The sequence below is a fragment of the Macaca thibetana genome, chromosome 18 (assembly GCF_024542745.1).
Source record: "Macaca thibetana thibetana isolate TM-01 chromosome 18, ASM2454274v1, whole genome shotgun sequence".
NCBI classification, from domain to species: domain Eukaryota; kingdom Metazoa; phylum Chordata; class Mammalia; order Primates; family Cercopithecidae; genus Macaca; species Macaca thibetana.
In genome coordinates this window covers 7436008-7724365 of record NC_065595.1, presented here as the reverse complement: position 1 = coordinate 7724365, position 288358 = coordinate 7436008, and the positions used below count along the sequence as shown (strand labels likewise).

General features: G+C 36.4%; 1 long non-coding RNA gene across 1 annotated transcript; it reads left to right on the top strand.

The window, feature by feature from the left end:
- The first annotated feature begins 267601 nt into the window (after window positions 1-267601).
- LOC126941383 (uncharacterized) lies at window positions 267602-269039 on the top strand. Its single transcript, XR_007721284.1, has 3 exons — window positions 267602-267712; window positions 268212-268369; window positions 268934-269039. It is a non-coding gene; the product is annotated as an uncharacterized LOC126941383 (long non-coding RNA).
- The last annotated feature ends 19319 nt before the right edge of the window (window positions 269040-288358 follow it).

Here is a 288358-nt window from a genome sequence, read left to right as displayed (position 1 = left end):
AAATAAATCATGGTGAGAAATATATTTGCTCAGAGTTTTCTTTTTAATTCTCAGGAAGACTCAGTACATCATCTCGGTTTTTACCCTCTAAAGTGATCATTTTCATTATTAGTTCAAACATATATATTGGATTCTAGTGTTGTTCTGGGCAATGGTGAAACCATGTTGAATTACAGAACGGTTAAACAAATCGATTTGCCCTCTTTAATTATAAAACTTATAATTATATTATGACATTTGTAATTTCATCATTGTAAAGCAACCAATTAAACAATTGGAGAAAGCAACCGATTAAACAATTTTATGAATAAATATAAGACGGAAACTCTGAGAATAATATCACAGAAAGTTATGCTGTGCTATAAGGCCATACAATGAGACTATCTGGACCGAAGTTTAGAAAGACTGGGAGAAAATTTCTCTGAGAAAGTGATGGTGAGGTGCTGAGTGTTGGACAAAAAGCAGGAGGTAACGAAGCAAGTAGTCGGTTCATCAGGATTATAGAGTATAGGACACATAGTTGCTAGAGAAGGACCAGTGAGTATAAAGAGGGTAGGTTTGGCCATGGTGAGAAAACACTGAAGAGTCCCTAGAACAGTAAGCCAACACCGGCCACAATAATATTTTGATCCTTAGTCAAGAGCTATTGTAATTACAAGAGAGTTTTTGACACAATCAGACCTGTATTTTGAAAAAGGCATCACTACGGTCACGTAGAAAATAATAGGTATCAGTCATCTGCCCCATAGCGCTACGGCTTCCTCGGTGGGCTGTCATTCAGGCCAACAGGTGACACATGCAGCCTCTGTTACTTTCCAACTTGGACTAAAAGTTGTCCAGGATGTCTGGTTTCCCACATTGCTTCAAAAAGTGACCCATGCTGCACTTTGGAATTACAGGGGATTTAAATCCACATGGAGAAAAATTTGGTCAAGGGGAAGTAGGAACAGGAGGCAGCTGAAGTCAACAATTCCCTGTTTTCTCTTTTTCATGTGCTACTCACAGATACGATTTCAAGCCTGTGCAGCAACGACTAGCAGGCAAATACCTGTCAAGTGACCTGTGCTTCTGTGGGCTTATTTAGAAGCTAAGCTTAAAGTAGCGATATCAGACTCACATGGCTTCCCAGAGCTCCCTAACTCACCTCCTTCCCTCTCATCTTCATATTTGTTTTGCATCTCCAAAATGAAGTATGATTTCATCCTTGAGACAAACTCTGCCTTCCAGAAAAGATGAAAGTTATACATGTTTTTATAAACTGAAATCAACAACACTCAAGATAAATTGCACATGGAAATAAACACGGAAAAAGCTTAAGTGATGGGGAGGACAAAGATGACAACAGACAGAGATAACACTGGGCAGGACTGGCTTGCGGAACGTAGGATGAATAATGTCTTGGACATGCTGAATTGAGCGGGATGGAAACATATATTGGGAGTCTGGGAGATAGGCTGTGGCAGGAGACACGGAAGTGTGTACCTGCATATATTCAGTGAATGCAGCCCTCGTGGCTGGTGTCCCTGCTTAGGACGATGCAGGAAAATGCCCCAAAGCAGTCAGCAAGGTGTTCCAACTTGCACCAATTGAATAAAGCCTGATGCTGCTGCACATTGTCCAGCACCAAAAGAAAAAGATAACTTGATCCATTAATTAATTAAAATGAAATCAAATAAATAAAGATCAGTGCTGTCAAAGTAAAAAATTAACAATTGTGAAATTTAGGTGAAGGATATAGGGGAGTCTGTGCTTTCATTCATTCAGCATTTCTCTAAGTTTATTTTATTTAATAAAAATGAAAAGGGAATGTAGTTAACCTTAGAGCTTACTATTCTACTCTTAATTTAGAAGTACACTAAAAATGACATGCTATATATATATACACACACACAGACACACATATATATGTAGACATATATATATGCATGTAGACATACATATATATGTACACACAAATATATATGTCTAAAATCAGCCTAGTGAAAGCAGTTTTGTTAAAGAGATGGTGATCAGTTTGAGTGTGTGGAAGAATATGTGAAAAATGAGGAAAACCAGACTTTTCTAAAAAAACATTTCTAAAAAGTCTTTAGAAAAAATTGGTTATAGTATGTACAAAAATGCCTTTAAAAAACTAACAGATGCTACCATAATAATTCAATGTTAACAAAAATATTGTTAGACATCATGGAAAAGATAAATTGAAGTTGTAACCTAATACATAAATTTTCAAAATCTGTGAAATATTTTTGTATAGTTATCGATAATAGCCACCCTGCCCAAAAAAATAGAAAAGCTACATCATTCATATTATATAATCCCACTATACAGTACATATCAGACAAACCTTTTAGCAAAATTACAAAAGCCTCATATATTTAAAAATAAAATTAATTATATGTTAGAAGACTTATGGTTAGAGTATCCCAAAGGACAATAGTTTTAGAGAAGAATATGATTAAGAACTTTCATATTAATAGACCTCAGAACTAGCTGTTTAAAAGACAGATCTATTCTAATAAAGATGGCAGTTTCAATTGGTGCCTGGTCAATGTCTAATCACATATTTTAATAGCTACTTAATGAGTAAAATAATACAAAATGTCTTGTAAGATTTGGGAATCAGTCGTTGTATTAAATGAAATACTTGCATTTCATTACATTTCACTGTAATGAAATGGCATTTAGAAAACCTGTCAAAATTAATATAAAAGTCATTGCCTTGTTCCAGTTAGGATTTTGCTTAATAAAAAATTAATCCTTATAATCAAAGTTATTTTTGCCCAAATCATTCAAACGAATTATTTTGAGCAATGAAACATCACATACTTGCTAATAGTAACTATGACAGTTTAAAAGAAGAGTGTCTAAGTATTCCTTCCCAATCAGGCTATGAAACCAAATACGAAAATTGAGGTGAAACCTTGTCTATCAAAGCCATTATATTTTAATACAACGTAAAACATCTGAGGAGGAATTTATCATCTGAAAACATATATTATAAACTTTCTTCTCTCTCCATTCAATGTTTACTGTGTGAATCAAGAGTTTAGAATTTTATAGATGCAATTAGCATATGACTTTACCTACAATTTTTACCAGGTTAAACCTTGTCTGTCTCCCATAACATCTTGAATAAGCATTAGTGCAAAGAGGAACTTTTAGTATCCAAAATTCCCTAAATTAACAACCTCTCACTCATTGACCAAAGACTGTCATTTATAATAAATATAAGTCAATACCTACGTAAACCAAAAGTAAAATTCTAACTGCCCCACCAGCCATCTGAATGGACCCCTTCTCTTGCCCAAGAAAATTCCAAAGTTAATTTGAAATATATAACTATTGGATACTGGGCTTACTACCTGGGTGATGAAATAATATGCACAACAAAATTCTGTAACACATGTTTATCTATGTAACAAACCTTCACATGTACCCTAAACCAAAAATAAAATTTAAAAAAAGAAAAAAAAGAAACGAATTCAGGCCATGAGGGAAGCAGATATTGGACATGCTTCATTATATCCTTCTCCCTTTGGGAATTCAGGAAACGTCAACCAGCACTAACATCAACAAAGTCTTAAGTCTGATAAGCATCTACAATTCATTCTCCCTGAAGCCTGTTACTTGGAGGCTTCATGTGCACGATAAAACCTTGGTCTCCACAACCCCTTATCATAACCCAGACATTCCATTCTATTGATAATAACTCAATCAATTGCCAATCAGAAGAATTTAAATTTACCTATGACCCAGAGGCCCTCATTTTGAGTTGTCCTGCCTTTCCAGATAAAACCAATGCAAATCTTAAATGCATTGATGGATGTATTGTGTGTAAAAGCAAACTGTATCCTGACACCTTGGGCACATGTCATCTGGACCTCCTGAAGCTGTAGCAACAAAGCCATCCTTAACTTTGGCAAATAAATTTTCTAAATTGATTGAGACCTGTCTCTGAAAATTTTGGGTTCACACCTATACTGTGTTTATTAGCTCATTAGTATATTTGGGCTATAACTTTATTTTTTAAAACTATACATTCTACCCATAGCAATTGTGTCAACTTTGAAAGTGTTCCTCTCATATTTTCTAATACAAGGAGCATAATTAATGGCCTAGCTACTGTGCTCAAATCCATCACTGCCATCACATCAAGGTCATGCTTTGCGTGAACTGTTCTCTAACCAGTGATTGAGCACACCAGCTAAGTAAGGCAAAGCCTTTCCTGTAAAACAGAAGATTCCTTGAACATGGAACTTTGGCTCAAGGATTCTCCATAGCCTTGCCAAGATTTTACTAGAACTATCCTACAACCTACAATCCCACTTTCCTGCATAGAAGTCTGGCCAGCATCATGGTCCGACAACTAATGTAGCCTACTCTACTTCCCTCCTTGTTTCATTTCCTAGGGCAATACCCAAAAGCATTTCTTGCAAGTTTAATTCCATCTTGGTGCATGCTTCTTGAAGGACCCGTACTGGTGTTGCACTTGTGATTTAGAATAGCATCGTGAAAATGTCCATAACTTAGAATCTTAGACCTACAAATCTTTTTAGAGATTATTCCATTTTACATAGGTAAGGAGAAAAAAAGAAGCCTGGAGAGGCTGAATACATTTTCCAATTACGTATAGTTATTGAGAAAATCCAGGACTAACTGTACTAATTGACTCTTTATTTTATTTCATATCTGGTAAAAACCTACTACTGGAAGGAAAAGATAAATTGTGTCCTAAAGCTAAGAGTGATGTCCGTATCTTGTCCAGAAAGAAAACCCACTGTCATTACTATAGCATTAGGGATTGCTTTAAGCATTCCTGTAACCAGGTTACTAATCTATCATTGCCCAAAGGACTTCATGAAGAAACATCATGGAGACCATGCTTAGGGATGCTATTTCTTCTTATTTAGACCCTAAATAATGGAACCTTAATTTTTCTTAACACCCTGAATATATTTGTCACAAGAACTCTGTTTTATTTCAACACACTCATTTCAATATAACCATTAAATGTAATATTTGCCCATAAAGGCAATTTTCAAATGAATACTTTTATTACTTCCAATAAATAAATATTGTAATAAAACAAACATTAGACGTCTAAAAACAATTACACCACTACAAATCTGCCTATATCGACATTCATTCACTATTTCCTCCTTGACTCCACACAAAAAAATAAGAAGTTAACTTCACCTTAACTGTTTTTCCCTCTGGTGTTCAATATTCATTTTAAAGTCTAATCCTCCTTTCAAAGACAAAACTCAACAGAACAAAGACAGAAATAAGTCAGTTTTCTGGAAACTAGCTACTTTTCTCTATGACATATGCTGTCTTATTTTCAGCAGTCTTCAGAAGAACACATTTTTGTGTGTTTTATAAAGCCCTTCACTCAGTTTTATTCATGAGAATTGCAAAAAAAATTCTTTTAATTAAAATATATATGCTTTCTGGATAAGAACCATATATTGTGTAAAACAAAATTAGTATATATACACACATATATATACACACATATGTATATATATTCTATATATATACACACATATGTGTGTATATATACAGGTATCAAATATATATACATATATACACACATATATAATATGTGTGTATATATACTAATGTATATATGTGTGTATATATAATATGTGTGTTTATATGTATATATAATATATAGTATACATATATGTGTATATATACTTATATGTGTGTATATATGTATATATTTTTAATACCTGTCAAAGAATATCACTAATGTCCCATAATAAGAATAGGTAAGTTTGCTTATAATAGGAGGACTAAATTTTATCCCACAAAAACTAATTTCTTATTTTGAAGTTTAACTTAATTGTCAATCATTTCTTAGGTATAAAATGGAAAAATAAGGAACCACTGAAAGAAGCCATAATATTACATGAAACATAGTATACATCCTGCCAAACTATAATACTTTAAATATATACATAATTGTAAAAAGAAATTATAGCTCTTAGGGCTAATATGCAGGTTAGTAAGTTTGAACCTAGAAATGTCTGTAAATAATACTAGATGCATAACCTTGCACTAAACTGAAAACACATATCCACCTAATATTTTCCTAATAATTTTGCCTTTCTAACTTTTCCCTAATAAGTTGACCTTCCTAATTTTTTATTTAATAGAAAATAAAGGAACATATGGGTTATTGAGCATGTACTGTGTATCAGACACTAAAGTGTGGCTATAGGTTATTTAGCTTAATTCACTCAAATGACCTATGAGATAGATAATACTATATTCATTAACAGATAAAGACAACAGTTCTCAAAGAATTTAAATATCTTGCTCAAGTTTATGCAGTTTCTTTGTTGTGGAGTTTAGATTTAAACGCATACATTTCTGACTATATGCATATTTGTCTCAATTTAACACTGATTCTAAAATTGCATTCTAATGATGTACTATTGTTCTTCTAAGAGTTCTGAGAAGTTTTTTTAATTTTATGCTTTTGTTTTGAGTATAAAACAGTTTAAGCATATTCTGAATCATGGAAATGACCACCAAATACCTTAGTCCTGATACATTAATCTAGTCCTTGTGTTTGCACCTGTGTTCATGATCACAGTGAGCCAGCTGATTCTAGATCATGTATTTTAGCTAAACTAAAAATACCATAACCGCATTTAGTGTTCAAGTGATCATTTCACATCAAGTAAACATTAAGTGAATAATATTAAATTTGTAGGAGAAGAAAGACACCTGTTCATCATAAGAAACAGAACTACAAGAATGATGACAGCAATTTTCACATTTGATGGAGGAATTTATTATTATTATGAAATTCATCCATACTGTGTATGAATAGTTAATTCTTTTTTATTGCTGATTCATATTTCATTGTACGAATATGTTGGTGGTGACGAATCTGTAGGGGTCTGCAGCAACCTCAATTCTTACCTCCTCAAAAGGAAGAATTCCACTGAGGGGCATATGGCAGAAAAAGAGACCAATCACAGCGAGTCTTAGAGCTGGAGGGAGCGTTTAGGTAAAAGTTTTAGCAGGGCACAGTGGCTCACACTTGTAATCCCAGCACTTTGGGAGGCTGAGGCGGGTGGATCATTTGAAGTCAGGACTTTGAGACCAGCCTGGACAACATGGTGAAACCTCGTGTCTACTAAAAAAAAAAAAAAGAAAAAAAAAAAATTAGCTGGACATGGTGGCTCACACCTGAAATCTCAGCTACTCAGGAGGCTGAGGCAGGAGAATTGCTTGAACCCAGGAAGCGGAAGTTGCAGTGAGCTAAGATTGCACCACTGCACTCCAGCCTAGGCAACAGAGCAAAACTCCGTCTCAAAAAAAAAAAAAAAAAAAAAGTTTTAGAGCAAGAAAGTACACTTGAAAGAGGGCCAAGTGGGCAAGTTGAAAAATAAATGTGTGACTTGACCTTTTGATTTGGGGTTTTATACATTTGCACACTTCTGGGATCTTGCATCCCTTCTTCCCTGATTCTTCCCTTGGGGCCAGTTGCTCACATGCACCGTAGCCTGCTAGCATTTGGGAGGTGAGCATGCACAGTGTGTTTACTGGAGCTGTGCATCGGCTCACTTGAGGTGTTCTTCCCTTTACCCGTAGAACGAACGTCCCTGGGAGGTCATACACCAGTTGAACTCTGCCATTTTGCCTCTTAATACACATGCCGGAGCCCACTGACCCAGCTATGACATCTTATCAGGAAGCTGCTGATGACCAGCTTCAGGCGTTTCTCATCTCTTAGGAAACTGCCGTTCCCTGACACCGGCTGCAAACAATTATTATTTTAGAGAGACAGTGTAACAACTGGCTGACCTTTGCCTGAGGCCCAGCTGACATTCCTGCTGCGGTGGGGTGGGGCCCTCTCCTGCCCTGCTCATGCCTGACTAGCTACCTGCTGTACTGAACATACCACTTTGCTTGTTCATTCATTTAATGGTGGACATTTGGATTGTTTAAAGTTTAGAATTATTACAAACAAAGCTACTATGAACATTAATATATGAGTCTTGGCGTGGAAATGATGCTTTGTTCAGATCTTACTGATTGTCTTTACAGTAAGCTTGGGGAAACACCTTTTTTCCCTATATGATCCTCTGTGCTTTCAGTCTCATTTTCCTAGATAAAGTCATTCCTCAATGGTGTCATTTTCTCCTCTTGGAGACCTTTCAAAATGTTGAACTGGAATGTACAACACTCTAGAGACAAGCCTATTGCTCATTTCCTTTTCTTCCCCAGATACTGGGAAACTCTCTCTATTCTGATGGAAAACAGGCAAACAAACCTTCCAAGCTACTCTGTTTCTATGCTACACCTATCTTTCCCAAACAGAGGCTTTGGGAAACACAAAGAAAGTCTAGCCAGAACACTACTGTTTGCAAGGTCACCTGTGGGTAGGGACTACGGATGAGGCTACCAGTTTGAAGAGAACAGAAGAAAAATGAAAGAAAGAAAGAAAGAGAGAGAGAGAGAGAGAGAGAGAAAGAAAGAAAGAGAAAGAAAAAGAAAGAAAACTGTAGAAATTTATGTCAAATATTAATTTGGCAATATTGGAGTAGAAGTTTTAAGAATAAGCAGTTTGTACCTGGTTTTATACTTGTGAGTTTTGGGTTGTTTTTTTCAGCTAGAAGCAAATCATCAATTACTTTTAAATTTCTTAAAATTTAAATTTATTTAAGAATCATTTCAAAGTATTACAGGAATTCTAATGGTTATAATTCTTACTTTTTTTTTTTTTTAGAACGAGTCTTGCTTTATCGCCAGGCTGGAGTGCAGTGTCACAGTCTCAGCTCACTGCAACCTCCTACTCCCTGGTTCAAGCGATTCTCCTGCCTCAGCCTCCCGAGTAGCTGGGATTACAGGCATACACCACCACACTCAGCTAATTTTTGTATTTTTAGGTGAGATGGGGTTTCACCGTGTTGTCCAGGATGGTCTCCATCTCCTGACCTCATGATCCGCTTGCTTCGTCTTCCCAAGGTGTTGGGATTACAGGAGTAAGCCACCATGCCCTGCCAATTCTTACACTCTTAAGCAAAGCTTTGTCAATCAAGGAATTAATAATCTGGGGTTAGTATAAATATATGCTTTGTCTAAGGGTAATTGCAGAGAGATTATAACATATTTATTTCATTGCTTTAATTGATGTAGCTTAGGATAGTGTGAGTCAGTACTTTTAGCTGATAAACAACAAGGAAATGCTACTCTGTCTGAAGATAGTCTTGTGAGTTTCAGGCTATTAAGATATGGCCATTCTTGTATCTTTAAGATTACCTCATGGACTTGCTTTGGAATAAGTGGTCATTGATGAAAGCAGAAGAATAAATTCATTTTTTCACCTTTCAAGGTTTTAAAATATACTTTTGTATGTCTGTTATTTGGCTTGGAAATGGTCTCTCTTACTTAAATTTGCTAATAAACCTAGGGCAGAAAGGATAATTTCAACCTTTTAAATAAATCATAAGGTAATTTGGAACTGGGGATTATCCCTTACAGAGGCAAAATGTCTTATCTTGGATACCATCTTCCTTCCTTCTTATCCGGATTCCAATTTGCAGAGAGTTTTAAGCTTTCAGCTTTCCTCCGATCCTCTGTGTTCTTTTATCCCTATTTCTCATGGTGATGCTGAGCTGCATAGCAGGTGGTTTATGCAGCCTCAAGATCTTTCAAAAGAGCAGTTATCACATTTTTCAACAGCTAAGGTAGTATGAATTTGCTTTTCTCACAGTACCTTTTTCTAAAAAAAAAAAAAATGTACATTTTTGCCAACTGTAAATGGAACTCAAACCCCTGGGAGTTTGAACTCATTTCTAGGTTTGGAATCTACATTACTCAAGTGTGTTTGAAACATGCAAAAATCGTTTTCTCTATAGCTCTGGGAAGTCCAAGAGGCTCCAAAACAAGACGATTGCCAGGAACAGAGAAGTATCTTAATATTTTACTCCTTAATATTTTATTCCTTCCCATTGTATTAGTCATATCTGTCCCACAGCCTTAGATAATTTTCAGTACCTCAGAATACATGTCATGCTTTTTAATGATTTTCTTTGTCAAATCCATTTTAAAACTCTACTAAAAGAAAACCTGAGGTTATTCATCTAAATTTTTACACAAAAAACCTCACAATGTGTTAACAATAGCATTTTCTATTTCATCCAGTGTTTATGAGTATTTAAAATTATGATTATTTTATAAAATTTTCACATTCAAATATCTTTCATTAAATCTTCACAAACAAATAAGTCTTAAGATAAATACTATTTGCGTTGTCCACAGGACTAGAGAGGTACTATCTGCAAAAATACCTCTCTATATAAAAGCAAAATCACTGGCAAATATTGCCAAGATCAATGCTTTCAGAATTTTTAAAACTAATCAAAGTATTGCAAAATATTAACCAAAGGCTCACAAAAATCTGGGGATCATTTACTAAAGAAAAGACGACTGAGTCTTATGGAGAGAGAGAGCTTTGCTGGCAGTTCTACTTGCCCTGTTTCCATCACAGACTCCCCAACTTAGTGGAAGCATTGAAAACCATCAGCCTCCGCAATCACAGTGAAATCATCAGCCTTGCAGCCACCTGAAGGGGACAGAACAGGGTTGGAGCCCTTCAAAGCCCCATTCCCAGTTAATTGTCATAATATGACCTGAGGGCAGCTTCCTAGAAAATCCTACTCACAGGTTTCTCTTTATTTGACTTGACTCAGAGCTTACCCATTGTTTGTGAACAGCCTTTACCCAGGGGCTTTGGAGAAAATAATCAGTAGCAATTGTTTGGCATCAAGGCTGTCTGAGGCTGTGTGTGTCACCTCTTACCCCATGACCCAGGCACTAATTATTTTAAAAATATACGTTTTATTTGTTTTAATTTTATATTCTCCTTTTTAATTGATCAATCTATTTTTTCAAATTACAGATATAAAAAAACTTTATAAATAAAATCGATTTTATTTTTAATAAAAATGAAATGTGCATGCTTAATATTTTAATCTTTGAATTATTTTAAAGACTGCCTTTTATTAAATGTTACAGATGTACTTAATTATTGTTCCATACTTATGATCTTAGTCTTTACATTAGTATTTATGCTATTTTCATTTTACATTTTACCTTTTTCAATAATTACTTTATTTCCTTTATTTCCTATTAAGTCACATCTCTCAGGCCTCTGAGCCCAAGCCAAGCCATCGCATCCCCTGTGACTTGCACGTATAAGCCCAGATGGCCTGAAGTAACTGAAGAATCACAAAAGAAGTGCAAATGCCCTGCCTCCCCTTAACTGATGACATTCCACCACAAAAGAAGTGAAAATGGCCAGTCCTTGCCTTAAGCCATGATATTATCTTGTGAAATTCCTTTTCCTGGCTCATCCTGGCTCAAAAAGCTCCCCCACTGAGCACCTTGTGACCCCCACTCCTGCCCGCAAGAGAACAACCCCCGTTTGACTGTAATTTTCCTTTACCTACCCAAATCCTATAAAACGGCCCCACCCTCATCTCCCTTCGCTGACTCTCTTTTCAGACTCAGCCCACCTGCACCCAGGTGAAATAAACAGCCATGTTCCTCACACAAAGCCTGTTTGGTGGTCTCTTCACACGGACGCACATGACAACGTCCATCACCAATTAATCTATGCCACCATTTTTTTGTTGTTGAATTTTTTAATGTCATGTACAATGTACAATTTGGTTACCTGGAGCATTTCGTTGAATTGTGAGGTTTTCCATTAAGAAGAAAATACGTTTTTTTAAACAAATACTTTTAATATAAAGTGTTTTGTTGGTGGTGGTATTTTTTGTTTGTTTGTTTGTTTTTTGTTTTTTGTTTTTTTCTGAGAATGAGTCTTTCACTGTCAACCAGGATGGAATGCAGTGGCATGATCTCGGCTCACTGCAACCTCCGCCTCCCAGGTTCAAAGATTATCCAGCCTCAGCCTCCCCGGTAACTGGGATTACAGTTGCCCGCCACCACGTCCAGCTCATTTTTTGTATTTTTAGTAGAGATGGGGTTTCACCATGTTGGCCAGGATGTTCTTAAACTCCTGACCTCGTGATTTACCCGCCTTGGCCTCCCAAAGTGTTGGGATTACAGGTGTGAGCCACCGCGCCCTGCCAATGTAAAGATTTTAAAAGTTTGTATGCATACAGAAAATTCCTAACCATAGGTGTGCCACTAAATTAAATAAACTCATCCATTTAACATCCTTACCTCCTTCCAAAATAATCACTCTCCTGACATCTAAAATAGAAGATGAACTTTTGTTTATTACTGAGCTTTATTGAAGTGGAGGGAATATACTTTTTCATATCTGACTGATTTTATTCCATGATGAGTTTACAGGGTTCACCCATGTGTTGCTTTACCATTTTTTCATTCTTACAGCTATGTAGTTTAAGCAAAAGGTTTTCCAGTTTGATTTATAGACTTGATGTAATTCTAACCAAAATCTCATGATGGTTTTTGGAAGTTAACAATCTCATTCTAATACTAACAGGATGTATGAAATGAAAATAAAAGGTAATCTTGAAATATAATCTAGAAAACTTACAATATTTTAACACTCATGATAAAGCTATGGTATTCATGAATATCGGGGATACCCTACCCCCAGTATTTCACTTGGGTTCTTTTTCTATTTCCCTAAGCATTGGCTGGTCTGAGAAATAAAGGGAAAGAGTACAAAAGAGAGAACTTTTAAAGCTGGGTGTCTGGGGGAGACATCACATGTCAGCAGGTTCCACGATGCTCCTGAGCCGTAAAACCAGCAAGTTTTTATTAGCAAATTTCAAAGGGGAGGGAGTGCACGAATAGGGTGTAGGTCACAGAGATGACATGCTTTAAGGGCTACAAAAGATCACAAGGCAGGAGGTCAGGGCGGGATCACAAGGTCAGGGCGAAACTAGAATCACTAATGAACGTCCATGTCCCTCTGTGCATGCATTGCCATTGATAAACAAGGTTCAAGAGCAGAGAACTGGTCTGACTATAATTTGCCAGGCTGGAATTTCCTAATCCTAGCAATTGGGGGCGCTGCAGGAGACTAGGGCATGTTTCATCCCTATCTACATCTGCATAACACTCCCAGGGTGGCCATTTTAGAGGCCCCGCCCTGGGAATGCATTCTTTTCCCAGGGCTGTTAATTATTAATATTCCTTACTCGGGAAAGAATTCAGCGATATTTATCTTACCCATTTTTGGTAATAAGAGAAATATGGCTCTGTTCCATCTGGCCTACAGACAGTCAGACTTTAAAGTTATCTCCCTTATTCCCTGAAAATCGCTGTTATCCTGTTCTTAAGGTGCCAGATTTCATATTGTTCAAATACACATGCTCTACAAACAATTTGTGCAGTTAACACAATCATCATGGGTCCTGAGGCGACATTCATCCTCAGTTTACAAAGATGGTGGGATTAAGAGATTAAAGTAAAGACAGGCATAGGAAATCATAAGAGTATTGATTGGAGAGTGATAAATGCCCATGAAATCTTCAAAATTTATGTTCTACCATGGTTTCAGCTGGTCCCTCCATTCGTGGTCCCTGACTTCCCGCAACACATGAATGTAAGATAACAGTTTAAAAACAGCCAGGAAGGCCGGGCACGGTGGCTCACGCCTGTAATCCCAGCACTTTGGGAGGCCGAGGCGGGCGGATCACAAGTTCAGGAGATCGAGACCATGGTGAAACCCCGTCTCTACTAAAAATACAAAAAATTAGCCGGGCGCGGTGGCGGGCGCCTGTAGTCCCAGCTACTCAGGAGGCTGGAGGCTGAGGCAGGAGAATGGCGTAAACCCAGGAGGCGGAGCTTGCAGTGAGCCGAGATCGCGCCACTGCACTCCAGCCTGGGCGACAGAGCGAGACTCCGTCTCAAAAAAAAAAAAAAAAAACAGCCAGGAAGACCAAAGGAACCCAATAGGGAGTCCAGAAATAGACATCTGATTTTTGCCAAAATTGCATGATAGTCCGGTGGGGAAAAGATGGTATTCTTAATAAACAATATGGGGTAATGGGTTAAGTGAATATCCACGTGCAAAAAAAAATTGTTCTCTTTTCACATGGTATACAGAAACTTAAATTTTAAATGTCTAGAACAATCAATAGGCTTTGATATAAATGTAAAAGGTAAAACAATAAAACTTGGGGGAGAAAACATAAGAAAATATGATAATGATTTGGGGTAGGTAAATATTTCTAATCCTAATGTATGCAATGATGCCTCAGAACTTTATTATGTATATGATCATTTTAATGAACAATGAATTATTAGATGACAAATGTTTTCCTTCAACCTTAAACTATATTTAATATCTTAGAGAAATCTTAGGTGAGCTTCTTTTTTCAATCTGTTCTTTTTATGTTTGACAACTAAGAGGATTATTTCCTTATCCCTGGATTAAAAAACAAAAATCACCAGTAGCATTTCTCTCAGAAAATACTGATTAAAACCTATTAATAGAATACTCTATTTCTAATACCTGACAGCAAGAAAAACAAGACAACAAACAATAAGTCATGACAAAACTCAACATTGAATATATAAAGTAAAGGGACAAAAGTCTGTGCAATAAACCATTAAAGCTTTGGTTTAAGAGAGAAAAAAAGAGAGAAAATCCATATATATCCTTCAAGGAGAGACAAGGCAACATTTTTTTTGTCTCTCTTTGACTCCCTGGAAACACTGTTGATGAGCTAATATCTCAAGAATGCTCATTAGTGTTTCTAAATTTGGAATTTCAGACAGAAATATAGTTTTACCTTATGCCCTACCTTGCCTAAAGGATTTAAACCTGCCTACTAGGATGATATGAATTAAATATGGAATATTAATAAATTTATTTTCATCATCCCTAATGAAAGCATAAGCATCAGGAATTGACATTAAATTATTGAATGAAATGCAATTTCTTTTAAATTGTGTAGACTTATTCCAATAACAGAAGTATTAATTTTTGTTTTTATATATAATTTCAAAAGAAATAAGATTATAACTGTGTCCAACTGAGTTATCTCTCTCACTGATATTGCATACTTTCAAGACACAGAAAAATAGATTACCAAATTGTAGTTCAGAAGGAAAGATAGAAATATTTTTTAGATAAGTCTTCAGGAGAGTCAATAAATATTATTTGACCATATATATGAATGAACAGAGGAGTCTGACAGAGTTATTCACTTCATAAATAAAAATGTAGAAAGATATAGGAAAAATATAAAATGCATACAATTATGTCATGGTAAACATGGCAAATTAAAAAGTAAAAATAAGAAAGAAATAAAAAAGAGAAGAAAAAGAAGAAAACAAAAAGACAAGTGAAAAAGATAAGGGAGGTAGGAAAATACAGACGAAGGATCCATTCAAGATGAATATGAACCTAAAATAAATTAAATTTTCAAGTGTTTAATGTTGTGAAAATAATTAAATCATATCAACAATTAAATAAATACTATCTCTTATAGCTGTATTGTAATAAACATAATAAAAAAGATAGTTTAGAGCGAATGAAATTAATAGAAGTCCAAAAAACATTTTACAAATAAAAATTAATAGAAATGATTACTGCCAAATAGGCATAGCTAAGTTTTAATTACTGAAATAGAGAATATTTTCAATATAATCTCAATGAATGCAGAGAAAAGACAAAACAATTAATGATATTGTGGAAAACATAACAGATATGGAAGACAAAGAAAAGTGGATCAAGGCACAGGTCCTGTTTTTTTATGTAACAGATAAAAAAAATGAAGAAGAAAAATATTTACATAAAAAGCAAATAAAAGTGTCTAGAATGGAAATAATGAATAAGTCTATATAGATTTAATAGGAATGCCATACATCAAAAAAGAAACAGAGTAGTTAAGTACTCAACACTTAAACATATTCTGGTTAAAGTATGAAAACTGTAGAATAAAGACATAGCTCCTTAGTGTCTTTGTCAGCTCAAGTTGTCATGGCAAAATGCCATAGACTGGGTGGATTAAACAAAATTGAATTTATTTCTTATATCTCTGAAGGCTGAGAAGTTCAAGATCAAGGTGCTGGCAGATTTTGTTTGTAGTGAAGGTTTTCCTCCTGGCTTTCAAATAGCCTCCTTGCAGCAATACATGCAAGCAGAAAGAGCCTCTTCTTACCAAGACATAAATCCTATTTGGAAGCCCTCACCCAGATAACCTCATCTATCCCTAATTAAGTCCCAAAGGCCCCATCTCCAAATACCATCGCATTGTGAATTAGGGCTTCAACATTTGAATTTTGGATGGGGACAGGAGAACAGAAGGACACAATTCAGCTCATAGCATTCAGTTACTCAGGCAGAAAAAACGGTTATCTATTAGGGAGGAAACACTCAGGTTGGCTTTTGATGTGTTCAAGGTAAAAATCCAGTATCTCAAGACATGAAGCAAAGTTCCTATACTTCAATTTAAAGTGAGAATTGAGAAAATGATATAGCTCAGTTATTATTAGAACAGAAACACAAAAGCAAAACATTCATAGAAATAGAAAAACCTGGAATTTGGGTTTGGTGGATACTCCATTTAGTGGTATCATTTTTTCTTCGTTTGCTCCTATTTGTTTCATGTTGGCCGACTCTTTAGTGGGAATATTTCAGATTTTTTAAAAAGAGATGTGTCCAGAGAGCACGGAATGATGAGGGTGTGTTGCAACGATACTTGGAGAAGAAATGAGAAACACAGCCCACGCCAAGTTCACATAGATTTTCTTCTGTTTTCTTCTAGAAGTTTTGTCATTTCTAAATGCATACTACACTTAGATCTACTTTGTCATGTTTAGATCTATTTTTGACTTACGTTTTTGTATAATGAGTGAGTTCTGCGTCCACGTGAATTGTTTTGCATATGAGCATCCGGTTGTTCCAGCACCATTTTTTGAAAGGACTACCCTCTATCCATTGCCTTGCCTATATGCCTTTGTCAAAAATCAGTTGATTACATTTGTGAAGGTGTATTTACGGGCTGCATGTTCTGTTCCATCAATCTATGTGCTATCATTTTGACAATACCGTCTTGTGTGATCACTGTAACCTTTATACCAAGTCTTAAAATTAGATAGTTCAAGTCCTCCAACCTCATTCTTCTTCTTCAATATTGAATCCGTTGTTCCAGGTTTTTTGACTTTCAACATACAGTTTTTAATCAGGTTGCCAATAGTAAAGAATCCTGGCTTTTGTTTCATTTACCAGGATTTTTAATGGGTTGTATCATAGTATCCTTTTTGTAAGGATGTGTGTGATGAATCCTTTCCAGAGTTCATTGCCAAAAGTAAATTTTGCTTCTTTTCAGAACATGGAAGGTCTTTCAATAAAAGCTATGCAGGATAAGTTAATTCCTTTTTAATATTGGCATCAAAGAAGCAAATAAATTAATCATATTTAGAAATAACTCTGGTCATTTATTATTTTTGTATAGTTGTTAATTTGCTTTTTATTTTAACACCCAAACCTGCATACAAATTTACGCGCATATATTCATATATATTGCAGGCCTATTAGTAGTAGGTAAAATATAATTATAACTAAAACTAGAAACTGGATAAACATAAATAGAATAAAAATAGAAATTTAAATCAAAATATCAATTAAAATGTTATCATTTTGGTTCAGTGACATCTTATATTTCGCATCAATTTGCTCTTCATGTTAAAAATAATAGTTACTCAACGAGAACACATGGACACAGGGATGGGAACAACCTTCACTGGGGCCTGTAGGAGGTGGAGTGGGGGAGGAAGAACATTAGGAAAAATAGCTAATGCATGCTGGGCTTAATACCTAGGTGATGGGTTGATAGGTGCAGCAAACTTCCATGGCCCATGTTTACCTATGTAACAAACCTGCACATTCTGCACATGTACCCCGGAACTTAATTTTTTTAAAAATAATACTAATAGTTACTGTTTCATATAGTTTGCTTTACTTTCGTTTCAAGTGATTCTGTAACAGACTGGAGAACATGGCATAAGCAAATGCAAACTCCATTATGTTCCTCAAAAGAAGAGTGTAAGAGCAAGATAATTTGCAATATTTTCAGTTAGTGGAGATGAATGTTTTATTACAGCTGGAATTCAAATTTATAATTTAAAAAAATCTTTGGAAATGCATCGAGGCATTATAATGGAAAAAAATACAATGAGCCCTAACTTTACTTAGATTATTTGAATAGATGAACATTTGCAGAACAGGGAATTTGAGGACAGATTAACAACACTACAGTTATATCATTTCTCCATGTTCTGCACAGAACTTCCCAAGTATAGTGGTTTCTCTTGGAACTCAATGACAGAAAGAACTACTCTGTTTTTAAATGGTTAAACTACTTTCTCTGGTATACCTTTTGTAGATCATGAAAAATATATTTCATAGGATGCTGGCTCTTTCCTTTGTACATAAATAGCACTTTTCATCAATGCCCTTCAGCGAGAACAAACAACAACTGTTGAAAAAGAAGTGTGCTTAAGGGATATCATGTGTATAAAAGAGTCATAAAACTAAGAGTAGAACACAGAAATCTTGTCAAGTTTTTGTGTTCATAAAGTATATTCCCTTTTTTTTGTTGTTGTTACTCAAATGTGTTTGTGGCCTTGTCACAAAACTGAAATAGTAACTCCAAAAATGGTTTACCCCCAGAATCCATTTGTAAGCTCCAAATATCATCCACCCATTATCTCCAGGAATCTCACCTATACCTCATATTTAGTGAGTGAACTTATAATGACTCTTTAAGGCCCACATCAAACCCTTTGGGAAGGATTCCTGCTAAACTCTAAGTACATTTGGGATTCTAGTGTGCTGCACTTTTAAATTATACGCTTCTACATTGGTCTCTAGCTCTAGACTCTAGGCAGTTTGATAAAAGTGTACATATGATCAGCATCTTTTTTTTTTTAACCAAAATAAAAGTATTACTTACCACTACAAAGTAGTAAAAGGTATAAGGGCACTGGGTATTTTGTTACTTGTGTGGCTTCTGGACCATGCAGATGATTAAATTGAAATAAAAATTCTCATTTAAAAAATTATCTATACACTTACATTTTCCATGTCTACTATATAAAGTACATTGACCTTACTTCAACTTCCAGTCTATTGATTTGTCTCCTGAAATATTTTTTATTCATTAATATTCTCCTTTTTTTACTGTATTAGTTTGTTCTCACACTGCTAATAAAGACATACCCAAGACTGGGCAATTTATAAAGGAAAGAAGTTTAATGGACTCACAGTTCCACATGGCTGGGAAGGCCTCACAGTCATGGTGGAAGGCAAAGGAGGAGCAAAGTCACATCTTACATGGCAGCAGCAAGAGAGTTTATGCATGGAACTTCCATTTATAAAACCATCAAATTTCACTAGACTTATTCAGTACCATGAGAACAGTATGGGGAAAAATCACCACATGATTCAATTATCTCCACCTGACCCTTTACATGTAGGAATTATTACAATTCAGGGTGAGATTTGGGTGGAGACACAGCCAAATCATAACATTTACCTTCTTTCCTTTCTGGAATGACTCACGATTTTTTATTCAATTATCTCCTATTAATGTCCTAAAATTTCCTGCCTCTTGATCTTTGTTCCTAACTGGGTCAGTTCAGATCTTCCACAAAGCAGAAGCTGAGCCTGAACTGGAATTAGATCTTAGAAGCCTCCACGTGGTGAAGAAAAATGGGAGTGTCCACAGGCAGGGAAAGTCCCCATGCCAAGGTGCTCTTGTGATGCCTGTGGGAGGAGAAAGGAAAGGAAGGAGAGAGCAGAACACAAAGACTCAGGATCAGGGCAGCTTTGACAAAGCTTGGTCCCAGGCAGGCCAACAAGAAATCCCAAAGCAAAGATTGCTGTAAGAGTGACTCCCACGGGCAGCCCGGCCCAGCTACAGCGTCTTTGCCACACTCAGTCATGGCCTTGGCATAAAGGCTGTGCTGAATCCCAAAGCAGAAAGTGGGCACCCACACTGTTCGCTGTAGATTGTTCTGAAGAGATCTGAGTGCTGGATCTCTACAGCTGCTCCCATCCACCCCTCCCCCACAGACCTGATGCCCCACCCACTTGCAAAGAACACACCCTTCATAATTCCTGCGGGTCTCTCTTCACAGTTCCTGTGGGTCTCTCTTCAAAGTTCATGTGGGGTCTCTTCATTGCGTAAAATAAAGGAGAGAGAGACTATTGGGACAAAATTCAGTTTCCCTCAGTGTCACAAACCATATTCAATATCTCCCTCCTCCATTACATATTTTTAACTCCTCTCACCCTTGCTATTAGCTCTTGGTGACTTCCCAGGTAGAGTGACCCAAACTTGGGCTTTCTGCATATGTTAATTGAGCTAAAATTGGTTAGGGAGAAACCTGAACTGACTAAGTGAACCAGCTACTTAGGGTTCCACATGCATCCCTCATGCCCTTGAAGTCCGAGTGTCCAGGAGGCAGCCAGAGATGTCCTTTACTAGACCACTTGCCTGTCCACTGATGAGGGAGTACCCTCATGGGGAGCCACAATTCTTAACCCTGTAGAGTTCAGAGTTAGGTGGACAGGAAGCACAGGGCGTGGAAGTGATGGTGAGTAAGTTTCCACACTCTGCACCTTGGTTCCTTGGGTTCCACGGGTCTTGATTTCCAAACCCTAGTATTCTTTATTATGGAAAATTAATATGTATTCCGTTAGATGCATGGGGAACCCAGAATTTTTAAAATTATATTAAAACTGAGTGCATAGAAGTTAACATAGCTCAGGGGAATGTGCATAAACCTAAGCTGGTCCTGCCCACCAGCTTGGGGTACCAGAAGTCACAAATCCTTGCTGTATAGAAATATCTTCTATTTATTTATCCAAGATTTTCACAAATTAGGAGAAAATCAATACAAATTTCTAATTTATTATAAATCAAGTATGAAACAAGCTTACAATGTGTGAGAGTAAATAGAAAGAACAAACAATATATTTTAATTATAGAACATATCAAGGACAATACGAATGGGCTTTATTAGAGATAGACTATGAAAAACTACCTTTGCGATATTTAAAAGCTTAAATTGCAAATAAACAAAAAAGGGATTATGAAAATGGTGTTGTATATTTCACATTCACGAATGATCCCCACAATTATTGATGCTCTTTCTCTGTTCTCTTCTATTTTATTTCTGGAAGACCCAATTAACTAGATTTTTATTTGGTATTGAGTCTCTGTGGTATCCTTGTGAGTGAACTACAGGAGACTGGGGTTTTTTTTTTCTGAATGTACATGAATCTAGTTTCATTTCTTTCCATCTCTAAAATAAAAATTTACTACATATGTGTTACTTTCTTTCCTTCTCTTTCTCAGCCTTCGGTAAAATGTTTTTGAATGTGTAATGAGCCCTTTTCCCCCCTTTATCCTCTGTTAAAGCTAGCAATAACAATGTTTATAAAACTCTCTAGGTTAATAAAGATAACAATAATCAAATCTTCTGAAATAAAAAAGAACAAAATGGAAAAAATGAATACCACATATAAATGGGAGGAAGAAAATGAATAAATAAGTGCTATAACTCATCACGGGGCACGCAAATAAAGATACTAAACTACTGGGTGTAGAAAAATAAGACATGAACATTTAAAAATTAACATATTACTAACACGGTGATCGTTAGAAGTCATGAAATAATCTTGACGTAGTTGTCTTGTATATTAATTTTTTGTCTAATTAGTATATCTTAAGTTCTTGTCGTCTCAAGATGTTTCTGGACTATAGTGCCCAATATTAAGCTATTCTTCTATATTTTTTCACAGAAAAAGTATGCCTTCCAGAGGTTATGTCAAAAATTGATTTTTGGCATAAAACTAGATATTAGTAATTATATGATATGGGATAACGCTTGACCTCAGATAATCAATTGCACAAGTTCTATTATTATCTTACAACCTTAAGTCCACCGGACTCACTGTAATTAATGTATAAAAACATTCATACAAATGTAGTCATATTGTGGTATGATGGCTTCTGAATAAACCTGAGATACCTGAAGCTAGTTTACCTGACTCTTTTCAAGTTTACCCCTATATTTCAAACAAACTGGAAAAGACGTATTTTTATTGAGAGAGCATGGATAAAACAGAAGCATGTGGAAATGGGTTATTCATTTCTCCAGAGTTTTACTCCTGGCTACAAAATAGGATGCTCATATGATCCTGGTGCTCTTTGAAATCGAATGTAGAGAGTGATGGATTATGGTGTTAATGACTGACTTATTGTCTGCTATTACTTGGCTGTGCTGGGCGTGCATTTTCTGTGATGGTTGGAAAAAAAAAAAAGCAAGGGGTTAAAGGGAAGTGGAATAAAGATGATTCCAACTCAAACATCATCAGAACAATAAAAGTTTAATTATGTTGAACCCAGTGTGTGTAATACATAGGCCTTCTCTAAAAACAAACCCAGCTCTCGGCCACTCCTAGGACCACCACCACACTCCTGTCCTCCAAAAAACCAATTACTTCTTGACAGTTCCCTTGCTCCTGAAGTTGTTACACCAAAAGAATCTTTCTATCATAGGCTTATTCCTGCCTAAGACCGAGTCATAACGTTAAAGCCTACATCTTACTGGCTCAGCTACTTTTTCTTACATGGGGAGTCAAATTTTGGTAATATGTATAAAAGTATTTCCCTGTTCACATAATAATCATCAGTACACATTTACATGTTATTATTGTACTGTATATCTAATTTAATCACATGTATTTTCATTTTCTCTCAAAAATAAATTTTATTTTAGTATTTTATGGTAAATTGTACATACTTTGAAACCTGCTTTATTATTTTTATTTATCAAAAAGAACTAAAGAAGATAGAGAAGAAAATAATTTTTAAATCTAATATATACCCTTATATATAAAGAAATATTGAAATACTTCAAAAGAACCATTTCATTTTCTTTCCAGATACTTTGAAAAACTCCGTTTTCTTTATTATTACCAAATATTAACTACTGTTTGTTCAAATGACAATATCTAATTTGGGAATATTAAAAAGTAAAATAAAGCAATAACATACCAGAAAATACTAGCACAGCTGGAAAATGTCACTGTTATTCTCCTTTGCAGAACAGCCTTTTCATATTTTCTGTGGATATGCTATGATTGGTGCATCTGTGATGCTAACCGACCATTTAATATCATATAACAAGAAACTGTAAGCCTAGTACTAGGCTAAATATGGGCTAGAAATTGTTGCTATGAAACCATGTACTTAACAATAGACTCAAAGCTAGAAACAATCAGGAACACGAGGACATATTAAAAAGGAATAAATAAAAATGAAAAATAAAAAGATAATTACTTTTCTCAATTTCTAAAAAGAGTATTGATGAAAAATAAAAGGCCATATTATTATTCATGTCATAAAATTATAGTAGATTAAAAAATGAAAACTCCTTGCAAATAGAGATCAAATTCTATGGGGATAGACACATTTATGTATTTACATGTGTGTATGTTTGTGTGTGTTGTGTGTGTGTCTGTATTCTTTCTTAGCTGATGCTTTTAGATTAACATAAAAATATATCTTTTGTACTACCACAAAGGCTTCGTTGTCAGACTCACATAAAACTAAAGTCTTATTAGATAACAAAATTTACTCATGAAGTTTAAGACAGTGAAGCAATACACGCTGAGTTCATTCGATGTGGCTTTCTGAAGTCCCTTTTTCTGAGTGAGGAGATAAATCACATAATGCAGAGACGGATACAAGGAAGTCACTTAGTTTTGGGGTCCTTTTTTTGTAACTTGACAGCCATATTGCTATAAATTCCATATAATATGTCCTTTCTTCTGACAATTGTACCTCATAAATACAGAAATTTCAAATTTATTTATAATAATCAATCTAGATTGAACAGGAATGACTTTCCTAAAGCATTTTTAAATGAGTACAGACCAGCACATAAACTCTTCACAGTTATATTCCAGCCAGTAAATTCCAACTGCAGGTTTCCAGGAGATCTGGTTAGGGTCTGTGAACACAAGTTCTCTTAAAAGGAATTTGGAGGAAAGACATTACTCCAGTGAGCAGTTTGCAAACCAGGGAGATGCAGGCTCTGGTGTAAAACAAAGATGCTTTCCAAAGAACAAAACCAAGACAGATTTTACAGCAAACATTTCCTTCCAGGTTCCCAATCAGGTCTGTTTATGCAAATAAGGGATGGAAACTTGCTTAGTTCTGATTGGTTGACACAGATGAGTTCTGATTGGTTAATACAGCTGATCTCTGATGGGCTGAGGCAGGTGAGCTATGATTGGTTGGTTCAGGAGAGTCATGAACGTTCCAAAGATTAAAAGGTACGGGTATTCAGGGACCTAAGAGAACATGTGTGACCCCCTAGTTAGCAAATGGTCACTTGGCTCTATAATGACCACTGGGCTCTGAGTGGCCACTCAGGATTCATCTTGAAGGGTTGATACTTTCAGATTGACAGTTGATAAAAGAGCGCAGGCATAGCTGAACCAGTATTTTACAGACCCACTGCCAACCCTTACCTTCCCAAATTTCAAGGTAAATTAGTGTCACAAACTTACTGTAACAATGAGGTTTTACATTAAATCTGAAGCAAATTTACAACGTACCATGTTATTTATTTTAAGGTTGAGGCGTTGGACATATAACCTCAGGAATAATCAAAGTCCAAATGTGATTCATAAAAATTTTCTCTATAAAATTTGGATTTCTAACTCACACATTTAAAAAAAGAAAGAAAAATAAAATGATAAGAAATATTTAGCTAAAATAATACTCTACATGTAGCAGAAAATCTTATGGTTGATACATAAATGTGGCTATTTGAGACTTTGAATATATGTTTCTATTAATTGCAGCAAATACAGGAAATTATCCACAGACCTTCCTATTCACACAATAGACAACATTTCTACTAAAACACATAAATGAACAGTATTTCATCTGCAACAGAAAAATCAAACTAAGGTCTCCTTATATGTGGCAAAGAAAACATTCCTTGTGTGTTAACCTTGGCTTTTGACACTTGACAACTTCCTGCAGATGTTGTTCATGTAGAAGGTGATTGAGTTAATTAGTTGCAAAAAGCAGGGAAGACTAAATTAAGCAGAGTTGAAATATTAATCAAAGGTATACTAAAAAGTTGATATGTTAGTGTTATCCACTCTATATAGATATGTTCAGGTGATTTTTTTGTATACTGTAGACTTTTTTTGTCTGTTTGTGTACTCTGCCAAGTTCCAGGATGCCAGGATGCAATATGCTTTCAGGCTTCTTAATACTACTAGTTCTAATTATTCAGTAATCTCAAAAATTATCCATATATGCTTTATTTGGGGTTGAAGGGTTGGACATATATGCTTTTTTTGTGGATAATTATATTTATGTGGGTACATTGAAAGTATTTAACACATATTAGTGTGTAGTACTATCAAGTGAAGTGGATCTTCATTGTTCAGTCACATTTTAAATTTAGAAGTGATAAGTGAAATAAATCTTTATTAGTTTGAAATATAATTCTTGCTGTAAATAGAAAATAATTGTTTTAATTTTACATTAAGTCTTTTGAGAAGAGCACCTTCAATTCTGGAAAAAAAGTTTCAGCACTGACATTTTCTTAGCTAACCACCTCTTAATCATATTGGTACAGCTTTCTTTATAAATATGTTGATTTAATTAATAATGCTACCATCATTTTTGCTTGCTGGGAGTAGAATGTGTCTCTTTTGGTCAGCTTTGCACATATCCGCTTGGTAATATTTTTAATTTTCCAGTTTAATTCTCAGGGAATAATGGTATTTCCTTTTATTCATTTATCTTTTTAAAAAGTAAACTACCAAATACATATGTCAATGTTGATGAAGAAAATCCACATGCTGCTAAAATCTAGATCAGTGTTTTTAAAGCAAAAGTGATTTAGCTTCCCAGAGATACTGATAATGTCTGGAGAGTTTGGCTGTCACAATGGGGATGGGAGGTGGGTGTATGCTGCTTACATCTAGTGGATAGGGCCCAGGGATGCAGTTAAACATCTTAAAATGCACAGCAAACTCCCCCACATGAAAGAATTATCCAGTCCAAGCTGACAATAGTGTTGAGGTTAAGTTATACTAATGCAAATAAGAGAAGGCAGGTTACTTTAGACAACATAGAAGAAGACCTCTCTGAGAACGTGATAAATGTAAGAGATGAATAGCAATAATAGCATGAAATGAACTTGGATATCTAAAACATAAGATCATCCAGGGCCTCAGCTATGCTGAAAACTCTCACTTAAATCTAACGGGAATTGGAAATCCTTGAAGGGTTTTAAAGCATGAAGTAACATAATTGAGTTTACATTTTTAAAGTCTTGCAATATGGACTATGGTTGCAATGTAACAAGAACTAAAGCAAAGCCAGAGTTTATCCTAATGATAAACTATGTGATTCATGTAGGTATCTTTACACACAACAGTGGTAGTAGAGATGAAACAAAGTGGAAATTGTTATAAATATGTATAAGGAAAACTACTAGATTTAGCAATAGATTTGAATATAATGTTTAGATAAATAAAACTAAGAATCACCCCTAGGTTTTTGTTTATTTAATGATTTGAAAAAAAAATTAAAAAGAAGACATAGTGCCTTTTATTGAGTTGGAGCACACTGGGGGAGAAGAACTATAAAGAGATGTACTTAAAGCAATGCTTTAAGTACTATATTGGCAATGCTCATCAAATATACAAGGTAAATTTTGAAAAGACAGTGGAAATGCTAGTCTGAATCTCAGAGAAGAAATTGGTCCTGGAGAACTTTCTAAAACATAGACAACATGTTTTAAATGTAAGAATGGATGTGATCACATAAGACAAAGTCAGAAGAAAAAGATGTCTGTAATGAAGCCCTTAGAATTGTTATCATTTATAGTCTGTAGAGAAAATTAAAGTAGAGAAAGTTCCAAGCATTGAAACAATATCCAGGAAACTGTGGTCTCCAAAGTAATCAAACAAACAAATAAAATAGAGTTTTGTGAAATAGAGAGTGGTAGGCTTGTGAATTATTGTCGAGGGCCTGAGTAAGTATAACACTCGTTTCACAGAAAAAAATATGTTTGTGTTGCATTTGAAAATGGGCTTACTGTTAATAACTTTGGCATGAAACATTTTGGTCAGCAATGACAGAAACCAGACATGACTGGAGCAATGTGGTCTCCAAGCAATCTTATTATTGAGATAGATTTTTAAAAACTAGGAGAGACTATAAAAAGATTATGACCTAATAGGTTGTGGCAGATAGAAATGTTCAAAAGAGAGAAAAATTTTGCTGTTACAGAATATATACAAAGTGACAATCTATAAATTCCTAGAGCACTTGAAGTATTGTGTTTGAAACCAGTTTGGACCAGAAGGACATGATCTTAAGGAAAAAAGTCTCCTGTTGTAACAGGAGGGAAAGGATGTTTGATGGTGAAAGAGCATTTGTAGATTTGATGATGAATGAAACAGAAGTTTCTACTCATTATGAAGTACGAGTGTACCCAAGTGGGTGACGTCTTCTTGCTTAGGGTATGGGTAATCATAATTCCATGCTAAATAGAAGCCTCCTGTATTTCTTCCCGCAAGATTTCTACAAATTACAAGAGAGTAAATATAAATTTCTAATTTATAATTATGAAACACAAAAGAAAAAATCTATAATATATAGGAGTCAGTGGAAAGAACAAACAATATATTCTCACTATAGAACATACCTAGAAGTGCAGAAATGGAATTTGTTACACATTTTAATAAATAACTGTATATCCAATATTTAAAAATAAACATATAGAAAATCAGTTGGCTGTAAATATGAGAATTTATTTCTGCGTTCTCCATTCTGTTCCATTGGTCTATGCTTCTGTTTTTATACCAATACCATGTTGTTTTGGTTAGGATAGCCTTGAAATATAATTTGAAATCTGCTAGTGTGATACCTGCAATTTTGTTCTTTTGCTCAAGATTATTTTGGTTATTTTTGCTCTCGGTTCCATACAAAATTTATAATTGTTTTTCCATTTCTATGAAAAATAGCATAGGTATTTTGATAGGAATTGCATTGAATCTATATATTTCTTTGGGCAGTATGGTTATTTTAATGATATAAATTGACCCATTCCATAAATACAGGATGTCTTTCCATTTCTGTGTGTCCTCTTCAAGGTAGAGATCTTTCACATTATTTTTTAGATTTATTCCTAGGCATTTTGTTTTTGTAGCTATTTTAAATGGACTTGACTTCTTGGTTTGAGTACCAAGAATATACAATGGGGAAAGGACCCCCTCTTTGCTAAATTGTACTGGGAAAACTGGATATTGATACGCAGAAAAATAAAATCGGATCAGTCTCACACCACATAGAAAAGTCAACTCCAAACGGATGAAAGACTTACCTGTAGTATCCAAAACTATAAAACTACTAGAAGAGAACTTAGGGAAAATACTTCAGGGCACTGATATGGGCGAAGATTTTATGGCTAAGATCTCAAAAGTGTAGACAACTGTAACAAAAATAGACAAATAGTAGTATAGTAAACTAAAAAACTTCCATATAACAAAGGAAACAATCAACAAAGTGGAAAGACAACCTGTTGAATGTGAGAAAATATTTGCAAACTATTCATATGACAAGGGACTAATATCCAGAACACACAAGTAACTACACTCATCAATCAATCAATCAATAATCCTATTAAAAAGTAGGGAAAGGACATAAACAGACATTTCTTAAAGAAGACAGAAAAATGGCCAACAGGTATATGAGAAAATGTTCAACATCACTAATCATCAGAGAAATGCAAATCAAAACCACAAAGAAATATTATTTTACCCCAGTAAGTTTGGCTATTAATAAAGAGACAAAATAATAGATGCTCTTGAGGATGTGGAGAAAAGGGAACTCACATGCCCTGTGGGAGGGAATGTAAATAAGTACAATCACTATGGAAAGCAGTATGAAGACTTCTTAAAAAACTACAAATAGGCCGGGCATGGTGGCTCAAGCCTGTGATCCCAGCACTTTGGGAGGCCGAGACAGGCGGATCACGAGGTCAAGAGATCGAGACCATCCTGGCTAACACGGTGAAACCCCGTCTCTACTAAAAAATACAAAAAACAAAGAAACAAACAAACAAAAACTAGCCAGGCAAGGTGGCGGCGCCTGTAGTCCCAGCTACTCGGGAGGCTGAGGCGGGAGAATGGCGTAAACCCGGGAGGCGGAGCTTGCAGTGAGCCAGGATGGCGCCACTGCACTCCAGCCTGGGAAAGAGCAAGACTCTGTCTCAAAAACAACAACAACAACAACAACAACAACAACAAACTAAAAATAGATCTGCCATATAATCTAACAATCCCACTACTAGGTATTTATCCAAAATAAAAGAAGTCAGTATATCAAAGTGGCACCTGCACTTGCATGTTTATTTCAGCACTATTCATGGTAACAAAGATGTGAAATCAATCTAAGAGTTCATCGACAAACAAATGAATAAAGACAATGTGGTGTACATACACAATGGAATACTATTTGGCCATAAAAATATCATTATGCCACTGGGAGCAACATAGATAGAACTGGAGGTCATTATGTTAAGTGAAATAACCCTGTCACTGAAATGCAAATACTTCATGTTCTCACTCACAGGTGAGAGCTTAAAAACTTATTTTATACACATTGTATGCATGTAACAAATACTCACATGTACCCTATAAATATGTAAAATATTATATCTCAGAAAAACAAAATTTAAAAAGACCAATTTTTAAAAATTAAAAATATTAATAAAAAATTAAAATATTGAAAATCACAAAGGAAGAGGAAAGAGATTTTGAAAAGTATCACGTTTATTTGAACACAAAAAATCTACTAATTTAAAATGAAAATAATGATTAGATAATAAATTAGGAGACTGACAATTTGATTTGAAGAAACTTTCAGAATATTTAAGAATGAGTAAAGTATTAAAGTAAGGTTATGGATGAAATGGTTAGAATTCAGAGGCTTAACATAAAGTGAAGTAGAGTTCTCATCAAAAATACAGACTGGAAGAGAGGCACTGTTTGAAGATATAACGACTAAAAATTTTTTAGAACCAATGAAAAACAAGAGACTATTGATGAGGAAGTATAATGGATTTCAAGTAGAATAGACGTTTAAAATGTCATACACAAAAACCTTGTATTAAAATTCTGGAATAGCAAAAGATATAAAGAAGGGCTTAAAATTAGCAAGAGAAAAATATCACCTAAAAAACGGTTTCTAGTACACTTCTTGGCAGCAACAGTAAGATCCAAAAGACAGAATAATAGTATTTTCCAGGTCTTGGAGATAAACAGTTGTTGACTTAGAATTGCTCATCCAGAGAAATTGTCTTTTAAAAATGGAAGATGAAATAAAGATAATCCTAAAGAACAAAAACTGGAAGAATTTAACATTTTTCTATTTTCACCAAAGGAATTTAAGTAAGACGTACTTTGTCATGAATGAACGTATCACCAGAACAAAAGCAGGAGATGCAAGAATGGTGAAAAATATGATGCATCAAATAGTAAATATAAATACACATTTACCATAATAATAATAGACAATACTGTTGCTCTACTTTTTGTGATGAAAAAGGACATATATAAAATGAAAAAGGACATATATAAAATGTCAGAAAAAAAAACATGTATACTTGCAAAATATGATAAGAATTAGTGTTGCAGGGATTTATGTTAGTCTGGGGAGGAAATGAGATACTCATTAAAGTTACACAATGTCAAATACGTATGGCAATATTTCATGAGTAACCACTAAAAGAAAAAGTACAACTTTCACGAATCTGAAATTGTAGATAAAAAATAGTGGAGAAAACTAATGAAGCAAAAGATCAACTAACACAAAAAAGGCAAAGGAAAGAAAGACAATTATGATAGATAAGAGTCATAAAGTCATAAATAATGTCTTAGGAATTAACACAAACCATCACAATCATAATGGACACAAAAGGTACCACCTAGCTACCCTATAAAGAAACACTTGCTGCCCAGCTGTGAGGGATGTGGTAAACAGACACAGTACCCGCTAGCTTTCAGTTTATTCGAGCCTGGCGTCAACTACAGAGAGCTGCTAGCCCAAAGCAGCACGTTTCCTGGGCTGCCCACATCTGCTGTCTGTGAGACAAATGTGGAAAAGCTCAGACATTTTGCTTGTCTTCCGAGCTGCCCATCAGATTGGTTGAGGATGGTGGGGACTGCATAACAGACTTTCTCCTTTTTTTTTTTTCAAAGGAGAGGAGAGCCCACACTGCAGCGGTTGGTACCTGACAGGGTCTGAGAAACAGGATAGAAGATGAAGCTTTGGAGCTAGATCATGAGCGGCCAGTTTGTAATGAAGAGCCCCATCACTTCAAGTAGGTGGGACACATAACTACACTGGAAGGAAGGGGCTGGTCCCACTGTTCAAACCTTACCCTGGAAGGAAGGGGCGGGTCCCACTGTTCAAACCTTACCCTGGAAGGAAGGGGCCGGTCCCACTGTTCAAACCTTACCCTGGAAGGAAGGGGCCGGTCCCACTGTTCAAACCTTACCCTGGAAGGAAGGGGCCGGTCCCACTGTTCAAACCTTACCCTGGAAGGAAGGGGCGGGTCCCACTGTTCAAACCTTACCCTGGAAGGAAGGGGTGGTCCCACTGTTAAAACCTTGCCAATGGTGAATTGAGAGCAGCTTTCTGTAGAAATGAATGCACTAGCAGGATTTTTAAATTGAATAAGGCAATAGTAGGTATAAGATAATGGAATTTGGTGCCTCTTACTAATCATCACTGATGCTCTTTGAAAAGATAAAGAAAGGCTGAAGGTAAACTACAGAAATAGAAAAGCGGTTTTGAAAACCAGAGGGATGTTTTGTTACAGAGTGTTCATATCCTGTGAGGGCACAGCAAAGAAAGCCAAGGGTAAATCCCAGTATTTAATAATCCCAGTGACTGAACACAAAGAATAGCGAAATCCCTGCCAAAGCAATTTTTATAGCAAATCTAGGGCACTGGTTTTAAAAATCTGGCATGAAGACATAGAAGATGGAGATATCTGGGCAGATGCCCCCAATTATCTGGGCAGATGCCCCCAATTATCTGGGCAGATGGCCCCTGAATGTTTTCAGACTACAAAAATGGTCCACGCTTCTCTAAAAGTCGCCATTCTGGTGTCTGTAAAAACCATTTGAACACTCTGGTATAAATACAGACTGATCCGAGGTCAAATTCAAGCAAACTCACGCACTAGTTGCTGCTGACATTGAGATCTGACAACTTGGCTACAGCAGAAATAATATGACCTCAGGTACAGAATATGTAGTCATTGAGATAATAAATACATTCTGTTTACTTCATTCTGAAAAGTGAGTTAGAAATACTTTGCATAGGCCGGCTGCAGTGGCTCACACCTGTAATCCCATTATTTTGGGAGGCCGAAGCAGGCAGATCACTTGAGCTCAGGAGTTCAAGACAAGCCTGGGCAACATGGCAAAACCTCATCTGTACAGAAAAAAATTAGCTGAGCATGGTGGCACGCACTTTATGGTTCCAGCTACTCAGGAGGGTGAAGTGGGAGGAGTGCTTGAGCCTAGGAGGCGGAGGTTTTAGTGACCCAAGATTGGGCCACTGCACTCCCACTTGGATGACAGACTGAGACCCCTTCTCCCCACCCACGAGAAAAAAAGAAAATAAAATAATTTTTATAGTCATGGAATGGACAATCACATACATTTACAGTTGTGCCCACATGATATCCTGTCACCATAGCTAAGAAAGAAAGCCTCTTGTGTATTCTTTTGTCCATTCCCATCTATGAAAACGCCTTCTGACTCACTTTGCAGATGAAGACAGAGCAACAACAACAACAAACAGTGATGCAGCACATTGATTCTAACATGTGAAGCGAATTAGGAAAAGAAGACACAGCTAGCATGCTAGGGATGTTGGTGAGGGACGTGTTCTACATGGTGGAAATTAAACTGTACAAAGATTCAAAGGCTGAACGCATCCATAAAATTTGGGGGGTTCCAGTGATCAGGCATACGCTGGAATGTAGTTCCAAAGTAAAATAAAAATTACTGCGTTTTACTTCTCCCACCACAAGAAAAAGAAATGTTTCTTTGTGCTTTGGGGGCAAGATATAACACATCTAGGAATACTTTTACAGCCTAAATGTCAAGTTTTGTGAAAGAAAGCCAGGTTTGGGTGAGTCCCAAAGCAGCAGGTGACAAAGGAAATCAATTGGAAATTTGTTACATTAAGAGATCAAGAATGATCTCCAAATGCGTAAATGAAATAACAGGCTTAAAAATAACTCATGAGTCAAAGGAGAAATCACAAGAGGAAATTTAAGGTAGTTTCAATTGGTTAAATTAAAAACACAGCACATTGAAAATGTCGATGCAGCTAAAACAGTGCCTATAGAGAAATGTATGGAACCATATGCTTATGTTAGACAATAGGAAAGATCTCAAATCAGTGTTGCAAGCTTCGCTCTTCAGATAATAGAATTTGAAGAGCAAATTAAACACAAACAGCATATGTAAGAAAGCAATAAAGGTAGAAGCTGAAATCAATAACATTGATAACAAATATATGATAAAAGTAAATAAATACAAAAGTTCATTGTTAGAAAATATATTTTAATACTTCGACAAACTTTTAGCAAGAGCCTTTTTAGAAAAACAGAGAGAAGACAACATTTACAAATATCAGAAATGCAAAAGGAAATCTCACTCTAGATTTTACAAACACTCAAAGTGAATAAAGAAATATTATGAATAATTCTAGGCACAAAAATTTGAACACTTAGCTGGCCATAAAGTGGACCAATTTATCAAAATCTACAAATTACCAAAAATGTGTCTAAGATGAAATATATAAGTTGAATAGTCTTAGAACTAATAATAATATTGAATTCATTGGATAAACTCTTCCAAAAACTGAATCTCCAGGCCTACAAGATTTCATTCGCAAATTCTAATGAATTTAAAGAATATCACCAATTTTACATAACCTCTTCCAAGTAGTAGGAAGCTGAATACTTCCCAACTCATTTAACGAAGTCAGAATTATTCTGTGTATTAGGCAGACTTCTCTAGAAAAAGCAGAATCAGTAGGATATATAAAGATACATAAGAAGGGATTTATTATGGGAGTTATCTCATATGCTATGAAGACTGAGATGCTCCATGATATGCCCACTACAAGTGGGAGAACCAGGAAGCCAGCAGCGTATTTCACTCAAAGATGGAAAGCCTGGGACCCAGGAGCTCTGACACTTAAGTGTAGGAAAAGAAGGATGTGCTGGCTCAAGAAGACAGAGAGGATTTGCCCTTTGGCCCGCTGTGGATTGGATTATGCCCGTCCACATTGGCGAAAGTCAAACTCCTTCACTTGGTATTCCAATTCAAATACTAAATGTTTCCAGAAACACCCTCATAGACATACCCAGAAATCATGTTTACCAGCTATCTGAGCATCCTTTAGCCCACTCAAGTTGACATATATAATTACTCATCACATTCTGTTTCTAAAATCAGGAGAAGAAAAAAAAAGAAAAACCACAGCTTAATATCCTTGATGAACATAGAAAAAGCTCAATGAAATCATAGCAAATCAAATCCATCAATATTTAAGAAAATATTATATTATAGTCAATTAAGGTTCCACTCAGAAATGCAGGTTTATTTAACACTAAAAAATTAATCAATTTAATCCATCCTGCCAATAAAGTCCACATGATCTTATTAATTGATCAAAAAAAATGACATTTAAAATATTCAACATCTGTTAGGTACAAAATTTCCCAGCAGATAGGTATAGAAGAGAAATTCCTCAATCTAACAAAGGGAATCACCCCCGCCCCCGCCAAAAAAAAAAAAAAAAAAAAAAAACTACAGCTAATCTAATTTAATAGTGAATGACTGAATGGCTTTCCCCAAAGTATAAGATGAAGATAAGATTATTCACTCTCATCACTCCTATTCAAGTTAGTACAGCAATCTTAGGTAGTGCAGTAAGGCATAAAAAAATGAAAGATGTATTCATTATAAAGAATTAAAACTGTCCCTATTCACAGCAGACATGACCATTTTTATGTAAAAAAAATCCCAAGAAATGTATAAAAATTCTGCTAGAACTAATGTGAGTTTAGCAAGGTTGCAGGATACAAGGTCAGAACACAAAAATCAATTCTACATTCGTATATTAGAAATAAGCCATTAAAACATGATTTTTAAAGCAATATCACAGTTACTCCAAAAAAGGAATAATTTTCCATATATCCAGTGAAACATGTACAGGATCTGTATGCCAAATGAACTACAAAACACTCAGGAAAGAAATTAAAAAAGGTACATGTAATTTGAGAGACCTGAAGTGTTCAGGAATTGAAAGATTAACAACATAGAAACTACACAGATACTTTTCAAGGTGATACATTTAATTCAATTCCAAACATAATTCCAGCAGATTTTTTTTTAACTGTACAGAAGCAATTTCTAAATTGTAATGGGCAGGCAAAGAAATTAGGACAGCCAAAATAATTTTAAAATAAGAATTAATTTGAGGAGTCACATCACCCAATATTAAGACATACTATGAAGCTATTGTAATCAAGACAGTGTGATATTGGTGAAGGGAGAATTGAATAGATTCTATTCAATAGAACAGAATAGAGTCCAAAAATAGACTCACACAAATATAGCACATAGCTTTTTGGCAAATTTACAAAGACATTTCAGTGGAGAATAGATTGACTTTTCAGCCTATGGGTTAGAAAAAAAATTGGACCTTTATCTACAAAATAAAATAATGATAACTTCAAGCTTAATGTCATAACATACAAAAGTACCTCAAAATGGACTAATAATCTAAAAGGAAAATCATATAATTTTGAGGCAAAAAAAGCATATAAAAAAACCACTATGGCCTTAATTTAGCCAAAATGTTTTTAAATGTGACACCAAATGTGTGATCTACAAAGGGAAAAAATGTTATTGGGACTTCATCAAAATTGAAAACCTTTGGTCTATAAAAGACATTATTATGAGACTGAAAACATGAGCTACAGATTGAGAGAAAATGTTTGCACATCACATATCCTAAAGAGTATTTGTATGAAAATATATACTCAAAAATCAGTGGTATGAAAAAAAGCAGTATTAAAATATAGCCAAAAGACAAACAAACCTTTCAACAAAGAGGATATAGGTGACAAATAAGAAAATGCAAATTAAAATCATGGTGGGATACCACTCCAAACTACTAAATGCCCAAAATAACAACAAATTTGAACGGCCAACAAAAATGTAGCACAAAAGGAATTTTCAGGTAGTATCTGTCAGAATGAAGAGTATTGCAGTCACTGTGGAAAGCTGTTGTTGTACAGGTTCTTATAACAAACATATACTGTATTAGCATGTAAGTCAGCGATACAACTCCCAGGCATATTTCCAACTAAATTTAAAACATATTCACACAAAAACTTGTTTACCATAGCTCCATTCATATTCACCAAATCTGAAAACAACCCAAATGTCCTTCAACATGTGAATGGATACACCAGATGTGCCGCATCCGTCTAGTGGAATACAGGTATCCCATTCCCAGAGTGGAAATACTACTTAGCAATCCGTGAGAACGGTTCATGGACTCGTGCAGCACGGATGCATCTCAGAGAGATTATGACGAGTGAACGAATCCAGTTCTCAAAGGTTGCATATTTCATCATTCCATGTAGACGACATTCTCAAAAAACAAAACTATAGGAACTGAAAACAAATGAGGGGTTGCCAAGAGGCCAGGATTGTGACAAAAGTCAGAGGAGTACTAGAGCGGTTCTGAATCCTCATTCTGGGGATAGTTGCATGAATCTATACTTGTTTTAATGTTGATAGAACTAGACACATAAGGGGTCAATTTTACTCTGTTTTTTGTTTGTTTGTTTGTTTGTTGAGAAGAAGTCTCGCTCTGTCGCCCTGGCTGGAGTGAGTGGCGCCATCTCGGCTCACTGCAAGCTCCGCCTCCCGGGTTCCCGCCATTCTCCTGCCTCAGCCTCACGAGTAGCTGGGACCACAGGCGCCGCCACCTCCCCCGGCTAATTTCGGTTTTGTATTTTTAGTAGAGACGGAGTTTCACTGTGTTAGCCAGGATGGTCTCGATCCCCTGACCTCGTGATCCGCCCACCTCGGCCTCCCAAAGTGCAGGGATTACAGGCGTGAGCCACTGCGCCCAGCTCTATGTTACTTTTAAAAAGTAAAAGGAAGTACTTTTTATAAGTGGAATCATGCAGTGTGTGTTCTGTGCCTAGCTTATTTTACTTAGCATATTGTCCTCAGGGTTACTCCAGGTTGTTACATGGGTCAGGATTTCCTGATTGTTTAAAGTTGAATGATATTCTGTTGCATATAAATGTCATAATTTTTTTTATCCATTCATTTGGTTAGTAAATAAATGCCATGTTTGCTTCATTCATTCATTTGGAGTGTAGAATGGCGGTTCCAAGAAGGTGGGGAGATTTCTGTATTAGCCCCTTGCTGTTCAACAGGTAGGAAGTTTCAGTTCTGCAAGACACATGATTTCTAGAGATCTGCTGTATAACATCGTGTCTACAGTTAACAACACAGTTTTGTATACTTAACAGGCGTACAACACAACAGTGTGCTATTAATCTACGCGATTCATCTAGGTTGCATATGTATCTAATACCCGCGCCTATGTATTGCTAGGCAGCATTCCACTGTATGGATACAGCACAGTGTTAAGAGGGTAGATCTCATGTTTAGCATTTTTATCACGATTAAAAAATAAATAAATACAATGAAAATCCTTAATGCATGATAAACTCACTGTTCAGGTTGCATTTAGGGGCATTAGAACAAGATCTATTTCTCTTTATTCTTACTGAACAATCAGAAGAGTAAGATTTAGAGAACTTGAACCATTCATCCAAGTTATAAAACTGGTATAGGGCTAGATGACTTGCCTGTGATGAACTTTTGAGCTTCTTCTCATTTTCCTCTTTTCTTGCACTCAGGAGACTCTGACTCTTTCAGGACCTCCCAGGTTCTACATTCCAGCTCCTCTTTCACTTCATGCTTCATGAGATTTCAATGCCCAGTAGATCAACAAGTCCCTGAATTTCCCCCACCCTGACCCCAATTTACATATTCGAAATTTTCTATTTGTATACTTGCCCAAATGAGAATGTGGGTATTAGGTATATTAATTGTTAAATACCTATTATCCCCACAATAATGTAAACTCTTGAAAGATTGTCTGGGATTATTTCAGCATCCCCAGGGCCTAGCTTGATATTTACTTGATATATGGGACTCTACAGAAATATTTTTGATTTAGTTGAATTGAATTTTATTTCCAAATAAGAAGACTTTTTATATTATTTAACAGGATGCTGCATTAGGATTATTCAAATAGTTCAAGATTTTGCAGAAATGGCTGGCAGTTAATTCATATCTGCATGAATTAAAATTCCAAACCAATGAATGATTCGTTCTCCTAAATATATATACTGGTTTTCCCCCAAAAGACATTTAGCTTATATTCCAGATTGAAGAAACTACTGTGCTTTGAAAAACAACGCTCTTAAAATTGTCACAACTATGTGTGTTACTCTGTGTGATTTTTTCCTCAGAAATATGCATTATTTTGTTTCACAATACATTTTATCACAATCGATAAATGTTCATCTTTAGCAAAGTGAACAGCAATTATTAATTGTGTAGATATCCCAACTCTAGAAAGTACAATCAGTAATTAAATCACCATGTCTTATCTTAACAAACAAATTATAATGAAAAATGTGTAATGGATATTTTTACCTTAATTTAAAATATTTCTCTGTGTTAATTATTAGATATAAATTCCTAGTAAAAATTATAAATATTTTAAATTACAGTATGTTGATATATATTACCAACCAGGAAAGTTTATCAGCATATATTCACTCCAGACATTTGCCTCATCTATAGATCCATGAAACATGGCAATTCAATATGTACAAATATAGCAAGTTATGTTAGTTTAAGTATCTTAGGAATACTGATAAGGTTGAATAAGTTCTGATTTTATATGGGAAATAATGTCAGTTTCTAAACAATGTCACTTGTTTTCCTCATACAGACTAAAGCAACATGTATAATTGTATTAATCAGTGTTTTCCAGAGAATAAGAGCCAATAGGCTGTGTACATATCTATAGAGATTTATTTTTTAAGGAAATGGTGAATGCAGTTAAGGAGTCTGGCAAATCTGAAATATGTAGTTTAAGTCCAAAGGTTATCCAAGACAGAGCAGATGATGTAATTCAAGTTTGAAGGCACCCTGCTAGCAGAATTCCCTCTTGCTCAGGGAATGTCAGGCTTTTGTTTTATTCAGGCCTTCAACTGATTGGATGGGGCCCACACACGTTATGGAGAGCAGTCTACTTTAAAGCCACCGATGTAAACATTAATCACATCAAAAAACACCCTCCCAGAGGCATTCAAAATACTGTCTGGCCACATATCCTGGCACTGTGTCCCAGCCAAGTTGACACATAAAATTAACCATCCCAACAACATAATATTAGTGAGTCGATATCTAAATTTAATTGACTGTTTGCATTACAAGTCATTTTTATGTTCATAAGTGTTCAAAAGCAAAACAATGATATCTAACTTTCAATCACTGAATAAAAAATGCATTTTAAATGGAACATATGGTAACACAGTGCTGATGGCAACTTTAGTCTTTAAAAGTATTTAGAAAAGTGCAATTTTTTTGGAAACTGCAATAAACATTGTAATGTTTGATTCTATTACCTGATACTGACCAATTGAAACCAAAAACTCACTTATGAAAAATAGTTTCAGGAAGTCTGTTTCTTTGGAAAATTTTGAACATGAAAAACATTTTGATCTGCACTGGTTTTCTTTCCCCCATTTTCCATTTCAAAAGTTTCAGATGCCTTTTCATGTTTCATCCCCATGGCAGGCAGCCTCAGATGTGTTTCATTTTAGAATTGTAAGGATCTTTGAATACCATTATTCAAAGTAAAATGGAATGAATTGGAGAGTTATCAACCAACATGAAGTGAAAAAAAAAAAAAAGCATTTCAGAGGAAAACCTGTGATTTTTTTTTCCAAAATTTATTATTTTTTAACAAGAGACAACCTAAGTGTCGTGGTCCCTCCTGTGCGCAGGACCAAATCCTGTGACTGCACTGAGTCCTGTGAATTTGCACTTTGGCTATGGAAGAAGGCTCTCCAGCAGAGAAGCCTGAGCTGACTCGCATTCTATTTAGTGGCCGTGAGATTTTCATGTCAGTCCTGCCTCTGCACCAAATGTCTCTATTATGGCAGACAGGGTAACCACTAAAAATTCAATTAACTAAACTACACTACAGTATTCATTAATAATAGTACCTTTTATGTACATATTCACTTTTAACAGGGCAGACACCTCGATGTGAAACAATGCATGCCAAATAATGGAATATGTTAGGCCCATCAAGAAAGTGTTGGTCCTCTTTGCTAATACACAACTGATAATGGGGCTTTTTAATAAGTTCAAGCTAGCAACGGTTAAATTGCCCTGTCTAAATGTGAGTAATGGCATGCTGAAGACTGGCATGAATATAAGGAAATTGGCATCAAGAGAGGGGCTTTCTGGAGTTTTGTTGTGTGGCACTTACAGAATAAGACTCTGGAGACTGAGTAGGCAGTATGATATTTTCAACATAGCCCCAGATAGGGAGCAGCTGCAGGCAATGGAGAGTTACATTTACATGAGTTTCTGTGGAACTCAAACAGTCAAAATATACTATTTTAATATCCAGGTAAAAATGTGGGACAAGTGAGTGCACTTGGAAAAGTGAGCATCATCTCTACTTTTTTTAATGAAAGATAATATTCTGGTCTTCATAGGACCGAGAGGAATGTTGTGTTTTGAGCTTGTTAATAATGTCGGTGGTAATAATGATCATCAGAATAGCTAACACATATTGAGTGGCTGTCATAGAATAAGCACTGTGCTGAGGGCTTTATACACTGAAGTCTCACAAGAGCCCACACAGCAAGCACAGATCATTGCCCCTTGTGAGGAAAGCTGCTCCCCCTGTAAGAAAAGCCAAATTTGTGCAGGTAGCAAAAGGAGATTCTTTGGTTCCAGGAGGAGTGTCCCGTCTAGCATGATTGGGCTGAACTCAGCATGATAATTGCTCCCATTGACAGCTCTAAGGGGTGAACATGTGACTAACTTCCACTACAAGAAATAGAGGCTGGGCACGGTGGCTCAGGCCTGTAATCCCAGGTCAGGAGATCGAGACCATCCTGGCTAACACGGTGAAACACCGTCTCTACTAAAAATACAAAAAATTAGCCAGGTGTGGTGATGGGCACCTGTAGTCCCAGCTACTCGAGAGGCTGAGGCAGGAGAATGGCATGAACCCTAGAGGCAGAGCTTGCAGTGAGCCAAGATTGTGCCGCTGCATTCTAGCCTGGGCGACAGAGCAAGACTCCATCTCAAACAAAAAAAGAAAAAATGAATAAAAGAAATAGAATGGGAACTCTTATGGGGATGATTTTATTCCAAAATGAAAAGAAAAAGCTAAAAGCTTCAGGAAGAAAGGTTGTTTTGATTTATCTCCTCCTTTCTGTTACAAACATGGGCACGGTGTCTGAATTGGCAGAAGCCAAGATTCTTAAACCATGAAGCGATAAGCCCAAGTGGGACAAAAAAAAAAAAAAGGACCGAGAAGAAGCTTGGTACCCTGGTGGTGCAGGTGAGGCACTGTCGCCTTAACCCTAACTTCTCTATATATGAGAAAATAAACAAACCCTTTTGTTTGTTTAAGCAACTCATGCCAGATTTTCAATTACTTACAGATAAAAGCATACTAAACTGATACAAAATCCTATGAGGTTTTTCTGTCAGTAGAAGTGTTATGGCTACAAATAACAGAAACCATCACTAAAACTGCAGTACAATAAGTTAGTTTTTTATTCCTGATGTTATGTGGTTCAGAGAAGAGCTTCCAAATGGGGCAATGGCACAACAGTTCCTCAGGACCCATGGATGTGACACAAATAGAATGTGCTGAGGGGACTGTCTTGTCAGCCTTGGGGCAGCCGAGCCAGCTATGGGCAGCTGGTTCTACTGAGCTGGTCACCAATGTCAGTGTGATTTACAAATACTGTCATTTCATAGCTACAGAAAAAAAAAATTGCTGGAAGCATAGATTCAGTGGGAGAGACTTTTAGAGATGCTAGACTCAAAGACTGAAAAACCTGGGTTCTTTCTGTCCCTCTACTCTTCCACCTTAGATGCTGGCTTTATCCTCAAGGCAACACATTCAGACACGAGTGCGTTCCTCTCCTGGGACCAAGAGATATTTCCCAGGACAAGTCAGCGACTTCCTCACATATGTTAAATAGAATGTCAATTTTCTGATCGATTAGACGTCTATAATATTCAACACAACTATAAAATTTTTAAAAAATTATTCTTAGACCTCAATGTGCTATCTGATTTAAATCTCTATATCTATGTATTTATATTGTTGCCTGTGTTTTCATAGAAGTTCCTGTATTTTTATATATATATATATAGGCAATGTGTATATATAAATATAAAATATATATAACATTTATACTATGTATAATATATATTACATATATATCCTGTATTTTATATATATATATATCATATATATGGTAATATAGTAAGTTTGTCATCTAGTGAGTTCTTGCCTTCATTTCTTCACAAAGAGAATATTTGATTATGAAACTTAAAATCTTCCAATGTAATTGATAAGGAAACTGAATATCAAATAAAATTCAAATTAGTCTCACTAATTTTTTGTCTTTTCTTCTTTGATTGTCTGCAGAACCATTTTCTGTGTCTAATTATGATCAACCCAGACTGGCCTGCACTTGCATCTCCTATTGGCCGCTTCCTTGATGTATAATTCAAGGTAACCGCTTATCTGCACTTTGGATTCTTCATATGTAAAATGAGTTGTTGTGGCAAAGAAATGAGGTTACGCCTATAAAGCAAATAAAAATGTAGCTATTTTTTCTTAGAATAAAAATTTCTTCAGCAGAAAGAATGCCTGTAGTTTTATTTTGTGCAGTGTCCAACACATTGCTATCACTTATTAAGGTGATATTATAATAACTTCTTTTATTATTATAATATTTTTCAGTGTCAGCCACAGTATTATTGTTATATAAAGCAAAGCAATAATCTTACATAACTAGTTTTAAATATCTCTAGTAATAACACATTTTGTCTTCATTGAAATTAAAATATCCAGAGCTTCTTAGCCATCTATGCTAAAATTAGAGGCTGTTTATTTTTTCATTATTTTAGAAATAATGTCTAACTACATCATACTGTCTTTTCTTATAGTATATATTCTTTTGTGGAAAATCAGTGAATTTCAATGAGAAGTTTAATAAGTCCCAAGTATTGTGTTAGATTTGCTTTTCTAGGTATTTAGTGTGCCTCATGAGAGGTCTTAAAAGAAAATATGTGGATAGATTCTTATCAAGTGCCCTTCAGAGTTTGAGGCATATTGTGAATTTGATTCATTATTCCTGCTTTTATGTGCAGTAGTTTTACATTAATATTATCTAAATCTTTTTGTAGACAGTTTCTAATTCTCTCTAATCAGCCAGAGCTCTGATAGAGATTGATAACCTCTTGAATTCATCAATTTGGTAAAAAAAAAAAAATATATATATATATATATATATATATATATATGATTGGAGTAATCATGAAATACAATATCATAAAAATATCTGTTTGCATAGCTTTATAAATGCATGCTATTTGAATTTTGGTATTAACACTATTTTTCCTATAATTTAGAGTTATATGGCATAGTAAATATCATTTAAATACTATAAAATTATTGAAACTGTAGCAAAGCAATCTGTCCCATAAAAATTGTGGTATATAAATGTATAAAGCCTATAATTTCTCTATGAGAAATACGGGCCTGTTAATATGGCAAAATGAGAAGAGACAAAATGAATGTCTAAATATGAATGAAAAGAGTCATTTGCATAATTTAAAATACATATAATTAAAAAGACCTAACAACTTAAAAATGAAGATAATCAAGTGAAGCTCAACCATTTAACATTTTTGTTGAAAAAGAAAAATGCAAGGTACTATAGGAAAAGTCTGCTACAAAAAACAAACAAACAAAAATCATTACATTTTCAAGTCTGGGTGAAGTAAACAATAAGAAAATCAAGGGAGAAAACGGCATAAAGTATAACAGAGTAAGATAACTAAGTTAGACTGTGTTTCTCTTTTAAAGAGTTGATGTGAACCAAATACAGTTTTGTGGTGTCCAGGGCATACATTTATCTCTGTACATAATAGCTGTTAATCAAACACTGTAGTGTTAGGCTAAGTTGAATCTGAACCTCTAAGTTGTCTAATTTTGCTGTTCTTTTGCTGACTTCATACTAAAGTATACTTTATACTAAAGTCAGCAAAAGATTAGAGCCTTTGCCAGTAATATAAATAATATTGCCAACATTACTAGATCGTAATTTGACTCAAGTACTCTGCAGTGCTTTTCACTTCTTCACCTAATGAGGACATTTATATTGAGGTTAATGTTGAGATTTATAAAAAATTGTTGTTAGTCTTTCTGCAAAGTTAGTAACTAGAAGAAGAAAAGGAGATAATGCAGCATATGATGAATTTGACAAATGGTGCTTTTAGACCAGTTTGCTGTTTACAGTGGAGGTTATCACTCATAGGTACTGAACCATATGCAAATACCGGACATTGTTTTAGTACATGACAAATAACTTTTACCGTGTCAGGTAATAGGTCCTTCAGTGAAATCACATTGTTAGTTATTTTTCCAGGATGTGTGTGAGTGTATGTGTGTGTGTCCTGGAAAGTATACACTTTTTTTCTCTTTCTACTATACTAAAAGAAAAAACAATTACAGGCATAAAAAATATAATCCCAGTTAGGAGTGGTAGCCATTTCTTAAGAAGGTTAGCATATTGATGCACATAAGTTATTTTATTAGAAGTGCAATTGGTCCTTATTTCATTTACTGACTTAAAAAATAAATAAAACCCTCAACTAGCCTCTTTGAGTGAAAATGCAAATTACTGGTTTGTACATATTGCATGAAAAATGCGCAATATTTCTATCTTAACCAGCCAATCTGTTCCCAGAATGCAAAGGCCAAGAAGGCATGTATAACCACAATCATATCATAAAGCATGTGCTTTTGGTTAAATCGACCATTTCAAGTTATCAACCTCATAAGTTGCCTTTCCTTTATATTCACAAGAAAATAGAAGCCGCATTGTCATACAATCACCTTCACTGTCTTCTATGGCTAGTCAAATCCAAAAAGAATTTGTTGACTTCATTAGCACGCTGTTTAGAATTCATTTCGAATTTATCATAGCCATTCTTTCAGCCTTACCTCTGGGCCCTCTGTCCCCAGAGACACAGGCAGTCATGCAGAAGCTGTTGCATTTCTCAAACTACCCATGGTTTTGCTCACCTTCTTGCCTCTAATCCTACTTTCCTTTCATCCTCCAGTTATGTCTCCATCTTCTTATACCGCCTAAGTCACCTTCCAGGGTTTTTTCAAGTTTGTCTTAATTCTTGCTGTTCAAGAGAAACAGACTTTTCCCCTGTTACCCGTGTGTCTATTTTCTGCATAAAGTTTTGGATGCAAAAGGAGAACTCCTTCAAGCTGGCTAAAGTAAAAAGGGGAAATGAACTAGAAGGACACTAAATGAATAACCCACAACTGGCTTTATCATTAGTGTCAAGAGGCGCCTAAACAAGGGATGGCAGCAGATATCTTTTGCTCTCTTGTTCTCTCTCTCTCTTGCCCTCTCTCTCCTCCCTCAGGAACCATATGTTATTTTGTCTATAAATTTTTCTTCATCATTTTTTCCCTGTATTCCCTCTTTCTGAACACCAGTTTTCTCCAGGTCTCTGAACACATGGCCAAACGCCTTGTCCACAGACACTGACAACCTTCTGATTTATGAGCCCGTACGAGACCTACAAAGTCCCTGAGTCCTCATAAAAACTCCAGAAGATTGAGAATCCAATCAATTCGGCTTGGGTCAGGTGTTTACTCTGGTAAAAATAGTTTTGGCTATTTGGTTTGTATCTCAGCACGCATTTAACCAGATCTGTTAAGATGAACTTTTGAAGAAGCATTCCTGGGAAAAGTCCATTGAAAATTTCCAATATACTTTCTAACTATTACTATTATGGTTCTTAATGCATCATGTTTAAATAAGGTAACTTTCCCCACAAACTGTGAGGTATGTAAAAGTATGAATCATAGTTTCTTCTTTTTTTTTTATTTTTGCCCAGAGCAAGCTTATAGTAAATTATCTAGAAATGTGATTGGAATTAATGCAATGTGTTGCCCTTAAGATTATGACATCCGATGCAGCATCATGTGAACTTACTCGACATGTTTTGCAAAGGTGATTTGTGAACTTTGACCTGTATTCAAATATCTGAATTTAAAAACAATGCACTGTGGCTTGGATACACTTGGGAGACTATCAGGGGAGCTTTAACTAGATGCCAGGTTGTGAAATGTAAAAGCTTAAGTAACCACTTGGACTTCGTTTTTACTTAAACAAAGATATATTAACACACAAGTAACCACTTGATGTTTTAGTTATCTATTGTTGCATTAACAAACTACCCCAAACTTAGGGACATAAAAGAACATCCATTTATTTTCTCATGAGTCTTTCAGTCAGCACTTTGGACAGGGCAAAGAAGGTCACTCTCTCAGCTATATGACTTCAGACCTCAGCTGGATGGTTCAAATGCCTGGAAGCTAAATGGAGGGTTCAACTGGGGTCGTATTTCCAGGAACTTGATTCTGACTGTCTCATATATTAGAGATTTGTCAATTCTTCTCCACATATGATCTTTGCATTTCTCAATTCTTCTCCATCTGTGATCTTTCCACATGGTGAACATGGTCTTCCTCACAATATGGAGGTCTCTAGGGTTTTGGATTTCTTACACTGGAGAAGACTTCTCTTCAGAAGGAAGCAGACAGGCCTCTTAAAGGGTAAACCTAGAACTACAAGATTATCATTTCTAATGCTCTGTATTAGTAGAGGCAAGTCAAAGGGCAGACCAAGGTTAAGGGGAGATATATAACCTCCACGGGCAGGGAGGGAAGAAGGGAAAAATGGCCATCTTTAAAGACTGTCGAGCAGAGACATGTAATACATTTAGATACTGCTTTAGCAATTGCATTCCAGCTTCACAGCAAATGCTGCATATCATCTATTGATTAGTTTTTAGTGTTTATATAAATTTAGAGTCTCATTTCCAATTTCCTAAATATTCTTGTACCATTATTTACTTATTTACTTATTTTCACTTTCCAAACAGATACACCTAGATTGACAAAAATGACTGAAAATTGAAAGCCTAGCATTAGGCTTTGAAGGCACTCAGCACTCTCAAACTGTTTTACAAGTATTATCAGGAGAAATGCATAAACTGCCATATACCTCTTGCTCACCAAGATGATCTGATTTTTCCTAGACAACTGAAAAAACTATTTTAGTGCTTTAGTGCATTTTTGTTAACACAGATCGAGATGCTAAGAAATCTAGACATGCAGGGTTACCCAGTTCTATTGGTGATATAATGAGAAGTTCAAGGTTATGTAACTAAAAGTGCTCATATTGTCAAGTACTTCACACGTTTTTTTCATAATCATTTAAGAGATCTCAGAAATTTTCAAAATGCCCAAGATTTCATGTAAACATGTTCTATATTACAGGAAAACTTTCTTTAACAGTACAGTGAGCTCAATCGGGTGCTCAGGCCAGAGGTAGGCAACCTCTGTTCTACATCGTATTCAGTACGAACTCTGGTTCAGTTAGGGTTTAGTACAGCTTTGAATAACAGAAAACTCAACCAAGAATGGCTCAAATAATTAAAGCATCCTTTTTCTTCTATAAGACTAACAAAACTTTCTGTGGGTTTGCAGGTCATGGCTCAGCAAAGTAACAATGCTACCAGGGACCTGGAATCTCTCTTTTTGCCCTGCCATCCTGAGCTTGTGGCCCTTGTCCCCTTAGTCTGTTTAAGCTACTGTAAGAGAATACCATAGACTGACTGGCTTATAAACAACAGGAATTTATTTCTCACAGTTCTGGAGGCTGGCAAGTCTGGCTTATAGGGAGCTGGTTTCTTACCGTGTCCTCATGTGATGGAAGACCAAGGGAACTCTTGAGGATCTCTATTATAAGAGCACTAATCACTTTCCAAAGATTATACCTTTGAATATTATCATCTTTGGGGTTTTATGTCTTAACATACGAATTGCAGGAGGACACACACATTCAATCTAGGGCATCCTCATAGTCACATAATGAATGCTACACCTTTAGGAGTTGTTCACACACTTCAAACAGAAAAAAATTATTTGAAATGCTTAATACCTTTTGCTGTGAGTCTTTGTAGCTTTGATAGGAAAGGGAGCCAACCCCAGAAACCTCCCCTTAAAGCTATTCAGCCAGGTACATTTTACATAACCACTTCTGTTTGGAAAAGGAGTCTAAAAAGCTGATTGATTTAGTTTTATAATTTCTATGATAAGTGAAGGCAAGGGGAAGGGGCTTTGAATGGGTTCTCTGATCTAGTCTGCAGGATATGCTACTCTTCAGATTCTTGTTATTCAATGCAATCGACAGATACAGTTTCCAGTAGTGAGGATGAATCTTGATATATATGTTTATGCTTCAGTTAAAATTGGAGCAGGAAAACATAGATTTAAGTTGTCACTCAGCTATTGCGAAGGTGACTGACCTTAGACATATTGCTATTTATATAATATCATCCAACCTGCTATTTATAGATCAGATAGGAGGATATCAAAGGAAGAAACAAAGAGGAATAGGTACCACTTCATAAGGAAATGAAACGTTCCCATTTTCACTGCACATGAAAAGAAACTCAGAAAACAGATACAGGTTTCCACTTACACGTTACTGCTCTGAATTGTGGAACATGACCAGAACTGCAAAGACATCTGGGAAATTAAGTCTTATTTTGCTAAAATCATTACCACTGTAACCAATTATTTCAAGAAAGGAAGGAGGAGAAAATGGATTGTGAGTATTCAGCTTGCCGTATCTATCATATCTACAGTTGGATATGTGTAGGTATGGCGAGGATCAAATATTCACCGATTCTTTAAATCATTGTTCATACCTGTGTATGGATTTCCTGTGACAAGAATCTTCTGTATGTACTTGAAACTGCAATTATCAAGAGAAATGAAACATTTCCCTTGTGGTACTTACATTACAGTAAGGAAAGAGACAACAAAAATGTAGGCAAAAAATGTGTAATGTAAATCAGATAATGATGAGTGCTACAAGGAAAAAAAAAAAGCTGAACGATAAACTAGAGAACCTCTGGAGGTGGAATTGGGCTTTCAGTTAAATGAGGTTGGCTGGAAGGCCTCTCTGAAAGAGTATGTATGACTGACCCTTAATATACGAGTAGGACTCAGAAATGCCAAACATCAGGAAAAAAGCATGCGAGTATTGAGCACAATTAGGGAGGAAAAAGCCCCTACAAATTGGCTTACCATATGGGAGCTGAAAGAGGGCACGGGAAATGAGATGGTTAGGGTACCACATGGGATTAGAGATTTCTGTTGACTCAGGCATCATGGTTTCTTACATGCCATGATAGGAACTTTGGATTTTATCCTCATAGTGACAGGCACCTCGGGGGCACTTGAAAGAAGAAAATATATGTGCCATTTATTGGTAGAAACTAGATTGTTGATGAGATTAGAGTCAAATCTTATATTACATATTTTATATATGCTTAGTATTCAAATATGAATTAACTTTTTTCAGCAACATTTCCAAATGTTATGTTGAAGTGAAATCAAAAATACATTATGAGGTACTAATACTGTTGCCCATCAACTTTGGAAGTACTATCAGAGATAACTGATTGTTGTTATGTAACCTTAAGATTTGCTGAAAATGTTGGCAAAACAAAGTAGTAAAAGCAGCATAATTAAGTTGCCCAGATAGGCATTTTGTGCGAAGTATGCAAACAGCACATAGTCCATTACTGTCCATTGATATTCAGCTCATGCCTACACTTCTATAATCTTCCTGGGTCTGCACACTTACTCATATAGTATCGCTGTGGTCCCCCCAACCCACCCTCCAAATCTCAACTTTAATCATATGTCCCAGAATTCCCACGTGCTATGGGAGGGACCCAGGGAGAGGTAATTGAATCATGGGGGCTGGTCTTTCCCATACTATTCTTGTGATAGTGAATAAGTCTCATGGGATCTGATGGGTTTATCAGGGGTTTCCACTTTTGCTTCCTTCTCATTTTTCTCCTGCTGCTTCCATGTAAGAATTGCCTTTTGCCTCCTGCCTTGATTCTGAGGCCTCCCCAGACATGTGGAACTATAAGCCAATTAAACTTCCTTTTCTTCCCAGTTTCAGGTATGTCTTTGTCAGCAGTATGAAAACTGACTGATACACTTACAAATTACATTTCCAGGTTTCCTTGACAACTGAGTGATGGTTAAGTTCTCACTGAAGATCTGCACATGAAATTTGAGGTGAAAAGAAGGTCGAGGACACTCTAATTCCACAGACGGCTTTAGCATCTTCTCCAGTTGCAGCTGAGCTTGTGTTTCATCATGAAGGTGGTGGTCCTATCAGGAGGCGTGCTGACTGCATAGTTCCTGTAGCATTAATAAATAACATCGGGCATCAGGAGCCCTGGCGTACACTCAGAACCAATAGTGTCAGTTCGTGTGTGTTTATATGTGTGTGTCTATCGCATTTTCAGCAAAGGTAGGTTCATAAAGATGGACTTACTGAAGTCTAAAAGAAAGTTTGCTTCCTTAGCTAAGGAGCTAAAATGAAGTCAGATCCCTGAGAGTCACAAATGGTTCCTTTTTGTTTTTCTGACTCTACTAACCCTTTTTAAACCTATTTCTTCTAAAAAATCCACCTGCAATCCTAAAAGTGGTTTCTATTTTCATAACAAGATCCTGATTCATAGAAGTCATAACAGCTTACATTGTAATAACGTGGCACATATACCAATACATACTTAATCACAATCAGAAAATCTGCACCATATAAAGAGGCAGCTTTTGAAATATATAATTTTAAACTAGATTGTCTACTTGAAAATAATATACATAGGAACTGAAGTTCTCTTCAGAATTTTTTAGGTTAAAACATAAAATAAATTATAAATATAAAAGATGAGATATGAATGCCTATGGCTTCAAAGAGCTAGATTTTTATTTCAATGATTTTTGTCTATAGATTATGTTTTATTATATTCACTTTCCTCTTATTATTATTTCCTTGTTTCTAGTACTCTCATTGATTTACATTTAGATAATTGATTTACAACTTTCATGATTTTTAAATTAAGCATTTAAAGCTATAAATGTATCTCTAAACACTGCTTTAGCTGCATCCTACATATTTTGAAATGTTGTGTTTTATTGTAAGGTTAAAATATTTCCTAATACCTTTTGTTTCTTACTTGATGGATGAAATGTAAACATATGCTGCTTAATGTTCAAGTACTTGGGGGATATTTTTGATATGTTTTTCTTACTAATTTATAATTTAATTCCATTATAATCAAATGAAAACCTAAAAATATTTGAAAATTAAATAAAGCAATTTAGCATCTTAACTTGGTAAAGGACAACAGTGCCCGATCATCTCAATAGACAAGGCATTGAGAAGTTTCAATTACCATTTTGATGAAAACAGAAACAAAAGATAAAAGTTCTCTTACTAAAACAGAATAGAAGGATTGTCATTAAGTTAATAATTGAGTTATTCAAAGGAACCTACGTCTAACATCTCATTTACTGGTCAAAGAATGAGCACATTTCTTCTAAGCAGTAACGGGAAAGTGAGGTTCACTCTCATCACCGCTATTTAACATTGTGATGGAGGTCCTAGTTAGTGCAACAGGTTGGAGAAAGAACATAAAGGGCACAGAAGAAAGAAGAAACTATGTGTTTTATTTGCAAATTACTTGATTATATACATAGAACATCTTAATGAATAAATAAAAATGAAGAAATATAAAAGTAACAAGTGAATTTAGCAAGGCCTCAGGAAATGAGGCAAATATACACAAACACAAGTAATGAAAAATTAAAGTATAAAATTTTAAAAATTATATTTAAATAGCAAATTCATCATTAAATATTTAGAGATTAGTTTAAGGAAATATGTGCATGGCCAATACAGTGACCCAAAAATGCCTAAAGAAAAGAAGAACTCAATAAAAAAAAAAAACCCATATATTGTGGTCATAGATTGAAAGGCTCAGTATTATTAAGAAATTATTACAGAACCATAAAGGATCTCAAACGGACAAAACAGTCTTGTGCAAAAGGAACAAAGCTGTAGGCATCACACTACCTGATTTCAAAATATATTACAAAGTTACAGTAATCAAAACATGATGGTGCTGGGATAAAATCAGACACATTGACCAATAAGATAGAGAGCCCAGAAATAAACTCGTGCATTTGATCAAGAGACATTCAGCAAAGGTGCCATAAGCATACAATAAGGAAAGCACTGCATCTTCAATAAATGCTGTATGGAAAATTGTTTATCTATAAGGAGAATAATAAATCCATATCTCATTTCATATATGTGAGTCAACTATAAACAGATCAAAGATTTAAATATAAGACCACTGATCCACTGATCCCACAGAAATACAAACTACCATCCGAGAAAACTATAAACACCTCTATGTAAATAAACTAGAAAATCTAGAAGAAATGAATAACTTCCTGGACACATACACCCTCCCACGACTAAACCAGGAAGAAGTCGAATCCCTAAATGACCAATAACAAGTTCAGAAATTGAGGCAGCAATTAATTATCCTACCAATATATATATGCACCATCGAATACCACTCAGCCTTATATATATATCTATATATATGTAACATTTTCTTTATCCATTTGTTGGTTGACGGGCTTTTCAGCTAGTTTCATATTTTTGCAATTGTGAATTGTTCTGCTATAAACATGTGTGTGCATGTGTATTTTTCATGTAATGACTCCTTTTCTTCTACGTAGGTACCCAGCAGTGGAATTGCTGGATCAAATGGTTTTAGTTCTTTAAGTAAAATCCATACTATTTCCAATAGTGGTTTTACTGGTTGACATTCCCACCAGTAGTGTAAAAGTGTTCTTTCACCAAATTCACGCCAACATCTTTTTATTTAAAATTTTAAATTATGACCATTCTTACAGTAGTAAGGTGGTATTGCATTGTGGTTTTGAGTTGCATTTCCCTGATAAGTAGTGATTTTGAGCATTTTTTCATATGTTTGTTGACTGCTCATATATCTTTAAAAGAGTAGATTTTAGATGTTCTCACCATAAAGGAAGGATAAGTATGCAAGGCAATAGATATGTTAATTAGCCATATTTAAGCATTGTACAATGTTTGTATTATCAAACATCACACTGTATCCCTTAAGTATATACAATTATTGTCAATTAAAAAATATAAATTTAAAAATATATATTGATATCAATTGTAACCAGTTTCTTATAAATTCAATGCAATCTTAAGTAAAATCTCTATACAGTTCCTTGTAGAAATTGGCAAGATGTTTTTAGTAAAATTATTGATAGATACCTGTATAGATATATACACACATGTATACAGAAATTGAAAGGATTTTTAATGCTAAAAAAATTTATAAAAAAGTAAAAATAGAAGATTTATATTACCTAATATAAAGAATTTTTAGAAGGTGCAATAAATAATAAAGGAAGTATGGTGTTGGTATAAATTGTTATAAATATGGAAAAAATGAACATCATAAATATTTCAGAAATAAATGAGTGCATATGTCAAGGTCAATCAAGGGGAAAGGAATAGGTTCTTCAACAAATGGTGCTGGAATAATTGGAGTGTCATACAGAAAATAAATGAATCTCAAACACAACTACACATTATCTATAAAATTAAATAAAATTGATAATTGATTTAAAAATAAGACCTAAAAATTTAAGTCTTTGATAAAATGTCTTAGGAGAAAATATTTGTAATTTGGGCACAGGCAAATATTTCTTAGGACAGCAATCATTTAAAAATGAATAAATTAGACTTTGTCTAAATTCAAACTATTGCTCATAGGAAGTCTTCATTAACAATAACAAAATACAATGCTCATATTGTGAGAAAATATATGCAAAATTATTTCTAACACATGTCATATATCAGTCAATTTTAAACTATTCTTTTAACTCTGTAACATAGCAAAAGTAGATAAAAGAGTTGAGTAGAAAATTCACAAAAAGATATACCAATGGCTAATAATCACATGATGATCAATACTATTGTTGGGACTTGCTGGGATTACAGGCACGAGCCACCTTACCTGGCTGGAGTATCATGTTCTTGTTAATACAGTGGAACATAACTTGTCCCAATGAACATGTTATTCTGAGTTCAATTTCAGTAATCAGAAATATTAAGGGATAATTTGCATTCCTAGTCTAATTTGATCATAGTCAAAACTCTATGGTGAGAAACCACTACAAATTTATGAGTGTGGCTGAAATTAAAAACACATACCTCAATGTTGTGAAGATGTGACACTAGACCTCTCATCTATTGCTGGTAGGAGTGTAAATGTTATAATCATTTTGAAAGACTCTATGGGGCTTCTTATGGAGTTAAACATGCACTCTCTATTCCTGGACATGTAACCAAAAGAAATGAAAACTATGGCCATGCAAAAACTTGTATATGAATGTTCATAGCAACATTATTTATAATAGCCTAAAAGTAGAAACAGTGCAGATGTCCATCAACAGATGAACAGACAAATTGTCATATATTTATGCAATGAAATATTACTCAGCAATAAAGAGGAAACAGATTTTTAATACATGCAACAACACAAATAGGATGCAGGACAGGTTCTTGACTTTGCCCAGGGAAGAATTCAAGAGTGAGCCAGTGGTGAAAGAACGCACTGTTATTGGGGCTGCAGCAGTTTTGCAGCACCCTGACTGCTCCAGTTAAGAAAGGCTACCCCACAGGCAGTGTTCAGAACGCAGCAGCACGGGATTGGTTTTCAGTCATATTTATACCACATTTAACAAAATGCTAATTAAGGGGCGGGTTATTCAGAATAGCTAGAAAATGGTTGGTAACTTCCAGGTATTGTCATGGCAATGGTAAACTATCCTGGCACTGCTGCGAATGCCCTGTACTGATGGGCAGCAAAAGGTGCTTCCTGAACCTTTTACCAGTTTCAGACAGTCTTTAATCTGGTCCATAGATGAGTGCTGCCTGCCTCCTACCTCAGAGAGACCTCAGAAACATTTTTGCTCAGATTAAATAAACCAAAACAGATACAAAATATACCTACTATTGGATTCCATGTCTATGAAATTCTGGGATAAAAATGCTAATCTTTGGTGTTGGAAAGTAGTTCAGTGGTTGCTTGGGTTGAGAGTCATGGGGTTTAGGGGATTAATTGCAAAGAATCACAAAAGCAATTTTTGTGATGACAAAAAATATTTTGATTGTGATAGCAGTTACAAAGATGTATACCTTTGTCAAAATACATAGGGTTATACAATCAAAATAGAGCATCTTATTAATGTAAATTATAACTTGATAAAGGTTATTATAAATACATAGTAGGTATTAAATAGTTTAATAACACCATATTTTGCATATGCAAATTAAGTGTTTAAAAATAGCCAGATTAGAACCTGTATTATCCCTTTCGTAACTATATGTATATTTGAACATCAATATTCCCTTCCATGTTAATCAGGATCTTTAACCTTGCTAAATTAGAATATTTATAATACTTTCCTTTAGATCAAAATGTATTGATAATTTAGAGGTTATATCAAATGAATGAGTTAAATATGTGAAAAACAATTTTAAAAAATATGTTTTATAGACAATAAAGCCTTATATAGCAAGCATTTGAAAGACATCAAGTGTTCATATATTTTTATTTCACTTTTTGTTTTGGTGACTTGCAAGCATACATGTAAAAGGGTACAGTCACTTAAAATAGAAGAAAAACAATCTAGTAATTACCTAAACATAAGTAAGCAATTTATTATTTCAATCTAGTAATTACCTAAACATAAGTAAGCAACTTATTATTTCAATAAAAAGACCAAGTGATAACTATAAATCACAATTGGATAAAAGAGTTGGAAGGAACTGCAGTAAAACATAATATTCACTATTTATTTAAGCTCAGTTTTTCCTAAATTTATATATGAACATTATGATAGTTCCTATTAAAAGAAAGATGCTGAGAAAAAGCTACATTTCATTAGCAAAATGCTCTGATATCACAGATTTAACTGCACATAAAATACATGAGATTGAAAGGACACAAAGATAGATGTGTACCCGCCCCCCACCCGCTACACCCTTGTTCTGCTCTCTAATCTTTGCACATACCAGAGATTTCGTAAGTTCTGTGAGTACCTGGTTTTCTGCACGTACCAGAGATTTTGTTTTGCACATACCAGAGATTTTGTAAGTTCTGAGGCAAGGTCACAAGACGTGTTTAAGTAAGATAAACTCTTGCTGCCATAAACCTGCTCTCCCGCCTCAAAGTTTGAACCAAAATATCAGAAATGGCGGGAACCAATCATAGTTAGCCAAATCGCCTTGTTCAAACACTAGCCAATCATATATCTGATTTGTATAATAACTCTATGCCCACTTTTCTTAGACTATATAACACTGCTCGGAGCTCAGTGGGGGAGCTCTCCTGCCCGTCTCGTTTCACGAGCGAGGGAGAGTTCCAGGTTCAAACCTGTAATAAAGATCCTTGCTGCTTAGCTTTGACTCTGGACTCTGGTGGTCTTCTTCGGGGAATAAACGGTCTGGGCATAACAAATGGGGGCTCGTCCAGGATTTCCCCCAAGCCCACCAGACCCCCAAGTCAATGGATCTTAATCTGTAGGTAAGCCGGCTTTGTCACTGTCTCTGTCTTTGCCTCTGTCTGTCTCCCTGAAATTTCGCGAAATCCGTAATCTATAATCTGTATTGGTCTGTTCTGTAAGTGGCATGGTCTTGGCGGATGCGCTAAAAGACAGCCACTCGGGACTGGTGGGAGACGTCCCCCAGTGCCCATCTGGGGGCCTCCATCCTTGGTTGCCCCGTCTGACTCAGGTCGGAAGTCCGACACGCGCTCGCGAAGGCTCATCGTTTCTCACTGTCTGTCCGTTATTGTTAAGTGTTAAGTGTAAGTCCAAAACGAAACATAAAACCTTTCCTTCCCCTTCCAGGACCGGACCTGTCGGATACTCCCCTCTGCTTCACACTCATTTTCGTCCCTCCTTCTCTTTGTAGGAGCAGTCCAAAGATGGGCAACAACCAGAGCACACCACTCTCACTCCTTGTTACCAATTTTAAGGATGTGAAGGCTCGGGGGCGTAACTTAAGCGTAGAACTAAAGAAGGGAAAGCTAGTTACTTTCTGCCGTTCAGAGTGGCCCTCTTTCGGCGTAGGGTGGCCCTCCGAAGGAACTTTCTGTCTCTCTATTATTACTAACGTAAAAACTAAGATTTTCCTGCCAGGGCAGTCAGGACATCCTGATCAAATTCCTTATATTCTAGTGTGGCAAAATCTTGTGGAAGACCCACCGCCCTGGATAACTCCATTCATCCTTGAGCCTTGCAAGGTCCTAGTAATGCGACCTACAAGACAAAGGACTCCCTCTGCTCCCTCGGCACCTGTTCTGCCAGACAGCCAGGACCCCCTAACGTTAGAACCCACACTTCCCCCACCATATCCGCACCTTATCCCGCAGGACCCAGTCCCCCAGGGTGGTGCTTCCGTAGAGGGAAACCGAGAAGCGGAAGCAGCCGAGAGCGAAAGTAACCGGGGGGGGGCCGGCCGGCCGAACATGAGGCCGCGTACTGCGGGACCAAGCTTCCCGACTCCCTGACTCCACCGTAGCCCTGCCTTTCAGAGAAATAGGATCGCTCGATGATACCGGGCTCTCCCGTCTCATGTATTGGCCTTTTTCCACTAGTGATTTATACAATTGGAAGTCCCAAAATGCTCGGTTCTCCGATAATCCCAAAGATCTAACCTCGTTGTTAGACAGTGTCATGTTTACTCACCAGCCAACCTGGGATGACTGTCAACAGCTCCTCCGAATCCTGTTCACAACGGAGGAGCGGGAAAGAATCCAAGTTGAGGCCAGAAAGCTGGTTCCAGGAGTTGACGGCCAGCCAACTGCAAATCCTGACCTCATTAATGCGGCTTTTCCTTTGACCCGGCCCAGATGGACTACAACATGGCAGAAGGTAGGGGACGACTGCTCATTTATCGCCAGACTCTAATGGCGGGTCTCCGGGCTGCAGCTCGCAAGCCCACCAATTTGGCTAAAGTATATTCTGTGTTACAAGGTAAGACAGAAAGCCCCGCTGTGTATTTAGAGAGATTAATGGAAGCTTTCAGACAGTATACCCCTATGGACCCGGAAGCACCGGAAAATCAGGCTGCAGTAGTAATGTCCTTTGTAAACCAGGCAGCATCAGATATTAGAAGAAAACTCCAGAAATTAGAAGGTTTAGAGGGAAAGCAGATTCAGGACCTCCTTCAGATGGCCCAGCGAGTTTATAATAATAGGGATACTCCAGAAGAAAAACAGTTCAAGGCAACCAAAGAAATGACCAAAGTTTTAGTAGCAGCTTTCCCCCAGGCAGGGAATGGCCAAAGCAGAAAGCAGACAAAGCAAGGCTCTAGGCAAGGATTAGAAAAGGATCAGTGTGCTTATTGCAAGGAACGTGGTCACTGGATTAAAGACTGCCCAAAGAAACGGAGACCAGCTAACCCTACCTCCGTACTCGTTACCCAGGACTCTGACTAGGGAAGACGGGGTTCGGACCCCCTCCCCGAACCCAGGGTAACTTTGCAAGTGGAGGGGTCCCCAGTTCGCTTCTTGGTCGATACTGGGGCGGAACGCTCAGTCCTAACCAAACCAATTGGAAAAATGTCTAAGAAAACATCCTGGGTGCACGGGGCCACAGGCATCAAAAAATACCCCTGGACAACCCAGAGGACTGTAGACTTAGGAACGGAAAAAAGTCTCCCATTCCTTCCTAGTCATCCCAGAGAGCCCCTGCCCTCTACTAGGGAGGGACTTGCTGACAAAAATGGGGGCCCAAATCCACTTTGAGCCAGAAGGGCCCAAGATAACTGATTCCCAAAACAGGCCAATATCTATCCTGACTGTCACCTTAGAAGATGAGTACAGACTCCATCAAGAGCAAAAGCCCCCTGATCAGGAAATTGACTCTTGGCTCCAGCGTTTCCCTGAAGCGTGGGCAGAAACTGGGGGCTTAGGGCTAGCTAAACATCGACCTGCCATATTTGTGGAAGTTAAGCCAGGGACGGACCCGGTTCGGGTTCGGCAATATCCTATGCCCCTGGAGGCAAGAGAAGGAATTACGCCCCATATCCGCCGACTCCTAGACCAGGGAGTCCTACGGGCTTGCCACTCATCCTGGAATACTCCACTGTTACCTGTTCGTAAACCCAACAGTACGGACTACAGGCCAGTACAGGATTTAAGAGAAGTTAATAAAAGGGTCATGGACATACATCCCACTGTGCCCAATCCATACACACTTCTGAGTGCTTTACATCCCGAAAAACAGTGGTATACCGTTCTTGATCTAAAAGATGCTTTCTTCAGCCTTCCTCTGGCTCCCAAAAGTCAAGGACTCTTTGCATTTCAATGGACGGATCCTGAGAGGGGCATCAACGGTCAGCTAACATGGACCAGGCTGCCATAAGGGTTCAAGAACTCGCCAACCCTGTTCGATGAAGCCCTTCATGGAGATCTGGGTGAGTACCGGTGGCAACACCCTGAAATAACTCTTTTGCAATATGTTGATGATCTCTTAATAGCAGCCAGATCCCCGGAAACTTGTGTTCAAGGGACTGAGGACCTCTTGAAGACTCTGGGGGAGCTAGGCTACTGAGCCTCAGCAACAAAGGCTCAGATCTGCAAGTCGGAGGTAACTTATCTGGGGTACCTATTAAAAGGGGGGCAACACTGGCTAACCAAAGCCCGAAAGGAAACAGTCCTACGCATCCCTAGACCCCAGTCGACACGGCAAGTGAGAGAATTCCTGGGGTCGGCAGGGTTCTGTAGGTTATGGATACCCGGATTTGCTGAGTTAGCCAAGCCCCTATACCAGGCAACAAAGGAATGGCAGCCCTTCAATTGGACGGAAGAGGCTGAGCTGGCCTTTCAACAAATCAAAACTGCCTTGTTATCAGCCCCCGCGCTGGGGCTCCCTGATGTCTCCAAGCCCTTCCACTTATACGTAGATGAAAGTAAGGGTGTTGCAAAAGCCGTGTCAACACAGTACCTAGGCCCCTGGCAGAGGCCAGTTGCCTATTTCTCAAAAAAATTAGATTCAGTGGCTGCTGGCTGGCCACCCTGCCTGCGGATAATCGCGGCGACCGCCCTAATGGTCCAAGACGCTGATAAACTTATCATGGGGCAAGAGTTGCGCGTTATAACCCCGCATGCCATTGAAGGTGTCCTCCGGCAGCCGCCGGACCGATGGATGAGTAACGCCCGGCTCACCCACTATCAAGGACTGCTGTTAAACCCCCTCAGAATAACTTTTCTGCCCCCAACCTCTTTAAACCCTGCTTCACTGCTGCCAAATCCAGACTTGGACGCCCCGTTCCATGAGTGCACTGAGATACTGGCTCAGGTGCATGGGGTGCGGGAGGACCTGCAAGATCGTCCGCTCCCCGACACAGAACTCACCTGGTTCACTGATGGCAGCAGCTACGTCCACCAAGGCCAGCGGTATGCAAGAGCGGCTGTAATGTCAGAGACTGAGGTAATCTAGGCGGAACCCTTGCCTCCAGGGACATCGGCCCAAAGAGCCGAACTGATAGCCCTCACACAGGCCCTCACCTTAGGGGCAGAGAAGAAACTAACGGTATACATGGATAGCCGCTATGCTTTCGCTACTGCGCACATACATGGGGCCATCTACAGAGAAAGGGGACTATTAACAGCCGAAGGCAAAGAAATAAAAAACAAGCAAGAGATCCTAGCTCTATTAACTGCTTTGTGGAAACCAAAGAAATTGGCTATCGTACATTGCCCTGGGCATCAGAAACCAACTACGCCAATTGCTCGAGGCAACTTCTTAGCCGACCAAACCGCAAGGAGCATAGCAAAAGCTCCCAGTCAGCTCCTCGCGCTCCAGCTCCCCGATCCTGGCCCGCGAAATTTGCCATGTTTTCCCGACTATACCGAACAGGATCGCGAATGGATGAACACGCTTCTCCTAAAACAGGTTAAAAATGGGTGGTGGACTGATATAAATGACCAAACCATCCTACCAGAAAAATTAGGATGGCAGGTGCTGGAACACATCCACCGGACAACCCACCTGGGTGCCCGGCGAATGATGGACTTAATCAGGCACGCCAAGTTTAGAATCAGGCGCATAGCTGAACTGGCCAGCGATGTCACAACAAATTGCAAAGCCTGCCAACTAAACAACGCTTGCCCCCAAACCCAGACCACCGCAGGAATTAGGTGTAGAGGAACTAGGCCTGGTATCTATTGGGAAATAGACTTTACTGAGATAAAGCCTGGAAAATATAGGTATCAGTACTCACTTGTCTTTGTAGATACTTTTTCAGGATGGACAGAAGCGTTCCCAACTAAGAGAGAAACTGCTCAGGTTGTAGCAAAGAAAATTTTGGAAGAAATCCTCCCCAGGTATGGCTTTCCCGTCCAAATAGGGTCAGACAATGGACCAGCCTTCGTTGCTAAGGTAAGTCAGGATTTGGCTTCCATTCTTGGGGCAAATTGGAAATTACATTGTGCTTATAGGCCCCAAAGCTCAGGACAGGTAAAAAGGATGAATCGGACTCTGAAGGAGACCTTAACTAAATTGACCATGGAGACTGGCACTAATTAAGTAGTACTTCTCCCCTACGCTCTGTTCCGGGCCCGAAATACCCCTTACAGACTGGGCCTCACACCATATGAAATCATGTATGGCAGACCCCCACCCCTGGTCCCCAGTCTAAAAGATGACTTACTCAAACCTGAAACTGAAAATGTCTCTGAGCTCCTGTTCTCCTTACAAGCCTTACAGAAAATTCACCAGGAAATTTGGCCCAGACTACGAGAACTGTACGAGGCAGGACCTCCGCCGACGCCTCATCCATTCCAGCCGGGAGACTGGGTCCTAGTCAAGCGCCACCGGCAAGAAACTCTTCAACCCAGGTGGAAAGGACCACTGCAAGTACTCCTGACTACTCCCACCGCTCTCAAAGTAGAAGGCATCGCTTCGTGGATCCACTACACACACGTCAAACCAGTGGACCCAACATCCGACCTTCTCGAGCCGTCTGGAGCACCGGTTACATGGACTGTAGACAAAGCTAAGAACAATCCCTTAAAGCTAACCCTGCGCCGTCACCCACACAGCCGTAACCATGTCTAGCTTGCCTATGCTTTTATGCCTTATACATCTGACTCTCCTAACTGCTGCGCCGTCTAATCCCTATGTCTGGAGGTTCTGGCTCTATGAGAACAAAACTCACCCCGGGGAAACCCCCCAAGTGGGTAAACTGCTAGCTAGTGCGGACTGCCCCCGCTCTGGGTGCAATACTCCAATTTACCTCAATTTCACTAATTTCAAAATTGCCCAACCGGGGATACCCATGATTTGTTTTAAATATGATCAGACTGAATATAATTGTAAGAATTATTGGTGGCACCAGAATGCAGGTTGCCCATACCACTATTGTAAAATGCACTCAGCCAGGGTATGGGACGAATACCCGAGAAAGTCTAACCTCCTCAGGACTCGCTACCCGACAGGGACTCCCAACATATTCACTTGGATAATAACAGATCCAGGGCACTCCCGGTGGACATCGCCCCAACATGGGGCAGTCTACTACGATGCCAGTAGTAGCTGGCCTAGTAGCCACCTGTACTTGTGGCGGAATCTAGTCCAGATTCGACCCTTAATCCATACACAAATTCACAGACAGGAAACCAAGCTATCACAAGACTTGCAGCCCTTCTCCTGGCTAACCCTATTACAAGAAGGGCTAGCATTCGCCAACCTCACCGGTTTAGGCGACCTGTCCTCTTGCTTTATGTGTGCAACCTTAGGAAGACCACCATTAACCGCTGTTCCCCTTTCCTCCCCACCCACAAACTATATGCCAGATTCTAATTCATCAACAGTTGCAATACCTGATGTAGCCCTGTACCGTGACCCATACCAAGAGAAATACCCCTACTGTTATTCAGCATTTAGTAGCAGCCTCTGCAACCAGACGGCTACATACCCTAATAGCCCCATACGTGCTCCCCCTGGTGTGTTCTTCTGGTGTAATATGACTCTGTTAAAAACTCTGTCCAAAAGCATCTCTGACGGACAGTTGTGCATCCCTGTTACACTAGTTCCCCGACTGACCCTGCTGACCCCGGCAGAGTTCACAGGCTGGGCAGGGACTGCCCCAACTGAAACTGCGTGACATAGACAAGCAGTTTTTCTACCACTAATTGCCGGAATATCCTTAACCACCTCTGTCGTCGCAGCGGGGTTAGCAGGAGGGGCCCTACAACACTCCATGATAGAAAACGACAAGCTGTTACAACAGTTCTCTGTTGCTATGGAAGACTCCGCCTATTCCCTAGCCTCCCTTCAGCGGCAGCTCACCTCCCTAGCACAGGTCACCCTTCAAAACCGCAGAGCCTTAGACTTACTCACGGCTGAGAAAGGAGGTACCTGTATGTTCCTCAAAGAAGAATGCTGTTTCTATATAAATGAGTCAGGGTTAGTTGAGGAAAGAGTCCAACGCCTACACGAACTAAGCTTAGAAATGAAAAAGCAACAATTCACTACAGCCGCTAACAATTGGTGGAGCTCTTCAATGTTTTCCCTTCTGGCACCCCTTTTAGGCCCCCTAATGTCTTTACTACTTCTATTCACTATAGGCCCCTGTGTGGTAAATAAAATTTTACAATTTGTCAGAGAAAGGTTTGATACCATCCAACTAATGGTCCTCCGTAGCCATCACCAGCCTCTCCTGCACCCAGAAAGTGAGGCTATATTATAAGACTCTGGAAATCCAAGATTGGACATCCAGTTACTTATGAGAAGGGGGAAATGAAAGGACACAAAGATAGATGTGTACCCGCCCCCCACCCGCTACACCCTTGTTCTGCTCTCTAATCTTTGCACATACCAGAGATTTCGTAAGTTCTGTGAGTACCTGGTTTTCTGCACGTACCAGAGATTTTGTTTTGCACATACCAGAGATTTTGTAAGTTCTGAGGCAAGGTCACAAGACGTGTTTAAGTAAGATAAACTCTTGCTGCCATAAACCTGCTCTCCCGCCTCAAAGTTTGAACCAAAATATCAGAAATGGCAGGAACCAATCATAGTTAGCCAAATCGCCTTGTTCAAACACTAGCCAATCATATATCTGATTTGTATAATAACTCTATGCCCACTTTTCTTAGACTATATAACACTGCTCGGAGCTCAGTGGGGGAGCTCTCCTGCCCGTCTCGTTTCACGAGCGAGGGAGAGTTCCAGGTTCGAACCTGTAATAAAGATCCTTGCTGCTTAGCTTTGACTCTGGACTCTGGTGGTCTTCTTCGGGGAATAAACGGTCTGGGCATAACAAGATCAACATTTGGATAGGCCAAAAGACAGAAACCATATGTCTGTATAATATAGTTTTATACATAATATTGTTGCCAGGTATATCTCACCTGGGAAGAGTGGCATTTTGTAGACTAGTTTTCTTTTGCTTTCTCATTGATAATTTTTTTTTCCTTTTTTATGCCCGTCTGCACAGTTATTCTAGTTTTGACTATGAAAATTAGACCAAGGAATACAAATTAGACCTTAATATTTCTGATTACCGAAATTGAACTCAGAATAACATGTTCATTGGGACAAATTACTCTTCCACTGTGTTAATAGTAAGAACATGATATGCCAGCCAGGCAAGGTGGCTCATGCCTGTAATCCCAGCACTTTGGGAGGCCGAGGCAGGAGGATCACTTGAGCCCAGGAGTTTGGGACCAGCCTGGGCAACATGGTGAAATCTCATCTCTAGTAAAAATACAAAAAATTAGCTCGGCATGGTGGTGCATACATGTAGTTCCAACTGCTCGAAAGGCTGAGGTGGGAGAATTGCCTGAGTCCAATAAGTCAAGGCTGCAGTGAGCTGTGATTGCACCCACCACTGCACTCCAGCCCAGGCAACAGAAGTGAGACTCTGTCTCAGGGAAAAAAAAAGAAAAGACCAGGATCCTCTATAGAACATGTAATCTTTTCTAATATCCTCATTGTAATTATAATGTGAATGAATGCTAATAATAGATTGAGTTAATCTAGATTTTTACAAGCAAAAATTATCAGTCAGCTTTGAGATAAGAAAATTTTTATAGCTGTCCACCTACATGAAAAAATATCACTACTCCTTTCATGATTCTCAATGAAGTCTAAATTCTTATTTTCTTACTTCTGAAAAGACATGGCTATAAACGTTCATTTTCAAAATTAACCCCCAGGAAATTCTACAAAGAAGAATATAACAGAGTAATTAAAATTTATACAAATAGTCCCCAACCTAAAATAGTTCTACTTATCATTTTTCTACTTCACAACATGGTGAAAGAGCTATGCATTGATGGGTGTTATTTACAGTTGGGTTATGTCCAGACAAATCTATCATACAACGAGGATGTAGCACCATTTCAAGTCTATGGGTATCTGTACACTAGGAACAGATCCACTGGGTTGAATTTCTGACTCAAATGCTAATGTTCTATGTGACCTTTAGTCAATTAATTTACCTTCCTGTGACTCAGTTTCTTCAGCTATAAAATAGGGATGATGCCACTCTAATAGTTAATTTTATTTGTCACCGTGACTAGGTCACTAGGAGCTCAGATATTTGCCCAAACATTAGCTGGGTGTTTCCGTGAGGGTATTTTTTAAAGATAAGATTATCATTTAAATCAATAGAAGGAATAAAGCTAGTTCTCTCCCTAATGTGGGTTGGCCCCACCCAAACAGTTGAAAGCCTGAATACAACAATAGTGGTGACAGAATTCCTCCTATCTGATTCCCTCCAAACTAAAACATCAGTTGAAGTTCCTGCTTTCAGATGCAAACTGAGCCATCAGCTCTTCCTAGTCTAAAGCCTGCCAGACTACTGAAAGAAACTACACCACTGGCTTTCTTGGTTCACAGAACTTCAGACTAGCACTGGAAATGAGCGACCAGGTCTCTTGGGTCTCCAACTTGCCGGTTCATCCCAATATTTTGGGATATACCTGGTTCCATAATTGTGTGGATCGATTCTTTATAATAGATCACATACACACATACACTCACCCTATTGGTTTGCTACTTCGGAGAACCCTGACTCATACAACTACCTACCTACCTCATGTGTTTTTAGTTAGAAATACATAAGCCAATACATAATAAAGACTTTAAACAACGTCTGACAAAAGGTAAGAGCTCAATAAATGTTTTGATAGAACTTAAATGGTCATGTGTCACTATCTAAATGGTTCTCCTAATTTGGTTTGGAGAGAAGTTCCTACTTAGAATTATGATCATAATAATTATTACATCCTAATATTTAGGAAGCAAATTTTAGTCTACATTAATATATTTATTTTCTTGTAAAGGAGATATAAAGAAAAGTTTTTTTAATTTATATGAATTAAATGCAATAAATATCTCTGGAATATAACTTATACAATAATTCTTAGTTAACACTTAAAGAAACAGAGCCTGTTTTGAATAAAAGCATAATGCTGAATAAAATATATAATACAGTAAGAATAGATTACAGGGAATGACAGGAAAGAAAAAATCATGACAGAGAAAAAGTAAAACAAAGTCATAGCTAGGCGTTAAACACAAAAGCAATCATTTCAGTATGGATGTGAAGAAATCTGCTTCTGATCAGTATGAAATAGTATGGACCAGAATTACTCTCTTACCTGAAGGAACAAAATAAACAACATAGTTGGAATTCAGTCAATGCAAGAGAGCAATCTTGAAAGAAGATCTACAAATGAGACAAGCCCTGTAATTTTTCAGGTTACTGCAGGGGGTTTCCTGTTCACCAGGAGGACAATGTAGAGGAAGCCTGGCCACTTTCCTAAATGGAAGAGATGGAGTTGGGAGCACAGAGCAGCTAAGGTGCCTGGACTTCTTAGGGTGGGGTACCAGGGAGAAGGGAGTTTCCCAATGAAAGAGAAAGGTCTAGAGATTTACAGAGTACACCACTCACCCTATTGGTTTGCTACTTCGGAGAACCCTGACTCATGCAACTACCTACCTACCTCATGTGTTTTTAATTAGAAATAAATAAGCCAATACATAATAAAGATTTTAGGTGTCAAACTGACCAGGTTAAGGAATACCTAGAGAACTGGTGAAGCATTGTTTCTGGGGATGTCTGTGAGGGTGTTTCCAGAGAAAATTGCTGTGAGTTGGTGAACTGAGTGGGGAAAATCCAATGGTGATGTTGGTAGACCCTGTCCATTTGGCCAGGGGCCCTGATAGAACAAAGAGGCAGTGGAAAGGCAGTTTCCTTTCTGTATTAGTCCAATTTCATGCTGCTGAAAAATACATACCCTAGACAGGGCAATTTACAAAAGAAAAAGGTTTCATAGCTCCATGTGGCTTGTGAAGCCTCACAATCATGGCGGAAGGCAAAGAGGAGCAAGTCATATCTTACATGGATGGCTGCAGGCAAAAAGAGAGAGAGCTTGTGCAAGGGAACTCCTCTTGTTTAAACCATCGGATCTCATGAGACTTATTCACTATCACGAAAGTAGCATGGGAAGGACTTCCCCCCATGACTCCATTAACACCCACTGGGTCCCTCCCACAAACACGTGGGAATTCAAGACGAGGTTTGGGTGGGGACACAGGCAAATCATAACAGCCCTAGGCTGGAGGTTGATAAAATCCTACAAAACAAAGCTTAAAAGCAAGCCCCCCCCAAAAATGAAACTGTTTTTAAGTAAGTAAGTTGAATTCCAGAACAAAGTTCAACATTATTTATTTAACTATACCCAACACCCAAGCAAGGAAAAAATTCACAATAGTTGTAATCTAATGAAAATTACTAGGCATGCAAAGAAACTAAGAAGCAAACAAAAACATGATTTATACATAGAGGGAAAATCAATCACTGAACTATGATATAAATGATAGAATAATAAAGGGCATTATAATAGTGTTCATACCCTGTTCCTTAGGCTAAGAAGTGAAAAGTTGAGCATGTAGAGACATGAAAGATAAAAAAAACAAAAAACAAAAAACAAAACAAAAAACAGCCCAATCAAAATACTAGAGATAAAAAGATAAAACACACGACATAAATGAAAAGTACACTGGGCAGAATTAACAGCTGATTAGATGTTATAACAGAAAACATCTGTGAACTTAAAACAAGAGAAAAATTGTAAACAAAACAAAACAAAACAAAAAAAATCCTCAGAAAAAGATTTAAACATTCTACCATGAAAAGAGAAAATAAAATCCTCAAAAGGTGCTAACGAACATAGCGTCAGGCTTGAATATCCCGATATGCATGCAATTGGAATCCCTAAAAGAGAAACAAAATGGGAGGGAAAGCCAGAAAAAAATCCTAAAGGTTTATGCACCCCTAAAAAAGAGGTTTAATATACAGGAAGCAAACACTTGCCGAAGTGTGAAGAGTAATAGACTCATCCTCAGTTATTATTGATGATTTCAACACCCTTCCCTCCATGTTTTATAGAAATAGTAGGCAGTAAATCAGTTAAGGATACGCAAGGCTTGTACAAAAATAACAACCAACCAACAGGGCTTAATTGGCATGATGAAACACTCAGTTCAACAATAGCGGAATATAATTTCTGCCACACTCTGTTCCCCCAAATGCCTTTATGACTGCATTGCTCAGAAGAGAGGAAAAATAGTGAAGAGAAGGGAAAAGAGAGGTCCCCGTGGATATTTAGCTGATAGAAGAGCAATGGATTCTAGAAATTGTAGTCACCCTTGGCAGTCCTGAATTTTAAGCACTTGATGACTGTTAATTGACCAGAAACCCAAAATTTGCATAACAAATTATCTTTTACCTCTTGCCTGATTTACTGCAAAAGTCATTAAATGGTTATCCACGTCTCTAGAATTGGCCCCCTCAGATTTCTTTTCCCTTTATACTGCCAGAGTGATAATTCTACAGTGTAAATCAGATCATTTGTATCATTTCTTTTCTTAAAACTCATCAATGGATCACTGTTGCATTTAATACAAATGTCTTAGCAAGATTTTAAAGGTCTTCTACTGTTTGCATTTCGTATTTGAGTTTCACTATTTAATCATAATTATTTCATGTACTGGGACATGCTGTTCCTCTTTCCTGGCATATTTTCCCTTGTTCCTGCTATCATTCATACCAACTTACCTCTCAAATATTAATCCCTCTAGTAAATTGTTCTTGATACCAAATTTGGGTTACGTGGCCCTCCTATGTTCTTCCATAGCACCTACTAAAAATAAACTATTAATTTACGGCATTATAGACTAATTAATCTGTATATGGTAATTACCTGTTTCCTCATTTGTCTTCCCCAGTAAAGTGTAAGTGCCTAGAAGTTAAAGATTTCACCTTCTTGATCATGGCACACCAAGCTTCAGTCCAGGTGGTAGGCACAAAGTTGATGGTGAATAAGCATTTGGGGGTGGATTTTAGCTATGACCATAGAAGCTCTAAGATCCTGTTTCTGACTGAAGCGAAAAAGCAGTTCATCTGGACAAACAGGTGTGTCTTTAATACACAAAGCACATCTCCAAGATTATCAGGAACTGCTCACGTATTTCTAGAGCTTGTCCACTGCAAAAAGTCTCTCTGGGGTCTGGGAAGGTTGACGGAAGCAGGATTTTCACAATGACTTTTAAAGAAAGACTATCCACATTTTTCTCTTGTCCAACAAGGCCCTAAATTTTCCCTGGGCTTCACTAAACATAGACGTATTTTCCTGCCTCTGCGCCTCTGATCTCCCGCTTACCAGTCCTTACAGAATCCAGGTGAACCCCCACGGGCTTTTCTTCCCGTATTCTTTTCTTAGAGCATTTATTTCCAAAAACTTGTAATTATAATTTTTTTTATCTGCCCCTCTGAGATGCAAATACCTTTAAAAGCTTCTTGACTGTTTCACAAACCAGGAATATTTTTCTCAAGGACTTGGGAACCATCCCTTTGAAATGTAATCAAGGAATAAAGGATAGGATTGCCTTACCTCCCAATCCCTTTGGGATAGTAGGAACCTAACTTCAGAGGGGGGTACCTTGCTTCATGCAGATATGAGAAAGATTACTTGCTAAAAATCACATAAAACAATGCAATGATTCCCCCTTATATATATATGTGTGTGTATATATACATATACATACATATATATACACATATATTCATATACATACATATATATGTGTATATGTTGTGTGTGTATATATAGATAGATATAGATACAGATATATCACTTACCATATGAAGATAAAACTAAGGAATGTCCCATATATCATTTGCAGCTTATCCCAGTAGAAATTCTATTAACTACAGGGGAGAGAAGTTCTCTCCTGAGGGAGGGTCTGTTTTCTATCTGGCTAGGTAATTCTCACGTAAACACAGAGTCGAAGGCAGAAACGGAACACAATATTAATAATAAACAAATACGTATGTCACTGGGTTGCTCTGAGTAAGAAATAAGAAACAGGTGATCCTGAAGGGTGGAAGTGAGGGAGTCAAGTCACATCTGTGCATGGGGGAGCTGTTCACCCACCTGAGCTCAAAGGCTTTGAGCAAATGCATTCCACTTTTAAATCAAATCCATATAAATGTTTTAGTCCCTTTCTTTAGCTTTACATTTGTGTAAGCCTGCAGAACTTTACAAATAATCATTTAAAAATCAGAAGGGAAATCTTAGGAAAGCTATTTGGTCCCCTCAGCCTTTAACTTTCTTGCCAAATTTGCCTGTATTCAGGTTTAACATTATTCAGTTAAAAATTCTTTGCCCAGGAGTGATCCTTATCCATGACGCAGGTATAACTAAAACTTCTCAGGGAAATGCTTCATGAAACCAGACAATCGGTATATGAATTTGCAGTGAGAAGTGAACTGGTTGTGCTGTTGAATTAATTCCTCATCTACAAACTATAAAAATCACATATGAAATCATATGGCCTCATTTCAGGGAGGAAAGATTAAGAACAATAAAAATTAGTTGTGAAAAATGGATGTTTAATGTCATCAAGATTAAAAGAGATAATGTGTTTCTTCATTCTTCTTACATAAAAGATTAAAACTCACAAACACACAAGGACAGATATTGTATCCTGAACCTCTGTGGATGGGCATTGTCAGTATTTTGCTTCTCTGACTCAACTTTTTAGATATTTTCATAGATTGCAAGCAACATCAGTGACTGATATATTCGTATTTAGATATTAATTATAATCTATGAGGTAACTGTCACACCTTCCTGGCAAACTCAAGCAGATTTATTTGCTTCTGTTGTTGTTGTTGTTGCTTTTTCCATTAAGGTGATGTTGTATATTACTTTGCAATTACATGTTTCTAAACTTACTCTTTCGATCTCAAACTACAATCCCATCACCCTCTTTTCTGAGGCCATAGAGGATACCTCTTCACATCTGTAAGTGCTGATATTAAATTCCTCTATAACAGGAGCCTTGATGTTTAAAATAAAACTATTGATTCACTTTCTGAGAAATAAAACAAGTTTTTCTGTCTATCTTTGAGAAGACTTTGGATAAAACGTCAAATGCCCTTTCATTTTAAGAAACAGTGCGTGTTTAGGAAATGACAAGTTCCTAAACATTTGATTTCCAAGCTCTGGAACCATTTAAAAAGTAAGTCAATATCCTGCTCACACAAACTTATGTTTGTCTAGCTTTATTAACCTCTAAGTTTATATTCACATTGCAGATTAGATTTTTTATTAGCACCACGCTCTAACATTGAGTTAACCGGCTGCCTCGGTGCAGTTTAGAGTTTTTAAACTCACCTTCTGTGGATCCAGCCAGGAGATGTAAGAAGTATACATTTAAAATACCCAACTCTATGGAAATCAGCAGAAGTAAAGCAATGAGGAAGAGGCTTGAATAGAAGCTTTAGATTGGATATGCACCCCAGAGATGCACAGTTACCATGGTGATAAGAGCTAGATAAATACATAGAAAAACTGACAAATGGACAAACTAAGATCTTATTTCTAAACTCACACCTTATATGACTGACTATTTTTTGATGAGCAATGTTTATCTGTGCCAAGGGAAATACAACATTAAAGAAGATGTTTAAAATTCATTAGCATTTCAAAATAATCACGTTTTAAGTGAAAAAGTACATGCTTTGGCCCATTGCTTCATTTTTCTGTTTGTGGCATAATCTCAGACACATACAGAAAGAAGCCATGTTAATAACCATGTGTGCAGAGGAGAGATTTCTACCAGCCATGTTGAGGAGGTATGGAGTGGCCTGGGCCTTTCTGCCATTGTTGGGAGCTGGGATCCTGCTTAGGAAATGCTCTCCACTTGCAATGCTCTCCACCTCTGCTTAAGAATTTCATTCTGCATGTTTGACATCCTCCAACCAAAACTGGAATTTCAAAGGTTTCTCCAAGTTTTTGTGTTGCCAAAAGTGCATACCAAAATTCAATTTTAGATGATGATATTCTCTTGTTTGGAGAAACAGATGCCCCTAAACAATTCTGTATGTTCTATTTGGTTATCAAAAAACAGACATAGATTTCAGCACGGGGGAGCAGAGGTCCTCAGCAACATGGCGGGCGGAGTTACTGAGCGGGGGCTCATCCCTAAGAAGCTTTCAGGAAGTGCATAGCTGCTGTCTCTGGTACTTATGTTTGCTACCCTTTCGCTTGATAAAATTATTTTATATCACCCTCAAGCTACAGCAAAGCCTGTTAAATCAACACACGCTTTTGTAAAGTATTTTGAGGGTTCAGAAACGAATCTTGGTTTCTTTAAAGTAGAAAAGAAGCAGTGAGAATAGCATAAAGAATTGGGGACAAAAGAACCACAAGAATGACAGAGGAGTTGAGACCTTCAGCCAAATGGAGAAGTCAGTAGGATGTTCACATGGATGTGGGAGAGGATTGAAGTCCTCTCAGTTATACAGACTATGAACTGGCATTATTGTTTCTTGAATATAAAAGGAAATAATGGCCCTTCCTAAGACAGATTACTGATGGTTATATAGTTACCTTACATGTGAAGGGCAGCTCTGGTACACATGTGAAAAAAATACAGCTTTGCTTAATTTCTCTTAAAAAGATGGAAACATGTCTCAGTGATAGATTTAGATTTTAAAGACATGGATTTTGAATGCATAATAAATACACAGTTAAAATTTATAATTTTAGATAGTACTCTAGGAGCTAGCCAGCATGGTTTGATACAGACACTTCAATAGGAAGTTTGTAATAGCAGGTGACAATTTGTGAAGAAGATAGCTTTAAGATATTTCTGTTAAATAATCTTCCAAAAACTCTACTGGCATCTGATTTTCTAAAGGAATTACTCTGGTCACCTGTTATCAAATCAAGAGTTTAATGGAATTATTAAATAGCATACCAGTATACCACTTAAATTTAAGAATGATTGGAGAAAACATGTACGATATTGCCAAAATATGTTTCTTTTATTTTTCTTTCTTTTTAAAAAATTTAACATAAAGATTTATATAATAGATGTTTATTTGAGTTACTGTAGGCAGAGACTCAAAGATCTCAGCCTTATCATCAAGGCAAATACAGTCCTTGCCATCAAGAAGTTTAGAGTTATCCTATGTGATGAGTGAGCTGGAAGGGTGATCATGGAGAAAAGGGAAACAGAAATTACTCGATTAAAAGCAGAGTGTTCTAAATGCAGAGTATCCTAAGACTCAAAAGTGCTGATATCTTATTAGAATCCCAAGAAAGAAGATATGAAATCTGTCTGTGGCATAGAAGAGGCTGTCAGGATAGAGTTTCAGCTATTATGCTACAGAATTGCTACAATCAATTTCAAATCACAAATAATTAAAAACAAAGGTCAGAGCGTCATGTCTGGGGACATTTTTTAATAGTCAAAAAGTATTTTTGAGTTTTCCTTATTAAAAAAAATTTGGAAAATCCACCAAAAATTAAAATGTTTAGGAATCCTTTAATGAATTTCAAATCTTTCCAGTACACAGAATTTAAAATAATCTGTAATTGAATATCTGAGTGACTAGATGCATAGCAGACACATAGCAGTCATAGTCTCTGGAGGAGGGAGGAGACGCCCCGTTGACTCCATAGCCTACTTCCACCCAAGACAATTCAGGGCTAGGATGGCACACCGGCTGAAGCTACACCAAATCAATACACATCCAGTGACTTTGAAAACTTGTGTTCCTTTGAGTTTCATGCAGTCTATGTATACTATCATTCTTTCTCATTTCTCTATTATATTCACCTCAATTATCATATCACTCAAACCTATGGATTGAAGACCTTTGAAAACTACCTGTCATCATCTTGAAAGATTTCATCACTGATGTGGCACACACACTTAAAATACTAAACCTAAGAACATTTAGTCTTTGCTCACCGAGGACTTTCTGGTTCTGAACACATTCCCTGCCAAACAGTGGGTGCACTGTAAGCACACAGTAAATGCTGTCAATCAATTAATATGTGATCAAGACTTCTGCTTCTCTTTTAGGGTCATACGTAGCCTATTGTCATTTGAAACTGCTCAACCTTATAAATCAAAAAGTTATTTGTTTTTTTCTTTCATTTAGCTTTCCAGCACCATTTCTTGCCAGGCTTATTTTCTCAAGCAATGCCTCATATACATGCCATATCTTATACCCTTCATAGACACCTTTCACTTCTGTATTTCTCTGTTTTTAAAAATTTATGTTTCTTCCTAATCTCATTTCATTCAGAATTCAGCCATCGATCTAGGAAAAAAAAAAAAAATAGCAACATATTTAAATGTTTTTCTTCTGCTGCACCCATTCAGCAAAGAGCCAGACCCAGTTGCAATCTTTAAATCTATCATCTAAGTAGACTGAACCATAAGCTGGTTCAATATATGACGATGAACCATCGTACGTTGTCTCTCTCACTTAATGGCACTGCCCTGTCAGCCAACCTTCCAAGAAAACAGGAATCTTGTTTCACGGCCTGCTATATAACACTTCTGAAAATCTTTTCTCTTGAAGTGCATGTTTTCATTCTTGTAGTTCTGAAAATCAGTTCTTAATAGAATCAGCCAGGTAATCTAAAACACGAAGCTAACCATGCCATTTTCCTTAAACACACACACACACAAACACACACAGACCTCTCACTTGTCACCGTCTTGTAGAAGATAAATGGCAAACTACTCAACATGTTATACGAATGCCTTTGGACCCCTACCTACTTCCCTGGAATCAACTCTAGCCATTTTCTGCCTGCAGTTTGCACATCTTCTAGTTGTAGTCCAGGGACCTCATAACATTTGGTGTATTTGTTGCTAACATGACCATCCTATCCACTCTTCTCATATTCACCTTGAGGTTTCCTATTACTCTATAAAATTAATGTGAGTGTTCTCTGGGTAGTCTGTCCAGGTTTCTCTCCTTCTCCAGGCTCCTTCTGCATTTCAAAGGCTCTATGCTTTTACATAGTTTTAGAGTTTTTTTCAGAAAGTTAGTTCATGTTTCTTTTTCTATTAGAACTGAATAAGAATTTATTTTATACAGTCCTGTAACTGCAGAATTTCACACACTGCTCACCATTTAGTACAGGTCTGATAAAGTTAATCACTAACTCAATTTACCAAGGTAAATAAGTAACATAAATACCTCATTCCCAAAGTTTAATTAGTCATCACATCGCATCCATTCTATTTTTTAAAAACAATTTTTCAAACTCTGCATTTTCTTCTCCATGCCCTCGTGTAACTGTACGAATACATAATCTCAAAATATTTTATCTGGAAAACTACAAATTCAATTCATTCTCTCATTTTTATAATATTAGCAATTAACCCCAATCAAGTTACATGGTATACATTCTCTAAAACATATTAATGATTCTCAAGACTTTCCTAGATTTGGTAAAATACTCTAATTATATTTTAAATATCTACTTTTTCTATCCTGATATGGTTTGGCTGTGTCCCCGCCCTAGTCACATCTTGCTGTGGCAGGGACCTGGTGGGAGGTAACTGAATCATGGGGGTGGGTCTTTCACGTGCTGCTCTTATGATAGTGAATAAGACTCATGAGATCTGATGTTTTTATAAAGGGGAGTTTCCCTGCAAAAGCTCTCTTGCCTGCCACCATATAAGACATGACTTTGCTCCTCGTTCACCTTCCAACATGACTGTGAGGCCTCTCCAGCCATGTGGAACTGTGAGTCCATTAAATCTATGTCCTTTTAAATTGCACAGTCTCGGGTACATCTTTATGAGCCACATGAGAAAGGAATAACACATATCCCTTGTGCAATTCCCTAGTCCTCTCCTTGGTGAATCTTCTTGTTCACCTTCTATGGCTATCCTGTTAAACAGAAGGTTTGTCAATTCCTCTTTGCAGATATGCCTTCATGCATGTTATTTCCTTTGACTGGATTATGCTACAAAGGTGCCATGACACTTTAGAAAACCACTCAATCCTCAAAGTCCAACATTTCTGTCATCAAGAAAACAGCTGTCCATTTATTTATTTCTTCTTCATATTCCGCTTCGGCCTTGTTAACATTCCCACAGTTATGGTACCACAGGGAAGGCCAAAGATTTGTTTCCCTATTAATCTGTCAGTTCCTGGAGGGAGTGAGCATGTGTTGTCTTTAAGACCTATCACAGTCTGCCAGAAATGGTATTCACTCAATAGAGGTGGGATTATCCTGAATGGTGTAGTCAGGGTTTTCCAGAGAAACAGAGCTGACAGGATATATACATAGAGACATATATAGGAGGGGATTTATTAGGGGAACTGCCCCATAGCATTATGGAAGCTGAGACGTCCCACATTAGGCCATCTACAAACTGGAGACAAAGAAGCCAGGAGTGTGGCTGAGTTCAAGTCCAAAGGCTTCAGAACCAAGGAAACAGATGGAATTAAAGGCTGAAGGCTTGAGAGGGTGGAGTTGGGTTGGGAGCAGTTGGTCCCTGGAGAGAGCCCTGGAATCCAAAATCTGGAGGACTTGGTTTCTGATAGCCAACGGCTAGGAGAAGAAGGGTATTCTGGCTCCAGAAGATGGAGAACAATAGCTCACTTTCCTGGAGTGAGGTGATCTTACTGTGGTTTTGATTGGTATTTTTCCGATGATTAGAGATGTTTAGCACTTTTTATATACCTGTTGGCTATTTGTATGTCTTCTTTTTATAAAAGTCTATTCATATATTTTGCCATTTTAAATTAAATTATTATTATTATTTTTTGCTATTCAGGTGATTATGTTCTTTATATATTCTGGCTATTATTCCCTTGTGAGATGGGTAGTTTTCAAACATCTTCTCCCATACTGTGGGTTGTCTGTTCACTTTGTTGATTGTTTGCTGTACAGAAGCTTTTCAGCTTGATGTGATCCCATTTGTCCATTTTTGCTTTGGGTGCCTGGTGCTTCTGAGGTTTTACTCAAGAAACTTTTGTCATCTCACCCCAGTTTAAAATGTCTTTTATCAAAAAGACAAGCAATAATGGATGCTGGTGAGAATGTGGAGGAAGAGGAGCCTTCAGATGCTGTTGGTGGGAACTTAAACACAAAATAGTTGGTGTACCACCACAGTAGCACAGCCACTATGAAGGACAGGATGGATGTTCCTCAAAACATAAAAATAGAACTAGTATATAATCTAGTAATCCCACTGCTGGGCATATACGCAAAACAAAGAAAATTGGTATATCAAAAAAATCTGCCCTACTATGTTTATTTCAGCACTATTCACAATAGCCAAGTTATGTGATCAACTTAAGTGTCCATCAACAGATGAATGGATAAAGAGAATGTGGTATATATACACAAAGGAATAATATTTAGCCATTAAATTGAGAAAATTTGTCATTTGCAACAACATTGAGGAACTGGAGGACATTATGTTAAGTGAAATAAGCCTGGCACAGAAAGACAAATGTCACGTTTTCACTCACTTGTGGGTGCTAAATAACTTTATCTCATAGAGACAGAGCTTAGAGTGATGGTCATGAGAGCCTGGGAAGGGTAGTGAGGAAGTGGAGACAATATAGATTGTTAACAGGCGTGAAAATACAGTTGGTAGCACAATGGAGTGACTATAGTCAGCAAAGATTTATTGTATATTTCAAAATAAGTAGGGGAATGGAATTAGAATGTTCCAAATTCAAAGGAATGATAAATGCTTGAGATGATGGATATCCCAATTACCCTGATTTGATCATTACACATTGTATGCTTGTATTAAAATATTACATGTACTCCATAAATACGTACAACTGTTATTTATCAGTGTATCGGTATAAAGGAATTCAGTCTTCCTTCCCTTATTATTATTTTTTTGTTGTTGTTCCATCCAGGTTCCCATCCAATTGCATGGCACCAGCCCACATTGAGAGCAGTTCTTCTCCACTCAGACCACCACCTTCCCCACTCAGATCACCTCCAGAAATACCTTCACAGACATGCCCACGTCAGTTTAATCATTCTAATCAAATGCCAGACCACCAAAGTTTCCCTTCAGCAAATGACAGACAGACTCACTGCCTGCTGAAACATTGAGAATAACTAATGCAATAATTGAGAATAAATGATACTTTACCAGTTATCTGTGTGTCCCTTAATCCAGTCAAGTTGACATCAGAATCAACCACCACACTGAACTAACTTGCATTTTTGGAAATGGTATTGTGGAATCTTACTGGATGCCTGAGAAAATGACAGGTCTTTCTTTCTTTTACTTAATACAAAATTCTATTTTAGAATTTACCACATTGCTTTCACTAATTATTCATCCCTCAAGCTCCAGCACAGCGGCTGTGATCTATTCACACGTATCAGAGTGCTTTGCACATATTCAAAGCTTAATAGTCATAATGAACTGACTGATTGAATAAATGGATAACTAAATGAATGAATAAAAGAAGGGTAAATTTAGCCAAAGAGAAAATAACTATGCAATGATATGTATGGGTTCAACCAATTAAAGTATTATACATTTCATTATTATTTCCCGAACTACCAAGAAAATCTTATTTTGTGCAGCCAGGTAGGGAAGTATTTAATAATTTTTAGTAACTTTCCAATGTTGGAACAACCAAATTATAATATTTTTTTCTCCTAACCAATTTTATAATTTATTTTTAGCTTAAAGCCTAAAGTTGAAGATTTGGAAAATAACAAATATGATTTGGTGATATATTCTTGATACTTTATAATACCTGCAAAACATTAATATAAGCTCTTTAAATGGTACCTAAGAATATCAATAAAAGTAAATGAGCATGAAAATCCTCGTTCAATGTGTAGAGATAGCACTTGATATCGTATGTATTAGAGTCTATGGACCTCCAATCCCCCAACCACCCTCATGTTACAAGAGAACTCCAATTCTGTCCTTCACACTCTTCAGTAAGCTGCACATGAGGACTGAGATAGTGAACCAATTGGTCAGGTACCTTAATCAAGTAATCATATGATTGGCACATTACCAAGAAATGAAAATATAGTTGAGTTGGGACAAAACAGAACAGAAATAACACCTTAGAAACTGGACGCAAAGATTTACAAATTGAGTATCTGCAATTAATGTAAGACAGAAAGCACCAATGAGGACAGCTGTGGGAGTCAACAGGTCACGTCCAGGAGGAGCAGTGAGACTGCTCATCAAGAATAAAAGCTGCTCCTGCAATGAAACTGATATAAGAGGCACAATAAGATGAGAAGCAAACAAATTTGATTTTTAACAGCTATATATTGAGAAACAGTGCACATACCATACAATTCAACCTTTTGAAGTGTTCAATGCAATGTTTTTAGTAAATTCACAGTTAGGTGTATTATCATCATAATTAATTCTAGAATAAGGCTTCCACCTGCAAAAAAAAAGAAAGAAAAAGAAAAAGAAAGAGAGAAAAAAAAAGAAAAAAAACTATGTAATGTATACGTATCAACCCCTCCTCCCACCCCTAACTCCAGCTCACCATGGTACCCATCCCTAAGCAACCGCAAATTTACTTGCTTCCTTTACAGATTTGCCTATGCTGGACATTTCCTATGAAAGGGACCATAGAATTTTAGTTCCATTTGACAGATGAGAACATCCACACACACACACATAAACACGAGAAAGAAACTGAGTAAGTTTCTGAATGTCACAAAGCGTCTAACGGTGTCAAGATTTGAATGTAGGCAACTTGACTCCAGATTCATGGCATCCTTTGTTATGGCAGACGCTGAAATATCATCGCTGTAACTATATGTCAAGAAGAGATGAGCAGGGAATTAGACCAACTAAGTATATCTAACAACGGTAAATTGGAGGACACATTATTTGTATATTTAATTAGCTTTTTTCCTCAAACTTTTGACCCATCCAATAAGCTTGGATTTTATTATACAACTAATGTCAATAATACACAACTAGTCTCTTTTCCTTCAGGAATTGCAGCCTTCGACACAACCCATTATACAAGAAAGTGAGTAAAATCAAAGAATTGGCCAGGAGTATAGAGATTTCAAAAGAAAGAAAAAAAATCAAAGAAATTAAGTTGGAATTAAATATCAATGTTAAAATTAACATAATAATTTAAAGCATTTTAGAGTTATATTAGGTAAGTGTTTGGAATGTTAGACTATTTTAATCTTACAAATAATGAATTGATGAAATATAAACAAAATTTAAGCTAATCCTTTTTCAGAATTAGAATTATCAGAGATTAAGTATGCAACCACTCTAAAAACAAAATGCTAAAATGTTAATATTTACTCCCTGTGGCAGTTATTGCTAATTTTCTCCAATGTTCATTTTTCCTTTCCTTAATATTTGTAATAAAATCTCATTAAAGTTAGAGACTACATTTTGTAGGCTTCTTTCCAACTAGATGTACACATGGCATTAAAAACCATAATCTGTGACTTCCACAGAGCACTGCCATTTCAGCGGGAGACTGGAAGCAAATTCTACTCTTTTTGATTGTGAGATTAAGTTAAAATGTTCATGAATAACTTGGGTTAGACACTATTCTGGGAGTTGAATGACTTTTGTATTTCCTCTATGATCTCAAATGAAAAGATATTTTTAAAAAATATAATCAATAAATTATGACATTTAATATAATAAAAATTTGAATGATTTCTTCAGAAAGAAAAAAATATGTAATCCAGCATTCGGTGTCATGCAAAATGATCTATTTATAAATTTATTCAAATAATATTATATATATATATACACACACATGTACATATGAGACATTCTCCAAAATTTGAAGATGTGATTTAAAAAAGGGGGCTTATGGAAGGGCAAACAATTTCCACAGCTGCACCCAACAATTGGAAAATAAAGTAGTGCTATCCTACAAAATGTATAATTAAGCAGAAGAAATTACCTAATTTCTTGAGTAATTAGGTCTCATTACTCAACCTAATGAGAGAGTTGAGTAAACCTCTACACAAGGGTAATATTTGAGATGACACTAACAAACAAACAAACAAAAATGGAAAATTGCCATATATGGCTAAATGGGGGACGGAATATCCAGAGGCAGAGAATAACGTGTTTCTAGATGATGAAACTTGGAAGAGCATAGTGAGTTTGGGAAGCTACATGGTTTTTGTTGTTATGAAAGCATAACAAGGAAGATGAAAAGTGCTAGCAGATGAATGAAATTACAGACTCTCTATAATTACATATAGTGTATATATTTATACACTATATATAGTGTATGTATATGGTGTGTATATAATATAGATATTGACAGTGTAAAGATCAACTATACATATATAGAGTGATCCTTAGATTACACTGTGAGAATTTAGAAATACACTTCTCAATATACACGGCATTAAAGTTATATTTCTAAATTTTTATATTTGGTTATATTTGTAAAATTATGTTATATTTAGTTACATTTCTAAAAATATATTTCTAAATTTTTATATATAATTATAGTAATCCTTAGATAATACATAGTGATCCTTAGTTATATAACTGTATAATATAACTATAGTGATCCTTAGTTATATTTTATTTTTAGTTTATTTCTAAAATTGTATTTCTAAGTTTTTATATAATTATAGTGATCCTTAGGTGACCATTGCAAGAATTTAGAAATACTAAATTGTAAGACTGATGCCTTTTAGAAAAGGAGTTTGTAAAACATATCATGAGACCTGGTGAGATCCAAAAATCTTTCAGTCAATTGATAGAATGTGGAAAATGTAAATAAGACATTCTAGATATTCTTTGAAATCGACAGTAACATTCTCTAAGCATGACAACAAAAGGTAGGATTGCCACTGACTGTTGGGACTTTTATCATATCCATTTAACAAACAATAATTTATCTGACGCAACATATGCTTCAATCAACAATTTTAATATCTATAAATGAAAGCTATGTGTGGAATGTATGTAGAAACTAAGGACATATTTCTAAAAAGTTGGCAAGATATATTAACCATTATAGAAAATATAAAGATGGACTAAACACATTTCTTTTATGTGTACAAACAACTAAAACATGGTCCATTATATTATAAATATAAATCAAAATGAATCAACTGATACAGGAAGTCAATGGAGAGAGAAATCCCAACTGATTGGGAAAAGCCAATACATTTTGTGCAAGATTCTGTGCAAGGCATAGAATACTGGATTAAATAGAACTAAATTAAAATAAATAAGAAAAGACTTAATGGAGATAGCAGTTTTACAGTGAAGAGATGAAAACAGAAAACACACATTCCAGAAAGAGGGTTTCTTATGTGCAGAAGCTGAAGGTGCACAGAGAGGGAAGAGTGGATACAGCCTGACAGGTGATTGGATAAGCAGAGCACAGTGTGGACGATGAGGTTGGAAGAGCTCAAAGAGGAGGTATGGGGAGATTCTATTTAAAACAGTGTTGCTAATCACTTTAATTGAGGACATACAGAATCATATGCAATCAGGAAGAGTTTGATTCCCACTCTAGAATCTCCACTTAGTTACATTCTATAAATCTCCTCAATTTTAATTTGTTGAGGCTCATACCAGATAATCATGAACAGAATCATTTTTGGCATAAACTACTGTCCATTTTCTAAAATTAAAGTCAAAAGAGTAGTTAACTGAGGTTCAACCAACTTGTACAACACTTATAAAATCATCTCACTGAAAATTATTTTTATCTAAACAAGTTTCAAAATAACTAGGATTCATCTAAGTAAGGAAATCAATCAGTCATCTTTGACTCATAGAAGTACACAATTCATGTTTTAACCATAGTCAAATATTAATAAGTATATGTAAAAAATGCTAAAGCAAATTATTGTGATAGGTTCATATAATGAAACAATATTTGTATCTTGTCTTGTTTTTCTTCATATTTTCTTCATGACCTGGTTAAGAAAAATGAACTTCTTATTTTATTTATCTTAGAAATTTTAAACTTCCTAATGGACAGGAAGAAAAATGTCCTTTAAAAAATATGTTTTTTTCAGTGGTAAGTGTATTTATTTTTCTGTAAAATTAGATCACCAAAGGATCTATAAAGCAGATGGTAATAGGCATTACTATCATTAATTTCTGTCTAGAAAAATGCAGGGGGTAAATTATTTTTAGATAACTTGAAATGTTTCCTTTCCCTCAAAAAATATTTCTGTGGAGCATGTTTGTTTATGGAAATTTCTGGATTAAGTAAAACACAGTTATGTTTATATATTTATGTGTATACGACCATTAGACTGGTCTTGGTGTTGAAAAAGTGAAAATTCATATAGCAAAGAGATGCTTTTGTAATGTGAAAGTAAGGGTGATGATTTACGTCTTCCAAACTTACCCATGATTTTCCCTAAGGTGGCCCAGGCGCTCAGGAGGAAATTGTTCCTTTGTTACTCATGCTAATCATCAACTTAAAAACAAACTAAAAATGTACTGAAGAAAAGTGGTGCCAAAGGACTAAAAATAGACACATTTTTATCGGATTTCGAAAATGCACAAGGAATCATCTTGGAATATATTGAATATTAAACTTCAAATTGACACAGAACCATCTAATTCATTTCCATCCTAATTATTCTAGAACAGTCTTGAAATAACTGACTTCAAATAATTAAAAATGTTAAAAAAGAATCATTAAACATCAATCTTGGATAACTATAAATAAGTCATAAATTAACTATTTTGTTTTAAAAAAGTTTAATTTATATATTGCAGGTTAGGAAATCAGCAGTTCTGCAATATGTTCTAATATATTATTGTATCAAGATATTTGGAGGTGAAAGAGCAAGATATGTACCCATAAAGAGAAGTAAAACACTGTCTTTCCCACTGTGTGCTTCAATACGTAGAATCCATGGACTGTACCTTCTGCATAGCCATGCTCCATTTGTAAGAGAACAAATGATCTGAGCCCACCAGAGCAGTAATTTTTTTCTATGCATATTCAGAGACTAGAAATTCAAGAATTCAGCAACACTAGAGTAAAAACAAATCAAGTGGCAGCACAGCTATATCTTGAGATGAATAAAATGTCTCAGAAATGCCTGGAATAAAGAAGTAGATATTTCTAGCAGTTAGTATGTTCCATCTGCACTTAGAGCTGTAGATCCAATCTACTTCCCTTTCATAGTCAGGGAACCAAAAACCAAGCAAGATTTGCATTCTGGCAAGATGTGGCCCTCATATTTACCAGCACAGTTAGGACATAGCCATCTATATCGATATACATCTATTTCTAAGAGAAAAAAAAAACAAAAAAAACCTATCAGTAACAACTGAATAGTTTCATAATAACAGTTACAATTATAATGACAAACTACTCATTGAAAACAGTTAGAATTATTTCTTAAATTATGTCTCCAGATCTCATTCTCACTGACACAATTTCATAATTGTACACATCAACAGCGATGCTAATCCATCCCCTAGTGCATTGGAACAGTCAATGCTAATGTCCTTAGATGTTCAGTGTAACTCCATGTGCCTTGTAGCAATCTTTTGGCAGTGTAATATACTTATATAACATGTATTTAGAGTCTGAGGACAGCACATTTCTATTGCCAAACTTAATCATTACTGCTGGGGCTGTTTTCCTTATTTATTTTTACTTTCTATATTTTGCTTTTCAGTTTGAACTACAGAATTCTACTTCCTATGGTGATTGTTATCAATCGGCAAGGGCATGAAATGATCGAGCTAAATAATAACAGTGTCATCAGTACCTGTGATGTCATCTGGGGTTATGTTGTAAGGCAATGAGGACTTCCACATCTGTCTTCAAAGAAATATGAACTTAGAGATAATATTTTTTAAAAACAAATGAAAACACTTTTTATCTATTCAGCAATTTAGAAGCAATCACACTCTGTGGTAAAATGCTTATCAGTTTCATTATAAAGAAACCATTATTTGAAAGTCATTTACCCTAAAAAGTAATTTCTCCTGATAGAGATTTGTTTACGATTTCTAAATAGCATTGATTTAGCCACCTTCTCTATAGGAATATTTGACTTTCATAGAAAGGCTTAGTTGTAGATACAGAATGTTGCTAAAATATCAAATGGTATTAGTTCATTTTCCCATTGCTGATAAAGACATACCCAAGACTGGGCAATTTACAAAACACAGAGGTTTATTGGACTTACAGTTCCACCTGGCTGGGGAGGCCTCACAATCATGGTGGACGGTAAAAGGCACATCCCACAAGGTGGCAGCAAGAGGGAGAATGAGAGCCAAAGAAAATGGGTTTCCCCTTATCAAGCCATCAGATCTCATGAGAGTTATTTACTACCATGAGAACAGTGTGGGGGAAACCACCACATGATTTAACTATCTCCCACCAGGTTCCTCCTACAACATGTGAGAATGGGAGTACAATTTAAGATGAGATTTGGGTGGGCCACAGAGGCAAACCATGTTATTCCACCCTAACCCCTCCCATATCTCATGCCCTCATATTTCAAAACACAATCATGCCTTCCCAACAGTCCTTCAAAGTCTTAACTCATTTCAGCATTAACTCAAAAGTCCATAGTCCAAAGTCTCATCTGAGACAAGGCAAGTCTCTTCCACCTATGAGCCTGTAAAACCAAAAGCACGTTAGTTACTTCCTAGATACAATGGGGGTATAGGAATTGGGTAAATACAGCCATTCCAAATGGGAGAAATTGGCTGAAACACAGGGGCTACAGGCCACATGGAAATCCAAAATCCAATGGGGCACTCAAATCTTAAAGATCCAGAATGATCTCCTTTTACTCCATGTCTCATATTCAGATGATGCTGATGCAAGAGGTAGGCTCCCATGGTCTTGGGAAGCTCCACCCCTGTGGCCTTGCAGGGTACAGCCTCCCTTCCGGCTGCTTTCATGAGCTGACTTGAGTGTCGATGGCTTTCCCAGGTGCATGGTGCAAGCTGTCAGTGGATCTAGCATTCTGGAGGTTGGAGGACAGTGGCCCTCTTCTCACAGCTCCACTAGGTGATTTCCCAGTAGGAACTCTGTTCGGGTGCTCCAATCCCACATTTCCCTTCTGCACTGCCCTAGCAGAGGTTCTCCATGAGCTAGGTTCTCCAGCGCCCTGCCACTGCAGCAAACTTCTGCCTGGGCATCCAGGCATTTCCATACATCTTCTGAAATCTAGGCAGTTCTCAAACCCCAATTACTGACTTCTGTGTACCCACAGGCTGAACACCAAACAGAAGCTGCCAAAGTTTGGGGCTTGCACCCTCTGAAGCCATGGTTTTCATCCACAGCTGAAGTGGCTGGGACACAGGGCACCAAGTCCCTAGGCAGCACACAAAGGGGGACTCTGGGCCTGGCCCAGAAAACATTTTTTTTTCCTAGGGCTCAGGACCTTCGATGAGAAGGACTTCCGTGAAGACTTCTGACAGGCCATGGAGACATTTTCCCCATTGTCTTGGAGATTAACATTTGGCTCCCTGTTACTTATGCAAATGTCTGCAGAGGGCTTGAACTTCTCCCTAGAAAATGGGTTTTTCTTTTCTATCACATTGCCAGGCTGCAAATTTTCTGAACTTTTATGCTCTGCTTCTCTTATAAAACTGAATGCCCTTAACAGCACCCACGTATCATCTTTAATGCTTTGTTGCTTAGAAATTTCTTCCGCCGGATACCCTAAATCATCTCTCTCAAGTTCAGAGTTCCACAAATCTCCAGGACAGGGGAAAAATGCTGCCAGTCTCTGCTAAAACATAACAAGAGTCACCTTTGCTTCAATTCCCAACAAGTTCCTCGTCTCCATATGAGACCACCTCAGCCTGGACCTCGTTCTTCATATTTCTAGCAGGCCTTTGGTCAAACCACTCAACAAGTCTCTAGGAAGTTTCAAACTTTCCCACATTTTTCTGTCTTCTTCTGAGACCTCCAAACAGTTGCAACCTCTGCCTGTTACCCAGTACCAAAGGTGCTTCCACATTTTCTGGTATCTTTTCAGCAATGCCCCACTCTACTAGTACCAATTTACTGTATTAGTCCCTTTTCATATGCTCATAAAGACATACCTGAGACTGGGTAACTTAAAAAAGAAAGATCTTTAATTAATGTATTAGTTCATCTTCACGCTGGCTGCTGATAAAGATGTACTTGAGACTGGGCAATTTACAAAAGAAAGAGGTTTAATTTGACTTACAGTTCCACGTGGCTGGGGAAGCCTCACTATCATGGTCAAAGCCAAGGAGAAGCAAGTCCCATCTGACATGGATGGCAACAGACCAAGAGGGAATGAGGAAGATACAAAAGCAGAAATCCCTGATAAAACCATCAGATCTCGTGAGACTTATTCACTACCATGAAAACAATATGAGGGAAACCGTCCCCTCAATTATCTCCCACTGGGTTTCTCCCACAACACGTGGGAATTAGGAGAGTACAATTCAAGGTGAGATTTGGGTGGGGACAGAGAGCCAAACCATATCCATGGGACTCACAGTTCCATGTGTCTGTGGAGGCATCAGAATCATGGCAGAAGGCAAAGCAGAGCAAGTCACATCTTATGTGGATGGCAGGAAAAAAAAAAAAAAAAGAGAGCTTATGCAGAGAAACTTCTGTTTTTAAAACCATCAGATTTCATGAGACATATTCACTGTCATGAGAACAGTATGGGGGAAACTGCCCCCATGATTTAATTATCTCCCACCAGGTCCCTCCCACACACGTAGGAATTATGGGAGTACAATTCAAAATGGGAATTGGGTGGGAACACAGAGCCAAACAATATCAGAAACTAACAATATTTTTTTCATTTTTTCCCTGAAAGAATGTGACATCTTGATATACTTAACCTATTTAGAATATAACTGCAAATATTATAATAAAATATTTTTATTTATTTATTTTATTTTATTTTCTGAGACAGAGTCTCGCTCTGTTGCCCAGGCTGGAGTGCAGTCACACAACCTTGGCTCACTGAAACCTTCATTTCCCAGGTTCAAGTGATTCTCCTGCCTTAGCTGCCCAAGTAGCTGGGATTACAGGCATACACCAACACACCCAGCTAATTTTTGTATTTTTAGTAGAGATGGGGTTTCACCATGTTGGCCAGACTGGTTTCGAACTCCTGAGCTCAAGTGATCCACCTGCCTTGGCCTCCCAAAGTGCTGGGATTTACAGGTGTGAGCCACCACGTCTGGCCAGTAAAATATTTTTAAATTAAAAAAAAAAAAAATTGTTACAAATTACAAGCATAGCTTTCTTTTTTTTTTTTTTTTGATAAAATGAGAGACTTTCTGACCCTCAACGAGAACATATTTATTAGTATATAATTAATTTGTATTTGTTTCTATGAAGAATAAGAACTAAAATATTTGTGAATGTTTAGAATTTTTTTCATGTTTAAAAGTGAATTACTGAGGACGTCAATGATGTCCAATAAAATAAAGAATACGAACAATACATAAGTAGGTAACAGTGCGTGAAAAGTTCTTGGCCTTTTGACCTAAACTGATTGGTCTTGAGAGCCAAATTTCTGGCAAAGCCTATACTTATATGTCTTCATTAATACAAATGCAAATATTTAGTGTTAGGTAGTTGAAGCCAAAGTCCACCAGAAGGCAAAGTAATTATTTTCGTAAATAACATTTAGTAAGACAGAAAGGCAAGGAGGCTTACTGGCGTTTACCTAATTGATATAAATCTTCTCCAGTTGCATACCTGTTCAATCTTTCTCAATGGCATGCCTCTTCAAACTCCAGAAGTATCCGACACTGTATCAGGGAGTGCTGCATTTTCTTTGGGTAATTTGTTAGGAGACAGAAGAGTGGCCACTCATTCTGCCTTCACCATTTACAAATCATGTGAACTGATACAAATCATTTAATAGCTCTAATGCATTTCACACTGTCAGTACGAATAGCCTCACAGCACTGTCATGGATGTACAATGACATTGTATAATATCTCTGAAAATGTTGCAATGTATAAATCCCTGTATAAATGAAATACAGAAATTTTTATATATATAAATTATTTCCATAGATACACGATCTTGATAAAATTAAGACTGAAAGGGAATCCAGTTTTTTGAAAAACTAAATTTTGGAGTAAATCATACAGAATGAATAACCTGTAGAATCATAACGTCAGTTCTTATAAAACTTTATGCAATGATAATAACTGTCAAGTTTGTTCCATAGTTGACTTCTGCCCCAGAATTCCATTTCATTCTATTTGGTCTTATTACCTGCATCTAGAAGGCAAAACTCTCTTCTATTTCCTCCCAAATGATATGACACTTGGGAAAGGTAGATCATGACAACCTCTATTCTAGGGTCACATTGATTTTTCAGACATGCAAAACACAACCCACTACATCAGACAGCAGCACCATTATTAATCCTAGCTACTTTCCAATGAACACATTTGAAACTGACAGTTATAGTAGTAAAAAGCAATGAGGGGAACTAAACTCAGGGAAATAATCTTATTATGTGTAACAGGTCACTAAGTGTACTTATGATTTTGAAAACTAGGTATGTCATGGGCTACGTTCCCTACCTTATAATGTAAAATATCATAATTAACTTAATAACTGGCACATTCACCTTAAGAACCACAAGTAATCCCATAATGAACAAATTAAAAAAGAACTGGTAGGCAGTTGAGAAAATCTACAATAATAAGTAAAAGTTACCAAAAAAAGAAAACACACAGGAAAAGATGGCAATATGAAAAAAATGACAGCTGCACTGGCAGAAATTTCAGAAAGACATAGAAGGAAAAGCAAAACACAAACATGAAAACACAATTTTAAGTGAGAATAGACACAGGAGAATAAAAATGACACGAAGATACATTAAAGATAGAAATGAAAAAGTGTAAATTAATTCAATTGGAATAAAGGAAAACCAAATATAATTTATAGTTATAGAAGCAATGAGAAAGACACAACATATACAGAATCAGTTTATAAAAGATACACTAATAAATTTATAGACACAAATTAAATTGAAATTTAAGAAAACTTTTTAAAATAAAAAATACTTACTTGAATCTACATTTTAAAAATCATAACTTATTCCAGAGTGGTCTACATTTATACATGAGCAAAATAGAATTATTAGAGTTTAATGATTAAGAATGGATATTCTGGCAAATAGAGAACTGGATCCCTGATAAGGGAGAAGAATGCAGGCTCAAATTTATTCTTTGCCATATTCAACATAAACAATAGTGAAATAATACCTTTAAAATAATCAGAGAAAAAAAATGGAGTCAAGCCTCCAAACTGTATACTCTGACAGGCTTCTTTTTAATCACACAAGGTATTAACATTTTAAAGTTGCAATCACTTATGAAATACTACTGTGGTGAGATCGCCTTTTTCTAATTTCTGGAAGATAAATAGCATCCAATCAGACACAATTGAAAAAACCATGGCTTAAGGAGTGATGGTGAGCAATGAATTTATTTACTTATATAAGGACACCCTAAAACAAATATTGACATTTGGAATATAGAACAATAAAAATGGAATATACTCCTAAAATAAAAAAATACAAATTTTAAATGTTGGAAGTAAAAGACGGAAATAAACATAAGATGTAGAATAAGATATTGATTCCTCGTTTATTATAGCAGGGAGTCATAAATGTAGTTTAAAGCTGACAATTTGGCTTTTATTGATGAAAATCTGATGATTTAGAAAAGGAGGGTAAAAAGAGGAATCATAGATCTTCATAATGTTATTATTCATAATAGGGCATTTATAGATATTCTACAAAGATTAAAAATGTTAGATATATTCAATAAACTTTTGAAAAAATGCAATGTACTTTAAATACAAGACTGCAGGCAATAAATAAATTTTGAAAACTAAGGAAAGAGTATTAAAGGCAATTATATTAAATGCAGGGTACTACATAAAACATCTAAAAAGTCAATCCATACATGTAACACAACAGTAGCAAAATAAACCAATCTCCCCTGGTTAAGAAATAAAAGCTGATTTTCTATTGTATCAAAAAGCAAAAGCCAGCCAGATATGTAACATCTATTTTAAAAACATGTAAACTAAATGATTTACAATGTTGAAAATGAAAAGAGCCAGCACAAAGCCATATTAAGCAATTGCAAAAGAAATCCATTAACAGAAAGAGACTTTATTACGTTAAAGTTTGCCTTTCTCAGTTAAGCTGAAAGTCATGCATGTCTCAAACTGAATACCATAGTTATAGCTACGTGTTGTATGAGGACAAAAGATGGAAGCCCGTTACATAGTTGGAGAATGTAATTCACTCTGAGCAAAATCAAATCAGTTTTTACAAAATATCTTAGAAGACATAAAACCTTATAAAATGTAGAGGATATATAATTGATAAATATTATTCATGTTACCCTGGACATAGAGTATCACTACATTAAGTAACAAAAGTTACCATTATATAATTACCATTATATTAAGTCATAAAGGAAAACTTAGAAAATTAGGAATAGTAAAGACAATGCTTTTTGATGGCAATATGATCAAATAAAAATAACATCAGAGAATAGAAATCACCTGTGTTATTTAAATTGACAAATACTTCCTTCTTAGACAACACTGGCATGAAGATGAAATGCAAATACATTTGCACATGATTAAATAATGATCTGAAATTCCTAGACCATAATTTTTGTGATGAAGCAATAAAAAATTTAGAGAAAAAATTAGCTTTAAATACTTAATCTTAAATCAAGAAAAAATGGAAATAACTTTTAAGAAGATTAAACAAATAAAAGAAAAATTAATGATATAAGATTAAGAAAAATGCGGAGTGGATTATAGAACTAAATAAAAAATACAAAACTATGAAACTTCTAGAAAATAAAAAGGAAAAGAAAATCTATTTTATTTTGGATTCGTCAATTTTTAGTTTTTCTATGCAACACCAAAAGCATGATTCTTGCAGAAAAATAAGTTGGATTTCTTTTTCAGTGAAAGAAAGTAGTATCTCTTTTCTTCTCTGTGAAAGAGAATGAAAAAACAAGCTAGAGAGTGGGAAACTATATTTTTAAAACACATATTTGATGGAGGACTGGCAAAATATACAAAGAACTATTAAAACAAAAGGAAACAAATGATTAAAAGTTGACTAAAGATGAGGACAGACCCCTCATGAAGAAGATATACAGGTGACAAGTAAGTACAGTCTACTCTTGAGAAACACAAGGGTTAGGGAGCCTGACACTCTGAACAGTTGAAAATTCAAGTATAACTTTTGATTCTCCAAAAACTTAACTCCTAATACCCGACTGTTAACTGGAAGGCTTACCAAGAAATAAACAGTTGATTAACACATATTTTGTATGTTATGTGCACTACATACTGTATTCTTACAATAAAGTAAGCTAGAAAAAAGAAAACAGTATTAAGAAAATCATAAGGAAGAAAAAATACATTTACTTTTTATGAAGTGTAAGTGTAAATGAATCATTATAAAGGTCTTTATCTTCATTGTCTTCAGTGGACTTAGGAGGAAGAGGAAAAGGAGAAGTTGGTCCAGCTGCCTCTGGGTTGACAGAGGTGGAAGAAAATCTGTGAATCAGTGGGCACGTATAATTCAAACCCATGTTGTTCAAGGGTAAACTGTATATGAAAAAGATATTTTCTCATTAGGGAACTGCAACTTAACACAGCAATAAAATATGACCACCTATCTATCAGAACTGCTAAAATCAGAAATGTTGCCATCACCAAATGCTGGGGAAGGTATGGGGCAATAGAACTCTCATTGATTGCTGACAGAAATGCAAAATAGTATAATCACTTTGGAGGACGGTTGGCAGCTTTAAAAAAAAAAATTAAACATGGTCTTGCCATACAATCCAGCAACCCCACTGCTAGTTATTTACCCGAAGAAGTTGAAAAGTTATGGTCACAAAAACTTGCTCATCAATGTTTACAGCAACTTTATTCATAATTGATAAAAATTGGGAGGCACCAAAATGTCATTCCGTAGGTGGATGGATAAACTGTGATACATCTGTTATCAAACTACAAAAAACACGGAGGAACAGAAAATGCATAGTGTGTTAGTGTCCTTTTCAGATGGGAACGAAGCCTATGTGGAAAGGTCACATACGGTGTGATTCTAAGTACAGTTGTCCCTTGGTATCCACAGGGGTATTGGTTCCTGGATGAGCTCCCTTTACCCTCACTGTGTGAATATCAAAATCAAAGGATGCTCCAGTCCCTTATATAAAATGCTGTAGTATTTGCATATAATGTAACCATATTCTTCCATGTATTTAAATAATGTCTAGACTACTTGTAATACCTAATAAAATGTAAACACTATGCAAATAGTTATACTCATTGTTTGTTACTGTATGATTTTTAAAAAAGTATTTTTGCTTCACGGTTGGTTGAATCAGAGAATGCAGAACCCACTGAGAAGGAGGGCCATCTGTATGTCTATGATATCTTGAAAAACACATAAAGACACTACAAAGATCAGCGGCTGACAGTGGTTCAATGGGGGAAGAAGGCAAAATGAATTGAAGCGTATGCAATTTTTAGGTCAGCAAAACTGTTCTGTATGATACGCTAATGGTAGATACATGACATTATGCACTTATCAAAACCCATAGATTGGTACAACACATAGACTGAACCCTAATGCATATACTTGAGTTAATAATAATGTATCAATATGGATTATTAATTGTAACAAATGTGCACACTAATAATAGGAATGTGCACACATATAATAGGAAAAATTATATGGGGGAGAGGGAGCAGGGAATATATGGGAATTATATGGACTTTCTGTTCTTTTTTAACATTTAAAAAAATTAATCCTAAAACTGCTATTTTTTTAAGTCTTATTTTGAAAAATCTCTGATCATGTCCTTTGTCTACTTTTTATTGGGATTGTTTGGTTTCTGTTTGTAAATTTGTTTTAAGTTCCTGATAGATTCTGGATAGTAGACCTTTGTTGAATGCATAGTTTGTAAATATTTTCTCACATTCTGTAGGTTGTCTGATTACTCTGTTGATTGTTTCTTTTGCTGTACAGAAGCTCTTTAGTTTAATTAGGTTCCATTTGTCAATTTTCATTTTTGTTGCATATTCGCCAACAAGATGTTTTGGTATCTTCGTCATGAAATCTTTGCCAGTACCTATGTCCAGAACGATATTTCTTAGGTTAGCTTCCAGGGTTTGTATAGTTTTAGGTTTTACATTTTACATTTAACTCTTTAACTCATCTTGAGTGGTTTCTGCACATGGTGCAGGGAAGAAGTCCTGTTTCATTCTTCTGCATGTGGCAAGCCAGTTATCCCTGGACCAGTTATTGAATAATGGGTCCTTTCTCCATTGTGTGTACATATGTGGTATTAATATACGCTCCCTATACTGTTTCATTTGTCAATGTGTCTGTGTTTTGTACCAATAACATGATGTTTTAGTTATTGCAACATTGTAATATAGTGTGAAGTCCTGTAACGCAATGCTTCAGCTTTGTAAATTAGTTTAGCAATGGGAGAAAGCAATGTGGATGCTCCTCAAAGAATTTGAAACAGAATTACCATTTGACCCAGGAATCCCGTTATTGGGTACATATGCAAAGGAATGTAAATTGCTCTACCATAAAGACACATGCACACGTGTTCATCGCAACACTATTCACAATAGCAAAGATAAGGAATCAACCCTAAATGCCCATCAGTGGTAGACAGGATAAGGAAAATGTGGTACGTGTACACTATGGAATACTACACAGCCATAAAAAAGAATGAGATCATGTCCTTTACAGCAGCATGGATGGAACTGGAGACCATTATCCTAAGCAAACTAACGCAGGAACAGAAAACCAAATACTGCATGCTCTCATTTATAAGTGAGAGCCAAACAATGATAACATATGGACACAAACAGGGAAACAACAGACACTGGGACATACTTGAAGGTGGAGGGTGGGAGGAGGGAGAGGATCAGTAAAAATACCTATTGGGTACTATGCTTATAACCTGGGTGACAAAATAACCGGTACACTAAACCACTGTGACACGCAGTTTGCCTATATAACCGACCTACACATGTACCTTTTAACCTAAAATAAATATTATAATAAAAAATAAAAATAAAATGTAAAAATGCAAGGAAAATAATTAATTAGATTGCAAATACAGAAAAAAATAAACCGCACTCATATAATTTAAAAAACAGCATGAGTCACAAAAAATGTATATACATATATAGCAATATTTTTGTAAAAGTAGATCATATATATATATAATTATATATGCATTCGTGTGTGTATTCATATTTGCTTATACCTACTAAAAGAAACTGAAGGTATTATAAAAGCTGATATTGGGTTTTAGTTGACAGTTTGAAGAGACAATTTAACAGAGGAAGAGAAAGAGATGGAAGAAAAAGTGGTATTGTAAAATTTTAAAGCTCATTTTGGGAGACATTTTACTAAGAAGCTTCAAATTGCTTTAATTAAATTTTAAATGTGATAAATTCAGAAATAAATTAAGTTTCATTCTTTCTAAAGAACAACAACCTTTGAACAAGCACTCTGATTCAATATCATAAAAGGAAAACAACTTGTGTGAAAATATATCATTTTACATATTTTTTTTTTTTTGAGATGGTGTCTCACTCTTGTTGCTCAGGCTGGAGTGCAGTGGTGAAATCTCTGCTTACTGCAAGCTCCATCTCCCAGGTTCAAGGGATTCTCCTGCCTCAGCCTCCCAAGTACCTGGGATTACAGACACACACCACCATACCCACGTAACTTTTGTATTTTTAGTAAAGATGGGGTTTCACCATGTTGGCCAGGCTGGTCTCGAACTGCTGACCTCAGGTGATCAGCCCACCTCAGCCTTCCAAAGTGCTGGGGTTACAGATGTGAACCACTGCACCTGGTCCATTTTACATAATTTTTAACTGCTCATAATATTATGGGAATTTAAGAAAATATTACTTCCATAAATTAGAGAGCATTTTTCTTTAAAAACTTGAAAAATGTCACACCTTGTGATTGCCTTTATGTCATGTGCCATTGCAGTAACAGATTTCTAATATTGTTTGGCTCTGTGTCCCCTCCCAAATCTTACGTAGAATTGTAATCCTCATTGTTGGAGGAGGGGTCAGGTGGGAGGTGATTGGTTGATGGGGTGCACTTCCCCCTTGTTGTTCTTACGACAGTGAGTGCATTCCCATGAAATCTGGTTGTTTAAAAGTGTGTAGCACTTCCCCCTTCTCTCCCTCTTTCTCCTGATCCAGACATGTACGATGTGCTTTCTTCCTCTTTGCCTTCTGCCGTGATTGTAAGTTTCTTGAGGCCTTGCCAGTCATCCTCCCTGTACAGCCTGTGGAACTGTGAGTCAATTCAGTCTCTTTTCTTTATGAATTACCAAATCTCGGATAGTTCTTTATAGCAATGCAAGAATGGACTAATACAGTGTCACATTTGTATTAACTGTTTTCATAACATATATTGAAAATTTATTTCACAGCTTTCATTGAAATATTTTGTACTGTGTCCAGTTTTCTCAATTTAGGTAATCACATTTATTGAAACAAAAATTAATAAATCAACTAAAAGCATTTAAGGGTTGCCATGTTTGATACCAAAACGTTAACAATGTTAGTTATTAGATTCATTAATTGTATCTTGGAGAAAACTCATGAGTATGACTCTCAAACTAGAGTGAACTGGTTGTGGAAATTTTGGTTAAATTGGAGTCAATCACATATAAAGTAATTGTAGACATCACATTGAATATTACCTTTATTATAATAATCCATAACTTAATGTTTATGCATATCTTTTCTGGGTGAGTTGTCCAATAACATTATGGAGTTTAGAAGGTTACGAATTTTTGTATTAAGTCTGTTCAGGCTGCTATAACAGAATACCATATACTGAGTGGTTTATTAATGACAGGAATTATTTCTCATAATTTTGGAACCTGGGACTCCCAAGATCAAAGGATTGGTAGGTTTAATATCTGAGCATTCCCTTCCTAGAGGGCTGGCTTCCTGCTTCATCCTCACATGGGACAAGGGGCAAGAGAGCTCTCTGGGTCTCTTTTATAAGGCCACTAATCACCGCCCAAAGGCCCTACATCTTAATATCATCAGCTTGGGGTTTAGGATTTCAACATACGAATTTGAGGGAAACACATTCAGTCCATTACAGAACTGTTATATCATTTTTACTGATACGAAAGATGAGGATACAGTGGTTGCCGTGTTTTGATGAGGGTCACAGAAACAGAAGATGAAACCAAAATCTTGAACTCTTTCCATTACACACTTTTTCCTTCTTCCTCACTAAAACTTTGCCCCCAATAATATCTGCAGGATTAATTTTGCAGGTGATGGCCTTAAAATTCAAAGCTGCTAAACTGCTGTGATAGCATAAAAAATCTTCCCTTTCATTGTATTACTATTAATTTTGTTTGAATTTGGATCCTGATACTGTAAAGTTTGTCTTAAATTCATTTTTTATCTGTGTAATCTTAAAAAAATTCATTCTATGTCAGTACCTTTTAGCTTTCTCATAAGTAAATGTAGAGAGATTGAGAAAATAAGTTAGATAAGGTGACTATCCTTTGAAAACTTTAACAAGTATAATACATGCAATTCTTTTTAAACTGGAGATTGGTTTAGTGAATGAAATGCTTCTCATAGAAGTGTTACCATTACATTTTCCTCTACTCTCATACAAAGACAGACATGCTGACATAGGCAAAAATTTGACAGCACAATGAAGACAGATAACTAATGAAAACTAAACAGACGTATCATTAATTCTCAATGCAAAATTATTCTACACCAAATAAATATAATAAGAGTTATTTTAAAGCCACTTTAGAATAAAGGTTAAATAACAGCAATTATAAGAGTAAATAAACAATATAAATAAATCAGAACTCTTTTTTTCTTTCCTTATGTAAATAATACATGACTTAGTCCTACTATCTCAATTGTTTCTTCAATCATTATTTTGATGTAAGAAATTTTAAAAAGTAAGGTTTCTTTAGATCTTTTGTGAAATTTCTAGACTAAAATTCTCTCGATAAATGTTATATATTATTCATTATGGAGGCATTAAAGGAAAAGTCTTACAAGATAGAAGTGCTTTGGGACGCCGAGGCGGGTGGATCACGAGGTCAGGAGATTGAGACCATCCTGGCTAACACAGTGAAACCCCATCTCCTGTAGTCCCAGCTACTTGGGAGGCGTGAACCTGGTAGGCAGAGCTTGCAATGAGCTGAGATCGCGCCACTGCACACCAGACTGGGCGACACAGCAAGATTCCCTGGGCGACAGACCGAGACTCCGTCTCAAAAAAAAAAAAAAAAAAGCTAGTGGTGTATTAAGAGCTGAGTCTTCCTTGTATATTATGTAGGCTTTGAACACATAATCAAATCAAATTACAGTACCATATATATAATCCTTCTTTTTAAAAAATCTGATCAAAATTTTACTTGGAGGTAATGAAAAGCAAAATCCATCCTGACTCCTTTCTACAATAATAATTAAATGCAGGATTATTTGTGCATGAACTTAATAATTTCTAACTATCAACCACATTGTAAACACAATCCAGACCAAATGATAATTGTTATCACCACAAACTGCAACAACCTAATGATTTATAAAATTACTAACACCCTCTTTGAATTTTCTCTGGAAGTCTAAAAGTACTTTAAAATACAAAAGTTTATTTACAAAGTTACCAATAAATGTAGACACTCTCTCCTTCCAAACAAGACCTACTTTAAATCGACCATTCAATTTCAACTTTTAAATGTTGACTCCTTGAAGACGCTGGATATTTTTAGACACAGATTTTATAGCCATGTTTCTTTTGCTGGAATGTTAGAGACAAACAGTTTCACTACTATAGCCTTTCTTTGTGGAGCTACTTTTTTTTTTTTTTTTTCAGAGCTATTATCCTAAATGTGGGTATTAATGGTACTACCCGTGGAGTGGAAGCATTAGAGCTGCATAACTTTTAGATATTTTATATAAATCTTCACTATAATGTCACTCCTGGCAAACAGCTGTGCTGTGATATGTCACAATGATGAATCATCAAGCATGGTAAAATCTAAAGGACAGTTATATAAAAACTTGTATTAATAAAACATAATTTTCACAAGTGCAAAATGAACATTTGCATATACTCTAAAAACTTCTATAGCATTTACTCCAAAGTGTCTAGTACATGACCATAATTTAGGCTCATGATGATTTCCATGTGGTATTTCAAAGAGAAACAAATCCCTTTTTAGGACATAAGACTGACAGTTAATTGTACAATGTGAGATTATGTTACAGCAAGATCTAATGTAAGTACCTTATAAAATTACACTGGAGTCCCAGTCCAGAAAAAAATCACGTGGACTCCTTTCCCCCGATACTACCTGCTAAGTGTCAATATAAAGCCAGTAAATGATGGAAGGGACAACCAAAGCATAACTCAGAAATGTCGGAAGAAGAAAGCACGCTAAGAAGGGACATCAGGACTGGAGGAACATCATAGAAACAAGGCATCTTACAGCCACTGCCTAACAGAGAAAGGTGACCGAGAGCCAGCATTTTATTATTATTTTATTTTATTTTTTTTGAGACAGAGTTTCGCTCTGTCACCGAGGCTGGAGTGCAATGGCACGATCTCGGCTCACTGCAACCTCCTCCTCCCGGGTTCAAGCGATTCTCCAGCCTCAGCCTCCTGAGTAGCTGGGATTACAGGCATGTGCAGGACGCCAGGTTAACTTTTGTATTTTTAGTAGAGACGGGGTTTCACCATGATGGTCAGTCTGGTCTCGAACTCCTGACCGCAGATGATCTGACTGCTTTGGCCTCCCAAAGCGTCGGGATTACAGGCGCGAGCCACCGCTTCTGGCCTTTTATTATTATTATTATTATTTTATTTTTCTAAGTTCTTGGGTACATGTGCAAGATGTGCAGGTTTGTTACATAGGTAAACATGTGCCATGGTGGTTTGCTGCGTCTATCAACCCGTCTCCTAAGTTGAATTAGCTCCAGCATGCATTAGCTATTTTTCCTAATGCTCTCCTCCCACCCCCCTGCTCCCCCAATAGGCCCCAATGTGTGCTGTTCCCCTCTCTGTGTCCATGTGTCCTCATTGTTCAGCTCTTACTTGTAAGTGACGACATGCAGTGATTTGTTTTCTGTTCGTGCGTTAGTTTGCTTAGGTTAATGGCTTCCTGTTTCACCTATGTCCGTGCAAAAAACATGATCTCATTCCTCTGTGGAGACAGCATTTTCTGACCTCTCCCTCCTCTCCCAACAAGTAACAGATGATGGCTTAGGTAAGCTAATTTCTCCTTAAGAGTACCTTCAACAAAACCAGGGCAGCCTAGTAGTACTGGGCTGACCAGATGCCCCACTGACAATAAGACGACAGAGAAAGCTCCTTTCACACCAGACTACTGGACCTGACACTCTCTTTCCTTCCCAGAGACAACAATTCATCAGCAAGGAGGATGTCACCTCCACAAGCACCTTCCCAAGAAGCAGTCTTAGTCTCCTGGGCAATAGACTCTGTTTCCCCAGCTTAAGGCAACAGGCAGCTTAAACGGAGGTAGCTCCTTTATCTCCTCAAGCAACACCAGGAGCGTTCAGTGAGAAGCCCAGCAACACGATCGGAGATAAATCAAGCTGTCCAAAATTGTCCCTCAAAGTCTCTGATAATTCAATCGTCATTAGACCCACAGCAATGGGCCAGGTCCTGTGTACTAAACCTCCACAGGATAGCGCTGTGCTAAATTAAAACTGTAAGTGGAACTAAGAGCCTCCTGACAAATATAGCTAAAAATCCTGATTGCAAAAGAAAAAAAAAAAATCACCCATCATAAGGAGAATGTCACAGGATGAATGAAAAAACACAATCAGGTTGGGTGTGGTGGCTCACGCCTGTAATCCCAGCACTTTGGGAGGCCAAGACAGGAGGATCACTTGAGGTCAAGAGGTTGAGGCTAGCCTGGTCAATACGGCGAAACCCTGTCTCTACTAAAAATGTAAAAAATTAGCCGAGTGAGGTGATGCATGCCTGTAATCCCAGCTACTCGGGAGGCTGAGGCAAGAGATTTGCTTGAACCTGGGAGGTGGAGGCTGCAGTGAGCCGAGATCACACCATTGCACTCCAGCCTGGGTGATGGAGTGAGACTCTGTAAAAAAAAAAAAAAAAAAAGACACAATCAACTGTTGCCCACATTGAGATGAACCAGAGGTTGGAATTATCAGACAACGACATGAAAGCAACCATCATAAAATGTTTCAACAGTCAAAAATTATCTGAAAACAAATGAAAAAAGAGAAAATCTCAGCAAAAAATAAAAATTGATGAAAAATAACCAAATAAAAATTATAGACTTGATAGAACTGAAAAATGCTATGATGAAAATCTTTAAAACCCCAGTTCTCTGAGTAGGCTCAATGGTAGCATGAGATGACAATGGGTAAGAGAGTAAACTTAAAAAGAGATTAAAATAATTTACCCAACCTGAATAAAGATAAAAATAGACTGAAAAACATAAAAAAGAATAGAGCCTCAGGAACTTGTTACAGCAATAAAAAATATCCAACTCACATTTCCAGAATCACAGAAGTAGAAAGAGTGAAGTGAAAGGGTGTTCTAAGAAATAATAAGCGAAAAATTCCCAAATTTGTCATAAGACATAAATCTATAGATTCGAGAAGCTGATTGAAGTACAAATAGGAAAATCTCCAATAAGGCAAGCAAAGGAGATGATATAAGACACGCATATTGCAAAAGAAATAATAAAACTGACCCTAATGCAGGTGACCTGGTTATCTACATAGAAAGTACTGACTATACAAAAAGAAAAAGAAAAAAAAAGTCTCAGAACTGCTAAGTGAGTTCAGAAAATGTTAGACTACAAGATCAACATATAAACATGAAACATGTTCTCATATTCTAACAATGAACTTGCAGAAACTGAAAATAAAAACTCAGCACTATTTGCAGTCACTCAGAAAAAATAGTATACACAGAAATATATTTAACAAAATGTGTTACAAAACGTACATGCTGAAGATTACAAACTGCCAAAGGAAACTCAAGAACACCTAAATAAATGGAAACATACTGTGTTCATGGACATCAAGATTCAACACACTGAAAATTGTCACTTCTCCTCAAATTGACCTATAGGTATAATTCAATTCCTATCAAAAACCCAATAGGGTTTAAAAACAAAACAAAACAAAACATAGAAAAGCTTATTCTAAAATGTATGTGGACAGGCACAGACCTTAGAAGACCTAAAATCAACCCTGAAAAATAAAACAGAAGTGGGAGAAATCACTTATTAGAAATTAAGGCCTTTATATAACTACAGTCATGAAAATAGTATTGCATTGGTAAAGAGATAGATATATAGATCAGTGAAGCAGAGAACTATAAGACAGACTGTATACTCACATAAATATGTCTAACTGGTTTTCAACAAATAAGGCAATTCATTGGAGGAAGAATGGTGGTGCTAGAGCAATGGACATCTATAAGTAACACATTGACAAATCTCACATCTCATACAAAGGTTAAGTCAAATGGATCATACACTTCGAATATGCAAAACTATTATTCTTTTAGAAAAAGAAATAGGAGAAATTCTTCAGGATATAGGGTAAGGCAAAGTGTTCTTAGACATGACACTAAAAACATGATCTATAAAGAAAAAATTGATAAATTGGAATTTAAACAAATGTTAATAAAACCTTTGCTTTGGGAAAGATCCTGTTGAAGGGATAAAAAGAGAAGCTACAAACTAGGGGGGAAATATTTGTAAATCATATATCTGACCAAAACAAACAAAAAAATAGAGGCACTACCAAATGTTGACGAGAAATTAGAGAAACGAAAACAATGATATATTGCCAATGGGAATGTAAGTACAGCCACTATACAAAACAGTTTGGTAGTTTCTTAGAAAACTAAACATGCAGTTATCACACCAAACAGCAAGTGTACTCTTATGCAGAGAAAACAAAGCTTGTGCCCACATTGCAACTCGCCCCTGGATGTTCATAGCAACTGTATTCATAGTAGCCCCAAAGAGGGAACAACTCATCATTCCCTCAACAGGTGAGTGGTTAAACAAACTGTGCTGTGTCCATGTCATGGATTACTCCTCAGCAATAAAAGGGAATCAACCACAGATAGATGCCACAACCTAGATGAATCTGCAGAGAAATATCCCGGCTGAGAAAATCCAATCCTGAAAGTTACACAGGAGATGATTCCCTTTATAATACATTCTTGAAAGGATAAAATTATAGAAATGGGGGACATACTAGTGATTGCCAGGGATGAAGGAGCAGGACAATGGAGGAGAGTGAGTGTGGTTATAAAAGGGCAGAAAAGGGAACTTTGTTATGATGAAATATTCCATCTTGACTGTGTGAATATCAACACCCCCATTGTAATACTGTGCTATAATTTTCAAGGTGTTTCTATCAAAACAAAAAAAAAACGAGGTAAAAGGCACATGGGATTTCTTGTTAATATTTCTTATCACTACATGTAAGTCTACAATTATGTCAAAATAAACAATTTAATTTAAATAGACTGTTCTCATCTTTAGAAAAATAAGATAATGGTATCCAACCCTTTTGTTACTCAGATATCTAAAGTCATTTTAAGTGTCATTTTGTGGTTGCTTTATCAATTTAATCACTCTAAGAGAGGAATCCAGTTACCACTGCTGCTTTTAATAATGGTGATATTCTAAGGGCAATCACTCCTGTTAGAGCTTCTGAAAGGAATTGCAGACGTGCCGCTGTAACCATCACAGGGAACTTAAAAATGCCTGATAGGCTTACTCGGTTTATCCTTATCATGAACCACAAAGTATGAATACCTTCTACTGCTCTTGTATCTAATATCCAGAAGGAAAGTGGTTGGGAATGCTAGCATATTTTCCATGGTTTTCTAATAAATCACACTTCTGCTTACCTTGTCCTTGACAGAAACTGGGCCTGGTTCATTTAGTGGGCAGCGGTGCACACTTCCAGTAGTGTGTAGCATCACTATTGGACCATCATCTAATCATACAAAATGAACCAAAAATAATGCTGAGAAAATTGTTTTCTGTCTCCCTCAAGAAAAAATATTGGATGGCTATTTATCATCCATTTCTATGAATATTAAAAACCTCTAGGCCGGGCATGGTGGTTCACGCCTGTAATCCCAGCACTTAAGGAGGCTGAGGCAGGCGAATCACCTGAGGTCAGGAGTTCGAGACCAGCCTGACCAACATGGAGAAACCCCGTCTCTACTAAAAATACAAAATTAGCCTGGCGTGGTGGCACATGCCTGTAATCCCAGCTACTCAGGAGGCTGAGGCAGGAGAATCACTTGAACCCGGGAGGTGGAGGTTGCGGTGAGCCGAGGTCAGTGAGCCATTGTACTCCAGCCTGGGCAAGAGAGAAACTCTGTCTCAAAAAAAAAAAAAAAAAAAAATTCTAGATTCAGCTTTTATATAGCATGCTCATGAGTTTCTATAAAATTTAAAATGGCAAAATACAATGTATAGAAGAAGACAATGTTAATCTATTTTATTGTTTAAGAAAGGAAGTACTCAACAGCAAACTTGGATTTAAGCTTTTGCATTTTCCCTGGTCCTGTTTTGAGGTTATTAGATTTCTCCCGACTTTGGGTTAAGTCTTGCCCCTCATTCCCAGAATCCATGATTACTTGAAGCTGTCTGTTATTTAATCAGTCCCAGATTCTGTGGAATACGTCGGAACGCACACTAATTATTTTGGTCCAGTTGAAAGTTCTCTATATAGAACCCAAATCTCTCACTTGCCCACAAAGCCAATAGTTGTTTTGTTATTCATGATCTCCCAGTAACAGCTCAGCCTCAAGGGAATTAGAAGAAAACTGTGTGACTTGTGAATTGTTATTTGTCGAATCAAACTCAGATGCTGCTGTTATCCCTAGAAGTTGAGTCACAGTCTTCCAAATCTCTCCCTTCTTAGTGCACAGATGTGACAGGCACCCATACCTTTTCAACTGAACTTGTTTTTCTCTGAAAAAGTAAGCATTTCATATAAAATCCATTAATTTTTCAATAACTATTAAGTCCTTGAGATGTCTGTAAACATTTTATTTTAATGTTACAATTTAAATATGATTCAGTTGCTTAGCAAAACAACACTGGAAAAGTGTATTTCTTACATTTTTAAATATGATATAACACAAACACACTGTCATATTGTATAAATAGCAGGTAAAATTACATAACGTAAAGAAGATATCATGTGATGATTTCACCATTATTTATAATCGGTATACTATTTTGGGGAAAAATAGATGTCTTAAAATAAAGATTATGTCAGCTTCATTGGAAAAACCATACGACTATTTTAAAACGTCAGGTGACTGAATCATGGTGAGTTTTCATTAGAGAGAACCTGAGGGGTTAATGACGAAGAACTCTACGTGGAGAAACCATATGTCTCAAACACAAAACCGAGAGAAGAGCCAGAGGACAAGGACACCTACCCAGAAAAACCAAGTAGCGTTCTGCCAGGGGCTGACTGATCTTAGAACTAAGAATCAGGACTTGATAGGAAAGTAAAGTGGTAGAAATGGGTAAAATACATTTATTTTAGGCAATGTAAAATAAAATGAGTGGTATTAAAATAAAACAGTTACTATTAACACATGAAATACTTGGGATTCCTTTCCCTTCTTCCTTTCTTCTTCCTCCCTTCCTTTTTGCTTATGTATTACGTGGAATTATTTAATATTGCATTCATTACTGACTCTCAAATACATGATACTTGCTATGGACTGAATGTGTCTTCCCTCTAAATTCATCTGTTAAAGGCTTCACCCTCAATGTGATTAGAGTTGGAGAGAGGGACTTTCGGGAAGTAATTAAGGTTAAAGGAAGTCCTAAAGGCGGGGTCCTGATCCTATAGGAAGAGTGGCCTTATAAAAACAGACACACCAAAGCTTCCTCCTGCCCCTTTTCTGCTCAGACACCAAAGAAAAACCCCGGGAGGACACAGAAAAACGCAGCTGTGTGCAGGTCAGGAAGAGGGTCCTCGCCAGAACCTAGCCAAGCTGGTGCCTTTCTCACATTGCTCTGACTTCCAGCCTCTACAACAGTAAGAAAATCCATTTCTCTTATTTAAATTTCTTTTTCAAGCAGGTTAAATATTTCTGATTATTCCCCATGCCGTGAAGCATTTTCTTCACTTACTCTTAAGGATACAACAAAGACATAATATTACCTATTGTTTCATAAAATACCATTGCAAAATGCAGGGCATTAAATGGACCTAACTTTTAAAAATATTCTAAATATAATGAAAAATAAGACATAAATCATGTTAAGGTGGAAGAATAGGAAGGAAAGAAATGTATGTTTGGATATGTTGTATATCCTGGTAAAAAAAAATTACACCAAAAATAATATTTGAAATAGTTACCATACTGAATGACTATGAAAGCCAGAAGCGAGTGATATAACAAAACAGTGGTGAAAGATAAATGTTAAATGACTTAATTATGGATTACAGTCGACCCTTTAACAATGTAGGAGTTAGGGGTGCCAACCCCCATGCAGTTGAAAATCCATATATAACTTTTAACTCCCCTAGAAAGTAACTACTAACAGACTATGACCAGAAGCCTTATCAATAACATTAACAGTCAATTAACACATATTTTATATATTATATGCATTATATACTATATTATTTTGTTTTTTTTGAGATGGTGTCTCACTCTGTTGCCAAGGCTGGAGTGCAGTGGCACAATTACGGTTTACTGCAGCCTGGAACTCCCCAGGCTCAGAAGATCCTCCCACCTCAGCTTCCCTAGTGGCTGGGACCACAGGCGCCTGCCTGACTATTTTTTATTCATTTTTTTCTAGAGATGGGGCCATGCCATGTTGCCCAGGTTAAACTCAAACTCCTGAGCTCAAACCATCTGCCTACTTCGGCCTCCAAAGTACTGAGATTGCAGTTGTGAGCCACTGTGTTCAGATCCTATATACTGTATTTTTACAATGAAGTAAGCTAGAGGAAAGAAAATGTTATCAAGAAAATTATGAGGAAGATAAAATACATTTACATTTTATTAAGTGAAAAGGGATCATCATTAAGCTCATCTTCCTCATCTTCATGTTGAATAGGCTGAGGAGGAGGAAGAAGAGCGGTTGGCCTTGCTGTCTCAGAGGTGGCAGAGGTGGACAAAAACCTGGGCACAAGTGGACCTATGCAGTTCAAACCCTTATTGTTCAAGAGTCAACTGTAATTTATTTTCAGATTATGTAAATGGGAAAAAGGAAGTAAGAGAGTGTTGATTAATGAGTCGTTCTTTGAACAATCACCCTTCAGCTACCTTGTTTGTGGTTGAGAACAAAGATTAAAACTATCAAAAATGAACAAATTGTCATTACTCCTGAGACATAAAGAGAAATATGGACTGAATTCATAAAAGGAAACTGGTAACACTAAATAATAAGAGTACATGTCATGTTTGAGTTTTATCAAAATTATAAGAATTATAGGAATAAATTTTTCATCTGTAATAGTTGAAATAAGACTTTTAAAAATATTAGATATGTTACTATAAACATTTCTACATAGAAACATAAACACATGCATACATGAAATAACCTTCTTAAGCATATTTTTACTTTAAAACTTTTGTTGTTATTGTTTTTTACCCAAATTCATTTCTCTTTTGCTTTAAAGTAATTATGCTTTATCATTCGATATTGAGCACAATAGTCCTACTTATTTTTAGAAAATTATATTCTGGGCTACACACCTGTATAGAACAAAATAACACTTGTTTGTACAAATCTTCAATAAATCTTATGCAAATTTCACATCAATCCTTATTAAAAGGTAGCAATCCCATATAAAGACTATATGCCAGAGAACGAGTAAAGCCCATGAAGACAGGAAGGGTCATTTTATATGACATTGATCTCCCTAAACCTTCCTTTGAGTACTCTACCACAATGGGTTAGAGATACATCGGGTTTCTATGGCCTCTGTAACTAATTACCACAAACTTAGTGGCTTTCAACAAATTTATTATCTTTAATTTCTGTAGGTCACGAGGCCAGTGCTGGTTTCACCTGGTTAAGATAAAGACGTGGGAAGGAATGCTTTTTTTTTTTTTTTTTCCCAGGATGCTCTCAGGGAGACTCTGTTGCCTTGCCAGATACCAAGTATTTCTCATATCACATCTCTGTGACCTACTCTTCTGCCACTCTCTTACATTTCTGATAACTCATATGATTGGGTTGGGCCTTCCCGAATAATCCAGGATAAATCTCCCTATTTGAATGTCTGCTCATTATCAAATTTCACTGTTATCTGCAAGAGTATCTTTGATTAATTCCCTTTGTCATGTAACAGTAGCGTATTGTTTTAGTTTGTTAGGGTTGCCATAAAAAAGTACTACAAACTTGGTGGTATAAACAACATACATGCTTCATCTCGCAAGCTCAAATACATTTACATTCTAATAAATGTAAATTGAAATAGAGACTGGAGGCCAGAAGACATATCTATGTGCCAAAAATTTCCCCTTTTTATAAAGAACACCTGTCACATTGTGTTAGAGTCTACCTAATGACCACATTTTAACTTGATCATCTGCAAAGACCGTATTTCCAAAAAAATGCCATATTCATAGATACTTGGAATTAGGACTTTAACATCTTTTGGAGGAATAAAATGTACCCATGACATGTATCCACAGGAGTAATACCAGGGATTAGGAAGTGAGAATTTGTTGAGGTGATTTTTCTCCCTAGCACAAGTGATTCTGGCTACCCAAAAGATTTCTGATATATAGGAAGACTGACAGTCTAGCAAAATATATGAACATGAGCTACTTACAATTAGCTTTCTTCATGACTTCTATTGAGTAAATATGTCTTTATACATTTCAGCTTGGTCTCTTTTATACCAAGGGGAATTAAAAGGAGTTTAATGTGCCCATGAGTTTGCTGGAACATTTTCATACCAGTGTCTTCCTTGAGTGCATTATAGAACTGGCGAGGAAAATAAGTACAGGATTCCAGGAAAATAAATCTTAGAAAACACAAGCAAATGCTCTGTTTCTATTCCCTTTTCTCCATTTTCTTCAGCATCTGCCCTTCAAAGATTCTGCTTGTATTATATAAGAGCAATCAACAGGTCAGTTTTTTGCAAGTTGTATCCAGTTGGTTGAATACTGTAAATCTAAAAATATTTTACTCCAATTTTGGGCATGTTAGGAATAATTTAATTTGATTTTCTATATGAATTGCCTAGTAGAATACAATATACAAGAAGAAATATAAATAATGAATTTGCTATATCTACTTTAGCCTTATAAATAATTTAATTGAAATAAAGCAAAATCTATTCGGTCTAAGTAAGTCCTAGTTCAGCACACATAATTTTTGATGTTTCTGAGATGGTGAAATAAAGATACAATTAATCTACAGCCCTCTTATTAAGACCAATAAAAATTGAGCAATAAAATGTAATCTGATTGTGCCATTAGCAAAAATGAAATTTTTATAATCTCTTAGCAACTAAATAATAAATTATTTTTCAACAGCTTTTAATGAGATGAAAGATAATCAGCAGTTGCAATAAAGTGCTGTAGCATCTAATTTGTGTGAGCAGTCTATTTTCTGTGAATAGTGAAGTCCTCATATCTTTCTTTGGAACTAGAAATTATTTAATCACAATCAAGAATCATAACAAGATCATTTACTAAGAAACAACTATATTCTCTTCACTACTATCCTTATCAAGACTAGTACTGTAAACATTGAAAAAACATTGTTATTATTTTATTGAAGCACAATCAAATTTAGTACTGCTGATTAACGCATTTGGTCTATTAAAATCTTACAGTTTTATTTTATGTTTTTAGCATACTCTTTCTCTCTTTGCATTTTTATACATATGAATACAGGTGATCTTTTATGTGTTTATACATAACTAATTGTCAAATAGTTCTATTATAACAGAAATTTTCATGCAAATGACTTCATTATCACTATGTGAGACCATTCCTCTCAAATTGTCCTTTAAACAACACTGTTTCTGAGGCTTCAATCCATGCTTATCTATTGTCTATGCTTCCCTAATTGGTATACTAGGTTTCAATTTATTTTATTTTATTAACTTGAGAGCTCCCCTTCCCTCTAGAATAATTTTTAATTGAATTTCCATAGTAAATTAGAAGAGCCAAACAAGAAGCGAGTTACTATTTTTGAAGCAGGGTTGTTGGCCATAGAAGTACCACTATTGAACATCAAGGCACCACAGAATATAGTTATAAACACCATCATTGTTGAAAATTAGTGAGATTTTGGAGCTAATATCTACTTCTAGATGCGGAATCAATGATCTCTTGCTTCTTTGTTGCATACTCTTGAGTGGGTAAACTCCTCTCAGCCCTTTCCTAAATGTGTGCACTAAGATACAAACTACTGTGTTTTACCAAGAGTCCTTATCAATACTTAACAATATCACTGAGCTACAGAAACATATTTCTCCAAACTTCCACAGGATAGTAGACAAGAAGCTCAAATTCAATCTCACAAACACTAAATTTATTGCGGTTACTGGTCAAACTCCACCTTACTTTCCAGTTTATTTCTCCTCCTATAACCACGACTTTACTAAACGTTACCAATTGAATGTTACCAAGTGTTACTGCCATTGAATCAAGCAGCACAACTTGAGTCTCCATTCTGACATATCCATTTTTTTTTAGTTCTATTGATTATAAATTCCAAAGTTGTCTTCAATTTCTCTGTACCGCTTTGCCATCCTTGGCACAGCTGAAATCAATTTCGCATCATCTTGTGGATACATTATTTCAGTAGTCTCATAGCTTTTCTCCATCATCTACTCACACAACAAAAATACAAGTATTCTGGTTTGCTAAGTCTTCTTTATATAATTTTCTACTGCACGTGATTTAAAACCTCCCATCCTTGTAAAGGTATACGAGGCTTTTTTGCATGCTGTTTCATATTTATATCTACAGCTTTATGTTACACAACTTCAACCTTGCTTTCAGTGAAAAATGAATGATAGAATCCTGGATACGACACCCTCATTCTACTTTGCAATCTGTTTATTCTTCTTTGATAGCATGTTTTCATCTCATTCTTGTATACAAAACTCAGTTTCAGTATCGCTACTGCCAGTAGTGCTAGCTCTTTTGGTTCAGGCTTTCCCACAGGTAGACTCTGAGAAAAGAGTAAGTTCAAGTAATTTCCTTGGGAGGTAATACCCAAAACAACTGAAAAGGGAATGGGTAAGTGAGACAAAAAAGGAAGCCCATTACAGATGTGTCATTGAACAGAAGTATTATTGATACAAGTATTGGCAACCTGGAAAAAAATAAGCAAGGGGCCAATGTTGGAAAAAACAGGGAGGGGGGGTTATAAATATGAAATCAAAGATTTGGAGTTTTTCTAACTTATTATGCCCTTTTGGGGGGGTGGGGTAGATCAAATATGAGTTTTCAAGCTTGCACTCTTAAAAATCACAAACTGTGTCTCTTCTGAACATCAATATTATCCCACTGTAATTTTTCGTGATACCAGATATGTAAACTGCATATGCCACATGAGTGATATCTTATAGATTCCATTCACATTTCTCCATCTAGTGACCATATACTTGGAATCAACCCAAATGTCCATCAGTGACAGATTGGATTAAGAAAATGTGGCACATATACACCATGGAATACTATGCAGCCATCAAAAAGGATGAGTTTGTGTCCTTTGTAGGGACATGGATGCAGCTGGAAACCATCATTCTTAGCAAACTATCACAAGAACAGAAAACCAAACACCGCATGTTCTCACTCATAGGTGGGAACTGAACAATGAGATCACTTGGACTCAGGGAGGGGAACATCACACACAGGGGCCTATCATGGGGAGGGGGGAGGGGGGAGGGATTGCATTGGGAGTTATACCTGATGTAAATGACGAGTTGATGGATGCGGCACACCAATATGGCACAAGTATACATATGTAACAAACCTGCACATTAGGCACATGTACCCTACAACTTAAAGTATAATAATAATAAATAAAAATAAATAAATAAATAAAAATAAAAATAAAATAAAATTTAAAAAAAGACAGTTTAATTATAGACTCTCTTTCCATTACTTTAAAGACATTTCTTAGCAGGCTACATTTAAAAAGTAAAATTATTCCTCAGCAATGACACCTGTGGTCTTATTTTTAACTTTTCCACATACTCTTGTGTTATACTTCCCATGTCTTTTTTTCCTGTCCTTAATTTTTGTCATTATACATTCCAAATGCCTCATAACTGAACTTCAAACATTTGAATGATATGCTTTAGTATCAAAATATAGTCTGATAATAAATAGTGTCATTCATTTATTCACTCGTTTACCCATTCATGAATGGGGCTACTTCTCAAGTACCTTGCCAGTTCCTAGGACACAAGGTAAATGAGGCATGATCTTTGTCTTAAAGGTGTCAGAGTCTAACAAGAAAAAGAAACAAATGCTAATTTAAAAAAATAACACTTTGGTGTGATAAAATGGTATAGGAGAAGCAAAGGAGACATTGGTTAACTAATTTTTGAGAAAACTTCATGTGCCGTTGTATCTTGAAGGATGAGTTTGCAAAATAAATGAGGAGAGTAATAGAGAACACTGTGTGAAGACAGAAAAAAAAAAAAACCACCATGAAAGATAATATGAAGCGCAAGGGATGGCAGGCAATTTGGAAAGATTTTTATACAGGGCAGAGAAGTAGAGAGCAGCAGCAGATGAAATCAAAGAACAAAACAGAGGCTAGAGTTATGCCACGATATGGTCAGCACTGGTGGCAAACGTGACTATTCTGAAGTTGTAGTTCATTATCACTTTAGAAGTATGTGTTCCAGTTGTGCAGATCTGATTTCTGCTTCAGCCCTTGATATGACAATGTGTTAACATATATATTCTGCAATAAGAGATAGGCAAATAGTGGCAATGAATGGGACACCCATCCATTTTTCAGCTGTGATGAATTGTAAAGTCATGATTAAAGGTCTGAATTTCTTAATTAAACATTTGTTTACGTGTGTTGAATACAAATTTGGATTTTTAATTTTTTTTCAAATAAGACTCATAATTAGATCAGTTTTGGAATTTCATATAAAATATACATTCTTCAAAACTGGAAACCTCACATCTGGTGTTAATTGCGTTACTAGAATAAGTATGAACTCTCGATTTCACTCATTATTCAGAACAGAAATGAAAGTGTGTCTTCTAGAACATAATAATAATTTTGCCATAAATCATTTTGGCCCTAAGTATGTTTAGCTTTTTATTTTCTGGAACTACACTTATAATCCTTTAGAATCCATATAGATTACAGATAAAAATTCTGACATTCTAGTTTTTTTTAAAATCTACTTTCAATCATCTTTTCTACTCTCGAACATCTCCTTAGTCATGTGAAACTTTAGTTATTACCAATAACCACGTATCTCAACATTTTAATATCAAGTATCCCATTTTCTAAACAGCATCTTGTCTTTTAAGTCCACATTATCCTCACTCTAATAATTAGTTACTTCTTTCATCATTTCAGGATTTACAGTTGTACTTAGTGGGGTGGAGCACAGAAAAATACAGGTACACTGTCTTATTTAGACCTGAAGTCTGGACTTTGCTTTTGATCACAAATAGTTTCTTTCTCATCTATCATCAATATTGTCTTTAAAAAATTCACCATTCCTAAAGAATATTCTAATATCTCACATTTTAAATAAACAAAAAGGCCATAGATACCATAGTTCTCAGTCATTGTCACATTTCTCTGCTACATTTCATTGTAAAATACCTCCATGGTGTTCCAAACCCACTGGTTCCCCACTACCATTTATCCCTTTTCACATTTCATCATTTCACTCAAAACAGGCTTTTATTTCTAACTTTCCACTGAAACTGCTTTTATCAAAGTCACAAATAGTGTCTTCTTTGTCAAATTCATTTTCTATCTTTAATCTCTGTCTTTGACTGTCAGCAGCATTTGTCATGATTAATTATTCTTTTCTCCTAGTTTCTAGGGTTCCACACTTTGCTAGTTTTCTAAAGAAACCACTGAAGTCTCATTTTCAATTTCCGGATTGACTCCACTCACTTTCAGAAACTCCAAAATTTGAGATGCCTCTGAATTTACTTTCTGATTCCTCTCCCTCTTTAGAAATAATTTCTCACACCCTAGGTGATATCATCATCTACGGATATCATTTAAACACTAGGATTACCATGTCTTTATCTGTAAGTTCTACTTCTCTGTGTTTCTGAATCCTGTATTTGATTGCCTACTGGGTATATCATCTTAGAATTCTAGAGTTTTAAAATTAACATTTACAAATCTGAACTCTGTCACTGGCATCATTTCTCTCCAAGGTTCCTATTTTTCCCATCTCAATAGATGGCACCTCCAAGTGTAAATCCATGACTCCTTCTTTCCCTCATAATGAACACCCAATCCTCAGCTTATTGCCTATACATTCAAAGCACATCATGAATTTGTCCACATCTCACCAATTCAATTACCATCAACCAATCCAGACTGCTATCATTTCTTACTTCTATTGCTGCAGTGGCTTTTTAACTGGTTTCTCTGGTATTTCTAATGAATTTACATGACAGCAAAATAAATAATTTTAAAATATTAATCATATTTTATAATTTCTGTGGTTAAAATAATCAAATATTCCAATGAGGTAGAACACCCAACCTCCAGTATGCACAGTGTTCCTCTTTCTTTTTCTATCACACTACTCCAGCACAGTGGTTCTTATACTCGGTTGCACATTGGAATTACCCAGAAAACTTTACAACTACTGAGTCCATGGTAATGCCCTCAGTTAGTCTAGTTTAATTGATCTGTGGTGTAGTCAGGGCAATTAAGAGTTTTAAAAGTTTTCCAAATAATTGAAATATGCAGCAAAGTTTGATAGTCACTGCTCTAGCCAAATTATCCTTTTTGCTTTCAATTGAAGAAGCCAAACTGATCTCCACCTTTAGGACAGGCACACCCATCCCCCAATTGACTGATAACAACTCATAGCTTCCCCCTCCCCTTTACAGCTAAACTGAGGTTGCCTCTTTCAGACGCTAACTCTCCAATCCGGGAGCTCATTCTTAATTAAGGACTGTCTGACACAGAGAGGTACCAAAGCCAGTCTTACTGCTTCAAGATGAGAGTAATGCTGTGGAGAAATTTCTGTTACTGAATTTTTTCATGGAATTACACAAAGTTTCTAGCTAAGACTGTTTTCTCTTTGCTTTCTTCCCTTGCCTTATCTTGCTTCCCTCACTTGAACAAGAATATTAAGTCACCTTATTAAACTTTTGTCACTTGCCCTTTCATATGCCAGGGATGCTTTTTCCAAATATTGTCACACAGCTTTCTCCTCTTCATTCAAGTTTACTCAAACATCACCTCCTAAGAAATGCATTTATTATGACTTTGTTTAAATATACCTGTTTCTCCACTCCCACAAACTTTGTTACTCCAAGCATTTGATTTATAGCACTTTACATTCTATATTTGTGTATTTGCTACTGGAATAGAAACTCCATGAGATCATTGACTACCTCTGTTGTTACCTCTATGTCTTCAAAATGTACTCAATATCTAGTAATTAATTAGCAAATATTTCTTAAATGAACCAATCAATGGATAAGCTCCAGCTTGTCTTTAGCAAGCTGAGAAGAACAGGAATCGTGGAGCATGGTGATGATTACACATTCTGAAGCTGGTATCTTGGGACTTCTCCAAAACTCTCTGTAAGTTATGTCTGCTGACTAATGACTGGGCTATATTCAACTGAGCAATCATGATAATTCAATTCCATTATGAATGAGTCAACTCTATAATTAAACTAGGCATGAAGTAATGCATTAAAGAATACTTATTACCTTCCATAATTTAGATATAATGCTAGACAATGGGAGACAAAGACCCACGGACTCATTGCACAGTGCATCATAGCTAATGATGAAGACAATACATTTTTACATAATTCAGTTATATTGAGATGGATATTAAGAGAAATGACAAAGAAAGTGTAAGCCTGAACATACTGTGCTTGTGGGAAACGGGGAAGAAGCAGTAGCGGAAGAAGATGTCACAGTACTAACACAGGAGCAGATATTTGATAGAAAATGGTTTGGCAGACAAGAAAAAAAGGGCAAGGAAATAACAAGTCAAAATCATAATGACATAAAAAGCATGATAATCTTGGAGAGGCGCAAGTAGCTCAGTATAGGCAGAGCCTAGGGTAAAACTGAAGAAGTATCAGTAAGGGAGACCATAAAGTAAGCATATTTTCAACAGTTAAAGTAGCTTGCTTTTGCCCAATAATTAGGAAGAACTATTGAGAGTTTTAATAAGACTTGTTATGGTCTCTCTTCCTAAAATGACAACTTTAGTTGCAATGAAGAAGGTGGATGTGAACTAGAGATACAACAGGATTATTTGTAATTGTCTCTTTATATTCCAGATAAGGAACTATAATGGGCTCAATTAAAAGCATTTGTGAAACAGAGAGAAAAGATTCATTAAAAAACAATTTAGGGACATGTTGATATAACTTTAAAAGCATTTGGATGTGGATGAATGGAAGTGATGAACACCGCAGATGGCAACATATGTCTAGGTATTCTATTGTTTAATTTAAAAAAGGAATATCAAAAAAATATTAAAAAGAACTAAGATAATCCAATTAGTCATTGCAATTACACACTTTATGAAACCTGACCGTATGTATTCAAGGTAAGTGAAGAGCAAGTATTTATTTTTTTTGTCAATACTACAAAAATTAAAACCTTGCATATTTATTCAGATCTTACTCTTGAGACTCAGGAATGTTGAGAACTGATTGCCCTGATATTCATATTTTGCTCTGAGGTTTAAGTAACTGATTTAAGTAATTAGAGAAGGACTCTATATTCATCTTTGATAGTAAATGTAACTTTCAATCCCTGAATACCTATTTTCCACATTTGTGCCTCTCTCTGAAATACACTAATTTTGCATTTTTCCAATCATTCAGTCCCACATTCTGATGTTTGCTTCTCACTATGCCAGGCATCCAGACAGCTGGAAGCTACTCCTTCTCCTTCAATTGGGTGTCTGTAGCAACAAGAATGTGAGTCTCTGGAACATTAATTTGGAATGCATTGCAATCAATTTTAAAAAATTAAAGAGTGACAGTAAGGTGACAACTTTAAAACCTAATTTTATTATTCACTGACCCATTAGAATAGTATTTTTAAGTTTATATATTCTATCTCTAACAAGATATATAATAGGGATATTATCATGATTCCATTCATTTATTTTAAAGATAGAAAAAATTCCTTTAAAATTTTATTCTAGTAAAATATATGTAAAATAAACATTTTAAACATTTTTTCAGTGTGCAATTCAGTAGCATTACGTTCATTCAAACTGTTGTGCAACCACCAGCACCATCCATCCCCAGAACTTTTTCATCTTCCCCTACTAGAGCTCTGTAATCATTATTAAACAGTAACTTCCTATTTCTCTCTCCCTCTTCTACTGTCGGTCTGCATAAATTTGACTAGGCCACTTATATAAGTGGAATCATACAATATTTTCTCTTTTATGACTGACTTATTTCATTTAGCATAATGTCCTCAAAGTTATTCCATGTTGTAGCATGTATCAGAATATCCTTCCTTTTACAGTCTGAATAATATTCCATTGTATGTATATGACACATTTTATCAGATCACCTGTTAATGGACACTGAATTGCTTCTACCTTTTGGGTGCCGTGAAGAGTGCTGTCATGAATATGGACATACAAATATATGTTTAAGACCCTACTTCCAGTTATTTTAGGTATATACCTAGAAGTAAAATTGCTAGATCATATGGTAATTCTATGTTGTTGTTTTTGAAGAGTTGCCACACTGTTCTTCATAGGTATGACCCTATTTTATATTGCCAGCAGCAATGCACAAGAATTCCAAGTTCTCCATAACCTTACCATTTGTTATTTTTTTCTTTTTCATTAAAAAAACAATCCTAAAAGGTATACAATGACCATTTAAACAAAATTTTACCCAGACTTTCCTAGAGACAAGTAAAATGCAATGTTATTAAAGATAAATAAAATATCTTAAAATTTAGTTAGCTAATTTCAAGCTTAAGAGTTCTCATCAGTCACAACAAATTTTTTGTAATAGGATATTTGTTATACTTCAAGAGTCCCATTACCATCCAATAATTTGGTGATCAGCTAGAAGGACTTATGTGACCTTACTCTGGGGGTAATTTTTTCATGTGGCGGTTCGTAAATAAGATCCATTCTTTCAAATAAGTTACCACACAAACTCATGGATAAGATTTTATTACAACAAAGCACACAGTGTGGGAACAGCACGGAAAATATACATAGAAAATGGTAGAATGGTTCCTAAGAGGCTTTGAAGGTCTCCTGATCTTTGTTAAGGCAGAGAAACTTGCTTTTATCTCCAGCCAGGAACAGTGAAGACACGTGCAAGATATCTCCACCAGAGGAAGCAACTTAAGTCTTGGGATATATATTCTTAAATGGATCAATTTACATGACCAACCATGGTGCAGACCCTAAACCAGGCCCCAGATGACATCATGAATCTTCATGTTTACTTTAACAATGGTGACAGCCTGGCACAGCTTGATCCACTGCATTGGACCTATAGGATAACATCCCTAATCAGTGACCATGTGAACATTCCTGTAATTTAATTTTCAAGCATTTGACCAGTGGTTATTTTTGCGGCTACAGAGATTAGCAATAATTGAGTAAAACAGATCTGCTGTGTTAACTCTATCCTCACAACGTACACAGAGAAAAAAGAATAATTGGATGTACATCTAAGTAGATAAATATACACAATAAATATATTAGACGGAGAGATTCAGAACCATTTCTTAAAAGTAGTTATCTGAATGAGAAATTTCTTATATATCTCTAATTTGAATTTCACATACAAATCTTTTGCCAAAATATTTCCTCCATGAACAGCCAAAAAAAAAAAAAAAAAAAAAAAAAAAGAGCACATTATACCATCTTGTTCAATCTGTGTAAATGCTGGCAATACTTATTTTGCTGATTCCAAATTTGCTCTTTGCCAGGGCACAATATTTAAAAACATATCCTTGGCAAAGTTTTAAAAGTAGATTTTTCCAGTATGCAATATTTAATATTCAATGGTAACTTATTTGAAAGAATGGATCTTATGTATGAACTGCCACATGAAAAAATTACCCCCAGAGTTAGTAGAGCTTAAAACTACAAATACTGTAATCTCACAGTTTTTGAGCCTCAGGAATCCAACGGCAGCTTTGCCTTTGTATAAAGGTCCCTCACAAGTTTGCAGACAATTTATTGGCTGGAGCTGCAATTTCACCTGGAGACTTGACTGGTGAGGAGAGGATGACCACCTAAGTTCATTCACTAGATTATTGGCAGATCTCATCCCTTAAATCATAGGCTTCTGTGCAGGGCTGTCTTTACATGAAAGAAGACTGTTTCCTAGGAGTGCGCATATCAAAGACAAAGAGAGGAGAGAGAGGAGCCCAGTATAGAAGCCACAGTCCTTGTATAACCTAACATCAGAAACCATACTCTTTGTATAACCTGTTCTCAGAAGTGACATCCCTTCACTTCTGCCATATTCTATTGGCCAGAAACAATTGGTCAGGAATATTCCAGGGGAAGAAGTTACACAAGGGTATAAACACCAGAGGCAGAGACTTTTGGAGAACACCTTAGAGGCTGCCTCCATGTAATGTAGAACCCCCCTCCAAATTCTTGGCCTTTAAATTTCTCACATTGCCTGTATGCTGGGATGAGGAGCCTTCAGTATTCCCAAATGCTAGCACCTAAATTTAATAAGCAATCTAACCGGATAACATTTGGTTGTTAGAAGATCCATTCTAATTTGTGATTACCAGTGAACTGAATGGTGTTTTACCCAGGAAGTAGAGTAGCTAGATCTTCACCCATTCTGCATTTAGGATTCTCAGTCTAACACTGAAAACTTAAGTGACCTCAGATCTCAGATTTTGACTTTATCCTTTTGGAAGAGGATTTAAAAATACAGTTAATAAGCTAGGCGCAGGGCTTCACACCTGTTAGCCCAGCACTTTGGGAGGCTGAGGCAGGCAGATCCCAGCTACTCGGGAGACTGAGGCAGGAGAATCGTTTGAACCCAGGATGGGGAGGTTGCATGAGCCAGGATTGTGCCACTGCACTCCAGCCTGGGCAACAGAGTGAGACTCCATCAATAAAAATGTCTGACAGCTATTTATGTAGCTATTTTATTTTATTTTATAATCTATTTATTATAATTAATCTATTATAATATTTTAGACATATTATAATATATAATGTTAATTTATACTTAATTATGTAAATTATATAAAAGCAAGTATCTGCTATCCAATATAATATCAAGAGAGTGAAACAAGTTACATGTAAATGTATGATGTCTACCTGATGATAAAATTTTTAAAAGATCATTTAAGTCAGTATTTCCCAACATAGATGTGAACATAATAACTGAACTGAAATATTTTAAAATCTAAACTACCTAATTTCACACAAATGTACTAAGTAAGAATTTCTTGGGTGACCCCTGTATAGGAGATGAATTTTAAAGGTGATTCAAATGGGCGATGTGTGTTGAAAGCCACTAAGATAAATGATTACCTTACGCGAGCAATAGAGGGTCTGAGAAAACTACTGGACACCCAAAGGTACCTAAATTATTGAAACCTCAGGTTGAAGGCATTAGAGGGATTCATGCACTGAATGGGCAGTATTAGTTACCAAATAATTGATGAATTCACACATTGCACTGTTGTTACTGGAATAAATAAAATTTTCAATTTTCATATACGGCTTTTATGTGTTTCTTTTGAAAATGCACACTGAGCGCTTTCAGATGGCTCTAATTGAGTTTTTCTCCTGAGTTTTCAACATACAATCGTCACGAAAATGTTACTGACAATTATGGCAATATATAGTACGATTTAAAAAAGTACAGTCTGAATGCCTTCTGATAACTATTGTCAGAAAAATTCAAATGAATCACATTTCAGATCATTGTTACACAACAGCAATTTCAGGGATGATGCGATGTTTTAAGTCTGCACTGTACATTGTGCAACCACTATTCACATGTAGCTAATGAGCACGTGAAATGGAGACAGCGAGACAAAGAAAGTAATCTACTTTATTTTATTTTGTGTTAATTCTTTTAAATTTCAATTACCATAGCTACATGTGGCTAACGGTAACCTTATTTGAAAATATAACTAGATTTTTTTAAGACAAAATTCTTCAGAAACTACACTTCCATTTATTTGTTATGATTTATCCTTAACTTTGATGATTAAAACTATGTTATCCTTTTTGGTTTCTACTTCACCCGCAAAAAAACTGAGGAGAAGTTTTATTTAATTTTCAATAACTCAAATTATTAACTGTAAGGGTTTAAACTCTCCTTGGAATTACAAAGTTATATTTTACTAATTTTATACAAATAAACTTTAAATTGGACACGATATGCTAAGGTGGCTGAGTTTTTCTGATAAAAGTTGCTGAGGAAAGATTGTCCTTTGAAAAAGAGAACCACATTTATTTTAATATTAAAGTCATGATTACAATTTTAAAAATACAGTTGACATTCAAAATACACAAGGCTCAAGTAAACCTGAAGCTGAACACATACCCTCCTGAATCTAAAATAAAAGTCAAAGTTAAAAATCTGAAAATAAATAGGTAAACGAATAATTTAGCTCTTAGAGGAGAAATAAATTATCAAATTAAGATAAGCAATCAAAAGTGCCTCCCTCACTTTCAAGAGTAAGTTTCAATTATTAAATACTTTTAGTAAGGGCAGCCCAAAGCCTTATTTCTTAAAATGAAACTCTATAAGTTATAAGTTGCAGCTATGTTAGCTATATTTTAAAAAATATTTCTAAGAATAAATGATGCATAAAATTTATGAGTAGGATACACAGAAATTGCAGAAACATGTATAATATCAAAACCACAATAAGATATCATCTTACCCAAGTCAGAATGGCTATTACAAATAACAAATGTTGGCAAGGATGTGGAGAAAAGGGAATGCTTATTCACTGTTGGTGGGAATGTAAACTAGTATAGCTCCTATGAAAAACAGAATGGAGATTTCTCCAAAAACCTAAAAACAGAATTATAATTTTATCCAGCAATCCCACTACTGGATATCTACCCAAAGGAAAAGAAATCATTATATAAAAAAGATACCTACACTTTTATGTATATTGCAGCAATATTCACAATAACAAAGATCTGGAATCAACCTAAGCATCCATCAACAGATGAATGGATTAAAAAAATGTGGGATATATACACAATGGAATACTATTCAGTCACAAAATGGATGACATCATATTAGTTGCAGCAACATGGATGGAACTGGAAGGCATTATCTTAAGTGACATAAGCCAAAGACAAAAAGACAAATATTGCATGTTCTCATTTACCTAAGGGAGTGAAAAGAATTGATCACATGGAGGGATAGAGTGAAAAAATAGGTTTCAGAGACTGGGAAGTGTGAATGGAGGGGTAGGGGGAAGGATGGAAGGAAGCAGGCTAAAGGGTACAAACATACAGTAAGACAGAAGGAATCAATACAATGTTTGAAAACAGAGTATGGTGATGACAGTTAAAAAAAAAAGTACTGTACTCAGGAGTTAACACTCTAATTACCCTGACTTCATCACCACACTTTACCTATAGGTAACAAAATTTCACATGAATCCCATAAATCTGTACAAATAAAAATATTTTAACAATTTAAAATAGTAGAATAAAAAAAAATCACTTGGATAAATTGAAAGGTTTGATGTATTTTTTTAAAATCTCACATTTACTTACAGATGTTTGGTTTGGCAAAAATCTTTGAATCATAACTCAGAACAACAGTAGCTGCTAAATATACAACACATTGATACAACTTTAGATTGTTTGAAGCTCTCAAAAATGTTTAGAGGTTCAAACTTTTGTGTTAAAATCTGTTGTATTTGTAATCTTTAATGACTAGATATGCTTTTTATAGACTTTAATTTTTAAATAAGTTTTCTGACACATTTTAATAGAAAATAGAAAAGTTATTTCCCTAGACCTGTAATGTATATGTATAAAATTCAATTTGTATTTTGTTCCAAAGAAAATGCAGTCAATATATATTAATAAAATATTATTAAATAAAATTTATTTATAAATTTAATAAAATTAATAATTCATTAATTTAATTAACAAATTAACAGTATTAATAAAATAAATTAAATTAAATATTATTAACATTTAATTAATAAACTACATGATTAATATTTTATTAATAAAATAACTAAAGTATCAGAAAAAAATCTTAGAAATTATTATTGATTTGTTGCTATGAGAAAGAAGTCAGTAGTTTGGACATAGTCAACACAGTGCATAGCTTGTCTGAGAACTCCTGAGACAGTATTGGTGTTTCTCAGGCTGTGAACGATGGCAGAAGAGCTGCATCAGAAATAACTATGGTGCACCAGGAGGCTTGTACTGTTCGCTTGCATGCTTATTCACTGTATTTTTGGAGCAGTTTTACATCGACAGCAAAGTTGAACAGAAAATACAGAGTTCATCCCCTAATTACCGCTTCTCTCCCTCCCTACCACACATGCACAGCCTCCTCCCCTCCCCCAGCACAGGGGCACAGTGGTTACAGTTGATGAACCAATTTTGTCACATGCTTATCACTCAGAGTCCGTATTTACATTACGGCTCAGGTTGGGTGCTATAGTTTTATGAATTTTGACAAATGTAAAATGGCATGTATCCACCATTACGGTATCATGCAAAATATTTCCACTGCCCTAAAACTCCCCTCGGCTCCATATATTCAGCCTCCGTCCCCTCAATTTAACTGTTTCCTTATTTTTGTGATCTCACTTTACTTCTTTATTACTTCCATCCTCAAGGTAGCAGGTACCTGCGCCACAAGGGACATTATAATGCGGTGATTCGGCACTGTGTGTTAGGGTCCATCTGATGCAGCTAAAAATCACTTCCTGCACTGCTCACTTAGCCATGGACACGTTTCCTAACTCCTCAAAAATCTTAATTTCCTTATTTGCAAAACATACATGCATAGCATATCTCACATGAGGTTAATGGAGTGCTTACATACGTAAGAAATGTGTCCAGTTCGTGGTAATGAATGTCAGAATGAGGAAGGAAAGAGAGGTGGAGAAGGAATTGATTGTGTGCCAGGCAGAGTGAGGCGACTCTGCACACGTAATTCCACTTGCTCTATGTTGTATTTATATATTACAACTGGTCCTCTGAATTCAAAATATGCCCTTGGAAATCCAATTTAAGCAGACAGCATTATCAAATATGGACACCAAAATCAGGCTTAAATTCCAATATTCATATAAAGCAGTGAATAAAATGTTTCATAATCCCACCCGAAAAAAATTCCAAAAGTATTGTAACAAACTTTTCTACTGTGTAGTATTTTTTTGCTAGAAATTAAACACTTTTAAGAATATATAAATACAATATAGAACAATTGGAATTATGCCCTGTACTAAGCTTTAACATAATGAGCTATGTTAGTTATTTCATGTTATTTTTTATCTCTGTGCTGTGGGGATTTTATACATTTTTCTGAGTTATGATTTTGAGATAAAGAACACACTCCCTTAACTCAGATGGCCTCCATAAAAACTAAATTGATGTATACAAAAAAGAACAACTTGTGCCTGAGATTATGGGTTTGACACGTAGACACATTTGGATAGTAAATATTAGGGAAGATAAGTTAAAAGACAAAAATTTACATCAGTCATAGGAATTGAAACTACAAACAAAAGGTTTGTTCACTGAAAATATTTGTTTATCAAGTGTGTATATGTTGGTAGAGTTACACTTTGGTCTTTCAACTTCTTTCTCGAAGGAGGAGTGTGCCAGGAAATCATATTTCTTTACAAAATTTATGAAACTACGGGTTATAATGATCAGTTTTACACAGAAAGTTATAACTTCATAGCAGACCAGAAACAAACTCATGATTGGTATATTTAAAGAAGAAGCAAAAATGATAAAATATGACTTCATTATTTGGAAGAAGAAAATTAAAATATTGCTTTCTTAATCTGATTTTTGAGACTCAAATTGTATATAAATTATTTAAAGTTTGAAAAATAATCTTTATAGTAAATCCATTAAGGAATCTTGATATATTAAAAATAACTATGTAGTAACAAACACAAAAACAGGCAAGAATCCTTTCTAACATTAAGCAAAATAACAAAATTTTCTGAGCCCCAATATTCTCATAAACATAATCATTTCTGTCTGGCTCATGGACTTATGAGAATCATATAATATTGATATGAAAGTGATTTGTAAATTATGAGGCTCTACATGGTGCTATTATCATTTACAGTTGTGGCTGTAAATCTCACATATTACAATAGCATTTTGTATAAAATCATTTTTAAAGTTACATACACAAAGAGATGATCATCCTGAATAAACGTCTCAGTTTTGACAGATCAGTAATAAATACAGAGATTTCAAACTTATCACATGTCTAAACATATAATAATCACATTAACATTTTTTAATGTTATCTCACTATCTCAAGAAAGAAAAACCCAAAAGCAAAAACCAAAAAGACAGGTAACAATTACAAATTAAAATCCATAATTTATTTCTAGAATTTGAAATGATTTCATTCTTTTTTGAATTTTTAATATATTGTTTATTTTTTAAGAGACAGTGATAGTATTCAGAAAGTATTTAAATTCTATATTTTTTTCTAACACTCAGAGTTTAAATTATCAAATATTTAAAGAAATAAACCTGGCATAAACAGACAGTTTCTCTAACAAAGGCATCTGTATATTAATTTTCATCATTTTCTAGTGAATGTTTGTTGTTGTTTTTCCCTGTGTTTAAGGATTTGATTTGTTCTCTGATGTAACCATATTCTCTAAGGGAAAAAATAAACACAGATGAGAATCTATCCCTCTTTTAATACCTTTCCTACTGGATTATTTCATAAAAGCTATTAACGCTTTTAGTCATGCCTTTACCACAAACATGCTTGAACTGACTGAACATATATGCCAACCTCACTGTAGTATTTGGGAGCAGATAACTTGTTTTTTTAGTCTCATGGGTCCACAGATATATACTTAATTTAGGTGATTCAACTGATGAGATTTTGAACTTTTTGAGTTGATAACTTTTGGATAAAATTTTGAACTTTGAATTGATGTTGTAATGGGTGGAGATCTTTTGAGAATTGGGGATAAGTAAATGTGTTTGTATAAAGGGCTGATATCAATATTTGAGGGCTAGCAAGCCGACTGTGGCAAGCAGAATAACAGCCCCCCAATGATCTCCACACTGTCAATTCGAATATCCATGAATATGTTACTTATCTGGCAAAAGACAATTTGACTATGTAATTAATTTATGGATGTTAAGATGTGAGATTATCCTGGAATATCCAGTGGGCTCAATTACATGAGTCCGTTAAAAAAAAGAAATGGCGAAATGAGTTTAAAAATGAAATGAAAAGGAGAAAAATGAAATTCAAAATGTGAGGGACAGAAGGACACAACTCAGCTTCACTGGGTTTTGGAAATGGATGAAAGGGTCACAAACCAGGAATGTGGTTAGCATTTAGAAGCTATGAATGGCTGTCAGCCAACATCCTGACATGCCATGGGGATTTCCGGCCTTTAACCACATATAACTGAATTCCACCAATGAACCAAATGAACAAGGAAATGGATCCTTCTCTAGAGCCTCCAGAAAGGACAGCAGTCCTTCCAGCCCCTGGATTTTAGCTCAGTAAAACTCGAGTTGTATTTCTGATCTACAGAACTATAATATAATAAATTTGTGTCGATTATTTCATTAAGTTTATAATCATTTTAGGGTGGTACTATCAAACTCATAGGAGACCACATAATGACGAAGGCAGGACAGTTAATTAGCCTTGCAGCAAGATTATAAATATGTGCTGTGCTCCATCCATTACAAGGGAATGTCAACTGTTACTGATTCTCTTTTCTCACAATGTTGAAAAATAATTCCATTTCCAGATTAAAGGAAGCATATCATACACCTAGAGCTGGGTTAATCTGCTCTAGCAAATATTCCACACCTGGCACAGCAGCTGCAATCAAGGATACTACTTGGTTGGTTGTGTGGTGCTCCACTATCACATTTCAGGATAAGTCTATCTTTTATGCAGTCCGGTTGGTTAAATTAAATAAGCCATCAAAAAGAAAAGCAGTCACCATACCAGCCTAGCTCGTTGACTTTGATCAGCAAGGAAAGGTAAAGTTACCTCTACACAATAAAGGAATAGGTGTGAACCTCAGGGTGATTGACTAGGGTGCTTTTTACTAATCCTTTGCCCTATCATGATAGAACGGACTGGTGCAGTAGCCATAGACAGACGCAGTTCTGATTATCACATTTCAGACCACTCCAGGATGATGAAGGTGTGAGTCTCAATGCTGCATAAGCCACCAAGCCCCTTCAAGGCAAAAGGGTGATGACAAAGAGGGAAAGAAGGAATATTGGCTGTGGTCCTAGCAATGGAAGTTGCAATTCATCCGGTGAACCTCCCACTTCTGAGTTCTCCCTTCGCATTTTCCCTTTTGGACGTTTGCTCTAATAAAATCCTTGCATGTTTAATTCCATGTTACAATCTTTTTCTCAGAGTACGTACACTGACACGGTTTTCTGCTGGATAATGAATGTCATGTTTTTCCCCTACAACTAAGAGAATCGATTCTGAATGCATATTGTGTACTTTTGTCCTAAGTTATGTTCCAAATTCAACTATTAGTTAAGAAAACAAAATTGACTGGTCTTGGCTCACATGGCAACACTCCAACCTTCAGCTTCTGAAAGAACAAGAATATTAAGATCTCTTAGTGTCTGTTGTTCCTAAAACCTCCTACATAGACAGACTTTAAACAAATCAAACATGTCTAGATGATAAGTGTATATTATATCATACTGCATGGCTTTCTAGCATTTAATATGCCCATTGACTATATTTTTATTTTAAATTTTAAAAACTAGCTTGCATGAAGTAATTCATTTATCCTTCAAAAATCTGAAAAACTATATACTTTCTTTTTCTAACCAAAATCTTCTAAGTGTGATCAGTTATATATTAGTTAATTAGTTCCAAGTTTAAGATTTCTGGGTAGTATTCTTTCATTTGCTACCTCTGTCATCTTTTAAGACTTAATAATCAGCAACCTATGACACTAATGGCAACATTAACTCATTACTTATATGCTCTATATTCTTCAGTGGGCATAAAGAGGGGAGAAAGAAAAAGGATGGTTTTAAGTTAATAAAAATATATAAACAAATGAATAAATAAATGTTTACAAATGGTCATTAGGCTACATCTGTTCTTTATTAATCCACTACTTCCCTCTTCATCTCATACTGCCATTTCCTTCACCAGTTTTCAGTTGGGGAACATATGTTATTAAGGTAATAACTGCTTTATTTATGTTATAACTCCTTTAGAAATATTCTTACCACATTGTAATGAGTATTATATGATGTAATATTTTCAACTGGTGAGAGTGCTTGCAGGAGCAGCTATACCCCATCTACTTAATAAAAGACTTAGGGTGACAGTAACTCTGCAGTCAGGACAATTCAAGGATGTGGAGGCCATGTGGAAAAAAAGGATTAGATGATTCTAAAACTGTAGCCCCCTATCAGATTAGGATAATAAAATGATTAATATGTGTAGAGGCACCCAGAGTTCACCAGCCAGCCTGCCCCTGGATGTCACGGGCTCACTCATGAGGTACAAGCGATGTCTGTACAATAGCTGTCATTTTCCTCTACTTTCAATCAAGCACTGAAAGGGTAAACTGTTTACATTTGGGCTGTCTAGGCATAATATCCAGATGTTTGAAAATTTGGCCACTCAGGCGATGAAAGCTGGTGACCAAGCATGCAATCCCACGTACACCATGCCCCTGACACTTGGAGCGTTGGGCACTAGATTACCTAAGCAGTCATTTCAGACTGCTTTAAATTTATTTTAAATTTTCCTAACCCAGTGCTCACCACTCACCTGCAGGTTGTCTGAACTAGTAAAACTCTTCACCTGGAAAGAAGGAAATACCTGGAAACATGAAAGATGGAGACAGCGTGCTCTTGTTAACTGTCTTGTACTTGGGTGCCCCCAGGAGATGTATCACCAGCCTGCAGATGTACCTCTCACAATGTGTGCTCTCCTCCCTTAGTCTATTGTAATTCTACAGCTACCATCTGTCACCGAATGCACCAGAGGCAGAGGCAGACCATTTTAGCCTGGCCAGGTTACCACTGGAAGACAAAAAAGCTCTCTTTAAAGGGAGTTTCTGCACCTTGGCTAACACTATCTGTTGCAAATGGATCAAAGCAGCAGCGTCCATGGTGCTGCATTCAGTATTCTGAGATCCATTCTCTTGTCTTGTCCTTACTCCCCCAGCTGCTGATGATTTAGGGGATGGGCTACAACATTATGCATGAGTTTTCATTTCCTATTTGTTGTCCCGGCTTCTTCCAGTGTCTTGGAAACAATGCCAGTGACAACTTTCACAACATTTGTGGGTTGAAGGAGTATGGGTTGCTGACAGTGAAGTATGAGGCACAGGTGACATACTTTTAAATCAAGTATAGACTGAAAAGTAGGGATAAAGTTAAGTCTAAGACAAGTTTTGCTCAAGCTGACTTTCCATAAACAAAACTACCCTCCGACAGAGCACCATGGAAACTGGATACAGCTGAATGTTTAATTAAGACAAGGGATCCTGGTAGAGCAGTGGTTGGCAATCTTTTTCTGTAAAGTGACAGATAGTAAATATTATAAGTGGTAATTTTTTACAGTCTCCATTGCAACTATTTGATTCTGCTATTGTGTCATAAAAGCAAGATACTATCATGGATGATATGTAAACAAGTAGGTGGCTCAATGAAATTTTATTTGCAAAAGCAGGCGGAGGCCAGAGTTGACCTGTTGGTTGTAGTTTTCTGATCCCTGCAGCAGAGTGACAAGAAAGCAGATTGAAGAGTGGACATGACTGAGCCTTAGCATGATAAGACTTTAACCACAAAGCTTAGGTCTCAGTTCCCAGTCTATACTACAAGGCAGGCAGGTTCTCTCTCAGACTTTTAGTGGAGAAACAAGTATGATAGCAAAGCTTCCTCTGCATCCTTTAGCTTTATCTGCAAGGCTGTACACCAGTCTGATTGTGGTGAGGAAAAAGCTGGGTTCGCCTAATCAATATAAATGGAGTTTGGAACAGAATTAGAGACCAAGGTCATACTATGCCACACAGCTCTAGCTACCAGATTGGATCCCATAACTGCCCATGTCAGAAGAGGGCTGCTGTTTCCTCGGTTTTGCAGCTTAAGGATGTAAAAAAGAACTAGGATTTCGCCCCTGCTCCTGTCTAAATGATGCAGTATCTTTTGGAATCAGGCAAAAGCTTTTTATCCATTCTTGACTTTTCCATGAAAACAGAGCTCCAATAAAGTAGCTTTACTGCTCTCTCTTGCCGCCCCTCATCCATTTTATCCCTAGAAAGAAGAAAAACTTTTTTTAAATTAATAAATCAGGAAGAATAAATTCAGGATGCTAGGTTCAGCTCCTTAGTTCTTTTAGTGATTGAACTACCAACAAGAAATAGAAAGCATACATTTCCTCTCCGCTCCTCCATGTCATAAATTTGCACATGAAGACTGTTTCCATTGAGATACATGCACAAATGGTTGAGCATTTTCTGTGTTTTGAAAGAAGTCTCTAATTCCAAAGTTCAGCATTGGAAAGCACAATTGCCCACAGATAAAATCCACACTTTTATCAGCAGTAAAAGTGCTATTTTCCTTTGCCCAACTGATATTCCCCATGTCTGTTCTCCAATTCAATCAGACTTTTGGCAAAAACTGGATGTTACTTATTAGGTCTTCCCCTAATATTCCTAGCAATGTCATTGCCAGACTCAGTCTCAGGGTTAGTAAGCTCTACTGTTCATTCAGGGAGGGCTGCTTTTTAAAAATAAATAAATTAATTAATAAATACCTCAAAACTAAAACAATCAGAACACATGATTCTTTATTTTGGTGGATATAATCTATTTCCTAAACCTAGAGTTTAGGGTAAATTATATAAGCATGATAGAACTTTAGTGGGCTACTCAACAATTACTATCCCAGTAAATAAATCATTAACTATCACTTAAGATGCTTGGGAGTCAAACATTCTGTTTACTACTGAAGCAGTATTGCTTAGTATGAAAATGCATGTGCATTGTTTCTGGTGGTCAAAAGCAAAACCCATCCATACCCAGAGAATTCAGGTAGCCCATTAGAATGGGCAGCATGTGCTACCAGCGTCACCAGATCATAAAATTGCACATAGTGCTATTTTCCTAAGAACCTATAATTCTGTACCAATGTGTTTGCAAAAACTCTATGGTAATAGGATCGACTTCTGGGCCCTCTCAGGAAACATAGGAGGTGAAGTTTTTATTGCATATAATAAATCTATTCCAGGATTCCCGTGCTCCAGTCCTTGGGTTTTTTCATTATAACAAGAATTTGGGATTTTATGGGAATAATTAGAACTCTCCCAATAGTTTAATTTAGCACAGTGAATGTGGAATCTCCAGTAAATGTACTTGCACCAAAAAATTAAGATCTTTCTCTAACTATATTCTCCTCTCATTGATGTAACTCCTTTGAAATGCCTCTGATGCTTGGGTTGGCATAGAAGGCCAAGTAAAGTGCTGAGTTTCATTTCTCGGTGTCTTCTCATCTTTCCATATTTCACCATTTTCAATCTTCAGGCTCTGACTTGTTCATCATCCATGCACTAACTTTTTATGAGACCTCATAAGGCTGTGAATGAAACTGATATTGTATCTCAGCCACCTGCAAGATCAATAGTTGAGTTTGTTTCTTAAGTATCTTAGCCATGGGGCTGGAAGTGATGAGAAATTGTTTTCATGGTTGCAGAAAAGCCATTGGTTTTGGCCTATTGCATGAGCTACAGACTTAAGATTTTGAAAGTTTTCCTCCCTCCCTCCCTTTCCTTCCTTCCTCCCTCCCTCCCTCCCTCCTTTCTTTCTTTCTTTCTTTCTTTCTTTCTTTCTTTCTTTCTCTTTCTTTCTTTCTCTTTCTTTCTTTCTTTCTTTCTTTCTTTCTTTTTCTTTCTTTCTTTCTTTCTTTCTCTTTCTTTCTTTTTTTCTTTCTTTCTCTCTCTTTTTCTCTCTTTCTCTCTTTCTTTTTTCTTTCTTTCTTTCTTTCTCTCTTTCTTTCTTTCTTTCTTTCTTTCTTTCTTTTCTTTCTTTCTTTCTTTCTTTCTTTCTTTCTTTCTTTCTTTCTTTCTTTCTTTCTTTCTTTCTTTCTCTGTCTACTTCTGCCTAAATATAACATCTACACCCTTACATACAGAATCCCCACCCTAAGTCCCAAATTCTTTAAGCTCTTATCACTGGATCCCTCTATCAGTCAGGGTCCCACCAGGAAACAGAACATTCAAATAGGGAAAATGAGAAAAGTTGATTAAGGAAATATTTTTAAACTTGTGAGCATGATTAGGTGAAACCAATAAGAGATAACTAAGCATCCCATGTTGGGACTAACAAGAGCAGGGAAGCTGTTACCACCTGTCCTGGGCTATATAGCACCTCCCCACTCCCTCACCAAATTAGTGTCCTTCAAAAAATCTCAGAATGTGCTCTTACTTGGTGCTTTCAGATTTCCTAAGGGTCGTTGCAATTCCATACATTGCACATGTAATTGCTTAAGATGAGGTCACACCCTGAGCAGAGTAGACCCTTAATCCAGTGTAACTAGTGTCCTTAAATGAAGAGCAGAAGAGTTACAGAGACAGGCACAGGGTCATCACACCGTGTGAGGACAGAGGCAGCGACTGGAGTGATGACTCTACAAGCAAGGCACGCCAAGGATTTCCCGCAACAGGAGAAGCTAAAAGAAAAACATATAAAAGATTGTCTCAGGTCTTCAGAAGGAAATACCTTTGCTGACAACTGATTTTCTGAATTTCCACAGAATTTTGGGAGAGTAAATATCCTGTTTTTAAAATAATTTCCACTTTTATTTTAGATTCATTGGGCACATGTTCAAGTTCGTTACATGAGTATATCCTGTGATGTTGAGGTTTGGGATGATTGATCCTGTCACTCAGGTACTGGACATACAGTATTCAATAGTTACTTTTTCATCATTTACCCTCCCTCCCTCTCTTCCCCCTCTAAGAGTTACCAGTGTCTATTGTTGATATCTTTATGTCCATGAGTGCCCAATGTTTAGCACCCAGTTATAAGTGAGAACACGCAGTATGTGGTTTTGTGTTCCTGGGTTAATTGCTTAGAATAATGGCCTCCAGATGCATCTATGTTGCTGCAAAGGACATGATTTTATTCTTTTTTTATGGATTCATGGTATTCCATGGGTTTTTGTACCACATTTTCTTTGTCCAACCCATATTTGATAGGCATCTAGGTTGATTCCATGTCTTCACTATTGTGAATCATGCTATGACGAACATCTGAGTGCATGTGTCTTTTTGGTAGAATAACTTGTTTTCTTTTGAACATATACACAGTAATGGGATTGCTCAGTTAAATGGTAGCCCTGTTTTAAGCTCTTTGAGAAATCTCCAAATGCTTTTCACAGAGGCTGAACTAATTTACATTCCCACCAATAGTGTACAAGTATTCCATTTTCTCCACAGCCTTGCCAGCATCTGTTGTTTTCTGACTTTTTAATCATAGCCATTCCGATTGAGGTGTGAGATGGTATCTTATTGTAGTTTTCATTTGCATTTCTCTGATTATTGTGATGCTGAGCGCTTTTTCATGTCTGTTGGCTGCTTGTATGTCTTCTTTCAAGAAGTGTTTGTTCATGTCTTATGCCCACTTTTTAATGGGGTTATTTCTTTTTTGCATGATGAATTGTTTAAGTTCTTTATATTATCTGTCGATTTAAGCCACCCAGTTTGCGGGCTTTATTACAGCAGCCACAGGAAACTATGACATCACCCACAGGGCCAAGGAAGGAACTGGCTATAAAGAAGAGGCCCCCTTTACAGAAACTGTGGCCCTTGGTAGGGAAATACCATATTGTAATTCTGTAGCCTGTCAGGGATGGACCCAGGGAACAAACACCTCACTTTTCTGTGGTCCAATCTTCCACCAGTGCCTACTTTGGGTGTAACGTAACCAAAAGCTTGAGAGAACCTGTTGACATAGTTCTTAGAGATCAGCCTTTCAGGCAAAAAGCAGTGTGAGGAAAGATGGAGAGCATGTCTGGAGAGGCCAGGAGAGCTCTCTGCACATCCCCCAAAGCCCTGTCTTTCAAAGCACACTTTATGTCATGTGTTTAACAACTATTTTTCCACTGTGTTTTATACCAGTATATCTAGTACCTGAATTCTGGGCAAGGCAGAAAAATTTGGTTAAGGAAATTGACAAGCACAAATGTGATTCAGTGGTTATAATCACTGTAGAAATCATACCACTTAAAAGACTTGTTAGAATACCATCACCACTGCTACTCATGTGATGTGTACCCTGTAACCATGGCCAATCCTGATGCTGGTCTTGGGATATCACTCCTGGCATTACTGGTTGGATATTAGAGTCCAACTTTGAAACTCGGACAACTGCTACTTGATAATAGTATTGAGATGGAGATCTCTTGTGTTTATTTTTCAAATGCAGTTAACCACCCCCATCTCTCTCTCTCTCTCTCTCTCTCTTTCTCTCTCTCTTTCTGTGTGTGTATGTGTGTGTGTGTGTGTATGTCTCTTTTGCATTATTATTTTTTCCACATTCTTTTCCAGAGTAGGATATGCATCTGATTCAAGTTTAGGTCACACTATTTTGCTCTAATTTTAAGGACTAAGAAATGTAATTTGGGAACTTTTTCAGCATTCCTAGTGAGAAATAGGTTTCTGCCCCAACCAAATGTAAGAATAAGATATGGTGACTGGGCATAAAAAATTACACTTCTAACAATTTTTCTTATTACACAAGAATCTACATGTATTATTCATATCCCTCTTTTTCCAGAACATTGTTAATACTAAATTAATTTAAAATATTTTATCTGAATTGAGCTGAATTAATTACATAATGGATTTTTGAACAATAAATATTAAATAAGGTATTTCTGATTTTCAAATATATGTTTCTCACATACATCTCTGGTATCTCTGAAATTATATGAAAATTTCAATATTCTGTACAATTAATAAATGTTTATTTTAACAGCTTACAACATAACTTGGCTAAAAACTGAGGAAGTTTGAAAACTGATTAGAATCTAATAAAATGTTTCATTAAAACATCATTCTCTGTGACTTAACAGACCTATCATTTAAATCTTAGAAATAAAATTTTAGTTACACAAAAATTCTGATAATTTCTATATTATTCCATTTTTCCTACCTAAACTTTGAAATTGAAAGCCCCTTTAGGAATCACTTCACACTAGTATTACTTCAGATAACACCAATGAAACACTTACTCCTATCAGCTATGATGAACAGGGGACTTAAATACTTGGTGTTACTCAACTATCTAAAATTCCCTCAAGTTTATCCTCAAGAATCAATTTGAACAACACTGACTCAGAAAGATAATGTTCCTTCCCTAAAGAGGTCAGAGAGTGAATCTACACTGGGACTAAGGCCATGCCTTCTGGCAACCATATACATCCATTATCATGGGACTGTCCACCTGCTTTATCATAGGACCACCCATCTCTATTATCATGGGACCATCCACCTCTGTTATCATGGAATCATCTACCTTCAGTATCATAGGACCAACTATCTCCTTCACCCTGGGACCATCTACCTCTACCATCATGAGACTACCTTCAACATCATGGGATCAACTACTTCCATCATCTTTGGACCATCTCTCTCCATCATCAAGAAACCATCTACCTCCATCATCACAGGACCAAATACCTCCACCATCATAGAACCAACTACCTCCATCATCCTGGAACCATCTACCTTCATCATCATAAAACCAACTACCTTCATCATCATGGGACCAACCACCTCCACCATAATGGGACCAACTGCTTTTATCATCATGGAATCTCCATCTCCATCATCACATGGGACAATCTGCCTTCATCATTATGAAACAACCAATTTACCACCATCATCATAATCATCAACGAGGCCCAGACACTCCCCAATTCCTGCCCTCTAAGACCTATAGTCGCATCACCGCTGTCTTGAATTCATGATGACTTTTTATGCCAGTTGAGTGCAGTCATCAAGGCACCTCAGACTTCCAGGTCTTTAATTATCTGAGTTGTAAGCCTCTTCGTGTCTCTTCAGACATTTATTCTCTATTTTTTTTATATTTCTCTCCAATCTCTAAAATTTCTGTATGCACTGAAATTTGGGGACCATGGTCAGCAACACCCCTATATCCCAATTCCACTTCCTGAATGACTCCTTAACCTAGATTTGCTCTGATGATGCTGCTTCCCCTGAAGCCTTCTCAGGGCGACTGATTTTCTTCTGAATCATCTTATGTCTCTCTGGACAAGGAGGTGAGTTAGGGCATTCCTAGCTGTTCATGACAACTTTCAGAATATTCATTCTCCTTAGTTTAAAATAATGATAATATTATATCACCAACTAGTTACATTACTGTTGTCAACTGTTAATGCTTGGGTCATATTTCTATATTTATGGACATTTTGCTTCCGGGCTAATATAATTTTTATCAAAAATTACCTCTGCCTTAAGTATTGGCAATTTCAATCTATGTGTAGATGCGATTTCCTGTACTCTGACCCTCTCACTCATTGTATTCCTCTCCTCTGTAAATCTTGCCTTTCCCCTTGTACTTCCAGGATGTGTCAAAAAAATTACTGTTATCTATAATATAAACTGCAAAGCATCTCTAATTACTTGCCAACCACCTATATTTTCAGCTAACTTCTGATTGTATCTTGTTCCTAACAATCCCCTTACCCAACAAAACATGTAATGAATTAATTATCCCATTCTTTCATTGTTTCTTATCCCCTTCATGGTGAGAAATATAGCTTAAATTTCAGGTCAAGCTTTATACTCCTTTCCTTGCCCCCATCTTTCTTGATGGGCAAAAATCTAAGTCTATTCAGACCACACCTGTATCATTGCCATTGAAGGTGGCTAGAGGAAGAGACAGAATCGGTCTGATTCATCTCACCTTAAAAAAAAAAAAAAATCATGATTATGAACCTGCATGGTCTTATAATGCTATCTGAAAGTTACACTAAATGTTTTAAGTTTATTCATTCTCCTTCTTCATTGATGTTGAAATAACCTCACATCTTCTTGAATCTCAACATCTTCCCACCCACTTCATTCAGCTGAAAATGTTGCATTGTTCTTAACTGAGAAAATCAAAGCAGTAAAAAGAGAAACTCCGTAGCTTCCATTCCATACCATTGCACCTACCTAACAACACCTCACTCCATATTCCCTACACACCTCCAACAGTTGATGAGATATTTCTGTTATTTTCTAAAAACCACTTTTCTACTGCTTACTAAATTTGAATCTTTTCTCAGATACATAGTTCCAAGCAATCCTCAGTTCTCTCTTTTATGACATTAAATGTTGCCTCTCTATTGGATCGTCTCCATTAATATAAATGATTAATTTTATTTTCTCCTTTAAAACAAACAAAAACCCTAAAACCTTTTCTTTATTCCACTTCCTTGCCATCTACCACTCCATTCTCTGTTCCTGTTGCTGCAAATATTTTTGAAAAAATATTATCTGTTTCTAATTACTCGCTCCAGTCCCTTTAAAACCCATCTCTCCATGAAAAAAAAAATCCTGCTTTTAACAAGATCATCAATGATCTTAATGTTGCTAAAACCAATGGCCAGTTCTCAGTCCTAACTTATTTGGACTAAAGACAGAAATTGGCACAGTTGACCACTTCTTCTCCTTTAAGCAACTCTCTTCACCGGGCTTCCAGGACACAACACTTTCTTGGTTTTATTTCTACTTCACTTGGGTCACTCTCCCTCAGTTTATTTAATGGGTTCTTCTCTTATACTTGACTTCTTAATATTGCAGTGTCCCACTGTTTAGTCTTATCTCCTTTATCTTCTATGTATTATTCTATGTCTCATCCAGTTCCAAAGCTTTATGAATCATCTCTGTGCTGATGTCTCTCATAATTGTACATCCTGCCTAAGTGTCTAAGCCTCTGCAAACTCTTGTATCCAACCTACTGCTTGACATTTCCAAACAGATATCTCAAATTCCACATAACCCCAACTGATGCCTGGTCTTCCTTGAATTTTTCACCACAGGCTTCTACAATTCAGATGAGGAAATTAAAATAATTAAGTAATTAAAATTGTTCACCTAAAATATTAGAGACTTCTTTAATTCTTATTTCTCTTACTATGCCCCCAACCAATCAAAGAAAAACATTTAAAAAAATAAAACTCAGAACAATCTACATACAGAAGTGAAGCACTCCTCACCGTCTGATCTCCACCCCTCTGACATGAGCCACCATCCTAAATTTCCCAGGTTACAACATCACCTTCTCACTACTACTCTGCTTGCTATTTCTCACAGAGAACCAAGTGAGTTTCCCGTATTAGTCTGTTCTCAAGTTGCTAATAAAGACACACAGAGACTGGGTAATTTATAAATAAAAGAGGTTTAAGTGACTCACAGTTCAGCATGGCTGAGGAGGCCTCAGGAAACTTACAATCATGGTGGAAGGGTAAGCAATCACGTCCTTCTTCACGTGGTGATAGCAAGAAGTGCGAGTAAAAGGGGGAAGAGCCTCTTATAAAACCTTCAGATCTTGTAAGAAGTCACTCACTACCTGCAAATCAGCGCATGGGATAACTGCCCCCATGATTCAGTTACTTCCCACAGGGTCCCTCCTACAACAAGTAGGGATTTTGAGAACTACAATTCAAGACGACATTTGGGTGGGGACACAGCCAAACCATATGACCTTCTAAAGTGTAACTCGGATTAGGTCATTCCTCTGCTCCAAACTCTTCTGTGCCTCCCCTTTAATTCAGAGTAGAACCAAAGTCCTCACCATGGACTGTGAAGTCCAACAGGATCTGGCCTCTCAAATACCTCTCACCTCACCTCCTCCTTCTCATGATCACTGGCTCACATTGACCTCACCCACAACGGTATTCTGGTCATTCCTCAATCACAGATTGTTCTCCTTTTTAGATGGGCTGTACTGGCTTACTTCTCTGCCTGGAACAACCTCTCCCTCGAAATCCTCACCTTCCTTTTTATTATTATTTTCTGTGGTCAAATGATATCTCCATGAGTTCATTCCAAGCATCCTAGATACTACAACGACCTCCTCCTTCTCTCCCTTGGTGTTCTTGATCCTCCTTTACCCCACTCCACTTGTTCTTTATTCCATAGCACATATCACAGACCAGAAAATTGTAAAACGTATTTGTTTTAGGCATATTTTAATTGATCTGTTTCTCAATGCTAGAATATTACTTCTAAAAGCAAGAATCTTTACTCATTTTATTTACCAATACACCCTAAGATCTGAAAAGTGCTGGTCTCATTATAGTGCTCAGTAAATATTTTGAACTAATATATCACATTTCACAGGTTGAGACAAAAATTAACCTTTTGAATTGAAACAAAGAGGAAAATGCCACTCCTAGTATGTTTCACTCTGAACAACTGGAAGTATTCCCAGGTGTAGAAGGTTATATTTCTTATCACAGAAAAGATATCTAACTAATTCACACAGATATTATGTTCCCTGCTAGAAAGCATCATATATCTTAGACGTCCGGAACAGACCATGTTTTCAAATTATCAAGAATTAATTTACCACTTCTATTAGAATAAGCACTCTCAAATCATATAACACTGCATTGTTACAGAACCTCATCCTTAGTGTTTTATAGAACTTGATTTCTTAAACTTGTCATGAATTGTTCAAAATTCTCATCCAGCTTTAGCAAACTGTTGAATAATGCTTTTCTGCACATGGCTTTACCTAAGATCCTCAATACAATTTTATTTCATGACATTAAGGAAGGTAACAGACAATGTGTCAGAATTTTGCATTTTTATTAACTGTGCTTGGGGGAAAAAGCCACATAATCAGACCAGAAACTCCTCTCCAAAACTATTGTCTTATATTGCGAAGGAAAAACCTCAAGAAGACTGAGATATTTTAGAAGCCTAATTCATATGAGAATACATTTATAATTTTAAAGAAATTATTTGCGTGTCCCTAGATTGTAAATTCTTGGAAGTTGTATCCATATTTAGACTCCCCTTTTCCTGCCACAGTTTTTTTTTTTTTTTTTTTTAACAGCAGTGGTGTGTGCCCAGTAGGCACCAGGAAAAGGGTTGATGATAATAATGTTAAAAAGTAAAATTACATTGTCTTCAAGGCATTATCCACAGTAACGGCACATTCTATTCTTATTAGTGCATTATATCTTGATAAAGAATTTGTCTCAATAAGCCTGTAGCACTAACTTACTTGAATTGATTATATGTATTACAGTTTAAATGGTTTTCATCTGACCCATTTTAAATTCATTGCTTTATAATTTCTTTATGAGACAGGATAAGTAGGAGTAGGCAAGAGGATTCTTTTCTATTATGCTTTAATTTTTATATGTCAAAGCACATTTTCCACATGTCAAAGTCAGTTAGGTCGATTTTCCACAGCTGAGAAAATTATTTAAAAAATTAAAATGTGGTAAATTAGATTTATTTACTGAATTTTGTGAATTCTTACATTCTTTTTCACAGGAATAGTACTTACTAACCAGGACTCAATTTAAAGGAAAAAAGTTAATGGTGCTTTTAAAAGCAATGTCTTTTATAATTGCCTTTATAGTAGTTTAAAATTATTTGCTTCATAGATCTACTGGTTGTCTTCTCTTTATCTAAAGTAAACATCATGAATCTTTCTAATTTCACTTATAAATCTACCTCATATCTTGTACTTTTTGTCATTCTGTCCTTAGGTTGTTTGTTAAGACATATGTGGGTTAATCATAATTATTACATAAACAGCATGCACTTTCCATAATGAGCCCCCAAGAGGCCACCTGAGTTTCCCTCTCCATTTTCTGTAAGGGCTGATAGATTTGCAAATAAACTATTTAGAAACAATATAAAATAAAAAAAATTAACCTATCTTTCTTTTGATTTGTTTTGTGTTTTTAGAACAACTTGTTCTTCAGTGCTTTGATCATGGAGTTTATGTACAGAGGTCATGCAGTACGAGATTAATAGCTGAAGCAGCAGCGATTGTCATGTTTCAGTCTCAGGGTGAATCACGTTTTGCTTGTCAGTAAATAAGCCTAAAGTAAATTTTTTAAAATGTTCCTGTCTATTGTCTGTTCTCAGTTTCTCATTTTATTATTTACTTCTCGAGAGGCAATATTGTTTATATTTTATGAATTCAAGTTATTTTCCAATAGTGTTAGATGATCAAAAGCCTGCTTCTTAACAATATTTCATTGCCAACTAATGACTGTGAGGATTCGTATCATACACGTTGACACATCCAGTCTCCAGCTGTAAACACGTATCTTTATACATATAGCTAGTGATTGTATCTGTTAATATACAGTACATATACACTAGCTACGTGTATGTACATATATAACCACCATGTCTGTATACTGAAAGACATATTGTACCTGTCAAGATACTATATATATTTATATATTATGCATATATATATACACATTAGCTGTGTGTGTATTAAAAGTATATAGTATCTTCACAGGTACAATCACTATGTGTGTATATATATGTGTATGTGTGTATATACTAGCTATATACACACTATGTATACACATAACTAGTATATATATACACACATATGTTTTATATATACATGCACACATAGCTAATGATTGTGTCTGTGAAGATACTATATCTCTTATGTATATATTATTTGTATTGTTTATTTTTTATTTTTAAGTCATGGTATGTAAAAATTTATCACTTAATTTTTTTTAAGAAATAAAAGTTCTTCCGCTTTTTTCCTAGTTATCATATATTTGATTTGTTTGTCTTTATCCAATCATGTGAAAATCTAGCCAGAAAAAAACGATCAAATCTGGAAGCTTAAATATTACTTATGCTTGTCAGAATAAAAGCAACAATAGAAAAACTTTTAGACCTTTGTACTTCCTTTTCTTTTTTTCAATTAAAAATTTAGATTCCATTTTTTAAGGACTTAATTGCTTTATTATTAAAGTCATAAAATGTGCATTCTTTCTCATAATTTGAAACAAAAATCCAGGCCAGGTGAAGTGTCTCATGCCTGTATTTTGGGAGGCAAAAGTGAGCGAGTGACTTGAGGCCAGGAGTTTGAGACCAGCCTGTCCAACATGGTGAAACCCCCATCACTACTAAAATTGCAAAAATTAACCAGACATGGTGGCGCATGCCTGTAATCCCAGCTACTCTGGAGGCCGAGTCTGGAGGATCGCTTGAACCCAGAAGGCAGAGGTTGCAGTGAGCCGAGAACGTGCCACTGCACTCCAGCCTGGGTGAGAGAGGCAGGACTCCATTTCAAAAAATAAATTAACAAATAATAAATAAAACAAAAATCCAAAAATGTTTAAATACATTGATAGAATTGTCATATTTGATTTTATAGCACAAGTATTTATATTTTATCTCAAACACATTAGTTATTTTTTTTTAATTTATTTATTATTATTATACTTTAAGTTGTAGGGTACATGTGCATAACGTGCAGGTTTGTTACATATGTATACTTGTGCCATGTTGCTGTGCTGCACCCATCAACTCGTCATTTACATCAGGTATAACTCCCAATGCAATTCCTCCCCCCTCCCCCCTCCCCATGATAGGCCCCGGTGTGTGATATTCCCCTTCCTGAGTCCGAGTGATCTCATTGTTCAATTCCCACCTATGAGTGAGAACATGCGGTGTTTGGTTTTCTGTTCTTGTGATAGTTTGCTAAGAATGATGGATTCCAGCTGCATCCAAGTCCCTACAAAGCACTCAAACTCATCCTTTTTTATGGCTGCACAGTATTCCATGGTGTATATGTGCCACATTTTCTTAATCCAATCTGTCACTGATGGACATTTGGGTTGATTCCAAGTCTTTGCTATTGTGAATAGTGCTGCAATAAACATACATGTGCATGTGTCTTTATAGCAGCATAATTTATAATCCTTTGGGTATATACCCAGTAATGGGATGGCTGGGTCATATGGTACATCTAGTTCTAGATCCTTGAGGAATCGCCATACTGTTTTCCATAATGGTTGAACGAGTTTACAATCCCACCAACAGTGTAAAAGTGTTCCTATTTCTCCACATCCTCTCCAGCACCTGTTGTTTCCTGACTTTTTAATGATTGCCATTCTAACTGGTGTGAGATGGTATCTCATTGTGGTTTTGATTTGCATTTCTCTGATGGCCAGTGATGATGAGCATTTTTTCATGTGTCTGTTGGCTGTATGAATGTCTTCTTTTGAGAAATGTCTGTTCATATCCTTTGCCCACTTTTTGATGGGGTTGTTTGTTTTTTTCTTGTAAATTTGTTTGAGTTCTTTGTAGGTTCTGGATATTAGCCCTTTGTCAGATGAGTAGATTGCAAAAATTTTCTCCCATTCTGTAGGTTGCCTGTTCACTCTGATGGTAGTTTCTTTTGCTGTGCAGAAGCTCTTTAGTTTAATGAGATCCCATTTGTCAATTTTGGCTTTTGCTGCCGTTGCTTTTGGTGTTTTAGACATGAAGTCTTTGCCCATGCCTATGTCCTGAATGGTACTACCTAGGTTTTCCTCTAGGGTTTTTATGGTATTAGGTCTAACATTTAAGTCTCTAATCCATCTTGAATTAATTTTCGTATAAGGAGTAAGGAAAGGATCCAGTTTCAGCTTTCTACTTATGGCTAGCCAATTTTCCCAGCACCATTTATTAAATAGGGAATCCTTTCCCCATTTCTTGTTTCTCTCAGGTTTGTCAAAGATCAAATGGCTGTAGACGTGTGGTATTATTTCTGAGGACTCTGTTCTGTTCCATTGGTCTATATCTCTGTTTTGGTACCAGTACCATGCTGTTTTGGTTACTGTAGCCTTGTAGTATAGTTTGAAGTCAGGTAGCGTGATGCCTCCAGCTTTGTTCTTTTGACTTAGGATTGTCTTGGAGATGCGGGCTCTTTTTTGGTTCCATATGAACTTTAAAGCAGTTTTTTCCAATTCTGTGAAGAAACTCATTGGTAGCTTGATGGGGATGGCATTGAATCTATAAATTACCTTGGGCAGTATGGCCATTTTCACGATATTGATTCTTCCTATCCATGAGCATGGTATGTTCTTCCATTTGTTTGTGTCCTCTTTTATTTCACTGAGCAGTGGTTTGTAGTTCTCCTTGAAGAGGTCCTTTACATCCCTTGTAAGTTGGATTCCTAGGTATTTGATTCTCTTTGAAGCAATTGTGAATGGAAGTTCATTCCTGATTTGGCTCTCTGTTTGTCTGTTACTGGTGTATAAGAATGCTTGTGATTTTTGCACATTAATTTTGTATCCTGAGACTTTGCTGAAGTTGCTTATCAGCTTAAGGAGATTTTGGGCTGAGACAATGGGGTTTTCTAAATATACAATCATGTCATCTGCAAACAGGGACAGTTTGACTTCTTCTTTTCCTAACTGAATACCCTTGATTTCTTTCTCTTGCCTGATTGCCCTAGCCAGAACTTCCAACACTATGTTGAATAGGAGTGTGAGAGAGGGCATCCCTGTCTTGTGCCAGTTTTCAAAGGGAATTTTTCCAGTTTTTGCCCATTCAGTATGATATTGGCTGTGGGTTTGTCATAAATAGCTCTTATTATTTGGAGGTACGTTCCATCAATACCGAATTTATTGAGCGTTTTTAGCATGAAGGGCTGTTGAATTTTGTCAAAAGCCTTTTCTGCATCTATTGAGATAATCATGTGGTTCTTGTCTTTGGTTCTGTTTATATGCTGGATTATGTTTATTGATTTGCGAATGTTGAACCAGCCTTGCATCCCAGGGATGAAGCCCACTTGATCATGGTGGATAAGCTTTTTGATGTGTTGCTGAATCCGGTTTGCCAGTATTTTATTGAGGATTTTTGCATCGATGTTCATCAGGGATATTGGTCTAAAATTCTCTTTTTTGTTGTGTCTCTGCCAGGCTTTGGTATCAGGATGATGTTGGCCTCATAAAATGAGTTAGGGAGGATTCCCTCTTTTTCCATTGATTGGAATAGTTTCAGAAGGAATGGTACCAACTCCTCCTTGTACCTCTGGTAGAATTCAGCTGTGAATCCATCTGGTCCTGGACTTTTTTTGGTTGGTAGGCTATTAATTGTTGCCTCAATTTCAGAGCCTGCTATTGGTCTATTCAGGGATTCAACTTCTTCCTGGTTTAGTCTTGGAAGAGTGTAAGTGTCCAGGAAATTATCCATTTCTTCTAGATTTTCCAGTTTATTTGCGTAGAGGTGTTTATAGTATTCTCTGATGGTAGTTTGTATTTCTGTGGTGTTGGTGGTGATATCCCCTTTATCATTTTTAATTGCGTTGATTTGATTCTTCTCTCTTTTCTTCTTTATTAGTCTTGCTAGTGGTCTGTCAATTTTGTTGATCTTTTCAAAAAACCAACTCCTGGATTCATTGATTTCTTGGAGGGTTTTTTGTGTCTCTATCTCCTTCAGTTCTGCTCTGATCTTATTTATTTCTTGCCTTCTGCTAGCTTTCGAATGTGTTTGCTCTTGCTTCTCTAGTTCTTTTAATTGCGATGTTAGAGTGTCAATTTTAGATCTTTCCTGCTTTCTCTTGTGGGCATTTAGTGCTATAAATTTCCCTCTACACACTGCTTTAAATGTGTCCCAGAGATTCTGGTATGTTATATCTTTGTTCTCATTGGTTTCAAAGAACATCTTTATTTCTGCCTTCATTTCGTTATGTACCCAGTAGTCATTCAGGAGTAGGTTGTTCAGTTTCCATGTAGTTGAGCAGTTTTGATTGAGTTTCTTATTCCTGAGTTCTAGTTTGATTGCACTGTGGTCTGAGAGACAGTTTGTTATAATTTCTGTTCTTGTACATTTGCTGAGGAGTGCTTTACTTCCAATTACGTGGTCAATTTTGGAGTAAGTATGATGTGGTGCTGAGAAGAATGTATATTCTGTTGATTTGTGGTGGAGAGTTCTATAGATGTCTATTAGGTCTGCTTGCTGCAGAGATGAGTTCAATTCCTGGATATCCTTGTTAACTTTCTGTCTCGTTGATCTGTCTAATGTTGACAGTGGAGTGTTGAAGTCTCCCATTAGTATTGTATGGGAGTCTAAGTCTCTTTGTAAGTCTCTAAGGACTTGCTTTATGAATCTGGGTGCTCCTGTATTGGGTGCATATATATTTAGGATAGTTAGCTCTTCCTGTTGAATTGATCCCTTTACCATTACGTAATGGCCTTCTTTGTCTCTTTTGATCTTTGATGGTTTAAAGTCTGTTTTATCAGAGACTAGTATTGCAACCCCTGCTTTTTTTTGTTCTCCATTTGCTTGGTAAATCTTCCTCCATCCCTTTATTTTGAGCCTATGTATGTCTCTGCGTGTGAGATGGGTCTCCTGAATACAGCAGACTGATGGGTCTTGACTCTTTATCCAGTTTGCCAGTCTGTGTCTTTTAATTGGAGCATTTAGTCCATTTACATTTAAGGTTAATATTGTTATGTGTGAACTTGATCCTGCCATTATGATATTAACTGGTTATTTTGCTCGTTAGTTGATGCAGTTTCTTCCTAGCCTCGATGGTCTTTACATTTTGGCATGTTTTTGCAATGGCTGGTACCGGTTGTTCTTTTCCATGTTTAGTGCTTCCTTCAGGGTCTCTTGTAAGGCAGGCCTAGTGGTGACAAAATCTCTAAGCATTTGCTTATCTGTAAAGGATTTTATTTCTCCTTCACTTATGAAACTTAGTTTGGCTGGATATGAAATTCTGGGTTTAAAATTCTTTTCTTTAAGAATGTTGAATATTGGCCCCCACTCTCTTCTGGCTTGGAGAGTTTCTGCCAAGAGATCTGCTGTTAGTCTGATGGGCTTCCCTTTGTGGGTAACCCGACCTTTCTCCCTGGCTGCCCTTAAGATTTTTTCCTTCATTTCAACTTTGGTGAATCTGGCAATTATGTGTCTTGGAGTTGCTCTTCTCGAGGAGTATCTTTGTGGCATTCTCTGTATTTCCTGGATTTGAATGTTGGCCTGCCCTACTAGGTTGGGGAAGTTCTCCTGGATGATATCCTGAAGAGTGTTTTCCAACTTGGTTCCATTTTCCCCCTCACTTTCAGGCACCCCAATCAGACGTAGATTTGGTCTTTTTACATAATCCCATACTTCTTGCAGGCTTTGTTCATTTCTTTTTCTTCTTTTTTCTTTTGGTTTCTCTTCTCGCTTCATTTCATTCATTTGATCCTCAATCGCTGATACTCTCTTTCTTCCAGTTGATCGAGTCGGTTACTGAAGCTTGTGCATTTGTCACGTATTTCTCGTGTCATGGTTTTCATCTCTTTCATTTCGTTTAGGACCTTCTCTGCATTAATTACTCTAGCCATCAATTCTTCCACTTTTTTTCAAGATTTTTAGCTTCTTTGCGCTGGGTACGTAATTCCTCCTTTAGCTCTGAGAAATTTGATGGACTGAAGCCTTCTTCTCTCATCTCGTCAAAGTCATTCTCCGTCCAGCTTTGATCCGTTGCTGGCGATGAGCTGCGCTCCTTTGCCGGGGGAGATGCGCTCTTATTTTTTGAATTTCCAGCTTTTCTGCCCTGCTTTTTCCCCATCTTTGTGGTTTTATCTGCCTCTGGTCTTTGATGATAGTGATGTACTGATGGGGTTTTGGTGTAGGTGTCCTTCCTGTTTGATAGTTTTCCTTCTAACAGTCAGGACCCTCAGCTGTAGGTCTGCTGGAGATTGCTTGAGGTCCACTCCAGACCCTGTTTGCCTGGGTATCAGCAGCAGAGGCTGCAGAAGATAGAATATTTCTGAACAGCGAGTGTACCTGTCTGATTCTTGCTTTGGAAGCTTCCTCTCAGGGTTGTACTCCTCCCTGTGAGGTGTGGGGTGTCAGACTGCCCCTAGTGGGGGATGTCTCCCAGTTAGGCTACTCAGGGGTCAGGGACCCACTTGAGCAGGGAGTCTGTCCCTTCTCAGATCTCAACCTCCGTGTTGGGAGATCCACTGCTCTCTTCAAAGCTGTCAGACAGAGTCGTTTGTGTCTGCAGAGGTGTCTGCTGCGTTTGTTTAGTTTACTGTGCCCTGTCCCCAGAGGTGGAGTCTACAGAGACAGGCAGGTTTCCTTGAGCTGCTGTGAGCTCCACCCAGTTCGAGCTTCCCAGCAGCTTTGTTTACCTACTTAAGCCTCAGCAATGGCGGGCGCCCCTCCCCCAGCCTCGCTGCTGCCTTGCCGGTAGATCACAGACTGCTGTGCTAGCAATCAGGGAGGCTCCGTGGGTGTGGGACCCTCCCGTCCACGTGTGGGATATGATCTCCTGGTGTGCCTGTTTGCTTAAAGCGCAGTATTGGGGTGGGAGTTACCCGATTTTCCAGGTGTTGTGTGTCTCAGTTCCCCTGGCTAGGAAAAGGGACTCCCTTCCCCCTTGCAATGCCTCGCCCTGCTTCAGCTCTCGCTGGTCGGGCTGCAGCAGCTGACCAGCACCGATCGTCTGGCACTCCCCAGTGAGATGAACCCAGTACCTCAGTTGAAAATGCAGAAATCACTGGTCTTCTGTGTCGCTCGCACTGGGAGTTGGAGACTGGAGCTGCTCCTATTCGGCCATCTTCAACACATTAGTTATTAATCAGCTTATCATGAAATAACCCTTTCCTTGAGATGATTGTCATTGATTTAGATATGACTGAAGATTGTATCATACTAGTTTTTACCTTATATTGTCTAGTTACCCCCCTCAAAACTGCATCTACCCTTATTTCATCATACATGATCTTTTCCACACACAGATTTTAATGTCTTCTATACTATTTGAGAAAATTCTGTATCATTTAAAGATGAATCATTCAGTAATTGGTGGAATTTTAAGCAAGTTTAGGAGGTGAAGCATTGTAGACAAGTGAGGCATTACAGAAAAAGTTGTGTTGGATTGTGAAGACTCACCCATGTGCTAAATAGGCTTTATGTAAAGTCTCTTTCCTCAGTTTCTGAAAACCGAGGCAAGCTGCTGCCCCATCAACACACAAAAGCACTTTCCATTTCTGAGCTCATATGAATCTAAGAGTTCTAAGGCTTTTTCTACTGAAAGACTCACTCCAGAAAAACCTTCCAGTGAGACAGGAAAATAGCACATAAGCAGTTATTTATCACTAGTTAAGGGAGTATTTATAAATCAAGAGTTGCTGTGCTTAATTTTGCTCTTTAAGAAAGAGCCAGGATGCTGTAACAAGTACTTGTTGATGAGAAATTTATTTTTGAGTCTCTGAAAAAATGATCACTCTTTATTCAGAGAATATTCTGATGTTTTGCCTCTGTAGAGCCTACTTATCTATCTGAAGTTATTTGTCTCTGAAATATTTACAGTATTCTGTAGCAATCAATTTATTACTTGTGGCATTTTTTTCTTACTTATATTAAACCTTTATTGTACACTAAAGAGAGTGTTTAAGTTAGATGGCCTGAAAAATAGGAACAGGAATTATTTATGCTATCATGAATATCAGTCAACCAACTTGCCTTTGATATGCTTCAGGACAATTAATAGTAACTATTTTCTTTTACATTAGCTAAAGGTAATCCAATTTCTTTTTCTGTGCCCAGTTATCCAAATTGTATATACTTGCAGTGAGTTAATACCCTGAAAAAAAAGATATGAAAATAGAAACTCAGAGCTGTTCATCAGTAAAAGTATAACCCAAGGTTTTAAATATACCTAACTGATTTAGAAAGCAAACATTCTTCTAGCAGGCGGTATTGTCATATCTTATTGATCGTGAGTATGTGATGAGAAAACTCTGATTTAAGTGAAATTTGGTTTTGTCATATGTATTTATAAAACACTTATTCTGTGCTTGGTATTGTCCAACTTTGGAAAAAACATTTTTTAAATGTATCAGTTATAATTCTGCTACCTAGAAACAAGAACAAATATCAAAATGTAATCACAATAGTCTATAAATAAATATGTAATTTTTAAATTTCAAACTTTATTATAGATTAAAGGGTACACATTCAGATTTTTTACATGAATAAATTGTGTGAAACTGAGGCTGGGGGTGTCAATGATTCTGTCATCCAGGCCATAAGCATAGTTCCAAACAGGTGGCTCTTCTGCCCATACTCCTCTCCCTTCCTCTCCTGCCTAGAGATCCCCAGTATCCATTGTTCTCATATTTATGATTATGTGTATTCAATGATTAGCTACTATTTATAAGTGACAACATGTAGTATTTGGTTTTCTGTTCCTGCGTTAGTTTGCTTAGGATAATGGCCTCTAACTCCATCCATGTTAGTGCAAAGGGTATGATTTTGTTCTTTTTAATGGATGCGTAGTATTCCATGGATTATATGTACTACATTTTCTTTATCCAATCCACTGTTGATGGGAACCTAGCTTTATTCCGTGTTTTTCCTAGTGTGAGTAGCACTGCAATGAATATGAAGTGCAAGTGTCTTTTTGATCCAATGATTTACTTTCCTTTAGGTATGTTCCCAGTATTGGGATTGCTAGGTGAAATGGTAGTTCTATTTTAAGTTCTTTGAGAAATCTCTACAAACAGCTTTACACAGAGGCTGAACTGGTTTACATTCCCACCAATAGCGTATAAGCAGTCCCTTTTCTCTGTAGCCTTGTCAACATCTGTTGCTTATTGACTTTTTAATTCATTGCCTTTCCGGCTGGTGTGAGATGGTATCTCGTGGTTTTGTTTTGAATTTCTCTGATGATTAGTAATGTCAGGCATTTTTTCATATGTTTATTGGGCATGTGTATATTTTTTTTGAGAAGTGTCTGTTCATGTCCTTCACCCATTTTTAATTGGATTGTTTGTTTTTTGCTTGTTGATTTAAGTTCCATGTAGATTCTGTGTACTAGACATTTGTTAGATGCATAGTTTGTAAATATTTTGTCTCATTGTATAAGCTGTCTGTTTACTCTATTGGTAATTTATTTTGCTGTGCAGAAACTCTTTAGTATAATTAGGTCCCACTTGTCAATTTCTGTTTTGTTGCAATAGCTTTTGGGGATTTATCCTAAATTACTTGCAAAAGCTATTTTTTTAAATTTTATTTTATTTTAAGTTCTGGGATACATGTGCTGAACATGCAGGTTTGTTACACAGGTAGACACATGCCGTGGTGGATTGCTGCACCTATCAACCTGTCATCTAGGTTTTAAGCCCTGCATGCGTTAGATATTTGTCCTAATGCCCTTCCCACCTTGCCACCCACCCCTTGACAGGCCCTGGTGTGTGATGTTCCCCTCCCTGTGTTCACGTATTCTCATTGTTCAGCTCCTACTTATGAGTGAGAACATCCAGTGTTTGGTTTTCTGTTCCTGTGTTAGTTTAGCTGAGGATGGTAGTTTCCAGCTTCATCCATGTTCCTGCAAAGGACATGAACTCATTCTTTTCTATGGCTCCATAGTATTCCATAGCATATATATGACATATTTTCTTTATCCAGTCTATCACTGATGGGCATTTGGGTTGGTTCCAAGTCTTTGCTATTGAAAATAGTACTGCAATAAACACGCATGTGCATGTCTCTTTATAGCAGAATAATTTATATTTGCATATAGACCCAGTAATGGGATTGCTGGGTCAAATGGTATTTCTGGTTCTAGATCCTTGAGGAATTGACACACTGTCTTCCACAATGGTTGAACTAATTTACACTCCCACCAAGAGTATAAAAGTTTTCTTATTCCTCCACATCCTTGCCAGCATCTGTTGCTTCCTGACTTTTTAATGGTTGCCATTCTAACTGGCGTGAAATGGTGTCTAATTGTGGTTTTGATTTGCATTTCTCTAATGACCTGTGATGATGAGCTTTTTTTCATATGTTTGTTGGCCAAAAAATGTCTTCTTTTGAGAAGTGTCTGTTCATATCCTTTGCTCACTTTTTGATGGGGTCATTTGTTTTGTTCTTATAAATTTGTTTAAGTTTCCTTGTAGATTCTGGATATTATCTCTCTGTCAGATGGATAGAGTGCAAAAATTTTCTTCCATTCTGCAGGTTGCCTGTTCACTCTGATGATAGTTTCTTTTGCTGAGCAGAAGCTCTTTAGTTTAATTAGATCTGATTTGTCAATTTTGGCTTTTGTTGCAATTGCTTTTTGTCATGAAGTCTTTGCCCATTCCTGTGTCCTGAATGGTATTGCCTAGGTTTTCTTCTAGGATTTATATGGCTCTGGGCTTTATGTTTAAGTCTTTAATGCAACTTGAGTTAATTTTTATATAAGGTGTAAGGAAAGGGTCAAGTTTCAGCTTTCTGCATATAGCTAACCAGTTTTCTCAGAACAATTTATTAAATAGGGAATCCTTTTGCTTGTTTTTGTCAGGTTTGTTGAAGATCAGATGGTTGTAGATGTGTGTTGTTATTTCTGAGTCCTCTCTTCTGTTCCATTGATGTGTGTGTGTGTGTGTGTATGTATGTGTGTGTGTGTGTGTGTGTGTGTGTGTGTGTGTATATATATATATATATATATCTGTTTTTGTACCAGTACCATGCTGTTTTGGTTACTGTAGCCTTGTAATATAGTTTGAAGTCAGATAGTGTGATGCCTCCAGTTTTTTCTTTTTGCTTAAGATTGTCTCAAGGTGCTTTTTTGGTTTCATGTGAAATTAAAGCAAAAGTTAATCTTGAGAAGAGTATTTCCTAGGTTTTCTTCTAGGATTTTTATAGTTTGAGGTCTTACATTTAAAAATTTAATCCACCTTGAGTTAATTTTTGCATATGGTGAGAAAAAGGGATCCAATTTTATTCTTCTGAATAGACAATTATCTCAACATTTATTGACTATGGAGTTCCTTCCCCATGGCTTATTTTTGTTGATTTTGTTAAAGATCAGAAGGTTGTATGTATGCGGGTTTATTTCTGCATTCTCTATTCTGTTACACTAGTCTATTTGTCTGTTTTTGTGCCAATACCATGCTGTTTTGATTACTGTAGTCTTATAGTATAGTTAGAAGACAGGCAATGTGATACTTCCAGCTTTGTTCTTTGTGATTAATATTGCTTGGGCTATTCAGGCTCTTTTTCTGTTCCAGGTGAATTTTCGAATACATTTTACTAGTTGTGAAACACAACATTGGTGTTTTGATAAGAATAGCATTGAATCTGTAAATTGCTTTGGGCAGTATGGCCATTTTAAATATATTCATTCTTCAATCCATGAGCATGGAATATTTTTCCATTTATTCGTGTCACCTATGATTTCTTTCAGCAGTGTTTTGTAGTTCTCCTTGTAGCGGTCTTTCACACACTTAGTTAGATGGATTACTAGGTATTTCATTTCGGCGGGGCTATTGTAAATGAGGTTGTATTCTTGACTTTGTTTTCAGATGGAACATTATTGGTTCATAGAAATGATACTGATTTTTGTGCGTAAATTTTGTACTGAAGTTTAACTGAATTCATTTATCAGTTCCAATACCCTTTTTGTGTAGTCCTTAGGGTTTTTATATATATAATCAAATTGTTGGCAAAGAGAGATAGTTGGACTTCTTTTTCTATTTGGATGCCTTTTATTTCTTTCTTTTTCATAATTGCCCAGCTACCCCTTCCAGTAATATGTTGAATACAAATGATAAGATGATAAGAGTGGGCATCCTTGTTCCAGTTCCTAATGGTAATGGTTCTAGTTTTTGCTTGCTCAGTAGCATGTTGGCTGTGGGTTTGTCATAGAAGGCTCTTATTTTTTTGAGATATATTCCTTTAATGCACAATCTGTTGAAGGTTGTTATTATGCAGGAATTTTTGATTTTATTTTATTTTATTTTATTTTATTATTATTATTTTTAATTTATTTATTATTATTGTACTTTAAGTTGTAGGGTACATGTGCATAACGTGCAGGTTTGTTACATATGTATACTTGTGCCATGTTGGTGTGCTGCACCCATCAACTCATCATTTACAGTTAGAAAGGCGATCATTAAAAAGTCAGGAACCAACAGGTGCTGGAGAGGATGTGGAGAAATAGGAACACTTTTACACTGTTGGTGGGATTGTAAACTAGTTCAACCATTATGGAAAACCATTCTAGATTCCTCAAGGATCTAGAACTAGATGTACCATATGACCCAGCCATCCCATTACTGGGTATATACCCAAAGGATTATAAATTATGCTGCTATAAAGACACATGCACACTTATGTTTATTGCAGCACTATTCACAATAGCAAAGACTTGGAATCAACCCAAATGTCCATCAGTGACAGATTGGATTAAGAAAATGTGGCACATATACACCATGGAATACTATGCAGCCATCAAAAAGGATGAGTTTGCGTCCTTTTACAAAGCTTTTTCTATGTCTATTGAGATAATCATATGGGTTTAGTTTTTTATTCTGTTTATGTGGTGAATCACATTCATTCACTTGTGTATGTTGAGTCATCCTTGCATCCTAGAAATAAAACCTAATTGAACATGGTGAATTAATTGATGTGCTGGTGGGTTTGGTTTACTAGTATTTTGTTGAGGATTTTTGCATCTATGTTTATGGGCCTGAAGTATTCTTTATTAATTGTGTCTTTGGCAAGACTTGGTTTCAGGATGATTTTGGCTTCGTAGAATTAGTTAGAAAGAAGCCCCTCTTCCTGGATCTTTTGAATAGTTTTAGTAGGATTGGTACCAGTTCTTTTTTACATCTGGTAGAATTTGGCTATGAATCCATTTGGATTCTTTTTTGGTTGGTAGATTTTTATTACTGATTTGATTTCAGAATTTGTTATTGGTCTATTCAGGTTTTCACTATTTTCCTGATTCAAACTTGGGAGGTTGTGTGTTTTTAAGAATTTATTTATTTCCTCTAGATTTTCTAATTTGTGTTCATAGAGGTGTTCATAACAGTCCTGGAGGATCTTTAATATTTCTGTGGGATCAGTTGTAATGTTTCTTTGTCATTTCTGATTGTATTTATTTTGATCATCTCTTTTATTTTCTTTATTAATCTAACAAACAGGCTATCAATCTTGTTTATTCCTTCAAATAAACAACTCTTGGTTTTATTAATCTTTTATATGGACATTTAGGTCCCTATCGTGTTTAATTGTTCTCTGATTTTGGTTATATATCTTCCATTATCTTTGAGGTTGGATTGTTCCTTTTGTTCTAGTTCCTCCAACTGTGTTGTTAGGTAATTAACTTGAGAGCATTTGAATCTCTCAATAAAGGCATTTTAGTGCTATAAATTTTCCTCTTAACACTCCTCTAGCTGTATCCCAAATGTTTTATATATTGTGTCTCTATTTTCCTTAATTTAAAATAATGTTTTGATTTCTGTCTTAATTTTATTGTTCACTCAAAGATTATTCAGAAGCAAGTTGTTAAATTCCATGTTTTGTGTAGTTTTGAGAGATCTTCTTGGTATTGATTTTTAGTTTTATTAAACTTTGGTATGATTTCAATGTTTTTTAATTATTGAGACTTCATTTATGGCCAAGCATGTGGCCAATCTTAGAATATACTCCATGTGCGAACAGGAAAAATGTATATTCTGCCTTGTTAAGTGGAGTACTCTGTAGATGTCCAGTAAGTCCAACTGGTCAAGTGCCACACATTTAAGTACAGAATTTCTTTGTTAGTCTTCTGCCTCAATGATTAAATGCTTGTGAGTGGGGTATTAAAGTGCCCCACTATTATTGTTTGGTGTCTAAGTCTTTTCATATGTTAAGAAGAACTTGTTTTATGAATCTGGATGCTTCTGTGCTGGGTTTTACATGCTTAGGATAGTTAAGTCTTCTTATTTAATTAAACCATTTATCAATAAGTGTTACCCTTCTTTGTCATTTCTAATTGTTGTTGGTTTAAAATTTGTTTTATCTGACATAAGAATAGTGATTACTATTCTTTTTTTGTTTTACATTTACTCGGTAGATCATTCTTCATCTCTTTACTTTGAGGCTGTAGGTGTCATTACATGTGAAATGTGTCTCTTGAATACAGCAGATTGGGTCTTGTCATTTTGTCTGGCTTGCCATTCTATGCCTTTTTTTTTTAAATCTAAATTTTATTTTACCTTATTTAAATTTTTTAGTTTTCTTATTTCAATAGTTTTTGGAATGCAGATGGATTTGGTTGCATGGATAAGTTCTTTAGTGGTGAAATCTGAGATTTTAGTACCCTTGTCACCCAAGCAAAGTGCACTATACTCAATATGAAGTTATTTATCCCTCAACCTCCTTCCAACCTTCCCCAATTCTTAGTCCTCAGTGTTCAATAGCCCTTTTGTTTCCTCTTTATGACAGCAGTACATGTGAGCTTCTTCTAGTCCACCATCTTGACCCAATTAGTATTTTTTTTTAAAAAATAAAAGGAAAGGAAATCTTTAAATCTCCAAACTGGCTTCAATGCAGGAATCAAGAAGAAAGCCACTTGCAATAATATCTTGAATAATTCCCATAGAAGTTAAAGAAACATAAATTATAAAACAAAAATCCTAGAATCTACACGTAAAGCATACCTTAGTGAATGGGACAACAGATAAAATGCAAGTAACCATATTCAACACCAATGACTAAAGATAATTAAATAATCCCAAGTTGATTTGCTATTTTCAAATTGTAAAATGTGAAAGAAATAAGAGTTCTAGAGAATAAAATTAAAAAATTGAAATTAGAATTATACCAGGGACATTGAACAGGCGTTTAGAAACAGACAAAGAGATGAACATTAAGGTGGAAGAAAAATGTTAATAAAATTATTTACTTTGAGAAATAAAAGATTAACATTAAGAATAAGAGAGAATTCGAAGTTATAGTACATGTTCACTTAGTTGGAGTTCCAAGGAAAAATGTATAACAGGAACAATATTTAAAGACTGAAGGAAATATTCATAAAGCAATGGGACACAAAAAGGCTCATTGTGAAGGGAAATTATAAAAACTGTACTAAAATATTAAATTATAATATTCAAAAATTAGAAGGGAGATTTCAAATTTAAGTTTTTGGTGTTCTTTATTGTTTGGACGAGAGTAAATCTATTGACTAGCTTTCCACTTTACAGATTAAATATGCAAAAATTCAAAAAAGTACATACTATAAATAGAAACTAATATCTTATATTCTAGTTTTATAAAGAGAATAAAAGATTCTTTTTAAAGCTAAAACAGGGCAAAGGAATACGGAATAAAAATATGCAGAAAAGTGAAAAGAATCGAAAGCACAAAGTAAGGTAATTTAAGTAATTATTAGTATATCTATGACCACAGTATGTGTAATTAAAATGTTTAACTGTGTGAAACTAGATAACAATAGCATTACGTATATAGTTTACAAAAGACTTATAAACCTACTTACAAAAGAATATTGAAAGCAGACAAATAGTGAAATATGTAGCCAGCACACAATGACCAAAGGAAAACAGGTAGAACTATACACGCAGAGAAAAACAATTACTGTTAATTTAGAAAGCACTATTAGAAATGAATGATTGGGTTAATGGTTCACTTTATCTGGAAGAAATGTACACTTCCTAATGTGTATATTTAAAATAATATGGCTTCTAAATAAATAATTTGGTATAAAATAACACAACAAGATTGAAAAATCTGTTATGACAATTGGATAACTGAAAATATTCTCTTAAAACTTGATAATCAATTAGAACAAAATCAAAATTGATTTAAAAAAGGCAGAACAACACACATACTACATGTTTCATTCATGGTCTCATGTAAACCATTTTACCCAAAAATTGAAGAGTATGCACTTTTTTTCAGCACATACAAACACATTTCAGCACAAGTAACATGTGTATAAGTTTTGATCCCAAAACTGGACATACATAAATCTTACCAAATTTAAAAGAATGAGTATCATACAAGCAAATTTAAGAAAAAAAATGCTTTCAAGTTAAAAGTTGATAACTATTTAATAGGCAAATAAACTCATAGAGCAGAAATAATGTGCATTTTGAAATAACTAAAATTTTTTGTAAGAAAATTTTAGACTTGTACGTTCCTTGTTAGAAAATAAAGTACTGAGGACTAATGACATAGGACATCCAAATTAAACACTTAAGAGAATAAAATTGAAAACACAGAAAATATAAAGATACAAACCAAAATTGGTGAATAAAGAGAATCAACAAAGCCAAAGTTCTTACAAAATACTAATAAATTTTTAAAACCCTGTTAATAGTAATCAAGAAAAAAGATGCAATGCACAAATGAACATCATTGAGCATTAAGAATAAAACACAACCAAATATTCACCAGATATTAACAAAACGAGAAAAAAATTGGAGATGTTATTATGCCAGTAAATGTATAAAAAGATTCAGACAATATGGGTGAATTCCTAGGAAGAGTATAAGCTGTCAAAAGTCAGCTTCAATGGTTTTACAAAAGAAGTATAATTGTTTGTTAAATTTGCTCACAAAAGACTATCAGGCTTGAGTGTTGTTACAGATGCTTTGTTAAAATGTAAAAGGAGAGTTAATTTTAATAGTACAAGAGAAGCATAGAATAGACAATATGAGATATCCTTAAATTTATTTTATGGTACTATAACATAATCTTTATAACTATGACAAGAAGAGAGTTTACTACCCAATGTAACTTATACATATTTGGCAACCAAATCGACCGACATGTAACAGAAGCAGAAAAAACATGTAGACAAAATTCAGAAAACTATTAGCAATTATATATTGTAGCAAACGAGAAACAATAGGAAAATTCCTTAGCCTGAAAATGAGCGTTTAAAATTGAAGCAAGTGTGGTACTACTAAATGGAGAAATTATAAAACAGTTTACTTTACAATTAAGGGGAATGGAGAGGAATGGCTATTGTAATGATTTACTTTGAACATTGCAGTAGAATTTCAAAAAAAAAAAAAGTAATATAAGATAAAAGAACACAAGTGTAAATATCAGAAAAGAAGAATGATGTTGAAAATGTTCAGATATGATACCATTGTCAAAGTAAAAAAAAAAAAACACACACACAAATAATCTTCAGACAAAATAGAGTTGTGTAAGTTTAATAGTGGTCATATCAATATATAAATTAATTGCATTTCTACCCAATAGTATTGAGAAGGTAGAAAATGTTATTCAGTTTTATCAAGGAATAATAGATAGATAGATAGATAGATAGATAGATAGATAGATAGATAGATATAGATATCTAAGGATTTAATCCAAGAAAACGTGGATATGACTTTTATGAACTTCATATGCCTTTAATAAAACAAATCAAATATAATAATCATGGTGAGATAAATTAAATAATGTACATATGTCAGTTCACCACAAATGAACCATAGAAGCCATGAAATACCACAGGCCAATAGGTCTTTTTTTACCAGAGAAGTTTATGAGATTTTGTTCTAAAATTTATTTGTGAAAACAAAAGTCTAAGAACAGTTACGAAAATTCTGAACACGAAAAAGTTCTAGTCAGTTGACTTTAGCCTCCTAAGTGTGAGGCTAAAGTCAAAATTAATTGTCAAAATTAATTTTTTTATTTTGACAGGCTAATTGTCAAAATTAAAACACACACATACCCCCCCACACACACCCATCAATGTTGAAAAAACATGTTACAACTGGGCTGACTAGGATTTACTTAGGAGTATCACACTTAGGAGGCTAAATATTAATTAAGTCTTTAGAATAATTAAATTGTGTGTGTGTGTTTGTTTGTAGTCAAATATATCAATAGCACAGAATAGAGCACCCAGACATATATGGGAAGGCAATGTAGAATGTAGGACGCAGTACAGAGTAGTGGGTGAGAAGACGGACTATTTAATAAATGGTAGTGGCATAACTGCATAATCACAAGTTAAAAAGAAGTAGATAAATTGGGTCTCTGTTTTATATCATGCCCAAAAATCCACTACAGAAAGATTAAAGACATCAATATATAAGGAAAAACTTTAAATAATTTTAGAAATATATATGTATAAGTTCAGAATATGGAGGACTTCTTTTTAAAATACATAAAAATACAACCCACAAGGAAAAGATGTATACATTAGACTACTTGAAAATTTAGAACCTTGTCTCATCTCAAGACGTGCTAGGTAAAATGAAAAACCAATTACAGAGAGAAAATACTTTTAATATTGCTGTTAAAGTATCAATATTCAGACAGATAGATAACTAAAAAAGAATGACAAAGGGCCCATTTGAATACAGGGGAAAAAACATAAATAGGTATTTCACAAGAAAAAAAATACACGAGTGGCAGATAAAAATATGATTAAACTTATTAGGAATCAGGAAAATGTATATCAAACATATAAAATATGATTTTTTAAATCACTAGACTTTCAAAACTTAATTTCAGGCATTACCATATATTCCTAAGAATGTGGAAAAACAGAAATAATCGCAGCCTGCTCTAATGAATAAATGATATAAATATGTGAATGTTTGTATTATGTAACAAAGTGGGATATCTTTACACTCTGTGAACCAATAATTTGACACATAGAAATATGCCCTACAGAAACAAGTTCATGTGCCCTTGGAACCATGTAAAAGAAAAAAGAAAAAACGTCAGGAAATCAAAGTTTCATTGGCAAAAGAATACACAAATGTGTAGTAATAGATTTATAAAGTAGAGCAGTACATAGCAATGAAAATCATTTGCACCAATAAAATCACATAACGTTAAAAATGAAACATTCCGTGAAAAGACAAGTTGCAGAAAAATACATACAATCGAAAAATTTCAGTTATGTACTCCAAATATGTATACATACATACTACATGTATAGCATTAATTATGTCTATGATAAAAACTAAAATAGAAAAAGGATATATTTAATATAATGTTTAGCTTGCTGGTTGTTCTGGGAGTTTAAAGGCGTCCTGTAGGATGCTCGATGTTCCCTATCTGAAGTTAAGGCGTGGGTCCTGAGTAAGCACTTTTAATTACTCTTCAAATTATGAGGAGTATTATATTGGTTATGTATATGTCCTATGTTCAGAAATAAAAGGTGGGGAGAGAAGAAGAGAGAAACACACTCCAGTCAGAAAGAACAACTTTAGATAAGTTTTTGTTTTGTTTTGTTTTTTGTTTTTTGTAATGACAACACAGCACATGAGAATAAATGAGTATCAGGCCAGAATCTCAAAAACGAGGAAAAGATGATCCAAGATGAGAGCTGAAATGTAGGCAGGGAACAGAAAATGTGCAGTATGATGGCTATGCCGCACATTTTCATATCTACCAGTCCCCATGAAAAGGAGGCAGAAATTCTTAGAGAAATGTCTGATCAAAAGTTCAGGAAAGGAATAGTAGAAAATGAGATATCTAGTTATACCAGAAATCACAGAAGTGCTCACAATAGAGGACATATTATAAAAGAGAAGACCTCTGATCTAGATGAGAAGAATAGCTTGTGGCAAAACCAAGGTCCTAATAAGAACAAGAAGAAAGCCAAGTAAAACACAAACAAACAAACAAAAAAAAAATGTATCTGTGTACATGCATCAGAGAACAGCTGAAGCAAAGAAGACAAGAACAACTGAAAACGTAGATATGAAGCACTCTGCTTAGGATTCCATAGAGAGATCTGACCAATACCACCTTAGCAAATTGATCAAACTAAGCATCATTAATAGTGGAACATCAGATGGTATAGCCACCAGTAGGATGCAATAGATTACACATAAAATCACCACTAAAACCCCCAACACTTTAACAGAAATGCAATCAAGCTTCCAGACATTTTTACTGTTTGTAGGAAATGCAGCGATAGAGAATTGAATAAAACATCATGTGGAATCAAACAGGCAAATTCAGAGTAAAAAATAGTCTATAAGAAAACTCACTCTTTATGGGTCCTCAAAAACCCAATGTCATGAACAAGGGCCTCTTCTAGTCAAAAAGAGATTAAACAGACATAACAATCCATTGCGAAGTTTGAACTGGATTGAATGCTGCTCTGGATTTAAAAAATGTGAAGAATAACAGACTCCTGTAACAGGTGGGTAAATATGTATGTGTACTATAGGACATTAAAATCATTGAATGTTTTTTAAGTTGATAAATGCTATTGATTGTTATGCTTTATGTAATAAAATATCTAAGGCCATACATAGTACTGCACAAAAGTAGTGACTAAAAAGGAAAAAAGGGAAAACTTTTTTTTTTTTAAGAAAACTGCTCTCTAATAAATATAGAAGGGCTGGTTAAAAGGGATCCTGCATTTTGCAAACCTGTGTGTAATATTAACTATTGTTCCAGGCAACTATATTGTTAAAGGATGATAATTGTCCTCATTCTTCCCAAGGTAAATGCCAATGTATTTGGATGTGAAGCAGGTGTACTTTCAAATTATATACTATGTTTGTGTGTGTGTGTTTGTGTGTGTGTATGTGTGTGTGAAAGAGAGAAAGAAAGAGAAAGTGGAAGGTGAGAGGTGTGGTGGGAGAGAGAAAAAGGGGAGAGAGTGGACAAATGTTGCTTGTCGTTGACAATTTTATCTAGCTGGTATTTTTCTTTCAACATTTCTTTAAATTAGAAATTTTCTCTGGGAAATTGAGATTGTGGGAGTTTATGATAATTGTCAAAATTAAAACACACACATATCCCCCCACACACACCCATCAATGTTGAAAAAACATGTTACAACTGGGCTGACTAGGATTTAGGGATGATGCCACGTATTAATCAACATTCAGCATAGCATCTCAGGACCAGGGGAAAATGGGCAAATTAAATAGATAGAAGACAGAGATAGATAGATGATAGATTCATAGACAGATAGACAGATATAGTGGCATGTTATTTTAAATATGTAAACCTATGGCCCATCAAAAAGTTAAAGAATAAATTTTCTAAATACTTAAGCATTTTGCATCTAATATTAAGTCTTTTGATTTTACCAATTATGCCAATAGAGTATGCATAATATGAACTTAAGATGTTAATAAAATATGGATTGATTTAATACTTTTAATGAAATTAAAATATCTCATAATAGTTTAGCCTATGAGAAAAGTATTTCAAAAAAAATATTAACTTCATCCCTAAACTAAGAAATTATAGATTGTGAGGGACAAGGCATTTTTTTAAATTTGTAGAGCTAATAAATTACTTGATAGTTTTTCCCAGAGAAGTATGTTGGTTTAGGTAGCTTATTTTTACAATTTCAGAAGAGTGTAGAATCACTGAATATCTTGGAGAACCTTAATAAAATGTGGTGACAACAGCTTTTAATGCTGGAATCACTCTCACAGCAGGTCTGACTGCCACACAATGAGTAATCAAGAGATGCCAAGAAAACGGTGTTGAACTGAGCTGAAAGAAGTGCTGCTTTCTTGTCCTTTCAGCATCCACAGGAGACGATGAACTGGGCAGTCAGTGATGGTTTGATATGCAGCAGGCAAGTCCAGCAAATGTAAATGGTATTTTAGGAAGATCTTAAGTAAGTTGTGATTTATTTTTAGAGATATAAATCAGTCCACATACATTCAAAACCTATCCCCAGCACTGTGTGCATATGCAGAACAAAATTATGCACTTTCTCAAACTCCTGAATCTAATTGCCCTGATAACCTCTGGAAACATTTTAACTTCCTTGGGTATTTCTTACTTATCATATCTTGAAAATTAATGCAATAAAGTATTTGAAGTGGGCACAGTGGCTCACACCTGTAATCCCAGAACTTTGGGAGCCTGGGGTGGGTGGATCACTTGAGGTCAGAAGCTCAAGACCAGTCTGGTCCACATGGTGAAACCCCATATCTACTAAAAACATTAATACAAAAATTAGGCAGGCATAGGAGTGTGCCTGTAATTCCAGCTACTTGGAAGGCTGAGACCTGAGAATCACTTGAACCTGAGAGACAGAGGTTGCAGTGAGCCAAGATTGTGCCACTACACTCCAACCTGGGCAACACAGCGAGACTCTGTCTCAGACCAAAAAGAAAAAAAAAAGAGAGAGATGCATCTTTGAAATTTTACTTTGTGAAAACTATCTTGAAGAAATCAAAACTGAATGTTGCAATTTCTACCACTTTTATCAAAAAATTCAAGAAGATATTAAATATTTCTTTAATTTCATGACAAAATGTTTAAAGGAGGGTAGATGTCTAATTATTGCAATTCATAGGAAAAGTTATTATTTTAAAAGGCATTTAAAATAATCATATTTAAAATAATATTAAAATGATATTTACAACACTGCCTGAACAGCAACATAATGTAATATAAATAATTGTGTACTATTTTTCAGGAACATGATATTCTTGAAAATATCCAAACTAAATTCTTATTTGACTTGGCCAAAATTTTAAATCAGTTTGTTGCTGTTTCCTTGATATGGTTTAGCTGTGTCCCCACCCAAATCTCACCTTGAATTTGCAGCTCCCATAATCCCCATGTGTTTTAGGAAGGACCTGGTGGGAGGTAATTGAATCATGGGAGTGGGTCTTTCTCATGCTGTTCTCATGATAGTGAATAAGTGTCACAAGATGTGATGGTTTTATAAAGGGCAGTTCCCCTGCACAGGCACACTTGCCTGCCTCCATGTAAGATGTGCCTTTGCTCCTCCTTTGCTTTACACCATGATTGTGAGGCCTCTCCAGCCATGTGGAACTCTGAGTTCGTTAAATATTTTTTGTTAATAAATTACCCAGTCTCAGATATTTCTTCATAGTGGTATGAAAATGGACTAATAGAGGAAAATGGTACCGATAGGGTGGGGTGCCGCTATTAAGATACCCAGAAATGTGGAAGTGACTTTGGAACTGGGTAACAGGCAAAGGTTGGAACAGTTTGGAGGGCTCAGAAGAAGACAAGAAAATACAGGAAAGTTTGAAACTTCCTTAGGGACTTGTTGAATGGCTTTGACCAAAATGTTCACAGTGAAATGAACAATAATGTCCAGGCTAAGGTGGTCTCAGATGGAGATGAGAAACTTGTTGAGAACTAGAGTAAAGGTCACTCTTGCTATGCAAAGAGATTGGTGGCATTTTTCCCCTGCCCTAGAGATCTGCAAAACTTTGAACTTGAGAGACATGATTTAGGGTATATGGAGGGAAGAAATTTCTAAGCAGCAAAGCATTCAAGAGAAAGCAGAGCATGCAAGTTTGGAAAACTTGCAGCATGAGAATGCGATAGAAAACAGAAACCCGTTTTCTGTGGAGAAATTCAAGCCTTCTGCAGAAATTTGCATAAGAAGTAAGGAGCTGAATGTTATCCATTAAGACAATGGTGAACATGTCTCCAGGGCATGTCAGAGTCTTTCATGGCAGCCCCTCCCATCACAGGCCCAGAGGTCAAGGAGGGAAAAATGTTTTCTTGGGCCAGGTCCAGGGCCCCCAGCTGTGTGCAGTCTTGGGACTGCATCTCAGCTGCTCCAGCCATGGTGAAAAGGCGTTAAGGTACTGCTAAGCTCATTGCTTCAGAAAGTGCAAGTCTCCAGCCTTGGCAGCTTTCATGTGGTGTTGAACTTGCAGGTGCACAGAAATCAAGAATTGAACTTTGGGAACCTCCTGTCTAGATTTTAGGGGATGTATGGAAATCCCTGGATGTACAAGTAGACGTTTCTGAAGTGTGTGGCCCTCATGGAGAACCTTTGTTAGGGCAGTGCAGAAGGCAAATGTGGAGTGCAAGCCCCCACAAAGAGTCCCAACTGGGGCAATGCCTAGCAGAGCTGTGAGAAGAGGGCCACTGTCCTCCAGATCCCAGAATAGCAGATCCACTGATACCTTGCACTGTGCACCTGGAAAAGCTGCAGACAGTCAATGCTAGCCTGTGAAAGCATCCATAAGGGAAACTGTACCCTGCAAGGCCACAGAGGTGTAGCTGCCCAAGGCCATGGGAGCCCACTTCTTGCATCAGGGTGTCCTGAATGTGAGGCATAGAGTCAAAGGAGATCATTTTGAAACTTTAAGGTTTAATGACTACCCTATTGGATTTCATACTTTCATGGGGTCTGTAGCCCCTTTGTTTTGGCCAGTTTCTTCCATTTGGAAGCGGTGTATTTACACAATTCTTGTACCCCCACTGTTTCTAGGAAGGAGCTAAGTTGCTTTTGATTTTTCAGGTTCGTAGTCTGAAGGGATTTGCCTTGTCTCAGATGAGACTTTGGACTGCGGACTTTTGAGTTAATGCTGAAATGAGTTAACACTTTGGGGGACTTGATTTGTTTTGGAGTCATGATTTGTTTTGAAATATGAGGACATGAGATTTGTGAGGGTTCAGGGGCAGAATGATATGGTTTGGGTGTGTCCCCACCCAAATTTCACCCTTTATTATACTTTCCAAATGCCCTATATCTCATTAGAGGAACCTAGTGGGAGTTAATTGAATCATGAGGGCAGGTTTTCCTGTAATGTTCTCATGATAGTGAATAAGTCTCACAAGAACTGATAGTTTTGTAAAGAGCAGGTCCCCTGCACAGGCACCCTTGCCTGCCATAATGTAGGACATGCCTTTGCTCCTCCTTCACCTTTCACCATGATTGTGAGGCCTCCTTAGCCACGTGGAAAGCTGAGTTGGTTAAACCTCTTTTTCTTTATAAATTACCCTGTCTCCGGTATTTCTTCATAGCAGTGTGAAAATGGAATAATATATTCCTTATCCATATGTGATATGTACTTTTTCAGGGTTGAATCATGTCTCTCATTGCATGGATTGTTACAGGTTTCTTGCGAATTTTGCGGAGTCCTTGCATTTCTCTGACTTCATGTTTTGAAATCCTTTTGGACTGTTTCCCCGAAACAAAATCTTAAATTTGTAACCATGTCTTCCCTGTATTTTTCAGGAAATTCAAACCACTGAGCATTTTGTGCAGTAGCAACTTCTGTGACAATAGGAGGGCTTATCCCATAGGAACAAACACATTACTCCTTTCCTTTCTATCCTGCCCACATCTTGTTTGCTCTCTGTCCTCTAACGTTGCTCCCCGGTGTGTGATTCTCCACACAAGTCAGAAGCCGCTGAGAAACAAAGCCCAGATGCAGAAACACAGCCCAGATGCAGAATCTGACAGCTCCTCTCAAGGGAAGACATACTGACAGGGCAGCTCAGCATGCTTAGCCCAGATGGGCGTCTTGAACTGGATTCTTCCTATGTTAATAATAATAATAATCCTTACAAATTGATGTGCCTAAAAAATGAACATTAAGAAAGCCTTTTCAAATCCATGACATTACAGTTGTTTTGTTCTTCTGCTTTCATGTTGGTATGTGTGAAGAATAAGTTCAGAGTCATTATTTTGAAGTGGTCCAGAACACAGATTCTAGAGCTAGGCTATCTGGGTGTGTATTCCAGTTCTGACATTTACTAACTGCATGGGCTTGGACAAGGTCCTGTCTGAGGCTTAAGTTTCTCTTCTATGAAATGTGGATAGTGGAATAATAAATACCTCATCAGGCTACTGGAAAGATTAAGTTAGTTACTGCATCCAAAGCATTCAGAGGAATATCTGGAACATATCAAGCATTATATAAGTAACAGACACTTCTCAAAAGAAGATATTCATACAGCCAACAGACACATGAAAAAATGCTCATCATCACTGGCCATCAGAGAAATGCAAATCAAAACCACAATGAGATACCATCTCACACCAGTTAGAATGGTGATCATTAAAAAATCAGGAAACAACAGGTGCTGGAGAGGATGTGGAGAAATAGGAACACTTTTACACTGTTGGTGGGACTGTAAACTAGTTCAACCATTGTGGAAAACAGTGTGGCGATTCCTCAAGGATCTAAAACTAGAAATACCATTTGACCTAGCCATCCCATTACTGGGGATATACCCAAAGGATTATAAGTCATGCTGCTATAAAGACACATGCACATGTATGTTTATTGTGGCACTATTCACAATAGGAAAGACTTGGAATCAACCCAAATGTCCATCAGTGACAGACTGGATTCAGAAAATGTGGCACATATACACCATGGAATACTATGCAGCCATAAAAAAGGATGAGTTCGTGTCCTTTGTAGGAACATGGATGCAACTGGAAACCATCATTCTCAGCAAACTATCGCCAAGAACAGAAAACCAAACACCACATGTTCTCACTCATAGGTGGGAACTGAACAATGAGATCACTTGAACACAGGAAGGGGAACATCACACACCAGGTCCTATTGTGGGGTGGGGGGAAGGGGAGGGATAGCATTAGGAGATATACCTAATGCAAATGACGAGTTAAAGGGTGCAGCACACCAACACAGCACATGTATGCATTTGTAACAAACCTACACATTGTGCACATGTACCCCAGGAGGCAGAGGTTGCAGTGAGCCAAGATAGTACAACTGTCTTCCAGCCTGGGCGACAGTGCGAGACTCTGCCTCAAAATACATAAATAAATAAATAATAATAATAAATTTAAAAAAAATAAGTGCTAACTTACAAAGTTTGACAGAGTCATAAACTGACCCTCAGATATATTAAACTCTGTGGTTAGTGACAAAGTTATTGTCATGTTCCTTAACATGCGATTACACTGCATAGCCCCTAAGGGTTGTGCATGGTTTCATATATGGGAAAGGTTTTTGCTTTCGTTTTCCTTTCTAGTGGATATGTCTTAAAATTGAAGAAAGACTGTCTTCCATTTGTTTTTATTCCCCAGAATCTAGAACCATTTTATTCAAAGAAATCACTGAAGGCATTAAGTGAATGAGACTCTATCAATACCTGTTGTTTCCATAATTTTACTTCTTCTGATTTCTCATTTATATATGAAATCCAGAATTCTATAAAATCTAGGTTTTCATATCCAACTATCTACTTGAAATTTCCAATTAGTCATTTCAAAGACAACTTCAATTCAGCATTTACCACATAGAACTAATGGTGTGTTTTCTACTTAATTTCCCTAGTTCCAGCTTTCATATTTCAGTGGACTGTAATATTATCAATATGGTTTTAAAAAAAAAAGGAAATCTTCTATGATATTGTCCTTTTCCATTCTCCAAAATATAGTCCAACACCAAGTTTCATTGTTGTTAATGTTTTCTCACAACCATTTTATTATGAAATTGTTATGGGAGTTTTGGGTGAGAGAGGTTACAAAATAGTAATGAGCTGGGATTTGAATAAACATAATGTCTGTATTTGTATGTATGTTTAGTACTGCATAAAAATTGCTGTGTTGCTGTGAAATTTATTTTCACAAAATATTGTGCAATCTGCTTCCCATACAATATTCAATATTATATTTAGGACATTTTTATTTTCATTACTCAAGTAACTGACATTTATTATAAAAGTACAACAAATGTCATATAGTATACTATAAAGAATAAAATTATAACTATATTTCCAAATGTAACAATTATTAAAATACAGAAATATCCAATTTGATAAATACAGATATATGTACATATTTATAACTTTCCAAATATGCTTACTTATACATAAAATTGTTTTAGAGTGGTAATATAAATGTTAGAGGTCTGAAACACACACACACGCAGCCACACACATACCCTTCATTACAATGGAGCATGGCTGTAATAAACACATAAAATTATTTGGATGCAGGTGCCAATGTTTTATATGAAATATGTGAAGTGCTGGGATTTTCTTCTGTTTTAAAAGAACTGCTATGTATTTTTTCCCTTGGTTCCACATCTCCTTGTCCATTTATTTTCACTGCCAATGTAATTATGTAACCTTTTACCTGCTTTCCTAGCCAGCCCTATGTAAGTCAGAACTATTGTCAAATTGCTGCTAAAAATATTACGGGTAAATATCTAGAAGTGAAATAACACAATTCATTATACGGGTAAACATCTGGAATTGAATAACAAAAATAAAGGGTATTTAAAGACTATTTAAGTGTACATGATATTAATTTTAACTGTAGTCAGTGATCTATCAAAGACCAGGTCTTATTTCCTCTAGCTGTACATTTGTACTCATTATCTGCTCTCTTTCATGTTCATAAAACCTTCCCTAATAATCCCATGTGCCTATACCTTTCATCAATGAGCTTTTTGTCCAAACACTCTACCTAAGTCTTATGAGGAATTCTAAATGGGATATAGTACCCAATAGATTTTTCTACCAATGAAGACTATTTGTCTTCCTAATTGCTAAAGGAAAGTACGTTAAACTCTTCAAAGTTGAGATTTGCCACCTTATTCCCCAATAAGACAGCATTCAAATTATTGTTTTAGCATAAATAACAAATTCTCAGAGGCATTTTCAATGTTAGAGACAAAGTTGTCTAGAAACAATAAATTGTTCCACACTTAGGTTTTGGGATGTGATTAGCAGGCTCCAGTGTGGTCTCAAGTTAATCCCACCCAGTGAGCCCCGATTCACAGAGGTCCTGTCTTTAAGAGTGTCGACTCTTACATTTTCTCTCTATTGCCCAGAGTCCCCCAGGTACTTTCCACAGACTCAGGAGACATTCCCAGTTATTCTTATTTCATTGGACTTGAATGCATGCTATTTGAGAGTATAATATGTGATCATCACAAGGGGACACCAGGCCTCTAGGAAAAAGAACTAGAGTTGCAGATGCCACAGGTGGAGACTTGAAAGGCTTTTGACTCACCCTGTTGTTTATATTTAAAAGTCTGACCTAAAAATGCTATCATTGAGAACTTTACATGTAGTGATATGAATAAGGTTAAGCTACTGTTACTGTGCCACTGAAGCAGAGCAAGTTCCTGTCCCAGTGCAGGGATTATTTCACAGTTACATTTCACAATGCCATTCTTTCACAGTTACAAAGGCCATAAGACCAAGATTACGTGATTATGACATCATCTATCCATACTAGGTGGATTCTACAGATTTACCTGCCCCAGACCTGTACCCTTTCAGGAATGACAAAATGCCTGTGTTCCAACTAATTTTCCAGAAAAAACAAGAGCTAACATTTACTGTATGTTTGCTGTGTGTCAATCACATATAAACGTATATATGATACATATGATATATATACATAAAATCTTCAACATGTTAGAAAAAACAGGGTTGACACTTTCTATGACATTCCCATTAAACTTACCTATATGACCGCTATGCAAAGTTGATGAGTCTTACAAAATAGCAACACATTATGACAAAGGCAATTAAAGGATTTCAACTATAACTTTTATGTTAAACGAAATCTCTTTACCAGAAAAAAAATTAAAATGTCCCCGCTAATCATTATGCACCTACTGCTCTATGAAATGCCCTTCTCTCTATCACAGTTAAGAATCACCATTAGAAGCTATTAGGGTTCACTAAGGAGAGAAAAAGTATACCTTCTCTGTGTACCTCAGAGTTACATCAACTCTTTGGTTTCCCAACATAATCCAGTCCAAAGAGGGATATTTCAGGCAACGTTTATCATGTTTGAGTGTGCCTCTCTGACCCATTAACTGAGTAACACATGAACTCAAGTTGTGTGGGACCCAGAGCAAGTGAGGCCCTGCAGCAGGTGCAGAGCAGTGCAGCTGCTCAGCTGTTGAGGTCAGAGCCCTCAGTAGACACAATGAGGCTGAAGTGTCAGCAGCAGAAAACAAGGCCATGCAGGGCCTGTAGTGAGCCCTCTGTGTGACTCACAGAGCAGATCTTCAGAATTTTACAGCAAAGCTATGATGCACTCTGCAGATGAGTGTCTTTCCTGGGAACAACACCTTCTACCTTGTCATTGTGTTCTGGTGGAAAACAAGGAGTATCAAGAGACCGTGCAACCCAGAATGCTGAGCATGAACTCAGTGTTATCCAACCCCATCCACAACATAGAATTGAATGTAAACATAACAATCCATCTTCAAGTGCAAGTACTAGGTAGGAGATGGGCTTAAACAGGTTGAAAGCACAAGGCAATTCTATGAACAAATGGTTCTGACTTTCATGACTCTTCTCTATTTATCTCCAGGTTTCTCACAACCCACAGGTAAATCTGCATGGAGCGTTCCATATAAATAGTCTTATTTTTATAAAACAAAACAAAACACAAGCCTGATTTACAGATGGTTCTTCAAGATAAGCTTGAACTACCCAGCAATGTTTGAATGCAATATGATAGCCCCATTTAGGATTGCCTTGGAGGCCAATGGGTGTATTAGTCAAGATTCTCTAAAGGGACTGGGCTAATAGGATAGATGTATATATGAAGGGGAGTTTCTTAGGAGAATTGACTCACACTAGGAGAAGGGGAAGTCCCACAATAGTCTGTCTGCAAACTGAGGAGGCAGGAAGCCAGTCCAAGTCCCAAAACCTCAAAAGTAGAGAAGCCAACAGTGCATCCTTCAGTCTGTGGTTGAAAGCAAATTACTGGCAAATTACTGGTGTAGGTCCAAGAACTCAAAACCTGAAGAACTTGGAGTCTGATGTTCGAGGGCAGGAAGCTTCTAGCACGGGAGAAAGATGGAGGCTGGAAGACTCGGTAAGTCTAGTCTTTCCACATTCTTCTGCCTGCTTTTATTCTGGCCATGCTGGCAGCTGAATAGATGGTTCCCACCCAGATTGAGGGTGGGTCTGCCTCTCCCAGTCCACAGACTCAAAAATTAATCTCCTTTGGCAACACCCTCACAGACACACCCAGGAACAATACTTTGCATTCTTCCATCTAATCAAGTGGACACTCAACATTAACCATCTCAGTGGGTAAGTTGACAAGTTGGCAAAGCTTCAAGTTTTGTACCTCTTTTCAAATCTAGTGTGTAAAGAGACACTATCTCCCATTGTTAGAGGTCCTAACTGAAATGCTAAAAAAAAAAAAAAAATTCAGTCATTGGTTTTTATATCCTCCAAATATTTATTTTATGTATGTACCCGTTGCCTTAACACAATCACAAGTTCTTTCTAAGACAGAAATTTTTACGGCAGTTTTTAAGTGGTGACCATTTAAGTTCCTCCTTCATTAAACAACTATCCGTGAAACGTAAACATCTTTCTAGTATAAAATCATAGCATTTTAGTGTTTGACCTTTTAGTCACTAAATCCAAATGCCGTATGATGATGATTTTTTCTATTATTTACAGTTTTCTTGTGAACATTGCATATTAGCTTTCCATTGACTGATAAATGAATAAATTATAAATGAATAAAGTATGAATAAGGCATTTCCTCATCATTAGTCATACTAAAAATAGTGGCAGGCATTGTACATGTTGTTTTGGATAGGAGCCAGATCACAAACACTGGCCCCTAAGACGGAGGTTTTTAAATATCTCATATTGTCAAACACATCTTTTAGAAGTTGAATTTATACCCATCTAACCTTCAGATAGTTTAGTGTCAGAAATGACATTTAAATTTTTTTATTTTAAAACCTGCTATTTTAGCAGTAAATCAATAAATTATTACAAAGGATGTAAGTTATATAGTAGATATAAATAAACGATAGACAACATCTAGATTTGTATCTCTAAAAAAGAAACACAGGAAAATGAGAAATTTACACTGGAATCTGATTATAGGCAAAAAAAAACATAGTAAGGAATCTATGTAAAAATTAAAACTTTTTTTCTATTTTTCTAGGTGCCTGATTTTAAACCTCTGTATAGAGTCATAGTTTATTCTTTTACTTTGGCATGCATATGTGTATTAAAAAACATGTTATCTTAAAGAAAGGAAAAATTTTTCTCAAAGTCAAGCCTAAGATGGATTCTTTATTCAATGTCTTATTATAGTCTCAGCAGCCAACATCATTTCCATGTTTCCGTGTAGTCAAGTGAAGCCCTCTGCATCTGACATTCCCCACGTCTCAGTGGGTACTGGTAAGCAACAATGTCTGAAAGAAATTGAAGGAAGAATCCACCACTAAAATAAGACAAGCAAAACATATGAAAGACTTAAATTGGGAAAAGTGTCATTTGAGTTCAGTGAGATGAAGTTGGTCTATAGTCATTCCATGTTTGATCATGCCCAGAGGGAGGAGAGAGGAATCCCAAAATAAAAAGACGTTGGATGAATAAACACACTAAGCAACTCAGGCACACTGCCACACAATTCACACACAACCTTCCTCCATTAAGAGTGTCCCTACACAAAATAATGTAGTTATACGACATTATAGTTACTTTATTCAGCTCTAGAACTGAGATGACTAGATAATAGACATTCATCTTAGTTCTAAAATTGGCTGCTTGGAATCTGAAAAACTGTAGCTAAAAAATGAATATAACTATTTCCAAAGAATCAAATGTCACATAATAGATAGAAATCAAAATAACTGCAATGGAAACAGCCAGTTGCAAAAGGCTAGCAGAGGAAATAACACATTATGTTGCCACAACTTGCTGGAAAGTGATAACAAAGATTTGATACCATAGTCGGAAACCAAGCGGCTTCTTTTGTAACCAATTTGCTTGTCCCTGGTTCTGCAATTTAGCAGATTATCTCCCTTGGTCCATTATCGCTTATGTCCCCAAAGGAAAGACAAATTGTGGTGCTTTTCTCCTTTTCTCCATTAGGGAATACACTATGTGAGAAATTCAACACTTGCCCATTCAGGTTTCAAGGATTCCTGGATTTCTCTTGGAAATTGAGCTGTCATAGACTTTTGTTTTACAGAGCTGAGGGTTTTGTGATCACACATCTCCTTTAAGTGATAATCTCAAGCCAGGGTTGACAAACTAAAACCCTTGGGTCAAATCTACCCCACTGTCTGTTTTTATATGAACTCCTATCAACAGATTATCTTTACAATTAAATTGTTTTTAAAACTCAAAAGGAAAATGATATTTTATGAAATGAAAATCACACAATTTAAATGTCAGCATCCAAATATAAAGTTTTATTGGGACACATCCCCACTCATTCATTCATGCATTGTCTGTCATTGCTTTTCTACTCCAATAGCAGAGTTGAGTTGGTTGTGACAGAGACGTATGGCGCATAATGCCTAAGCTGCTTGCTATCTGGCCCTTCACAGAAAAAGTTTGCTGACTCCTGATCTAGATACCAGAATGGGGCTGTCTGCCATTTAGCAACTGATTTCAGATTCTTTTTATCCCCATAGCCCTCATATTGAATGCCTCATCTGGGAAACTGTCTTCTAAAGTCATATTTGGCAATAGAATTAAATATTTAAGCAGCTAAGCATTTCCTTCAGCCCTAGAAGACATCTCAGTGCATTTCATTATACATTGGCAGGGAAAGGGTGTGAGAATGAGGTGGAGGCCAGACAAGCCCTAGCTGTGTGTGTTCTAATTCTTTCTTTTCCTGCCTTCATATGTTTAGGCACTATTATGATTTTGGAGGATGAAGTGAAGGGAAGAAAAATAATTACCTGTCAAGTGGCAAAGACTCTCCTTTGATCAAAACTTGAATCAGGTTTCTCTGAGTCTTCGGACTCAACCCTGGGCTTTTCTCTCTGTCCTTGTAGAATCCAGATTGAGCAAGAACCCTTCTGATATGATTTGGTTTTATGTCCCCACCCAAATCTCATCTCGAATTGTAACCCCCACCTGTCAAGGTGGGGAGCCGGGAGGAGGCGATTGGATCATGGGGGCAGTTTCCCCATGCTGTTAGTGTGATGGTGAGGGAGTTCTCACAAGATCTGATGGTTGTAAATGTGTTTGATAGTTCCCGCTTTCTCTTTATCTCTCTCCTTTGTTGCCATGTAAGTCATGCCTTGCTTCCCCTTCACCTTCTGCTGTGATTGTAAGTTTCCTGAGGCCTTCCCAGCCTTGCCGAAGTGTGGATCAATTAAACCTTTTATCTTCATAAATCACCCAGTCTCAGGTAGTATCATAATAGCAGTGGGAGAATGGACTAATACACCTTCCACATTAGTTTCATGAAACTACCCTCCCTTAGTATCTGACTACCCTGGATATCTGATTACCCTATCCGTCAAGTTGCTTTAGCCAGAAACTTCTTATCCATGATGTTCCCTCTTAGTAAGTTTTCATCCACTGACCCAAACCGGGTCCTTGGTCGTAAATCCCCGCTTGCCAATCCTGTTGCAGTGGTCCTTATACCTAGCCCCATGGTTCCTCCTGAATGAAGTAAGCTTTACCATCTTTAACAAGTATTTGAATAAGTCTTTCTTTAACACAAAGCTTATCATTATGTAACTCTCAGTCATCCTGGATTTCACACTAGGCTAAATGGCTTATTTTATCCTGGTTGTATTATATTTTTCATGTCTTTGCTTTCAGATATGCCAACATAGACAGATCATAACTTTTTTCCTGTAACACTTTATTAAATGTAGCAAAACGCAATCCACATATTTCAAAATATTGTCATATTTTTACTGTCTTCTAAAACCCCAAACTCGGTAGACGAGAATATGAGTTCCAGGTTATTGTAGATGACAGTTTAAACAGCTAGCTGTTTTGCTGTTGTTTAAGAATCACAAACTCGGCCAGGGGCGGTGGCTCACGCCTATAATCCCAGTGCTTTGGGAGGTCAAGACAGGCGGATCACGAGGTCAGGAGATCGAGACCATCCTGGCTAACACGGTGAAACCCCATCTCTACTAAAAATACAAAAACGTTAGCCGGGCGTGGTGGTGGCGCCTGTAGTCCCAGCTACTCGGGAGGCTGAGGCAGGAGAATGGCCTGAACCCGGGAGGCGGAGCTTGCGGTGAGCCGAGATCGAGCCACTGCACTCCAGCCTGGGCGACAGAGCCAGACTCCGTCAAAAAAAAGAAAAAAATAGAATCACAAACTTTCCAATTGGGGATGGAGAAAAAAGTATCCCCTCTTCCCTGCTTTCATTCATCCGCTGAACACGGAGTGCCTCTTTTTGCTTTTCTTTTTCATATTCTATGGTTATATTAATCTGGATTCCTTGGACATCAAGTATGGAATTTTTATTGGCACATGTAATTAGAAAGTCCATAGGTAGACTTGGCATCGATCTATCCAGAATTCAAAGAATATGATCAAAACTCCGTGTCCCTCCCTTCACCTGTCAGCTCTATGTTCTTCCACTTTGGCCCCATTCTCTGGCAGGCTTTCCTCATGTGGTGAAAATCATGCCTGTTGGTGGCTCCAGGGTCCTGTTAAATTATGATTTATTAACTCAGAGAGAGCAGGCGGTGCTTGCTGGGGCAGCTTCCATAGGTACCCTAAAACCCAATTTAAGTTGTTCTGTTTGTGTTATCTACCAAGTGCACATTCATGAGTGGATCCAAGGTGGTGGAAAGATTGTGACTGCCCAAGGGGGTCAGGTGTCTACCCCCAGATCAGGTGAGGATAGCATCTTCCCCCAAAGGAAATACATTCACAAAGATGTTACAAACATCCTCTATGATTTTCTATGTGTAACTAGATAGTTTAAAAGGAATTTGCCAATATATTTTAAATTTAAAACAAGCACCCAAATCAAGAATATTTTACATCACGTTAATTGGGTTGGGCTGAGGTGGGTAAGGGATAAAATTGTTTCTATGCCAAGTAGACCTAAAAAGATATCATCACTTGAGACCGCTTACAAATGCAGTATTTAAAACAATATAAATTTCCATCAGGAATTGCCAAATTAATCAATTAATTAAAATTGGGACACCCAAAATATGGATACTAAGCAGTATTTTAAAATAAGTATTTGTGTAATTAACATTAGGTATAATCACACATAGTTACAAAAAAGTTAATATAGTGTAATATAAACAGGATACTATATGTTATATATGTATAGGAAATTATGTGTCTAAGTCTTATATATATATTTGAAAACAAAAAAAAATTGTAAAATATTCTAAGTAAGAAGACAACATTGATTATCTCTAGAACTCTGTCTTGTCTGCTGTAGACTTATCTCAGTGGCTTAAACTGTTACTACACAAATGTATTCATATATAAACTATGTGGTTAAAATATTTGTTTAGCAAGGGCAGAAACCAAATATTGCATGTTCTCATTTATAAGTGGAAGCTAAACATTGAGTACACATGGACACAAAGAAGCGAACAATAGACCCCAGGGCCTACTCGAGGGTGAGGATAAAAACCTACCTGTTAAGTACTATGCCTATTACCTGTGTGATGAAATAATCTGCACACCAGACCCCCAAGACGTGCAATTTGCCTACATAACAAATTGCACACGGACCCCTGAACATGAAGCAAAAGTTTAAAAACATTTCAGAGCAAATATTTGTTTAAAATTACAATGAATAAATTGCATATTAATGGTTTTATTTCAGAAAAATCTGAGAAAATCTCTTTAAAATTAATTGGAACTGAGATTAAGGTAGAATGCCTTGTAAATTAGATATATATGAAAATAATAATTTCATCGATAATACATATAAACCAAAAAAGTAGAAGATATTATAGCATTAAGTTCCAATGGATAGTAGTAATAAAAAAGATATAATACCTAGGGGAAAAAGGAAACATATGTATCTGTATGGTGAAAATTATAAAATGCTTCTTAGGAATCAGAAAAAAAATTCAAAAATTGAATAAATATTCATAACATATTTGGTGAATCATAGATTGCCCTAAAATATAGTTCTTGCAGATCAATATGTAAAAGACTCAAATCTGTTTTTATATATATGATTGTATTCCCAAAATAATAAATAAGTGGTTTTTAATGTGTAAAAACATGCACGGATAAATAGGCAAAAATTCAAATAATAGCACATCATTTTTCACTGATTAAGCTATTCAAACATTCTTAAATATTCAAAATTTTTATAACCCTTGGAGAAGGTACAAAAAGCTGTGCATCAATGCCCTGTTGGTGTGAAACGTGAAAAGGATGTACAACTTCTCCAGAGGAAATGTTATAATAACTACCATAATTTCCATTACATATTCCCAATAAACTAGTTATCCAATTTTTAGAAATCTGTGTTTTAGATGCTATAGTGCATGGACAGAAAAGTACAAATGCAAAGTTTTTTTGTAGCATTATTTGTAATAAAAACAATCAGGAAAAAATCTAGACATTGATTAACATAGCATTAGTTAAACAAATTATATACATCAATAAAATGGTATTTAAAATAAAATCAGACTAAAAGTACAAGAGGGTGTGTGTGTGTGTGTGTGTGTGTGTGTTGTAAGGATGAATAAGAAATTCTGAAAGATGCTTTGGAATTGGGTCATTGGTGGGGGCCTGGAGTAGGATAACATTTGCTGTCATAAAACTGTTTGCATTGTTTGGAAAATGTAATTCAGAAATAGACAAATCATTTTACTTTTCACTCTGAGTTTATTCTATATGAGCCATTTCAGTTTCCATATCAAGATTATTGTCAACTTTTAATGGTGGAATTTTAGGGCCTCAGTTATTACTTACCAATGGATTAGAATGGTCCCAACTACTTCCTAATGAGATTTGTGAACAGGTTTACAGATATAGTCTTTTTTTTTTTTTCTTTTTGAGACAGAATCTCACTCTGTCATCCAGGTTGGAGTGCGGTGGTGCGATCTCAGCTCACTGCAACCTCCGCCTCCCGGGTTCAAACGATTCTTCTGCCTCAGCCTGCCAAGTAGCTGGGACTACAGGGACCTGCCACCATGCCCGGTTAATTTTTGTATTTTTAGTAGAGACGGGGTTTTGCCATAGAGGCCAGGCTGGTCTCAAACTCCTGACCTTGTGATCACCCGCCTTGGCCTCCCAAAGTGCTGAGATTACAGGCATGAGACACCACGCCCGGTCTACAGATATATTCTTACATCCCAATTTCAATAATAGGTTATTACTCCTATAACCAATTTCATTGTCATGTAGGAAAAAAATCAGATTGGGTGCACATTAAGAGTGTAGATTTATAGTCACATAGACTTGCATTGAATTCTAACTCTGCTATTTTGTAAATGTGTGATCTCTGTCAATTATATATATATGAGAATAAACTTCTTCTTCCATAAATTGGAAAAGTAGAATTTAACCTCATACAACTGTTGTGAATGATTCAATGGTACAATATATATACAGCACTAATTGTGGTACCCAACATTTTTAAGTATTCAATAAATGTACATTACTGTTATCATTATTCATTGTAAATAACCCGTTATCTGCTGGGGATATATTTCTAGACCCCCAGTGGATGCCTGAAACCACAGATAGTACTGAACCTTCTATACATTATGTTTTTTTCCTGTACATATGTACCTATAATAAAGTTTTATTTATAGATTGGATACAGAAAGAAAATAACAACAGTAATAAAATGGAATAATTATAACAATAGATTATAATAAAAGTTATGGGAATGTGCTTTCTCTTTCTCTCTCAAAATTTATTATACTCACCCTTCTTCTTGTTATCTACTAGTTTGATAACTGAGGGCTACTAATTAACTGACAGACAGCACACACAGTGTGGATCCATTGAATAAAGGACTGATGCACCTCTCAGGAGGGACAGAAAAGAACAGTGTGAGATTTCATCACACTACTCAGAATGGCATGCAATTTAACACACGTGAATTGTTTATTTCTGAAATTGTTTATTAATATTTTCCACAGTTGGGCATGGGTAACTGAAACTATCAAAAAGTAAAATGGGGAATAAGGGGAAATTACTGTATTTTTCACACCTAATTTTGAACTCAGAAAGCTAAACCCCATGGAATTGAAAGGATGTAAATGTCTCATGCTCATTGATGTCCACTGGGTTTCAGAAACTCAGTTTGAACAAGGATTATGAATGACTGCTTAAAATATCAGCACTTTATTTATTCCTTGAAACATGTCACAGAGATAACTTAAGGATCTCCACCAGAATATAAAAGAAAATTACTAGAAAATCCTGCCACCCCTGCGCTTTTACCAAAATACATTTTGAATTTGCTTTCTATGTTGAAATAAATTTTATTTTACAAACGTTCTATCAACAAAAATGAACAATTTCAAAACCACATTTTAAAAATTTCTCACTTAATAAAATTAGAGAAGCCTGTAATCCCAGCACTTTGGGAGGCCGAGACGGGTGGATCACAAGGTCAGGAGATCGAGACCATCCTGGCTAACAGGGTGAAACCCCGTCTCTACTAAAAAATACACAAAATTAGCTGGGCGAGGTGGCTGGCGCCTGTAGTCCCAGCTACTCGGGAGGCTGAGGCAGGAGAATGGCGTAAACCCGGGAGGCGGAGCTTGCAGTGAGCTGAGATCCGGCCACTGCACTCCAGCCTGGGCAACAGAGCAAGACTCCGTCTCAAAAAATAATAATAATAATAATAAATAAAAAATTAAAAAATTAAAAAAATAAAAATAAAATAAAATGAGAGAAACAAAAGCATTGAGAGAATGCCCTAAAACAGATGTTTCATTTTATTAAACATTGTCTAATTTATGAGGGTTCTTAGAAATGATATTTTGTCTTACGTGGGGAAGATATTAAGGCCTATGTTGAAGAATCCTATAAAACCAGATGCTTCCAAATCAGGAATAACTATGGATCTCCTGAGTGATGGACATGGGGACTGTGTAATGACACCATTTCCTTCTCCATATTGGCTTCCAGATCGGTGAAAGCCAACGTTGTGGCCCACGGCCCACTCAGAGCAAACGTGAAAGGTTCTTGAGGATTGATTTTTGTATTAGTCTCATTTTGGGATCCATTTTATGAGTCCCTAACTTTATATTCCTTTTTCTTTTCCAACTACTTCTATTCTAGGACATCTTAATGCATTTTATGTATCCATTCTTTTAAGAAATACGTATTGATCTTCCACTAATGGGCTAAGACCTGGGATGGAGGCTTCACTCTGAGTAGAATGGATTACAAAGTACATGACCTTGCCAATAGGAAATTTACATTCAATGTACACTCTCTTGAAAAAGGCAATCTACTAATTAATTACCTAATAAAAATTTATCATGGTGGGCAAGGAGAGGAAATCCACATCCAGCATAAATGTCCATTCTACAGTCACCCCCATGATGAAAACAGTCCAGCATAATCAACGTGAAAACTTTAAGGGAGTGAGGGCATATCGGACTCTCAGAGAACGGCCCCTTGCACTGGCAGATTGACACTGGGGGCTGGCAGTAGTCAGATCAGCTTTGGAGATGAAAAGTCCATGTGATGACGTGAATGCTTAACATTCATGTCAAGTGCCCTGCTAACGTTGTCTATAAGCCAACTAGGAAAGCTGGAATGAAGGCAGATGCTAACTCTTGGCCATAGACAGAACTTGTCCACTTGATTATTATAAGCCTCATCCACCATAAGTCCTTTCTGTTGAGCTTTCATATGGAACACAAATATTTTCATGCTTCTGTGCGATGTATACCTCGTTAGTCCCAATCTTAAAATCAAGGTCATTTCAAGTCCATCTCCATCCACAAAAGTTATTAGCCCCTAACTGTGAGTCATGCCTCATGCCAGAGAAAGTAGACATTCAGATGTGCTGCCTGAAGCTTTGCCCATTGGAATGACAGTGTCCTTATTATCTGAGGTGGGCACACCCTAAGGTTACCCCCATAAGTCACACCCTTGTTTAAGCCCACCTGCTTGAGTGTGAGTAAAACCTGTGATTTTCTCTTAGCCCATATAATACGGTAAAAGTGGTAAGATGCCACTAACATGATACATTATGTTATATGAGATTGTGCCTTAGCGGACTGTAGTCTCTCCTGGACTTGAAGGAGTAAGATGATGTGATGTGAACTTCCTATGGTCAGAGATTGTGGATTGTCTCTAGGAGCTGAGGCTCTCAGTCCTACAACTATAAGGAATTGAATTCTGGCAACAACTTGAAGAGCTTGGAATCAGGTTCTTCCCCATTCAAGCCCTTAGATGTACCAAAACAGAGACATAGACCAATGGAACAGAACAGAGTCCTCAGAAATAATACCACACATCTACAGCCATCTGATCTTTGACAAACCTGAGATAAACAAGAAATGGGGAAAGGATTCCCTATTTAATAAATGGTGCTGGGAAAATTGGCTAGCCATAAGTAGAAAGCTGAAACTGGATCCTTTCCTTACTCCTTATACGAAAATTAATTCAAGATGGCTTAGAGACTTAAATGTTAGACCTAATACCATAAAAACCCTAGAGGAAAACCTAGGTAGTACCATTCAGGACATAGGCATGGGCAAAGACTTCATGTCTAAAACACCAAAAGCAACGGCAGCAAAAGCCAAAATTGACAAATGGGATCTCATTAAACTAAAGAGCTTCTGCACAGCAAAAGAAACTACCATCAGAGTGAACAGGCAACCTACAGAATGGGAGAAAATTTTTGCAATCTACTCATCTGACAAAGGGCTAATATCCAGAACCTACAAAAACTCAAACAAATTTACAAGAAAAAAACAAACAACCCCATCAAAAAGTGGGCAAAGGATATGAACAGACATTTCTCAAAAGAAGACATTCATACAGCCAACAGACACATGAAAAAATGCTCATCATCACTGGCCATCAGAGAAATGCAAATCAAAACCACAATGAGATACCATCTCACACCAGTTACAATGGCGATCATTAAAAAGTCAGGAAACAACAGGTGCTGGAGAGGATGTGGAGAAATAGGAACACTTTTACACTGTTGGTGGGACTGTAAACTAGTTCAACCATTATGGAAAACAGTATGGCGATTCCTCAAGGATCTAGAACTAGATGTTCCATATGACCCAGCCATCCCATTACTGGGTATATACCCAAAGGATTATAAATCATACTACTATAAAGACACATGCACACGTATGTTTATTGCGGCACTATTCACAATAGCAAAGACTTGGAATCAACCCAAATGTCCATCAGTGACAGACTGGATTAAGAAAATGTGGCACATATACACCATGGAATACTATGCAGCCATCAAAAAGGATGAGTTTGGGTCCTTTGTAGGGACATGGATGCAGCTGGAAACCATCATTCTTAGCAAACTATCACAAGAACAGAAAACCAAACACTGCATGTTCTCACTCATAGGTGGGAACTGAACAATGAGATCACTTGGACTTGGGAAGGGGAACATCACACACCGGGGCCTATCATGGGGAGGGGGGAGGGGGGAGGGATTGCACTGGGAGTTATACCTGATGTAAATGACGAGTTGATGGGTGCTGACGAGTTGATGGGTGCAGCACACCAACATGGCACAAAAATACATATGTAACAAACCTGCACGTTATGCACATGTACCCTAGAACTTAAAGTATAATAATAATAAAAAATAAATAAAATTTAAAAAAAAGAAAAGAAATGGATAAAAAAAAAAAAAAAGAAAATGCAAGCTTACCAACACCTTGATGGCAGCTGATATAGTTTGGCTGTCACAACTCACCATTCCTTCAGAACTTGCCAAGCTACTTCTCATATATTTAACTACCATTTGGAGGAAATTCATATAAATATGCCCAATTTTGTGGCTTAGCAGGTTAGGTAGAACCCATTTCATAATTGTCAGCACAGTTTGCTGGGTTGCTTGGTGTCCCTGGCTCAGGCACTTAGCTTCTACCGAAGTGCGTCAGTGAACTGTGACCTGTGTATTGCCTGGGATTCTCCCATCAGGGCTGACCTCACATACCATAGATGTTTCTGATCAGCCACAGACTCTTCGTTACCTCTGGACGTGTTTAACCACAGGACCAAGTAGCAGAGCTTCCTGCATTGTAGCATGCTAAAGAGTACCATAAGAGTATTAAGCTCTAATCAACCTTTTTCTCCAAAACTTTTGAATCCAATCATACAGCCATTGAATGCAGCCTGGTTTCTTTCAAGGCATTTTCTCTATAAGTTTTGAATTCAAATTGCTAACTCTTGATCATTGTGCATGTCATTGTCTTCTTCCAATCTGTCTACAACACACCCAGGTTTTCTTACAGACCTTAACTTAATGTGAATTGGTTCATGAATAAGTAACAGAAACACTGAACTTCCCAAGCTATGGGAAATAGATTATGTTATAGCCAATGATATCCATTGAATTGTTTACAAGTAACCAATATTTTGACATAAAAGCAACCAGCAACTATCCCTCACAAACTGCAAATTCATATGTGCATTTTCCCTACTCCACCTCTCCCCAGTATAATTGACATAACAAAAGGGAGATTGTGAAGATAAATATATAATTGAACTTAAAACAATAAAAGTATTAGAAAGAGAAAATAAAATTGATTTTAATCGTGGGAAATTGATGGGAAAACAGAACAAGAAACGATTGTGTCCAAAACACAAAGGAACACTGATAAAACACTATAGTTTGCTTTAGAAATTTCAAAAAGAAGAAGTCAGTACATTAGTGAGGCAGTTATTCAGGTAATTAATGAAGAATGAAATTCAGAAGAGATGAACTAGTCATATCTCATTCTTCTTAACTGTATGTCAAGAATATGAGACTTGTATTAGCAAATTCTCTCACTATGATCAATTCCAAAAGTAGCAATCTGAAGAAAAGGAATGGACTATAATGAGATTACAGTATTGAGTTTACATTCAATATCAATGCATCCAGTATGAGACTAATAAAGGAAAATGCAATTCTTTCAAGGAGAGAAATACTACAAATTTATCACAGTTAATCAGAATCTTCCGTATTTGATAGTTCATAGGGAGGATCTTCCAAAAGTATTACCTTCATACTCCACTTTTCCATTTAAAATATATAATTGGGCAAGGTTAATTATATTTGCAAAATGGGCCATAAATGTTATAACTCTTGACAATATAAAAATAATATTACCAGAAAGTATCAGAAAAGAGAGAATGGAGTGTATGCATGTAGAGAGAGACAGAGCGAGACAGAATCCTGGATGATAAAGAATTTGGTAGGAAGAGTAGTTCCAGAGACATAGAAACTTAAAGAAGAATACTCTGAACTGGTTCTGTGTATTCTGGAAACGTCTCTCTAGATTTAGAGGCACAAGTGACCCTCTCCCTGGGGCAAACTGGGGAGGTAGGTATTAATGGCTTGCAGTAAGGAGGCTGTCACTCAATATATGACCTTTAGGTCTCTGTTATCCAGTGACTATAGAAGGCATGGTTCTGAGTGATAAAGTATTTGCTGCCTTAGGATAGTTTAGTAAAATTAAGGAGTATAATAGGGTTGGCTGATCACTTCTAAATGAACTAAAACTTGGAAAAGAAAATAATGAGTTCAAGACTTTAAATTTGTAATTCAAAGACTGCATAAGGAAACCGAAGGCTTCAATGGCTACCCTGAAAGAAAGCCATCTCTCCTGTAAACTCTGGGCTGTTCTTAAAAACACAAAGTCTGATCCTGCAGGTGACTTAAATATAGTATAAATTGAATTCCCAACTTCACAGTCTCTTTTGTTAAAAAGAGAGCATCAACAGAAAGTAAATACAATCATGAAACTTGGGATATGGATGTATGGGCAGAATTAAATGAAACTAGGGACCTTGGGGCCGGGCGCGGTGGCTCAAGCCTGTAATCCCAGCACTTTGGGAGGCCGAGACGGGCGGATCACAAGGTCAGGAGATCGAGACCATCCTGGCTAACACAGTGAAACCCCGTCTCTACTAAAAATACAAAAAACTTAGCCGGGTGAGGTGGCGGCGCCTGTAGTCCCAGCTACTCGGGAGGCTGAGGCAGGAGAATGGCGTGAACCTGGGAGGCGGAGCTTGCAGTGAGCTGAGATCCGGCCACTGCACTCCAGCCTGGGTGACAGAGCGAGACTCCGTCTCAAAAAAAAAAAAAAAAAAGAAACTAGGGACCTTGGACCCCTATATCCTGCTGATCCTTCTTTGCCCCTGAAGAAGTCCTTCTACTCTTGCTGAGGAGGTTATTCTCTTCTTTTCTAAAGAATCTATAAAAATCTCTCCTGTACTGGCCTTGCAAGGCACTGTTGATCCTCCTCAGGACCTATACTCATCACCTTCCCTTGCTTCTAGACATATAACTTCAGTCCCAACAGGCCTGAAAGTATGTGGGACAAAATGTGACCACTTAACTAGGTTTAATGCCCTCTAAAAGGATTGTACCATTTTGCCAATGTGTACAGAAATCTAAGAAACACACGGAGCATGGAACTGAAAGGTACGATGTCCAGGTGGGAGAAATATAAATTCGATCAGGGCAAATTTGGTTTATATGAGTATACTAAGGGAAGATACCAGGCTCATGTTTCAGCTCAATGGACAAGAACATAAACCCAAAGATGGCTTACACTAAATATGATTGAAATGACAGAACTTCCTAGGTATACTGAGGAGAAAGTTACCCAAAGAATACAGATATTGGCATAATAATGTAGATTAATTACCTACCTGCTTAACCATCTAGAAGGGTGCTGTGGATACTGTACCCATCATAGCTGGGAGAAAGACTTTTTTTTTTTTTTTTTTTTTTGAGATGGAGTCTCACTCTGTAGCCCAGACTGGAGTGCAGTGGCATGATCTCAGCTCACTGCAACCTCAGCCTCCTCGGTTCAAGTGATTCTCCTGTCTCAGTCTCCACAGTAGCTGGGACTACAGGCATGCACCATCACACGCAGCTAATTTTTGTATTTTTAGCAGCAATGAGGTTTCACCATGTTGACCAGGCTGGTCTTGAACTCCTGAACTCAAGTGATCTGCCCACCTTGGCCTCCCAAAGTGGTGAGATTACAGGCATGAGCCACTGTGCCCAGCCGAGAAAGACATTTATTTTGGAGATCCCTACCTTCTTTGAAGTTCTGTGGTTGAACCTCTGTAAAGATCAGAAGTCACAGTGAAACTAATACCATTTAACTGAGATATTTCAGTACAATAGGGATAATGGGGCACCAGGATGGCAGGGGCCAAGTTGAGGCCTCAGTAACTAAAGACAACATAGGCAATATGGCAGTATGTACAGAAGAATCAGAGAATTAATCAGAAGTGTGAGACATGCAGAAATCTTTGGCATTAGTTACTTGATCATCGTTTCCTGGGAAATGAAATCGATGGGCATACTACTGATTTCTTAATTGATAGGAACAAGCAATAAAAGATCTAGGTAGAGTGAACAGATGTCTAACCTGAATCATGACGCACAGTGGCTCACGCCTGTAATCCCAGCACTTTGGGAGGCTGAGGCAGGTGGATCATGAGGTCAGGAGATCGAGACCATCCTAGCCAACATGGTGAAATTCTGTCCCTACTAAAAATACAAAAATTAGCTGGGTGTGGTGGCACATGCCTGTAGTCCCAGCTACTTGGGAGTATGAGGCAGGAGAATCACTTGAACCCTGGAGGCAGAGGTTGCAGTGAGCCGAGATTGCACCACCGTACTCTAGCCTGGTGACAGAGCAAGACCCCATCTCAAAAACAAAACAACAAAAACAACAACCAAAAAAAAAAAACACACACACACACACGAAAGAAAACATAATTAAAAGACACCAAAACTGTATCTAACCACCAAATCAACAGCAATGCCACATTCCTGAAAGGATTGAGGAAATTAATGTCACTAGAATGGACTTGGAAGGTACAGGGGAGGTGTTTCCCAATATGACCTTGTTCATCTCACCTATTTGGCCTTTGCAGGCATAGATGGTTCTTGGAGAATGACAGTAGACCATCATAAACTTATTCAGGAAGTGACTGCAATTTCAGCTGCTGTATTTGATGTTGTTTTCTTGCTTGAGGAGATCAACACATCACTGGCAGTTAGTGGTGCAGTTACTGATGTAGTGAACACTTTTTTCTACATATTTGTTGATAAAGCAAATCAGATGCAGTTTGCATTCAAATGGCAATTCCAGCAATAAATCTTCCCTGTGCTACCCTAGGAATATAGCAACTCTCCAATCTTGAGATACAAGCTACTCTCTCAGTATTTGGTCATTTTCCTACTTAGCAGGATATCACACTGGTCCATTACCTTGATAACACTATGCTAATCGGATTTGATGAACAGGAAATAAAAACTACTATATACCCATTAGAAATTGCCTGTCGGAGATAAGAAATATAATTCGCAACAACTCAGGGTCCTGGAATTTCAATGACACTTTTAAAATTCAGTGGTTTGGAGCATGTCAAGATATCCCTTCAAGGGTGAAGGGCAAGTTGTTGACCGTAGACTGTTCTACACTATGACAGACACAATATGGAAGGGGCCTCTTGCAATTTCTTGAGGCACCATATAACTCTTCGGGGGGTGGGGTTACTCTAATCATATGACTCAAAAATTACTACACTTTAGGAAGGCTCAGAACAAGAGAAGGCTCTGCAACAAATCCAGGCTGCCTTGCAAGATGCTCTTCCCTTGGATTATATGACCTGAGAGATTCAGTGGTGCTTAAAGTGTCCTTGGTAGATAGGAATGCAGTTTGCAGCCTTTTGTAGTCCTCTGTAGACGAATCCCAGTGCAGACACTTAGGATCACGGAGCAAAGTCACTGTATCATTGATGGATTATATTATCCTTTTGGGAAACACTTTTTGAACTTGCTACTAGCCCTTAATAGAAGCTGTCACACCAAGTTACCATGTGACATGAGCCACTCATCATCAACTATGTTTTGTCTGATCCACAAAGCCATTAAATATTGGACGTGCACAACAGCCCTCCATCATCAAATAAAACTGTGAAAAATCGTATCCTGAAGACACAAGTATGTTTCACCCAGAAATATCCCAGATATCCATGAGCTTATTCCTGCTAAATTATGTTATCTCTATGGCCTCATGGGTAGTTCTTTGTGACAGGATAACTGAGAAAGAAAGAAAAAAAGCTTGGGCTTGATTTATAGGTGATTCTGGATGATATGCAAGTGCCATATAAAAGTGCCCCCATGCAGAGATGGCCTGAAGTACAGGAGTGTGGGAAAGTCCTGCTGGTGGACAAAACTATGAGCAGTGCACCATTCTCCTTACCTGGAAAGAGAAATGGCCAGAAGTAGAAGTCACTATTAATTAGTGGTCCCTGGCTAATGGTTTGGTTAGACGGATGAGGGACTTGGAGGGCTTAAACCTCAAATTTAAAAACTGGTGAAAATCCACAGTGAGATACCACTATACACCTATTACTTAGGTACAATTTTTAAAAAATCGACAGTATCAATTGTCGGTGAGGGTGTATATCAACAGAATCTCTAATTCATTGTGAATCTCTAATTCGATGCAAAGTGGCACAGCCACTCTAGAAGTGTTAGAATTTTTGACAAATCTAAAGATAATCCTTTCATACAATCTAGGTAATGTGTTTTTATGTATTCACCTGGCTAGTATGAAAATTTATATTCACATAAAAAATGCTTAGAAATGTTTATAGCAGCTTTATTCATAACTGCCAAAAGTTAGGAACAACCAAGATGTCCTTCATTAGGTGAATGGACCAGCAAACCGTGGTTCATCCATACAAAACAAAATGAAAACAAAATTTCAGCAATAAAAATATCACATCATGCAAAAACATAGATTATCTTACATACGTATTAATAAGTGAAAGAGGTCAGTCTGTAAAATCTACCTTCCAGTGAGTACAGTATGGAAAGTGAGGAAAAGAACAGGTTTATAGTGAAGAGACCTGATCAATCCTGCCTCTGGCAGGTGAACAAGGTTAACATCAACAGGGATAAGTCATGGTGACAGTATGTACCCTTGATATGATGTGATGATAATGGGACTTTACCTTTGTAAAATCCTCCCCAAAAGCCTAATCATTAAAAATTATAAGACAAAACCCATGTGAGTAATACTATGTAAAATACCTGAGTGGTATTTTATAAACTTCTTTAAAGCTATCAAGGTCATCAAAAACAAGGACTGTCTAAAAAACTGTTGCACCCAAGATCAAGTTAAAATTCAAGTTTTTAACATTAGGTTAAAAACTAAGGAAATCTGAATGATGTCTGGACTTTAGTTAGTAATAATGCATCAATATTGGTTCAATAATTTTAACAAATATTTCATAGTAATAGAAGGTATTAAAAGTAAGTAAAGCTGAAACTTTCCTTATGAAGGGCAGATATGATATAAATTCCCATATGTCTTATGGTATGAGAACTCTATCTTCTTTGCAACTCTATTGTAATTATAAAACTATTGTAAAATAACAAGTCTATTTAAAAAATTGATGGCAAGGATATTTGGAGAAGATATATATGAGTAGACCTCTCTTAGTGAGCAAAAGTGTGAAGATGTCTGTGTCCCATGTGACTGCTCACCAGGGTGGCCTCATCAGAGGAGAACTGTAATAATCAGGTGGATGGGTTGACCCGTTCTGTGGATATCAGTTAGCCTCTTTCCCCAGGGTCACTTATCATCATCAATGGGCTCCTGAATCAAGTGGCCATGGCGGCAGAGATGAAAGATATGCATGGTCTCAGCAACAGGGACTTACACTCTCCATGGCTGATCTGGATACGTCACGGCAGAGTGTCAAATCTCCCAATAGCGGAAAGCAACACTGAATCCTTGCTTCGGCATCATTCTCCAGAAGGATCAGACAGCTTCCTGGTGGCACGTTCGTTACTCTTGATGATTTCAACCTGGAAGAGGCGATACACTGTTCTTGGTGGAATAGATGCTTACTCTACATATGGAGTCACTCTTCCTACACAGAATGCAATGCTTTTAGGCTGTACTTCTTGAGAGTCTTTGTGTTAAAGAAAGGAATGCAATCTTCAAGCGGCGTGACAATAATTCCACTGAACTAATAGTTGAGGCTGCTTCCTAGACGCTTTGGGGTCTTCAGGCTGTTGCATCAACAAGCAAAAAGGAGTTCAGTGTAATGGCTGAAGTTATTGATTCTTAATATGAAAGAGAAAGTTGATAGTTACTACACGATGAAGTAGGTAGAAGCTTGTTTGGTATACTGGAGAGCATGAAGAGTACTTCATAGTACTAAAATTTTCTGTAATTGAAGTCAATGGAAAACTGTAACAACTAAATTCAAAAAAGTCTGCTAGGGCAGGTGCAGTGGCTCACGCCTGTAATCCCAGCACTTTGGAAGAACAAGGCGGGCGGATCACCTGAGGTCATGTGTTTGAGACCAGCCTGACCAACATGGAGAAACCCAATCTCTCCTGAAAATACAAAATTAGCCAGGCATGGTGGTTCCCAGCTACTCAGGAGGCTGAGGCAGGAGAATCACTTGAACCTAGGAGGCGGAGGTTGCAGTGAGCCGAGATTGGGCCATTGCAATAAGAGTGAGACTCCATCAAAAAAAAAAAAAAAAAAAAAAGTCTGCTAATAGCCTCATCAATGAAGGCTTAAGTCACCCCACCAGGCGGGGAACCATGACCAGCTGAAGTGTCTGCTGAGGACAAAGGAAATTTGGGATGGGTAGTTAGAAATTCCAGCTTTGGATACCACTTGCAGAGAGAAAGAATGCAATTGTTGCAAGTATGTCTTCCTTATGTTAACATGAATATGTTTCTATATTAATCAATTTTTGTTTCTTCCCCTTTATCACTCCTCATCTTCTAACATGTGTTAATAATAATTGATTTAAATGTCAGTATTTAAGTTACAGGAAATCAATGAAGGAGCATGAAGCAGCCAGAAGAAAGATGAATATCCTCAATGACAAAAGAGAAAAAAGAAAAACCCACTTTACATCCTTTCATATGAAGGGTTAGAGTTTCTTCCATTGTGTCTGGGTTTCCTCGCATTGTGTCCAATGGAAATGTGACATTGTTATTGTCTTCATTTAGGGATCAAGTTTGGTTTAAAAAGATGCGATGAGTACCAATTTGACAAAGGGTTGACTGTAGTGGTTTTGTAATATGTCATCTTGGTAAAGAGGCCAACTAAATATTTCCTTTTCCTTTCCTCTATGTTTCTGGTTAGTGTAGCCCATGAGAGAGATTCATACTCTAGACTGGAAGGCAGAAGTGAAGCAGCCACCTTTTGTAGTTCACGTTTATTGTCAACGACCCCAACTCACCTCATTGGCATGAGGCAGCATCTGAGCCTGCCCCAGCTTCTCCAGGACTCTCCTTTAGCATCTCTGACTCTTGGGTCAGGTGCATGCATTGAGCTCTGAGAAGAAGGGGCCCTGTTTCTGCAGGACAGTTATTCCACCACGGTCAGAGGCAGCAAGGACTGACATGGATTTCAGTTTGCCACTATGGGCTCTAGATCGTGACTTTGGGTTCCAAATTATTCTTGTTCTCTGCCAGTTTACCCATTTTTTCCCCTCTGCTGTCACCGCTTTGCACTTCCAGCTCCAGCATAAGACCTGAAGACCACAGCCTTAGAGAGACTGCTTCACCATCTTCCCAAAGTGAAAAGGATCAAATCCCTGTAACAAATCCTTGTGTGGTTTTGTGGTTTACTTCTCTGATGGAACCCGGCCCGATATAAAATATTCACATCATTGCATTAAGACGTTTACTCTGATAATCTTTATAAAGACTAGTTTTTAAGGGTCAAAGCTCTATGCTCATTTCAGAAATTTCGGGATCACCCTTCAGCTGTGATCCTTGTAGTTAGGCCATACACTGAAAATCAAGTCGATATGTTCTGTATTGATCTAGTAAACCAACAGTTCTTTTCTTTTTGGCATTTATAATTACTGAAAACAAATACAATTTAATACATTAATAGTGTTTAACAGTATATAATTAATTTAATATTTATTGATTAAAGTTCATATTTTCAACAATAGCAATTATATTAACTGCTAGATAACAAATCTGTGAGTATTATTTCCATATCTTTAAATTATTTCTAATTGTACATCTATATTTTCTAATAAACTTAAAAGTATCTTTTAAAAAATCATACAAGCATTGTATAATTTTAATAATCACCTTTATGATTTGGTCCTCGCTCATTGTATCCTTACATTGATTGTGGACATCCATTAAAAACAACATTTTAAAATATAATTTCATTTTATGTAATCTTGAAAAAGCAGCTTCAAAATTTCATGTGCATTCCAGGCAAAAATAAGTAAGCCCTGGCCTATTTTATTATTATTTTTTATTTTGGTAATAAATTAAACACAAAGTCATCTACCAATGTTATCATCAAGTAATTCTCATTATAGGTTATATTGGCCTTAGATTCTAAACCACAGGCCAAAACCAAAAGATTATAAATGGGCTCAAAAAATTTACCACAGAATGTGTGGAAGATATAAAAGGGCTTTTGCTTTTTTCTCCTGAAATATATATACTTGTACTTTTATCAGCCTATGTTTTAGCATGCTTGCCATCTTTTAAACAATGATTACTATAAAACTGAATATTAGTAACTCACTCAATAAATTTCATCAACTCTTGAGAAAATTCCATGTAATTTCTGTTCATTCTTTCTGCAGCCTAATTTTAAGCATTTTTCTATCTGAATATATTAGGACAGTTTTTGTGAAAATAATATACTCTATTTAATATTCTCACAACTTGTAATTTAAAGAACCTCATTTCATATAAGCCAATGCAAGAGGATTGCTTAAAAAGATACTCAACATGGATTAAAAAAACAACAACAACTTAAAAATGGCCAGTGTTCCACCAAAAAAATACAAATAAATCTATCCTGAAACAGGACACTTTTGGAAAAAAAATTCTACATGTCAATTTTATTGCTATAAAGTAATGATAACCACAATGGGGAGTCGTCACCTCAATCAATATTTCCTAATGGAAACAGAATAATACAATTAGAACATTTCAAAGGGAAAATATACAAAAACAATACTACTTTCAATTACACATTCAAAGCATGGTTATTACAACAATATTTTCAAAACTATTAATTTTTAATTCACTAGAGAATGATAGATATTGAGGAACATTTTTGTAAATAAATAAAAATTAATATTAAAATTCAAGAGAGTGTGCCAAGAAAGGCTGGTGAAAAATGATTAATACAATTTGTGCCAATTGAAATTAAATGTGGTATTAGTTGGGCACTAGGTAAATTACGTTGCCCCAATATTTTGTTTGGGAAATTGGCATTTCTAAGATCAAGGACAGATCTGCCTGTGAAACCTAAAGTGCTATGTCACAGACTGCAGAGACTTTCTTTTTCATACACAGGATTGTAACCCAAATGCCATTGCTTAATTTCTCCAATTTGACAATATTTTTGAACTGAAGGCAACCCAATAACCTATTGCATTTCTCTGTTATAGATAGTGCTTATTAGAGCCTCAGTAAACTTCAAGAGCTGTGACATTTGTCTATTTATTTCATGGATGTACTTCAGGTTCTTTTTGTAAACTGCCCTGGCTCAAAGTAGGAGCTCAATGAATACATACTTAATGAATAAACTGGACACAGATCATTATAATTACCAAGCAATTAATAATATTTCTGAGAGATTTGAGTAGGCAAAATGTTGAAACTACCCAAGAGATTCCTACTCCTTGGTGTACACAGCTGTAAAATTCCATCCCCTTGAGTGTGGGTAGGGCCTATAGATGTTACACAACACTCATCACCATGGAAATGTTACATTATTCAAGACTCCTTCTTAGCAGACACAGCAGAGGGGTTCTTCTGATGGCCTTGATGAAGTCAGCTGCCCTGTTGTGAGGGAACTGCATGGCAAGGACCAGATTCCAGCCTCTAATTGCTGAGAGTGGTCACCAGTGGAGAGCCAGCAAGGAAACAAGGACCTCAGCCATGCAATCAGGAGGATGAATTATTTCAACCACCTAAGGAAGCTTGGAAACAGATCATTCTCTAGTCTAGTTTTCAGATGAAGACATAGTTGGCCAGCACCTTGATTTAAGCCTCAGAAGACCCAGACTTACAGAAACTATGAGATAACAGATTTGTGTTGCTTTAAGCCAACAAATTTGTTACATGTCAATAGAAAACAAGTACAGAGTCAATGTATTTTCTTATACTAGGAATATTGAATTCCTCCTTCCTATTGCCATAGTATGGTTAATATCCTAGGAAAGTGGATCTGAGTCAATACATTGACCAGAAAATAAATGAGCTATGCTCATAGGAACATGCGGTTAGAACACACACACAGCAGGAAGTGCTAAACAAGAGGATGCAAATGCCAGAAGCATAGACAGAAAGAGTGTGAGTGCAGAATATGACCTTGGGAACCATTGTGGACAACGTTCTGATTTCACAGCTACAAGAGGAAGTATTTCACTCTGAGCCATCAGCTGTGCTAGCCAGGGCAATGCATTGACCCCAAGCCATGCAATGGTATCCAAATGTCATTCCAGTCTCAGCATGGGTTCTGCTTTGACTGACTGTAAAGAGGTAAAGAGAAATTATGATCTTACTATCTTTGTTGTTTACTCTCATACCTTCAAGTTACAATAATGAAATAATGAAATTGAATAATGAAAACAAAATAATAAGAACAAGATTTTTACACTATTACCCAAAGGGTCTCTGTATTTCCCACAGGTCTTAATTCCATTCAGAAATGCTACTAAATCTGCCATTTAGTATCAGATGGTATATTTGCCATAAATTAGTCAATGTGAGATATACACATTAAAGGTATAATAAAAGTAATATCTTTTTATTCTCTGCTAGTTCAATCTAAGAATTTTCTTTGCTGTCTTATTGGGAAAGCAATTGGGATTATATTGGGATTAAGCTTCAAGTAGCTTCTTAAAAACATCACGGATGAAATTAATGCAATTTTATTAGAAATAAATCCCATTTTCTATCAATCCCAATAGGCCAGATCTAATTGGAAATTTCCTATGCATTTCAAAGAGAAATATCAATTATGATCATTTTATGTGGCTTTAAATAAGACATGCACATTATCATTATGAGTCTGAAATCAAAAGCATAAGATCTAAAATCCTGTTGGCATAGGGTTTTGAATATTGAAACATATAAGCAAGATGAATATTTTTAATTTGATATCATAAAGCAGGAAATCAAGTCAAACTGTATCCAATTAAAAGCAGTCATTTTGTTTTTTATGGTGGAGAAAATAATCACCAAAATATTCTTGACAAGTTAGCATCTTGCCTTAATTACTGACACAGACACCAATTGTATGTGTTGCCAATACGACGACATTCGAATGGTTGAAGTCCTGATGTGCTTTTAGAAAGAAAAACAAATATGTCTCTCAAATAAAATCTCACAACTTCATAATATTTGTGAGTCCTTGGGGAAAGAAGAGTTCTAGACAGAACTAATAAAAATACTGAAAATAGATCAAACTATCTAAAGGACAAAAATCAGAGAGAATCAGCAAAATATTTTTGCTGGGTGAGCTCAAAGTAACGTATAATTCTCGACAACATTGACAAAGTCATTACAAAAAATAATAGAGAAATTTAAAGGGGGAAAACATCTACTAAAAGCATTTACTAGAAAGTAGGAATGGGAATTCCATACATTTAATGAATGTATCAACATTATTATTTAATTATATTTATTTCATTTAGTTTTCCTAACCAATGACATGCCATCATTTACCAAAATAACAATTCTAATAAATGTATTTTCACATGCATAATTCAGTGGGAGAAAATCAACTGCAAAAGGAGACCATGACACTTGTATTCAAAGACTTAATTTATATTTGAAACTGAGGTTAAGAATCACATATTTTTCAGCTATGATGAAAGACAACAAAGGAAAGGAAATTATGCACATTAAGAAGGCCTAAGTTATGAAAATGTAATAAACATTCATTATAATTCTTAGGATTCATTCTCCACCTAAACAAAGGCAAAGGCAAGACAGCACGCTGGCCGGCCTGCTTGCAGCAGTTTTTCTCAGAAGGTCCTTGCTGCTTGGTGCTTCCTAGGAGTGCTCAGAGATCTACCAGAATGAAACCACATATTCAGAGAGAGGCACAACTCATAAGAGTCTGAAACTGACCTTCAGTCCAGTCTCATCTAGAATTTCAGAATTCATGCCCCCATGGCCATGATCATTAACAGCCTCAGTCCCAAGCTTTGCATTTGCAGCTGTACATGTGGCAAAAACATGGTTTATTAGTTTCCTAGGGCTTCTAGGAAACACATGGCTATAAACTGAGTGGCCTAAAACAACAGAACTTTATTCTCTCACAGCTCTGAAGACCAGAAGACTGAAATCAAAGTGACAGCAGAATTGGCTCCTTCTGGAAGCTTTGAGGGAGAATCTGTTCCTTGCCTCTCTCCTCGCTTCTGGTGGTTTGCTGGCAATCCTTGGCTTTCTTTGGCTTGTAGATGGATCACTCCAATCTCTGCTCTGTCACTACATGAGGGTCTATTCTCTGTGTGTCTTCACATTGCCTTTTTATAAAAACAACGGTTATTGGATATAGAACCTACCTAATCCAGTATGGCCTCATCTTAACTTGGTAATTATATCTGCAAACATTCTATTTTCAAATGAGGTCACATCCTGGAATTCTAGGTAGATATGTATTCAGGGTAGACACTAGTCAACCCAGCAGAGATTCAACCCAGGAGAGCGTATTCTCTGGACCTGTAACGTTCACATCTAACTTATGTTAAAAGTACCTTCATCCCATCCCCAAAATCTCTGAAACAGTTAATCCATTCTTGCATTAATTCTAAATCAAAATTATCATCTAAAGATTATCAACTCAAACAGTTCCAAATCTAATCATCTAAATCAGGTACAAGAAAGCCTGGGATTGTGATTTGTCCTAAGGAAATATCATTCTCTATAAACCTGGGAAACTAGAAAACAGGATACATCCATCCAGACCACAATTGTGGGATAAGCATAGGATAGACATCCCCACTGCAAAAGAGATAAAATGATAGGCATGAAGCCATCGCTCATTCAAAGCAAGACTGAAACCCAGTCGGACAATTTTCATCACATTTCAAGATCTAAAAATAATTATCAGGCTTGTTCTTCTCTCTGGGCCCACGGATGTTCCAACTTCTGGGCAAATCAGTGTTCCATCAGCCCCTGCTTCTGGACCCAGTGAGGTCCTGTCAGCCCCTGAGCTGTCCTCAGCTGAAATGGCTCTCCTCTTATTTCCTCAGCAGTGACCACACACTTCAGCACTTTTGGCAGCCCATTCCTTCCTTTCATTCCTTTTTCCCCTCCAATCTAAGCTTGGGGTGGTTTTGCTGATGTAACATTTTCAAAGTCTTATTGGTCTTCCAAGGATGTCAAGGGTATCTACTACTTTGTACAAGATGGCTCTCCATGGGTCCTTCCTGAACAACTCCCTCCCTTTCTCAGTTTCTGCTGAGATGGTGGACTGGATCCATGATTGCTTTTCCAGCTACACCACTGGCATTATCCCCACAGCATGTCTTTTCATCTTTTACAATGTGGCTAGGCAGAAGATTTTCTAAATCATAAAGTTCTGGTTCATTTTCCTTAATAGCTTCATTCTTAATTTATTGCTCTCCTCTCACATTTTACTATAAACATCAAGGATAAATAAAGCCACACCTTCCACATCTTGCTGAGAAATATCCTCAGCTAAATATCCAGGCTTACTACTTTTAAGTTCAACTTTCTACCCAGCACTATAAGACAATTCAGCCAAGCTCTATGGCACATCATGACAAAAATCACCTTTCATCCAATTATTCAATAACATGCTGCTCTTTTCCTTCTGAGATCTTACCGGAAGCACTTTATCATGTTTATATTTCTAGAAACATTCTGTTCATGATGGCATATGTGTTCTCTACAATGACAAAATTTCGCCAGTGTCATTTTGCTTCATTCTGAGCTATCTCCCAAATTAACTTTTATGTCCCTATTTGTACCAACAGTTTTTAAAAGTCAGTCTAGATTTTTTCTATATATACCTTACAATTCTTTCAATTTCTATCCATTATGAAATTCCACACCCACTTCTACATTTGTAGGTATTTGTTACAACAGTGCCCCACATCCTGGTACTAACATCTGTATTTATATCTCAAGGCTGCTATAATAAATTACCTCAAACTATGTGGCTTAAAACAATAGAATTTATACTCTTAGAGCTCTGGAAACTAGAAGTCCGAAATTAATCAGCAGAGTTTTTTCCTTCTGGAGAATCTGAGGCTAATCTCTCTCATGCTTCTCTCCTAGAGAAGCTTTAGTTATGCTGTAGAGTGACACCTGAAGCCCAAGATGCCAACTTGTGGATGGCTTTTCTTCAGTATTTAACTGTCGTGTGTTTCCATGGGACATTGATCATAAGACACCAATATTCTGGGAATGCGATCTGTTAGAATCACTTTTAGACAAATCAACCCTTTCACCTTTCTCCTACAGATGGAGTGTGGTCATTTCTCACTTAGTTATAGGGACTTAAGTTCTAGAATGGTCACTAACATTTTGTCCTAAACTAAAATAAATATATAAATAAAGTGCTACTAAATAAGGACAAATTAGAAGATTGAATAAATGTTTTGATAGTGAATAAAAGAAAAATACAAAACTGAGAATGAAAGTGCTATAGTTATTAATCATTTCACATGTAACATCTGTGTGTGTGTTTGTGTGTATATATGTGTCTGTGTGTATGTCTGTGTGTGTGTGTGTGTGTGTGTGTGTAGGTGTGTGTGAAGTTAATGGATTTGGCAATCTTTTTTTTATCTAACCAACTTGTCTGAAATTAGAATAAGTATCTTCAAGCCAATGATTAGATCAACTCCCAATCACGATGTGATGGAAAGAGAAGAATCACCTAAAGAATAACAAAATTTAATAATAAGAAAGGGGAAATTCATTTATTTTGAAGGCCACGCTTAAAGCATCTCTTCTGCTAACACTTTACAGTGTCATATGTCTAGCATCCTCAGACTAAGCATCATAGCATTTTGTGACAAAGCCCATGATTTATAGTTATAAATCAATCACTAATCATTAGTAAATGACCACATAGCATATATAAGTATTTGATGGTGAAGAGAGAACTAGATATACAGTCTGTGCAAGTATAATCGGAGATACACAATATTTGTGCAAAAAGAAATAAATCATATATGTTAATTACACATTTTCTATTGATAAAGAGAGTTGTCATGAGAAACTAATTTTATTTGTGAGATTTAATTTATTTCCATTGCAAATGTGATGTCATTTTTTATATTTTATAAACCTATGATAGCTGTTCAGCCTGAGCTGGTTAGCAGGAACTAAAAAGAATGGTATTTTATTAAACCAAATCACTTAATTACCTCTCCCCAGATAGGGTCATTATAAGCTAGACAGACAGCAAACTTAATGAGAAAGAGGGCAAACATGCTTAAACTATGCATTCAGGTCAGTTTGACAGGTAAAGTCATTCATTTTCATAAAGACTGAAGATTAATTGGGTAGGAAAAAAGTATAATGTTGGATAGCTCTCCAGATTTTTTAGTAGACTATTAGAAATATAACTTCTTATCATATATGAAGTATAATTTTATTATTTTATTCAGAATAGCATTCTGAGGATTGGCTATATTCTCAGAATGTTTGGCACACTCATGTACATTTGTATAGGTTAAAATATTTTCTAGACTTGGTGCAGTGGCTCACACCTGTAATCCTAGAACTTTGGGAGGCTGAGGAGGGTGTATCACCTGAGGTCAGGAGTTCAAGACCATCCTGGCCAACATGGTGAAACCCCATCTCTACTAAAAATGCAAAAAAAATAGCTGGACATGATGGTGTGTGCCTGTAATCCCAGCTACTTGGGAGGCTGAGACAGGAAAATCACTGGAACCCTGGAGGCAGAGGTTGCAGTGAGCTGAGATCATGCCACTGCACTCCAGCCTGGGAGACAGAGCGAGCAAGATTCTGTCTCAAAAAAACAGAAAATGCTTTCTCATAATTGTCTCTGAATCACTAATCATATATGAAAAATAAAAATATTATTTGTAATTTTGTTTAGTTTAATTTGAATATCAATTATATAGTCATATATATTACATATGCCCAAAAATAAACTAGTCATAAAGATTCAAAGATACATATAACAAGGTCCTGCATTTAAGAGTTTGCTTTTTTAGGAAAAAGAAGCACTTTCAATATAATATATGTAATACACAAATCATATAATAGTTATTCATTAAAACATGGAATGTATAAAGTATGATGTAAACATATGGGTGATTATTAACAACATGATATCTACTATAACTCATTAGTGTTAACTTATTATATTACTGAAAAGCATTTTGACATTTTTAAAGACCCTTATAGTTATGATTTACAATTGGACATCCGATGAATGTTTATTGGGTATTACCATCCAAATTTTAATCTTAAATTACTAAATATAGTCAATAATAAATTGAAAATGACAGGTAAAACTACTTTCTTAGGAACATTGAAAAATTTTGGAGAAAATTCAGAAAGTGAAAGTAAATATATAAATACATATAATTATACTTTTCTATACACTATTGGTGAGATTATAGTGGTTTAGTTTATTTTTAAACACTTACTTTTATGTAACATTATTCAAATGGGATTAAAGTTATTCTAGATAATAGCCTTAGAAATAGATAAAATACAGTTGATTCATTTATTGGTTAATTTTCAAATAAGTCAATCTACTTCTTTTCATTTAAAAAAATTTATGATTTTGCATCAAAACCTTGCCAATTTGTATTTTACTAATAGAAAAATAATAGATATTTGTTGCCTATTCCCTTAAACAAGCTATATACTTGGGATTGTATAATGATACCCAAAGTTAAGACGTTATGTCTTAATATGTTTTATCAGGCTTAATTTTTAAATAATCAACACTATCCGTGGCTTCAAGTAAACACACACCTACTGATAGAGTTTGGGTGTGTGTCTCCACCCAAATCTCATGTTGAACTGTAATCCTCAGTGTTGCAGGTAGGGCCTGCTGAGAAGTGACTGGATTATGGGGGAAGTTTTCTCATGAATAGTTTAGTACCATCCACTCAGTACTGTCCTCACCAGAGTGAGTGAGTTCTCATAAGACCTGGTTGTTTAAAACAGTGTGGCACCTCCCCCACCTCTCTCACTCCAGCTTTGACCATGTGATGTGACTTCACCTTCTGCCATAATTGCAAGTTTCATGAGTCTCTCCCAGAAACTAAGCAGATGCTAGCACTACGCTTCCTGTAGAGCCTGCAGAACCAACTAAGCCTTTTGTCCTCTTTTTTTTCTTTTTCTTTGAGACAGAGTCTCTCTCTGTCACTAAAGCTGGAGTGCAGTGGCACTATCTCATCTCAGTGTAGCCTCCACCTCCCAGGTTCAAGCGATTCTTGTGCCTCAGCCTCCCAAGTAGCTGGGATTACAGGTGCATGCCTCCAGGCCTGGCTAAAAAAAATTTTTTTAATAGAGGTGGTTTTGCGCTCTTTTGGCCAGGCTGGTCTTGAACCCTTGACCTCAAGGGATCTGCTCACCTTGGGCTCCCAAAGTGCTGGGATTACAGGAATGAGCCCCTTGCCTGCCATTCAATTAAACCTCTTTATTTTATAAGTTAACCAGTCTCAGGTATTTCTTTATAGCAACTTGAAAACAGCTTAACACAGAAAATGGGTACCAAAAAGTAGGGCTCTGCTGTAAGGACACCTGAAAATGTGGAAATGACTTAGGTACTGGGTAAATGGGCAGAGGCTGAAAGAGTTTGGAGGGCTCAGAAGAAGACAGGAAGATGAGGGATAGCCTGAAATTTCTTAGAGACTTGTTAAGTGGTTGTGACCAAAATGCTGATAGAAATATGCACAGTAAAGGCCAGCATGAAGAGGTCTCAGATGAAAATGAAAAACTTATTGTGAACTGGAGCAAACGTCACATATGTTATGCTTTAGCAAAAAACTTCACTGCGTTGTGTTCATGCCCCAGGAGTCTGTGGAAGTCTGAACTTGAGAGTGATGATCTAGGGCATTTGGCAAAATAAATTTCTAAGCAGCAAAGTGTACAAGAAATGTGTGGAGAGGCTGTTTCTAACTGTCTATGCTCAGTTGCAAGAGCAAAGAAATAAGTTGGAACTTAAATTTAAAAGAGAAGCAGAGCATAAAAGTTTGAAAAAGTTGCAGCCTAGCCATGTGGCAGAAAAAGAAAAAGCTTTTTTGAGAGAAATCTAAGTAGGCTGTGGAGCAACCAGTTCTTGGAGATACTTGCATAACTAAAAAGACGCCAAGAGCTGATAGCCAAGAAAATGGTAAAAGGGACTTGAAGGCATTTCAGAGACCTTCACCACAGCCCTTCCAATTGGTGGGAAGAGTGGTTTCCTGGACCAGGACCAGGGCCTCACTGCCCTGCACAGCTCAGGACACTGCTCCCTGTATGCTGGCCACTCCAGCTCCAGTTGTGGCCCAAAGGGGCTCAGGTATCACTTGGGTCACTGCTTCAGGGGGTGCAAATGGTAAGCATGGGAGGCTGTCATATGGTGTTAAGCCTGTGGGTATACAGAGTGCAAGAGCTGAGGCTTGGGAGCCTTTGCCTAGATTTCAGAGGATGTATGGAAAAGCCTGGGTGCCAAGGCAGAAGGCGCTGCAGGGTCAGAGTCCTCACAGAGAACCTCTGTGAAAGGAGTGCAGAGGAAAAATATGGGATTGGAGGCTCCACGCAGAGTCTCTACAGGGCAACTGCCTAGTGGAACTGTGGGAAGAGAGCTACCATTCACCAGAACCCAGAATGATAGCTCCACTAACAGCTTGCACCCCGTGCCTGGAAAAGCCACAGGTACTCAACACAAGCCCTTGAGAATGACTATGAGGGCTGAACCCTGTAAAAGCACAGGAGCAAAGCTTCCCAAGGCCTTCAGGGCCACCCACTGCAGCAGTGTGCCCTGGATGTGGGACATGGAGTCAAAGGAGGTTATTTTGGAGCTTAAAGAGGTAATGACTGCCCTGCTGAGTTTCAAACATGTATGGGGCCTGTAGACTCTTTTGCTTGATTTCTCTCTTTTGGAACAGGAGTATTTACCCGATGTCTGTACTCCCATTGTATCTTAGAAGTAATTAACTTGTTTTTTTGTTTTACAAGCTCATATTAGAAGGAATTTGTCTTGTCTCTGATGAGACACTGGACTTTTGACTTTTGAATTAATGGTGGAATGAGTTAAGATTTTGGGGGGACTATTGGGAAGCCATGGTTATATGTTGCAATGTGAGAAGGACATGAGATTTGGGAGGGGCTGGTGCAGAATTACATAGTTTAGATTTATGTCTTTGCCCAAATCTCATGTTGAAATATAATCCCCAATGCTGGAGGTAGGGCCTGGTGGGAAGTGCCTAGATCTTGGGGACAGTTTTCTCATGAATGGCTTAGTACCATCCCCTTGGTGTTGTCCTCGTGATAGTTCGTTCTGGTGAGATCTGGTTGTTTAAAAGTGTGTGGCACCTTCCCCATCTCTTTCTTCCTCCTCCTGTGGCCACATGACATGCCAACCCCTCTTTTGCCTTCTGCCATGATTGTAAGCTTCCTGAGGCCTCCCCAGAAGCCAAGCAGATGCCAGCATCATGCTTTCTGTTCAGCTTTCAGAACCATGAGCCAACTAAACCTCTTTTCTTTATAAATTACCCAGTCTCAGGTATTATTTTTGTAGTAGTGAGAGAATGGTCTAACACACCTGTCCCCTACTCCCACTCCCCACACACATGCATTTTTGTCACTTTGTTATATGTATAAAAGTAATATGGGCTGGGCATGGTGGCTCACCTGCAATCTAAGCACATAGGGAGGCTGAGGCAGGTGGATCACTTGAGCTCAGGAGTTCAAGACCAGACTGGCCAACATCTCTATCTTTCGTAGAGATGGCCGAAACCCATCTCTACCAAAAAAATACAAAAATTATCCAGGAATAGTAGTATGCACCTGAAGTCCCAGCTACTCAGGAAGCGGAGGTGGGAGAATCTTTGAACCGGGGAAGCAGAGGTTGCAGTGAGCTGAGATCATGCCACTGCACTCCAGCCTGGGTGACAGAATGAAACTCTGTCTCAAAAAAAAAAAAAAAAAAAAAACCCACAAACAGACAAAAAAAAATTATAGCCAGACACAGTGGCTCACTCCTATAATTCCAGCACTTTGGGATGCCAAGGCAGGAGGGTCACTTGAGCCTAGGAGTTTGAAATGAGCCTTGGCGAAATGGAGAGACCTCATACCTACACAAAATAAAATTTAAAAAACTAGCTGGGCTTGGTGCTGTGGGCCTGGAGTCCCAGCTACTCAGGAGGCTGAGTCTCTCTAAAAAAAATTTAAAAATTAACTGGGTGTGGTAGCACAGGCCTGTGGTCCCAGCTACTCAGGAGGCTGAGGTGGGAACATCACTTGAGCCTGGGAGGTGGAAGCTACAGTGAGCCATGATCACACCAGTGCTTTCCAGCCTGGGTAACAGAGAGAGACTGTCTCAAAAAGAAAAAAATAAAATAAAATAAAATTTAAAAAGGACACTATATCTAAGGAGAAACTAATGGGAAAACCAGGACATGAGTTATTGATACGTATGTGTGGATGGATGGGTAGAGGCAGATGCCTATCTGGTATAAAAATACACACTAGATTTCTCATCTGTATCACGAAAAGCACTGCTGCTCTTACTTGAAATAAGCCGTTTTGCTATCTAGCAGCTGTTGCTTAACGTTCCTGAACCCATCTCAGCACAAATAAACTCCTTATTCTACTCCATGACCCAATTCTTCGGCTCAAGTTTAATGCACCCCCCTCAGGCAGAGTTTAGTGCGTCCCTCCTCTGTGGTTAATTAGTGTTTCGTTCGGTCTTATCTTGTTTCATTAACAGTATTTTAACATAATAAACCATTTAGATGTCTGTTTACACAAGTAAACTATTTATTTCTTTAAAGAAAAGATTGTATACAACATTTTAGTTATATGACCAAGCTCAGTTTTCAGAGATAATTGAAAGATGCTGAAAACAAGTTTTGTTGAAAGAATGACTACAGAAATTCTTATGCATCATTTTGGATATCCCAGTTTCAGTTAAAACTACATGATTGTATAACTTTCCATAACAAAATTAATTGACCAAACTAAATTCAGAAGAGATCATTATTATTTCATGTAGCCAATTTGGACCAGAAGCCAGGCAATCAAATGTTTTACCAGATGTGGCTGCCTACTTATAAACACAGCTGAGTCATCAACAAAACACAGGTCATTCCTTCCCTGGCCATTAAAATAATCATCCAAATGTAACTCACAAATTGCTCATGAGTGGTGCTTTTACAATATGTTATTTATATTTTCCTAGATGGTGGGAAACACTGTAAAATGTAAAACAGGGACTATCCAGGCTTTTTTTTTTTTTAATTGAAAACTTAGCAAATAAACTTTAAAATTTAGGGACACAGTGTCCTACAGACCTTGAATTTTTGATACGTATAAGCCTCAAATTAAAGTGTAACTCCACTAAGAACTAGCTAAGTGAGATTCTACATATTACTTATCTGCTCTCAGCCATAGTTGCTTCAAGATAAACAGGTACACGATAATACCTACTTCAAAAATATACTAAGAAGAACAAAAGTTATTATATATAATATATAAATACAATAGTGCCTAATAGACTTAAATAAAAATTCCCTATCTAATATTTAAAATGAAATTTCCTAAATTTGAGAAATGTTTTATATCTAGATTTAAATGTGGGCTCCTATGGTACCAAATACATTTCCAGAGGCTTCAGAGAGCTCTTGGCATGGTGACGTACCATTCCACTGTTTTATCATAACATAAAAAACATTAGATGCATAAAATTAAAGTTCAGGTTAATCAAAATATTGCTTGACAAAGCAAATAATTGAATTGCACTTGCAGTGCACTGTGGTAGACAGTAATTAACATGCAGCATCTTCAACATTTGAGTACAACTTCCAATTTCCATTTTAACATTATAGAATGCTGTCTACACATTTTTTAATGGTGCCCATGATAATAATATATTCTCTTTTTAATCATATTCCACGTTGCAAGAAATTAAGCTTGCAATTTTCCCAGGTGCTTACCAAATTACTACTGCAAGCTAATTCTCATCCCCTAAGTTAAGAGTTTCAACACAGTGCACATTAACAGCCTGCTTATGTTCTCCTGTACAACAGAAGGTAAGTTAATATGTGCCTCAATTATATCCAGTTTGTGCATTTATAGCACCCTGTGGGCAGCAGTAAGAAAGCTGTAAATGTACTTATCCCTTTTTTTAATAGTTTACTATATTACAGTAGAGAAAGACTGAGAAAGTGAAAGGGAAGAAGAAAAAAAGAAATGTAAGGAGAGCAATAGAAAAGGAAATGGAAGAAAATATCATTGAATGGGGAAATGATAAGAAATGCAAATTAAAAATGATTGATTTAAAAACTTTTCAGTTAAATTTATAGCTATAGCTAGATCTACATGCATGAAAGACCTGTATGTATGCCCAATTCTATACATGTTTTATTGTATGTATCTTTACTTAGTTTTAATGACGTAGGGTTATAGAATATCTCCATTTATCAAGAATAACTACATATGAAATCACAAGAGGTAAGATAAATAGTATTTACAAAGAAACAGTTCTTGGGACACCTTTAATCTGTACAGACCAATCCATGAATACCTATAAACTCAGACAAACTTACTTTCCTTCACTTCTCATCAATGTTAAGTAGCCAAGTCAATTTGAGGTATGAAATTTAATTTACATTTTATCAATCCAAGATATTTAAAATATTGTCCCAAATATATGTATGAGTTATGAATTAGACTCTACAAGATAATGATCCAAAAATCCACTTATAAATTACAAGTTTGAAACAATATTTACTCTGTTTTTTTTTCTTCTGGCATTCAATGTTGTTTAGCCTTATTGGCACAGTGAAATTTTAAAACAATGTAGACAGAAAGGTAATATCTGTAAGGCATTATCTGATTACTTTGTGTTTTTGATATGTAAGAATAGTAGCACATTTTTAAAAAGTGATTCATAAAGCTTACAATTATTTTTTAAAAATTTTATTGATATATAATAATTGTAAATATTTGGTAGTAAATGTGATTCATGCATATAGTGCGTAATGATCAAATCAGAGTAATTAGTAATCACATCGTCACCTTAAATATTTATCATAGATTTCTGTCGGAAACATTCCAAATATTCTCTTGTAGTTATTTTGAAATATACCATAAGTTATATTATCATGTTCTTAATGCTAATCTTTAGACATCTAAGAATAAAATCATAGACAGTTAACAAAAGAATTTGTAAGTTAAAAATATTGAATATATATTCAAGTTTAATGGAGTTATTACCATTATTACCTTTCCAAGACTATTTAAAAAGTTACAATTGTTTGCCTAAATATCAATTTATGGGTCAATTTTTAACTTTTACATTACCACAGAAAGAAACAAGAACTAAAGACATAATCACGTAAGCAATCAGTGTTTAAATTCTTCCTCTGTTCAAAAAACTTCCTTGGGTTTCTTTTTCGTTTCTTTCAAGTTCAAACTGACACCACTTGAAAAACTTTCTCCTCTTTTCTATTAGCTTAAGGGTATTTTTCAGTTCTGATGTTGATCAGGGACAAGACCAAACCATGCTTTCTGATTCTTTTTATGCACACAGCACTTGTTATTCATTGCGTCTGAAATTCTACAGGCTTGAGTGGCTCTGTAGGAAAGTCGTGGACAGCTCACTGCATAATAGCAATGCCCACAGAACAGAAGACAGGCTGGAGATGCTCGAGAGGCCAACTAACTTCCTGTTTCCTAAATTATAAACCATATAAGTAACAGAACTTAAGTGATCTCCCTCCCCATAGGCCCCTCCTCTTCAATCAGTTTTTGTAAGTGCTGAAAGGTTGTTATTTCTAACTCACAAACATGAACGGTTACCAGATTCTTAAAAGGCTTCGGTGGCCGGCATAACAATAAAGTGAAGATCTGCATCTTTTCAGGACATCTGTTCATATATTTACATTCTAGTTTCCACTTTCCTGTCCAGCCACATTTCCTATCACTCCTACAATCTAGCCACACTCAGTGACATACAGTTCCCATCTACGTCTTAGTGCTTTCATAATCTATCTATTCACGAAAACACTAGTCTCTCTGTGTTGAAAGCTGCCTGCCTCAACTTAGGCACCATATGGTTCTTCACATGGAGAATTCTCGGGTACATTTTAAGTCCAGCTATGATGCTGACTTCTTAGTAATTTCTCTCAATCCATTCTCAAAGCAAAGTAAGTTTTTTCTTCCTCTGTGTGACTTCTCACATTGAATATGATTTTATTAAATTGCACTTCTGTTGCCTAACTGTAGAGCATGACATAGTTTTCTGTTCGTCCTCAGTCAGAAATCTTTAACAAGAATGGGTAATCAGTATGGCCATGAATGTGGTATGAACATCTTCAACAACTTATGAGTCATTATTGCCTAGGTCATGCAAACTTTAAAGTCCAACTCACTTCTACACGTGTAGTTATTAATCACCGTGTGCATTTCAATCTTAAAAGTGGTTGAAATAAATGGAAATGAAACAAACTAGTAATAAAAGGGAAGATTAACAAATCTGTTGAGAACCCCCGTAAAACCCAGCATTGGAGCCTCCTCCACATTTATTTTTAAAACAGACAAATGACCACAATTGAACATTGTGTGGGTCTCGTCTATGCTTTAAGGGATATTTGCATATCAAGGATAAAGAGAGATGGAACAGTAATTTCATCATGAAATCCTAGGTACTATTGATTTGTCAACATATATAAGATGAGGCAATGTGGAAACGGGCCTACATTGTGAGATACAAATATTCCAAGATAAAATAGATATCAAAAGTTTATTTATTCGGCACCTCTGAAATTCAAAGTGTCATATTGCATGCTTCTTAGAGGTAATTGCTAAGACTATAAATGAAGAACTTCATTAGTATTACATTGAACTTTGAGATGTCAATTAGATAGTCCTTTCAAGTTCTTGATTTAATTCAAAGCTTTCTCTTGAACAGTACACGTGTACCCAGGGATGCTAGATACTCTTTCAATATTGTTCACATTGGTCTTGATTTGTAGGTGCCCACCTGATGCTGGATGTTAAATATCAAATATCAGGCCTGTTTTATACCAACAGGTTGGAACATACGGATTTCCACTTTAGGATAAAATACAAATCTGAACCCAAAAGGGCACAACAAATTTTTAATTATAATTTAAAGCCTATAACAGAGGTTCCCAAGCTTTCTCAGGTCAAGATGCTCTTAGAGTCTCAACATTTCCCCCAAGAGCAACTCTAGCCAAAATAAATACCCTTGTATTAAGTAGTTAGGTCTCAACAACTTGACACTCATGTGCATCTTAAAAATTTAGCAACCATTTACAAAATAATAATGCACAGGAATTGAAAAAAAGTATGTCATGCTTAAATAACTACATTACAGATTAGTGAGATGTGTGTATCTGATGAGTCCTGGCACAACCTCTCAAGTCTTGCAATAGGCTGGACACCACCATGCACCTTTCCTGTTCCATGTAGATTTTCTTACGATCCTTGCTTTATATCACAACCACCACCAAAAGCCCAGCTATGCAAAAATGCGGCATTATTTAAAGGAGAGTAACTTAATTATGTTGAGACTGTGCTAGCAATTTGTTTGTACATAACAGATGTCTCTGGATTTCTTTCAACAATTTAAGGTAACTTACGGTTCTGTGAGTTTGCTGCAGCAACAGCCAACATCTTTTTACTGTTGGGTAATCACATGTCTATGACACTTTTTATCTATCAGATGTATACCTATGCAGGTGACAAAAGAGTGAGGACCTCTTCAAGGAGAACTACAAACTATTGCTCAAGGAAATAAGAGAGGACACAAACACATGGGAAAACATTCCATCCTCATGGACAGGAAGAATGAATATGATGAAAATGGCCATACTGTCCAAAGTAATTTATAGATTTACTGCTGTTTCCATCAAACTACCATTGATGTTCTTCACATAATTAGAAAAAAATACTTTAAAATTTATATGGAACCAAGAAAGAGCCGATATAGCCAAGACAATCCTAAGCAAAAGAACAAAGCTGGAGGCATCTCTCTACCTGACTTCAAACTATACTACAAAGCTACGCTAACAACAACAACAAAAAAGCATCGTACTGGTACCAAAACAGACACGTAGGCCAAGAGAACAGAATAGAGATCTCAGAAATAAGACTACACGTCTACAACCATCTGATCTTTGACAAACTTGACAAAAACAAACAGGAAAGGATGCCCTTTTTAATAAACGGTGATAGGAAAACTGGCTAGCCATATGCAGAAAACTGAAACTGGAGCCCTTTCTTACACCTTATACAAAAATTAACTCAAGATGGATTAAATACTTAAATATAAAACCCAAAACCATAAAAATCTGAGAAGAAAATCTAGGCAGTATCATTCAGGACATAGGCATGGGCAAAGATTTTATGATGAAATTGCCAGAAGCAATTGCAATAAAAGCAAAAATTGACAAATGGGATCTAACTAAACTAAAGAGCTTCTGCACAGCAAAAGAAACTACCATCAGAGCAAACAGGCAACCTACAGAATGGGAGAAAATTTTTGCAATCTACCCATCTGACAAAGGTCAGATTTTACAATATCCAGAATTCACAAGGAACTTAAGGAACTTAAACAAAAGAAAACAAACAAAAAAACAAGCAACCCCATCAACAAGTGGGCAAAGGATATGAACAGACAACGTCTCAAAAGAAGACATTTATGCAGCCAATAAACCTATGAAAAAAAGCTCAACATCACTGATCATTAGAGAAGTGCAAATCAAAACTACAGTGAGATACCATCTCACATCAGTCGGAATGGCAATTATTGAAAACTCAAGAAACAGATGCTGGTGAAGCTGTGGAGAAACAGAAACGCTTTTACACTATTGGTGGGAATGTAAATTTGTTCCACCATTGTGGAAGACAGTGAGGCAATTCCTCAAGGATTTACAACCAGAAATACCATTTAACGCAGCAATTTCATTACTGGGTATATACCCAAAGCAATATTCATCATTCTTTTTTTAAAATACATGCACACATATGTTTATTGCAGCACTATTCGCAATAGCAAAGACATGGAATCAACCCAGAGGCTCATCAATGATGGACTGGATAAAGAAATGTGGTACATCTACACCACTGAATACTATGAAGTCATAAAAAGAAAGAAGATCATGTTCTTTGCAGGGACGTGGATGAAGCTGGAAGCCATTATCCTCAGCAAACTAACCCAGGAAAAGAAAACCAAACACTGCATGTTCTCACTTATAAATGGGAACTGAACAATGAGAACACATGGACACAGAGAAGGGAACAACACATACTGGGGCCTGTCGCGGGGGTTGCGCGAGGGAAGCATCAGGCTAAATAGTTAGTGCATGCAGGGCTTAATACCTAAGTGATGGGTTGATAGGTGCAGCAAACTACCATAGTACGCGTTTACCTATGTGACAAACCTGCACATTCAGCACATGTATCCAGGAACTTAAAATAAAATTTTAAAAACTTTATATCTAGCAGAAGTGTTTGTTGTGTGGTAGATTCCATTATTTTAGGAATATTTGATACTTATGCCCATAGGGCCCAGTCTTGTGTGAGAAGTATATTTCCCATACATGTAATATCAAGATTGGTCATGTGACTCGCCTTGGGCAATAATATGTGCCTGTAAAATGAGTTGTGACATTGTCAGGTGTAAGCTCGTTCCCACCATCTGATTTCCTCTCCTCTGATATGATGTGGCATGTTCCAGAGAGTAGCTCCACCTTTAGCTTTAGTAGAATAAAGGACAAAACCACAGCCCACCTTCAATCCCTGTAAACATGAGTATAAAATAACCTTAGTTATGTGAGCTACTAAAATTTGGGGGTAATTTGTTACTGTGGCTTAACTAAAGCTGATTGACCCACATAGATATTATTTAATATAATTAATAAATATAATTATTGAATATAATTAATATATTTTAAATTAACATGTATCTAAATCTTAACATGTATCTAAATCTTTAATTTCAGATGGACAATTTCATGGACAGATATTCATTTCTCTCATTTTGATAAGATTTATTCTCACATTTTTAAGTTTAAAAAATACTTGAACATATTATTTCAGCTTCCACAGAAGCAATATTATGTTATCAATTTTAATAAACATATCATACATGCTTACATAGGTATACACAAACACATTTACATGAATCATCCAAACATTTATCTGTTTATCAGTTTATTCAACAGTTGCTATTAAGAACCAAATATGCTACTGATATTAATTTTCAAAATGCTTCAACCTTTTTATGTACCTGATGTAGAGGTGATTGGCAAATATCCTGTGTCCTTTATACAAAGACACGAACGTTATGGTTCTAGAAAAGCTTATCCTACAGATAAATTTGCCTTCTGTTTCATAGGATGAAAATGACTCTATATTACTCATCCTTGTATCATCTGAAATGAGTACCATCATTCTGTACATATACCCAGTTCAATAAATGTGCTGAATTTAATCTACTATTTTTTATCTTAGCTGTCAAAACTAAAGGAAAAAAATTGACTTAACGAACGTGCTATCTATTCATTCTGTTTTTATCTTGAATTTTCATAGTTTACATTTCTTTACTTTTGTTAAGACAATGCAAATGTTCAGAAGCAGACAAAATTTAAATTATATATAGCCTATGACATTCTTCTAGAATCATTATCTCATTCTACTAAGTTGTTACCAGTAAAGCACCTATATTTAATTGCATTATATATTTTTTAGGCAAAATTCTTTTCTAACCAAACAACCCATTATAATATCAAAACAAAATAATAAAAATAAATAATGTAATAATTGTTTGACTCAATAACTCATTCTTTCTCTCATCATTCCACCTAATCTACAAACTTTAAAAAGTGAATTCAAATGAGATTTGTATCTTTGATACAGTGCCATGCATGCCATGACTTCAAGTATTTGTTTTCTTTAAAATTTTCCAACATATTTGACTATTAAAATGAAATTACATTTAAGCTATGGAATACACAATAATTTTATTAATTCAAGGATCTTTAATTTTAGCTAGAGCTCAATTTTTATCTTACTTTTAACCAACTTTTGTGTGGTGTTGAACAGAATTGGAGAATCAGTATAAATGAAAAAAATTAACTCTCTGTCACTGCCTGATATGGTTTGGCTGTGTCCCTACCCAAATCTCATCTTGAATTGTAGTTCCCATAATTCCCACATGCTGTGGGAGGGACCTGGTGGGAGGTTATTGAATCAAGTGGGCAGTTACCCTCATGCTGTTCTCCTGAAAGTGAGTTCTCACAAGATCTGATGGTTTTATAACTGGCCTTTCCCCCTTTTGCTCATCACTTTTTCTTGCTGCCTCCATGTGGAGGATGTATTTGCTTCCCCTTCTGCCATGATTGTAAGTTTCCTGAGGCCTACACAGTCATGCTGAACTGTAAGTCAATTAAATGTATTTATTTTATAAATTACCTAGTCTTCAGTGTGTCTTTATTAGCAGCATGAAAATGGATTAATACAACAAATTGGTATGGGAGTATTGGGGCATGCTGTAAAGATACACTAAAATGTGGAAGCAACATTGAAACTCGGTAACAGGGAGAGATTAAAACAGTTTGGAGGGCTCAGAAGAAGATAGGAAAATGTGGGAAATTTTGGAATGTCCTAGAGACATGGAGGGATCAGAAAACAGGAAATGTGGGAAAGTTTTCAACTTTCTAGAGACCTATTGAATGGCTTTGACCAAAATGCTGATAGTAATATGAACAATGAAGTCCAGGCTGAGGTGGCCTAAGATGGAAGTAAGGAAATTCTTGGGAACTGGAGAAAAGATGACTTTTTAAGATTTTTTAAATCGTGTACTTTAGCAAAGACACTGGCAGCATTTTACCCTGCCCTAGACATCTGTGAAACTTTGAACCTGAAACAGATAATTTAGGGTATCTGCTGGAAGATGTTTCTAAGTGGTAAAGCATTCAAGGGGTGACAGAGCTTGAAAGTTTGGAAAATTTGCAGGATGATCATGCAGTAGAAGAAATTCAAGCCCACTGTAGAAGTTTGCATGAATAATGAGGAATCAAACGCTAATTGCTAAGACAATGGGGAAAATGTCTCCAGGGCATGTCTGAGAACTTCCTGGCATCCCCACCTATAACATTTACTATTGCTAGCACAACTTTGAATCCAAAAGGTCCTGTTGGAGAGAAAAGAAAGAGCATTTTTATCCTTACCTCCTTCTCCTCTATTCATTTTATATTAGTCCTCTCAGATTTTGATTGGACTTTGAGCCATAGCTAATTTCCATAATTCAGAATGTTCCTGTCTGCCCATGCAAATCTCAGCTAGTCTTCGCTAGTCTCTAGTCTCTACTTTTGTACCTCTTTAGGGCACTGACCTTATACTGCTAGTCTTCATCTATCCCTATCTGCCCCTGTCTGTACCTATTAGTTCCTGTGAGTTCCTGCAAGTCCCTGTCTTTTCCTACCTATATCTATTTATCTCTATATTTATGTCTGTCTCTATATATTTCCATCTCTATCTCTATCTCTATATTTATCCCTATATTTATCTCTATATTTATCTCTATCTCTATATTTACTTATCTTATCTCCACTTACTTATCTCTACATCTTCCTGGAAACCTTTTTTATGACCCTGGGTAGAGCTCAGAAATCCACCCTTTAAGCTTCAGCAAGAGACAAAACAGAGACCCCAGACCCTGCACCAGATTGAAGGGAACAGGAAGTGCTCTCCCCTCCCCAAAGCAGGAAAACCAGAGTTTGGCCCTTGCAAATTTCCACTCCACATCAGTGTCATCCTCAATTTCCTGGAATAAATTGTTGATCATGGCAATTAACAAATTTAGCAAAACAATGACCATTGTAATATAGACTCCATAAAGAACATAACCAGTGTTTCCAATGAATTTGTGGTTATAGTTCATGACCACTGATTTCACTTCAGAAAGTCCAAATATAGCCCAGAACAGTCTCTTAAGACTCTCTTCAACTGTTGTGAAGGCTTCATTTTGTTTTGCACCAGTGAAATAGGAGTAGAGGTTGAACATTCCAATCGTGAAGGCCACAAACACCATAATGAATATGACCATAAACCTAAAGATGTCTTTGACTGCTCCTCCAAGTGACATCTGCAGAGATCCAAAGCTTTCATTTGCTGGCAAAGTACAAGCTATCCCAGAGAAACTCAAAACCACCACAAGTCCACAAAAACCCTCAGACTCCATCTGAGGATTAGAGGGGTCCCACTCCCTCCTGACCAAATTGTAGTATTTCACATTATCTCCCAATGTTTTTGTCGAGTTCTTCCAAGTATCATTTGCATCAGTGATGCTCTGGGCTTTGGAAACATGCCAGAATGCCCTGAATCTTGCAATGAATGATGCTGCAAAAATTACTACATACCTAAATCAAGCATATTCCACAACTCAAAGAAATATTCCTTGGGGACTTGAGTCCAAATTTCCTTACATTCAGCCCATGTCATGCCTCTGTGCTCATTAAATCTGTTTTTCTCTAGCAGAGGCAGGTTAACCAGGAAACTGACGCTTCAAGATGACTTTCCTTGCCCAGGCTCCTTCTAAGTCCTCACTTTGTCTTCTTTTTCTCTGAATGGGGCCCTCTGAATAAATAAGCCTCAGATTCCACTGGCTCTTACCCCATGCCTCACCCTCTCGTAATAAAGGCCTTAACAAATTCAAGTAAGCAGAATGTTTGCTTTCACTTTGTCCCATTGTTACCCTGGCTCTTCCTAGCGCTTAGCTTTCCCGCCAAGCTTCTTTCAGTCATCCTCAGGTGTCCTTTGACCATGCGTCCTCTGCTTTCACATGCCCTAGAGTTCCTTCACTGGGGTCTTTGTCACCCCATGTTGGGCAGCCAGGAATGTTGGGATGATTGGCCTCAACACAAGGTCATGGGGGTGACGAAGTCTGGTGGAGTCAAGGCAATGAGAAAAGACAGTTTGAGACAGAAAATAGGTCCAGGGGGCCAACGCTAAGTATGGAGGCTGCAAAGGCCTCAAACTCTGGAGCCCAGACTACTGGTGATCAAACAAAGAAACAGGTTGTGAGAATGTGGGGTTGAAAGGGAGCGTTGCATTAAGCACATGATTTACAGCTGTGATGGTTTAGCATTTATATGGCCAATTCTAAGACACAATCCATCTACGAGCCTGGGAGGGCTAGAAACAAGGAGCCAGTAAGTCTAGACACATTCCAGAGCCATGAGCCCTGGATTTTATCCAAGTCATGAGGGGTTTTATGCCTTGGGCTTTTATTATGGTGCGTCAGAGTAGCCTTCCACCCTTTAGCACAGGGCTTGGTGGTCCAAAGGCTACAAAAGGTTTTAGACCCTGGACCCCGGACATGTTCCAAGACACTTTTACATTATGTCAGACGTGCAAGTCCTACCTCAGCTTCTCTCAACACTCAGCTTTTCTCCCAACATTAAGGGTTAATTAGTGCTCTATTGGATTTCAGACTTGTGCAGGGCTGTAGTTCCTTTATTTTGGTCAACTTCTTCCATTTAGAATGAGAGTGTTTGCCCAATACCTGTACCCCCATTGTATCTAGGAAGTCACTAGCTTACTTTTGATTTTGCAGGCTCATAGGAAAAGGAACTTCCCTTGTATTAAATGACACCTTGGACTTGGACTTTTGGGTTAATACTGGAATGAGTTAAGATTTGGTGGGACTGTTGGGAAGGCATGATTGTGTTTTGAAATATGAGGAGATGAGATTTAGGAGGGCTGGGGGGCAGTGATATGGTTTGACTGTATCTCCACCCAAATCTCATCTTGAATTGCAGTTGCTGTAATCCCCACATGTCATGGGAAGGACCTGGTGGGAGGTAATTTAATCATAGGGGAGGTTACCCTCATGTTGTTCTTGTGAAGATCAAGATCTGATGGTTTTATAAGAGGCTTTTCCCCCTTTTGCTCACCACTTCTTGCTCCCACCATGTGAAGAAGGATGTGTTTGCTTCCCTTTCCACTAGGATTGTAAGTTTCCTGAGGCCTGCACAGTCACACTGAACTGTGAGTCAATTTAAACTCTCCTTTATAAATCACCCAGCCTTGGGTATGTCTTTATCAGCAGTGTGAGAACAAACCAGTACACTGCCACATCATCTATTCTTGATACAGAAAAAATATATTCATAAGAAACCTTCACCAATTAAAAAATTATTTTATGGCACTGAGCTCTGAATGTCTACAGCCAGAAATCTCAGAAAAATAATGCACACACACACACACACACACAGACACACACACGCAGATGGTGCTAAGAAATTTGTGGGTACATGTAATAAAGCAAATTAAATATGTTTTTCCTATCATCAGTTTTGTGTTTAAACATATCTGGGTATAAAAACTATTTTTTAGTTGGAATAAAAGGAAGGATAAAGATGGGGGAGAAAAAATGAATCATTATGTAACTTATATTACCACAAGAGCTGTCCTTTCTGAGAATAAAAATATGTTTTCTATCATATGTAAATCCTCTTTATCCAGTAGCTGTCTAACTCTACTATAAAGCAAAGAAACAGTAAACTCGCTTAATTTCCCATATAAACAAGAGCCATAGTCAATCTTGTTCACAGAGTTAACCTCGTATTTTATCTGGCTCCCTTTGTAAGGTTGATTTCTTTTTTGTGACATCACAATAATTTCTCATCCTATGGTAAGCTGTAATGATGATACTATAAAAAATAAATAAAAATATAGCATAGGAATATTCTAAATTGAATGATTTTTCAGTTTCCTGGGAGATGTCAATACCAGGTCTTTAAAATAGCATTTTATAATGTCAAAAAGAGTTTTTTTCATACTAGTTTTGCCATAGGGTGGCATTAAAAAACAAATTAAAAATTTATGCCAAGTTAGAAAATACTTTTGAATTGTAACTGTGTCACTGAGTTGTGCCAATGCATCAGTCTATTTGTCAGCCAAAACAAAGTGAAACAAAACAAAATATTATTTTTACTGCTCGCTTCTTGATTTCTGCTTAAGGTGCTGATGAAATAATTGCTAACTTTTGATTATATCTGTGTTTTTCAGGAAATGAGTATTTTAACAGGAAAAATCATTTCTATTAAAATACTAAATGATCATTGTGACAGTCCTGGGATTTTCATACTCTTATTTTGTAGATTTAAAATGGACCTACATTTCTGATTAATTGTTGTGTTTTACTGTCATTTAGACACTCTGCATATTGTTACTCACTGTCAGAATAAAAATTAGTCATTCCTCATTATCAGAATAAAAACTAGAAATCTAAATCATCATTTCCACTCCAAATGACTCAATGGAATGACATGTTACCAGAAATATTTCTTAATATTAGAAAACCAGCAAAGGAAACATCAAATTTGTCAGCAAAACGGCAGATATGACTCTATCAATAATCCGTGGCACTTTTGTATTCCCCGTCTGGGGCTATTATATAGCTCTGCATGACAGCCTGCTTCGACTTCATCGTATGATCCACTGGGACAGAAACTCATAACTGGCTTTCGACATAGAGCCTTGGTACAGAGCATAATAACCACAGCCAGTCAGTATAGGGGGATTATGAGAGTGCGGCAATGAACACAAAAGTTTGGGGGAAAGCAGTTTAACACGAAACCTGACAAAAACAAGCCCAGAAGGATGGCTCCTTAAATGTTAAACGCAGGAAAGGAATTGAGCATTTCAAAATCATGCTTTGGATGGCTTGAAAATCGTGTTCTTTTAGGAGCTGCAGCTATTCGTTTTAAATCGCTCTGCACAATCTCCAAACACTTCCCCACACAGACACACGTACAGACTCACCAAGGATGAAAAGGGTGTTCTCAAAACAGGTCACCTGACAGCACTAGAGGGTCTTTGCTTCTAAATACACAGTTGACTACATTTACCTCTTATAATTATAATTCACTGCTTTCAGGATCTCCGAAGAAGAGCTCTACAGGGTTGTTGAGACACTGGGGGTTGGAAGTGCCCTATACTCCTCATGAGCACTGATTGATAGTTTCTGGAAATGTGTGTGCCAGTTATTAAATACAGATACTATTAAAAATTAACGTATGTAAATTTGGAATTAAATCATGCTGAAACAAAAGTAATATGTAAACATAACTGCTTTTTAATATATTGTTACCATCTTTTACTATTATCATATACTCCTGAAGTTGTCTACATCTATGCATCTGCACAGTAGAAATGTTGTATGATGACGATGGGCTACTGTGCATCTTTTCACCACTCTGTGTCCAGTGAACCCACACTAGCACGTTGGTAGCTTAAATCAGCCACAGTGATAGTGTTTACATCATGAAAATCAGCAAATTCCACAGAGCATAACTCATTTTCTCCCTCCAGAGCTAAGGTTGAACATTTTCCATCACACCACTGGGGTAAGAAGTTTTCAAGCTTTGCATTTGAAAAGCGGTATAGTTATTCCTGCCACAAGACACCCTTACTGAGATGTCAAGTAATAATCTGATTATCCCTTTTGGTTACCATCAGGAATAAGAAATGGTTTCCTTAGGATTCTCAAGAGTGTTTTTAAACTGAGCACTTAGCTTTACCTGCTCATTACCAAAGTTCAAAACTTTTAACTCATGTGTCATGAACTCTACTTTAAAAAGTAAAAATATATATAAAACCTAAAAGTAAAAACAAATCAAAATGCATTAAGTAAAATACATTAAAGTAGAAAATATTTTTAAAAGTTTTAGAACACTGTTCTTTTAGATTTAAAATAGCAGGTTCATAACCACTTTTATTCATAATCACTGATAAGTGTTTCATGTGTCTGGAGGGCTGATGAAATAACTGGCATATAAAAATCAGTAAGTAAAAGACTAGGAACTTAGGAAAACAAAACGGCATGACCAGTGAGTTACGGATTGTTCTATGATGGAGAAGTGGGTGAAATTGTGCCTATGTGCCTAGTGCTTTGGGTGCAGCTATGAAACCTGACACAATCGTGGAACAACTCATTCACTTATCTGGAGAAGTAATGGTAGAAAAAGCAAAACCAAAGTATAAGATAAGACTGTGCTTGAATTAGCGAGGTATACAGCTGAGTCTTGATAACATTTTCAAAGAACACCTCTAGTAATTATTTACAAAACCATATGGAATTCATACGAATTGGGAACGGGATCTTACTTTATTATCAAGCATGTATTGAAGTTGCAAACCTGCAGAATTTAATAAACTATATTTAAAAGCTACACAGCAGCTTTCCCAAGAGTTGAAACATAATTTTAACTAGTATTTATAGACTGATAATATTGAAAGTGGCATTGAGAAATTATCTGGTCTGCCTCAATTTCTAAGAAAGATAAATGTTTATCCATCCAAGTACTATAGCATGTATTCTATTTTTAAATATCACAAGAGGATAAAGTTTATTGACACTCATTGATAATCTAATCTATGATTTATTAATTGTCACAAATTACTTGTTTAGTAACTTCTTTGCTACAGTTATACCCACACATGTTTTATGAATAATAATTGTGAAAATATATATTAGCCTTTTACCATTTTTGTACACATAAAGCAAATGTCTCTTGGTCATAATCAAGAGGACAGGAAAATAAGAGCAAGAAAATATACTGAGATTTTGTATGTTTTTTGCAAAATTGAAAAAAATCACAAGGCTGGGTGCAGGTGGCTCATGCCTCTAATCCCAGCACTTTGGGAGGCTGAGGTTAGCAGATCACTTGAGGTCAAGAGTTCGAGACCAGCCTGGCCAACATGGTGAAACCCTCTCTGTACTAAAAATACAAAAATTAGCCAGGTGTGGTGACAGGCACCTGTAATCTCAGCTACTCAGGAGGCCAAGACACGAGAATCACTTGAACCCAGGAGGCGGAGGTTGGAGTGAGCCAAGATCATGCCACTGCACTCCAGCCTGGGCAATAGAGCAAGACCCTATCTCAAAAAAAATAAAAATAAAAATAAAAAGAGAGAGAAAAGAAAAAGGAAAAAACCACAATTGTTTACTTGATTAGAGCACAAATAGAAGATAAAAATGGGGCTAGAAACATATGTTTTGCTTACATAATTTACATACTGCTTATATTTTAAATTCACATAGTGTATGTATGTTCCTATGACAGTTAAATAAAGCATTGCCTCTATTGTGTTTGCTAGAAAGTTATTACATTCAAACTGAAAAATGACAGCAATTTAAAACATGTTTTCTCCTAGGGTAAATGCTTTGTGTCAGTAATTACTGTGTTAAAAAAACAATGGCCATAAAGGTAGGGAGGGAAAAGTATTGCTTAAATGCTTATGTTTTTTTTGTTGTTGTTGTTTAAATAAGCCATACTCCCTCATTCTTGAAAAAGAAACTAGCTACATCACTAATAATATATGTATAAACATAATGAGTTTTAAAAGCATTTCTTTCAAAATACTAACTTTAAGATATCAGAATCTCTGTGAACTTCAGACTAAGAAGATGAAGAAGCAGTTCATTCTTTTGAAATCCTATATAGAATTCATGTTGTTTGTTGTTTGGTTTCCCATTCACTCTTCAAAGATAATTTATAAATATACAGGAATCTATTCAACATAATTACTTAGATAGAAAAGTACTACAAATTCTGTATAAAGAATTTGTTTCTGTTAATCACTGTCCTGGAAAAAAAATTAACGTAAATAAATAAATTTTTATAAATCTTTTAAGTTGAGTTTCGTGGATATTTCTTTTGTACCTAAAAGTAATGTATTCTCTATCTAGTGACCCTAGGTTAAAGCTGACTTAGAGAAAATAACTATTTACCACGTTTATTTATTGCCAATATTTAATTACAAAAATCAGATATCTATTTTTACAAATCTTGTAAATGTAATATTGTAGTTAAAGAAAGATGATTCTATAGAAATAAAATGTAATGATATTTAAAGTATGTAACATGGTAAATATTTATATTGACCTTTTGCTAAAAATAATGCTTTCTCATAATTAAAAATTATATCTGTTGAAGCAACAGATTTCCAGAAAATGTACCGGAAGTTGGGGAGACTACTAAAGACTAAAAGATCTGTGAAGCTTAATAATAAAGATAACTACACATTTATAACGCCTTGCAAATTTCTTGAGTCCCAGTCCAATTATTTCCCCCCATAACATTTTGGTCTATTTCATTACAGTCAAAAGAAATATGACATGGTGGCTTTTCTGTAAATCACAGTTAACAGCCTAGGTTAAATAGTAATGATAACAATAACATTAATTAAAATACCTTCAACAAAATCGGTGCAGATTTGCTCAATTCCATTAGGCCTAGATTTAAGCAGTGATCAAGAAAGGAAGGCAGGAGTTTAGTAAGAGTGTTTTTTATTCATTTCCCTCCAATGGAATGAAATAGAATCAGAAATTTAAGATAAGAGAAATGGATGAAGAGCTTTCACAGGCATTTCTATGTTCAGTTTCATTTGAATTCACAATGTGAACAAATATAAAGCTATCTCTGTGGGAATAGTAAACATTTTAAATTCTGTGGTTTAACAAAGTTAAAAGCTTCAATCTATAATTTGCTGGCTTCAAATAACTTTGAAATTCTGAGAGTAGTTTCGTGTGTGTGAAAATCTTCAGAGTCGCAGACAAAAGTAAGGGCAATCGCAGTTAGTGGATAAATCATTGGCAATCAAAACTCAGTGACTCAATTGAAAGGACAATGCACTTTTCTTTGATTTTTTGCTTTAAACTGATATTTCATTTTCTTAGATTTTCTAAAGCTGCCCATATGTGCCTTAATGTCCATAATTATGCTTAACATAATTTATCTAAATTTGGCTGAGACCACTCAATATTTTGGATGCTGAAATAAATATCTGCATTACATTTTCCCTCTGCTATTCTTCTAAAAAGTAATAAAAATTATTCACACATATACTGGTGATCACCCTAAAAATACACATAAACACAAAGATATACAGAGAATATTTTCTTCATTTGTTTCTTTTAGGAAAGAAAGATAAAAAATAAGTTCCATCCATATTAACAAACATCTGCTTTTTAGTAAATAATAAATGTTTTTCTTCATTTAATATATTTTTCTACCTATTGTGGATTTTCTATCTATGCAGAGATAAATCCATAACAAACCAAAAAGTATTTCATTCACTAATTGTGTAAAAGATTGAAAAGCACTTTATTTTATTTTGATGATTGTATTTTGTTCTTCTTTAAATATTTGACTTCAAGAATTCCTTTTGAGTTTTAAATATTTGCTGCAAAATATTTTTGTATATAAATTAATACATGAATATAGAGTGAGATAATTCACAAATTTAAATTTCTATTATGTCAATAGTAAGACAAAATTGACTTCCTTAAAACATAGTTTGATAAGTAGTCAATCTGAAATACATACAAAAATAAATGCAAACTCCTCACATCCTAAGAATATTTTTCTAGTATCTACTATTCCTTCTCCCAACACTTACATGTAGATATGCAGTGAACGAATATACATTTACGTGCTTAAGAGTGATGAGAATCCAATAGGAATCCACATCTCGCTATCAGATCTTGACACTCAAAATGCCATTCCCCACCAAAAGAAAGTAAGAATCTTTGTGGAAGGCACTAATTCCAGGGCTGACACATACACACAATAGTTCAAGAGGAACCTCTTATATCCAACATAGAGAAAGGAAGTGCTCGAAGAATGACGACAACATACAAAATTAATACCCAGGCCAGCCTGACTGTTTATTCTAAAAATTAGCATCCAAGTAAATAAAATAATAATCTATTATAATCCACAAATAATATGAGAATTTGTGAGCCTATATTGATATAGATCAATAAAGAGATTGATAGTTTGGTAAGAAATAGAATATTAACAGGGCTTCAAAGTATCTTCCCGTAAAATACTTACTAAATTACAAAGAGGAAAAGAATAACTTCATAGCAAAGGAGCCTCACAGACAGCACTTAATTGAGTCACCAAAACGGCATCAATAAGTAGTGAAACAGAAATAAATCTTGTAGGGAAAAGAACACAGAATCACTTCTACGATATTCCTGCCAAAGATGCATCATCTCAATCTGATCAAGAGAGCACATCAAGGAAGCCCAAAAGGAGCAAAAGGAGGGACCTTCTAAAGAAGAGCTGGCTTCTAATTTCCAAAGCTTCAAGGTCATGAAGGTCAAGGAATGGCTGAAGAATTCTTCCAACCTATGAGAGATTAAAAAGAAATTGCTGGGCTGGGTGCAGTGGCTCACGTCTGTAATCCCAGCATTTTGGGAGGCTGAGGAGGGTGGATCACCAGGTCAGGAGATCAAGATCATCCTGACCAACACGGTGAAACCCAATCTCTACAAAAATAATAATAATAATAATAATTGCTGGTAAATGCAGCACTTGATGCTGAATGTGTTCCTTTGCCATAAAAGAGATTGTTGGCAAAACTGCTCAAAGTCAAATGGGAGATAAGGATTAGATGATATAAGAAAGAAATGTTAATTTTCATGGTTTTATTGTGTTTACTTATAAAACGTCCTTGCTTATAAAAAATATGCAATAAAATGGTTGGGAGTAATGGGGTATCAGATTGGCAAATTACTCTCCAATGGTTCTGGAGAAAATCTTGTTTTTGTTTTACTAAACTTTTACTTTTCTGTGAGTTTTTTGCTATGACAAAACTCAAAAATAATTTACAAATTGAATAGTTATTCTGAATGACTAATATACAATGACATATAGAGAACAGGCATTTAATCCCTCACTCTTCCAAGGCCTAATGTAAAAAAAGTTATAAAAAGGTATTATATGAAGTTCAAAATGTCAACGAAATCATCTCCAGATGAGATTTTAAAACATTTGTGGAAGACTAAAATTTGATAGAAGTGGCAAAGGAAGACAAAGACAGACATGGCTGGGTGTGGTGGCTCACACCTGTAACCCCCACAATTTGGGAGGCCAAGGCAGGTGGATCACTTGAGCTCAGGAGTTTGAGATCAGACTGGGGAACACAGCAAGACCCTATGTCTACAAAAAATATATAAACATTTGGCAAGGCCTAGTGCTTCACGCTTGTAGTCCCAGCTACTTGGGAGATTGAGGCTGGAGGTTAAGACAGGATGATTGCTTGAACCTGGGAGGTTGAGGTTGCAGTGTGTTGTGATCATGCTGTATTAGTTCATTTTCATGCTGCATAAAGACATATCCAAGACTGGGCAATTTACAAAAGAAAGAGGTGTATTGGACTTACAATTCTACATGGCTGGGGAGGACTCTCAATCATGGCAGAAGGTGAAAGACACGTCTCACATGGCGGTGGTGAGAGAATGAGAGCCAAGCAAAACGGGTTTCCCCTTATCAAACCGGCATATCTTGTGAGACTTATTCACTATGAGAACAATGTGGGGGAACCACTACCATGATTCAATTATCTCCCACCAGTTATCTCCTGTAATATATGGGAATTTGGGGAGAACAATTCATGATAAGATTTGGGTGGGGACGCAGGGAACACAGAGCCAAACTGTATCATTCCACCTCAACCTCTCCCAAGTCTCATGTCCTCACATGTCAAAACCAATCATGCCTTCCCAACAGTCCCCTAAAGTCTTAACTCATTTCAACATTAAGTCAAAAGTCCACAGTCCAAACTCTCATCTGAGACAAAGCAAGCTTCTTCCACCTATGAGCCTGTAAAATCAAAAGCAAGTTAGTTACTTCCTATATACAATGGAGGTACGGGCATTGCGTAAACACAGCTATTCCAAATGGGAAAAAGTGGCCAAAACAAAGTGGCTACAGGTCTCATGCAAGTCCAAAATCCAGCAGGGCAGTCTAATCTCAAAGTTCCAAAATGATCTCCTTTAACTCCATGTCTTGCATCCAGGTCACACTGATGCAACAGGTGAGATCTCATGGCCTTGGGAAGCTCCTCTCCTGTGTCTTTGCAGGGCACAGACTCCCTCCCTGCTGCTTTCATGGGCTGGCATTGAGTGTCTGTTGATTTTCCAGGTGCATGGTGCAAGATGTCATTGGATCTGCCTTTCTGGGTCTGGAGGACAGTGGCCCTCTTCTCACAGCTGCACTAGGCGGTTTCCCAGTAGGGACTCTGTGTGGGGGCTCCCACCCCACATTTCTTTTCTGCATTGCTGTAGCAGAGGTTCTCCCTGAGGACCATGCCCCTATGGCAAACTTCTGCCTGGGCATCCAGGCATTACCATACATCTTCTGAAATCTAAGCAGAGGTTTACAAACCCCAAATCTTGACTTCTATGCACTCGCAGGCTTAACATCACATGCGAGCTGCCAAGGCTTGATGCTTGCACCCCTGAAGCCATGGCCCGAGTTCTACGTTGACCCCTTTCAGCCATGGCTAGAGCAGCTAGGACCCAGGGTACCAAGTCCCTACATGGCACGGGGAACCTGGGCCTGGCCCACAAAACCAGTTTCTCCTAGGCTTCTGGGCCTTTGATGGGAGGGGCTGCTGTGAAGTCCTCTGACATGTTCTGGAGACATTTTTTCCAGTGTCTTGGGAGTTAACATTTGGCTCCGTGTTACCTATGCAAATTTTTGCAGCTGGCTAGAAATCTCAGAAAATGGGTTTTTCTTTTCTATCACATTGTCAGTCTGTAAATTTTCTGAACTTTTATGCTCTGCTTCCCTTATAAAACTGAATGTCTTTAACAGCACCCAAGTCACCTCTTTAATGCTTTGCTGCTTGGAAATTTCTCTGTCAGATACCCTAAATCATTTACCTCAAGTTCACAGTTCCACAAATCTCCAGGGCAGCGGTAAAATGCCACCAGTCTCTTTGCTAAAATATTACAAGAGTCACCTTTGATCTAGTTCCCAACAAGTTCCTCATTTCCATTTGAGACGACCTCAGCCTGGACTTTATTGTCCATATCACTTTCAGGGTTTTGGTCAAAGCCATTCAACAAGTCTCTAGGAAGTTCCAACTTTCCCACAGTTTCCTGTCTTCTTCTGGGCCCTCCAAACTATTCCAATCTCTGCCTGCTACATAGTTCCAAAGTTGCTTCCACATTTTAGGGTATCTTTTCAGCAGCGCCCCACTCTACTAGTACCAATTTATTTTATTAGTCTGTTTTCAAGCTGTTGAGAAAGGTATACCCAAGACTTGGTTATTTACAAAAGAAAGAGGTTTATTAGACTTACAGTTCCTCGTGGCTTGTGGGGGGCATGACTCACAATCATGGTGGAAGGTAAAAGACACAGCTCATGCAAGTGAGAGAATGAGAGCCAAGCAAAATGGGTTTCCCCTTTTCAAACCATCAGATATCGTGAAACTTATTCACTACCACGAGAACAGTGTAGGGGAAAATGCCTCCACCATTCAATTATCTCCCACCGGGTCCCTCCCAGAACATATGGGAATTATGGGAGTACTATTCAAGATGAGATCTGAGGGACACAGGGAACACAGAGCCGAACCATATCATACGCCATTGCACTCCAGCCAGCGTGAGAGAGTAAGACCCTATCTCAAAAAAGAAAAAAATATGAAGACTAAAAGAAAAAAGGAAGAGACAGACAGACACAGAAAGAGAACTACAATCTAGGGTCACTACTCAGCAAATTGATGGAGTCACAAAGCAGTCACTCAGAGAGATATGAGACTTGGAAATTCCAGGTACAGTTTTAAAAACATACAAACAATGAAAACCCTTAGCCTGAATACAAGCGTTTAAATTGAAATTCTGGTTGTTAAAAAGCCACACAATTTCTAATCCAACATAGAAAATTAAAAATTATTTTATTAAGAAATTTAAATAAATACTGGAGTTACATGATCTTTCACTTTGGAAATTAGCGATTGTACATCCAAGTGGCTATATCCTCACTCACATGGTCAAGAACAATGATCACTAGTCCACAAACCCCATGGATTTCCATAGCTATTGTTCTAGTCTTCAACAGAAAAATCAAGCCAGAGATTCAAGACCTTTGAGCAAAGCACTGAGCATAAAATAAAGAGATAAATCAACAAAATAAATAAATGAGTGGATTCATAGACGGGTTCAGAAATTGAAGGAAAAATCTAATATTAACAGACTAGAGGTTAATATAAAATAGAAACACCAAAAATAAGGAGGGATACATACATTTAAAATATGGTAGTTAAAGTTAAATGTATCGGATATTTATTTTAGGTTAACTTTAAAAGTTTAAGACAAGGTCCCAGAAAGTGGGACTCAGAGAGAGAGGAAAGAGTGTTCATGGACACAGAAAGCCGATCTCCCAGAGTATTTATGAGAAAAAAAATTAATGGATTTAAATAAGTTATTTTACAGGACATTGAGAAAGAGACAGCAAAGAGAAGGGGGAGATTTATTAAATAAATTAGAAAATTAACAGGACTATTTCTAGATGTGACTGGCCTTGATCTGCAGATAAGAGAGTCACATGTGCCCAGAACAAAAAATAAAAAATCAAACACACAAAATACTTCTTGTCTGTTTCAGTATATTTTCATAATACCAAAAATAAAGAGAAAATCTTAAAGGCTTTTAAAACAACAATGATGACAACAGTAAAAACGCAATTCCAAATAAAATAGATGACCAAGAAAGATATGAGTCAAGGAGGTATCAGATTTCTCACCGGTGATGTGAAATGCCAAAAGACAGTGGATAGATTCCCTTAATTTAATGAAGAGAAATGTAATAAACTGTAATTGTATGCTCAGCCGCACCATCAGGGAAATGTTAGTACAGAATAAAAAATGTCAGGTGTACAAGAAAAATAAAAGTACTTGTACTGATTTTTAAGGAAGTTTATTAAGAATATGCTAAAGCAGCAGCAAAATATCAATGGAAAAGAAGATGAAAATATTGAACAAACATCAAAAGCACAATGAAGAAAAGTGCAAGGATAATAGCTATGTAGGAGGACTTGAAAAAAGAAAACTCAATTGGAAAAGAAAATGTCAACTATTGGAGAAAAAAAAGACATTTGGAAGCTTTACAAATATCAGAAAGAAAAAAATGTGATAATAGTAGATTGCTTGTCTCTGCAGTAAATGAGATTCACAGTAAAACAGATTGCAAATTTTTTTGAATTTCAATTTTAAGAATTCACTTGCAGATAAAATTTAAATTTTATTAACTTTGACATTATAAAACTAAAAATGTAAATGAGAGAGGTTGAGAGATCAAAGTCAGAGAGAAGAGTTGGAAGAAAGAGCAAGAACACCAACATTTTCTAAAATGGAAACTGAAGAGATTAAGACAGTAGCTATGTTATGCATAAAGGAACAAAGCTATGATATATTACTTAAAGTTATAATGAATAGAGAAACTAAAACCAGTGCAACTAGTATATGCTGCATCATTAGTTTTACATTATAAGTTCTAATAGGCTAATCTTCAGCAATCCTTTCTTCTATCTTCATCTATCCTACCTAACTCTATACAGGAAGCTTAAATATGAAAACACAATTAATTATAATGTAAAGATATTATTTAGAAATTTTTTTTTGAGAGGAAGTCTAACTCTGTCACCAGACTGGAGTGCAATGGTGCCATCTCAGCTCACTGCAACCTCCACCTCCCTGGTTCAAGCGATTCCCTGTCTCAGCCTCCCGAGTAGCTGGGACTACAGGCGCACACCACCATACCCAGCTAATTTTTTGTATTTTTAGTGGAGATGGGGTTTCACCATGTTGGCCAGGATGGTCTCGATCTCTTGACTTCATAATCCACCATCCTTGACCTCCCAAAGTGCTGGGATTACAGATGTCAGCCACCACGCCTGGCCAAAATTTTTTTTTTTAATTAAAATTTTAAAATTTGATTGCTTTTGGAAAGACCAGGAGTTTCTTAAGGAAGTAGTTCAAGTTGCTTTTTTAAAATATATGTATTTTTAATAATATTTTCTTTTAGATTCAATGGGTACATGTGCATGTTTGCTGCATTTTTATTTCATACTGGTAGGGATCGGGCTTCTAGTGTACCCATTACTGAAATAGTGAACATAGCACCCAAAGGTCATCTTTCAATCCTCGCTGCCCTCGTTGACAACCCTTGTTGTCAACCCTCTTACACTCCCCATCAAGTTGCTTTTTATTAAGTCTTTTTGTCCTAAGTTTTCAGTTTGTGCAAGGATCAATGGATCATGATGTCATTGCTTAGAATTTGTGTTAAAAACAAATTATTTGAAAATATTTGAGATTTATTTATGAAAAGTTTATTTTCACTACAGTTACATGCAAAATATAATAATATTCTGGTTTTTGACATTTTCACATAACACAATCTATACCCCAATTATATGCATTGTTCATACAATATAGAAATATTAATTTTGAGAGAGTAATTTTTGCCTTTATCTTTTGATATCTTAAGACTGTCTCAAAATTACAAACATGGTAAGAATTTGTGGAATAATTTACGTGTTCTAAATTGATTCCTGGATTAGGTATTGAAGGTTTACCTCCAATCCTCAAATGCATACAAATAACAAGTTGTATACATAATAAAACAGTACAGTTCAATCATCATGACTTAGCAAGGACTGTCTGTCAGGCGTTGGCCAGCGTTAAAGAACCTGGCATGGCGACGTGAGGAGACGGTGAAGGCTGCTCTTCCCGAATTACATAGGAGCATGGAATGCGTCCTCTTACCCCCATCCCATCAGCAAGTGCATATTTTTAAACTCTTTCTTGGGACTGTGGTATCACAGCAATGTTAATGCCATCCAAAGGAGGCAGTTGCCATACAGGCTCAATAGAGAATCTTTACGTTATAAAATTTACATATATATATGTATATATTTTAAATGGAAGTTGGAATGTCACTGGCATTTATTTAGCAAGTCAAGGTGAATGCCTGTTTCAGTCATCTACAAAGACCCCTAAACAAGATGCACACATGCCAGGGCAGAATCAACAAGGTACAATAAAGAATGTAGAATAAGAATGACCGGAGGGGCCAGGCACAGTGGTTCACACCTGTCATCCCAGCATTTAGGGAGGCTGAGGTGAGCGGATCACCCGAGTTCAGGAGTTCAAGACGAACCTGGACAACATGGCAAAAACTAGTCTCTACTAAAAATACAAAAATTAGCCAGGCATGGGGGTGCGCACCTGTAATCCCAGCTACTCGGGAGGCTGAAGAAGGAGAATCACTTGAACCCAGGAGGCAGAGGTTTCAATGAGCCGAGATTGTGCCACAGCACTCCAGTCTGGGGCCACTGCACTCCAGCCTGGGTGACAGAGCAAGACCCCGTCTCAGAAAAAAATAAATAAATAAAAAAATAAAGATTTAAGGATCACAAAATAAAGGGTGAGGCTGAAATATTTATGTAGCTTCTCTACGTAAGGGTTTTCACAGTCTTTAGTGATAAAAATTGGAGATCAATAACACATCTCAACAGAGCCTTTAGTTTTCTTAACATCTATTTATGATACATAGTCTATAGGTCTCATTACAACATATAGATGCAATTGCAGTCACTCTCAATAGATAATTTTATTAAATTAATAAATTCCCAAGACAAAGACCTCTTTTTAAAGGAACCAGCCCTGACAGAACCATATCATGCCTGAAAGAATATAAGCGAGGTGAGGAACTTTTAGGGCCATCCTCACTAGAGTAACACCTATCATAAGTATCTTACCCTATACCAGTACATTTGCCCTCTTCCTGTAACACCTGTGAGAGCTTCTTATGTATTAACATGTCTACAGAGCCTGACTTGTTCCCTGATGCTCAAAAGGAGTCAGTGAATGCATTTTAAACAAAATACAATTCTAAATATATATGATGAGAATATTAATCATCAGCTGAATTTACAGACTCAGTTAAGATAGTTAATTTTTGCATACATTTCAGTGGAAAACTTTAAAATATTCTCAATCCCTACAAAGTTTATATATGACTTTGTGGCATTTTCATTCTTGGAATTTTTAATAATTGAAGAGATCTTCTTTAAATATTAAGTTGCCTTTTTATGTTAAAAAGACAAGATTACAATAAATATGTAAATGCTTCCAAATATCTAACTCTAAGCTGCTGTAAACAATGTGATTTAAAGGAAAAATGAATAGGACCCTACTTATTCTGGCTCATAAGAGCTTATTGCTAAATTTTCAGGAATTTTGCAAGAGCTGGTTGTTGAAATGTTGATAGTTGGAAATTGGCTATGGGAAATAATTATAAAATAGGGCCCCTCCTCATTCTCAGTTGTTAAACATTTACAAGTACACCTCGGAATAAATCTTTGCTTAAGGAAAATACACAACTATATAAGAAATTAAATTTTGTAAGCTCTATATCCATAATTTGTTCAACAAAAGATTAGTCTGAGGCAAAATTGTGAAGTATGTATTTGTATTTGCATCTCTTTCCTTCCATTATGCCAGCCTAATAAGAGGCAAAACACATTTTTGTAGATTTAGTAGATCTTAATTTATAAATGTCAATAATACCCATAAAATGCCCTAGATTATTTTATCTAAATTTTCTTTCAGCCTCCCATAAAACTCCCCAGCCAACAACACCCCAAAGGGGTATTAACTTTCATCCGTTTTTCCCTCTTCATTCTATTGTCTTAGTGAAGTTTATGGTTCCCCACATGTGCTCCCAATTTTCCAAGATTCTCTGGAGTCTGATCCAGTATCAACTCATGCACTCATTTTTTCCTTTTTTGCTTTTTTATAGTAACATTACATGTTATTCTGCCACATGCTCAAATATCCAATTACCGTAGGCTGTACAATTATCCACATGGTAGTTCTCACAATGCATCAGCATCATGTGTAATGCAAGTTCATGGCCTCATGCCGGACCTACTGATTTAGAAATGCTGGGAGTCAGACCCAGCAGTCTGTCCTGCAGCAGGTCTTCTAGGAGAGTCTGGTACATAAGAATGTCGAGCTCCATTTCTTTATACTGTATGCTTTGTAAAGACAGAGATTGTGTTTGGTTATTAATCACTTTATACCCAGGCCCCTGCAGACTGTCTGGAATATAAGATGCATGACTCAAACAAACAAAAAATAGATGAATGCATTAATTAATCCTTAATTCTAAAAGGTTTTGCACCACAAAAAAGCTGTAAACTACTATTATGTTACTGAAATAACTCTCCCCCGGAGGGTTGAGCTTCAGCATGACATGGATTATTATTTTAAGTCCTCATTTGTTCTAAAAAGACATTGGGAGCACCAGTTAATGCTTAGGAAAGTGTTCCAGGATACTTGCATGAAAGTGCCCAGAGTAGAGGAAAGCACGGTGATATTATTTTCATACTAATCCTGCTAGAAAAAAAAAAAAAAGGATATTTAAGCTTTTATGATTGGTCTTCTCTTCAGAGCCCTGCAGCAGATTTTTTAAAAGAAAGATAGAAAAGCACTAAAAAGAATTGAGATTAGGATCCAGACTGTAATACTGTGAGGGATAAAAAAATCAAAAGCCTTATATGAAAGAAGAAATATCTAACAGTAGCTTTAATCTTGGAAGTCTCCAAAACAGCTTCCACATGGAGAGCCAGCGTGCCACAGGTGCACTCCACATGAGCAGGTGAGCAAAATAAAGAGGCTGTCAGGCTGTGATGAATTCCTGTCCATGATGCATTCATCCCAAGGTGCCCTTCTGCATCTGGTATATATCTCTGTGCATGTAAGTTTCTAGCTGGTAGTTTTCAAGAACGTAAAAGATCTCAGAACCAAAAGAGGCTGTAAGATAGTCTACAAGCCTAATGAGGCTGCTTAAGCAATGGTTGGAAAGGACGTATTCAGGAAGAATTGTTTACCAAAGAAATAGATACATGTTTTCTGATTTCATTATCCCTAAAGATGTTATAGTAGGTCATTAGAATTGTTTGGGCTACAATTTTTTAAAAAACCTAAAAGCCAATGGTAACTGGAGAGCTTGATGAATTCATAAAATGTAATATTTAAATTAAAATAATGTAGATTGTATTAACTTGATATCTAGTAAAACTGTGTATAACATGGCATAAGGTAAGTAGTTACATTTCTAAGAGGCAAATGCAAAATTAAATGTATATTTCTTCCTTCTCTGCATTTTGAAGGCTAGCTGAAATGTAAATATCTCACAGGCACCTTTGTTAAGTTTTTAAATTTTTATGTTTACATATATATCAAAACAGAAATGACTATGGCTATAACAATGAATTGAAAAACAAAAAATATTTTTCAAAATTTAAAAATGTTAATATGATCTAATAACAAGGAATTGTTTATTTAGTTGCTCTTCCAACAAAGTGTATCTTTGATGCCAAGAAGCAATGCTCCTGAATGCTGGAAAATTACACACATCCTATTGAGAAAAATCTTAGAAAATTCAACAGTTTTAGAAAGGAGTGTTTTGGATTTTAAAATATGTCACAATAAAAATATTTACCAAGCTATATCAGTTTTCTATCACTGCCATAACAAATTGCTGCAAATGTAGAGGCTTAGACAATTTGAAGTCTTGCAGTCTCGGGTTCAGAATCTACCATGAGTCCCACTGGGCTACAATCTAGCATCTGCAGGGCCGTGTTCCTTTATGTATACTCCTCCAGGGGAGTTTACTTTCCTTCTCCTTTCCAGTTTCTAACTGACCACATTCCTTGGCTAATGACAACCTCCATCTTTAAGCTAGCAATTCTTCTTTAAATTTATTATTATTTTTATTTGCATAAATTTATGGGGTACAATTGCAATTTGGTTACATGCATATGTTGCATACAGCCTTTCAGAGTATCCATCAGCCAAATAACATACTTGAACCAATCAAGTAATTTCTCATCATCTAACGCTTTTTCACCCCCACTTTCCTAGTGTCCTTTGTCTATCATTCCACACTCCATGTCCATGTGTACACATCATTTAGCTCCCACTTGTGAGAGCATGTAATATTTGTCTGTGTCTGACTTGTTTCACTTAAAACAATGACCTCCAGTTCCATTCATATTGCCGCGAAAGACACGATTTCATTGTTTTTTACTAGCTGAATAGCACTCCATTGTGAGTGTATATCACAATTTTTAATCCAGTCATCTGTTTATGGGCACTTAGGTTGATTTCTGTCTTTGCTATTGTGAATAGTGCTGTGATAAACATATGGGTGTAAGTATCTTTTTGATATTATGATTGTTTTTATTTCCTTATGAGTAGATATCCAGTAGTGAGATTTCCAGATCAAATGGTAGTTCTGTTTTTTTTTTCTTTGAGAAATCTCTGTACTGTTTTCCATAGAGGTTATATTAATTTACGTTCCCATCAACAGCATGTTAGAGCTTCCTTTTCTCTACATCCTAGCGAACATCTGTCATTCTTTGTGTTTTTAATCATAGCCATTCTGACAAATGTTAAATTGTATCTCATTGTGGTTTTAATATGCATTCCTGTGATTATTAGTGATGTTTAGCATTTTTATAAGCCTGGTGGCCATTTGTATGTCTTCTTTTGAAAAATGCCTATGCATGTCTTTTGCCCACTTTTTAATTGGATCATTTGTTTCATTGCTGTTGAGTTGTTTGAGTTTCCGACCTTTTTTCTGATGCCACACTTCTGATTCTCTACTCTCCTGCCACCCTCTTTCAAATTTAAGGACTCTTGCAATTCCAGTGGACACACCTTAGATAATCCAGAATAATCTCCCTATTTTAAGGTCAGCTGATTAGTAACCTTAATTGCATCTGCTACCTTAATTCCTCCTTGCTGTATAGCATAGCATATTCCCAAGTTCTAGGGATTAGCAGGAGGACATCTTTGAGGGGCTACTATCTGGGCTACCAACCATCCAGGAATTTCTTACTCTAAAATAGGTAATCTGTAAAAGTATTTTGCACGCTTCCAGGACACGCTTAGCAGGATCCTTGTATCTGTGGAAAATTTTAACACAATTCTCTAGGTCTTGATGGTGTGAACTTTGTGCTCAGGGCCAAAGACATCACAGCATAAATGACATATTTCAGTTTTTATTGTTTAATAGAGATCATGAGTTAAAATGTTATCCTCGCCTTTTTAAAATTTCCTTTAACATATTTTAGCATAGTATGAAAACAATTAAACCTAATGATCACAATGATTAGTATCATAAAACTATGATATCATCTTTCATTTTCCTGTAACCATTTATGAGAAGAGTACTGAAATTTAATTCTATGGTTAAAAAACAAACTAAGCTTTACAATAATGATAAATATAACTACAACTTTTTTTAAAAATCCAAATAGCATTGAAAATTTTAATTTAGCATGATGGCCTTCTAAATTATCTACCTACATTTAGTCTTTCTACTCAAAGAGTGTTCTTCATTCAACAACTACCTGTTGAGTTCCACCATTCTTAAACTTAAAACTAGTTTAAAGCAGTAAGCAGTCCCTGAGTTTCTATAGGATGAGGGTATGCCCCTGATAGGGGATGATGTATAACACTCTTCATACTGTGTCTCAACTTACCTCTGCAGCCATATTCCTCCTCTGTACACAGTAGTCACTTCCCTCTCATATCCATTCTAATCTGCCTTGCCATTCTGTTCTCTGCACCTAGGTCAATCTCACTTACGAAGAAACATTAGTATCAAATCTCACAGTCCCCAAAAGTCATCTCTTCTCAAATAAAGGTTGAAGTAATATTTTTTTTAATTCTATGAAATAAAGCCTGTAAAATAACGACATTAAATACTCATCAATCTTGTGAACTTCTATATGGCTGTTATGCTCTGTTATTTTAACTATTTTTTTGTATGGAGACTTTAATGCTATTACATATTAACTATTTGATTTTATATTTCTTATAGACAGGAGTCATGTCTTCTCCATCTCTGTCTCCACCATGTCTCTCAACATAGTGGTTTCTAATGAATTTTCTCCTATAATTTGGTGAATAACATAGAGCCATGGGAGGTATCATTTATCATTTGCTTCAGAAAAGCTTCATCCAAATCAAATAATTGGTATTATAACTTCATTGGAAAATTCATTTTCATAAAATTGGACATCTTTCACCATTTTTTATCCCTACAACTTTATTAATGGTTTTTCTGAGCAGATATAATGATGTCAATATTTTTAAGAAACTATTATCCATAGAAGGGAAAATGTCATAATAAATAAGACCTTAAGATGGCACCAAGCTAATGAAATAAAGCATTACCAAATTGAACCTTTGCTTGCATAATATATGTGATATTATTAAGTCTTAAAACAGAAATGTAGAAAATTCTAGGAGACTAAAGGAGTTTACATAAAATATGGAAAGATCTAACTGGAAATGATTAGTTTTACAAATATTTAAGGTTTATAATCAGACAGGTTACTTGAAAAATCTTCCCAAAGGAGGCTAAAATACAACTCGTTACATTACAGTTCCTTGATCTTCACTTTGTAGATGTTGTAGACATAAAAAATAAAAGTTTATGTAGTGTTTTTTCTTCCAAGAATACTTAATCAATGCCACATTAATTCTGAGGACACAAAATGTCAGTGTTAACTACTTTCTTTCTTAAAGTGTGCATATGTTGTGTGTTAAATAAGTGTGCAAATTAACATAAACCTTATCTTCATGATCTCAATCTAAAAATAATTTTAATTAACACCGATAAAGTAAAATCATTTTCTCCAAATTATCTATCATGCAGCTATTTTTGTCTTCAGCATGGTTAGTGTTTACATTTCAGCAGAAGTATGATAATGCTTCAAATAACAATGTCATCATATAGTGTGCCTTATGCACAGTATTATTTTATCACAATGAGAGAAATCTAGATTCTCATACCTAAATGGAGCAAAATATAAAGAAGAGCATAATTTTAAACTCCAATGAAATTTAATTTTTTCTTTTCGGTAAAAATAATGAAGCAATTTTATTCCTTTATGTTCCATGATATCTATATACAGTTACAAATGAACTGGCTTACAGTAAAATGAAAATCAAAATATGTAAGTGCAAAATAGGAAATCAGAAATACTTCATTTTTACCAAGTGTAGTTGGCCCCATATTCTGATAATTGTGATCCCAGTACTTCTTGTTCAGTTTCTAGGGACTCATGCTGTTTGCTAAAATAAGTATCCATGTCTTTCTTCAATACTACAATCTCCAGAATAACCCTAGATTGTTAGAAAACCTGTAGAAAATAATCAAATTATTCTCTTTGCTACTAGTGCTTATTCTTTAATTAAAGGTCAACAAATTGTCAATACATTACTTTTTTTCTATAGTGCATATTTTCTAGCCAGAAAAGATTAGGTCTAAAGGTAGAAACACACAAAATAAAGAAACCTACTACTGTCTCTTATAAACTTTTTTCCCCCTAGACACACACACACACACACACACACACATTTAATAGTTTTTTGAGAGTTTATATTCATCTCTTTCTTCATCTTCTAATACATGCACAGGTTACAGAAGGATGAAATCATTAAATGTCAATGATGATACAAAATCCAAGCTTATCAGTTTTTCTTCTATCTGATATCCCATAGTTACATCTTACTAGAATGTCATTGTGCTAAATTACATTTTATTTTGAGTTGCCAGGAGTATTTAACTATAAAATTAACTTTAAATCACATTTTTCAAGTAGCCTCAATGTGGGGAATTTTGATCAGCCCTTTTTCAAGTAAATTAAGCAACAACTTGCATATAGAACCCAATTATACATGTTCACCCATAAATAGGAATAATCATCTCCTTTGAATTAATTCACAACAAATAAACTGCCTGACCATCATTCCATGTCACTATTGGAACAGCAAAATCATTTCAAAAATAGAAAACTTTTGAAATTTATATATTTAGATGATGAATAATTTGAGGTAACTGTTCTGCTATTTTTTCATCTGTAAAATCGCTTGACTTAAGCATGAATAATACATCAGCTACAGACTGGTCAAGTCATGTATTGTGAGGTCAACGATCGCACTACTGAATTTACTGTTCCGTGATCTGAATAAACAAACAACCATTAAAGTGTAAGTGATACCTGAATCAATTTGCGGTCCTGGCCTTTAAGACCTGCCATAATGTATCAGGATCATTGTCATCTTTGCCCAGCCTTTTCCTTTCCAAATTACCACTAAAAGGGTATTGTGGAAGCAGGTGCCTGTTTGTAAATTCACTTTACAATTTTTGAAATGTGGTAAACCCAACTTATTAACACATTTTTTCAAGCAAGAAAGACTATATCAGATCTAATAAAAGTACATTTATGAGAGAAGGAAAATACAACACATATTTTTAAAATGTTTCACTTTCTTGCTTTCATATATTTAGCTAAACAATTTTGATGAGTGTAATAGTCCAATATATGCAGCACTTACTACATGCCAGGCTCTAGTGCTCTAAGAGCTTTAATCTTAACCACATCCTTGCAGAAAAGGAAATATTATTACTCTCTTACAAAACAAAGCGTCAAAGCTTAAAGAGCTTAAATTAATTAAAGCCAGTCACTGGCAGAACCCAGACTGGAGTCCAAGCGCTCTAATTACCAACGTGCTCATATTGGTGTGCTAGGGTTAGTTAGGGCTTCCATAAGAAAATACCATAGACTATGCAGCCATAAAAAATGATGAGCTCATGTTTTTTGCAGGGACATGGATGTAGCCGGAAGCCATCATTCTCAGCAAACTAACACAGGAACAGAAAACCAAACACCACATGTTCTCACTCATGATGGGGAGTTGAACAATGAGAACACACGGACAAAGGGAGGGGAACATCACACACTAGGGCGATGTTGGAGGGTGGGGAGCAAGGAGAGGGACAGCATCAGGACAAATACCTAATGCATGCAGGGTTTAAAACCTAGATGATGGGTTGATAGATGCAGCAAACCACCATGGCAAAGGTATACCTATGTAACAGACCTGTCCATTCTGCACATGTATCTTGGAACTTAAAGTAAAATAAAAAATAAAAATAAATAAAAATAAATAAAAATAAAATATTCAACCAGGTTTAAAAAAAGAAAAAGAAAATACCATACACTGGGATGGCTTACAGCAAAAATTTATTTTCTCACAGTTCTGGAAGCTGGAAGTCCAAGATCAAGATGCCTGTAGGATTGCTTTCTCCTGTGACCTCTCTCCTTGGCTTGCCAATGGTCACCTTCTTGCAGTGTTCTCCTGGGGTCTGTCCTCTACGTGCACTCACAGAAAGATTTCTGATGTGTCTTCCTCTTCTTACAAATACATCAGCCACGTTAGAGGAGAACCTCACTCTTATGACCTGGTTTAACTTTAATCACCTCCCTAAAGGTTCTGTTTCTAAGTACAGTCACATTGAGAAATAGGTGTCAAAAAAATGAATTTTGGGGGATACAATTCTATCCAAAACAGGGTGTTCTTTTCACTCTGCTGAAGCAATAAGTCGTGGACTGAGTGCTTACTTGTTCCTCACACCACGTGAGCACCAAGAGTTTCAGATACAAAGTGTACTAAGCATCGTCTCTGTCATCCCCTTGATCAGCATCTGAGTGCAACACAACAGAAAGCATACTGACAAGGACACGGACAAAACGCCACATGCTCTGACCTTCCGCAGATTAGTACAATGGTTGAATTGTGGGGTTGAGGTTGTAACAATGTCCTGAAACAGGCTTCCAACATTTGAGGTGTTTAGATTGATTTGGAAAACTTGTATTTATGGTTAAGACTATGTTTCCTTATCCAGCTCATTGGTGGAATAGGATGGATTAGTATGACATCTTTCAGTTGCTTCTAAAGTTGGCCCTGTCACTGCTGGTATGTTAAAGGAGTGCTGCATTGACAGAGGTAGTAGAAATATTGTATTTGTGACAATTGATGGCCTGTAAGCTATTTCCATTGCCTCTTAAATTAATCCGTTGAATTTTCCGTGCCACACTACACATTCTAAAAGCCCCCTGCTGGTTTTCATTAGTTAAATCCACAAGGCTGACCAGGACAGTCATGATGTTCCCCACAAATTGACTAAACTTTAGACAGATTTCTTTCTCATATTGGCCCCGGCCTCCGTCTTCTTAGAGTGTTTGCTTTAGAAAAGTAATTACAATTTGTAGTTGCAAATTATTTCTCTGCCTTTTTGAAATGCATATATATCTTCTTAAAGGACTATTACTAGTTCTATGCCCCAGGAAATGTATTTCTGAAGGGTCTGGGAAGCATCTCTTTGACATGCAAACATGAAGGAAAATAGCACCCCTGGCTCTGGGTCTCTACAAGAGTACATAGGAACCTAACTTCTGTGGGAGCCTCCATCCAAGTTGTAAAACTACCTGTTTTCATAGAGACGTGAGGACTTAGACTTTTACTTTGAGTAAGGCCCACTACCTGACTTCAAACTATACTACAAGGCTACAGTAACCAAAGCAGCATGGTACTGGTACCAAAACAGAGATATAGACCAATGGAACAGAAAAGAGCCCTGAGAAATAATACCACACATCTACAGCCATCTGATCTTTGACAAACCTGACAAAAACAAGAAATGGGGAAAGGATTCCCTATTTAATAAACGGTGCTGGGAAAATTGGCTAGCCATAAGTAGAAAGCTGAAACTGGATCCTTTCCTTACTCCTTATATGAAAATTAATTCAAGATGGATTAGAGACTTAAATGTTAGACCTAAAACCATAAAAACCCTAAAAGAAAACCTGGGTAATACCATTCAGGACATAGGCATGGGTAAGGACTTCATGTCTAAGACACCAAAAGCAATAGCAACAAAAGCCAAAATTGACAAATGAGATCTAATTAAACTAAAGAGCTTCTGCACAGCAAAAGAAACTACCATCAGAGTGAACAGGGAACCTACAGAATGGGAGAACATTTTTGCAAACTACTCATCTGACAAAGGGCTAATATCCAGAACCTATAAAGAACTCAATCAAATTTACAAGAAAAAAACAACCCCATCAAAAAGTAGGCAAAGGATATGAACAGATACTTCTCAAAAGAAGACATTCATACAGCCAACAGACACATGAAAAAATGCTCATCATCACTTGCCATCAGAGAAATGCAAATCAAAACCACAATGAGATACCATCTCACACCAGTTAGAATGGCAATCATTAAAAAACCAGGAAACAACAGGTGCTGGAGAGGATGTGGAGAAATAGGAACACTTTTACACTGTTGGTGGGATTGTAAACTAGTTCAATCATTGTGGAAAACAGTGTGGCGATTCCTCAAGGATCTGGAACTAGAAATACCATTTGAGCCAGCCATCCCATTACTGGGGATATACCCAAAGGATTATAAGGCATGCTGCTATAAAGACACATGCACACGTATGTTTATTGCAGCACTATTCACAACAGCAAAGGCTTGGAATCAACCCAAATGTCCATCAGTGACAGACTGTATTAAGAAAATGTGGCACATATACACCATGGAATACTATGCAGCCATAAAAAAGGATGAGTTCGTGTCCTTTGTAGGGACATGGATGCAGCTGGAAACCATCATTCTCAGCAAACTATTGCAAGAACAGAAAACTAAATACCTTATGTTCTCACTCATAGGTGGGAATTGAACAATGAGATCACTTGGACATAGGAAGGGGAGCATCACACACTGGGTCCTATTTTGGGGAGGGGGTAGTGGAGAGGGATAGCATTAGGAGATATATCTAATGTAAATGACGAGATAATGGGTGCAGCACACCAACATGGCACATGTATGCATATGTAACAAACCTGCACATTGTACACATGTACCATAGAACTTAAAGTATAATAAAATAAATAAATAAATAAATTACAAACAAACAAACAAACAAACAAAACACACGGCCTAAGACTGCCACCACCCAAGCTCTTGAAAACGCTCCAGCCTTTGGATTCAGATGAGTTGCGTTTAATCTCCTTTTCTACTGTGATCGTCTTGAATAAAGTCTTCCTTATCTGTTTAGCCCAGTCTGGTGATATATTCACTTTTAGAAGGCTAACAGGCTGATCATGATCTTAGATACAAACAGTTGACTTTCCCATCTAATCAACAACCAAAGAGTTTAGGTGCTAAGAGGGACAGCTTTGCAATGCAGTCCTGGAGAGTAGGATTTCTATCCCAGCCTGAGGTAGAAACATCATTTCTGCTACTTTCCATCACGCCTGAAACATAATAAATGCTCACTTAAATTAGTATTTGAACGTGATTGTTGACTGTCATACTTTCTTTCTTATAAACCACCATTTTGATGAACATTCATTGCTCTTCTTAACTCATGCTAATAAAAAAATAGCAATTGAGGAACCCTGTTATGGAGGACAATAGGAGTCTGTGAAAAGCACTCTATCAATTTAATTTAGGGCAACTTTGGAAAAGCAGTGTTATAAAGTACCAGGGAATGTTTGGAAAAATACTGGTAGTAATTTAGGAGAATACGCCATCCCCATTAAAACCCCTATTACCAGTTTTATGCCCCAGGAAATGTTTTTCTGAAAGGCCTGGAAACCATCTCTTTGAAATATAAACATGAAGGAAAATAGTACTTCTGGTTCTAGGTCTTTACAGTAAGGAGCAGACAGAAGCCTAAATTAGCAAATTCTTAAAAGTTGGTTGTACAACATCATCAAAATAATATAGTTAGAAAACTAGGGGATTAAACTATTTATTGTTTCTACCAAGAGTTTTGTATCTTATTATCTAGTTATGATGAAATACCCTTATATGTTATTTTACTACCCAGAGCATTTCATAATATATATGAAATTTTTTATACCAAGAGTTTCATATCTATGATTTTACCCTCACAAGAACCCTGTGAAGTTATCCTTTTTACTTCAGTCTGCACGTCATCAAGCTGGCGTGTGCAGATCACACACTAATTACAAGACAGAGCTTAACTTACTAAGGATACAAAAGGATTCATGAGAATCAAGCAATTACAGTACATTAATTCTGTAAACACTTAACTGTGTAATTAGAAACATATATTTAATAATAGCTCTTTTCTCATCCCAGACCTACTTTGACTCTGGACACCAAATGACATAGCAAAGCATAACTTAACACATTTAACTCAAGAATAGGAAGCAGAATCAAGAGACGCCTAAAACCTCAAAGGGATCAATTCCTTCTTTTCATCAGCAGGCAAAAAGTTTTTTTTTTAACTTTCATTTTGGTCCTAAGTCCCATCCAGCTATTAAGCCATTTCTAAGGGTTTTCCTAACCTCAGATGCTAATGGTAAGATCCCCGTAAAGTCTTGCTTGTATTCTCTATCTCCACTTCCTTACCTCTCATTCCTTATTTTAATCAGCATCATTAGATTTTTGTTCCTATTATTTCACTAAAACAGTGTGTCTAGTCAAATATTATAGTCAAGTCTCTGTCTATATGGTATTAAACACTCAATCATTGTGTATGATTGATTATACCTCCTTCTTAAAATCTTTTGTTTGCCTCTGCAGACACTATCTTATTCTGGTCTTCCTCCTATCACCCTTGCCTCTCCTTCTCAGTCTCCTTTGCTAGCTTGTCTTCCTGACCTCTAAATAATAAGGTTCAGGAGGATGAGATTATATATATATATATATATGAATATATAAAAAGATATATGTGAATATATATGAATTATATATCTATCATCTATATTTATTCATTTAGTCATCTATAGAAAACATTCCTCTATATTTATTCTCTAGGCAATAGAATATTCATCTACAGAAAATATTCATCTATACTTCTTCTCTAGGCAATCTCAGTAAGTTCCAGTTTTACATGCTATCCATACATTGATGATACTCTGTTGCCCAGGTTGGAAGGCAGTCATGAAAATACAGCTCACTACAGCTTCAAACTTCTGGACTCAAACCACTGATCTGACCACTTCAGCTTCCCAAGTAGCTGGGACTACAGGCACATGCCCACATTTGGCAACTTTTTTTTTATTTTTTTATTTTTTTTTGGAGACAGAGTCTCACCATGTCGACCAGACTGGGAGACTAAACTTATCTTCAATTCTTGATTTCTTTCATGGGCCATAGGCTTCCGTATCTCACCATCTACTCAATATCTCTACAGGTATTTTTCAAAGGCAGTTCATATTTAGTATTTCTAAGGCACATTGCTAAATCCCCTTACCCCATTGTGGATTGGCTTGCTCTATATCCAGTATGATATAGTTTGGCTGTGTCCCCACCCAAATCTCATCTTGGGAGGTGATTGGATCATGTGAGCAGTTTCCCCCATGCTGTTCTCATGATAGTGCGTGAGTTCTTATAAGATCTGATGGTTTTATAAGTGTTTAACAGCTCCTCCTTCACGTCTGCTTCCACTTTCACCATTATTGTAAGTTTCCTGAGGCCTCCCCAGCCATGCAGAACTGTGAGTCCATTAAACTTTTTTGCTTTATGAATTACCCCGTCTTGGGCAATTCTTTATAGCAGTGTGAGAACAGATTAATACACAATATGATCTTTATCTAGTATACTCTTCTGAGCTAGGAAGGCTGAGAAACCACAATTCAGCTTGCCAATTCTTCCTCACAGTCAGGTTTTCTTACATAATATAAGATCCGCCAATCAACTACATGTGCCAGGTTTAGATTGCGAAGGGAGGCATTTGAAGCATAGATGGGAATACTCTATAGTCATAATCAAAAGAATGCTTTTGCAGTAAGCAGGTCAGTAGCTTCCTCAGTCATAATAGGGGACATGTGATTCTATGGGTGGGACTCTTTCCAGGGAAGCTCAACATAAAGCTAACTCTCAAGTCCTTCCAAAGACTTTGTCAGTGCCTTGTACAGTTATTAAATTACCAACTTCATAAACTAGCCAGAATAGCTTCTGTTTACTCTAACTGAATTCCAACCCTCACAGACCTGAAGCATCCTCCTGCAACAGGCTTCTGCTTGGCATCATCATCATCCTCCCATGTCAAAGAACAAAGCTCTGGGCATCATACCAGTATGTCTCTCAAGCCCATGCCAACCCATTGGTTATCTGTCTAGACACCCTCACTGTCCACACCCATCCCACCGTTGCCTCTTGCCACTTAACCAATCTCCCTCCTTCCACTCTGCCATTTTAAAGTACATAGGTTACCCAGATTGATCTTTGAAAGATATTAGTAATTTTACATCGCTCCCCTGGTCATATGCTCCTGTGAATTCACATTACATTCTCAACAAAATCCAACTTCCTTAACCTAGCTCACAGTGCTCCATAAAATACAGCTCCCATCTACTTCTCTGACCTCATCTCTGACCCTCTGCCCTATATTCTGTCTCTCACATACACCAAGCTTGGCCCATCTCAGGGACTTCACAATAGCTGCTCCCTCTGCCAGAAACACCTCTCAATCAATTTTAGGTGATTTGCAATTTCACATTACTTCAGTCTCCGCTCAGAAAGGCTTTCATAACCTTCTTTCTTAAATAGCAGCTCCTGTCTCTGTCCCTTCACCATCTATCACCTTATTCTGCCATATTTTTCTTCATCTGTCACTAAGGAAAGCACACAGATGCACATTTGCTTATATATTTTTTATTTCCAGTCACTTCCATCAGGGAAGTCAGCAGCACCACAGCAGGGACATGGCTTCTCTTATTTGGCTCCTGGCCTCTAGCACATAGAACAATGCTCTGCTTTTAGGAAGATTTCGGTGACTATCGCATGAACAAATTATTGAGAAAATAAATGAAAGAATGATTATTTTAGTGGGCCAAATAAGAACACTTATAACTAATTCCCAAAGTAAGATCCAGCATCAACCTTTCCCCTAGTCATTAAATAACCTTGAAAACTTATGATGAATATTACAAAAGCTTTCTTAGTTTCTACTTTTCACAATATGAACAGACATTATATTTTTGAGATGATTCATATATGTTCATATATATATACATATATATGTATACATACATATTTGTGTGTGTGTGTGTCAAAGGAAATGGAATAAGAATCAAGACATGTAACACTTAGATACCAGGCACTTAAAAGAACTTTTAAAACTCACACCAACAAAGAAGGAAAAGAAACTAGGGAATGGAGAGAAGGAGGGACGTATGGCAGACTCTGGAAGCAAGATTAAATATATTTCATGTGCCTCCCACACTGAGGTTACAACTAATGAATGGCAGAATGACCTCCAAAAGCTGAAAGTTAAAAACAGGTTTCCGAGACATGAACATCTTCTGAATATACAGTAGCTGGAAAAAGTTCTATGTATCGCTAGTCATAAAATAAAATATAAATTGTTTCTTTGCATACATATTAACTGCTCTCCATAGTGTTACCATCCTCTTCAAAGGATTTGCAGTAGCAACTTTTATAAATGATTTTTAAAAGAACCGTTCCTTGCATAATCCCCACATGCAGCAGCATAAGTTGTATTAAATCCTCCTCATCTTCCCTTTCTTCTACTCTCTTTCATCTGTTTTCCACTTTTCCCTGTGATCATTGCTTTATTTCTCTTTCTGATCCAACTGTGGTGATTCAGTGGCTAGAATGATAGATGATAGGAACTATAGCCAATGAACTAGAAGCTGAGATAAGATTGAAAGAATACCATCTTGCCAATTTCAATAATAATAATATATTTTATGTATATCACCATTTATAATTTTCAATACACTTTTAACATCAATCAGCTATTTTCCAGTCTGATTACCACCTTTCGATAGAGTAATAGAGGTAGACATTATTAATTCTATATTATAGAATCAAAAACTCAGTTATTAGAAGATAACAATCATTGTTGTTCTAGGAAATGAGTGTTTTAGAATAAGCTAGCCTGTCAGTCATTTCCTTGCTCACACATGGATTTATATATTTTTTTCAGCTTTAAAAAATTATTTTAAGTTCCTGGATACATGTTGTATTAGTCTGTTTTCACATTGCTAATGAAGATATATTCAAGACCGGGCAATTTACAAAAGAAAGAAGTTTAATTAAACTTACAGTTAGTTGCACATGGCTGGGAAGGCTTCACAATCGTAGATCATAAGTGTTCTCACTACAAGAAAAGAAATGGTAGATATATGAGGTGATGGATATAATAATTAGCTTGAATGTGGTGATTATTTCACCATGTATATGTGTACCAAATCATCAAATTATTTACCTTAAATTCACACAATAAAAATAATGCATATATCAAACTTTTGTTGGGAAGACTTTTTTTGTCAACTGGAGAAGCAAGTCTATTGAACAACTAGGGCTTCTAAGGCATTATTGAAAGAATAATGAGAGAATAAAAATCCAACATTTCGATAGCTGGATAGTCTGTGAAACTCAGCATGTGGCATCACCTCTTCCGCTGAGCCACCCAGCTGTTCTCATCTCCTCCCACTGCCAACTTCTATTCTAACATCTACCCTAATGTCTGATATAGTTTGGATATGTGCCCCTGCCCAAATCTCGAGTTGAATTAAAATTCCCAGTATTGGAGATGGGTCCTGGAGGGAGGTAACTGGATCATGAGGACAAATTTCTTATGAATGGTTTAACATCATCCCCCTCGGTACTGTCCTCATGACAGTGAGTGTTTTCTCATGACATCAGGCTGTTTAAAAGTGTGTGGCATCTTGCTCTTTCTCTCTCTCTCTCACTCACTCCTGCTTTCACTGTGTGACATGCAAACTTCCCCTTTGCCTTCTGCTATAATTGGAAGCTTCCAGAGTTCTCCCCAGAAGCAGATGCTGCTATGCTTCCTGTACAGCCTGTAGAAGTATGAGGCAATTAAACTTTTTTTTTTTTTCTGAAAAGTCTCAGATATTTCTTTATATCAATGTGGGAATGGACTAACACAATGTTAAGTATAACTTTTCAGTTTATACTTAATGCTCAGATGTTCTTTTTTGTATTACCATTGTTTTAGTTAGTTACTGATGAGCAAATAATGCCCTAAAGAGACATATATAAGCCTGGGTTTCTAAAAAAAGAAAAAGCCTTTGGAGGTGGTGTCAAGTAAACGTCACAGAGATTTCACTCTTCTCATCTGCCTGAGAACTTCCTACAGTAAGACAAATTCTAAAGGAAATTCTTCTGAAAGGCTCACATTAGCAGGGACTGTTGTGGACTGGGCCTATATGTAGATCATGGTACACAGATTTTCAGACCTACTAAAGATGGGCAGATTTTGCTGGCAAGCAGGTCTCTGTCCAGAATATTTTACTGATACTGTCTTATTGAAATGCTACAGCCAAGAGTCAATACTATTCCCTTTCTCCCGTCTGATCAATTTCTATATTTCAATTATGAGAACCTAGAAAACTTTCCACACATTTCCAGCTAGCGTTACTCTTTGAAAATTTTCTTCCCTGGTCAAGCAGTGAACCAAGCTAGTGGCCTTCAGGGCTCTCTTTTTAATCAGGTTTTTACATTAGCACTATAAGGTAAATTGAATGGGAAAGCCATTAATTAGGATTGCAGCTATGCATAATCACTCAGATGTCGTCACCAGGATCTGCGTCTCATGACAGGACTACAGTGAAAGAATGAGACTCTGCTCATTAAACAAAACAAAACAAAACAAAAACTCCTTCCATAAAATTGTGATGAGGTGCTCCTCTTCTTACAGCTTTTGGTAGGCTAGACAGGAATGGAATATTTTAGGTTTTCTTACAGCTACAGTTAAGAAAATCCCTCTGGGCACTTATTCTATCCTTCTTCCTCTGTCTCAACGCTTGCTTGCATCCAGAGTCAGGATGGCTTCATACAATTTCTAAAACAGTTCTTTAACACTATCCTGACTGCCAGAGATTTGGTAAACAAGGGCTGCAGCAGATTTTGTAAGCTAAATGTCCAGTCCACCACCCTACTGACTTGATACTTGCCAGAAGTAACCAAACGGCTTCTCACTTCTTCATACCTCCACCTGTCTATCAAAAGTCTCTTGCTTTGCAGAGCTTCACGTTACCTTGCACTTACCCTGAAGCTGTGCTCTCTGCTCACAAAGCCCTTGACTAGTGTGATAAATGGATTCTAAATGTGTGAATAGCATTTGGACATATCTTCTAAATGTTTTGTGTGTGAATAAAAAATAATAGATACAAAATCATGATCTCATTATAACGCTCTTGAGATATTCCTCAGATCAACTTTTTTGCAAAATTATGTCAAGAAATGAAATTGAACAGTTAGATTTTTTTCTGACACTTTACATTGTCCTTGTACAAGTCATAACTAAATGCTTAAGAGGTAACAAGTGTTTAAAGATAAGAGTAATGTTAAAATAAGTGCTGATACCATTTGGCTGTGTCCCCACCCAAATCTCACCTCGAGTTGTAGTTCCCATAAATCCCATGTGTCCTTGGAGGGACCCAGTCGGAGGTAATTGAATCATGGGGCAGTTACTTCCCTGCTGTGCTCCTGATACTGAGTGAGTTCTCGAAAGATCTGATGGTTTTATAAAGGGGAGTTTCCCTGCACATGTTCTTTAGGCCTGCTGCCATGTAAGACATGCCTTTGCTCCTCTTATGCCTTCTGCCATGATTGTGAGGCCTCCCCAACCATGTGGAGCTGTGAGTCCATTAAACCTCTTTTTTCTTTATAAATTACTCTGTCTCAGGTATGTCTTTATTAGCAGCATGAGGACAGACTAATACAAGTGCTTTGTACAATTTAGCAATAGCCATATTAATACACTACCTTGCAGCAGAGTTTAATGAAATTTGGTGTGATTTTTGGTAACCATAGGTGTGAAGGGGAGCAAACAAGCAAGACCATGGGATACAGCAGCAAAATGTGTGTGTGTTTGTGTGTGCACACACACACACATGTGTGTACACATATGGTATGCTGGGGCACAAGACCTAAAATTAAGGCCTGATGTTATGTGAGCCTCGACACCTAGGGAGAACTGAGATGCCTAGGGAAAACTTGAGGGCCTAACCACAAGTTCCAGGCCTTTCTCTATTGAAAGTCCCCAGCTACACATCCTTCTTTGTCATGGAGACCAGCACAGTACTTGCCTATCCCTGAATTAGAGGCTTCAGTCCCCGGTCAGCCCAGTTATTCAGAGAAGTCAATCTCATCATGTACAGGAAGTAGGTCCATGGCACCCTCTTGTTACTATAGAGCTGACCTTCCCCAGTCCTCGCTTTCTCACTGTGTTTCTGACCACAGCCCCTGTGTGGTCCTGCAGGCCACGCAGTGTCCTCCTCTCCCAGGCTGTGCATATGTGTGACTAATTCACTGCTGCCAATCTTACCTGCCCAGTGCTGGGTGCTTTAAGTTCAGCCACCCCCATAACCCTCAGGTGGGAACCCTCCTTCCTCAATGAATGAAGAGGAAGTAATCAAAACTTGTGGATCTTCATGTATGTTTGTAAATTTAGATATCACAGGTTTTTCTTACATACACATTTTCTCCTTGAACCAAAAGTTAAAATTTAGAAGTTGTTACTAAGATGCTCTCTTTGGCCTTGTTTCAGAATTGTGTAAAGGTTGTTTCCTTGGGAGAATTGTGAATGTTCCTTAAAGAGAACTGGCAGGGTCACACCTCCATGCTGCAGCCAGCTGTATCAAATGATAATTTTAAAGATTTTTTTCGTGATGGATCCAATGGTAAGAGACAAAGGAGAAATGTCCTGTTCTAAAAATTGTAGGGCATATAAGTAATGACCAATAAGTAGATAATTTGCAACAAGCACTTTATAACACTTGTGTCTAAGGTATTTCCTTGCAATAAAGTTGTCTTATCCATCAGATTACGAACTGATTTGTAATATGAAATAGTCCAAGGTTAAAATTCAACTACTCAGGCAGGCATGATTAAGTTGGAGTGATTTGAAGTGTGCCAGAAAATTCCCCATGTACAAACATTTCTTACTTTGCTGACATAATGCCTGGAACTCCCACCATTATGTCAAATTCTTTCTGAATGATTCATTCAGAAAAACCCTGATAAAAGAAATGTATCATCTAGTAAAAGCAGTAAGTTTTTAAAAATTTATCTTTCATAGCTAAGTGCAGCATTCTCAGGGGAAGTTGTTGAGGAGAGAAGGATTTAATGTAAGTGAAGAGAAAAGAGACAAAGGAATGTCATCTAGCTTGTGGCTCAGGTAGGGATACTGTAGATTGCCTGGCATGATGAGGTCAAAATCAGTGATGACTGATGTCACAGGTAAGAAGACTACTAAAGACAAATGACACTCCTATCCTGAGGACAAATTCCACATAATTACCCCTAGGCACTTAAAACACATATTTGAAGTCAACTGTGTTTTGATACTTAATAATATTAATATACTTAACACTATTAATCTCATTGAATTATTGTGGGAATCAAATAAGACACCTTGTACAAAACATCCTTTGCAATCAATTCTCAATAAAAGTCAGTTATGTTGTGCTTTTGAGTATCACTTGCACTACACATTAAAAACAATGAACTTTACTTTTCTTTCTACAATTTAATCATCTTCATTGTCTTTCTGTCTCCCAAGAGTAAGGGACAAATCTCTCCACTATCTTTCCACACCTACCTATGGCTATTTATGTTTTGTCTAATCCAGTAACCTTGTCCCCAACCAATAATTTTAAGTATTTAAATGTACATCTAATTTTCTTTAGGTATTTAATTTATTGTGCATAAATGTCTGGACTTTTAGTCACCTCTCAAGTCTTGTTCTCCCTTCCAATATGGTTCCTGGGTCTAAGGAAGGGAGGTAAGAGCTTCTGTGATCTCATGGAAGGGCTCCTTAATTCCACCCCTAGCCATCCTGAAAAACACACTTTTCATCTAAAATTTTTCAGCCTAATCGGATGATACATAAATACGGATTCTACGTAATCGAAACCTCTAGACCTATTAAAGCTTTTCTTAAATAAAAGTTTCGTTGTTGAGAACTTCCTCTTTGCCAAAGTGTCTGTCTTTCAAAACCTGTTCTTTCATTTAAAAGTCTACTTAGCATTGAGGATCATTTCCCCTAGTTTCTCTGGTCAGAATGGAATGATTCTCTCATCCCTGGAACAGCAAGTCTGATGGCTTAGCCTTTTTAGAAAGCTGAATGAAAACAAAATATGGAAAAACATAACTATAAACAAACAGGTTAGTATTTGCATAATTCTTACTCTTCCAAATATTAATTCTTATTAACGATTATTATATTCAGATATACTCCCTAAGGAAAAAAAAAAGTAGTTACTTTATATTAAAATGTGATGATTCAACTTGAAAAACCTCAAGTTACTGTCCTTCAAACCAGCAGTCAAGTGCATTCTCTATAAAAGCAGTATAAAACTTTTAAAAAGTCTAGTTGTGTGAATGAATCATAAATTTCTCAGGCCAGATGGTATTAAGTCATAGCCTGCCAAATATCGACATCATTTACAGTACTACAGTAAATGAAATTAGCACTAGTTGGCACTTTGAATTGTCAAGTGTTAATTTGCTAGACATTCACAATCTTCCTTATGCTTGCTGCATTATAGTAGCTGATTTTATAGGTACTGTTTTAAGAATGTATTAACATATTTTTCTCTGAGATCACATTAGTCTTTCATAGGTATCTGAGTACCTCTTTAGAGATATACACAACATGAAGTTACAGGGGGAAAACTTTGGAATGAAGACTCTGACACTTTGAATTTTCATGATGGCTATGCTACCCACTTGTATCACTTAGTCCCTTCAATTCTTTGGACTCCAGCTCACCATTGTACATTAAAGACAAGGGGCAGCTTCAGTGGTTCCATTCAGGTATACTATTCTGTAATTATAAAATTTTATTCTAAAGTTGATTTTGACTCAACACCAGCCTTGTCTTCAAACGCTTTTCTACCCCTGTGTCTAAAATGTCTATTTGCTATATTAAAGGCTGTGGTCAGTGCTTTTTGCAGTTGGGCAAGCCTGTCAAGACATAATTGAGATTTTATTTTAAAAACATAGTTTTTTTTCTTAGAAAACTCATGTACATGCAAAATCTTGCATCCTAACTTAAAGGTTTACAAAATCCCCAAACTCCATATATAGAGACTTACGGAATCATAAAAACCACGATAAGATACCTTCAGTCTCCTTGGATTAGGCACTATTTAAAAGAACCTCCAGAACCTATACACACACACAAACAAACACACAGTCTAGGTGTACATAAACATTGTATATGCATTCAAAAATTTATATATATATATGTGATATGTGCAAAATTGCATACACACATATGCCCTCTTTGATCAGTCATCATTGCTAAAGATTAGTCAGTGACTACCATCAACTCAAGAATTTCCTTTTCACTATTCTATCCTGGCACTGGTTTTGACATTCTACATAGATGAAGACTAAACCCATAATACATCTGCATGTTGGATATTGTTTTCCCCTGTAAACATATAGGAAACTCAGGAATAAAGATTTTCAGTGATGCTTCCTGTCCAAGGTCACCTGGTTAGAATATGACAGTTGGGTTCATAGCATAGACTCACTGTGACCCAGCGTCTTTTCCTCTCTATCACACTAGTATTTCTAGTTAGAGAAGACTGATGGAATGATCTTTTCTATTGCTTCAGTTCTCCACAGATCCTATGAAGTAGGTTTGGGATAGGGAGCAGGTATCTACAGGATTGTTAACCTACCTGGTTATTCTGTAACACTGCAGAGCTACAGACTGAGTCTCTGAAGAAGGGAAATAGGATGGCAGGATGCCCAGTACCAGGAGGTATCTAGCAGGGCAGTTGAGAGGCTGTTCTACTGGAGACGAAACTGTCTTCCTAATTCAGTTTCTGGGATCTTGGAAAAGTATAGCATTGCCTCAGCAGTTCTGACTCATCCACCAAGCCTCCTGTTTTTCTCCTTGTGTCACCCATAAAAATCTGTGAGGGGTGTGTGTGTGTGTGCGTGTGTGTGTGTGTGTGTGTGTGTGTGTGTGTAGTTGGGGCCATGAAGAAAGTGACTTGGCCTCCAATATGAACTGTCCCTTCCTCTCAGCCAACCTAAGTTCCACTTCTAAGTGCAGGGGAATGTGTATCTGGTTTCTGAAAGGGAGGATGAAAACATTACTTGCTGATTATTAAGGGATAGGAAGCCAAATGAATCTTCTGCTGGAACTGCTTTCTGTTCTCAGGAGGATGGTTCCGGGTTTCTAGGACAGACGTCTTGCTTTAGGCAGAAAACCTTGTTAGTTCTTCCATTCCTACTGGCCTTCCTGACAACTTGTATATCTTCCTAAATTGGATATGACTATATATATGTGTGTGTGTGTATATATATACACACATAATTTTTATTTCACATTTCTGCACCTCTGTCCTTACTTTAGCCAAGCAGAAGAAACAGTAATTCCTTTTTGCAGGTATTAGTTTTTTACCATTAGATTTAAACTGGGAATAGAAATTACACCTAGTTTAATCATTATCAAATATTTATGTGGCTTATGTAACACTAATGCTTTTAATTTATATTTCATCAGAAAAGGAATTGTTCTTATTTTTTTACTCAGGAATTATATGGCACTTACTAGGTACCAGTTAATGTTTTAAATATTTTACAAATATTAACTCATTGTGCTTCCCACCAATCAGGCAGGAAGATCCTGTTCTTACCTCCACCTTACAGATGGGGGAACTGAGGCACAGTAAAGCTCACTATCATGCCCAGGCTCACACAGTGAGTCAATGGTAGGGCTGGGCTTCAAACCCAGGCAGTTGGTCTTCATTAGGTTTTACACTAAACATGAAATTGAGCACATCCCAATGGAAGTAGGAAACTGTGATAGGCAGAGTGATACCCCTCCAAAGATGTCCACAGCCTAATTATTCTTAGACACAGGAATCTGCTAGGTTCCGCAGCCAAGAAGAATTAAGATTTCAGGTAGAACTAACTGTACTTAGTTACTTAGATATATTAGTGTGTTCTCACACCTGAGACTGAGTAATTTATAAAGGAAAGATGTTTGATTGACTCACAGTTCAGCATGGCTGTGGAGGCCTCAGGAAATTTACAATCATGGTGAAAGGAGAAGCCAACACATCCTTTTTCACATGGTGGCAGCAAGGAGAAGTGCTGAGCAAAAGGAGGGAAAGCCCCTTATGAAACCATCAGATCTTTTGAGAACTCACTCACAATCATGAGAACAGCAGCGTGGGAGTAACTGCCCACATGATTCAATTATTTTCTACCAGGTTCCTCCTAGGACAAATGGGGATTAAGGAAACTACAATCCAACATGAGATTTGGGTTGGGACACAGGCAATCCATGTCATTAGGTAATAACTATTTTCTCAGTTGTCTTTGCAATAGGGGAATTAAACTGGATTATCTGGATTGATTCAATGTAATCACAAGGATTTTTATAAATGAAAGAGGGCACAGGGAGGGCCAGAGTCAAAGAGGGAGAGATGACAACAGAAGCAGAGGTCACATAAGGTGGGACCATGAGACAATGTAAGCAGGAAGCTTCTAGAAGCTGAAAAAGGCAAGGAAAAGGATTATTCCCTAAAAACTCCAGAAGTAATACAGCCTGCAGTCCTATTTTAGATTTCTGACATCCATAATTATATGATAATGTTTTTCTCATTTCAAGTGAGATATTTTTTAATTTGTGAGATTTTTTTCTATAGCAGAAAATGAAATAAGACAAAAAAATTAATTATCTCCAAATGTGTTCAAGTTAAAAATATGAAACTCAAAGTTCAGGTTTATCATTTAGTAGGTGTGTGAGCCTGAAACAACGACTTAATCTTTCTGAGTTTTGGTTAGCCTTTCCATAGAATGAAGAAAGGTGTATTTATTTTATATGATTATTAAAGCCGGCTTGTCACAAAGTAAAAAAATTGCACTGCCTGAAACCCAAATTTACTTTTTAAGTGAAAGTTTCCCTCTGGAATTGTGCAGAAGATTAAAATAGCCAGCATATGTACAGTCTTGTATGATTGTTAAAATAGATAGCAAATGCAAAGCATCTTCTCCAGGAAACTGAAATAGAGGATGTATTCAAATAATAGCTATGATGATGATTGTAATTACCAATAGAACATTAGTCGATGATATAGGAATTTAATCAGAGAGCTAGGAGGCACAGTGAAAAGTATCTGTATTAAAGTTTTTTGGAAGCAAACTAGACTTCAGATCCAATTCCAGTACACTCTAGTTGTATGATATGGAAAAAGTTTCTGTGTATGTTAAACCTTCTAGAAATGCTAAACTTTTAAGGTTGATGGAGGTCTAGTTGAGTTGACATAAGTAGGGTGCCTAGGATGTGGTAGGCACTCATGAAATGTTTTCTGCAGGATTATAGTTCTCCATGTACTTCATGCCACAGTTAACTGTAGATATTACACAAAAAACTCCCAACAACTAGTCACCCTTTTAAGTAATGGTAACATTTTGGAATCTTCCACTATGGTCCCAATCCAGTATGGCTTTTATATATGTTATTTGTTCTCAATAATACTAAATATCTACTAGTACTCAAAATCAAAATAACATGTAGTGATTCTGACAAAACAATAGTGATCTATGGCTATATTAATAGCTTAAAAACATCACTAATATAGTGCTGGAATTGGAAGTTGCAATGAAAAGTGACAGCCATTGTAGCCCTGTGCATATCTATCAATAATTCACCTCATTAATACTGTCAGTTAATATTGATTTCAAGGAGAGTGATTATATGCTAAAATGACAGCTGCATAACTGATTCTGCTAGGGCAGGAAAAGAAGAATGAAAGTCAACTACCCATCACTCCCATAGCACTTTATGAACGGACTTTCTGATCAGTACTATATCCTTGGTGTAAAGTTCACCTTGAGTTATTTACAATGAATAAAGGAAAAGTGATTTTAGAGAAAAGTCAAAATTCATCTCTCCCAAAATTATTTATTTTTCTAGTATTTTGATACTATCTTATGAACCAAATTTTTACAACAAAGTAAATAATCCTCAAAATTATATATTTATAAATGTCTCAAGTTCTTAAGTTTCCTTCAGTGCTAATGAATCCACTAAGTGACTCATCTGCCAATTACACTTAGAAGTGTAACAGCTTTCTCTGTTCAGAATATTCAATTACTAGATGTTCATTTCAATTATGATACCTAGTAAACATTTCATCAGGGACCTGAAAAATGTCTTTGAATAGGGAGAATGTATGTCTCTGTAATCAGTATCATTTGATAACAATAATTAGAAATAAATAAGGTTGACAAAAACAGCAAAATGTCACTTTACTTTGAAACTGAGTCATTTTAGACTTCTTGACAATGAAAAAAGTCAGCTTCATTTTTTCTGGAATTTTTTAAAATTGTAGATGTTCTTTTTAATAATGCCAAACTATTCTTTTAAAGTACTTTCATAATAATTAATATTTAATGTGTATAAATATGAAATGTGAGATGTCATCTATTAATTCAGCAAATGGCTCCTTTTATAGGACTTCATTATCTATGGATGCATATGAGTGTTTATGTGTAGCAGTAACAGTAGCAGTCACAGACATAAAAACATTTGCACCACCACTCCATCCCAAAGAAAAAATAAACAAAAATGCACGATAGATATTTGTGTTTGCTCACTCTTAATGACTAATTTCTTTGATTATCCTGTGAACTCAAGACATCTACTAGTGTGATCATAGTTCCTTGTATAGAAATTATAACTAGCATTTACCTGAAATAACAATGTAACATTCTAATTAGTATGACCTCTTTTCTAAAAACTATCTCTGTGAAGATCTTCCTGATATGGTGGTTGTGTCATTACCCTCAACATTAAGGTGACAGCAATTCCTATTTAAAATACAAATTTCCTCTAAAGTGAAGATTGAGGCTGGCAAGGTCCATTGATATATACCAGCATTAGTGGCTAAAACCTCAAAGAGAAATTGAGCTTTTAAATAGCCTCAATCATCTCCTTCCACAATTATATTAATAATTTAATAATTTTTATACATGTTCATGCAGACTTTAATATTCTTCTCTGTAGGGGGTGAAGCTTACTGCACTTGCCAGTTCCCTGAGTATAAGTTGGACTTACAGATAAGCTTCTAAGTATGGAAAGAGAAAAATAGTAATTTTATAGTGGAGAAACATGGCAATCATCAGCTTAATGAAGTGATCAAGTTTACACACCCTCTAGTAATTACTCATGTTGATATATTACATGCACCTGATATGATGAGATGAGCACACAGAACATGTATGACACTCTTCCCCAAATCCACGATCTCACCTCAGTATAATCATTTAAAAAGTTAGACAAATCCAAATCTAGGGACATTCTACAAAACACAGGATGACTTCAAAATGTTTGTGGAAAAATAAAATTAAAAAATAAAAATAAACATTATAAATTTAGTATCTCAACACATTCTCTATCAAGCACAAGCACACTTTTTTAAACAATGATACCATCCATTTAGTCCACCTTTAAAGAACTGAGGTCCTGGGACTTTAACCATGTCAATGCAGTCTAGTTTAAATTATTTGCTGGAGAAAAATAAATGCCATAATTTTTTTTAAGATTAAAAAACAGAAAGAAGTCAGGAAAAGCCAGTGCAGGACGGTAAGGTGTGTGCCTTATGATTTCCAATCAAAACTCTTACAAAATTTTCCTTGTTTGATGAGCACAATAAGCAGGAGCATTGTTATGGTGGAAAAAGAATCTCTCATGAAGCCTTCCCAGTGATTTTCCTGCTAAAATGTTGGCCAATTTTCTCAAAACACTCTTATAATAATCAGATGTTATCATTATTTGACCGTCCAGAAAGTCATCAAGAAAAATGCCTTGAGTATCCCAAAAAACTGTTGCTGTAAACTTTGCTCTTGACTGGCCTCCTTTGTTTTGACTGGACCAACTCTACCCCTTGGTAACCATTGCTTTGATTGTGTTTTATGTTCAGGATTGTATTGGTAAAGCTATGTTTTACCTTCCGTTACAATTCTTCAAAAAAAAAAAAAAAAAAAAAAAAAAGGATCTTGCTTAAAATGTCCTTGATTAAAGGACATTAAAATGTCCTGATTAAAATCGAGACCTTTGTTTAAATGTCCATTTAAATGTCTTCGCTTGTCTGAAGCTGATCTGAATGTTTCTAGTAATTAAGAGTCTTTTTCTTGAAAAGGGTGCATGTGTGTTTGTTCAGGAATTTATGCCAGGATAAAAACAGTGCAAATAAACTCTATCTAGGTTACCAAATCAAAATAGTGAGAGGCTAGGGCTGAGTGAAGATGGTCAGAATCCATAAGGCACTGATAAAATAAAGAATAAAATATGACCATGCAGCCTAGGAAAGTCCTGTGAACTGAGAATCACAGAGGCTATTGTACTTACCTATCATATACTGTAGGGGCCTGCGTGGTGGTTTTAAGAAGAGCTTAGCACCACATAGAAAATGGCTTGGAACCAGACAAGAGTGGAAAATATCTATCTTTCCATTTGAAAGTCAAAGAGAAGCTGAATTTACACAAAGAATGAAGCACAACAGGATATAAGTCGGAGCATATGTCCATAGGTCAGTTCTTGACCTAGGTATGGAGTGGGGGATGGGGAATGAAGCTACAATTAAAGGAAAAGTTCCAGCCAAATGTCACCTAGAGCTAGCTTTGATAAGGGTGGTTATCAATGGTGTGTCAGTGCATAGACTTGAAGCAAAATAATAGTATCCACTCAGGTCTCAACGCAACCACCTTAAATTTTCTCTTTCGTTCTTTCTTTACCAGTAAAAATATAAGTAAACATATTTCAAGACTTAAGAAAAACTATTAGAACATTCAACATAATTATAAAAAATAAGTACATGATTCATAGCTAGACCAGCCAAACATGAAACTGTTAGATTCTGAAAGACTGATAATAAAATATTGTCATAGCATTAGTCAGTGTGTGTAGAATAGGCATAACGCCCAAGCTAACTGGGGGTGAATAATCAATGCAATATTTATGAAAACGTGTGTTTAGCAATAAAATTGACTATAAGTTGCTTGCGTTAAATAATACATATGGTAAAAGCATTTACATATTTGGCTGATATTCCTATTCCAATATTGTATTTTTTATTTGCCTACCTTTTCCTTTTTAATTTTTCAAGATAAAATGTCTTTAACACTTGCTAGCCAAATGATTCATGGTCATTACAAAAATTTCCAAAAACATAAAAAAGTAAAAAGTTGAAAAAGGAATATTGACTGTACATCTTCCCAGATATGATTTTATGCTTATGTAAAGATAAAAAGAGGGATGCATTGAAAGATCAATAAATGAAATGCTGAACTAACTGATGAACAAACCGGTTAGATAGACACAGTCAATAATAGAAGCAACATATGTCATCTTAATTAAAAGCATTTTAATTCAAATTAAACATTTTATAAAGCTAATTGAAAAATAATCTGTATATAATTGAAAGAGTTGCTGGATTTCATCCATTTGCTTCATCATCCAAAGAGTTATTAAATCTTATGAGCTTTCTCTAAGTTTGAAAAAAATCACAAAAATATCCTTATGAAGTATTGGTCATAAAGCTTTGATTTTAAAATATTTTTGATTATTAATACTACATCTAGTATTCATAATTAATATAATTAATTTATATAAAATTTTCTGTGTATTAATATTACATATAATATTAACAATTAATATAAGTAATATTATATTATATTAATTACATATATTCTATCATATATTAATATATTATATATATTTATATTCTAAACATGAATAATAGAATATTATAATTCTTATACACAATATATAAATATTCTTTACAAGTATATATTAATATCATATATGTTTATGTATATCAACAAATTTTATGCTAAAAATGTGAGAATTATGTAAAAAAAAGTAATTATATATAAATATATTTTTTATATTCATAATTTTATATTCATATCTAATTTTATATTTACATATAATTTATATATAAATATTAATACTATTAAAATGTTAAGTTTTAGTGTGTAATATTTAACACATTAATAATACTGGTAAATATATATAAATATATTATACAGTAATATAATTATATAATTGATATAATTATTATATGTTAATATTTGTATTTATTTGATACTTTTAATATTAAAAATGTAGTTAGAATTATGTAAAATATGTAGCGATATATAAAGAGAGAGGGAGCTATGAAAGATAGCAAAACTGTCCCACTAATTTTCCTTCTCAATTCCTTGAATATAATGTTTATGATTTTGCCTTTTGACAGCTTACAGCCTTTACATTGTGCTGTGTGGCCATGATTTCTACAATTATTTAGTTTTATTTATATCTAAAAATAATTCAATATTTATTCCCAGTTTTTTCATAGATTCTGTACTTCTAAATTATTTTTAGTATTTACCACTTTGTTAATTCTATTGAAATTGTCTAGTTCATATTTTTATTTTATTTGTTTCCCCTGAGACTTGCTAATTGTTTTTGATTCATTGAGTTATTGCATGTGTAAAAGTGAATTTTTCAGCTTAGAATTAAAATCCTCAGATACCACTTCCTAATCCTTAGAAATTTGCCCATATGTTGCCTTTCTTCTGAAATTGTTGTTTTAGAATATATCAACCATTCATTCACTCAGTAAGTATTTTATTGAGTGCTTACGATAGGATCTCAAGTTCTTTGTTCTAGGAACAAGAGTAAAGCAATAAACCAAATACACAAAATCGTTTCACTTAGAGGTCACATTCTAGGGAAGGAAAACAAAAACACATGAGTAAAAAGAACATCAATTTAGATCATACGTGATTAGCTCTTGGCTCCTGTCCTCTGCCTCGCCACAGTTCTCAAGCTGGACTTGGCTAATATCTCTACCTTGAGTTGAAGGGTGAAGAGAGAGAGTACGAAGAAGAGTTAGGTGTCCTGGGCAATCATAAGCAGCTGCTTCTCAGAAAGGGAAGGGGCAGCCTTGCCAGGTCCTCTTTGTTCTCCCAGCCCAACCCTTCCGTCAGGCAAATGGTGGTCATCTGAACTCAAGACTCTCGGCCGGGCTCGGTGGCTCGCGCCTGTAATCCCAGCACTTTGGGAGGCCGAGAGGGGCGGATCACGAGGTCAGGAGATCTAGACCATCCTGGCTAACATGGTGAAACCCTGTCTCTACTAAAAAATACAAAAAAATTAGCCGGGCGTGATGGCGGCGCCTGTAGTCCCAGCTACTCGGGAAGCTGAGGCAGGAGAATGGCGCGAACCCGGGAGGCGGAGCTTGCAGTGAGCCGAGATCGCGTCACTCACTCCAGCCCGAGCAGCGGAGGGAGACTCCGTCTCAAAAAAAAAAAAAAAAAAAAAAAAAAAAAATTCTCGAGATGACCGCTACTCTTCTGCAAGTCAGCATCCATAATCTTTCCTATCCATATCTAAGCTACAGCTTACATATACATTAGGTGGCAACAAATTCTAACTGAAACCACAGCAGATCTGAAAACCCTATAAGGCCGGGCGCGGTGGCTCACGTCTGTAATCCCAGCATTATGGGAGGCGGAGGCGGGCGGATCACGAGGTGAGGAGATCAAGACCATCCTGGCTAACTCGGTGAAACCCCGTCTCTACTAAAATTACAAAAAATTACCCAGGCGTGGTGGCGGCGCCTGCAGTCCCAGCTACTCGGGAGGCTGAGGCAGGAGAATGGCGGGAACCCGGGGGGCGGAGCTTGCCGTGAGCCCAGATCGTGCCACTGCACTCCAGCCTGGGCGGCAGAGCGAGACTCCATCTCACAAAAAAAAAAAAAAGAAAAAAGAAAACCCTACAAGACCCTAAAAGATAGACAATAACAAATGTTGGTGAAGATTTTATAAAGTTGAATCCTCCACACATTGTTGGTTGCAATATAAAATGGTACAGTCACTTTGGAAGATAGTTGAAAAGCTGTTGAAAACAAGAAACATAGAGTCACCATATGACCCAGAATTTTCACTTTTCTGTACATACCCAAGGGGGAAAAACAAAAAGAAAACATGTGCTCCACAAAAGCTTTTATACAAATGTTCATGGTGCCATTTTTCCTAATAGTCAACAAGTGGGAAACAGCCCAAAATCCATCAACTGATGAGCAGATAACCAAAAGTATGGAGACACACTCTAATGTACACAAACCATAGAAACATTGTGCTAAGTGAAAGAAGCCAGTCATAAAAGGCCATACATTGTATAAACCTGTTTATTTGAATATTTCCTTTGTTTTCTTGTTTTCATTAAAATGTGTGCTTTCCTTAAAGACATAGTTTCTCCATCTAATATTTCGTAGAAGCTGTTTAATTTCACTTTTCTGAAACTGCTTTTCTACCATTGGGTCTGGAAGTAGCAAAGACATTCTTTGTGCTCTTCATTGTCAGTTTTCCGCTGTTCTTCCTCCATCGTCCCTAAATAACACCAAGAGTGAATCTCCCGTTATCAGTCTACATCATCTATCTTCCATCTTTGGTTCAAACACCTTATTTATCACTTCTCTGCCTCTTCAAGTTTAGTTTAATTGATGAATATATTAACTAGCATAAAATGATCATGCAAAATTCTAAACTAATCACTTAGTTTCCAGGAATTGGTGTATGTGTGTGTGCGTGTGTGTGTGTGTGTCTGTGTGTGTTTTGTTTGTTCCTTTGGTGGGGGATGGTGTCTCCCTGCATCCCAAACGCATGCACACAAATGACTGAAATAGTTAAAGAAAAAGCCTTGTGATGACTTTAGTACTCGACTACCATGGGTAACACAAGAATTTTACACAACTGATACTTCTAGAGTGTTCCTAAGGTTCTGTGGCAGACATCTGTCCAGCATCATGTAATTGAAAGTAAGGATGTCAGATGCTCATTTATCCTACAGGACATCTTCTGCTCACCCAGACAAGAGCTATGTAAGCCACAGCCGTTCTTTCTTAACTCAGAAGGAGGGTAAGATTGGCAGTCTAAAACCTGTTTGCTTATTGTTTGTTTAGTTCCTACCAAATGTCAGGTGCTTTTCTAAGATTTGAGAATATTAGATCATTTCATCATCACAATATGATATCCATTTAAATGTTGAGTTAATTGAGATGCCGATTAATAAAGTTACTAAAGTTAAACAGCTAGCTACGAGGAGAGCAGGGACTTCAACACTGCAACCTAATTCCAGACGTCTCCTTTGTAAATACAATGTGTCCTGCCTCCCAGACATGGTGAAGATGAGTCCTTGTACTTTTAGCTTTATCAAAGAAAAAATTATTCTCTAAGTACATCAGAGGCGACAGAGATCATGAAATGCAGCGATGAAAAAACAAAAAAACAAACAAACAAACAAAAAAACCATTTCTGAGACTCCAAGAACCCTAATTACATTTCTTGTAAATCACTTATATTTTACAGTTGGGTTTTCCAGGACTTTTGATACCTATGTTTATATTTCTGGGATTAGATAATATGTGGTAGATTTATAGAAGCTGGAGGCCAGGACTGTGCATAGTTTCTGATACATTGAAGTGATTTCGGTGGTTTTGTGACATCATTTTACTCAAGGATTTATGATGAAGAAGATCACAGCAGGCAGACACCCAATTGCCAGTGGTGTTACAGGTGGGTAGTAATGATGCCCCACTCCTGTCTTGTGCAAAAATCTTACTGTCTCTCCATCATGAATGAAAGTCTGAATGTTACTGGCACTGACAGACACACTCTGGGATAAGTTTCTGTCTCCCAAGTCATACTAATGTTCACTCCCTCTTTGCATATCATTAACCAAGCATGAAAGCTCAGCCCCGTACAAACCACTGAAGCATTTGTGAGGGCTGCTGCAATGGGCTGGCTGCTGACCACATACTAGCCATTGCAAGTGCCTAATGCATAGTATCAGGACCAGAATTCATTAGGCCATTTCAGTCAAAGTCTTACAACGTTGGTTGTGTTGGGTTCCAAGAAGTTCCTTGACCTCAGGTCTGTCCAAAAACACACCATTGGCTGGCAATCAAACAAAGCTTGTCTGAGTCACACTTGGTGGGACTGTTGCCTTTCATTGCAGCCTTACAACTCCTGTGCCCCTCATGCCTACATAGAACTGGTTTCTGGACTTGTGCGTCTCCCTGTTCTAACTGTGCCTTCTTTCGTTGGGCATAACTTCAGCTTCTCTGTCTCTGTCCTTAGAAGGCTGCGTGGAGGTTTTACACTTTTGCTCTGAGTTGAAGATTCTGATAGAGAAGAAAGGCAAGAGAAAAGAGGAAATGGGCCACTGTATGACCGAAAGTGGTGGGCACCAGTAATAAACTTACTAACGTGACTTAATTGGACCAAATAATTTCCTTATTTCTGGTAAAATTCATTTTTTTCTTTGACTGTGGGTAAGAAGTGCCGTCTGTCTGTTTTTAAACGTAGTTAAAGGAAACTTCCACATTCCTGGGAAAACCCCAGCTACAAGTCGAAACGAATCGAAGGGCATCAACACGAGATTTCCTGTGACTTACCACAGTGGTGTGTATTCCCTAGAGGCCTCTTATGCTTAAATTAATTTAATCACGCTTTATGAAAATACCATATAATTTTCATTTGTGATAATCTGGCAGCGTTAAAAATATTACCGTATATTTTAAGCTAATAAATCTCTTAAGCTAATAATAAAAATCAGCCTCTTATACAATGATTGATAAAGCACAAATATTATTTCAATAATCATTAAAAGACAAAGAAAGTATTAAGATGATTTTCCTTTTGAAGTAGTGTGCTAAATAAATGTTTCGTGGTAAATAGACAATGTATATTTCTACCTTCTAGAAAGGTGAATTATTTTAAATTGACTAGTAATCTGAATTCCACGTCTACAGAAAACATTCAACGAGGTATACACAAAATAATGCTCAAGAATTGATCTCAATATTCCTTAAGTTATGCAAAATCATATCAATCTTTTGGAGTAATGTCAACTTTATGCTAATTTACAAGCACTACACAGGAGTTTATTAGATTTTATAAATGACTCTCACAGGAGGTATATATTGCAATAAAAGAACAAAACATATTTTCTTCGGTAATAAATGCAAAATGTACTCTTGGCTAAAAACTAAAACCTGGTAACAGAATTTAAATTAGAACTGTGTGCTTTTTATAAATTTTGTTTCTAAATATTAAGGTTTTTAACTAACATCCTAAATAAGAAATCATGCGGATGATTTTAAAAAATATTTAATATTCCATTGTGGACTAATTACTTAGTAATAAAGACTGACAGTTTTCCTAGGAGAAAAATCTAATTACATTGAGTTGACTGCCAAAGAGATGGCTCCACAAGTCAAGTCACTTTACTGGTAATGCTATGCAAACTGCCACAAAGAAAGTAGCAATCGAAGGGCTAATTTCATTGTTATATCAACATGTGTGAACAGAAGAGATTTACAATTATCCTGGCTAATAAACTTAAGGGAAAGTGTGTGGCATGTATTTGTGATTCTGATACTTGACAGGGCTATAAACTATAAAGCCCAGAGTTAAATCAATCAGCTCAGTCAATTAAAAGAAAATAAAATGAAACAAAGTTAAGTTGTTCTTTGAGTGAATTTTCCCCTTGTTTACTTGTTCCTTACCTTCTATTAAATCAAATGAACAAAACTTCGTATAGATTTGTCTTTATTTGTTACTACTTCATTACTTCAGCAATTGAATGTGGCTTTAAATGAAATGGGTTTAATATGTATTATAAGAAATACACCTTCTTGTGGTATATCTTAAATTGCCTGAGATCTCTTAAAAATGCTTAGAAGCATAGTACGCATAAAACTTAATACAGAAGATAAATGTTGGTCAACCAGATATTTATTTATTTATTTATTTGCTACATTTACAACATGTTAACAATTTTCTGGCATGGCATGGTGACTCACACCTTTAATCCCAGCACTCTGGGAGGCTGAGGTGAGAGAATCGCTTGAGGCCAGGTGTTTGAGTTCAGCCTGGCCAACACCTTTCTTGGTAGACCCAGTCTCTACCAAGAAACAAAAAACAAAACAATAACAACAACAAAAACATTTTCCTACATTTCTAATTAATTTATAGGAACCATTGTATAGCCTAAACTTTATATTAACTTAAGGCTTACTATGTGACAAAGCATATTTAATCATTAGGAATTACCGTAAAAAATGGAGCAAAGCTCCCTGACCAATAACAGCCACCACTACTTCTGTGATAGTCATTCTAATTCTTGATCTTGAATCAAATCAGGGAAAGAAGCTCACATAGGCTCACTTTGTTAGATCTTCAGTGTTACAAGTTAGCTTAAGGAGCCCTGTGAGGACACGGACAAGCTTGTGTAAATAGAATGGGTCTAATGTGAACTCTGAAAATCCCAGATAGTTCGGCCTCTCTTCCAAGTGAGGTATGCCAAATGCTGAGTACCAGAAAAGCCAGGACCGAAGATGAGGCATTTCAGAGCTCTGGAAACCACAAATAACCTGAGCCTACCTCTGTTTGTATTATAGGCTTTGAGATGAAGCCAGAGTAAAATTGAATTTTATATAACTAAAAGAGGTTAGAAAACTGCACTTTCTCAGTGAGAATCTTTGATTCACTGCACAACTATTAGTTCCAGACAGAAATCACGTAATGGGATACTGGAAATATTCATTCTGTAGCCAGTATAGGTAACTTTAGGCCCCCTCATTTGGTCCCACAAAACTGAAACATTGGCATTTATTTAATGCTTGGTATAAAAAGTCATAGGGCTCAGAAAGGGCTGTATTGTAAGCATATCTGGATTTACAGAATCAAGAAAGGCCTTTACACCAGAAATGGCAAGACAAGAATTAGGCACTTTAAGGCTATTGCAACCATGAATATGATGAGCTCCCCTCAAAAACAGTGAGAAATTAGCAGGATGCCTAACCGTCTTTAATGAAAGGTTTAATTACTGTAGCTTCATGCATCTAATGTTTTCCTGCAAAAAAAATAAAAGTATATCAATGTGCTATTTTTGAAAAAGGTGTCTTAAAAAAACAAACATAAAACTGGTCTATCCAAAGAGGTGGGATTAAAAATAATGGTCTCTCTAGATCACATTTTATTAAAATTTAAGAGAAGATTCTTAGTTCTTTGTTTACATTCCTCGCCATATCAGATTCATAACCAAGTACTATATTCCCTACATTTGAAATGTGCTTGAAACCATCCTCCTCTCTCCACTTCCCATGCTGCTATCTCGGTAGAACCCTCCTCAATTCTCACTGAACTCTCAATAGCCTCTGACTTGGCTTTTTCCACTTTGGGTCCCTCACATTCCCCATAAGAGTTACAGTGACTGTTTTCATCTAAAGTAATACCAAATTACTCTTCTACTTAAAACCTTTCATAAGAGATCACAGCACTAGAATAAAAACCTAAAAGTTATCCCTTAGGACACTCAAAGCCCTTTGCTGAGGAGCAGCCCCTTGCCAGGATCCTCCAGCTTATCTCCTATAACTTTCCAAGAATGAACTAGCATTCAGTCACACACCGGCCTCCTTTCTGCTCCTGGAATATCCTCTGCTAGTTCTTGACACGTGGTCTTCTCCATAGTTCCTTGTGCCCAAGTGCTTCCTGGTTCTCTTTGGGTGAACTTGCTTCTTCTCATCTTTCAGATCAGGATGAAACACCCACTCCTTGCAGATGGATTTCTTCTAGAATTGTCCCATCTCCTCGGTGGACCATCTATCATAATATCCTGTTTATTCTTTCTACATAAGGTTTCATGCTCTTGAATTATGTGAGTAGGAAGTAATACCTCAAGACTATTCTCCACTGTTTTTGTAGTGTCTTCATTTTAATTTAATGTATTTGTATTTAATTTAATGTATTTTGGTATGTGTCTACTTAGTAGTCAATATCTAAATTAATTTCCCCCCAAATAAGCAATTGTCTTATATCATGTAGCAATGATACATCACTTTTCATTTAACATAAAACTTAAATTTAGTAAGTATTTGCTTCATATATATATATTCTTGTTTCTATTTCTGCACTTTTAATTCTATTTCACTGATTATTTTTCCTTGTGTTATCACTGGTACATTGCTATTGAACAAAAAGTAATTTATAATAATTTCACTTTCTGATGGGATGATAAACTTCTGAAATTCACTCTTTTTTTCTTCTTGTTTTTTTCTTTTTTTCAATAGGAAATACTTTTTAATTACCAAACACTTACTTTTCCAGATGATTTTAAATACATATTATCCATTCTTCTTCCGTACAGTATATTAATACACTGCTTATCATTTACATATGTAAACACACATATATATACCACATACGTATATATCAGGAAAATTTTGATAGATTTAACAATATTGAGTTATCTCTTCCAGAGGCATGCTGTATCTTATTTGTTATATTTACTACTGGACATGTTACAATATTTTGAATTATGAGTATGACTGGAGTTTCATAAACTTTTATTTTTTGAATAATTGTTGTTTATATGTAACATATTCTTAAACACATCATCTCATTTCACAGAAATTTGTTGTTTACCCATTAGTTCTAAGAGTTTAAAATTGAGTCTTTTGTGTATTTAGCCATACTGACTGTAAATAATTATGTTTTGTATTATTCGAGTATGACTTTCTTTTATTAAGTGGACTGTATTTCTTTTTCCCCTGAAACACAGTATCTCTCTATTGCCCAGGGTGGAACACAGTGGAGCAATCAAAGCTCACTGCACCGTGGAACTTCTGGGCTCAAGCAACCCCACCTCAGCCTTCTGAGTAACCAGGACTACAACCACCACGCCTAGCTAATTAGAACTTTCTTTTTTTTGTAGAGACAGAGTGTCACTATGTTGTTGCAGGCTAGTCTCAAACTCCTGTACTAAAGAAATTCTCCCACCTCAGCCTCCAAAGTTCAGACTCAGTGCTCAGACTACAGTGGGTTCATAGTGGTTCACAGTGGGTGTGAACCACTGTGCCCAGCTGCAGACTAGATTTTTAAAACATTGAAGAATCACAGCGTTGATCCTTACCTTGCAGATGTACTTGAACATTTTTCTGTTGAATGTAATTTTTAGAATTAGCTGGTTTCTTATAAATTTATGCTTAGTAAGTGCCCCTTTATTCATAATTTACTTAAATTTAAAAAATCAATAATGGCTAATATTGCTAATCAATACTTGTAACATGTAATGATGGATTAACTAGTTTCCTTTTCACATTGTTAATATAGTAAATTTTGATTAATTACCTAAAATTAAACCAATCTTGTCTTCCTGGAACGAACTCTACTTTTTCTTTTGATGATATTCTTTAAATAATGTTCTAGATTTTATTTACAAATGTTGTTATGTTATTTTAAAATATATATATATAGATATATACTAGCCATATATAGATATATATATATACTAGTCACATATATATACTAGCTATATATATATATACACACACACACACACACACACACACACTAGCCCAGCTAAATTTTGTATTTATAGTAGGGACAGGGTTTCACCATGTTGACCAGGCTGGTCTCAAACTCCTGACCTCAGGCGATCCGCCAGTCTCAGTTTCCCAAGGTGCTGGGATTACAGGCATGAGCCACCATGCCTGGCCTAAAATTTTTATATTTACATTTAAAAACAAATATGTTTATGTATTTATCACATTTGGAAGCTAGGCTTATGGTTGCTTCTTAAAATGAAGTGACATGCTTCCCAAAGTATAGTAGTATAACATAGTAATAATCTGCTAACTGAAGGTTGGTTTGTACTTGCCAATGAAGCCATATGGACCCCACAATTCTGTAAAGTATACCCCAAAAAAGTCTCAACTTTTTCTATGGTTATTGATGCATTTGAAATATCTGATTTCATTGACTCCATTTTAACCATTTGTGGAGAAAACATGTATTTGTTCTGGACTTACAGGTTCATGACCAGCTAGTCATAAAAACATTCTCAGAAGGATACTGATCTCTTCCATCAGTATGGTTAAATCTCTTTCTCGCTATTTGTAGTTCTTGTTCTCATGAGCATTTCTACTTTATTTTCAAAGCACCAGCATTTAGCTTTAAACCTCAGTTCTATTTTTAACTCTAATTTATTAATTTTAAGTACAAGTTTTATCAATGCCTTCCTCTTTTAGCTTACTTAAAATTTTATTTTTCTAGCTCTTAAATTAAACTGCTTATGTACTTTAAATACTGCCAGGTAATAAAATCATTTTCTCAATAATTAAAATGATTAAAAACATTCTTCATAAGCATTATAGACAGTGTTCTCATTTGTGTCATTTCTAAATTTTTTATAAGATTCTCTTTATTTTACATTTTAAAATGAGTAACAATTTCAGTTGTTGCTGTTATTGTTAATATCTAATTTTATTTCATTGTGGTTACAGAATGTGGCTTTAAAGATCTCTATTTTTTGGAAGTTTCATTGTGGCTAAGTACATTTTGTACATAAATTAAATTTATGCTCATATCATTTGACCTGGTAATTCAACTTACAGGAATGTAATTTTTTTCTGAGAAAATAATAGATTTGTATACAAGTAAATTTATTATACATTAATTGTACAAGAAAACTTGGTAGCAACCAAATTGTCACACTACCCGTAATTTTGGTACAGCTCTGAAGAGACATGCTTTTAAATAAAAGTCAAGCATCTGAGAATTCCCAAGGATGTGAGAAATAGTAATTGAAAAGTATGTGAAGCAACATATCCTGTAGATATATAAAATTATTTACATAGGCACAAAAATGACTGATTCAAATATATCTCAAGGCTAACTATAATTGTTTTGCATAGTGTTTTGTATGTTTTATGTCTAACCTTACTTATTTGGTTATGAGAAAACACTTTGGGCCAATAAATATGTAATGAATTATATAGTGTGGTCCTCATGCACCAAGCCACAAAATCCAAACACAAAGTTTACTAATTCGATCAATAAAGGTGTCATTAGCAGGGTTTCCTCAACTCCAGCCGTGGATGTCAACATTCAACCTCCAAATTTTAAAGACTTCAAAGGAATTCCTAGTCAACACTATTAGAAATCAAACCTAATTAGGAAAAGCTACTCAAAATTATTGTAGATGTCACTCAGCATTGCCATTTTAAATTTCGTGTTTATGCCTTTTTATCCAAAAACAAAAACAAAATTCACAAAAAGTGGATGGGCAAAGGGAAGGCTTTGCAGAGAGTCCCCGCCTGGTGTGGCATTCTCAAAGGTATTTTAGCTCACAGCTCTAAGCTGTGGTTTTTAATGTACCTTTGTTGGGAAATGATCAGACACAAAGAGCAAATACCAGAATTTTATTAAAGGATTATTATTGGGTTTTGAGGCATACAAACAAAACAGGTGTTTGTATATAATCTCCACATTTCCCAGAATATTATGACCCTGTCCTTGAGGATGAAAGTGAGGACATTTCAGGAAGCTTAGATACTGGAAAAAAAAAAGTCTTAAAAGATATTATATTAAAATTAAAGCGAATATAAGTAGATAAATATTCTGAAAACATATTTTATATGTCTCAAGAATCCTAGAGACTATTTCTCTAAGTTTGAAATAGGTTAATAACTCATTTTTGTTATTTTTCTTATGATATTAGCTAACTTTGTGGATATTTGTCTCTATGCATATAAATGTGTAGTATGTATCTAGCTATCTATCAATCTATTAAATTAAATCTCATAACACTGAATTTTGTAGTTCAAAATTGTATGGTATCAGCAATTTTATATGACTAATATAACAAACATAAGAGAAGTTGTGTTCTATACAAGACTGATATTTTGCAGACCAGTCTCTGAGAAAAGGAGTTGCCCTCCTTTAAATACCCCTACAAATTGACTAAAATCTAGTACCTATAGAGTCATACTCAATAGCAAAGCTGGATCCCAGCTCACAAGCATATCTTACCTGCACAGATGAACACTGAGCTGACAAAAGGGGACTAGTGTAACCCAGTCTCTGATCGTGCCAGGGAAGAGCCTGCTGCATCCATTGCACTCAAACCCTAATCTAGCACACTAGGGCTGGAGTTAAATTCTTGCCACATTACATTGCTATTGTATCCTAGTGCCTGATGCCACTAGGAGAGGAGGGACCAACACTTCTCTACTCATGCAGTTTAAACTCTCCACAGCCCAGGATTTGGGGTGCGTTTATTAGAATCCAATGTCCTGACAGGTTTCTGTGCCATCCTAGAATGAATGGGCCCCTGGGAGTCAGTTGTGTGCATTCTTGCTACAGATCTTACTCTATTAGCTTCTATACTGCCTCAGCAGGTCTGGTATGTGCTGTCTGTCCTGTTTGTACATCTGTGCATGAACTTTGCACTGACTTGACTTAATGCCCAACAAGTACAAGGAACCATACCAAGAGTGATGTTGGGACTTGGGAGATGTTAGTGGTAAGACCAAATTCTGTGTACTTTCTGTATCCAAGATACCTATACTCTATTTTGGGGGAAAAAAATACATATATATATTAAAATTAAAAATGGTAAATCTCTAAGCAATGTCAGAGGGAAGACTATCATCATAATTTGAAAGCTACAGAAAAATGCATGCATAAGAAAGGATGGAAAGAAATCACTGGCCTAAAAGAGTCAAGAATGGCTTCAACAAAAATAAATTCGTTCTGGCTAGGGGATTGCAGATAGAGAAAATAGTGTTAAAAGAGGCATGGAAATGATAAAGAAGAAGAATATACTCAAAAGATAGTGATTCAAAATTTTTGTTTGGAGTGCGTGGCTCACAACAAAATACAGTGGGAGATCAGGACTGAGAAAAACATCAGGGCGAAACCACAGTAACTTTGGTTCTCTGTTGAAATCCATCCCTTGAAGTCTTAGAGAAAGAGAACACTGATGAGGAGGGGCCTGTAGGTCTGTGAAGAATCTGCCCATATTACATAGCACACCTGGAAACTCTCTATTTGATCCCTGATATGGTTTGACTCTGAGCCCCACAAAAATCTCATCTTGTAGCTCTCATAATTCCCACAAGCTGTGGGAGGGACCCACAGGGAGATAACTAAATCATGGAGATGGGTCTTCCCCATGCTGTTCTCGTGATAGTAAATGAGTCTCACCTGATCTGATGGTTTTAAAAACGAGAGTTTCTCAGCACGAGCTTTCTTTTTTGCCTTCTGCCATCCACCCAAGATGTGACTTGCTCCTCCTTGCCTTCCACCATGATTGTGACGCCTCCCCAGGCATGTAGAACTGTAAGTCCAGTTAAACCTCTTTTTTTTTTTGTAAATTGCCAGTGTCGAGTATGTCTTTATCAGCAATGTGAAAACAAAAAATACAGTAAATTGGTTCCAGTTGAGTGGGGTGTTGCTGAAAAGATACATGACAATGTGGAAGCCACTTTGAAACTGAGTAACAGGAAGGGGTTACAACAGTTTGGAGGACTCAGAAGACAGGGAAATGGGGGAAAGTTTGGAACTTCCTAGAGACTGGTTGAATGACTTTGCTGAAAATGCTAATAGGAATATGGAAATGAGTTCCAGGTTGAGGTGATCTCACATGGAGATGAGGAACTTGTTGAGAACTGGAGTGTAGGTGACTCTTGTTATGTTTTAGCAAAGAAACGTGGCATTTTGCCCCTGTCATAGAGATTTGTGGAACTTTGAACTTGAGGAAAATGATTTAGGGTATCTGGTGGAAGAGATTCCTCAGCAGCAAAGCATTTAAGAGGTGATTCGGGTGCTGTTAAAGGTGTTCAGTTTTAAAAGGAAAACAGAGGACAAAAGATTGGAAAATTTGTAGCCTGACGATATGATAGAAAAGAAAATCCCATTTTCTGAGGAGAAATTCTAGCCAGCTGCAGAAATGTACTTAAGTAATGAGGAGGAGAATGTTAATCCCCAAGACAACGGGGAAAATGTCTCCAGGGCATGTCATAGGTCTTCGTGGCAGCCCCTGCATCACAAGCCAGAGGGTTAAAAGGAAAAAATGTCTTCTTGGGCCCAGCCTAGGGTCCCAGTTATATGTGCCACCTAAGAACTTGGTGACCTGCGCCCCAGCTGCTCCAACTGTGGCTGAAAGGAGCCAACATAGAGCTTGGGCATGGCTTCAGAGAGTCCAAGCCTCAAGCCTTGGCGGCTTCCAGGTGTTGAGCCTGCCAATGCACAGAAGTCAAGAACTGGGATTTGGGAACTTCCACCTAGAATTCATAGCATGTATCGAAACACCTGGATGTTCAAGCAGAAATTTCCTTCAGGGGTGGGGCTGTCATGGAGAACCTCTGCCAGGGCAGTGCAGAAGGGAAATGTGGGGTCGGAGCCTCCACACAGAGTACCTGCTGGAGCACTGCCTAGTGGAGGTGTGAGAAGAAAGCCACCATTTTCCAGACTCCAAAATGTCAGATTCACTGACACTTTGTACCGTGCACCTGGACAAGCCACAGACACTCAAAGCGAGCCCATGAAAGTAGCCAGTAGGGAGGCTGTACCCTGCAAAGCCACAGGGGTGGAGCTGGCAAGACCATGGGAACCCACCTCTTGCATCAGTGTGACCTGGATGTGAGACAGAGTCAAAGAATATCGCTCTGGAGCTTTAAGATTTGGCTTCCCTGTTGGATTTTAGGCTTGCATGGGGCCTGTAGCCCCTTCGTTTTGGCTAATTTCTCCCAGTTAGAATGGCTGCATTTACCCAATGCCTGTACCCCCATTGTATCTAAGAAGTAACTAACTTGCTTTTGATTTTAGAGGTTCATAGGCTGAAGGGACTTGCCTTGTCTCAGATGAGACTTTGGACTATGGACTTTTGAGTTAATGCTAAAATGAGTTGAGATTTTGGGGTACTGTAGGGAAGGCATGATTGGTTTTGAAATGTAAAGATATGAGATTTGGGAGAGATCAGGGGCAGAATAATATGGTTTAGCTCCGTGTCCCCATTCAAATCTCATCTTGCAGCTCCGGTAACTCCCATGTGTTGTGGGAGGGACCCAGTGGGAGATGACAAATCATGGGGGCAGGTCTTTCCCATGCTGTTCTTGTGATAGTAAATGGGTCTCACGAGATCTGATGGTTTTAAAAATGGGAGTTTCTCTGCACAAACTCTCTTTTTTGCCTTCTGCCATCCACCTAAGATGTGACTTGCTCCTCCCTGCCTTCCGCCGTGATTGTGTGGTCTCCCCAGCCATGTTAAGCTCTAAATCCAATTAAACTTCTTTATTCTGTAAATGGCCCAGTCTTGGGTATGTCTTTATCAGCAGCGTGAAAATAGAATACAATGCCCCAAACTGCTGGGGCACATCACACTATTCTTTACACAGAAACAAATACCAGTGGCATGGACTCCTTCACTGGAGACCATGGCCTACCCTAACAGGCCCCGGCCAATTTTACTTTTGATTTCTATGACATTCTTCTTCCTGCTTAATAATTCTTCAAAAGCAAAAGGAATAGAAAAAGTTAGGAAGCAAAGTGCATATGAAAGAGATTTCTCATACTGAAAAAGGGCTTTGGATTTGAAGTGTCTCATGATGTGCTTTAGCAGAAGCTAACATAAAGCAAAAATCTTCTCTCTCCAAAAAGCTACCCTTGAAAATCTAAAGTCAGACCCACTATTAAAAGAGGTCACTGAAATTATTCCGGTCTTCATATTTTGTTCCTTTTACCAAAGTTAAACTATTTTAACATTTGTTTAATGAATCTAGAAGGAAACCTGAAAATTGTGTGGTTTTGTTCTCCTGCAATGTACATCCCCTATGATTTATTTATATTAGTCCACTTCCTCATTGCTATGAAGAAATACCTGGGACGGGGTAATTTATAAAAAGAGAGGTTTAATTATCCAATGGGTCCACAGGCTATACAGGAATCATAATGCTAGTATCTGCTCAACTTCTAAGGAGGCCTCAGGGAACTTACAAGCATAGTGGAAGATGAAGGGGGAAAACGTTCCTCTTACATGGTGGGAGCAGGAGGAAGAGAGAGAGTGGAGAGGTGTCACACACTTTAAAACAACCGAATCTTGCAAGAGCTCACTATCGCGAGAACACCACCGTGTGGGAAATCCATCCCCATGATCCAATTACCTTCCACCACAGCCTACATTCAAAGTTGGGAATTATAATTTGACATGAAATTTGGGTGGAAACCCAGATCCAAACTATACCACTATTTATTTAAATATTTTACTTTGTAGTAGTAAGGTTTTTTTTTTTTTTTTTTTTTTTTTTTTATGTCTTTGACTATTATTGAAAGTCAGTAGCTGAGTCATTTGGGGGTGGCTTCATTTCATAGTGAGTATTTCATGCCTATCTAGGTGTTCTATGTGAATGAATTTTAGTCTTCACTTTATGTCACAATTCACGGAGCCTTTAAAAGTTCTAAACCCCAGCCTGGCCTGAGACAACGAGATCAGCACTTTGGGGGTGGGATCCAGGGAGTGAATTTGTTATACTTCCCCACCGTCAGTGAGCAGCCAAAACCAATACTCCATACCATTTTTTCCAAATATATATACCATGCTCTTGGATCAGAAGAATTAATAGCATTTAAACTTGACATACTGCCCAAAGCAATCGACAGAATCAGTGCAATCCCTGTCAAAATACCAACGTCATTTTTCACAGAATTAGAAAAAAAGATTCTGAGATTCATATGGAACCAAAAAGGAGTCGAATTGGCTAAATTTCTTATACCTGCAATACAATCTATACTCTTCCTTGGCACCAGGACACTATATTGATACTTTAGAAAGTATGTGTGTAAATCACAAAAGAATTTTGATCAATTTGTTGTGAGACTGCACAAAATAGCAGACAGGCTCCTTGCTCTGAAAATCATCTAACAAAAAGATTGACATGGTCGACATTTTTCAAAGTAGTTTAAAAAAAGGCATTTTTACTATCTTGTCTCCTGTGAAATAAGTGATTTCTATGATGTAGTGTGGGAGATTTAAACATTTACTGTTTCTACAATTTGCGAACATTAAAATATACACTGTAAAGTCCGGCAGAGTTCTCTAGGGAGAATACTAAGTTGGGGAGCTTCAAGAACACTGTGTTTCTATAGCACCAGAGCTAACCACCCCAAATTTCTCAATAAAATAACAAATCTACTGAAGCATTTGAAACTCTATAAAAAGTAAAAGTAATATGGCTCAGCTTCTGACTAGGCCAGTTTAATAATTTACATGTCACTTATTTTTGTAATTCCAAGTAAACTGTGATATAGTTATTCCATTTTAAAATTTACAGCAAGCAAATCAAGTTTATAAATAATAAAATTATTAATTTTTAAATCAAAGCAAAAGGCTGCATTTAAAGGCAACAAAATGTTGGAGCTAAGCACCTAGTCTCTGGTGGTATACACCAATAAAAAATCCAGAATCAACCACTAAATAGCTGTGGAAAATTACGCAAATTATTTACTATCTCAGGACTTTGTTTTACTTATGCTTATTATGGGAATAATAATATCTGCTTTGTAAATGCTTTTTAGGCATTAAATGAAATAGAATGTGTGAAATGCTTAGAATAGCCCCTAACGATTATTTTTAAAAACACCCAAACGATGTTATCTAATGATTATTGTCATATAATCTTTTTGGGGAAAGGGACACTCTAAATAATAAATGTATCTAATTATATAAATTTACTTTGGATAAAAGGCCACCAAGTAATTTTGCAAATGTACATGGTGTATTTGCTTTCAAAATAATGATGAAAAAACCTGAAATACATTATTACTTCAAAGAAAAATCAGCATATCCTAGTGGCTCTGCTTGTGCAATTTTATTTAGACTGCCTGAGCTAGAATTCTGATAGTGCTGCAGTACTTAAGTTTCCTAACTACAAATATGCCAACTCTAAGACTGGATTAATAAGAGCCCATACTTTGTCACATTATGAGGATTCAATGAGGTGCTTCAGGTAAAACATGGGGAAAACTAAATGCATATTATTCTCTTTTTAAAATTATTTATTTATTTGTTTGTTTTTGAGACTGAGTCTCGCTCTGTCGCCCAGGCTGGAGTGCAGTGGCCCGATCTCGGCTCACTGCAAGCTCCGCCTTCCGGGTTCACACCATTTTCCTGCCTCAGCCTCCCTCTTGAGTAGCTGGGACTACAGGCACCTGCCACCGCACCCAGCTAATTGTTTTGTATTTTTAGTAGAGACGGGGTTTCACCATATTAGCCAGGATGGTCTCGATCTCCGGACCTCGTGATCCGCCTGCCTCAGCCTCCCAAAGTGCTGGGATTACAGGCATGAGCCACCATGCCTGGCCTATTATTCTCTCAATAAAATGTGCATTTATTATTAACAGCACCTTGACCAATAATTGAATCAACATAACAAGGTCTTATTTTTTTTTTTTTAATGTTACTTTGCAATGGAGTCAAACAGATATCACGCATACACTTTTCTTAAATATACTCTTAGGTAAACCAAAGAATCTGGGGGTGCCAGCAGTCAGTGGGAATCACATTTTACATGTTAAAGTGCCTCTGTTTCAAGTAACAAAGATTTCCACATCAAAGTGCTTGTACAAGGAGAAATGTGTCATCTCATAGCTATCGTCCAGAGATAAGGCCTGTTTCAGGGTAGGATACTTCAGAGATGGCGATTTCATCAAAGATCTAAGTTCTCCCTGCTTGTCCACTCAGCCCGTTTCTGTACTGAAGGCTTAACTCCCCCACCGTGGAGGCAGCTCCATGCATCACAACCCGGCATTCCAACATCTAGAGGCAGAAATGACCTGCTATCAATGTCTCTGACTCAGGAGCCAAAAGGTCTCTCATTGGAGGGACTAGGACCTATCTTCAACACTAAACCTATCCCTGAAGAAGAAAAAGGTACCATAGTATTTGAATTAGAACAACAACAAGTTAACTCTAAAAGCAGCCATAAACCCACCTATCTCTGAGTCATGTGGGGGACTAGTGATCACCATGAACAATCAGGGCTCTATCTCCAGCAGGAGGGGCAAATACATTTGTGGTATGAAATAGAGTTTCTTCATATCCCCAAGATGAAATATAATTCTTTTACCTGCTAATGCAGTACAGGATACAAAGTATGTGCTCAATAAATCATTTGTATTCCTGCAAATGCCAAGAAAATGATGTCTGGAGGTTGAAGACAAAATGGTAGGCAAAACAACTTAAGAGCATGACACGTCTTGTTCAACATCATATGAGACTGAAAGAGTCAAGGAGACTAACTGAAAACTTGATTCTAAGTGTCTCATAATTCATATTTTCAAGGCATTTAATTTATGAGCATATGACATTTTATTTGCTTTTAAATGTCTTATGTTAAACTGTGCATAGAATTATAATTTATGAGACTTTTTTCATGAATAATAATTTCATGAAGTTGTTTGCACAACACAAAAGGACAAAATAGTAAAGGTTTAAGGTGAATGAGCTGGCTTTATCCTTATTTATCTGGTACCTGCCAAGCATTAGTCAATCCTGTGGAGGTATTTTGCAAAAATAAATTTCCTAATACATTTGCCATACTGTGTTATATCAGCAAACCCCTGGAAAGACTTGGCTAATAACTGAACTCAGCCAGCATTTTCAAGCGAGTGTTTAATAATAAAACTCATATGTCAAAAGATAAACTGTGTGGTCACTAAATTAAGCTCCTACTATTGCTACAACTCTCCAACCCTAACTCTACCAATAGAATCCATAAAAGTCTCTAAATTTGTATTTACAAAAATGTTCCCATTATAGTTTAAAGACTTTACTATTTTAGAGCACTTTTTGATTCACAGAATAATAGAAAGATACAGAAATATCCCATATGTTCCCAACCCCTACACATTCACAGTCTCCCCTATTATCAACCTCACCTATCACAATTAAACACCCTGTTAAATTGAGGAGCCTACATTACACATCACTACCCCCAAAAGTTCATAGTTTACATTAGGGTTTACTCTTGGCCTTGTGAATTCTATTGGGTTGGATAAATTTACAATGAGATATGTTCATCATTATAGTATCATACAGAGTATTTTCACTACCCTGCCCTAAAAGTCCTCTGTGTTTTACCTGTTCATCCCACATGCTTCCTTCTAAACCCTGGCAACAACTAATCTTTTCACTGTCTGCATAGTTTTGTCTTTTGCAGAATGTCATATAATTGGAATACATTATACAGTATACATATATACATATACAGTATACAAATATACATGTAATTGGAATCAGAGAGTACACAGTATGCATATATAGTCTATACAGAAATATGCATTTAAGTTTCCTTCATGTCTTCTCATGACTTGATAGCTCATTTATTTTTAGCACTGGATAATATTTTGTGGCCCAATGTATAATACCACAGTTTATTCATTCATTCCTTCACTTATTGAAAAGTACCTTGGTTGTTTCCAAGTTTTGGTTACTATGAATAAACCATGTACACTATAATATGAATAAACTATATATTATAAGCATTCATGCGCAGGTTTTGTGTGGACATAGATTTTCCCCTCCTAATACCAAGGAGAGTGATTTTTGGATCACATGGTAAGAGGATATTTATTTTTATTAACAAATCGCCAAACCGTCTTTCAAACTGGCTGTAGAATATGCATTCCCATGACCTGTGAATAAGAGTTCTTGTTGCTCCACACCCTCACCAGAATAACATATCACCAGTGTTACCAGTGTTCTGAATTTTGGCCACTCGGATAGGTGTATAGTAGTAGTTCATTGTTCTAATCAGTTCACATGGTTTTGCTAGTTTAAAATATGTAAACCCCCAGCCAGGCGCAGTGGCTCATGCCTGTAATCCCAGCACTTTGGGTGGCTGAGGAGAGCAGATTACAAGGTAAGGAGTTCAAGACTAGCCTGGCCAATATGGTGAAACCCCATCTCTACTAAAAATACAAACATTAGCCAGGCGTGGTGGGGGGCACCTGTAGTCCCAGCTACTTGGGAGGCTGAGGCGGGAGAATCGCTTGAACCTGGAAAACAAAAGTTGCAGTGAGCCAAGATCGTGCCACTGCACTCCAGCCTGGGCAACAGAGTGAGACTCCATCTCAAAAAAAAAAACAAGAAAAAAGAAAAAAAAGGTAAACCCCCAAGAGACTAAGTCCTTTAAATGAGATTCATAAACAGCATTTATACACAAATACTTTGAGTGCTGATTGTATTTCAGCAATCTGACTTGACTCATATAAAAGCATTCTAACAGTTTTAAAACCTAAAATGTTTGCTCTATAATTGTGTGGATAATTTGAGGCACAATGCATTTTTTATAAATATTTATAAAACGAGGGTCTGAAGTGCCTTATATTTATATCTTTTGGATGAATGGCTATTTTTTGGATGAATGGATGGCATATTTATATAAAGCACCTGAATAAAGTCATGGTGCATGGCATGTTACCTACATCTGTAACACATAACAGCTGTCGATAAGGGGGAGTTTTAATTTCTGAAATGAACTTTTGAAATAAGTTTCCAATGTACTGTTAGGAATCTATGAGGTTTATTTTTGAAAAGCTAACCACGCTCCATGCTTTCAATGGTTACATAGCACTAAGTGAGTGCCACATGCTGGTTTTGGTGCTTTAGATATATTAACACTTAATCATACAGCAAATGTATTAGATGAAAGCCATTAATATCCCTATTTTTAAATGAGGAAAATGAAACAGGGAGAGGTTAAATACCCCTCATATAAAAGTATCAGAGCCTGGGCTTGACCTCAGGTAACCCAGCTTGGAGCAAGTGCTTACCACAGTATCCTACTGTCTGTCCCACTCTCTCTTTAGCAAGTCAGAATCATTAGATTTCCTCAATAGAACTATTTCAGCGAAATGCAGCTTTTAATGGCTAGACTGGTATACACCCTTCTGTTTGGGTACAAAATGAGATGAAAAAGATGATGGTTTTGATTTTTATTGAACCAGGTTGATAGCCCATTTCTAAAAACTGATGAAAAAATGTACCAAATCTATAATTAGTAAGATAAAAGTGAAGCTAGAGTGTCTTTTAGAATATGAAGTTAGTCATCTACATAGAATGTTTTTTTCCATTTGATAGGTAATTATGACATATTTAGTAGAAGTATGGCATCAATTTTCTTTGTAACATACAATTAATACCCTGGTGTTTTGTCATTTTCGAAATCATTGTCCTTACATTGAACAAGGGAAGGCTTATTTTTGACCACGAAGTGCTCCAGGAAGCGACCACATGAAGTAGAGAGAGAAAGGAGATTATATATAGGTATTCATTTTGTATTCATTAGGTCTGGGGAGGAGAATAATAATTTGCATTTTCACAAAAGCCCTGGTGAAACTGATACTGCCGCTGAGGAAATCACACCTTAGAGAACCACAGTGTACTGTGGTTACAGATTCACACACGAATCTCAGCGGCTGCACACAACTCAGCTTTATTTCCCACTCAAGTTAAGTTTACTGTGCATCAGGAGGATTTTCCCCATGTTGGAGTTTCTCCATTAGGAACAGGGCTGCTGAGGTCAGAGTGGCCAGAGTGTGGGGGACCCTGTGTGTCCTGATCTTAAGGACAGGCTTGAGGGGCTCATACAGTTCCAACCCACATCTCACTGACCAGTGTCTAGTCACGGCCCAACCTAACTAAAACAGTTAGCAGAAATGTGGCCTTCCTGTGTGCTCTGGAAGAAAACTATGTTCTGGGGTTAATGAACACATGGCATTGTGTCTACCCCAACGTTATCCACTGAGTTAGCATGGCTGAAATGATTTTCACTCATTGATCATTATGATTGTCAGACCACCCTTGGGTTTAAAGAAGCACATTAAAAGACTGTGTGATACAAGGCTTTAGACCTTTCCTGCAACTAGCATAGTGCTTCCTCTATAACAAGTGTTCACTAAATATCTCTTGGATGAATGGATGGTACATGCTCTGTATGTTTTCTAATCATAAGGACAAAAAATTCAATATTTGTAATACTGTGCCAAAGATACCATATGGAATTATATAATAGATAACATTTTTCACGCTTAGGACCCAGTACTTAGTAATTTTCAGGTATGATCTTATTTAACTTTTAAATCTGTGGAGGATATATGCTTATAACTAAGATTTCATGATAAGAAGACAGGCCTCATAACTTCTAGGGGAACTAGACATTCCCACTTGTACATCAAGGATAGAAAGAGGCTGGGCACAGTGGCTCACGCCTGTAAAACATCCCAGCACTTTGGGAGGCTGAGGCGGGTGGATTACTTGAGCTCTGGAGTTCAGGACCAGGCTGGGTAACATGCCAAAACCCCACCTCTACAAAAAATACAAAAATTAGCCAGGCATGGTAGTGTACACTCGCAGTCCCAACTACTTGGGAGGCTGAGGCAGGGGGGTTGATTGAGCTCCTGGGAGGTCAAGGCTGCAGTCAGCTATGATCATGCTGGCGTACCCACCCTGGGCAACAGAGCAAGATCCTGCCTCACAAAAAAATAAATAAGTAAAAATAAAAAATAAAAGTAGAAGAATAGAAAGATATATGGGAGGAAACTCTCTGCTTTTCATTTGTTCATACTTCCTTGAATAGAAAGTATGCTTTTTAAAGATTAAAAAATAAAAATAAACAATTCTTGAACTGAACACCTCTCTTATAGGTAGAGGGTTCATGA